At 45.0% G+C, this 236657-nt stretch overlaps 5 protein-coding genes, 2 long non-coding RNA genes and 1 other non-coding gene across 24 annotated transcripts; 2 read left to right on the top strand and 6 right to left on the bottom strand.

The window, feature by feature from the left end:
• Positions 1-2100: 2100 nt before the first annotated feature.
• On the bottom strand, positions 2101-4609 carry LOC148683413 (uncharacterized). 3 transcript variants are annotated; one of them, XR_015947250.1, is made up of 3 exons: positions 4476-4609; positions 3558-3644; positions 2101-2220 (listed from the first exon to the last, which is right to left on the bottom strand). It is a non-coding gene; the product is annotated as an uncharacterized LOC148683413 (long non-coding RNA). The 3 variants fall into 3 exon arrangements; XR_015947252.1 differs by lacking the exon at positions 4476-4609 and adding an exon at positions 4362-4468; XR_015947251.1 differs by lacking the exon at positions 4476-4609 and adding an exon at positions 4113-4248.
• Positions 3780-35339, top strand: ZYX (zyxin). 11 transcript variants are annotated; one of them, XM_035097047.3, is made up of 11 exons: positions 3780-3973; positions 13551-13835; positions 25473-25660; positions 28425-28523; positions 29147-29224; positions 29625-30128; positions 31543-31693; positions 31991-32160; positions 33675-33853; positions 33995-34115; positions 34214-35339. In XM_035097047.3, exons 2-11 carry the CDS (start codon positions 13574-13576, stop codon positions 34322-34324), a joined length of 1863 nt encoding a protein of 620 aa, XP_034952938.3. In that variant the 5' UTR covers positions 3780-3973; positions 13551-13573; the 3' UTR covers positions 34325-35339. The 11 variants fall into 11 exon arrangements, with proteins under 11 accessions (XP_034952938.3, XP_088514701.1, XP_034952939.3 ...); XM_035097052.3 differs by lacking the exon at positions 3780-3973 and adding an exon at positions 4506-4649; XM_060268843.2 differs by lacking the exon at positions 3780-3973 and adding an exon at positions 8681-8794.
• On the bottom strand, positions 30825-30898 carry TRNAE-CUC (transfer RNA glutamic acid (anticodon CUC)). The gene has a single exon. It is a non-coding gene; the product is annotated as a tRNA-Glu (tRNA).
• Positions 35340-38360: 3021 nt separating the features above from the next.
• Positions 38361-118235, bottom strand: EPHA1 (EPH receptor A1). Its single transcript, XM_035097046.3, has 18 exons — positions 117890-118235; positions 104323-104390; positions 76879-77157; positions 70895-71285; positions 60647-60802; positions 59321-59656; positions 56013-56137; positions 55387-55546; positions 53093-53186; positions 52922-52977; positions 50448-50570; positions 50165-50350; positions 49063-49124; positions 47410-47619; positions 45544-45693; positions 44243-44436; positions 43158-43313; positions 38361-39300 (listed from the first exon to the last, which is right to left on the bottom strand). The coding sequence occupies exons 1-18, from the start codon at positions 117984-117986 to the stop codon at positions 39222-39224; spliced, it is 2922 nt and encodes a 973-aa protein (XP_034952937.3). The 5' UTR covers positions 117987-118235; the 3' UTR covers positions 38361-39221.
• A 1761-nt stretch (positions 118236-119996) lies between these two features.
• LOC118075328 (uncharacterized) lies at positions 119997-126653 on the bottom strand. Its single transcript, XR_004691370.3, has 4 exons — positions 126515-126653; positions 123638-123690; positions 121249-121644; positions 119997-121146 (listed from the first exon to the last, which is right to left on the bottom strand). It is a non-coding gene; the product is annotated as an uncharacterized LOC118075328 (long non-coding RNA).
• Positions 126654-136669: 10016 nt separating this feature from the next.
• LOC118075263 (olfactory receptor 10AC1-like) lies at positions 136670-137647 on the bottom strand. The gene has a single exon (XM_035097166.2). It carries the CDS (start codon positions 137645-137647, stop codon positions 136670-136672), a length of 978 nt encoding a protein of 325 aa, XP_034953057.1.
• An 11112-nt stretch (positions 137648-148759) lies between these two features.
• LOC118075264 (olfactory receptor 6V1-like) lies at positions 148760-149704 on the bottom strand. Its single transcript, XM_035097167.1, has one exon. The coding sequence runs from the start codon at positions 149702-149704 to the stop codon at positions 148760-148762; it is 945 nt and encodes a 314-aa protein (XP_034953058.1).
• Positions 149705-192881: 43177 nt separating this feature from the next.
• KEL (Kell metallo-endopeptidase (Kell blood group)) lies at positions 192882-220703 on the top strand. 5 transcript variants are annotated; one of them, XM_088658890.1, is made up of 20 exons: positions 192882-192983; positions 193287-193440; positions 195018-195052; positions 195643-195775; positions 196903-197106; positions 198357-198481; positions 199457-199603; positions 201330-201395; positions 203316-203504; positions 205602-205747; positions 206911-207040; positions 207768-207878; positions 210341-210439; positions 211484-211561; positions 213131-213234; positions 214549-214659; positions 214901-214968; positions 216872-217038; positions 217847-217942; positions 219103-220703. In XM_088658890.1, exons 4-20 carry the CDS (start codon positions 195694-195696, stop codon positions 219277-219279), a joined length of 2100 nt encoding a protein of 699 aa, XP_088515016.1. In that variant the 5' UTR covers positions 192882-192983; positions 193287-193440; positions 195018-195052; positions 195643-195693; the 3' UTR covers positions 219280-220703. The 5 variants fall into 5 exon arrangements, with proteins under 5 accessions (XP_088515016.1, XP_034952999.2, XP_034953000.2 ...); XM_035097108.3 differs by lacking the exon at positions 195018-195052; XM_035097109.3 differs by lacking the exons at positions 192882-192983; positions 195018-195052 and adding an exon at positions 193004-193159.
• Positions 220704-236657: the final 15954 nt, after the last annotated feature.

The raw sequence follows: 236657 nt of genomic DNA, 5'->3' as shown, positions 1-236657 counted from the left end.
TTCCTTCCTTCTTCTTCTTCTTCCCAGCAACTATTGCTCAAGACTCTCTTTTCCTGTCACCTCACACTCAGTTACCCTGGCAAACTTCCAACCCCCCCCAGTCTTGTTCACATTTCAACACATGGTGGGGGGGGGAGGACAATTCTCTTGCACTGCCAATGGCCCTCAATGGCCCTGTATTGTTTCTTAATGGCCCGAGCTTGGCTAGGTCCTTTTACATAGGCTAGCCCAGGAATTCCTCTGCAGCTTGTATCTCTCCCTTCACATAATCAAGATCCTACCATTTATTAATTTTTAGGTTTTTGGGGGATCAGTCCAGGGTCCTTTTTCTCTCTGGCCACTCAGGTTTTCTAGACTGCGATGGGATAGGCCTCTGGGGGTAATGCTGCTCCCAGATGTCATGTGGGGAGGAGACGGACAATGAGGGAAGGATACCATAGGGGAATTGTATTTTGTGGGATCATGCTGCCTAGCAGGGCTCGCCTATCAAACCACAGAGCAGGGAAGGTGGACTGGTCACATGATCTATCATGGGGGGGGGGCAGCAGGGCTAGTTATTGGCTTATGCAGCAGTTTTGCTGACTGCATCAGGTGTCCCCGATTGCCGGGGGTGGGGCAGTGCAGGACGTTTCCCTGCGCAGGGCCCCGAGCCAAGAGGGCACAAAATAATAACAACAAAACAACAAGAAGCCTATATTTATAAAGGTACCTACTGAGAAGATCAATAAAAAGCAGCTGTATCTATGGGAATTATTGTGAAAATAAGAAATTTTTTTTGGGGGGGTGCATGCCTTGCTCAGTGCGTCATATTACCAAACGGCCACACCTCTTTCCTGTTGTAGATTTGAAATAGTAACATGGCGGCATCGTCCAGATGTTGTTGGATGCCAATTCCCATCAGCCCCAGTCAGTATGGCCAGTGGTCAGAGATTATGAGAGTTGCAGCCCACAACATCTAGAAGGGGCCACATTGGCTATGGCTGCTGTGAAACGCAAGCTGTTCCAGCCACCTAGAGATTCTTTTGCAACCCGTGCGGAAGATCCTCAGGGTGTGTTTTGATCTCTGTGTGCTGCTGTGGCCGAGTGGGTCTTGCAGTGCCTATTCAAATCCCAGGAGACCACCTTCTTTTGCCCTTGACGGGACTGTTCTTTGTAAGGCACTTAATAGGGGGCATTTCTCCCCTTTCCCCGGTGGAGGCTTCTAACTCCTGCTACCCAGCCCCAGGCAGTAGGCCACTGGAAGTCCATGTGGTCCATGTGTGTCGGTAGGCTGCTCTCCTTGCCTCTCTTGCCCCCCACTTCCTTAGGCAGCTTGCCAGAATAGTCTTCCCTACTCCAAGTGGCTTTTGAACCCTTGTCCCAGGAGGACTGGCTTCCTCTTGCCCTCGAAGCCATGTGGGTGCCATGTTGTGCAGGCTCTGCTTCTACCGTTCAGATGTTGCGCACAAAAATGGCAGGGATTGGCATCAAGGGTAAAAGGTAAAGGGACCCCTGACCATTAGGTCCAGTTGTGACCGACTCTGGGGTTGCAGCGCTCATCTCGCTTTATTGGCCGAGGGAGCCGGCGTACAGCTTCCAGGTCATGTGGCCAGCATGACTAAGCCGCATCTGGCGAACCAGAGCAGTGCACGGAAACGCCGTTTACCTTCCCTCCAGAGCGGTACCTATTTATCTGCTTGCACTTTGACGTGCTTTCGAACTGTTAGGTTGGCAGGAGCTGGGACCAAGCAACGGGAACTCACCCCGTCGCGGGGATTCAAACTGCTGACCTTCTGATCGGCAAGTCCTAGCCTCTGTGGTTTAACCCACAGCGCCACCCGTGCCCCTAAAGGATTCAAGCCAAATCACTTACTAGCGGTGCTGGTGGGAGCATGAGGGATGTCTGCATGTTGTGTGGCAATTCTGAGGATGCATCCCTATTACTCAGCTCACTGGCTGCCACTGTGTCCACATGACATGTCGACACAGATGCAGTCTGGGCTGGGTGTGTTGGTTATTTCCCCATTTCTGTATATTTTCTTGGTGTTCTATTTCCCCTCCCTCACTGAGCAGGCATTGGGAGTCTTTTGCCTTTTGTAAATCACATAGAAGTCTTTAGTTTGTGTAGGCACTGTAACTTTATTTTTTTTTTTTAAGGATTCAGTATCTATTTTCGCTTGCATGTGTGTAGCAGTGGTGTATCTCCAACACAAGCTAGGAACAGGATTTCTCGGTCTTTACCTGAATCGTGCAAGACAGACAAGGTTATATGGAAATGCAGACCTTACAGACTCCACCAGCTAAAATTAAAGAGACAGCAGGGCATAGGTGAATTCTTTGTAGGGGAAAAAATGAATCTATACCTAAGTGGGTCCCAGAAGCAAACCACAAATCAGGATTTGGAAAGAGAGAGACGTCTTGTGGGCTGCAGTTCAGGATGGAGACACCCCACAGATATATTCAGAGAACTGTATCCCTCCCTCCCGCCCCCTTTGTGGCCCTCATGTCAGGAAACCTCCATCATTCCTGATGCTTTTGAATGGGGCCATTCAAGTTAGGAAGGGAGTTCCTATTGTACCCTGAACTCGCACTCCAGGCTAGAGGAGACAAGAAGAACACACACACAAACAAACAAAACCCCCATGTTGGGTCATGATAACACTGGGTTTTTTGTATGTGGAAAGAACAAACTTCCTCTCAGTTTTCTAAGAGGAAATTCTGAGTCAGATGCTAGCCTTGCAGCTGGTTCGGGCAGGGAGGGGAGGGGAGGGAGTGGGTGGGTGGCTGGTTGGAGGAGAAGTCAAGGCAGACCCTGACTCATCAAGAACAGCTTTTGGGAGGGGGGCGAGCGCCTCCAAAGGAAATGAAGTCATTCCTAGAGGGAGAAAGAGAGGAGGCGAACTCAAGATGTGCATTAAGGGGGGGGGGACACCCAGAGTCAAGGTGGTTTTGGAGAAAGGAGAAGGGGTGAGGGGAAGAGAGCAGCAAAAGTATGAAGGAAACCATAAACCTCACCAGGGCCTTGAGCTGAGGGCCGTGGGGGGCGACGGGGACGGGACAGGGGCCACGTAAAGGGCTGGGGGAGGAATGAAACACCTAAGGCTGGCCAGAGAAACGGAGATGCATTAACCTGTGTGCTTTCCCATTCCTTCCGGACTGCAATCTTAACGCATCCTTACGCACCGCGAATAAACTACTGAACTGTTGTCTCGAGGCTTCCTTCTCAGCAGTTCTTTTAGGCTTGGGGCGCTAACGTGGCGAAGTTCCACCTACACTACTGGGAAAAACACTCGACAGATCCTCATTGGGGGATCGAGTAGAACACCAGGCCTATGGCCACTTTACTGGGGGCTAGTGAACTCGGGGAGGCGGGCGCCGTTGACTTCCGAGGAAGCCCAAGGAAGAGGGCGTTGCGCACGCGGTTAGTCTTAGGAGGCAGCCCCGCACCGCATCGGGCCGGGCCCCACAGAGCAAAAACATGCCCAGGTTCGGACTCATCGAGGGGCTGCAACCTTTTGGGAGGAGAGGAAGCCCCCTCCTCCTTTTCTCCGTGGTCGCCGGTAGCCTCCCCTCCTTACCACATTCCCCGATGAGTGAGCTCAGCTGTTCGCTCCGAGCAGGCTCTCTCCTTTTATGGTCAAACAGCTTGGGCAGAGCGAGGCTCCCTTAAAAAAAAAGAAAAGAAAAAGTTGCGATCAGCTAGGAAGTGTCGGGGCTACAACAGCTCCTTTTTCCTCCGCCCCCTCCGAGCTTCTTCAACACCCCTTCTTGGCAAAGGCAGCTTCAGAAAGTTGCGCGCGGGCCAGGCGAGCACAACCCTCCTGGCCGCGGGGAGGAGTCGCGGGAGGCTGCGATCCTCAGCAGCAGCAGCGCGCACAGTCCTCGTTCAGGTCCCCCGGGAATCCGAGAGCGGCTCTCTTTCTCTGCGCCCTAAAGCTGCGCCACCCGCCGCCGCCGCCGCTGCTCCTGCTAGGACCAGACCATCGCTCTCTAGGTAAGGCTGCCTTCTCTTTGGAGAAACCTGCCGGGCTTCCTGCCACCTCCCCCCCCCCCAACCCCGGAAACTCTACCGTGGTTTTAAGAGCTCTTAAAACGTGTGCCTTGTATTCGAAGGGAGAGTTAGGTGCCCCTACCTCCTCGGGGGCACCGGCGGGCCGGATGGATTCTCGTCCGGGCCACTTTTGCTCACATCCCCGTTGCAACGCGGGGCTTGGCTGAGTGCGCGTAAAAGTTTACGCGCGCGTAAAGTTGCAGCGCCAGAGGCATTTGGGAAAAGAGCGAGAAACTACGGGCACGTTTCCTCGGGGGTTTACTCTCGAGGAAGTCTAGGATCGAGTTAGGGTGGTGGTGGGGAAAAACGCTCCCGTGGGCGAGAGATTTACATGATTGCCGAGCGCCCCTCCTCCTCCTCCTCGGGGGAAACCGTGACGAGGCGCGGCGCGCCGTTGTAGTCCGGTCTCTCTGGCGAGCCCCCCTCCCCTCCTGAAGGGAAATACCTCCGGCAGTCTCCTCCTTTCTCTTGTTAAAGGGTTGGCAGCGGCTGAAAGCGGAGAAGCGGCCTGGGAGTTGCTCCCTGCCTGCTTTGGGACTGCAAGAAGGGGTGTGCGCCCGCCTCGGCCCGGAGCATTTTTCCAGATGTTTGAGTCGAAGTAGCGGGAAGAATACGCAAGGTTCGGCAGCGGGGAGGTGGCGACGCAACTGTTGCGTTATGTCGGTGCCCTTTACAGGGGGTCTGGCTTGCTGGATCAAGACTTCTAGTCCACTTTTTTCCGGCCAGACTTTCCCCCTACTTTCAGCAAAGAAAAGGGGTGTGGACGTGTCAGCCGCTTGTATTATTAGACTGAGTATAGGCCGCCGCACTGCTACCGTGTTTCCCCCTTTTTAAGGCGTAGTCATAAAATAAGCCATAGCAGCATTTCTAAGCATTTGAGAAATATAAACCGTACCCCGAAAATAAGCCATAGTGATAGGCGCTGTGCGGAAGAGATCACTGAGCTCCCCGAGTCAGCAGCAGCAACGCCGGCCGCAGCAGTGTTTGCTGAGTCCTTTCTTGCTTTTGGGACTTGGTTACTGTGCTGGCTTGGGATGGTGTGTGTGCAATTGCTGTTGCTGCTTCGTGTTTTTCAGCTGGATTCTCTGGGTTCTAAGCACTTTCCCCCGTTTGTTTGTGAAGCAGCACTCGGCTGCAGCCCCTGCCTCTCCCGACGGCTGCATGAATGCGAGGCTGGATTTGATCGCTATCTCCTTTTCCATTTCTTTTGTCTTTGAGCACCCGGCCCCGCCCCCTCTCCCCTTCGTGGAATGAAGAACGGAGTTTTAGCAGCATTTCCTCATTATAAAAAAAAGGTCAGGAACTTTTACTTTAACCTCAAAAATGGGATATTTCCTCTCTCTAAAAACAACTCTGACCTGAACACCAATATAACGGGGGTAGATCACCTCCAGTTTATAAATCCGCAAGTAGATCGCAGTCTCCTAGAAGTTGGGCTCTATACTTTGGCTGATTGCAAGCCTTTGCATCTTTAAAAAACAAAAACCATGCGCTTCTCAGTCTTAATTTTCCTTTAATTCATCCCCCTATACCCTCCTCCAACCATTGCCTCCTTCCATTCCTTACCCCCCTCCCTCTCTCCCCACTTCCCTCACTCCTGTGCGATCTCATTTAGTCATATACTTGCTTTTTCTGTTGTGTTGTCTATTTTATATTTAATATTATTACCCTTTATGATGTTATTTTTCCCCTTGCGATAATTATTTATTTTTTATCTTTAACTAACTTTCCTTTCCATATTTTTCCATATATAACTCAACACTTTCCCATTCCTTCTTAACTCTTTGGATAGAGTGCCCCCCCATTATTGTTGTTAATTTTACAATTCCTGGATTTTTTATGGAACCGAACAGCTCGGGTGCTTCAGAATGTGCCTTCTGTTGCTACAGGGCTATGGGGCTTCACTATTTGACCCCCCCCCAGGTTGGGATTTTTAAAGTAGTTCTGTGGGTCCCAGGGCACAGAATCACCCCCGATCCTTTCCTTTGTCTAAACAGACCTATTCCCCCCTGACTTTGGAAGGCTGTGCTTCAAGGGTGATACCAGGGGTTTTTTAAGACCTGCGCCTCTTAAGGATTGTTACAGTCCATAACTTCCATTGCTTTCTACAGGGTTGGGGGTTTAAAGCACTGCCACCCCCACCCCACCCTGCAGGCGCTCGGAACTGGCAGCGCCAACAACGCGCCCAGCAATGTGCAGAAGAGAGCACCGAGCATCCTGAGCCAGTGGGTCCCAGTTGTACCAGCACTTTTTTTTAAAAAAAAAAGACACCCCCTGAAAATAAGCCACTGTGTGTTTTTTTGAGGGAAAAAAGTTATAAGACGGTGTCTTAAAAAAGGGGAAACACGGTATTTCTGCACACGCGCGTTCGCCAGCTTATTACGGTATACACAGGAAAGTACCTTTTACTGCTTTTTGATAACAAAGCAAAAAAGAAGAATCTCTGAGATCCGTAGAAACAGTGTCTCCCTGCAAGGGGGGGGGAGGGAGGGAAATAATGGTATAGCAGGAATCTTGCATCCTGTTCCTGAGCTGGTTGGGTGTTTGTCAAGCTAGCACTGGAGAACCCCTCTGTTCAGAAGCAGTCTACCTTTAAATGCCAAATGCTGCGCACAGCCCGCAGGAGAAAGCTGGTGCATTTATTCACGCCCTAAAGAACTTAATTCAGCGACCCCTGCTTCAGATAAGAACGCTGGAGGAAACTTGGTTTGATCCAGCAAAAGGGACTCTTGCTTTGGGGTGATCCTGGATAACCTTACCGATTTAAAAGCTCAGCCAGTGAGTTTGCACATTATGGGAGAAGGGAACTGGAGTTATTTTGAGCAGCCACCATAGTCTTTGGAAAACAGCTACTTTAGCATCTGTATGGAACAGAGAGTTTGCTGCGTTAATTTCTCAAAGTTCTGGTATGACTCTCCATATATATGTGTGTGTGTGTGTGCATATTTTCTACATCAGTGGAAGATCATGTCAACCTTTTCATTGGACAGGTAGGCAGCCGTGTTGGTCTGGTGTAGTCGAAACAACAACAAAAAAATTATTTCTTCCAGTAGCACCTTAGAGACCAACTAAGTTTGTCATTGGTATGAGTCAATGTACCTGAAGAAGTGTGCATGCACACGAAAGCTCATACCAATGACAAACTTAGTTGGTCTCTAAGGTGCTACTGGAAGAAATAATTTTTTTGTTGTTTTCATTGGACAGACACAGAAATGTTCCTTCAGAACAACCAGTATGCAATAACAGAAAAGAGGTGTGGTCAGGGTTGGGAGAGATGTTGCTGCCTGACTTTTAACGGTGTTCCAACTACATAGCTAGTTTCACTTCCCTGCTGGCCATAGCTCATGAGCTGCCTTTATGCCTCAAATGCTAAAATGTTGGGCCTTGTTAAACAGACCTGCTAAATTCAGGACGTGTGTGTGTGAGCTGCGTCTCTTTAGGGTTAGAGGAATGCATAAACCTGCTCAGTTCATCATCTGATTCTAGGGTAGGCCTGCTATCATTTAAGACACATCAGCCACAAGCTGCTAGACCACAACGTTAACGATGTCTTAAAATAAGGGCAGAACAGGAAACTCCGATGGTAACTCCACCCAGATGCTTAAATTAAGCCCAGTGCCACCTAGTGACTAAACTATATGATGGCACATACACACACATACCTGCCTAACCTGTGACCCACCAATCGTAGCGCAACACGTCAGCCATTATTTGTGGCTTGTGGGCTTATAGAAATTAGAAGGGAACCTGGTGGTCATCTAGTCCAACCCTGCTCAAGGCAGGATCTGAGATCTTACGATGAAGGGCAAGGCAGACATTTCTTGTGTACTTCTGGAACCTGACTGGGAATGGCAGAAGCCAAAATATCTATATGGCCATTATATACAGTCAGCAGAACCAAGCGATAAAGCTTTTTGCGTGACTGTGAAACTTAATGCATTGCAGGTAGTAGGATGGCATTTCTGAATTCCTCCTGAGAAAACCCCCTGCACTTAGACAAGTAGCACAGAAGGGAAGGCTAGGCTGAACACAGCTGTTTTTCTAGGCATAGAGCGCTGCCATCAAAAAGCATTCATTCTTTACCCACTGCTTGAAATGGTGCCGCCCATGAAAAGCTTCACCATTTGTTCTGCTTAGTGTATAAACTGGCTCCTGGTCAACGTTCCTCCCCTCTGTCAGAAATCACTCTGCACCAGCTCAACACCAGCCTGGTGTTAATCCCTTTATTGAGTGGCCTACAATAGCCAGATTATATCATAATTTGTATTTAACAGGGCTCGTCCATCATGCCACTGATTGCATATTCCCAAAAAAAGTTTCTGCAGGAAATCTCGCACTTAATAGGCAACAGCTTATTTGCTAAAACGCTCCTTATCCTACAGGGATGCAGCCCAACAGTTCCTAACTGTTGTTTTCCCGTTGGCTATTTAATTGCAAAAGGTTCAGTGGGTGGGTGCCAGTTGATTTGACTGGGTGCCTAAATCGTCAGGAGATGCACTGTAATACTACATGCAACACTAATGTCTTGCAACAAATGAAACTGATCTGTAGAAAACACAACTTGAAAAAAGAGACAGTGCACGTATTTTTGTAAACTAATAAATCTTTAATAATAATAAAAAAGAGATGCACTGTGTGATTATAGTTGACTGGCAGAAACTGTGGTGGGCGATATTGTCAGACTTCCAGTCCTGCAACACCCCAGGCAGAAATACTTGGATTGTGAACATACCATGAGTGTTTTAACCTTTCCAGCAGCTCCTAGTGAGTACCACCGACAATAAACAACATATATGCTTTCCTTTCAGAGGCTCTCAAGGTGACTTACACATAAGAGCTATAAAAGCAATATGACATTTCACGCTAAATACTACACGTACACCTACAAACAGGTATTCCCTTTACAATGTTCCAACTAGAGGAACACCTGTTTTAACTGGTCTTCAAATCCTTGCAATAGAAATGGTCTGGTGTGGTTCCCTGTGAATAGAATTCTCTAAGGAAGGTGCCACCACGAAGAAAGCCCTGCTCTTTGAAGCTGCCATCGGCCTGCAATGCAGAAATCTAGAGGGTTTCATTTGCATCTTTTTTTGGGGGGGGGGGGGAGAACATGGCCATAGGAACAAATGTTTCTGGAGCATAGGCTGCTTAAAAATTATTCTCTCCCTAAAGCAGCCTTCCCCAATCTGGTGCCCTCCAGATCCTGTTAGACTACATTTCCCATCATCCCTGATCACTGGCTGTGCCTACTGGGGCTGATGGGAGTTGGAGTCCAACCAGCATCTAGAAGGCCCTAAGCCAGGCATCCCCAAACTCATAGAATCATAGAGTTGGAAGAGACCACAAGGGCCATCCAATCCAACCCCCTGCCAAGCAGGAAACGCCATCAAAGCATTCTTGACATATGCCTGTCAAGCCTCTGCTTAAAGACCTCCAAAGAAGGAGACTCCACCACACTCCTTGGTAGCAAATTCCACTTCGGCCCTCCAGATGTTTTGGACTACAATTCCCATCTTCCCCGACCACTGGTCCTGTTAGCTAGGGATCATGGGAGTTGTAGGCCAAAACATCTGGAGGGCCGCAGTTTGGGGATGCCTGCGCTAAGCTGTAGTCCCAAGAACGTTGTCAGGGCCATCTCTGCTTATTGGCAACAGTTTGGCTGCTTTACACCCCAATCCTTCTGAAATAACTGCAAGATGAGGTAGTGCCGGAGCTGTCCCGGAGTCCAGGAACGTCTTCTTCCCTCTGGGCAAACTTGAAAACTCGCTGGGGCATGCCCCAGTCTTTCCTGTCCATGTGAACAGTGGGTGTGTTGACTGCATCTCATAGCTCTCCCTTTTGGTTTCTGATATGTCATACACATGTCTTGAGTTGTGTCCAAGTGTTTCTCAATGGCTCCCATATCTGGATTCTTTGAAACCCTGTTCGGCTCCCTTTTCATCTGCGGACACTTCATTTCAAGTGTCACTTAAGGAACTGGCTGCACATCGTAAGAAGGAGTGTTGACTTCTCTTGGGTTGGAGCTGGGGATGAGGTCACTAGCAAGGGAGAGGAGGAGTAAGATGAGCAGCGCAGCTGCTGAGAGCAAGTGGGGAAACAGGGGTTGTCCTGAGGTTGAGGAGATGGGAACAGCTGCCCGGTCTATGCAATTCAGCATCTCCATGGGGCAGCTGACTCCCTAGCCTTCGTAACCATGTTGTGATCTTCCATTCTCCCCCCCTCCTTTTGGTTAATGCACCAAGTGTAATTAACCAAAACCTTTTGCCTTTAAACCAGCAAAGGGATTTTTTTTTAAAAAAATCACTTGAGATTGAGGTGGACTGGCCTTAACTCTCGCCAAGGGCAGAATGTAGCAGGAAGCTGCTGAATGCTGGGAAAGTCAGAAGGCCTAATGGGAAAGTCCTGTGTGGGAAACAAGGTATCGTGGTGTAGTTCTTTGTACAGTATTGGAATTTTGTGCTGGAGAGATTTGGCAGGCTCCAGAGTAGGCTGGATCCAGTCTTGCTACATGTAGAAGATGCCCATGGACTCATCAGTAAATTCTGCCTTCACATGTGTCCAAGCGGAAGCTTTCAGTGATGTCGTTCGAGGCCTTGGAGCTACCTTCCTACAACTTGGTGCCCTGCAGATTTCGTTGGACTACAAATCCCATCATCCCTGAGCATTGGCCGCCTTGACTGGGGATGATGGGAGTTGAGCACCAAGTGTGTTTGTTTGTTTATAAAATTATTGACACACCCATATCATAAAATATTTTTGGGAGGGTATTAAAGGGGGGGGAAGAGAGAGATTAAAGCACAATTAGAAGCAATAGAGACCATCATTAAAGTGACCAGCAAATTAAACAGCTGCAGAGAGACTCCTGGAAATCTGAAAGGAGGGTGCCCGCTGTCTCTCTGCTGGAAGTGTGTTCCACAGCTTGGGCCTGGCGACACGAAATACTTACAGAACTCGCTCTCATAGAATCACGGAGTTGGAAGGAATCCCAAGGATCATCTAGTCCAACCCCCTGCAATGCAGGAATCTGCAGCTGTCCCATAGAGGGATTGGACCTTGGTATTATCAGCACCATGCTGAGCTATGTCTTGTAGTGGAGGCCAGTTGGGTCTTGGGACAGCTCAGTCGGTAGAGCACGAGGGTCTTAATTTCAGGGTTGTGGGTTTGAGCCCCACTTTGGGCAAAAGAGCCCTGCATTGCAGGGGGTTGGACCACCAGATGAAGCTTGTGTCCCCTTCCAACTTTGCAATTCTGGTAATCACGATTCTGTGAATCTCAGTGATTCAACTGGGAGGTTATAGGGAAGGACTGCATTGGAGGAGGTCAGGAAGGGTCTTATTTGAAGTTGGGACACCCCCAGCAGGCGACTATAGGCTTCCTGTTGCATTTTGTCTGGTGGTCAGCTTTGAAGCCCATTGGAAGTTGATGGGTGTGGTTGGCAAACTTGGATTGCTCAGTCAGCAAGAACCTCGGAAATTATCTTCAAGGTTGGGGTGGGCTGTGTTGACCCTCCCAATACCTCTGTTTACTTTGAGGGGACGCCCTTTTCGAGAGAGAGAGAGAGAGAGAGCTCTCCCGACTCGTTTTGCTGGACTGCTCTCTCAACCTTTGTAGAGCCCAGCGTGTTATGGAAGTACCAGTAGAACAAGATATTTGCAATCCTTGGTGGGTAAAGTTCTCTCTCTCTGTGTGGGTGGGTGGTGGCAAGGTGGGAACGGATGCGAGTCCTCTTGAACTATGCTATTGAAAGTAAAATCATAACATGCAACAACAAAAAATGCATACCATTTATTGTTGACCATGCGCATATGCTGACGTTCAAGCCTTTAAAGAAACATATATTTGGCACATGCCTTCAGTGTTTTGAGATATTGGGGCAAAGTACCCTATCTAGGATTTTGCATTTTGTTTCTATACAGTGGTACCTCGGTTTACGAACTTAATCCGTTCTGGAAGTCTGTTCTTTGAGGCCCGCTTTCCCTCATGAGGCCTCCCGTCGCTGGTGTCCTTACACTGTTCGAATTCCGTTCTTAGACCGAGGTAAAGTTTGCAAACTGGGACACTACTTCGTAAACCAAAGTAGGGAGTTCTTAAACCAAATCGTTTTAAGATTTTAAGATTACGTATTTCGTAAACCAAATCGTTCGTAAACAGGACTGTTCTTAAACCGAGGTACCACTGTATTATTGTATTGCTAGGACTCCTTCTTCTTCTTCTTCTTCTTCTTCTTCTTCTTCTTCTTCTTCTTCTTCTTCTTCTTCTTCTTCTTCTTCTTCTTCTTCTTCTCCTCCTCCTCCTCCTCCTCCTCCTCCTCCTCCTCCTCCTCCTCCTCCTCCTCCTCCTCCTCTTCCTCCTCCTCCTCCTCCTCCTCCTTTTGCCTCTTTCTACAATTCTGGGAATTCTGGGCTGACCTTTCCCAAGTCAGCTTCTCCTTTAATAAAGCACCACTATCAGGATTGTGGCTAGAAGAGGTCGTTTATTTTTTGCTCCCCTCTCCTCTCCTGTGCTGTGCCTCTGCTTGCCCCTGCGAAAAATGGGCGGTCTCTCTCGCCTGTGTGTGTGTAGCTGGAGCTCGGGAATGGACGTGTGGCTGGGTCCTGGAGTTGCTTCCTGTGCAGAGGGGGAGGGAGGGAGGCGGGCGGCACAGCAGAGCAGGCGGAGATGCTGAACGGGGATGCTTGTCTCTGGCCACAGTGACAGAAGAAAAGAGGACGAACCTCCAGCAGGAGGAGAGAGTGTGTTTGTTGGTGTGTGTTTGTGCCTGCGTGTGCGCACACCAAGGGGCTCCCTTGCTGATGACACCGCCATGGCATGGGTTCCATCGCCAGCTTTCCTTTTGTTCTGCTCCAGCTGCAAACGGTCCGTGTTGACCAGCCGGGACCAGGGGCCGTGAGGTAACACAAAAGCTGAGGTGAGGGGGTTAGATGGAGATGTTTTAAGGAGCGGTGTGTGCGTGTGTGCTAGCCTGTGAGCGAACCGTAGCCATGCTGAAAGCGCTGTGTAGCAGACCACCCCCTCCCCAATTGCTTTGCAAAGTCGAAAAGGAATGCTCCGGAGTTGCTCTTATTTTTATTTTTGAAACGCAGCCTTGGAACAGCTATTTTGGCTACTGCGAATTCTATCCCCTTTCCGTCTGCTGCGCTGTGGGTTTCTTTTCTCCTGTAATGTGTCCCCCCCCAAAAAAAATCCTCTTCTCTCTTTCTCCTCCGCCGCTCCCAAAATAGAGCTTGCATGGCTCCAAAGTGTACACACACAGGGAAGAAGTTGGGGCCTGGCCTCTATTTTGCCATCGCTTGCCCCAGAGGGAGGCGGAGATTTTACAGGTTTTGAATCCAGGTTTTTATTATATGCTCCACGCTTGCTTGCTTGCTTGCTTGCAAGCATGCATGCATGCACAACCCCCCTCTTTTACACACACACACACACACATGCCCCTTTGCCACAACCTTTACATGCTCTCTGCAAAAGAGCCTGCCCTGTTTCCACCTCTCCCAATTGCCTGCTCTTGTCTTCCTTTCCATAGGTCCTGATCTACGCCACGGCAGGATGGCCTCGTCGGGGGCCCCGGGGACCCGCATGACATCCACAGTCAGCATCAACATCTCCACCCCGAGCTTCTACAGCCCTCAGAAGAAATTTGCACCCGTTGTTGCCCCTAAGCCCAAAGTGAACCCCTTCAAGGCTGGCGGAGCGGCTCCGGAAAATGCTTCTGAGCAGACATTTCCTCCCCCTCCGCTGCCGGGGGCTTGTGCCCAGATAGGGAAAGTGGGGGAGATCCCGGCAGCTGTCACTCTTTCCCCCTCTGAAGGTAAGTGCTCCTTCAGTTCCACTTGGGACTGGGAAAAAAACATACCTGTGCCTGCCGGACCAGCTCAGTCCTGCATGACGCCCTTAATCTTAGGGTTGTGGGTTTGAGCCCCACGATGGGCAAAATATTTCTGCATTGCAGGGGGTTGGACTGGATGACCCTCAGGGTCCCTTCCAACTCCCATGATTCTGTGAAAGGGGCGTTTGTGTAGAATTCTGGTCCTGATCAGTATAAACGAATGCAATGATCTCTGTGTCTTGTGTGGCTGTCAAAAATGCTTTCACCACCTGGGAGGGATTAAAAAGCACTTGCAGTGAAGGGGTTCATCTTCCTCGCCCTGGTGCAGTGGTACCTCGGGTTAAGAACTTAATTCGTTCTGGAGGTCCTGAAACTGTTCTTGACCTCTGGTACCACTTTAGCTAATGGGGCCTCCTGCTGCCGCCGTGCGATTTCTGTTCTCATCCTGAAGCAAAGTTCTTAACCCGAGGTACTATTTCTGGGTTAGCGGAGTCTGTAACCTGAAGCGTCTGTAACCTGAAGCGTCTGTAACCCGAGGTACCACTGTAATTGAATTTGATTCAGTTGTAATTGGACCTTCTAGAATGCCACCTGGCTCAGTGGAGCCGCTTGCGATTTGTGTGGGGAGTTCTTCGGCTGCATAAAAGTTCCTTGTTAGCAATAAGGACTAGCGTTTTGGCCTGGAACTCAAATAAGTACCCTTAAGCAAGCAAGCCAAACTGTTTTTAGCCTGGGTGTGGCCTCCTCTTCTCTTGCAGCGATGGAAGTGTGCAGGTACAGGCAGGAACTGGGCAGTGATGTAGAATTTAGTGGTGGCCTGGAGTTCCAGCATAAATTAGAAGCTTTACCAATCTGCATGTGTATTTATTTTTGGCACTCTGTGTTAGATTGCTATCAAGGGACATAGAGACAAAGCTTAATTTTTAACGTGCGTCGGTGCAGAGAGGCCTGTATGTGGGATCCTTGAAGGAAGCCTGTTACTTAATTTTAAAGGTGCGGGTAGATTGCAGTGGCTCACCATGAGGTGGAAGGCTCTCTGTACATGTTCAGAGGTACTACTTGTGTTAGAATTTATATTTGAAAACAGTGGAGGGACTAAGTCCTGTGGGATATTTTCCCACTTAACTCTGCTCCTTTTAAATGTGTAATGCCACATCTGCATTACACATTTAAAGCAAACTGTTTTATCCCTTTAAACAGTTGTGGTTTCTCCCAAAGAATCCTGGGAACTGTAGTTAACTCTTAAGGGTGCTGAGAGTTTTCAGGAGACTCCATATTCCCCTCATAATTCCAGAGTGGTTTAAAAATGGATTCCTCCTCCCAGGGAACTCTGGGAATTGTAGGTCTGTGGCAGTTATCAAATGACAATTCCCAGGATCCTTTGGGAGGAAGCAATGACTGTTTAAAGTAGCAGGATACTGCTTTATATGTATGGTGTAGATGTGATCTTAGTTTTGGACAAAGTGCTTAGTTGGTCTGTCTTTTTGTCTGCATGTTTTTAAAAATTGCATTTAACCAGAGAGAGTGAGAGAGAGTTTTCTTTGTTCCTTCTCTCCCAGAGCTCCCAAAGACATAGCTTTTAATATCTTCACCCTGTTACAGCTGGCCGCTATTCAAGGACTCCACGGTGTCCTTGACTTCACAGCAGAGCTGTCAGAATGTTACAGCACTTCCCTCTCAAGATATAAAGAGGAAGCGTGCATACATTAAAAAAAAAATCTCCTTTGAGGTAAACCCAAGAAAATGTGTCTCGGATAAAAAGCCCTGTATCTCCGTCTGCCCAGCTATGAGGAAATTATTTTGAGGTCCTGGAGCCACTTTCAAGGCCGGATCCCAACTTTGCATTACACTGACATCACACTGGAGCCAATTTTATTGTTGATTTTACAATGGAGATGGATCAATTAGAGCAGCGTTCTCCAACCTGATTGCTCTTGCGATGTTGTGGTCCATTTGGAGCTATAGTCCAGAACATCTCAAGGGCACCAGGCTGTGGAAGACTGCTATCAGAGAATAATCGTGTTGCTTGCGGCTGCGTAAGTCCGTGTTTACGGAAGTTCACCTAGACCCTTAACTGAATTTTAGCAGCCTGATCATTAAACTTCAGCTAGCATTGAGACTGACTTCTCCACCACAGAAAGTGAACTTCCCTCTTTCTAGCCCAGGAGTTCCGCAACTTTCCCCGCCCCATGGCAGTTTTTCTTCCTGCTGTAATTGCAACGTGCCATGCTAGATGCTGTGCGATTTTAAAATGGTATTTTGTAATCACTTCTTTCATTTCATATTTATCTGTTGTGTTACGACTTGCATTCCGTGGAATTCAGATCATAATGCAATAATAAAATACAGTGCAAGTAATAAGAGAAGCGAAAACAATACAATCGAAATCGTTAAGAATGTTTAATGCAATGGAGCCTCATTTTCAACTACGCCGTCCAAAGACACCCAGGCAGCGCCTGAATGAAGCTTGCGAACCACTGGTGGCCTGCAGACCACAGTTAGGGAAGCCCTCCTCTTTCGTGCTGTATCAATTTTCCAGCAACCGCTGTTACTTCAGAGTAGGCCGCTCCTGGCTTTTTAAAAAATCATAATCCAGACACTTCTTCGAGTGCCGTTCTGCAGGGCTCAGAGTAGCTCTGAGCTTTCCAGCCTTGGGGACCCCAGATGTTCTTGAACGCCCATCATCCCTGACCATTGGCTAAACTGGCTAGGGATTATGGGAGTTTTATTCCCAACAGCCCCTGGGGAGCCACAGTTGACATACATTGGGTTAGGGTGTAGCAGTGCCATCCTGGGAATTCAGATAAGTCTTCTCCCCACCCTTGCCAGCTTGCTGCCATCTTCACGGGTTCGCAGTCTCCCAGCCAAGCTGCCCAGGCTTGTTCTTCCCAGGCCTCTTCCCATAGGCTTGTTCTTCACAGGCCTCTGCGTGTGCTTCTGGCTCTCTCTTTTCTGGTAACCACCGAAATAGAGGAGGAAGGAGTTTTTGGAATGACTTGCCTGACCGCACTATCACCCCACTGGGTCCTTGGGTTTTGCTGGATCTCCTGTCCTCTTGCAAAACTGTGATGCACTTTTCAGTTTTCTGCACTGCATGTTACTTTCTCTTGACACCACTGTTTATAATTCTTTCCCTCTGTGCACATAATACCCAGTTGGTATCCTCCTCCTGCTGCGAAGGATTATTTTACATGCGTCTAAGCTCTGATGTAATTGTTACAGGCCGTGCTTTTGCCAGGGATTATTTTACATATATTTAAGCTCTGATGTCATTGCTGCGGACTTGTGTGTTTGTTTGTTTTTGCATCCCATTGGCCTCTAACTCCACATTATACATTCCCACCCGTCTCCTTTATACACGGGGTGGGATGGGCTTTTTCATCCTGAGGGCCGCGTTCCATCCCATGCATTCTTTTGGGGGCCGCTTGCCAGGGGTGTGGGGAGGTGGAGGCAAAAGTGAATAATGGAGCCACGGGTGGGACTCCTTCCTTTAGTAATTCAAGCCACTCCAAAGTCAGAGCTTTTTAGGTAACCCCCAACTTTTCCAGTTAAAATATAGAGTTTGGGATATACTCGCCGTATGAGAAATACGACCCGGCGTATAAGACGACCCCCGACTTTGGAGAAGATTTTCCTGGGTTAAAAAGTAGTCTTATACGCAGGAATATACAGTATGTACATCCTCATTGTCTCCATCCTCCATCCAGGCAGTGCCTTAAATGCACATGCTTGCTAGGCAAATGCGGCTGAGGTGGGCATAGAGCAGGGATGGGGAGAGAGGTGTGGGGGCCTGTGGAGGCTCAGAGGGGCCTGGAGGGGCACATTTGCCCTTCCCCCCAGGCCTGAGGATCCCGACCCCTGCTTAGCTCCCATGGGCATATGGATATTTGGCAACTGCAGATCACACTCTGTGCATCTAATTCAGTGGGCTCTAATCCATGAGAATTTACGCCAACAACATAATATAATTTGTTGGTCTTTAAGAGGACTCTTGGTTGGTTTTGGTTCAACAGCCTAGCACAGGCATCCCCAAACTGCGGCCCTCCAGATGTTTTGGCCTACAACTCCCATGATCCCTAGCTAACAGGACCAGTGGTCAGGGGTGATGGGAATTGTAGTCCAAAACATCTGGAGGGCCGAAGTTTGGGGATGCCTGGCCTAGCACAACTTCTCCAAAAATTGGTATTTTTTTGGGGGGGGGGCGCGTTCTCATCCTTGGGAGCGTTATACTGCCTTAGGACTTTTTAGTCATTTAGGGACCACAGAATTTTGATTTTGTTACAGCCACCCTTTTGGCGCTCTGTTCATTCAACCCAGGCATCCCCAAACTCGGCCCTCCAGATGTTTTGGGACTACAACTCCCATCATCCCTAGCTAACAGGACAGTGGTCAGGGATGATGGGAGTTGTAGTCCCAAAACATCTGGAGGGCCGAGTTGGGGGATGCCTTATTCAACCCCTACCTTTCCTATGAATAGGAAGAGTTTTTAAAAGATGGGGAGGAGGGAAGCATTCAAACATGATTTTACCCCACCTGCATTAAGTGGCACAGTCCATAAAGGCTGGATCACATGGTACTTCTTAATGTGTAATTTTGGCTCACGATGGAGGGACTTGGTAAGCCTTCTTCTGCATCATTTTCTAATAAATCTTTTAAATGACCTGAAACATCAAACTTTGAAGTATCAAAAGTCGCGATGTTGCTCATTGAAACTGATGAACGGAGGGGAAAAAATAAAATGGTAGTATAATCCTATGAATGTCCTAAGATTAGCAATAGGGGACGGAATGCCTCCTCACCCTGTAATGAATACAGGACCTTTTTGAGTCATATCTCAGGGCTAAACTGCACACACGACAGATCATGTGGGGAAACTGTTCCTGGGCTGCATCACTTGAGGCGGCAAGGTGACTTCGCTGGTGATGACTACAAAAGGGTTTAGTCTAGCCTACTTCCTGACTTGCAAGGTTTCTAAGAGCAGATTCCCCCCCCCCGCCTGTGTGGGAGCCATTCAAGATTTCTGTCCCCTGCTCCAGAGTGGTACATTCCAAGATCAGTTGTACCATGTGCTCTGTTCTCTACTTTGACCATACAGGAGACTGAAAGGGTCCGACATCTCTTGTTCCATCAGGATGCATGAGAAAAATTGAATTGCAAATAAATTGCATTGCCTCCAGATGCGCAGGGCTCCTCTTGAGACAGGGTTCCTGGTCAATAAATATAGAACTGTACTATTTAAATATTGTTGTTGTTTAGTCGTTTAGTCGTGTCCGACTCTTCGTGACCCCATGGACCATAGCACGCCAGGCACTCCTGTCTTGCACTGCCTCCCGTAGTTTGGTCAAACTCATGTTCGTAGCTTAGAGAACACTGTCCAACCATCTTGTCCTCTGTCGTTCCCTTCTCCTAGTGCCCTCAATCTTTCCCAACATCAGGGTCTTTTCCAAGGATTCTTCTCTTCTCATGAGGTGGCCAAAGTATTGGAGCCTCAGCTTCACGTCCGATCTGTCCTTCCAGTGAGCACTCAGGGCTGATTTCCTTAAGAATGGATAGGTTTGATCTTCTTGCAGTCCATGGGACTCTCAAGAGTCTCCTCCAGCACCATAATTCAAATGCATCAATTCTTCGGCAATCAGCCTTCTTTATGGTCCATTTAAATATTTAAATATAGATAGATACTTGCATTGTGTTGGAACTTTTTCCCCCCAAACCCCTTTGCTTGGAACAGTTTTAGTGCCGCAACCTGCAAAGTATCTGCCTCAATGTTGTACTTCCATCACTCAGCACCCACGTTAGACAAAAAAAAGAAGGGGAAAAAAATCTGTTCCTGTTCCTCTGTTCCTCCCTGCCACCTGCCACCCCCGAGGGAGCAATGCTGGTATAAAATCCAACTAATTCAGCAAAATGCTTCCAGCACTGTTGCTGCTTCCTGTATCAATGCACGTTGCTTGTACGTTCAAGGACTTGCTCGGGCGCAGAATATAACTTGATTCTTGGCCAGCTGTTCACTTGGACAGTGGTGTTGTCCCCAGCATTTTGGTGTTTTGTGAGAATTTATAGCGGGGGTGGCCGACTCCCAAGAGACTGCGATCTACTCACAGAGTTAAAAACTGGCAGTGATCTACCCCCCTTTTTTGGGTTCAGGTCAAAGTTTTGTCAGGGAGGAGGTAAAATGTTGAGCTTTTTTTAGGGGAGCCACAGTTGTTCAGCTTCTTTTGGGGGGGGGAGAGCCAATGATCTACCAGTGATCTACCGCAGACATCCAGTGATCTACCCGTAGATCACGATCTACCTGTTGGACATGCCTGATTTATAGGATTACCTGGGAACTACTAGACAGTAAACAGGAAGCATCACTTAACTCTTGGATTTCCTGTTGGTTCTCCAAGTGGGACCGCATTGCAGTGGATTCCCCTGTGTGTTCTCCAATCATGTTGCAGCTCTCTCTGTGTGTCTCCTTGTTGATGCTTCTACCCCTCTTCCCCTTTGTACCTGTGGATTCTGCAACTGCCTTTTCCCTCTGCCACGCATCCCAATTCTGTTGGCGTGCATGTGCTCCTTGGTTGTTGTTTAGAATTCATGTATATTCCAGCTGCCCCATTTTCTTCTTCTCATTTCCCCCCCATCACCCACTCTCAAGGCTGTGGCTTGGCTGGGAGACAAAACCTCGCTGGGCTCCATGCATGTTTACACTCTCTCCCTTCTCTCAGTCTGTGTTTTATGCTTGTGGAGTCCTCACAATTATGCGTGCGTGGTAACTTTGCTTTTTAAAAAATGCATATTTTTACGTTCCTCAGAGTGGCCTGGTTGGGCTCTGAATGGCCAAATGAACCTTGCCTCGCGTCACTCGCCTGCGAGGTGAAAATTAGGTCTGTGTCACATTTGTGAAACCTAAAGCTTTGCGACTCATTCTGAGAACTTTGGAAGGCAGTGGGTGAAACATAAATCTCTCTTTTTTCCAAAAAAAAGAAAAGAAAAAAAGAGTGGGGACTGGTAAACCCAAGGATTGGGTTTTGTTTTCTTTCTTTTTTTTGCATTTTTGGAACCTAGCCCCTTGTCCAGGAGAGGACAGCCAGCCCTGTGTGTTTTGATCTGATCAGTTTGCAGGGATGATAAAAGCTGTCACTAGTATGGTTGCACCCACCCACCACTCACAAACATGTGTCTTTCACACCTTGATCAAACAAAGCTGGGAAACTTTTGTTTTGGTGTGTGAACAGACGGAGCCCTCCAGCAATATCGAGAAGCATTGCATTCGTCCCTCCCCCCCCAAAAAAAGAAGAAGAAGAGGGCTGCTCTCATTTCTGGCAGACATAGTCCTCTGCCTGCTCACTTCCTCTGTCCTCATTCCCTGACTCCAATGGAGGGATATAGCCTGAGGGTTGAGTTAGCAGCCATCACAATCTCCAGTCCAAGGACTCCTCCTCCTGGCTCTGCTTTTCCTCCTGAGAGTTGATGCACAGACAAAGGCATTTTTAACACCCCACCCGCTTGGACCTTGGCTCACACAGTTTTAATGGCTGTATTGTTTAGTAATGCTTTTCAGGGGGGAGGAGGAGGGGTTTAAAAGAGCCCTCTGCTTGCCTGAGAGGATGTGAATGCATCAAGTTGATATTGCTGGCTTATCTGCCCCCATTCAAATTAGAATGCTTATTTTTAAGCCGACATGCAAAAATCTAGTCACCAGGAGGGGCTTTAATGGTTCTTGTAGAAAAGATTAGGGACGCCTTCATACCGTACATTTAAAGCCATGGCGCTTCCCCCAAGGAATTATGGGTAGTGCGATTTGCTAAGGGTGTTGTTAGGAAACTCCTCTTCCCCTCAGTAGAGCTACATTTCCCAGAGTGGGTTGACAGTCAACATCTGCACAGGGAACTCCGGGAATCGTAGCTCTGTCAGGAGAAAGGGGGGCACCTAACAACACTTGACACCCCCAACAAACCATGCTAGGTAGGATTGTGGCGGCAGGGACGGAGAGAAAAGCCGACGGGAGCATGTCCATGCCTACTTCCCCTCTCCCCTGTGTATGTGGAAACCTTTTACTGGTTTATTTTATGGATCCTGCTGTCTTCCCACCTCTCCTACCCTCAAGGCTCTTCCTTGGATCTGGAGATGATGTTGCAGATTTGATGGCTGGCAGTAGTGGGCATTGGTTGCTGGTGTCTGCTGAGGGCTTATCAGTACTCCTGGCTAGGGCTAGGCAATATATCAATATATCTTCCAAAACAGGTTTGAAGTCCATATCGCAATATCGGTTTCATAGTTTTTGACCTGGCAATATATCGCGAATCATGATGCGTGCTAAGCAACAACCACAATGCGGGGAACCATGAAGCCAGCCAACGCTCCTCTTAATTCCTGCAGCCCTGGCTCAGCCAGCCAATGCCTCTACAGTGGTACCTCTACTTAAGAATTTAATGCGTTCCGAACGCACATTCGTAAGTCGAAAAAAATTGCAAGTCGAATCCCATAGGAATGCATTGGGAGAAAAAAATTCGTAAGTCGAAGCAACCCTATCTAAAAATTCGTAAGTAGAAAAAAAATCCTATCTAAACCGCATCCAAGATGGCGGACGGAGCTCCATTCGTAAGTGGAAACATTCGTAAGTAGAGTTATTCATAAGTAGAGGTACCACTGTATGTAGCTCCATCCTTATTTCAGACATCCTGATAGATCGGCATATCAGGATGTTAAGCTGGTGATATGTTGCAGTGTTGAAATCCAGATATTGCCCAGCGCTACTCCTGGCAATTAATTTTTTGGGGTTTCCGGTTGGTTGTTTCTGTCACCCTGAAACTCTGTTCTGCAACTTTGCACCGATCTTGCATGGGATAACTCCTTCACGGCTCATTCCATGCAAGGGCTCCAGAACACAGCAAGCAACCAGTAGCTGTGCCACAGATGATGCCAATCAGGTTAATAGTGCCAGGTGCAAAACGATCTAAGCCACATGGCTACGACACAGAAGCAAAAGGTAGCTTAAGTATATTTCAACTAGATGAAGAGAGCTCTGTTTTTTCCTCCTTAATTTCTTGCCTCCAATAACAAAATTGTTCCGCGAGATGAAAGCAAGTATTTTTTAAAAGATACGATGGAACGGCAGAAATGTCGCTGCGCTGTATTCCAGTGTGCTGTAGAATAAGGCTTGAAATTACATCAGCTGCTAATCAGCTTTTTCTAACAGTAGGAATTTCAACACCCCGTCTGGGAGCCGGGCCTTGGCAGAGGCTGTAAAATGCCTTTTAAAAAAACATCCCTTCTCAACATGCCACCTGCAACTGCTGTAGTACATCCAAGTGTATGCATTCATACATACCCCCGTATTTCTCCTAAAATAAGACACCGTCTTATATTTATTTCACTCAAGAAAATAAGCCTATGGCTTATTTCCGGGGATGTCTTATTATTATTTTTATTACCAGTAAGTACCGTATGGTTCTGGGCACCTGCTTCCTCCTGCCGCGGCTGGCGTTGCTGCTGCTGGGTCCCGCTGGCTCGGGGCGCGTGGTGCTGCTGGGCGCCGACCCGGCAGGCCTCCTCCTCTTCCTGCCGGCTCCCAGAGGCTCAGGGCGCCCCAGAACTGGCTGCTGCTGCTGCTGCTGTGCCATCAAAGCGTCCAGCAGCGCGCGCCGCGTGGAGCCCCGAGCCAGCGGGACCCAGCTGAAGCGCCGTCAAAGCGCCCAGCAGCGCTGCGCAGAGCACCCTGAGCCGCAGCAGGAGGAGGAGGAGGATTCAAAGTGCTACAGAGCACTGCTGGGTCCCGCTGGCTTGGGGCACTCCCCATGGTGCTGCTGGGCGATTTGTTAGCGCTTCCGCGGGGTGTGCTGCTGGGTCCCGCTGGCTCGGGCTCTTGCCGGGTCGGGGCTACACGTGGCGCACGCTGCTGGGCGTTTTGGAGGGGCAGCAGCAGCCGGTTCCGGCCGCTGACAGGCACCTTCCTCTTCCATGGCGCCATCCAGACCTGCTACCACCACTACGGCTTATTTTGGGGGTATGTCTTATATTTTGTCAATGCATGAAAATCCTGCCATGGCTTATTTTATAGGTACGTCTTATTTTATGAGAAACACGGTACATACATACCGGTACATACTGTGTCTCACACTTCTTTGCCCAAGGATGATCTCATAGGTGCTGCTTGGTCAACCTGAGGTTAATTCTTGGCATGTCCTTTTCTCCCCAGCAAAAATACAGGTCAGGGAAACATGAGAGTTGGTGTAGTTCAGGCATCCCCAAACTGCGGCCCTCCAGATGTTTTGGACTACAATTCCCATAATCCTTGACCACTGGTCCTCTTAGCTAAGGATCATGGGAGTTGTAGGCCAAAACATCTGGATGGCCGCAGATTGGGGGTGCCTGGTGTAGTTTAGTGGCCTAGAGGTGTGAGCCAGGAAGCTCTGGGGTTAAACTTGGCCCCAGTCACAAACTCGATAGGTAGCCTATAGGCAAACCAATGTTTTCTTTGCATTTCACCCGCAATATAGGAATCAATGCTTTACAGAGTTGCTGAAACACATTGCTGAAACAATGTGTATGAACACTCTGAATACGCTATGGTAATGTTGTTGTTTTTGGCTTTGCATGATGAGGGAGAGTGGGAGAGGGCAGGGGGATCTGTTGTTGCCACCACCCAGATTCTTACAAGGATAGAGTGCTTCCCCTCTAGCTGCCCTGGCTGTAATCTGGCTGTAATCCTTTGAGAGTAGGCAGGGTCAGTATTTGTCCCCAAAGGCCAAATGCTGAAATTCCCCCCCTCCTCTTCCTCCCAGGATGACACAGGAATGCAGCAGGTCTTGTTTTGTGCTGCTGGCACAGCCAGCAAGATGTTGCATTTGCAAGGATGTGCAGCTGGCTTCTTGCTCTTGAGTGTGTGACTTGGTTTCCTCTTTCAGATTTCAGGCTAGGTATGCCTAGTTACCATTTTGGGGCCAGACGGCTCGAAAGTCGTATTTTTCCAATACTGTATGGCTTTTGGGTTCCTTGAAATTCATCCTAATTGCATAGCTGTCAACTTTCGGATTTGACAATAAGGGATCAGCAGCAGGCTCACCTGTCCCGGGGACAGTCTATGGTATATTTAACAATCCAGGATAGCAGCGGGAAACAGCGCTGGAATAAGGGAATTTCCAGCAAAAAAAAGGGGGGGGAGTTGACAGCTGTGGCTTGGAATAAGGGAGTTTCCCGCAAAAAAAAAGGGAGAGTTGGCAGCTATGTAATTGTGCAGATAAAATATAACATAGGCATCCCCAAACTCGGCCCTCCAGCTGTTTTGGGACTACTGTTTCCACCATCCCTGTCCATTGGTCCAGTCCTGTTAGGGATGATGGGAGTTGTAGTCCAAAAACAGCTGGAGGGCCGAGTTTGGGGATGCGTGATATAACAGATAAAATTCTACAGGATGTGTTGCTTCTAAGTGAAAACAGTCCAGATCCAAGGATTCCCTAGGCATCAGATACCTGGGCATCTTCACTTGGTCACAAGTGGCCAATAGCCAGGTGCAAATGGCGCCTAGCAAATTTCGAATGCTGGTTTTAATAGGGTGTGTTCAAGGGGCACTGTGACAGTAGTAGTAATAATAATAATTAATAATAAGACGTTCCCATTTGTTGTTCTCTGCAGAGCTTCCACCCCCTCCGCCTCCCCCTCCTGGGGAAGAGATGGTTGTCTCCTTAAACAGCGCATTCCCTCCCCCGCCTCCCCCATTCGAGGAGCCGTTTCCCCCAGCGCCAGAAGACGTCTTCCCTTCGCCTCCTCCGCCAATGCTGGAGGAGGAACCGGTGGCTTTGAGTGTGCTACCTGCCCCCCAGGTGAGTATTCATATAGGTTAATGCAGTCAAGGTGGGCAGATGGCGGTGGTTGTGGGGAGGGGAAGGTTTATTGGGAAATAACTGTTTTGCCATAGTTCTCCTGCATGGGCGTAGCTGGGGGGGACAACAGCTGTGCCCGCCCCCCCCCCCCCCACGATCAAGTAAAACAATAGAAATACAGTCGTACCTTGGATCCTGAATGCCTTGTGAGTCAAACGTTTTGGCTCCCGAATGCCGCAAACCCAAAAGTGAGTGTTTCGGTTTGCGAACCTTCTTTGGAACCTGAACGTCTTCCACGGCTTCCGATTGGCTGCAGGAGCTTCCTGTAGCCAATCGGAAGCTGCGCCTTGGTTTCCAAACGTTTTGGAAGTCAAATGGACGTCTGGAACGGATTCCGTTCAACTTCCGAGGTACCACTGTACTTAACTAATTGACCAATCACATTGGTTCTGCCCCCCCCCAAAGCCAGCCCCCTCAACAAAGTCCTGTCCCCTTCCCCCTCCCCCAACAAAAATCTTGCCTATGCCCATGTTCTCCTGTTCCCATGATGTTTGGATGTGTGGCCTATAGCGGTGCTGAGTTGTGGTATAGACTGCACAAGAAGCAAGCCATCAGGTGGTCCCAAGAATGGGATGGTGATGAGAAAACTGCCGCTCCCCTCTGGCCTTCCCCAGGAATGCAGGCGCCCTGCACATTCTTCATGTGATTAAAATTCCACACCAAGAGATGGGGAAATACAGTGGTACCTTGGCTCTCGAACAGCTTAGTTGCCGAACAAATTGGCTCCTGTATGCCGTAAACCTGGAAGTAAGTGTTTGCGAACATTTTTTGGAAGCCGAACGTCTAACTGGGGCTTCCGTGGCTTCCGATTGAGTGCAGGAAGCTCCTGCAGCCAATCGGAAGCTGCACCTTGGTTTCCAGTAGTCGAATGGACTCCCGGAACAGATTAAGTTCGAGAACCAAGGTACCACTGTAAGTAAGCCATACAAATGAAATGATGTTGCACACCAATCCAGAAAAATGGCTATATGGTTGAAGAGGGTTAAGGGATATTTTTTTTAAAAAAATGTTTTGTAAGTTGTTTGTCCTTGTTTCTCAATTGGATCCTTTTACATGGTTTTGCATGTTTTGTGGTATTTTATGCATTGTGACTTGCCGTTATTTTTATTGATTATAGTTTTGTTATTCTTTATTGTAATTGGTAAGTGTAATTTGCCTAATTCTTAGCTGCTGATATTTAATTTTACTGTTTACTATTATATTCCAGTGGATTGTTGAATGTTGCTTTATTTAAGTTGTTTATTTTGAAGTTATTGTGACTTCTTTGTATTGTATTGGATCAGGTGTGTGTGTGTGTGTGTGTGTGTGTGTGTGTGTGCCTATTTTAGTTGATTCTTCAGCTTGTAAACCGCCTTGTGTATAGTACGGTAATATAGAAAGGCACTGTACAAATTAAAAGTGAAACGAAGTGGAATGGGAACATAGGGCAGCGTTTCTCAACCACTGTTCCGTGGCACACTAGTGTGCCGCGAGACGCTGGCTGGTGTGCCGCGACGTGCCACGCCGTGAAGGGCGATTTGCATTGTCACGTGCCTGGCGGCCGCCAATAAACTGCACTAACCCGCCGGAAAGCAATATTTGGCAAGTGTTTCTTACAGTCATAATTATAATATAGGGCGGCACAGAGTTAAATTTTTTAACCTTTTTAATGGTGGTGTGCCTCGTGATTTTTTTCACGGAACAAGTGTGCCGTGGCCCAAAAAAGGTTGAGAAACACTGACATATAGGGAGCTGCCTTATACAGAACCAGTCTAGTACAAATCAGAGGTTGGATGGCCATAAGTCATGGGTGTTTTAGTTGAGATTCCTGCATTGCAGGGGGTTAGACTGGATGACCCTTGTGGGTCCCAGTTCCACAATTCTGTGATTCTATGACTCAGCATTGTTGGCAGCGTCTCCCAGGGCTTTAGACAGGGATGATCTCCCTGGAACTTCCTGGAGACGCTAGGGATTGAACCTGGGACTCTTTGCCTCCCAAGCACACTGAGCTATGGCTCTTCCTTGGAACGTAATTGTGCAATATATGCTGCACTATATATGATATATTTTATACTTAGCTGTGTTGCACATTTCTGATTCAGTGGCTCGGGGAGGAGCAAAGGTTTATGTTTTGCATGCACTGAGCAGTGGCAATACATCTTAAGCCATCCCCCTGGCTTCTGAGATTTCACCAGGCGTTGCTCATACACTTCTGAGCAGTGTTCGAAATTAGCCAGGCGCCAGGCGCCAGCCGCATTTTGCACCTGACTATCGACCACTTGCGACCAAGTGAAGATGCCTGGGTGCCAGGATAAGCACCCGACATCTCCACCATCTGGTTGGCTAGTGCACAGCAACGGGGTTTTTTTTTTGCTGCTATGCTATGGCATGAGTCAATTTTAGCTGCAGCTGACAATAAACACAATTCGTTTTCAGCCTTGTAATCTTGCAATAATAAGGGGGGGGGGAAAGGTGAATAGCTTTTCTATCTCAATGTTCATCCTGGCGGCTAGAAGCTCCCTTTTTGAAAACGCAAACCACAGCAGCTGAGATTCTCCCACAATTCAAAGTACCAGCCCTTTGCTCTCCTCCCTTCCGACATGTTGCTGTCCTGCTAAGTGGACTAACAAACGGATGTGAAAGGCTGTTGTTGACTGACAGCCTTCAGGACGGGCTTAGTAACCCTCTCTAACATGTAACTTCCTTTCTTCTCCGTGGCGGAAAGGGGCAGGCCCGTGGAAAGATGAGCAGCATTGATTTGGAGATTGATACTCTGTCCTCAATGCTGGATGACATGGAGAAGAATGATCCCTTCAAACCGCGGGTGAGCTGCAAGAACAGGGTAGCCTGTCCAAGGCCTTGTTCTCACTGAGGGGGCCAGCCAGGGCCTGGTCACTTCAGGCTACAGCTGACCGCTCCGAGGACTGAAGAGCCCCTTCCCCATGCAAAACGTTCTTGAAGGCATATCCAGAGCTAATTTTCTAGAAAAAGAGGTGCCGGAACTCACCATGAACACTTCCCTTGTTCTCTTAGAACAGGCATCCCCAAACTGCGGCCCTCCAGATGTTTTGGCCTACAACTCCCATGATCCCTAGCTAACAGGGCCAGTGGTCGGGGAAGATGGGAAATGTAGTCCAAAACATCTGGAGGGCAAAAGTTTAGGGATGCCTGTCTTAGAACAAGAACAGAGTTCTGGTGAATTCTGGCTGGGAAAAAAGCCCTGGGTATATCCATATTTTAAAATATTAGCATATTAAGAAGACTTGAGTGATATTCAGCGAAGTTTCACTCGGAGGAATAGACCCATTGAAATTAACAGACCTAACTTTGTTCATTCACTTCAGTGGGTCATCTTTGAGTAAAACTTAGCTTAATGCTACTGTAGGACCCTTTTGCCTGACGTGCTAGCTTTCTGCATGAAGAGAACTTCATTATCTTTTCTTCTAGAAAACAGAGCACTCGGTCAGGCGAGCCCCCACTTCCAGCCAACAAGTGGTGCAGCCCAGTGATAGGTTGACGTCCTCAGTGAGTACTGGTTTCTCTATGGTTTCTCCAGGAGAGACAGAGGATGGAGCCAGGCTCACTCTGCTTGGATTTGCGATCCAAAGGCTGCTCTTGTTAAGGACAAAGCTAGTCTCTGGGCAAGTTACTCTCCGGTGAGCTTTCTCACCCTGGAGTAGCCAAGACTCTGTAATCTGCTTGCAACGGGATAAGGAGGATTTCCCCACGCTATGGGGTACAGGCGTGTGGACAAAGGTCTGGCTCCAACAACCCCCTCTTTCCTGTACTCCCCCCCCAAATCTCCTCTCTGTTCCTCTTCTCCACACTGAGAGCAGATTGGACCAAGATGGGTCTGGTTTGGATGGCCATGGCTGCTATGATGTTGGCCTCTTCTCCCCTTTGATAAACATATTTATTTCTGCAGGTCTCTCCAGGTTCCATGGCTCACGTAGGCATTGCTTCTGGACCTAAAGCTTCCCCAGAAACCATTGCTCCACCTAAGGATGTTTCAGCTCCTGTTTCCTTCCCTTCCAACGCTGCCTCCGGCCTCAGCGGAGGCTACGTGCCCAAAGCGCAGAAAGAAACGGCTTCTGTTCCTCCGCCGTGGGTGAAGCAGAGTAGAGACTCGCCATCGACACAGCTTCCAGGACCGCAGGCCCCTCCTCCAGCTCCGTCAGCCCCCAAATACACTCCACCCCCCGTTGCCGTGGCCCCCAGATTTGTACCCAAAGCAGCTGCTGGGACCCCTTCCGGCTTCCCGCGCCAGGCGGCCGCTGCCCCTCCGCAGCCTCGCTTCCCACCCGCTTCTGGCACAGGGCCAGCCCCGAGGCCACAGCCGCCTGCTTTCACCTATGCACAACATCGAGAAAAGCCCCAGGTTCAGGAGAAGCCCCGTCCTGTTGGACAACCGCCTGCCCCGCAAGACGTGGTGAGTGGGGAATAAATCTCAACTTGGGGTGGAGAAACAAGGGAAGTGTGCAAAGCAGGATTCTCTTTTCATTCGGGGTTTATATATAGGCAGATAAATTAGAAGAGAAGAGAAGAGAAGAGAACAGAACAGAATTATAGAGTTGGAAGGGACCATGAGAGTCATCTATATCAGGCACCCCTCCAGGTGTTTTGGCCTACAACTCCCATGATCCCTAGCTAACAGGACCAGTGGTCGTCGGGGAAGATGGGGATTGTAGTCCAAAACATCTGGAGGGCTGAAGTTTGGGGGTGCCTGATCTAGATCAAAGGTCAGCAAACTTTTTCACTGTCCCTCAGACCTTGTGGGGGGCTGGACTATATTTTGAAAGAAAAAAAAGAACGAATTCCTATGCACCACAAATAACCCAGAGATGCATTTTAAATAGAAGGACACATTCTACTCATGTAAAAACACGCTGATTCCCGGACCGTCCACGGGCTGGATTTAGAAGGCGATTGGGCTAGATCCGGCCCCTGGGCCTTAGTTTGCCTACCCATGATCTAGATCAGCCATCCCCAAACTGCGGCTCTCCAGATGTTTCGGCCTACAACTCCCATCATCCCTGGCTAACAGGACCAGTGGTTGGGGAAGATGGGAATTGTAGTCCACAACATCTGGAGGGCCGAAGTTTGGGGATGCCTGATCTAGATCTTTTGCCCAATGTGGGGCTCGAACCCACGACCCTGAGATTGAGAGTCTCATGTTCTACCGACTGAGCTATACCAGTCAGCAATAAATCAAATCGGGCTGGATGCCACATCTGTTGCTGTAGTTCCCAGCGGCCATTTTAAAAGAGAGGCCTCGGAAAGATTTGTGGGTCTGTGGGCTCCCAGAAGGATGAAGCTACATTCTTCCTCTTCCTCTGTGCTTGTATTAGTAAGAGAGATTTCCCCTCTGCCAGCTTAACAACAAAGCCCATGCTATTGAGGGCAGTTGCAAAAGAGCACCCGGCACATGTGCTTTTTTTCTCTCACTGGTTTTTATAGAAGAAGGATTTTTTAAAAACAAACAAACCCAGAGGTAAAACTCTGTCTGATCAATCCTTCCATCCAGCAAAACCATTGCAAAGCAAATGGAGGAGAGAAGTTCCTTAAAAGGAAGTTTCTTCATCAATACAGTTATTACAGGAAAAGGAAACTTTCCAAAATCTGGTCGTCTCAGCGGGGAGAAGGAAGGGTACAGGCTAGATAATGAGGGGGTGAAAGCCTGTGTGGACAGGCAGGGGAATTTCTGCATTGCAGAACAATGTTAAAGGGTGGCTTGGCCATACTAAGTGATCTTGAGCGTATATCTGTTTCCTAGAATATGTGGCTCCCGGGAGACTAGCAGGAAGGACATTCCAGTCTCAGTGACTCTTGATTTCTTTGTCCAGCGCAACCCGGCGCCCTTTGTGAACACTGGATCAGACCCTCCCAGGGGCAACTCTGTCCTAACCATGAAAGAGGTTGAGGAGCTGGAGATGTTGACCCAGAAGCTCATGAAGGACATGGACCAACCTCCACACGCAGAGGCCTCCAATTCTGGTGTGCTTGCACATTTTAGAAATATTTTGCATGTGCCGGTGATGGGGAGGGAATGGGATTTTGGTCTACTGCTGCCACCACCACCCCCTCTGCTACAGTGCCTTCATCAGCAACCAGACACACAGGGGTCTGGTTCTCCCTGCCGCTGAATGCTACCATCTTCTTCTTATGGAGATGGTAGCTGCGTCCCCTTTCCTGCCTGGAGGCGTTGATACGTATGGCATGGAGAAATGACCTGCCAGCAGCCTCTCACGCTCCTCTTTTCTCTCCCCCTTCTTCTCCCTGCCGCTGCTGCAGAGTTGTGTGGCCTGTGCCACAAAGCCCTGTCGCGGACGCAGCCGGCTGTCCGCGCCCTAGACAAGCTCTTCCACGTGGAGTGTTTCACCTGCTTCAAGTGTGAGAAGCAGCTGCAGGGCCAGCAGTTCTACAACGTGGACGAAAAGCCCTTCTGTGAGGAGTGCTATGCGGTGAGTGAAAGGGGCGCCTTCTTGAATAAAATAGGGGGGGGCACAGGTAATCTCTGCCTCACCTAATCAATCACAAGTCATGGTGCACACACACCATTTCAATGGTACGGCCCATCAATGTTTGTGGGGTGGGGGAGCAATACTTTGTTGTGGGGGGTCCCTCAGCCCCTAGGAGTTGGCTCCTATGCAGGGTGGCCAATCACAGTCATCAGAGAGTTTTGGAAGGAGCCATGCTTTGGCATTACCTCAACAACAGAGGGCTTGTTTTCCCCAAGCGAATTTTGGAACGTCTTAAAATGGCCACCACGTCTTGCTTCGGCAACGAGCTAGAGTTCTTCTTTCCTCCCCTTTTAATTAATCTGGTCAGAATTTCTTATTATTTGGGTTAGTTTCCCGAACGAAAAAGTTGCCCCCATTTCCTATGTTGACATTGTTCAAAGCAAACCATTCAGAAGTTCATTATGAAAGGAAGCAACTTTTGTTAAAAACCAGCTGTTCTTCACATGTTCAAGGACCTCATATATTAGTCCATTTGGTTGGGTTGGGTGGTCAAGGTGGGGTCAATTCATCTAGAGATGCCGGCATTTTGGAACACCGCAACCCCGTAACTCCAGTCTCCTAGTGCGGGAATAAATCATTATTACTTGTTCACTTCATATACCACACTTTATCCAAAGATCCCAGGGCGGTGAAGTTGCCAAGCTCACGGCGGAGTCTCTGTCCGCATTACCAGGTCAGTGTGGACCTGTGCCACACAGCAGTGGCTCCGTGCCACAAAAGTGACACCTGAACTGGCTTCAACAGTCTCTTTCGGTGGCGTTTCAAACATACCATCATGTGCTTGTACACTGTGGGTGTGGCCAGGCATTTGCGTGAACATGCAGAAGCTCGAAAGTGTGGATGGGGGCATATTGTCATGCTCTTTGCCTCAGGAAGCAGCTTCTGAAGACACCCAGTTCATGGCTGGTGTGAGATTTGATTAAGGCTGCCTTCCTCACAGCTTTCTTGTTTGCTAAGCTGCCCAACCTTGTTAAAGGCCAATTGATGGATGTCGCGAGATATCTTGAGTATGCGATCCTGGGGAGGCATTATGCTCTGTATTGTTTTGGGAGGTGGGGTGGTTGAAGGAGAATTGCTTAAATTTGCCTGTTTTCTCCCATTTACATCCTTAAGATATCAATGACTTCCATTCTTCTCCTTCCATGGTTAACTATGCCAATCAGTATTCCATTATTGCATCCATCGAAACTTACTTACACTGTTGAATTTATCTTAACGCTGGCAGCGCTTTCAGCTGTACACAATCATTTCCCGTATATTCAGTAAATGTTTTCCAAACCTCTTTAAACCTATGTTCTTCTTGTTCTCTTATTCTGTATGTTAAATCTGCAAGTTGTGCATATTCTCAGGGATTGAGTGCACCCTATAATCTCTTCCTCTGACATGTCTCCACAAATGGTTCCGTTTCTGGAGGGCAGGCCTTCTTCATTTCCGATCCTGTTTTTGTTCTTCAGGGCACCCTGGAGAAGTGTTGTGTGTGCAAGCAAACAATCACAGACAGGATGCTGCGCGCCACGGGCAATTCCTACCACCCTCAGTGCTTCACCTGTGTGGTGTGCCACAAAGCCCTCGAGGGAGCCTCCTTCATTGTGGACAAAGGCAACCAGCCGCATTGCGTGGACGACTATCACAGGTGAGTGACCTCCTTATTCATTTCCTGCGTCGTCTTCCTCCCGCTTCACCTGGGACCTTCGTGACTTGACCGAGGCAAGTCCGGCTTAGAAGGTTGAAACCGAAAGTTTGAGTCCTCATACCGCCTCTTACGTGCTTGCAGAAAATATGCCCCGCGCTGCTCGGTGTGTGCTGAGCCCATCATGCCAGAGCCTGGGAAGGACGAGACCGTCCGTGTGGTAGCCCTGGAGAAGAACTTCCACATGAAATGTTACCGCTGTGAGGTGAGCCAATTCCCTTCTCCCCTTTCCCCGCCAGTCCCTTGTTGACATTTCTGCTGCCTCAGTGTCATTGATTCTCTTCTTCTTCCTCCCCTTTTCAGGATTGTGGGAAACCCCTTTCCATTGAAGCAGATGACAATGGCTGTTTTCCCCTGGACGGGCATGTGCTGTGTAGAAAATGTCACACCACACGCGCCAAAGCTGCGGTCTAAGGACCTTGGATCAGAATACGCCCTTGATGTGCTTCCCACCCATCCCTGCCCAGCCCAGTCAGTGGGCCTGATTTTCCTCTCTTCTGTTTCTGGTCCCCCCCCCTCAAAACCCACAATGCATTTCTACTTAGAAAGAATCTGTCTGGCAATATCTCTTTCCACCCAAGGGCTCTCCCTACTTCCCAGCTGTGTTTCCTTTTTTAAAAAAACCTGCCCTTCCTAAGACTGGGTGTTCCTTAACTCCTCACCTAGTCTGGCCACAGTATATTACTCTAGACACTGCAGAAAGTGACGTGGAATTGCTATAAGCCCTGCAGTCCTTTTACTTACTAAATAATAAAGTAATCTTAGAGGAAATGTCTGGATCCTTCCAACCTGCTATGACCCCTGACCCTGCAAAATGATGTCCTCTGTTCAGGTATGGAACACGACCCAACTCACGGGACTATTTTTTTAATCCCTTACTTTGGCGATGGACAGAGTCTTTCCTCTACAGGATGGTGATATAAACGAATCTCCTCCTTCTGTACTGGACTTGTGTGCCTGAATGGTTCTCCTTGCCAGCAAGGAGTTTATGGACCAGTCCCACCCCCACCAGTCCCCAGAGTTATGGTGGCCCCAGTTTTTTTAACCTCTGTGGTGCTTTGGCCTAGCAACTTCTGCATAGCAAACTATCCAAAGGACTACTTCTCTGTTTACAACATGCTTTGTCGAACTGGGAGTGTGGTGTGACCGGGAATGGTCCCGAATTGATGCTGGGAAAGGCACCCTCATCGGAGTTTGTTCGTTTGCAGCCTACATGTGATGGGTGCCTTCTAAGTCCCTGCCAGGACCACACTCCCACCCTTCTCTGTGGGGGTTGCTCTAAGTGACTTTCCTGGTGTGTGTTTTTGGCACAGTCAATGGAGCAGAGCCTTAATTCCTAGGCTGGACTGAACAAGCATCTTCAATATTGTCTGTCCCAGCCACTGTTTGCATTAATAAAATTTGTGTTGGGTTCCACCCCACCCCCCAATTATAACGTCAACCTCTCTGTGGTGTGTGTGGCTGGGGTGGGTCAGAGAGAGATCATTGCTAAACTACCCAGCAGTGAATCCATTCTCCCTCCATCTCGTTGCAGGGGGTTGGGCTAGATGACCCTCAGGGTCCCTTCCAATTCTACGGTTCTCTGGTTTTCTTTCCTAATGATTCCTGGGTTGACATCTTCATCAAACTGTCTACCATGACCCAAGAACTTATTCCTGGTCTTGTCACTTCCAGTTCAACTCAATAGTATATGTGAAGTAAATATTTTTTTGCCCCAACATGCACCACTTTACCTTTGTTTACAGTGACTTCAATTTGCCATTTTACTCTCCATTCATTCTGTTTGGAGAGGTCCTCCTGGAGCTCTGCAATCCTTTTTCTTTTGCCTCGGTATCCAATTAGATGCATCATTTGGCAGAGAGAAAATTGCTGCCTCTTGCTAAGCTTTTCTCCTGCTGCTCCTCCTCAGATGGTTGGCAGTGTTCTCAATGGTGTTTCTTGTCTATACATTCTTTTCTCTTTTTCTTTTTTGCTCTGACCCACTTGCACTTTCCCCCTTCGTCTTCAAAAGAAGACGTCATATTGTGGCTCTCAGCTGCATCTCATCCCCTACTCTCATTGAGTAATAAAACTCTTCCCCCACCCCCACTCCCAACTTGTTGGAAGCTTGAATGGGTTTGGAATTTGGAGTCCGGCTCACTCTTGCTTCATCGTTGCTTGCTACTAACGTTTGCCACCTATCAGGATCTTCAGCCGCTGTGATTGATGTCCATGTCCAGCCCTCTGAAGCTTTGCTGGGCTAGAAAAGCAGGTTAGCTTTTGAATGAATGAATGAATGAATGAATGAATGAATACAGACTGAAAAGTCATGGGCTTAAATATAAGGAAGGCGGGAAATGTCATTACCTTTTCAAAAAACAATGCCTTGGGGGTGATAACTAAATCCCAGGATAGCTCAGTTGGTAGAGCTCGAGACTCCTGGTTTTGGGTCATGGATTTGAGCTCCACGCTGGGCAAGATTCCTGCATTGCAGGGGGATTGAACTAGATGGACTTTCATCAGTAGAAATGCGAATTATGCCAATTTTTGTAGATCTACCCGGAATACGACTCGTGAGTTGATACTTTAAAATCAATGGACTTGAGTGACTGAGTATGCTATAGTTTGATATCGCCCATTCACATATTCTTTAAAAATTGGGGGAGTTAAGTATCCTTGTTTTGATGAGGGCTATAACATGTATGACCCTACAAAGCAGAACTCCAGCAGTGCAGAGCAGCTCACCAGCGGCTCTTGTTTTTGTTTTTAAAAAAAGCCTGTTTCTGCTGCTGACCCAGGACTACATTTGCTTGCCTTCTCCATAGAGGATTTAAGAATCCTGTAATCGTATATGTTGTTAAACTGTGGACTCTAGTATAGCACTGATTTTAGTCAGGGCAATGCTTATTCCCCACCCCACCCCACCCAGAATTTTTTTTGCCACATGTGCAGAAAACACACCGCTTGCAGAATTTGGCTTTCTGTGAGGATTTGATTTTAAAAGAAAAGCAGGTTTCTAAATCTCCCGACGTTGATGCCAGATTAATGTGCAGGTTCAGAAACTCAAAAAAAACCAAACTCTGCACTCTGTAGGCATATTTTGCATGTTTGCAGGCATCTATTGAATTCAAGATATACATCCAAGCGCACACAGCCCTCCTTGTAAGGCGATTTATTCTGTCTTTGGTACTGGATCTGGGTACGAGAAGTTTAAGAGTTAAAAGACTGTGCTCTAGCCCAAAGCCACGCCACCACCTTCTGCATGTACTTGACATCTAACACAAATAGCAAAAGTCCAAAGTGGAGGAGTCTGGCAAATGTTTGCACAGTGTTTAGCTTGTTTGTTCAGGTGAAGTTCAGTTTCGTTCAGCCAGCCCCTTGATCTCTTTGTTTCGTTGCTGCCTGCATCTTGGGAGCTGGAGAGACCCTTGAGCTAACTTGACTTTAATGCACTGAGCCTGTGTCCCGACTGAAGGCTGCTGTGGGAGATTAACTCTCCCTACCCTCCCCCCCCCAGCTCTTTAAGGCTCCTTGGCTGATACCACCAGGCTCTTCCAACTTTGCTTTGAGATGGAGGTTTCTTCTGTGATCCTCCCATTCTTTGGGCAGCTTATTATACCTCTGCTTAACCTGGAGTCCTTCAGCATAGATAACTCTGAAGGTTACAAGAAACTATACAGCCAATAAAAAATAGAAAATGGTAGCTTGGAGCAAATGAACAGGTTTCGTGTTTTGGAGGTTGGGAAGGAAATTGGTAGCAGAAGCCATCTGCTGAGTGGGAGGTCTAATGCTGCTAACACTTAACCAGCTGAACTTTGCTCTCTGACACAATCTTTTCAGCAGGCTTTCCTGGAAAGATCTCTCATACTTCTGCTTGGGGTCCTGTTAGATGTAATTTTGGAAGAGTTATGCAGATGGTAAACATGCATGACAATAGTTTTTGTTGGAGGGCACTTGTTTCAAGTTGATCCCATTAGTCCAGCAGAAGCTTTTGATAGAGTCCCTGAGCTGTAAGTGGTGGTGGGTAGACACACACACAGTTTCAATAAGACCTTTCTAGTTCAACTGCCCTGGGTATGTTAAATTGGGCCAATCTGGTTTCTGCAGTATTTTTAAACTGACATCAACATATCAAACAAAAATGTCCCAAACTTGCCTGGCATGACAAACAATGCTGTTAATTTTTCCTCTTCAACACACCCACTAAAAGGCAAAGGACCCCTGCACTCTTTTTCATCTCCAAGTTACTCAGATGCTTTTCGGTAACCTTGAATATTTCTTCAAAAAGGAGCAAAGGTAGCTATAATTTTGTTTCGTTTTTTAAAAAGCTGTAATCATATAAGGGTAACTTTATGTTAGAGGTAATTCTCCCTCCTTTGAGAAGGCAGAAAGCCGTGCTTTTAAGTTTTGTGGAATGCAATAGACAGTTGACTTAATAAGGGGCTGATCCGTATATAATAAAAGTCATGGCACAGATTGGATACTTTTATTTACAAAACCATATATACAACACACAACCCCAGGTCCGGGTTTTCTTTCTCACCTCCCCATCCTGCTATTTTAAATATATATAGGCAACATCCTCAACTTGAGGAAGCAAAGCTCTCTGGAGCATATGGTGCCTAACTGTAAACAAGCCATTTTTGTTCTTAGGACTGGGCTCCAGGAGAGAAAATAAGACACATAAGCAACAAGGGGAGCAGTGTAAATTTGATCTAATGCTGTGTGATAAAGGCAAGTCCAGGCCACTGAGCTAAGGTACAAGGTAGGCAGTCTTGGCTCCATCAACTGTGCAAACAATGGCAAGTCCCGTCCCCCCCCCAAATCCCTGAGTCTTCAAGCACAACTTTTGCATTTGAAGGGGCCCCTTATTGCTAGATATGGCTTTGCCGGCAGAATGGTTTCAGCTCTACTTATAATTTTAAGTACACCTTGCTTCCTTAGTCACTATGAAATGCGACGGGCAGAGTGGCTGCTGCTGCTGGAGTAGAAGCACAAGAATGAAACAAGAGGTGGCGAGACAGAAAATGAGAGAGAAGCGTGGAGTTTGCATTTTAAGCGTTGGCCACTTTTCTGGCGTGGTATCTGCAGGGAGCCTCGTGGAGTGTTGCTTTCTGCGTTGGGAAGCTCAAGTCCCAACCTGTGCACTATGGGGCACAAGGAATGTTTGTGCTGCACATGCTGCAGACTCTGCCATCAACTCTCAGAGCCCCAGGCCGATGCTTGCAGCACCACTGCAAGATCGGCTCAGCCCGTTCCCCTTCTCTTCTCCTTGTTCTGCTGGGCTCTGTGGCGTTGGGTCCAGTGACAGCTTGGTGATGCAAGACCCCCATCATTCTTTGAAGCCTTGGATGCTGCACAGAATACGCTTCTGGTGGCCAGGAAGAGTCACACCCATTTGCTTCAAGTCCCTTGGGAAAAAACAGGAGGGGAGGAAGATTAGCTGCCTTGTTTAGCAGGTGAAGAGAGATTGAGACTGGGTTTCATAAAGCTGTAGCACCCTAAGAAACCTCTTTCCCCACCACTTATTGCCTGCCCTACCAAAGTCCATTCCTAGAAATTCAGCTGAGCTCAAGGCATGGACCCAGCTCAGAAATATCACCATTTCCAGTTGTTGTCTCACAAGGTGGATCTGGCAAAACTCTTTGCAAGTTGGGAGTCAGACAACATATTTTAGAGTGCTTGGAGGTGTTATGACAGATCCCCAAAAAGGCATGTTAATTCACTGGGAAGGTGATAAAAGAGCAGAGCTTCAAGGAAGCTGAATTTGTAAGACTGCAAGCGCAACGCAAAACTATTGGCAGAACCTGCAAAAGTGTCAGTCTGCTAAAGCATAGTATATCATCCGTAAAACTAAATATACTAAGATGCACAAATACAATCTTACACAAAGCAACAATTCCTTAGCAGTGTGATGGATGCCAACAGTTATCTTAACTCTCATGTGAATTTTGGTATGCTGATGCAAATTCCTTGGGTCCATATGATTATTTTCATATGTGTCCAGTATTTTGGTATGCGTTAGTGATTTTATCTTATGCTCTTAATAGCAGGCGATGCTTATTACTTATGCAAATATTTCTTACATATCCAATGTCCCCAATGAATCCTATGCCTGCTCACTAGGGAGGAGGTCCCATTGAAATCCGTTCTTGGGTAAACCTTTGCTAGGATTTTTTTTATCTTGCTGTCTTCTCTGGCCACCTTTTGCAGATTTTTGAAGCCTTACAGAAACCTATAAAACCTGTTTCACCAGAGTCAACTGTGAGGCAGGAGGGAATAAATGAATAGGTAAATTGCCCTATTCAAACCACCTTCAGTTCTGAAGTGGGGGGGACACCCCCTGCTTGCTTTCAGCCTCACTATCAGCCCACATACAGGTACTGTGTATCTGAAGAAGTGTGCATGCACACGAAAGCTCATACCAAAATAAAAAACTTAGTTGGTCTTTAAGGTGCTGCTAGAAGGAATTTTTTTCTTTTGTTTGAGCCCACATACAAAATGAGATAGTGATGGAGATGGCTCTAGCTCAGGGCTGGGGGACCTTTGCCGCCCCCCCCCCAATGTTGTTGGACTCTCAACTCCCATTATCCATCACCCTTGTCGATGCTATCTGGGGCTGACAGCAGCTGGGAGTCTGACAACATCTGGAAGGCCAAAGGTTAACCAGGCCTGCTCTTAACTCACATATTCTCTGCTCTCCAACAAAGCATCACTGTGACTCTTTCTGATTATGCTCTGACTTAAGCTGTTGGCTCTCTGCCTGCTTTTCAACCACAGCAACAGACTCCATTGGGCAATCATGAGCTAGATACAAGGATCGATCTCACTCTTGTCTTTACAAGCAGAAGGAGAGTGTCTCTCTCTCTCTCTCTCTCTCCCCGTCTTCTGGCCAGGATTTTGGCCTTTTATTGGCCCTCCTCTCGTCCTTGAATTATAGCTTAACACAGAGAAAGTTAGCACATGAAACCTTTTCCTGGTCGCTTGGCCTCTGTACCAGGAAAAACTGCGGTATCTGCTCAATGTCTGCAGGGAACCCAGATAAAAGAGAGCAGGGTGAGAAAAGCTGGCAACCCTAAGAACAGCTTTAATGAGAAGTGCTTGTAGAGAGGTGCAAATGTGGTAGTTAAGGCATTGGCAGGCAGGCAGAGAGAGGAAGTTGTTAGAATTCTTTTGCTGATCCTGTGCATATGAATTTCTTTGTAAAGGTAAAAGGACCCCTGGATGCTTAAGTCCAGTCAAAGGCAACTATGGGGTTGTGGTGCTCATCTCGCTTTCCAGGTGAGGGAGATGGCGTTTGTCCACAGACAGCTTTCTGGGTCATGTGGCCAGCATGACTAAACTGCTTCTGGCACAAAGCAACACCGTGATGGAAGCCAGAGTGCACGGAAACGCCATTTACTTCCCTGCCACACCAGTACCTATTTATCTACTTGCACTGGTGTGCTTTTGAACTGCTAGGTTGGGAGTTTGGAAAACTCAGCAGTGGCCAGAGGATTGGAGAAGATCAGTCTACATCCCAATCCCAAAGAAGGGCAGTCCCAAAGAATCTCAAAGAGGGGCAGTGCCAAAGAAAGCTCCAACTACCACACAATTGCGCTAATTTCACACGCTAGCAAGGTTATGCTTAAAATTCTACAAGGCAGGCATAAGCAGTATGTGGACCGAGAACTCCCAGAAGTGCAAGCTGGAAGGGGCAGAGGAACCAAAGACCAAATTGCAAACATGCGCTGGATTATGGAGAAAGCTAGAGAGTTCCAGAAAAAAATCTGCTTCATTGACTATGCAAAAGCATTTGACTGTGTTGACCATAGCAAACTATGGCAAGTTCTTAAAGAAATGGGAGTGCCTAATCACCTCATCTGTCTCCTGAGAAATCTATGTGGGACAAGAAGCTACAGTTAGAACTGGATATGGAACAACTGATTGATTCAAAATTGGGAAAGGAGTATAACAAGGCTGCATATTGTCTCCCTGCTTATTTAACTTCTATGCAGAATTCATCATGCGAAAGGCAGGGCTGGATAAATCCCAAGCCAGAATTAAGATTGCCGGAAGAAATATCAACAACCTCAGATATGCAGATGACACAACTTTGATGGCAGAAAGTGAGGAGGAATTAAAGAACCTTTTAATGAGGGTGAAAGAGGAGAGCGTAAAATATGGTCTGAAGCTCAACATCAAAAGAACTAAGATCATGGCCACTGGTCCCATCACCTCCTGGCAAATAGAAGGGGAAGAAACGGAGGCAGTGAGAGATTTTACTTTCTTGGGCTCCTTGGTCACTGCAGGTGGTGACAGCAGTCATGAAATAAAAAGACGCCTGCTTCTTGGGAGAAAAGCAATGACAAACCTAGACAGCATCTTAAAAAGCAGAGACATCACCTTGCCAACAAAGGTCTGTATAGTTAAAGCTATGGTTTTCCCAGTAGTGATGTATGGAAGAGAGAGCTGGACCATAAAGAAGGCTGATCACCGAAGAATTGATGCTTTTGAATTATGGTGCTGGAGGAGACTCTTGAGAGTCCCATGGACTGCGTATGAGGTTTACAGAACCCTAAGAGAATGGGTTTTAAGTTACCCAGTGGCGCTTCTGGCCCTAACTATTCCCTTACAAAATATATAAAACTGATAGCCGAAGAATTGATGTTTTTAAATTATGGTGCTGGAGGAGACTCTTGAGAGTCCCATGGACTGCAAGAAGATCAAACCTATCCATTCTGAAGGAAATCAGCCCTGAGTGCTCACTGGAAGGACAGATCGTGAAGCTGAGGCTCCAATACTTTGGCCACCTCATGAGAATAGAAGTCTCCCTGGAAAAGACCCTGATGTTGGGAAAGATTGAGGGCACTAGGAGAAGGGGACGACAGAGGACGAGATGGTTGGTCAGTGTTCTCGAAGCTACGAACATGAGTTTGACCAAACTGCGGGAGGCAGTGGAATACGGGAGTGCCTGGCGTGCTATGGTCCATGGGGTCACGAAGAGTCGGACATGAGTAAACGACTAAACAACAACAGGTTGGCAGGAGCTGGGATAGTGCAACGGGAGCTCAGCCCATTGCAAGGATTTGAACTACCGACCTTCTGATAAGCAAGCCCAAAGAGGCTCAGTGGTTTAGACCACAGCACCGCCCATGTTCCTGAATGTCTTTGTATGCTGTGGGGAGGTGCAATAGACACGGTGGCACCAACTGCATGTCCTCCCTTCCCTCTCCTCTCTTCTGCCATGGAAGAGCAGAATCCACAATTCAGGGTGCCCAGTGCTTACTCGGCAGAAAGCTCCAGGATGGATTCCATAGTGTTCAGGCCGGCAGTGCGGAAGTTGATGATGTAGCGCTTCATGCGGATGGATTCCAACCACTCTGGGATAGACCGATAAGGAATCCCATCGGAGCCACTGCAGCTGGGGAGGCGGAGCGTCACCCTAGGGATTGATAGGCATTTTCAGACTTGATGCGACACTTAAAATGAATGCGGTTCATAAAAAGACAAGCTCATTTATGGAGCTGGAGAGAAATGTCTACCCTTTACCCAGGGGGCGTTTATGGCGTCCCATGCCCACTGCTAAACGCCTAGGCTAGCATGGCACTTGCTGCAACACAGGCTGGCACTGATGCCACGCACACATTTAAGGGCAGGGTACAATTCTGCAGAAGTGCTCCAAAAGCACAGAATGTGATGGTGTGTACAGAATTCAGCATGCAGGGAATAAGCCAGGCCAAAACAAAAGAGATTATCCAGCTATGCATAATTTGGCCTGGCAACATATTTATCCAGTTTTAGGTGCCAGGCAAATCCTTTTCTCCAGAGCTTTGGGCCTTGAATTTGAAGGGTGGCATTGCGTCTTTTAGTGGGCTGGGACCTCTGGTCCTGCCTTTGTGTTTTTAGGTTTTTAATGTTGGTTTTTAATTTGTTTTAATGAAAGCCACTTTGGATTACTTGGTAAGAAAAGCGACTAACAAATAATATATATAAATACAGTGGTACCTTGGTTCTCGAACTTCATCTGTTCCAAAACTGTTCAAAAACCAAAGCGCAGCTTCCGATTGGCTGCAGGAGCTTCCTGCACTCAAGCGGAAGGAAGCCGCATCGGACGTTCGGCTTCCGAAAAACCTTTGCAAACTGGAATGTTTACTTCCGGGTTTGCAGCGTTTGGGAGCCAATTTGTTCCACAACTAAACCATTCAAAAACCAAGGTAACACTGTAAGACAGCATGTAGAATTCAGGGGTGTTTTTTTTAGTCTTCCCCTATCTGTATGTGTGTGTGTGTGTGTGTGCGCCCGCCCACCCGTGTGCATGCGCACAAATTTACACAGCTCTGTCCCTTAAGTATCTCCCTGCATATCACTTACCTGGGGTCAAAGTCGGCCACAGTTCGAAGCAAATGTGGACTGGAGATGAAGTGCTCTAGCTGAGCGAAGATCTCCCGGAAGCGGGGCCTCCTGGTCCGGTCATATGACCAACACACCTTCATGATCTCGTAAAGGACGGATGGGCAGTCCACAGGTGGGGGGAGCCGATACCCATCCTCTATGCTCTTCATCACCTGTTCCAGGTAAAACACAAGATCACTGTGAACAGGGCAAACATTCCTTAGAACACAGCTACCAAAGAAACGAGTCGAGGGCCACTTTCTCAGGAGCGCAAAGTCTAAATATTGGGAAATCCTTTGGAATTAGAACTGCCACATTTAGCCCATTTGATTAATTCATTAAAAACATAAGCTAAGAAGCTGTCCCCGATTCATCAATCACCACATTCTTTTGTTAAAAGTAATTCCGATACAGGTTGAACTGTAAAAGTTATGGATGGCAAGTGGCATCTTAGAAAATGCATCCCTTTCTGCATGTTTGAGAAGGAGAAATACTTCTTAAAGGAGAGATGCTTCTACTGTGATAGATGCACATCATTTGAAAGCAGTGTGTGAGGTTCCCTTCTAAACTGCTGGGCCGTATCCAAAACTTGAGCTTTACTGGTAGCAACAGTTTCCTCTTCCTCTCAGGGCTTCACACTTAACTTTTCCTCTGCTCTTTCCAAGGACTATGTCCGAGTACCCAATTTTCCTCTGGAGCTCTTTAAAGCTCAGTCAGAGCAAACAGCAATCCACAGAAAGCCCGAATTGATGTTTGCTCCAATTGAGCACTAAAGAGCAGGTTTTTGTGGGGGAAACTTGGGGCAAAACAAAACCACGCTCAGACACTGAGCTTTTAAGCATGGACCTGTCTCTGGAAAGAGCAGACGGAAAGTGTAGATAAGCCCTCTGTCCTCTCCAACCTCTGCATGCCCCCAAAATCAGCTTCAGGGGGTTGGGAGATCTTCCAAAGTGGATTTGGGAGAGTGTGGAGAAGAGAAAATGAAGCCTTGCTGCACCCACAGATTAATGCTGGCAGAGCATTGGACGCAACCCATTGTTTTTTCTCCTATGCAGATTTAATCAAATTGGTTAATGTGGTACAGAAACTCATGACTAATGGATCTCAGTTGGGCTGCCCAACTATGGCTGCTCCCTTCAGGAAAGTAGGAAACAGAATTTTGAGCCATGGTGAAATCTGGAAAAGTGTTCTTTATTATGATCCATTCTAATTCAGCTCCAGCTCTGCTAATCGAGGCAGTGGTTTCCTTGCTCAATAAGCATTTCCCTTGACCCTCTTACCTCCTGATTGGTCATATCTCCATATGGCTTGTCGCCATAGGACAGCACCTCCCACATGACAATGCCAAAACTCCAGATATCACTGGCTGAGGTGAAGATTCGATGGGCAATAGCTTCAGGGGCTGTCCATCGGATAGGGATCTTGCCACCCTGTTGAAAAAGAGGTTGCAACTGTGAAATGGAAACTACGGTTTGGCTATTCAACTGCAATCTAGGAGCCTACAAAGCCGCTCCCTGCCTCCTTCCCTGGGGTAGAAAAAATATGTGAAACACGCACACGTAAGTAAGTAAGCAAAACGTGGCGTTGTTGCCAGGAGCTCAAGCTTGTGTTCCTTGGAACCTTGAATCACACAGTTTCCATTTTGTTTGACTGCAGCGGGAAGTAATTTATCAAGATGCAGAGGGCAAAAATCCAGGTTTCTTGACAAAATTCTCTATTGACATAGAGAAGGGAGTAGCCCCCAACCCAACTAGACTTGGACCTCCTGAGAAGGCAAATGCCCAACTTCCCTTGAGGTCCAATATTATCAATTGCCAACTTAATGTAAAGAGTAGGATGTTAGCAGTACTGGAAAACATTAAACCTATTTTAATTCACACCTGGAAATCACTCTTCCAACATCATCCTTTCATCTCCATCAAGCCCCTCCCTTCTCAAGTCTATAATGGTCCTGGCCCTATTTGTGTCTCCACATCCCAGTTCTTAAAGTATGTTAGATTTCAGGCAGACCTTCCACCCAGGGTCCTGTTGGATGTTCATCTTCATATCCTTGGACCCTGGTGCCCATTCTCTGACAAAACTGAAAAGGATTGGTTAAGTTCTCCTCTCTCTGGCTACTTTTCAGACTTCAACCGTCTTTTTCCTTCTGCCTCCTTTGAAGCCAAAGTCATGTTGTACAGACCCTCCTTCCTCTTTCCCTCTCAGTTCCTGGAAAGTTTTCCACTGTTCAATTGCCATTTTTTTGTACTTTTTAAAAATAAAACTTTATTTCTGAGAATGCTCTGACTTGGTCTGTGTTACTCCCTTGAGTACTTTATGCAGGCATTTCACTATACAGTGGTACCTCTACTTACGAATTTAATGCGTTCCGAACACACATTTGTAAGTCGAAAAAAAATGTAAGTCAAATTCCATAGGAATGCATTGGGAGAAAAAATTCGTAAGTAGAAGCAACCCTATCTAAAAATTCGTAAGTAGAAAAAATCCTATCTAAACCATATCCAAGATGGCGGACGGAGCTCCATTTGTAAGTAGAAACATTCGTAAGTAGAGTTATTCGTAGGTAGAGGTACCACTGCACCCAGTCTAAACAATCGGAAAGTTACCTGCCATTTGGCTCTGGAGTTCTAAGTGTACTAGCTTTGGCCCAGCTCTATGAGACGAACAGCAGCATGTCTTCCGCTGGCACAGAGCAAAGGTCACACTGGGGGAAAAGTTGCCTTCACACAACAGCTGAGCTAAATGCCCCAGTTATTTGTGTTCTGGAAAGGACTTCTCCCCTAAACAGTGAAGGGGAACCTGCTTGCATGCTTAGAGAAGTAAGGAGAATCGCCTAGCAGCTTCCTACTAGGGCTGGGCAATATCTGGTTTTCAATGCCTTGATATATCACCAGCTAAACATCGCAGATATGGATATATCACAATGTCTGAAATAAGGATGGAGCTACGTAGAGAGGCATTGGCTGACCTCACGGTTTTTCCCATATTGTGACTTTTGCATAGCACACCCACACACCAGTATATTGCCAGGTCAAAAACTATGAAGCCAATATTTCGATATGGACTTCAAACTAGTTTTGGATAATATATTGATACATTACCTGGCCCTACTCCCCACTTCATTTATCTTGTTTTCATAATTTTACCTTTGTTTCGTAAGTTCCCTCCACGTCGTTTTCTAATATCCGAGAAAGACCAAAATCTGAAACCTTGCACTGAAGGTTATGAGACACCAGAATGTTGCGGGCCGCCAGGTCCCGGTGCACGTAGTTGCGGTCTGACAGGTAGGTCATGCCCGAGGCAATGCCCTGCAGCATCGTCACAAGCTGCACCGAACTGAACTTGTCCATGTTCTCCTGAAACACAAACAAACTGCTTAGCCGCTTGTTTCACAGCTAAGAATGCAGTTTCGGAATCACCATGGCACTGAAATGTTATAGCCGCAACTTGTGTCCCACCAAAACAAACAACAGTCATGGATTGCGACCTGCCAGCCCTTTGCACTTTAGTCCCCAGGCAGACCACAAAACCTGGGGGCTTATGGAGTTCATGATGGGCTGGTGGACATGGCTGATGACATTCAGCCCAGTGGGTCACAACTTGTGCAGGCATGACTCAAGAGACTCGGTTCCCAAGAATATCCAGCCGTTTGACGCAAGACATTCCGAGGTGGCTAATATAAATTAAAACATCAAATTACTCTACAGTAAAAAAAAAAACACCCAATAAAGCTAAAAGAAAACTGCAGAAAAAGTAGCAAGAAGAATATAGAGAATATAAACATAGAAATGAAAACTGTATTAAAAGGCTGGGAGAATAGTATTACAGTGGTGCCTTGCTTAACGAATGCCCTGCTTAACGAAATTTCCGCTTAACGAAAGGATTTTTCGAGTGGAGGTTGCCTCGCTAGACGAATTCGTTTTATGAAAAATTTGTCTAGCGAATCGCGGTTTCCCATAGGAATGCATTGAAATTCAATTAATGCGTTCCTATGGGCAAAAAAAAAATCAATGCATTCCTATGGGATTCGCTAGACGAATTTTTCGTTATAAGAAAAGACCCGTGGAACGAATTAAATTCGTCTAGCAAGGCACCACTGTATTTTTATCTGATGCCTGAAACGTAACAAAGTGAGCACCAGTGGTGTACCTCTGGGGAGACTTTGCTCATTCCCTGCTTGAGGGCTTCTCCCTGGCATCCGATTGGCCACTGAGAACAGGATGCTGGGCTACAGATGAACCCTTGGTCTGATCCAGCAGGACTCCTCTTATGTTCTTACATAGGGTGCATCACAACCAGGGTCCCGCTATAGAAAAGGTCCTACATGCCTAACTTCAGAAGGCAAGGGCACCCGGAGAAGAGGCCTCTGAGGAAGACCACGTAGTTTCCCATGGGATAAAGCAGTCCTTCAGATACCCTGGTCCCAGGCATTAAAGGGGCCCCTGGATCAAAGCCAGAAACCATGAGCACTGCCAGACAAAAGAGAAAAGTTTCCTCTTCTGGGCCTAGTTATCATTCAGGTGGTAAAGCTCCGGTCAGGCTCCATCACTTCGTAGTTGCATTGGGGAATGATATGGCTAAATACTCCTCCATGCAAAAATTTAAAAAGTGTGCATATAGAAAACGATTTGGCAGGGGGGGGGCGGGTTCTAGCTGAGCCTTCTCTCTCCCCAACGTGCTCATTTTCTTAGGTTGAATTTCCTTCTGCATGGAGTCTGCACCTGCACTCTGAATCAATACAGCTCTGATACAGCTTTACCAACCGACGATGCCTAAGTGGCTGACGAAAAAGGACTCACCCGTAAGAATGTGTCCAGAGCCCCATTTTCCATGTATTCCGTGATAATCATCATTGGGTGTCCTGGGAAGAAGAAAGAAAATAAAATTACTAGTTCTGCCCTCGCCTTACTTCCCATCTGGTTGGCAGAGGCTCTCTGGGCTCCCCCCCCCCAAATCCAAATAGAAAAGTCATTTTAAACTTTTGAACACATTTTAACCTTTTGAAGCTTCTGGTCCCTCTTGCCTAGTTATTGTCTGATATGTAGCCCTCCAAGCTCACAGGGCAGGGATGATTTCCATTATTATTATTATTATTGAATATAACCTTTAGAAAACATCTGAAGGCAGCCCTGTGTAGGAAAGCTTTTTAAGGAAGTGTTGATCCAATTTTACAGAAGCATCACTGAAACTGTTCTCTGTAATTCCCTTACTGCTTGGTATGGTACAGCCTCCAAGACAGACAAGAAAAGGCTCCAATGAGCTGTAAGAATTGCAGAAAGGGTAATTGGTGCTAGCTTGCCTACAATAGAGACAATCTATGCTACCAGATTTAAGAAGATTGCAGAGAGAATTGCAGCAGATCCTTTACATCCCGGTCATCATCTGCTAGATTTACTCCCATCTGGACGTCGCTACAGGTCTTCATATGCAAAATCGGCCAGGCACAGGAACAGTTTTCCCCCTTTGTGCCATTAAATTGTTAAATTTGTAGATGTGCAGCTGAAGGGGAGGTCAATTCTGGGTGGGTTTCTTTGCTTATTTGTATTGTGAGTGGAACAGTGTGTGTATGTTTACATTGCAACGTAGCCGAAACAAATTCCAAGTATGTTGGAAAATGTTCTTGGCCAATAATAAATTATTCTTCTTCTTAATGTTTGATGTTTTTATGCATGTTGGAAACCACTCATAGTGGCTGGGTCAACCCAGTCAGACGGGCAGGGTACAAAAAATTATTATGATTATGATTATTCTCATTGGTGATGCCAAGGACTGAATCTGGTAGCTCCCACATGCTGCTCCAGCACCTTCACAGAAGCCTCACACTTGTTGGTAATTGCACGTAGCGGAAACCGTCCCATTCCACCACCAGGCGCTACTGCCCCATCATGGCTGAGCCCTTACGTTTTGTAACGACTCCTTCCAAGCGGACAATGTTGGGGTGATTGAACTGGCCCATGATCGTCGCCTCGCGCAGGAAGTTCCACCATGTTGAGTCTGAGTAAGTTGACTTCAAGGTCTTGATGGCCACCACAACACGTTCCTTCCCTGGGAAATGCAGATTCCCACAGTAGACCTCCCCAAACTCGCCTGTGGAGCATTCAGAGGAAAGAAAAAGCAGTATTGGGGATATAGAAAAATGGGATCTCCTGACCACAAGAAAGAGCAGGAACCTCATGATACGCACCTTCACCAATAACAGTCTCCATGGTGACAACGGATGGGTCTAGCTCTTTTGTGAATTCTAGGGCTCCCCTGCTGGGATCGTCATAGGGCTGGAGGTCTACGTATGGCTTCAACCAAATCTCATCTGTAATAAAGAGCCATCGCTGTAAATGATTTCTGCACAAAGGTTTTGCGGCTCTTTCGGTACAGTAAGACGCAAGAACTCCCCCAGCCCACATCACAGTCCTAAATGTATTGGCTTGGGAAAGTAAATCTCACTGTGTAAGGTTGCATCCTAAAGCTACTACTGTAGAGCAAACGTACTGAAGCTGAAGGAGAACAGGAAAAGTTGCCAAGTTTTAAAAGCACTGAATTTTGCCTGCAAAGGAAGAAACAAAAGGACACTTGTGAGTGTGCTCCTAATTCTTCCTTTGAAGCACCTGCGCCTTGAATTTTCCCATGCCCAATGCCACATGCGACATCAGGTGCTGGAAAGATGAGCCTGGATCATCCAATCTCCTGAGATCCGAGGCCCTAACTAGGCCTGAGTGCAGTGGTTTCCCTATGACCATGCTAGGAAAAATATACAGTGGTACCTCTACTTACGAATAACTCTACTTACGAATGTTTCTACTTACGAATAGAGCTCCATCCGCCATCTTGGGTGCGGTTTAGATAGGATTTTTTCTACTTACGAATTTTTAGATAGGGTTGCTTCGACTTACGATTTTTTTCTCCCAATGCATTCCTATGGGATTCGACTTGCAATTTTTTTTGACTTACGAATGTGCATTCGGAACGCATTAAATTCGTAAGTAGAGGTACCACTGTAGATGGGTGATTGTGGGGGAAACAGCCATGGATGAAAAGTAAGGTGGAAATTCATTCAAGGTTATAGACACAGGGAAAAATGGGCTGTGGTGGTGGTGGTGGTGGTGGTGAATGAGCTTCTTGCCTGGATATTCAGCTTTTATTTTATAAAATAAAATTGCTGCAGAGATGACTATGGGGTGTGTGTGTGTCAAGTGCCTAGTGCCTGAACTGCATGCCCTGATCAAGCACCCGGTTTGAAAGTTACCTGTTCAAATGACATGTTATATAGCTGCAGCTCAAAACCTGCATTAGAATAGTAAATGTCACAGTGAACTTTCCCCCCAGTGCCCATTTCTACACACCAAATCACCCCCCCGACTTCTGCCAAGTGTGAGCAGAGGCACCAGGTTCCCTCCAAGATGGAGGTGGCCTGTCGCACAGCTGCAAGGATGCTGCTTGCCCAGAAATGGAAAGAGGATAAGATGCCTGATGGAGCTTGAAAGAGCACTTGAGCCTGCTGTTGAGTTTGGTAGAAGAGCTGAAATGAATGTGACTAAGCTAACATGACAGAACTATGGCCCTGGAACTTTTGGTAGGATGGGAGACTTGACCATTATTGGAAAAATCAGTTGCTAACCCCTAGGGGCTTCAGACTCTACAAGTAAAACAAAAACTAAAAAAAACCTGACTTGTATTTATTCATTGGCTGTGAATGAATGTATGCAGCTGATAGTCTCTGCAAGCTGAATCTTTAACCTGGCTATGAAATATGATTGGAATAAATTGTTGCACTCGGAGGATAAGATGCCGACCAAGGTGGACTGGCAGGTGAAACTACTTGACTATGCAGAGATGGCGAGACTGACTGGGAAAACCAGAAATCAGGAAGACCAAAACTTCAGTAGAGAATGGGGCCAAATAAAGACTGTATTTAAAAGAACACTGTAATCACTTGAGCTCCTTGGCAGGCTTTCAATAACTCTTGCAATGTTACAAAGACTTTGGATATATTGGAGGATTATAATTTGGATGAACTATAATATGCAGTTGATTAAGATATACTGTATAAAGGACCCACGGAGGGGAGGGGGGAAGTCCTAAAATTCGGAAGAATCTTGTTTGATTATAAAATTTAATTGTGTTAATTGGGAGATTTATTTTGCAAAACCAATAAAAATATTTTAAAAGGGGGGGCGTCACGTGTGTGTGATGTCACAGTGTGATGTCATGCTGCCTGGAGGAGGCCGAGCACTCTGAAGGAGCCACCTGTTGAAGCTGCGACGCACAATGTGTGTGATGGCGCACACCAGGCCCCCTCAACACTGAGGGGCCCCGGTCCCTTTCCAATAAATATTGAAGAGGCTGAAGACAAGGCAGCCCCTTAGAGTTGGTGGGCCTGAGTGTGAGCTTGTGCTTGGCAATATGTATCTGGACTTCAGATTGAGGGACGTAGCATGGAGGAGGGGAGGAATTTGGAGCAGAAGTACACCTGCTGAGGAAAAGTTAATCACCACTCTCCCTGCACACACACACACACGTCCGTCCGTCCGTCCCCCCAATCCTGTGCTACTGACCATCCCCATCAAAGTGGCTTTTGATATTCTCTAATCCTCGTCTGGCTGGTCTGCATGTTACATGTAGTTTGGGGCTCTGAACTCCTTTCCCCCGACTCCAGGTGCTCACCTCGATCGTAGCCAGATTGCTTGTGGCATCGCCGGGCTCCGCGTCGGTAAGAGTGCCTAAAACAGACAAGGATAAACATCAGAACAGAGATGGTATAGCCATCCAGAGCACAGAACAAACCAAATAACAATGCCCAGGATTCCCTCCACCCTCGAGAACCGCCATCTCTACCTTCGGCAAACAAGGAGACCGACAACCAGACCGATAAACAGCAGAACTCCAAAGATTATGCTGACAATCACTCCTCCAGAGGGCATCCCAGTGTCTGCAAGAGCAAAATGCAAGTTATAGACACCGTTCCAGCGCCAGGCCGCCCTAGCCAGGGCTCACTACTCCAGAAATATAACTGGATTTCCATAGAGATTCAGAGTAACTGTATGCATAGGTATGTGAAAGCATGGGATTTGTTTCAACCAGATGTAAGGAAAAGTAATGAAGAAGTGGCATTTACGCTTAGAGCCCAATGTCCAATAATGTACCACCTTTGCCTCCAATTTTGCAGAGTACAGACTATTAATTATTTGGTCTATTTTGTGCATATAAATGCTACTTACATGTTTCCTACAATGTATATAAGTGACATAACCCCATTCCCCAGGCAGGCACGTCAGCCCCAGGCAAACACAATCCTGATACTTTTTGTGCTTTAATATACACAGAAAGTGATCGAGTATTAAACCCCAACGCTAACAGTGAGCGCCCTGGGTGTTCTTTGCTGTCCTATTTATCAAAACTCTTTATCTATAAATACCTGATCTAAGAGGTCAGTGGAAGGACTTGAGGAGCTGAACTGTTATGAAGTGTATGCTTATGATGTCACTGCCAAATTTATCCCAAATGCTTTCTTCAGTATTTACGTTGGGTATGGAACCACTAGTAAGTGAGTGGCTTGGCCAGATCCCAATTACACTTTCAATACTGAGTGCTGTGTGGATAATTTTTTAAAGTGCATTTTGGTCTTTCTTTCTTTCTTTCTTTTTTGAAAACAATGGTTGGCATTATCCTTAGTTCTGGTTTCCTAAAATGCCTTTGCTGACCTTAATTATCTTATCCTAGGGCCACACTGGGGAGTGGATGGGTTTCAGAGAAGTTTCATACAAGCCAGTGTTCTTAGCAGATTGTTGCACATGCTTATGCCACAGCAAATGCATAAGGTGTGCCAACAGACCCTCTCAGGTGTTAGGAACCTCTTGGTAGTTCTACTTCCCTCAGAAGTTTGGGGGATGTAGTGGCCGAGGAGAGAGAGCATTCTCTGTGACAGCCTCTACGTTGTGGAATTCTCTCCCGACAAGAGGTGCGTCTGGCTTCTTTACAACTTTTGGTGGATGCTGTCAATGCACCTCTTTATCCTGGCCTCTGATATCTTATCAGCACCCAACCTATTCTTGTGACTCGCCTTAACTGTTTTTTCTCTCATGAATTTTAAGTTGCTGTAACATGCTCTGGGCATAGCTGCCAAGTTATCCCTTTTTTACAGGGATTTTCCCTTATGCTGAATAGGCTTCCTCGCGAGAAAAGGGAAAACTTGGCAGCTATGGCTCTGGGACCTGTGGGTGAAGAGAAAGTAATAAATTTAGCAACAAGAGGCACTAGAAAGCCACACAGTCAACAGGGTTTACAGGTTCCTGTCTCCAGGAGTTTAGGCACATAGATTTGCCCCACACACTTTATGCATTAATTGCAGGAAGCTGGTGTAACAAAGAGGGCAGCTTCAGGCAGCAAATATGACTGCTGCATGAAACAGCTCTCAGTCTCCAAAGGGAAGTCGTTTGCATTTAGTTTTAGTTTTGCAATGCAGATCTGAAAGCCTTTCTAATTACCATGCAGAAAAACCAAACAGTATATTAGTAAAACAATTTAAAAAGGAAGCTGTGACAGTATCTGGATGACCTCAAGGGTTTTAGAGCCCATTGAGTAAAAAAGATTGTACAGGAATACCCAGGGCCGTCTTAAGCACCTCTGGCGCCGTGGTGCGACGGATCCCTCCGGCGCCCCGTTTTCCAGCGCGACGGGTGGCTGGGCTCAGCGCGCAGTGCGGCTGCCGAGGGCGCTGCTGCGCGGCGGGCAGGAGGGCTTAGCACGCAGCGCTGCTACCGAGGCCGCTGCTGCACGGCCGGCGCCCCCCCTGGCGGGCCGGCCCTGGGAATACCACCATATAATGCCTGGAAAAGTTGCAAGGGTGTGTGTGTGTGTGTGTGTGTGTGTGTGTGTGTAAGTTTGTTCCATTTTCCTTATCTTCCTTATGAAAATCCACACACACCAGTGGTGTAATGGCAGGTAATGTCACAAACGGCAACTTCAGGGATGGGGTGATTTCCTTTAGAAAAACAACTTGGAGTGGGTGGGAAATTAGCTTCATACACTTGCAACACAATCCCAGTCTGAATTGTTCCTTGCATCTAGTTTAGTCCCAAATCCATTAGCAAGAATCCCTCCTTTACAAACGAAGTGAGACATCAAGGCACCTTGTGGAAGAGTGCGGAATTCCTGTTCCTGGGAATACGGCCCAGCTACAGAGTCTGTGATGGAGCGCACGCGCATCAGGTAAGCTGTGTCAGGCTGCAGATTTGCCAGAGTAACTTGGGGTTCCTGGAGGTGCTGGACAGTATAGTGTTTCTCTTCTCCCTGCAAAAGAATTAGGCTGTGCTATAGTAAGGGTTGGGAACCTTTCTGGCCCAGCAGGCAAGATCTTTATCACCCACCTGTCCATCACCTGAATTCATAATAATGGCATCAGGTGACTGACAGGTAGGGTATCCCACCCACCTGCCAAAGTTGGCCCATGGGGGTGCGGGGAGAGATCACAGCCAAGCAGGACTGAACTCCCCGTGCTTCAGCTGATGTGCGGGGAAGGGAGTTCAATGAGGCTTTCTGAAGGGACCAGCTGATCCAACCACATCTCTACCTGCCCCACACCTAACATCACATATGATATCAGGTGTGGTTTGGGGGAAACAGCCTGGCAGGCAAAACTGAATCCATGGGCCAGAGGTTCCAAACCCATATGCTATAGGACTTGAACAACTTGTGAAATGGAACGAGGACATTTATGAAGTTTGCAGGTGTTGAGCAAAGGAAGAGCATATCTCACCTTCTCAAAGTACATAACCTCATAGTTCACGGAGCTACGGCTGCGGTGTCGTGTCGGTGACCAAGTCACAGAGAGGCTGCTGTCATTTCGCCTTGCCAGGATGAGATCAGTCACCTTGCCAGGGACTGCACATAAAGAAAGGAGAGATAGTCAAAGTGTAACCTGTTCTCTGCAGCAGGCTAGCAATTCATCCCACACCCCCATTCCCTTAGTGAAAGCTCTGGATCTCATTGCTTTTCCTGACTCTGCCCAGTTAGCAGCAGATTGGCTAAACCTAACAAATTCTGAAATATCAACAACCTCAGATATGCAGATGACACAACCTTGATGGCAGAAAGTGAGGAGGAATTAAAGAACCTTTTAATGAAGGAGAAAGAGGAGAGTGCAAAATATGGTCTGAAGCTCAACATCAAAAAAAACTAAGATCATGGCCACTGGTCCCATCACCTCCTGGCAAATAGAAGGGGAAGAAATGGAGGCAGTGAGAGATTTCACTTTCTTGGGTTCCATGATCACTGCAGATGGTGACAGCAGTCACGAAATTAAAAGACGCCTGCTTCTTGGGAGAAAAGCAATGACAAACCTAGACAGCATCTTAAAAAGCAGAGACATCACCTTGCCGACAAATGTCCCTATAGTTAAAGCTATGGTTTTCCCAGAAGTGATGTATGGAAGTGAGAGCTGGACCATAAAGAAGGCTGATCACCAAAGAATTGATGCGTTTGAATTATGGTGCTGGAGGAGACTCTTGAGAGTCCCATGGACTGCAAGAAGATCAAACCTATCCATTCTGAAGGAAATCAGCCCTGAGTGCTCACTGGAAGGACAGATTGTGAAGCTGAGGCTCCAATACTTTGGCCACCTCATGAGAAGACTCCCTGGAAAAGATCCTGATGCTGGGAAAGATTGAGGGCACTAGGAGAAGGGAATGACAGAGGACGAGATGGTTGGACAGTGTTCTCAAAGCTACCAACATGAGTTTGACCAAACTGCGGGAGGCAGTGGAAGACAGGAGTGTCTGGCGTGCTCTGGTCCATGGGGTCACGAAGAGTTGGACACGACTAAACAACAAATTCTGCACTGAGCTTGCCCTTCTCTGAGCCAAAGTAAGGTGGCCACATTTGGGCTGTCATTAGAGCAGCAGACCAGGAGATAGGTAGATATCACTCATGGGGCAGAACTTGCTAGCATCCTTCACACATACTTTCGCTCCCATTTGATTTAACTTCCTTCCGCTTTTTTGATACTGTTGCTTGTACACAGAAATGCATTTCTAAGAATGACACAACTATTAAAGGCGTCTTGAGACACAAGGATGTGGATTTCCAACGCCACTTTTGTTTCTGGGAATCCCACAGACTTCAGAGAAGAAACCACAAAGCTGTCTGTGCCACAGCCTGCCTTAGATATGTCTTGGGATTAACTCTGCATTCAAAAAGACCACTTCTCTTTATAAGCTGCTTTCTGCAGCATAAAAATTAGACTCTCTTTAAAAAAAAAAACACACACACACACAGACGAGGTAGAAGGAGCAGTTCCTGTGTTTATGATCATGGCACCAGGGAACTCAAAACAAATTTTGCCCATTTGCCTGGCAACTCTTAGACTGAAGAATCAACTTTCCTATTCCACTGATGCATCCACAACAAAGGTTTTGCAGATTAAATACACGGTTTGTGATAGTGGCCCCTACTGGGGATGGAAAGGCCTGACAGGGATATGGGAAATGATTTTGTTAGCTTGGGTGAACACAAATAGGCTTCTAATTCTGTTGCCTTCATAAAGCAAACAGAATGATAAGAGTTCTGCCAAGAGTGACTAGATGCACAAGAGGCTGAAGAGCATCTGCATTACAATAATCGGTTTATTGAACTAGTTTTCAGACCAGCACAACAGGCTTGCTACATCTGCCAAATTTCTCTAGAGAACAGCATTCCCCACCCCACCCCTGCCCTAGACAATAAACCGCTGAGCTTTAAATACTGGACAAATGTCATAGCCGGTACAATGGAGAAATTGTGTTGACCAAATACAGCACCTTGCTCAGCAATTACGTATCTCTCTCTTGAGGGCTGCAAATGCTTTACAGTCATTACCTCAACATTCCTTTCACCGGAGGCGGGGAGCCTGTGATAAGATGTTGATGGACTACAACTCCCATCATTCCTGGCTGTTGGCTACGCTTCCTGGGACTGACTGGAGCTGGAGACCAGCAGCAATTGGAGCCAGCCCCCATTCTGCCATACACCAGCCCTATGATCCCCATATTGTTGTGTGGGTAGGGAGCTGAGGCTGATAAGAGAGCGGACAGTCTTAATGCTGCCTAATGCAGACCCTCCAGCATTTCTCTGATGAAAATAAGGATGTCCTGTTCCATAATAATAACAACAATAATAACAACCCATCTGACTGGGTTGACCCAGGCACTCTGGGCGGCTTCCAACATATATAAAAACATAATAAAACATTAAACATTTAAAAACCTCCCTATACAAGACTGCCTTCAGGTGTCTTCTAAAGGTTGTATACCGTAGTTACTTATTTCCTTAGCTCAGGGGTCCCATACCCTCCAACATTTCTCTGAAAATAGAGGTGTCCTGAGGAAAAGCGGGACATTCTGGGATCAAATCAGAAACCAGGACGGCTTCTGCAAATCTGGGACCGTCCCTGGAAAATAAAGACACTTGGAGGGTCTGCTAATGAGTTCATGGCTGGAACATGAAGAGAGTCAAGGATTCCCTTCCTCACAGCTCATACTTTTAGCCCCTACAGTACCTCAGATTTTGTCAGGATCCAAGCATTGAAGACAGTGATGGCCAAACTTGGCCCTCCAGCTGTTTTGGGACTTCAATTCCTGATCATTGGTCTTGTTAGCTAGGGATGAAGGGAGTTGTAGGTCAACAACATCTGGAGGGCCAAGTTTGGCCATGCCTTACCTAAGAATTGTGAATTTGCCCCCTGCACACACTCATTTGCAATTAACTAATCCACTGCAGCATAAGGGGGAAATGCAGCTCAGCTAGGGTTGCCAGACTCAATAGAGGACAGGACTTCTGTGCCTTTAATTGCCCTGCTCTCTTTTGAGTCTGGAAACCTTAAAGAGAAACCAGCAGGCCCTTTGGTTAATTTCCAAGCAAAGGGTCTGCTGGTTTCAAGGTTTCCAGACTCAAAAGAGAGCAGGGCAATTAAAGGCACAGAAGTCCTGTCCTCTATTGAGTCTGGCAACCCTAAGCTCAGCTGCTGCTAGAACTTTAATTTGCTTTTGTTGTGCTCACTTCCTCTTCCCCATATACGTCGCAGCGACTCACCTGCGTGGCCCACCAAAACCCGGACAGGAGAGCTGGTGCTGCTGTGCAAGGCAGGGGTGAGCTCTGACACACCATTATGAGCCCGTACAACGAAGCTGTAATTGGTGAAGGCCTCCAGGCCGCTCACAACCACATTCTGCTGGGTGAGGTCTATGGCGCCAGGAGAAAAAGCCACGCTGCTCTCGCAAGGTCTGCACTTTGGGGAACTGCAACGCTGGCAGGAGACGCTGTAGGAGAGGTCTTTGCGCCCACCCTGATCCGTGGGTGCCTGCCACGAAAGGGTGACCTCAGTCCCCTCAATAAGTACGGTGACATTGTGGGGAGCCGAAGGAGGGCCTGGAAAGGCAAAAGTGAGGCAGCGAGTTAAAAGTATGATCCTGCAAAGAGATTCTAAGCATATCTGTGCCTACCTTAAAGGTTATAAATGCAGTGTGCTGTAGGGTTTTATCTAGATTACTTTTTATTTCCCTGCACCTGGAGGGAAATCCACCTACAGTGGATATAAATATCTCCATTCCAACATATTATTATTATTATTATTATTATTATTATTATTCATTTCTATACTGCTTTATGTTTTAAATTTTAAAAATCTCAAAGTGGTTTTTACAGCACATTAAAACATCAAAGGAAACAATCCAGAATAAAACCATTTCAAACTTCAAGGAAAATGTTTCAGATCCTTCTCTTAAGTGACATTTTGCTTCCTCCATCTTTATTTACTTACTTAATGTTTACGGCTGTCCCATGGCAGAAGTACTCTAGGAAGACAGTGTGGGGTAGTGGTTAGTGTGTCGGACTAGGACCTGGGAGATCAGGGTTCAAAACCCTGCTCAGTCATGAAGCTCACTGGGTGACTTTGGGCCAGTCACAGCCTCTTAACCTACCTCACAGGGTTGTTTGTAGGGATTAAGAGAGGGAACCATGTACTCTGTGGCCAGAGTTTAGACATCTGGAAGACATATAAAGGAGCAGCAATTCGGAACCTCCAGATCAGTTTGGTCCACAAGGCCGTTTTGGGCAGGCTGCATCTACCCTGTCATTTGCATGACATCATGAGACATCAGGTGCAGGACAGGTAAAGCCACAGCTGCAAAAGAACAACCAGGAGCCTTTGCATGCGCTCTTCATTGTTCCCTTACAGCTGCAGCTTGCATTCAGCGCCACTTAAATTTAGAACCGAATGCCACTTGCTCTCCTTTTGGCACGAATCAGAGCCACTCAGGAACTTTCCTATTTGTTGAGTAAGTGCATTTTTTCAGGTAGGTGCAAACGGGGTTTCACCTGCTCATCTGGGGGACCACAGTACCCCCACCCAGGACTTACGAGTACAAGCAGCAGTTTCGTCCTCAGTGGGAGTCCGAAAGAAGTTTTCGTGGCAGGGGCAGCTTGTGGCAGCAGGAGAATTGGAGAAGCTGTTTGGAGGGCATTTGAGGCACTGGTCAGTCTTCAGTGAGTGACGATAGAACCCTGGCTGACAGGCTGTGGAAAGAAGAAGCAGATTAAGTCCCAAGTAGCTAACTGAAGTGGATGCAAATAACCATACATTTTGGCTACACCTATTTCTTTTAAAATCCAGTTTAGGAATGCAATTATTTAGGAATACAACCACCCAGCAAGAGGTGCAGAACCTTATCCCTCAAGATGTCTCCATACATGGAACATATCTTGTTTCAAACTTCACAGAGGAGTTGGAGATCTTCACCCCTGATCAAGGAGCAACATCATCTCAGACTTAAGTCCCCTTTGGGTAATTTTCAATGTCTATTCACCGCCATTTCTCTGCTCTCCTCATACTCTCTTCTTCATGCCTATATTCTCACCAATACCACCCAAAATGCAGGGATTGTTTCTTGCTACACTTTTACCCACCCAGTTCTGGCTTGGTTTACACTCGACTTGGCTTTGTGCATTGAGGTGGCAGTGGGCTGTTGCACCCATAACCTAGGTTTAAGGTGCCATTTAGCTCCTAGCTTTCATATCTCAGTTTCTAACACTGGCTAGAAATGTAATGAAATAAATAAATATAATAATGCTGTATTGGTGCAAGGTACTTTTAAGTATAATGTAGGGCAGCAGTAGCCAAGATGGCACCCTCCACACGTTTTTGGACTACAACTCCCATCATTTCTTGACTATTGATCATGGTGGCTGGGGCTGATGGGGGCTGGAGTCTAGCAACATCTGGAAGACATCACATTGGCTATCACTGCTGTAAGGATCCCTTCGGAGTATAAAAAACATTCAGCGGAATTCTGAAAAGCAGCTATTCACTTATACAGAAAAGAGGTTCCCCTTGGGGGGCACCTCTGAGATTTGAGGTTAAAGTTGCTCTTTTCCCTGGTGACTACAGTCCCTGCATCTCAAACCTGCTCCTCCATCTTCACAGTGCCATCCGGCTCTTGGTCACACTAAAGCAGGCATCCCCAAACTACGGCCCTCCAGATGTTTTGGCCTACAACTCCCATGATCCCTAGCTAACAGGACCAGTGGTCAGGGATGATGGGAATTGTAGTCCAAAACATCTGGAGGGCCGAAGTTTGGGGATGCCTGCACTAAAGTGTGATAGAACACTCAGAACTGAATTTCATATATCAACACTGATTTCCCCAAAAAAGCAGCTCTGTGACGAAGAATCAGGTTCCCAGTCTCTTTAAAGCAATTAAAAGCAGCATGTGTGCTCGCATGAACATGGATGCAAGTTCCAGTGGAACAGACCCCCCCCCCCCCGGAGGTGGTGGACTCTCGTTCCTTGGAGGTTTTTTAAAGCAGAGGTTGGAGGTCCATCTGTCAAGTATGATCTAGCTGAGATTCCTGCATTGCAGGGGGTTTGACTAGATGACCCGGGGGGGTCCCTTCCGACTCCAAGAATCATACTTTTGTCTCCACCTCGCTTTCCCCAGTGCTTCGCCCAGCCTGTGCCCATATCAGGAGGTCACCTCTCTGCAGTCTCAATTTTCCGGGGCACGTCTCCTTACCCTAAATGCCCCAGTTGTGTTTTTCTCACGTATTAACCGAGAGCAGCCGCTATGCATGGCAGAGAGAGAACTGATTCTTACTTCCGCAGACATGAAAACAGGGCGGGAAATTGTGTGGGTGTCACAAAGGGAGTGCTGCCGACCTGAGGAAGGAGCAAAGGTGAACTAGGAATGCAGGCAACAGGCGTCAACAGGATTATGTCACCACAGGGAGGGAATGGAATAGAAATCAGGCAAGAATTGGGTTGTGTTTTTTTTTAACTACAAGGGAAACAGAAGGTGGCAGCACCCACTGTCCTATGAAGGCAGATGCTCCTTTCTGAGCCCTTTGTATAAATATACCTATTATAAATATACCTATTTCCCCTCCATTCTGCACTCACGAATTTGCCCAGATATTCTGATGTTGGGTTAATTATTCCCCACCCTAATGGCATCCAGATTCACCACACGGTGGCAACCAAGTGAAACTAGATCGTCTGGGGCCAAGTGTAAACCTGTCTCGGGAGGACTATACCACTTCGGAATGCAGTTGGGAGATTCCACAGGGTTGAATGCTCCCTCACAAGAAAAGAAGGATTCCTGCACGTTTAAAAACAAACGAACATTGCCAGCAAACTCCAACTTCTCCATATTTTTCCTTTACACCCATATATACCTCAGATGAAAGTGGACTACAGTCCACAAAACCTTATGCCATAATCTTTAAAGTGCCACAGTGCCTTTTGTCATTTTTGCTGCAACAGACTAACGTGGTTAGCCCCTCTGGAAATCTTATCCTCCTCCCTAAACCTGCTAGCTTTCCACACAGAATTTTATTTTCTCCTGGACTGCCAAGCATCTGGCTGTGTAAGCCCTCGTTTTACTGTCTGGAGCGGTATAGTTCAGACAAAGGTTTATCGCCTCAGCGAAAACAAGATCTGAGGGATTCCTTTCTCATATGCAATGAATGCAGATCACTATACACTTTGAACCTACAGGGAAAGCGGAAACATGCTATGTGCTAGAGGCCATCTGTAGTTCAACTCCTCCTCCAATGCCACCCATTTGCCTGCCCCCCCCCCCCCCCGTTTCTGGGATTGCTCTACCTTGGAATACAGGAGATAATTACTTCTGATTAAACTGGGATGGATTAATTCAGAGCAGACAGGTTCATTTCCTCGGAGGAACACATAAATTGCTGGGTGTTGTGCCTATGCTCAGTCAGTTTGCCCTGAGGTGAGCATTGCTTCTTACAAATAAGGCGCTTGGGTCTGTTTTGCGCATTATGGAGTGGCCAACTCAGGTTTCCCACAGAATGTACACCTGACAACAACAGTGTCACCTGGGGCTTGTTGGCAGGTGGGAAACCTGAGTTGGCCACTCCATAATGCGCAAAACAGACCCGAGTGCCTTATTTTATTTATATATTTATATTAATTTTTTTTTTTGTAAGCATAGGTTTGTCACATTCACATTGTAGCATTTAGGGGTGTGACAAATAAAACCAAATTCCCCACCACATGGCAAGAGTCCGTCAGAGGAACCCCTTCACAGGGTGTCACAGGGAGCCCTATCAAAATTTAAGAAGTTTTTCACCAGGGCTCCTCCCCCCCCCCCCAGCCATAACTCATGGGACCTCAGTTCCAGAACCTCTCAGGTGGGCGCTGTTGCCATTACAGACCCTCCACGTGTCCCTATTTCCCAGGGACAGTCCCAGATTTGCAGAAGCCGTCCTGGTTTCTGATTTGATCCTGGAATGTCCCGCTTTTCCTTAAAGGTAAAGTGATGGTGTTTCCTGCTTGGCAGGGGGTTGGACTGGATGGCCCTTGTGGTCTCTTCCAACTCTATGATTCTATGATTCTATGACCCCTGACCATTAGGTCCAGTCGTGACTGACTCTGGGGTTGTGGTGCTCATCTCGCATTATTGGCCGAGGGAGCCGGCATACAGCTTCCAGGTCATGTGGCCAGCATGACAAAGCCACGTCTGGTGAACCAGAGCAGCACACGGAAACACTGTTTACCTTCCCGCTGTAGACCTATTGATCTACTTGCACTTTGACGTGCTTTCGAACTGCTAGGTTGGCAGGAGCTGGGACCGAGCAATGGGAGCTCACCCCGTCGCGGGGATTCGAACCACCGACCTTCTGATCGGCAAGCCCTAGGCTCTGTGGTTTAACCCACAGTGCCACCCGCATCTCTACTTTCATCAGAGGCTATGGAATTATCCAACCCCTGAGCCATCTGAAGGCAGCCCTGTATAGGGAAGCTTTTTAACATTTAATGTTTTATTATGCTTTTATATATGTTGGAAGCCACCCACAGTGGCTGGGGCAACCCAGTCAGATGGGCAGGGTAATAATAATTATAATAATAAGGAATAGCATGTTCCTATTTTTATCGGATAAATGTTGGAGGGTATGTCATTACTAGAGGACAAGGGAGGCCTTCATGGTGAGTTCTGGCACCTCTTTTTCAAGAAAATAGCACTGCAAAAACCTATACCGAATAGGGAGGGTCACAGGTTCTTTTTGTTCTGCAGTAGCTGCAGGGACAACTGGGCCTGATCCTGCGGGTTGCCAAGGGACTAAGCTCCTTAGACAGACAGACAGGCAGACAGGAAATCGGGTGCAACCTGGGAAAGCTAAACATCAGGCAGAGACACCCCTCCCCAGTGTGGGGGTGGCAGACAGTGGCACCAGCTCAACCACCACCACCCAGCAATTATCTTTAACGAGGCCTGTATGGGCTCATTAAATCGAAGGAAGAGAAGGGAGCTTCCCACCTTAGCTCACTTAGAGCAGCAGAGCTAAGGTTCCCCGTTAGGGAAGGGAAGTGCTTTTTCTGCCTAACCCCCATGCTGCCTCTGTGCCCCCACAAGCCAGCAGTTCCCACCTCCACTCAGACATGGCATGTTATGGCTCAATTGGTTAGAGCATGGTGCTGATAATGCCAGGGTTGCAAGTTTGATCCCCGTAGGAGACACTACATATTCCCGCATTTCAGGGGGGTTGGACTAGATGATCCTCAGAGTCACTTCCGACTCTACCATTCTATGATTCTATATGCAGGGTGGGAAGAATGGACCCCTCCCCTAGGTAGGGGGTCTGTTATCAAAGCTAAGCAGGTCTCGGACTTGTCGATGCACTGAATTGTGGGACTCCCCATCACAAGCTGCTCTAACCTTCCCTACAGATTTATAAATAAAGACGAAAATGTAATTAAACGCTGCATATAAATTCACTTCTTGCCTCACAGTACCATATACCGTATATTCCGGCATAGAAGACGACTGGGCATATAAGACGGCCCCCAACTTTTCCAGTTAAAATATAGAGTTTGGGATATACCCGCCGTATAAGAAATACGACCCGGCGTATAAGACGACCCCCGACTTTTGAGAAGATTTTCCTGGGTTAAAAAGTAGTCTTATACGCAGGAATATACATCTTCAAGGTCAGCACACAATCTGCCATTTGGAAAAAGAAAGAAAGAAGAAATTTACCTCTGCAACCGAGACCGAAAGGCACTCACTCCAAGGAAGGAGTCAACATTCTCTTTTCAAGAGCAACACCACAGAGGCATTGACTTAATACCTTGCTCTCCTCCCCTGTTCTTTTCTGTACCCACAGAAAAGGCCATGGCTGTGGTTGCATCTATTCTGTATCAAGTATGAAAATGCCACACAATGCGCCAGTGGGCTCCAAATTCAGCTCCCCGAGAACCCCAGCTTTCATTTTAAACGGACAAAGGGCACATTTCTAGCGTTTGCGCTTGCAAAGACAAACTTGAAAGCAGTGCCTAGTGAAACCTCCAGAGTCTAAGGAAGCTTCAATAGAACGCCCATCACTGTAACTTTGAGGGAGTCCAATGTGAAACAGCAATAAACCTTAAACAGCAGTAATCTGCAGATATCGTTTTAATAAACTGCTAACCACAATTTCGCCAAGGGTTTGTCAGTTATCCCAGTGCATTAATTGACCAGAGCACCAGAAATCAGGGGCAGATTTATTACTTCACAGAAATACTGCTTATATATATATTTTTACCCTGAAAGTAAAAAAAGGGTACAGATTTATTTTTAGATTTTTAAATCAAAGCTAAAAATTCAGAGAAGAGGCTCAGAATATCTCTGAGATGATTAAGCATAGACCTGTAGGTCAAGCCTATGATGAAAGCCTGGCTCAGTATGGCTTTCTGCGTTCAAAAGCAGGAGAGTTCCAGAGTTGTTGTTGTTTTAATTTATATACCACCCTATATCTAGAGGTCTCAAGGCGGTTCATAGAACAAAATCCAAATATAAAACCACAAAATATATAATCAAAAATCAAAACAACAACCCGATAACAACACACACACACACCCAAAAAAACCCCACATTTCAAAAGGGCATAGGATGTCAATCAAATCAACCAAAGGCCTGGTTAAAAAGGTATTCTAGCTTTGAAAAGCTCAATATCTGCCTCTTCCCAATGGTCAAGCTGATGCAAAACAAACTATGCAAATTAAGTTAGCATATATATTGCATAATTTGTACAGGTAACACAGAACCCTGTGTCCAAATTTTTATTTATTTATTTAACAAAATGCACATCCTGCCTGGAGGTAATAAAACCTCTAGGCAGTTTACAAAAAAATAAAAACAGTTCAAAACATTTTAAAATAATAATTTAACGTGTGTGTGTGTGTGTACACACCCTGCAACTATTATGTGTCTGGAATCTCAAGACAGGCTCACCTAAACAAAAATGTTTTAAGTAGGCACTGATAAGAGTACAGTACAGCGAAGGCACCTGCCTAATGTCAATAGGCTTGGAGTTCCAAAGTGTAGGTGGCGCCACGCTAAAAGACCCATTTCATACAACTATGGAACGAGTATTATGTGGCACCAGTAGCAATGCCAGTTCTGCAGATCGAGGCGGACAAGTGGACACATACGGCATAAGGCGGGCGTGGCCAAACTTGGCCTTTCAGCTGTTTTAGGACTACAATTCCCATCATCCCTGACCACTGGTCCTGTTAGCTAGGGATGATGGGAGTTGTAGTCCCAAAACAGCTGGAGGGCCAAGTCTGGCATAAGGCAATCCTGCAGGTACACTGTTGTCAAGCTCTTAAGGGCTTTAAATACCAATAGGTACACACCGGACTTGTCACAAACTGCGGTTTCTGGGTCAAGCACAAGGAAAGGCGCAAATAAGAGTACAGTGGTGCCTCACAAGACGAATTTAATTCGTTCCGCGAGTCAATTCATTTTGCGAAAAATTCGTCTTGCGAATCGCGGTTTCCCATAGGAACGCATTGAAATTTCTTTTTTTTTTGCCCACAGGAACGCATTAATTAAATTTCAGTGCATTCCTATGGGAAGCCGCGATTCGCAAGACGAGTTTTTCGCAAAACGAATCCGTCTTGCGAGACACCATCAGATCGCAAGACGCATTCACCTTGCGAAAAATTCGTCTTGTAGGGCATTCGTCTTGCGAGGTACCACTGTACATTTATGGAAACGTTTTTAAATTTTACTTCTTTAAAGTTTAAGCACAGAACAGACAGCAGCTATGATCACAGCTAGCTGGCCTTATTAGCTAGATCGGCCACTTCCATTTATAAGGAGGTAAGCCGTGGACTCACCTTCCATGGCAACCCAAATTAAAGTCCAAGAATACTTCCCTCAGTCTTTCCATCTTCTCCGCCCACCCCAAGGCAGAGCAAAGGTCAGAGCTGTACAACCCCCTCGCATCCCACCCCACACTTCAGCTCTTTGTGTGCTTCTGTTTGGAAGTGACGTCACCCTGATCCTGGAAGAAAGGCCAAAAGGAGTACCTCTGGCACTCTGCCAGCACTGGGTGGGTCCAGCGGAAGGTTTGGAACCAGACCTGATCTTGGAAGTGAACATTCAGGTCGGTTGCCAGCCTGAGACACCTGGGACACACAGAGAGATACCAAATCTGCATGCCTTTTATTGTGAGACCTTGGGAACTGGCAAGATCCCTATTTCTGAACAAAAGAAAGCCGTTTCACATCACAGCCTGGCGGATGGTTTGAAAAGGTGAATGTGGGACAGCATCATGAAAGCACCACCTTAAAAACTGTGCACGACTGCCCACACACATGTGATACAAATGTCCACAAGTGTGGGGAAACCCCCTCTTTAAAAAGATGCTAGCTAAATGTCAACCATTGTGATTGACAGCCCACCTGTACAACACACAGATCCTATGTTGGATTGCCCTGTGCTCCCCACTATTGGTGGGAGATAAACCACCCACCATTTTGCAATTTTCAGGAGCAAATAAATATGCAATAGATCTAGATGAGGGAGTCCCCAAACTTACCTGGCTTTGGGCCTGTTCCTCCGCCGCCAATCGCGCAGCAGGCCGGAGGGCGGGGGAACGCGCTCCCATACACACGCGCACTTGCTTTTTCTGGTGCTGGAAATGGCTTCTGCGCATGCGCAGTCATTTCCGGTGCAGTTCCGGGTTGGCGCGGCACTAGAAATAGCTTGTGCGCATGCGTCTGGGAGTGTGTTCCCCCGCCCTCCGGCCCGTGCGTGTGCACAAGCTATTTCTGGTGCCGTACCCACCCGGAGATGGGCAACCGCACTGCGGCATGCCAGTAAGAGCGGGTGGTGGGGTCTGCACAATTGGCTCGCGCGGGCCGCATCCGGTTCCCGGGCCGTAGTTTGGGAACCCCTGGTCTAGACTGTGTGTGGATTAGATAGGGGGGGAAACAAGAACTCCATCTCCATTGATTCTAGAATAAAACACTTTGTGCAGACAGCCTAAAACAGGCAATTCTCATGTGTCAATTGCCATTGTTCCATGTGCCTTTTCTCTTCAGGAAGGCCTCCATTTTTATTTTGCCCTCAGAGTCCACTAACTCATCCCCACAGGTTTGAGAAACAGGGATAATTCCTTGAACTCGCTGTCTGAAGCCACCTCTGCCTTTGTCTGTGCCTGAACCAGGTAAGGGAGTAGCTTGTGTGTCAGCTACTACCTGGGCGGGTGCAGTGAGGACGTGCCTGGGCAAGATGGGTTCCCCGTCCCATTCCAAGGGACGGCTCCCAACCCAGGAGGGTGGAATGAAAGCAGTAATGCTAGCAGCTAAGTGGAAAAACTGGCTGAGCTGTGGAAGCAGAGGGGCAGGGAAGGGTGGATGTCTGGAAATTTTTCTCAGTTCTTCAGCTACCAAGACAAGGCAGAGAAGTGCAAGGACTACCAGGCCTCAAGCAGTTGCCCTGGAACTTCCAAGTGGTGCAAATTTCTTTTACAGGACAGAGCAGCCTAATGAGAAATCCAAAGATGGACATCCTGAGGAAATTTTGTCAATATATTACCTTCCCTACACTTCATCACAGTGAATACTAGCTCTTAGCTGAAATGTTGGGAGAAAGCCGACTTCAGACTAAAGAATTAGGTTTAGGTGGAAGTCTTTTTCCATCATAAGAGAGGAAGCTGCCTTATGCCAGGTTGGGCTTTTCATCTGCTTGGCCCAGTAAAGGTAAAGGGACCCCTGGACCATTAGGTCCAGTCGTGACTGACTCTGGGGTTGCGGCGCTCATCTCGAGTTACTGGCTGAGGGAGCTGGCGTACAGCTTCCAGGTCATGTGGCCAGCATGACAAAGCTGCTTCTGACGAACCAGAGCAGCACACAGAAATGCCGTTTACCTTCCCGCCGGAGTGGTACCTATTTATCTACTTGCACTATGACATGCTTTCGAACTGCTAGGTTGGCCCAATATTGTCTACCAATTGTACTGACTCTCTCTCCACAGCCCCCAGGTCTTGCAAGATGCCTGATCCCCTTTTTTAAGTGAAGATGCCAGGGTTTGAACGAGGAATCCTATGTACTGTATATACTCATCTTCTGAGACATATCTCCTTGACGTAGATTCACTAGTTGGTACTTCATAAGCAATTTGGGGATGGAGTGTATGGAGTGTACGGCCAGCTACATTTTTTATAGCATGCTTGTCTATTTTATGTAGTTATTTATTTGTGTGTTTCTCTCTCTCTGTGTGTGTGTGTTTACAGCAGACTGTTTTGGGCAAACAAGTATATCCTTGGCTGCCTTTAAAGGTTTGTGACTGTGTTCACCTTTGCTGTTTTTCTCATGGCCTATGGTTGAAAAAAGTAGAACACAAGATAAATATATCCTACTAGTTCTGGGAAGGAGAGTTGGGATTTCCTGCCTGAGGTTCCAAAATGCTTCAGGATGGCCCTGCCTATACAGCGATACCATGCTGACCCAACTCCTATGCCCCAGAGCTGCCCAGTTTAAAGAACTGGAAGACACTCATCGAGTGAATCAGTCTCAGTCACGCACTTCTACGTCCCAGAAACTGGCTCCAAAACTTAGAAGGAAATAAAAAGCAGGTGGAAGGACAGGTATGTCAAACTAGTCTACTTTATAGTCAGAGGGAGAGTGAAACAGAAAGACAACCTGGGAGTTGCACTTGACGTATAAACAGCAATTGGAGTCAGATAAGCTGATGCGCCCCAGTGAGTTGCGTGCAATGAGTAAACTTTCCACACCTTCCACCCTGCGAACTCTGGCGTGTTCCTATCCCGAGATCTCCTCAGGTACCCGCCCCCTAGCTTGCGCCATTATGTACTTACCAACACACCTTCCTCCATCCTCCTCAAAGCCAGCGATGCATACGCAGCGGCCCACCAAGACCAGCCACTCCCCATCGGGACTGCAGTGCATCTTCGGCGGAAGCCCTCCGTCCTCGACTGTATTCTTTAAGCAGACACCAGACACTTCTTCCAGTCCCCCAGAAGCAGCTAGCTTCTCTGGGAAGTGGGCCAGTCCGCGCACAATGTCCGAGCAGGTCTTGTAGTAAACTCTCACGGAAACCAAGGCAACGCAAGCCCCCGAGTTCTGAAAGGCCAGGTAGAAGCCGCGTTGCTGCAGCCTCTCTATGTGGCACACTTCCATGTTCAGCTGCATGTCACGCGTCATGATGTCCTGCGCTGTGAAACTCCGGTCTCCTGCCACGGTGTTGATCTGCAGGAGGAGAAAAATCAGCATGAAGTTTGTATATATTCGGCGGAATCAATTTTAAGCGCTAATCTCCCCCTGTAATATATGACCTGAGGCTGCAAGTGAAGGTTTCACATGTCTCAATGTTCGCCTATATGCAAAACTCCCACTATTTGTTTATTATTTATTAAATTAATGTACTGCCCTTCATCCGAGGATCACAGGGCAGGTTATAGTATGAAAAGACAAAAATGCATAATATGGTAGCAAACTAAAAACAATCCTCTCTCCAGTTTTAAAGACCCAGGGTTTCCCAGTTTCCCAGCTGTTGTTGGACTACAATTCCCATCATCCCTGCCCACTGGTCCTGCTAGCTAGGGATGATGGGAGTTGTAGTCCCAAAACAGCGGGAGACCCAAGTTCAGGAAACCCCAAATTAGCCGAAAGACTGGGAGAAGGGGAATTTTTTTTTGCCAAATTGTATTAAATTTAAGTAATTTGGACAGATTTGTAATAATTTGGAAAACTATAATTAAGAATAATACAAGCACATCCAGGTTTATCCTAGCCTTCTAGGATAATGTGTAGGGAGATTTCTTTTTTTATGGGGAAGATCATTCAAATACGCAACAACACCACCTGCAGCTGAAAATGATACACCCCAAATTTACCTAATTATTCAGAAATCAAACTACAGTGGTACCTCTACTTACAAACTTAATGCGTTCCGAACGCACATTTGTAAATAGAAAAAAATTGTAAGTCGAATCCCATAGGAATGCATTGGGAGAAAAAATTCGTAAGTCCGAAGCAACCCTATCTGAAAATTCGTAAGTAGAAAAAATCCTATCTAAACCGCATCCAAGATGGCGGACGGAGCTCCATTCGTAAGTAGAAACATTCGTAAGTAGAGGTACCACTGTATATAAAATGGCTCCTGAGCCCTCCAAAGACAGCTGTATCACCCATACACCTTCCCATTCATAACCATCAGAGTGAGGAATTGGGCTTAACCAGTATTTCCATCTTTCTAAGGTTTAGCCTGGTTTTTGTGCTAAGCCAGATAGGAGGAATTCGTGGTCCTCCAGGTACACTTGGGCTACAATTCCCATGAGCGTCTCGTGGAATGGTGAGTGGTCAGGGATGATGTGAGTTGTAGTCCAACAACATCAGATGAGCCACAGGTTCCTCATTCCCTGCCATGCAGTATGGTTCATAATGGGACTAATAGAAGATTTTTAAAAACTACTTGCTAAATGACTAGAGTATATTAGAGTTGCAGAATAACATTGAATCAAATGCACATATTTGACACAGAAATGAAAGATGGCTAGAGAATGCTAAAAAAAACCCTGATGCCGCATCTAACTCTGAATTAACTGAAGCGTGATTGACTACTTTCCTACAGCAAGACTACGTAGCGAAACCTGCTGGGAATAAAGAACAATTCATTCAACTGCTATCTTTCTGGTTTGGATGTACTGTGTTATATTTACATAATGATCATAAACATTTCAGAGTATGAGTCAAAGAAAAAACTGGTTCGAAAACTATATCGCAGGTCAAAATGGAATGCAAATAATAATTCATAACATTATCAGCAAGTAGATAATAAGCACACATAGGATATCTGAGCCTATATCATCCTTAAAACAATCAAGAAAGAAGATCTGAAGTTTAAATAATTGGTTTGTCAGACCTGTGTCCGGCAGGTTCTGACAGGTACTTTTAATTATATAATGGAAATATTTAGAAGAAAGACACCAGCAGGATCACTCCAGATGAGTGAGACTTGCCCATACTTGTTGCACACTAGAATTTATTGGCTAAAATCCAGAGTCCATCAAGTCCAGCGTCCTGTGGTCAGCCAGATGCCTCCAGGAAATCCACATGTAGGGCAAGAAGGCAACGTCCCTGGAGTTTGTCCTCCAGCAACTAATATACAAAGATACACTGCCTCTGAACATTGAGGTTCCATTTAGCTATCATGTCTAATGGTGTGTTCAAGTCTGCACAATCTTCTAGAATAGGCTGATAAAGAGCTAAAGCTACAATCCTATATGAGTAACTAGCTGGCCCTGCCACACGTTGCTGTGGCTAATCCCTGTGACTGCCCCCACCCTGTGCCGATCCATGATGTATCCTGCCCTCTCCTCCCCCTACCCCCGGCTCATCCCTGTGACTGGTCCCACCGTGTCCTCGACCTATCCCGTCCCCTGCCCCCCAACCCCCACCCAGGCGAGTCAGTACCTCCATTTGGCCTACTCTGTAAAGGCTTTGGCCTCCATTCGGCCTAGTCTGTAAAGGCTTTAGCCTAGTATGTAAACGGCAGCCGAGGTGCTGTTTAGAGGGAAGGTTCTATAGGTGTAGTACCAGTGTGGCCGCTACTAGAGGGCGATGTTTTGCAACCTGGTTCTTTTCCCAGCATGCACTTTTGGCTGAGTGGTGCGTTCTGGAACACGGGGTTTTGGGGGTTTTACCTGGCGTAGGTTTGACATCTATCTATGCAAACTTTATAAGATTACTCTCACATTCGCATGCGGCGTTGTGTCCAAATTTGAATGCAATCGGTCAAGCAGTTTTGGAGAAAAGTGGAAACACACACACATGTCCTTTTTACATTTATATATATATATATAGATCTCTTCTAAAAACAAAGAGGCTTCCTTCTGAGCAGACATGCATAGGATTGCACTATGAGGCTGTTCTGACAGTTTTCTTTTCTGAGGGGGAGGAGAGAGGAGGGGGTTGAGCCACCCTGACAATACACCCAATACTCACAAGCCATACAGAGCCCACTGTGCAGCTGTGTGGAATATGGCCCTTGCACAGGTACCACAACCCAAATACAGGAAAGTGTAATGCTGCAATGAGAGAGGCCCAATGCCTAGATCAGTGCCTCCCAAACTTGGATCGCCAGCTGTTTTTGGACTACAACTCCCATCATCCCTAGCTAGAATGGTCAGTGGTCAGGGATGATGGGAATTGTAGTCCAACAACAGCTGGAGACCTGGGAAGCCCTGGGTCTTTAAAACTGGAGAAGTTTGGGAAACACTGGCCTAGCTCCATCTCCTTAGCTGTGGGAAAACAACCCCAAAATGCTAAAACATTGTACGGGAAATTAAAATCTGGAAGAAGAAATATAATGTATGTAAAAAGCCCGAACTTAAATGAAACTTCAACAACAACAAAAAGCAAGGGTGCCTAACTTCTGGCCCTCCAGATGTTGTTGGACTACAACTCCCACAATCCCTGGCCATTGACCATGTGATGGCCATTGACCATGTCTTATGCCCTTTTAAAAATGTGGCTCTTTTTTGCGGGGGGGGGGGGGTGTTATTGGGTTGTTGTTTTTATTTTGATTATATAGTGGTTTTTATTTTGATATTTTCTGTGAACCGCCCCGAGACCTCCAGGTATAGGGCAGTATATAAATAAAATAATGATAATAATAATAATCAGGTAGGGCTTTTTCACACAACTGCAGAGTTGGAAGGGACCACAAGGCTCATCTAGTCCAACCCCCTGCAATGCAGGAATCTTTTTGCCCAAGGTGGGGCTCAAACCCACAACCCTGAGGCTAAGAGTCTCACACTCTACCGACTGAGCTGATGGTAACTGGGAGTCTAAAGAAATCTGGAAGGCCACCTCCATTTTAAAGCATTGCCTGAGCCCCCAGCATAATTTATCTCTTCTCCTTGTTTGGCTTCTGCAGGGTAAGTCTTGCATCTTTCCCACCTTTGCTCTTCAAATCAAATGAAACACTTATTTGCTTCACATTCCAGTTGTTCTTTCTTTGATTGTCTGTAATGTTAGATAAGTGCTATTTGCTCATTTAACCCATCCACAGGGACAGGTTTGTTTGTTGTCTTGCTTAAAAAAACAAAACACAAAACTAATGATTACGTTTAATCTGAAAAATGCTCCAGGCAGGGAAGGAAAGAACTTTCTCGTGGTGTCTCGAGAATCCAGCAAATCAGCACTCAGCCAGAGGGGGAGCTAGCTGCTCTGGTGCGCTGGCAGCGGGGAGCATCCGGAGGGGATGCACCGCTGCCGCTGAGTGTCCTGGGGGGGTGCAGCGGCGAGCATCTCGGGGGGGGGGGCATGTCACCTCCCTCAAGGATGACATCCGGGGCACACCGCCCCCACCTTTCTGCGCCTCTGCACTCAGCACAGCCTCTTCTGCTTCAAATTGGCAGGACTCTTTCCTTCCAGACTTGATCCTCAGTCAAGAGAATAGGATCTCTTGACTGAGGAGAAGATTTTACATTTGCAACAGTTGACAACAGCGGCTCCTGTTTGCAGGAGTCTCTTTTGAAGTGCAAGAGTGGCCTCTTTTCAAGAGAGGTATTCCATGATGCCGTCTATAAAAGGCATCCCTGTCTTTGTGGAATACCTGACAATCTTTAATTGTGGTCAAATAATATGCAGTCAGAACCAGCCAAATGAATAACAACTGGTATATTTTGCATTTTTTCTCTGTCTGAAAACTGTCTGCCTCCAAATGCATTTTTTTCTTAATCTGACTGAAGAGTTCATTGGTGCAAATAGCTCCCCACTTGTCCATCTGTTTGCAAGCAAGCTGTTATGAGCATCTGATCACTGCGGTATTTGCACTTTTGGATGCTCTGATTCCCAAGCATTTGGCTTTGCTCCAAGCCTTACTACGTAGAATTCAGGGGTTTCCCACTGATAACGCTCCTGAAAACCTTGGCTAAAGGCCCCTTCACATGGCGTATTTTAAAATGCAAATCTAAGATCTTTTAAACATACACATAGAATGTGACTGTGACCAATGAAAGCATACAGAAACAGATTATCAACAAAACGGTGACTGGCCATAGCTCGTTGTTGTCAAACAAAGGTCGACTCATGTGTAATGTGTAAAAAGATCCTCAGGGTTTGTCCTTACTTCTGCTTGTCCCATGCCTATAAAGGATGGGTCCGAGTGGTTTTCTGCTTAATCCACACTTTCTAGGCATGGGTCCAAGAGGTTTCCCCCTTTCCCTGCTCCTTTCTGAATGAAAATTCGCTCTTTAGTGCTAAATTGGAGCAATCATCAATCTGGATAAAACCTGAATTGCTGATTGCTCCGATTGAGTGCCTAAGAGTGGTCCCCCCCCCAAGGGAAAGCAACAGAACAAGAGGAAATGTGGATAATGTTGTACCAAGTGTACACACCCAGCATTTCCCACCCCTTTCATTGTAAGTTTGCATCACAGCTGAAAACTGGAGCTTTGGGGAACAGAAATCCAAGGGTCACTGCTACAAGGACAGTGGGCTCAGTACTGACTCCAAAGAGTGCTCTCTCCTGAGAAATTTTTTCTGGGTGGGCCCATATAGTAATGTCAACTTCCACACCCTGTACAAGCTTCATGGCCTTGCTCCACCCTGGGGTTTTTGGAGTTTTTTGTTTGCTTCCTGCCACATCCCTACCCACAGCCTTTACTCTTGCAACTCAGCCACCCAAAGGACTCCTGTTCTCTCAAACAATTCTGCTCATTCTCATCTCTCCTTCCCCTCTGCTGTTGTTTAGACTGGACGTTCCTTTTGCTCTTGAGCAAGCCAAGTTTTTAAAAACCCTTTCTTCAGCTGTAGCTCTGCAACCCCTGCTGACCTTGATGAAGAGAGGGCGACGGAACTGGATGCCAACATCTTGCTCTGACTCCATGTAGTAGAGGTTGAACGTCTCCTTGCAATTGTTGATCGCCTCTCCTTTGAAGCTCTTGCAGTCCCGGATGGTGAATTTCAGCTCCACGTAGATGCGGGAAGAGGCTTCGGCTCGGAATATCCAGTTGGTCCGGAGCCAATGGTCAGTATCGCCTTCCGAGTGGACGTTGCAATCTTGATACATGTACGTCGGGGTACCATTTATGATCTGCTGCACCTCACTCCACTACGGGGGTAGAGAAAAAGGGAAGAGTCATGTTAGCCGAGAGTTTTATCAGGTTGTCAAAGAAGTCATGCTTTTTTGTTAGTCCTATGATGTACCAATGGAGTAATGTAAAGACGTATAAAGAATGAATTAAAAATATAAGGCAAATAATCTTACAATACTATGCAAGAACCAGTCCCCCCCCCCCGCTTTGTTTAGCCTATAAACTATATATGTAAATCAGCAGCAGCCAGATACCAACAGTACTAAAATACAGGTGAAACTTGAAAAATTAGAATATCGTCGAAAAGTTCATTTATTTCAGTAATGCAACTTAAAAGGTGAAACCAATATAGGAGATACAGTGGAACCTCGGTTTATGAACACCTCGGTTTACGAATTTTTGGTTTACGAACGCCGCGGACCCATCTGGAACGGATTAATTCACTTTCCATTACTTCCAATGGGAAAGTTCGCTTCAGTTTATGAACAGACTTCCGGAACCAATTACACCCATGCTTCAGGTTAAGTACGCTTCAGGTTGAGTACTCCGCGGACCCGTCTGGAACGGATTAATCCACTTTCCATTACTTTCAATGGGAAAGTTCGCTTCAGTTTATGAACGCTTCAGTTTAAGTACTCCGCGAACCGTCTGGAACAGATTAAGCCACTTTCCATTACTTTCAATGGGAAAGTTCGCTTCAGTTTATGAACAGACTTCTGGAACCAATTGTGTTCATAAACCGAGGTACCACTGTAGACTCATGACATGCAAAGCGAGATATGTCAAGCCTTTATTTGTTGTAATTGTGATGATTATGGCATACAGCTGAAGAAAACCCCAAATTCACAATCTCAGAAAATTAGAATAGTGTTTAGCTACTCAATCCATAATACCTGCAAAGGGTTCCTGAGCCTTTAAATAAGGCATCCCCAAACTGCGGCCTCCAGATGTTTTGGCCTACAACTCCCATGATCCTTAGCTAACAGGACCAGTGGTCAGGGATGATGGGAATTGTAGTCCTAAAACATCTGGAGGGCCGAAGTTTGGGGATGCCTGCTTTAAATGGTCTCTCAGTCTGCTTCAGTAGGAATCACAATCATGGGAAAGGCTGCTGACCTGACAGTTGTGCAGAAAGCCATCACTGAGACCCTCCATAAGGAGGGAAAGCCTCAAAAGGTAATTGCAAAAGAAGTTGGATGTTCCCAAAGTGCTGCATCAAAGCAAATTAATGGAAAGGTATGTGGAGGGGAAAAGACGAGCTTCATGGGGATGCTGACTTCATTTTCCAGCAGGACTTGGCACCTGCCCACACTGCCAAAAGTACCAAAACCTGGTTCAATGCCCATGGGATTACTGTGCTAGATTGGCCAGCAAACTCGCCTGACTTGAACCCCATAGAGAATCTACGGGGCATTGCCAAGAGAAAGCTGAGAGACATGAGACCGAGCAATGCTGAAGAGCAGAAGGCTGCTATTGAAGCATCCTGTTCTTCCATAACACCTCAGCAGTGCCACAGGCTGATAGCATCCATTCCACGCAGCATTGAGACAGTAATTGCTGCAAAAGGGGCCCAAACCAAGTACTGAGTACATATGCATGCTTCTGCTTTTCAGAGGTCCAATATTGTTCCATTTGGCAGTCTTTTGTTTTATTGATTTCATTTAATATTCCAATTTTCTGAGATTGTGAATTCGGGGTTTTCTTCAGCTGTACGCCATAATCATCACAATTACAACAAATAAAGGCTTGACATATCTCGCTTTGCTTGTCACGAGTCTATCTCCTATATTGGTTTCACCTTTTAAGTTGCATTACTGAAATAAATGAACTTTTTGACAATATTCTAATTTTTTGAGTTTCGCCTGTAAGCACCATGCCCATATATAGCAGCAGGAGACAGTCATCAGATCTCTTGGAGTTGTTACTTGAACATAGCCGGGTGAGGTGGGGCAGGGGGGGGGGCTAACAATTTGAGGAGAGCAGCAGCTGCTGAGCAGACCTAGTGCAAGGAGGACAAATGGCGGGTAGTTTAATTCTTTAATGACAAAGCACACACAGTGCACAGAACATGTACACACACACTTCTGACAACTAAGGAGTTGGCATCCCCTCCCTTGGCTTGTGCTATGAACTGGACGGTTAGAGCAACAGTGTAACCATAGCTCTATGCATGGGAATAGCCAGGATTTTTTTTGCCAGGTGGGGGGGCAGAACCGACATGATTGGTCAATTAGTTTAGTATTTTTATTGTTTTACTTGATCTGCCCCCCCCGGCTACGCCCATGCCTCCACCCAAACAAGAAGGTTCGTCTGATGGGGCGCGTGCAAGCAAGCTTCTCCTACACAGAAGTTGCCACTGTGCTTGTCTCTTCAGTGAAAAGGTAAAGGACCCCTGGTTGTTTAAGTCCAGTCAAAGGCGACTATGCGGTTGTGGTGCTCATCTCGCTTTCAGGCCGAGGGAGATGGCGTTTGTCCACAAACAGCTTTCCGGGTCATGTGGCCAGCATGGGCTATACCACTTCTGGTGCAATGGGACACCGTGACGGAAACCAGACTGCATGGAAACGCTGTTTACCTTCCCGCCACCTATTTATCTACTTGCACTGGCGTGCTTTCAAACTGCTAGGTTGTCAGGAGCTGGGATAGAGCAACGGGAGGTCACCCTGTTGCGGGGATTCGAACTGCCAACCTTCTGATCGGCAAGGTAGACCACAGCGCCACCCGCATCCTCGATCTCTTCAAGCCCCTCCTGGTCCTTTTTACATTTCCAGGCAGGCCATGGCTGCCTCAAGCCACTTCTTACAACCCCTTTTGGAGGGGCAGGATCCTTTCCCCCCCACAGGCTACGAGCCTATGGCGCACAGCACCTACAACTGGCTCCCTGCCAACAGAAGGGTGTGCATCTAAGGCAACTCTCCAAGCCTTCCAGTTCTGAGGTGCTGGATTGCTAGTCACCCAGCCTGCCCTGCAGGAATCGACAAGGTCTCTTATCTATGAATCACCAGTGCTTTCCTGAATTAAGAAGTTCAGAAAGAGGAAGTTATTCGCAGGGTGTGGGAAAGAGCATAAGTTTTATATACATGCATGTGGGTGGGTAAGTGTATCCTCTTTGTGAATTACTGCATTAAACTAAGCACAGAAAGCAAATTTCATTGAAGCCTTTGTCTATAGAATCTAAAGCTAAAGGATGAAAGGAAACCCAGCGAAGAAATGGGACACCCTGAAAGGAAAGTTAATGTGCGAGTGTTTGTGTATGTGTGTCATGTATTTGTGTCACAAGTTGAGATACACAGGTTTTCAACCATCTGTATACCAAAGGCACATACTATGTAGCATTGCTGTTCTTAATTAGAGCTCTACACCATCAATCCTCCTTCTTCTGGGAGAAAATTTTAGACTATTATGTTTGAAGCGGGCATCCATATTTGGGGGGGGGATCCATTTAAAATGCAACTGCAGGCAGAAAAAGATACCGCAACAACAGCACAACAGATTTATTTCTTGTGTGCCTTCTTCATATTGGCTTCCACTGGAGACAAACAAGTTTATTACGAATGCTAGCATTGCCAAGCCACAGTTGTTGTCCTTGCCAGAAGGAGAAAGTTCAATTCCAGGACTTATTGCCACGACAGACTTGTATTTGTTGGTTATGGCAACCCTAAAAAAATCTGGGTGTGTGTGTGTTGTAATTTGGGGATTATAAGACTTCTTTATTAGATCTCACTAGCCCCTCTCACGCAAATGAAAGGAATGACTATTTAAATAGTCTGAAGATTGTAAGGTAAATGTGGCTGTCTGCGTATTACTTTGCCACAGTGATAGGAGCTGATTCAATATAAGACAAGGGGCCAAGTTACAACTTTGTATTCTTCCGAGACCTTTGAGAGAACCCTACTTCAGATTTAAGTAATCAAGCAAAGGCACTCCCTTGAAAATTACTTCTCTGGTTCTATTTCAAAAGAGCTTGTGATTTAAGACCACCACACACTATCAGGAATTTTGTAATTTTGGCACAGCCCCTAAAGGGTTCTTTTAAAAGGAAGCATTAGGCAAATGAACTCTAAATTGTGCAATTGCTGTCTTTTGATGAACTTCTCCCTGCATGCAGAGACAACATCTGTGGTGTTTGGGGGGCCTGCTGACAGACGGATGGGCCATGGTGACTCAGTTTTGGAGATTACACCCCACTTGTCTTTCTTCCTCAACCCCAGTCTAGAGTGAGAGCACGCTGCTTCTCTAAGGTAACACAAAAGCAAGGCAAATGATACACGGTATGACTGATAAAGTTATGGATGACATGTCAAGGGAAGCTGGAGAGGAATTTGTTGGCAGGATAAGAAACAGATTACGGTAACCAGGTTTGTTATCCCACACAAGTCACTTAATCTGAGCTCATTTGCTTAGCTGCTTCCTGTAGAAAGAATCACCTGCCCTTAATGGCTAAGGCTGAAGCATCAGATTGATTCATATCAGGATGCCCAACAAGGCAGGGCTCATAATCTGACAGCAGAGCACATCCTGTACATATAGATGGCGCCAGGTGAAATCACAGGTAATTCTAAGTATAGCATTTCAGGTAGGAAGGCTGGGAAAGAAATTTGTAGCACACCTTGGATTTACAAAGTGCCCTTTTCCAGGAATTGGTTTTAACAATATTTTCCAGGAAAAGGACTTAATATGTTTATTGTTTATTTTTATTTAAAGTATTTTTAATAGCAACCTCCAATAAAATTCCCAGGACAGTTTACAAGAAAGAATGAAAGAATTGAACTGTAGACACAAAAGAATATACAGTAGTAGGCTTCAGGGGTTGGGCTAGATGACAGTACAATTCTATGATTCTATGATTCTAAGGCCACAAACGTATAAAAGCAGAACAAAACAATACTCAATATTAATATCTGATGGAAACATCTTGGTAAAATAAAAAGGCATTTGCTAGACACCAAAGAGACAATAAGGAAGATGCCAAGCAAGCCTTTCTGGGCATATCTTTCCATAACTGGGCCACCAAAACTCAGTAGCCCATCCAAGAGCCATCCATCTCAACTCAGATGGCAGGGGAACCCATATGAGAAGCTAGATTGAAGACCTTAGTGTATGACAGTGGTTCTCAAACTTTTTATCTGGGCCACACTTTCAGAGTAAAAATGCAGCGCTTGACTTATAACATAGAACACACCAGGCCTCAACAATTCACCCAACAGCTCAGGACCAGACAGAGTTATGGACATTTCCAAAGACGGATCTATTTAAATTGTTGCATACCCACTCATAGTGGGTATGAGTGATTTTTTTTTCTTCAAAGTGTTTTGCAAACATGTCATATCACAGAGCCTCTGAGGGTTCCTTAACATCAACAGATGGACCAGATTCCAAAAGAGTTTGGAAAAGCTCAGCTGGGGCATCTGCAATGCAGTAGGATCAGAGTGTGGTTAAGGCTCAGGAATTTCCCTAGTAGAAATCTCACCCCGGTCATTCTCTTGGGTCCTACTTTGAGGCTTCCCACATGCATCTGGTTGGTCGAATGTGAGAACAGCATGCCCAACCAGATAGACTACTTGGTCTTATGTTCTAAATCTTAAAAAAACTGAGTGGCCTTAGACAGCCACTCATCTACAGTAATGCGAGTACCGAACTGCCCACCTTACTGTGCTAAGAATTTCTCAGGTGATGTTTTTGAATTTAAATACTCTCTCTGCATAAGCATAATGATGCTTTCTTGTAAGTGATAGTTACCCTTTCAAGTGCAGTCATAACTAGGGCTGCAAGCCGCAATCCATTTAATCAAGAGATTAATCAACCAAAGGTTTAGCTGCTTGATCAGTGGGAGCCAATTTTAATTGATGAGGGAAATTTTAATAGATGGATCTGCAAGTTTTAGGCCCATATCTCTTGTCACGTCACGCCCCCCCCACTCCTTTTGAGGCCCCTTTTTGACTCTGTTGTGTTACTGTAAAAGGGAATGAGAATCAAAAATGTAAAGATGACCTTCCCTCTAACAGTGAGATTTTATTCATTAAATTGCTAATTATTTTACATTTCGTTCGATATCTCAAAAGGCTCCTACACTGAAATAGTGGCAATATGCATGCTTTTTTTTAAGTAACTGATGAATCGTTTATTAATTTTAAATCAACTAAATAATATTTAATTGGTTGGCAACATTAGTAATAACTGCCAAGGTGCACAAAAGAGTTAATATGTGCCTTATGGATCATGCATATGAAGACCACATCCTGTCACTATTTATTTATGTACTGTATCTAGAATTCCAACAACTAAAAACAATTACTGCACCAATTACTGGGTGTTAATGTAAACACTGCTTATGCTCTGTCACTGTCTCCAACAGTGGCCTAGCAGACGCCCTTGGAAAGCACAAAAGCAGAGCATGAAAAGGAAAAAGGAAAGCTATCTTAGGTCTCTCGTCACTGTTAACTGGTATTCCAAAGTAGAATGCTTCTGAACACAGAACAAATGAGTCACATTTAGCTGACACATGAGGTAAGACACTAGCAGAATCCACAACCTATGTGGAAGCCAATGATGTGGAATGAAACCACACTAGAGGAGGAATGTAGAACAAGCCCCCTCATCCCCCCCCCAATTTTAATTAGGAATCTGAGATTGCTAAGCAATCATCTCAGGTCCTTAGAGCCTGCCAAATTGCATTGCACTCCTTGTTGCTTTGGTGACCTGCCCAGAATACAATGGGTGAGGCTTGGCTTGCTTACTTTGAACTTCCAGCCTTTCCTGCTTCTCAAGTGTACAGCAGAACAACTATGCAAGCTAAACCTGCTGAGCTATTAGTCCGGAGTATCTAAATTGAATAATGCATGGCCCGAAAACATACAGGGCCATTAAACTGGTAAGTTACAGTGATGACAAGGTAATAACCCCGACTAGTCAATCTCTTGACTTATCTACATAGCTGTTATCCTGTCCCTAAAACACCATCATCTGGCACACACCACACTGTCTGCAAATGCTGACATAGTTACTCCTGACTTGGTGAAGACACGTTTTCTGCTTCTGAAGATTTTGGTTCAAGCCCCCGGGTGGGATCCTCCGCCAGAAGGAAATAAGCGGCATGGGCAGTCCACAGCTGTGTGCCGGAGAGCACACCTTGTACACATAAGAACTGGTGTGGTGAAGCGATTACAGATTCAAATCCAGTTTCAAAACCACACTCAGCTAGGAAGCTTTGGCCAGCCACTGTCTCTTGTCTTAATCTATTTCACAGGATTGTCGAGGAAATAAAACGGGGCTGGAGGAGAACAATGAAAGTCACTCTGTTCTCCTTGGAGGACAGGACGGGATTAAAATGTACAAAGATCCCATGTTCAAACCTTGGCAATTCCAGTCAAGAAGGATCTCGACTAGCGGTCCAGAGAATGAGCTCTTGTCCTGAAGACTTAAGAGAGATGCAACTAAAGGCTGCATTTATCATTGGCCTACACTCTGGGGACTGCCTACCAGAAATGGATGTAGCCAGGGCTTTTTTTTCAGCTAGAATTCGCCAGAACTCAGTTCCAGCACCTCTCAGGTGGGCACCATTGCCATTGTAAGAGAATAAGGCATGACGAGTCGTAGCACCTCTTTTTCTAGAAAAACAGCAATGAGTGTGGCAAAAAGTGTGTGTGAACACCCCACATTCTTGCACACAAGCACGTTCAGGTACACGCCTCCTCCTCAGGTGATCTGTGTTATCATCCCCTTTCCCACTCATCAAAGGATATATGAATAGGGAGTGGGCGATTTGCATCTCTATCAGGATGCTGGGTTACACATCTCTGCCCACTCCTGAGTTGTGCTTCTTTAATTTTTTTGTTGTTTGCGTGTGTAGACCTTTTAACACCCCCCCCCCCAATACTCAAATTTTTGGTTTGGTTTTTGGCAGAATTTAGGCTACAACTTTATTGATTACAATCAAGTGAGTGGTTGCATAGGCTCTGGCTCAACTAACTCCCTGCACCCTTGCAGGTAGCGCTGACCCTGGACACCAACCATAGGTCAGCCTCGAGTGAACACCTGAGACAGTGGAAAGCAGGAGCCCTGCTAGTTAGTCCTCCACCCAGATGTCCCCTGAACTCAGGCTAGGGCACAACCCCTCACAGGGGTGACCAACCAATGAGTCCGTAGATTTCTTTAGCAGAATACCCATCGCATAGGGATGGCTAGAGCGTTCTCCCACCCCTATCACCTGAACCAGAGCCTATCTACAACTTTACAAGTTGTGACGATTTGCTACGTGGCAGGCAAAACCCAAATGGCACCAGCCAATCAGCCAAGTGGGGAAAATTCCTGCTGTGCCCCTGTCCCAATGACAGACGACACATGACAGCATAGCAAGGTCAAGCGCAAGCCCTAAATATAGGGAGAGGTGGGCGGGTGTTCCGATGCACTGAGCCACCCAAAAGAGGAAGCTCAGGGACACGTGCATGGGGTTAAACAGAGGTCCCTCGATCGATTTAGCTGGCATCCCATTGGTCAGACTGCACCCAGGATCAAGGGACCTCCAAAAGGGCGTTGTGGCCATCTAAACGTTCCCACTCAAAACACAGGGTCTGGTTGCCAGGTCGCACCGCAACACGTATCCTCTTGTTCGGGAGGACCCGATTTCTCTTAGCATAGGGTAAATTGGTAAGATGGGGTGGAGGGCAGAAAAATTGCTTTGGGGGGGCTGAATCAGGCCCCCAGACTGGGGGTTAGCCACCCCTGCAGTAGGAGCAGGATTCTGATCACTGGGGCTGGTGGGGCAGAGGGCAAGGCAGCCAACTGCAGGTAGTGGTAGATGGAAGGCACAATAGGCAGAGCAATTACACAGACACAGAGATGGAGAGGTGGGGGAAACAGAGGTTATGGAGAAAAAGACTAATGGGTCTGGGGGAGTGCTGTGCTGCAATAAAGGAAGCCCTTTTTACCAGCACAGAAACCAAAGCATCTCGTCCTTCTCCTTCTTTAAACTAAAGCAACACAACCTGATTGCTCCTTCTGTTGCTTCCCTCTGTCTCTCTCCCAACAGAACAGCAATGTGGTTAGTACAGAGCATCCTGAATACATTCTGATTTGGCCTTTGGCCACCAACAAGAGTAAAATGAGGGAGGATATCCTAAATACTTGCCGTGGATTGGTCTTCTTGGGTGTTGACCGAGAACTAACCACTTGCTGGAACTTCAACAAGTAACTATGTGCTGCTGATTGGCTAGGTGTTTGGAAACTCAATAAAAGAAGGTTATCTGAAGGACCAGTAAGTCTTGTCATCCAACTTCAACCACCCCTTTTTATAGAGGAAATTGCTTCCAAAAAAATAGGGATTTTCTTACATTCAAAGTATCTGGACGGGACAGCCACAACTGTACATTATGGGCAGGCATCTAAGGGTGTTGGGAGTTTAGACTCCACACACATACATAAATCAAACACTCAAATTATTAATACAGTATCTGTACAGCACAATCACTGTGCATGATGCTCTACTACAGAATAATACAGCAAACAAACATGAAGAAATACTGAAGCATGCCTACAATTTCAAAGGATGAGTGACAGTATTAAAACAAACAAACAAACAAATGGAACAATGCCTTTAGAAATTCCACAGAAATTTCCTGTAGGAGCAAACTATTTAAGTCAATTACCAATTGCTAAATATAAAATTTGCAAAGGAGGTGATGATTGTGTTATGTTTGGCAGAAGCTAGATTGAGAAAATGCATTTCTTCTACTGTAGGTGAATCATCTTCAGATGAGGCTAAATTAAACATTGTCGTGTTCTAGCCCAAACCTGTTTACCTGTTTTGGCAGCTGTGAATTTCCCCCATGTCAATCTTGGGCCTCTGCAAAGCACCCTAAATGCACCCTTACAGGCATACCCTCTGCATAGCTGCCAAGTTTTCCCTTTTCTCACGAGGAAGCCTATTCAGCATAAGGGAAAATCCCTGTAAAAAAGGGATAACTTGGCAGCTATGACCCTCTGCCTGGAGTCAGAGATCTCCCAAACCAAAGCACTCATCCACTTGATGATAAACAGATGTTACTTTAATAGTGTGATTAGTAACCATGCCTGTTGTTTTTTTAAAATTAAAAATTAGGTATTTGCAGGAGTGAGTGGTTTATGGTGACTGCAGCACATGAGGAGAGGCAGTTTAAACTAAAAAAAAATGTCCCATCCCTATGCACCAATTAGACCCTGGGGGGGGAGCGATTCCCATTGGTATCAATGGGATTTCTATGTGTGTGTGCATGTGCGTGTGTATGTATTTGGAAATACTGGTAAGTGTTTCCTGAGGTCATATGTAGATCTCAATGAACTTTGAATAATTGGCAAGAATTTGACTATTTGTGCAGAAAGCTTTATCTGCGGCCAGGAAGGTAGAGGGAGGAATGTAATGAAAAATAGGTGTGTGCCTTTTTGTGAAGAGGAGTTGGAACAGAGTTGTGGAGCGAGAGAAGATTAGGAATATTCTCCCCCACTTTAGGGGAGGGTGACAGAGCACATTTTGGTTGCACAGCATAGTGGCAAAGAAGTTCTAATCTAGGCAATTCAGGCAGAGAATGTGGCTCTGGAATCTACCGGTATTCTCCCTAACTTGAAGGGTACAGGATGCAGTTTCAGTGATGAGGTAAATGGCACTTTGCATATCCTCAAAGACAAATTTTAAGTCCCGCTGATTTCAGTAGGTCTAAGCATGGCTAAATTATGACTAAGCACAACTAAATTGAACTCAGCAGCCAAGGTTGGGATTCCTACATGGTCACTTTGCTTTTGCAAAGTAATTCCTAAAAATAAATAAATAAAATTATCCAGTTATGTCCTACCTAGTGCATCACAGGACCAAAATAACTTCTGTAGAATTCTACACCAGTCCCTTTCTCCCAGGCAGCTGCACAAAGCTGTGCCTTCCTCAAGGACGCCTCCTGGAGCTACTAAGGCCCACTGTTCTTTGCAAAAATGAAGCAAGGGGGCAAACAAACCCGCTTAGAGCACTTCCCCCCGTCCCATGTGCATGCCCATGTGCACAGGCAACCATTCTAGTCTGCTTGCTCTTTTTGCAGGCAGATTCCTAAGGAATTATCCAAAGCTTGCCAAAATGACTTGGTGGCACCCACATTGCAGTTGCTCTTGTTGCTCTCCAAAGTAAAGAGGTGAGTAAGGTGAATGAGACAAAAGGCTCTAATGACTGCCCTTACATGCAAAGCCAGCAAAGTTAGTTGAAGCTGTAATTGCGTGAGTCACAGGCCGCATTTGTGTTTGGGGATCACATGTTCCTTTCTGTACAAAGGTAGCTGCGATGGATCACCTGAAACAAAGCCTCTGTGGGATTGCCCTCATGACGGTACATGTCGCCCAGATGCAGGTATTCTTGCCCAGCCTGTCACCTATAAACCTCTTTTGTATAGAGCCAAGCCACATGCAATCTGCAGCTTGACATGACAAATCCTTTGCTGTTGACTGTACTTCAGATTGCAAGTGAGAGATTGACTATTTGAGCGCTCCCACACGGTAAAAAAAACAAACAAACAACTCTCCAGACATATAAAGCTAGTGTGTCAGAGAGAGCATTCTCGCCCACCTTTTTGCGTGAACAATAGCTTTTGCTATGAGGGATTAAAAATAAAATAAAACAAAATGGGGAACTTTTAAAACATTCAGTTCCTCACCTGCAGTCTGAAATGTGGCAGCCTGGAAAATGATGCACCATGGGAGGCAGCCAGGGCCGCCTTAAGCCCATCCAGCGCCCTGGCGCTAGGTCCCTCCAGCACCCCCCTCCAGAGCCTCTCCAAGGGCCCAGGAGTGCCAAGCGGACCGCGGCAGCAGCGGGAGGCCATCTCCGAGGACTCCGCGCTGCGCCTCCTTCTCATTTCCCCAGCGCTGGGTTCCGCTCAGTCAAGCTTCAGCACCAGCGCGCGCACCGCGGGACCAGCAAGAGCTGCTTGGGCGCTGTGTGCGCGCTGGTGGCGAAGCTCGACTGAGCGGAACCCAGCGCTGGGGAAACGAGAAGGAGGCGCAGCGCGGAGTCCTCGGAGAAGGAGCGCAGTCCTGGCCAGATCGCTGGAACCCTGCGCTCACTTGGCGCCCTTCCAGCGCCCGGCGCCGTGGTTCTCCGTGCCACTAGCCTCTATGGCTAGGATGGGCCTGGAGGCAGTTGCACATGTGTCTCTTAGTGTGGTGGCCTCTGTTCACATTACGATTCCTTCGTATGTCCTGGGATAAGCTTACCACTATCTTAGATGCCATTGGTGAACATGTGGAGTTAGGATTTTTTGCCCCAACATGCATCATTATACATTTCTTTACACTGAACCACAGCTGCAATTTTAATGCCCACTCATCCACAAAAAAGTTATTTTGAGCTATTCTTTTTTTCGTTTTTACCACCCTGAATAATTTGGTGCCATCAGTAAAGTTAGGCACTTCACTGCACATTATTAAATCCAGATAATTTATGTGCAAATTAGAAAACACAGGTCCCCTGGGGCCTCACTTTTTATATCCCTTCATTGTGAGAATAGGCATTTATTCCCACTTTCTGCTTCTTGTTCTCGCATCTGTTACTGATCCACAAGAGGACCTGTCCTCTTATCCCCTGGCTGCTAAGTTTACTCAGGAATCTTTGCTGAGGAATTTTAGCCGAAGCTTTTTGAAAGTCCAAGTAGACAATTTCTACAGGATTACTGTGTCCATGTGGTTAATGGACCACTTTCAGAGAATTGTAAAAGGTTAGTCAGGCTTTCCAGAAGCTTTGTTGATTTTTCTATTGCAATATTTGTTCTTGATGTTGTTGTTTAGTCGTTTAGTCGTGTCCGACTCTTCGTGACCCCATGGACCAGAGCACGCCAGACACTCCTGTCTTCCACTGCCTCCCGCAGTTTGGTCAAACTCATGTTTGTAGCTTCGAGGACACTGTCCAACCATCTCGTCCTCTGTCGTCCCCTTCTCCTAGTGCCCTCCATCTTTCCCAACATCAAGGTCTTTTCCAAGGATTCTTCTCTTCTCATGAGGTGGCCAAAGTATTGGAGCCTCAGCTTCAGGACCTGTCCTTCCAGTGAGCACTCAGGGCTGATTTCCTTAAGAATGGATAGGTTTGATCTTCTTGCAGTCCATGGGACTCTCAAGAGTCTCCTCCAGCACCATAATTCAAAAGCATTCGTTCTTGATAATTTACCTTTAATCATGCTTTCCACCAGTTTACGCAGAACAACTTGTAAACCAAAGAAAAAAATTCCTTCAGTAGCACCTTAAAGAACAACTAAGTTTTTATTTTGGTATGAGCTTTCGTGTGCATGCACACTTCGTCAGATACGATATTCGTGCATGCACACGAAAGCTCATACCAAAATAAAAACTTAGTTGGTCTTTAAGGTGCTACTGAAGGATTTTTTTTATTTTGTTTCGACTCAGACCAACACGGCTACCTACCTGTAACTTGTAAACCAGATGAACATTTATTAAGAAACAACATTAGTGATAACTGCTAAGAACTACTGTTGGTAGGAGAGAAGCCAAATCTGTCTCTGTGGATTGTTGACTTCAGGGAAAACAATGATATATTAAAGTGCAACCCTGCTAAAGTACCAGGTGTCCCCATACTTGGTTACATTGGCAAGAGCTGCATCTCAGTTGTATGTTCTTTGCCTATATATGGTCCTGGTACAACTTCTGACATCCCCCAGTTAAACCAGTAGGGATTACTATTATTTATGAGATTTCCTACCCACCCTCCCCCTTAAGATTCCAGGGTGGGTTACATCAATGTAAACACTAAAATAGCTAAAACAATATACAGTCGAAAGAACAGGGTGCGTCCTAAAACCATATATATCAAGTATCAAGAGTCAGGGTAGAGGTGTGTCATCAACATATGACTAAACCTACACAATGAACGTACCTGATTTTTCCTCTGTGGGGAGGGATTTCCACAGCTTAGTGGCTGCCACCCCTCCAAGCCAACTTCTGAAGGTGGTGAAAGTACCAGGAGGGCCTCCTCCTCTGCCAATACAAGGCTGGGTAATACCACTCTCCCTGGCAGGGTTGACAGCCTGGGATACAGAGATCCTGTCTGATTGTCCAAAGCAGTGAAAGAGAATTCATTCACTGAGTCTCCAGTCCCATTCCTCTGACAGTTTCTTCACCCTCTTTCACCTTCCCTAATGTAGCAGTCAGGATTCCTGCTTCCCCAAAAGCAGCAGATCGAGAAGAAGTGACTAGTGGAAGATCAGTCAGGTACAACTGCTGAATCCTGTTCCCCATGAATTATTAAAGGAATGGGCACTATCTCTAGGTTGGAATCTGGCAACCCTTGTGTCCAAGCATCCTGTCTTCATGTCCCAGGTACCAGTGGAAGTTTATGCGGGTCCAGTTGAGATAGAGCAGTTGGGTGACTGCAGGAGCCGGGGCCCAGGGACACAAATCCAGCTGGCAGGTAACCAGTAAACCCTGGCAGAAGCTGAGAAGGCAGGAACAAGAACCTTCTGCTCTCAGAGGAAGTATGCTTCTGAATACCAGTTGCTGGAAACTGCAGGAGCAGAGTGTTGTCTGCTTCTGGACTTCCCATCTAGTTGGCCACTGTGGGAACACAGGATGCTGGACTCAACTGGCCAGAGCCATCAGGCTCTGATTGTTGTCATTTAGTCGTTTAGTCGTGTCCAACTCTTCGTGATCCCATGGACCATAGCACGCCAGGCACTCCTGTCTTCCACTGCCTCCCGCAGTTTGGTCAAACTCATGTTCGTGCTCTTATTACATTCAGGCTCTTATTACATTCTTATTGCATTCTCTTATTACATTATTCAGGCTCTTATTACATTCTCCCAAAAGGTTCTACCTGAAATTCGGAAGGAGGACCAGAAGTTTCTGAGGAAGCAAAGGCTTCAGGCAGCCAGGCTAACAAGGACTGAACATGTGGAACCACCGTCCCAACACCCATGTCACTCTGACTTATCTGGACCTAGCTGGGGCAGGGTGGCAGCAACGTTGAGGCTGAGCAGTTGCACTGATATCTGCGCCCCTGCTAATCTGGCACTTCCATCGGTACAGCCATGCAACCCTAACCTCACTACTGCTTCGCTTCACCCCTGGCAGGCAGGCAGCTTCACAGTTTCACCCCCACCCCCACCCACGTGCTGCAAATCAAAACAGGGCCAGTACCAAAGGTGGTGGCCCATTTACAAGTCCCCTCCAGGACCCATTCCTCCCCTTCGTCACTGCAGCCTACTTGTTCACGCACCTCTTTGCTCAGGGTCAGGCAATGTAGGTGGTAAAAAGTCCTGGAACTTATGCACAGCTTAACATGTAAGCTTGGAATCTGAATTGCGGTGAGATTGTTATGTGCACAAAGATGGAAAGATACAGCCCTACTACGTACTATGGAGGAATGGCTGATAAAATTATTAGACTTAGCAGAGATGGTAAAGTTAATGTGTTTAATTAGAGAAAAATAATTATTGTCATTTTTTTTAAAGGATTAGAATCTTCTTATGGACTTTTTGCATGAAAGGGATTTGAAGACTGAAAAAATATTGGCTTATAGAAAATGGAATGGTTGGATGTTAATGAATGGTACTATATTTAGCTGACAGACAGAGAACTGGAAGTGTTTTTATCTTTTCCCATTTTTTTCTTTCTCTTTTTTCTTTTCTTTTTCCCTTCTCTTTGCTTTTGTTCTTTTTTTAGATTAGATTTTTAAAGTGTAGTATAAAAAATACTCTGTATTGGGTATAAACCCTTGTATATATTTTGATAAGTATCAATAAAAATAGACCTAAAAATGGGATCTGAACTGAGTACTGAATGGTTGCTGGGTAAGCACACCTAGCCCTTGGCCATAACTGAGACTCTGCGTTCAGGAAAATAAAAAAGCTAACTTTATTAAAGGAAAGACATATTTGATAGGAAAGCTCCTAGTTCTAACAAGGAGCCATACCTGGCCTTTGTTATCAGCAGGAGGCCCACACAGAGATGTGTGCTCTCCTAAGGCTAGGAGGAAGAAGGAAATATGGAACTCTGAAAGTATCAGCCTAGCACCTGAAGCAAGGTCAGCATAGGTTGAAGGACATTCTAGAGAAATTCCTCTCTCATGCTACTTTATCCAGTGCAGACCCACAGGTCTTCAGTACAAGTTGAGTTGCATCCCAACACCTTCAACAATAAGAAGAAGCAGTAGATGCCATTGCCAAGGCCAGTTTGCTCACTGGCAAGCAAGTGGGTAGTAGCAATCATGAGGAAAAGGAGCTGCAGAAATTGGTGGCAATGGTGGTGAAGAAGTAGACTCACTGAGGGAGGACTAACTAAAGGAGGGGTGCTTATGAAAGGTGTATTATTACCGGTACTGCCCAAGGGTCTTCCATACCTGGAGCCTGCACCAAACAGGAATAAAACCTGCATTGTACAAAATAGACATTTGCGATACAGATGCCTCGGTTCCACCGCCTGTTCCACACCAGCCATGAGCAGAGGCACAGAGGAGCTTTAAGCCTTGTGTACAAAACACTTTTAGATAAGCAATCCAAGGCTGACACTTAAGACTACGTATCTGATAATGAGGGCAGGAGATGTACCCTGTGTCCACAAAAAACATAAACTCCTTGCTAAAATCCTTATACCATAATGTGCTGCTTTGGGCGAGCCCTGCTCTTGAGCAATGATTGTGAAAACGGTGTTCAAAGGGTCACAGAGTTCATTGCTACCCAAGGGAAACATTTGCATTAAATTCCTTTCCGCAGCATAAGGTGGCCAGTCTGACTACTTATCAGGAACACCACCAGTCTCAAATCTCAGTGGGACGTGAAACTTGATTCTGTTTGAGGGTCATCTAGTACAATCCCCTGCAATGCATACCAGAAGGAGCCTTGGGCTTGCCAGTCGGAAGGTCGGCAGTTCGAATCCCCACAATGGGGTGAGTTCCCGTTATTCGGTCCCAGCTCCTTCCCACCTAGCAGTTCGAAAGCACGTCAAAGTGCAAGTAGATAAATAGGTACCGCTCCGGCGGGAAGGTAAACGGCGTTTCCATGTGCTGCTCTGGTTTCACCAGAAGCAGCTTTGTCATGCTGGCCACATGACCTGGAAGCTGTATGCCGGCTCCCTCAGCCAATAATGCGAGATGAGCGCCGCAAACCCAGAGTCGTTTGCAACTGGACTTAACTGTCAGGGGTCCTTTACCTTTACGCCTCTGGAGGGGCTGCAACTCCTGCTACACAATTTCACAGAAGGGAACATGGGCATAGCCGGGGGGGGGGGCACAGCTGCCTCCCTTAATCAAGTAAATAAATAAAAATACTTAACTAACCAATCACATTGCAGATAGCTCGGTTCTGCGCCCCCCCCCCCCAATTCCTGGCTACGCTCATGTAAGGGAGAACTGTATTATGGCCTTAGTGTCATCAGATCTTGTCTTTTTTAATCACATAAAGATGGAACTATTTCCTTGGTTAGTGCAGTACACTCAGTGCTGGTTTAATACTGGAAAACTGAAAGCACATTGGAAAACTTTGATCTCGTGAACCATCCCGAGATCTTCGGATGAAGGCAGTACAGCCGTGCTTTGGTATTCAAGCAGCTTAGTTTTCAATCGTTTTCGTTCCCAAACGCCGCAAACCCAGAAGTGACTGTTCCGGTTTGCAAACTATTTTTAGAAACCGAACGTCCGATGGGGCTTCCGCAGCTTTCGATTGGCTGCAGGAGCTTCCTGCAGCCAATCAGAATCCGCACATTTGTTTCCGAACGTTTTGGAAGTCAAACGGACTTCCGGAACAGATTCTGTTCGACTTCCAAGGTATGACTGTATATAAATTAAATTAGTTAGCAGCAGCAGCAGTAACAACAACAACAACAACACAACAGAAAGCTATGCAGCAATAGCCGCTTGTTACTTGAGGCTGTGGCTTGGACAGCAGTGAAGAAAAACTCATCCATAAAATCCTGCTCTCTTCTAGGAGGATTGCCATACCTGATAAATCTAACTATGTGATATCCATTTGTCTCTCATATTGAAAATACATCTTATTCAACCTGCTGTAAAAGATAAGAACATAAGAAGAGCTTGCTGGATCAGGCCAATGGTTTATAGTCCACCATCCTGTTCTAACAGTGGCCAACGAGATTCCTGTGGGAAACCCACAGTCAGGACCCCAAAAACAAGGGTATTCCCCTGCTAGTGGTTTCTTATTGGTCTACCTGACTGTTTTTTGTGATACTTAACATAACAATTATTTCTATGCCTACTTCTCCACTTGTATTCTTCAACATATAATTAGTTTGTTTTTCAGAGGTAAGCATTTCTGTTTCGGGAGCATTTTAATTTTGAAACAGTAAACATGTAAATCTTCGGAAGGAGTATAACGCAGATTTTCTGAGCTTGAATTTGGCACCGAACACAACACGAAATGCTGGAAACACGTTGCAGATTTAACATTTCGGATGAATTTAAGCCATATTCCAAACTACATTTGAGAAATGGTTGGTGACTGAACATGAGAATTATAGGACTGGTGGACAGATGTAATTAAATCCATCCCATCAAGTAAGGCGGGGCAGAAATTTCCCAGAACATTTTCTGCTGCTATATGTTTCCACCGAAAATGTCCTTTTAAAATATGTGTTGCTGCATAAAATGAATTAGCAACATAATTAATGGATACGGTTATCAGTTAAATGGAGTGGTTCTAAAGTTGTAATTAACTTTTTCAGGTGACTGACCCTAAGAAACATGTAAATATAAATGCATAGTTCTTTAGGTGCGTCAGTAGCATCTGAACACATTTCTTTCTCCTTCTTTTACACAATTTTTGTTATTAAACATTACAAACCACAAAAAAACACAAAAAAATTATTTCAGTTACAAGTCTGTACATAGCCAAGCATAGTAGAAAAGCAAGGGAAGTCTTCACCAATGTAATATTATGAGAACTCTGCTCTCATGAATTTAGAGATTTGTTTTGTTGGAAGGATCCTGTGCCTTATGCCTCAGTGGGGGATATAGAGTACACTGTCCCTTATTTATGAAAGACAGCAGAATCCAAACCTACTTAAAACTGTTCCATTTTTTTACAACCCTGATGGCCCTCCAATGTAAAGTGACCCAAGAACACATTTCAAAATGCATTCGTTTTTTCTCAAAATTTAAAAAATGTAAAGAAGTGTACACAGGTTGAGTTGTCATATTTTAACATATATTTACAAGCATTCCAGTTTTTGAAAATCAAGAAATGTTTTGAATTTGTTTTAATATAACATTTACACCACCTTAAGTGTCCTTCATTGACTTGTTTTCCTAATCAAGTATTTATGCTCAAATACTTTTGACAACTGCACATGACATATGAAATATTTACAGTACGTATATGGCATGTGAAAAAACACGGCATGCTTTATATACAGTGCATTTCTACACATGATTACTCAGAAGCAGTGCTTTTCCCCCCTAACAAAATGTTTAGGGGTACTCTCATTTTGACTCAAGAAAATCACCATTTTCTAGTTCAAATTGGGGAAAATAAATACTGTACAGTGGAAGGAAGCTGAGTGCCCTAGGCTTTTTGAAATATTTTACCTAATTGAACCAGAAGAAGGAACGAAAGACTTGCTGCACACTCTGTAAAGGTAAAGGGACCCCTGACCATTAGGTCCAGTCGTGACCGACTCTGGGGTTGCGCGCTCATCTCGCGTTATTGGTACAGCTTCCAGGTCATGTGGCCAGCATGACAAAGCCGCTTCTGGCAAACCAGAGCAGCACATGGAAACGCCGTTTACCTTCCCGCTATAGCGGTTCCCATTTATCTACTTGCATTTTGATGTGCTTTCGAACTGCTAAGTTGGCAGGAGCTGGGACCAAGCAACGGGAGCTCATCCCGTCACAGGGATTCGAACCGCCGACCTTCTGATCAGCAAGCCCTAGGCTCAGTGGTTTAGCCCACAGCGCCACCTGGGTCCCTGCAGACTCTGAGGTCTACACAATTCAGTTAAACCAGACAAGCCCCACTCTGCAGGAGAAGGCTGGGAAAACTTCAACAAAAGCACACACACACCATAACAAAGCAAAGATCTTGCCTTAAATGAATGTTTTCTTTCATTTCAGAAAAAACCCAAACACAATCTGCACTACTATTCTGCCTGCCTCCATGCAACAGGGTTGGTGGAGCCTGGAGGCACTTTGTGATTTTTAAATATACTGTATATATACAGATTTCAAGCATCTTCGGTCTTATCTCCAGTGCAGATCCATTACCTCTCTATTCCTCATGTGTGCCCAGATACATTGCCTATGCCAGTCTTAGTAGGGTTCTCCTCGCTGTTGCTCTCTTCCACAGAAAGAGCAAAAAAATAATAGCAACACCAAAAAATGAAAATAAAACCTGTTGTAAAAAAGGAAGTGGTTCATTTTTTTAAGCATTGGAAGAGAAGCCCGAGAGGAAGTCGTGCAGAAAACAATTTGCCTTTTTTGCACCCACCTTCTTACCCTGAGATTTAGCTACTTTTCCTGGAAAATCCAGTATCTATTACTGTTTCTGAGAAATAGCTAGCTAACAAGAAATATGTATGTAAAAGGGCGGGCACTTCCCACTTCCCTGATCTCTTTCCCAACCGCTAAATTACGAGAGAGGTGCCAAGAGGTTTGCCATCTCAGTGAGAATTGATTACATTAAGATTTTTCTGGCAACATTTCACTGCATGTTCATTTTCATGTTTTAACCGCAAGCATCCTTGAGTCATTTAAAAAACCTCTTATTTTCCTCGATATATTTATACTCGCATCCTAAGACAGGGGTCAGCAAATTTTTTCAGCACGGGGCCGGTCCACTGTCCCTCAGTCCTTGTTGGGGGCCGGACTATATTTTTTCGGGGGGAAATGAACGAATTCCTATGCTCCACAAATAGCCCAGAGATGCATTTTAAATAAAAGCACACGGTCTTGAAAGATCTACATTGGCTCCCAGTACGTTTCTGAGCACAATTCAAAGTGTTGGTGCTGACCTTTAAAGCCCTAAATGGCCTCGGTCCAGTATACCTGAAGGAGCGTCTCCACCCCCATCGTTTAGCCCGGACACTGAGGTCCAGCACCGAGGGCCTTCTGGCGGTTCCCTCACTGCGAGAAGCAAAGCTACAGGGAACCAGGCAGAGGGCCTTTTCGGTAGTGGCGCCCGCCCTGTGGAACGCCCTCCCATCAGATGTCAAAGAGAAAAACAGCTACCAGGTTTTTAGAAGACATCTGAAGGCAGCCCTGTTTAGAGAGGCTTTTAATCTTTAATCGATTATTTTATTCTTCTGTTGGAAGCCACCCAGAGTGGCTGGGGAAACCCAGCCAGATGGGCGGGGTATAAATAATAATAATTTATTATTATTATTATTATTATTATTATTATTATTATTATTATTCTACTCATGTAAAAACACACTGATTCCTGGACCATCCGTGGGCCGGATTTAGAAGGCGACTGGGCCAGATCCGGCCCCCGGGCCTTAGTTTGCCTACCCATGTCCTAGGAAGCCTAACTATACACAGGTGAGAGCCCACAGCTCAGAAGAATATCGCTGCCCAGTCCAATGGTCAGTTCCTCCCAGTTGCCCTTCCTCTTTCTTTCCTGAAAGGGTAGCTCCAGGTTACAAGAGCCATAGCCTTTACCCTTTACTCATGCCAAGGCCAGTCGACGACGTGTAAACAGGCACACAAATATCAAAGGCTAATGTCAGGCCATGGACTCTTTCCTCTTTGTCTGCAAGGAAATAATTGACAAAATTTGCGATTGGAGCATGCCTGAGGCTTCAGAGCCAGCTAGAGTAACGGGGCAAAGAAGCATATTGCGCAATGTTTGTTGAGATGGTTGCCTGGCTACATTAGCCAGTAAATACAAGAATGGCTAGATACCGGTAGTGACCCTAATGCACCAGGAACCACATTGGCTGTCAGTCGCACCCTATTGCAAAATAATGCTTAATGTTGATTCATCATAGCTCTATGAAGCATGCTCATGCATTTACATGAGAAAGCCTTGCCACTGTCAAGATTGGGCCAGCTGAGAGAACTGCTTCATTTCCTGCCCTTTGCTCTGAGGGCTAAATTCAAGATGTTGCTTGTGTTAAAAAATTCTTACATAATTTGGGGACTAGGACACCTTAGGGGAATACTTCCCTAACTTAAGGTAAAGGTAGGTAAATAGGTAAAGGTAAAGGGACCCCTGACCATTAGGTCCAGTCGTGACCGACTCTGGGGTTGCGTGCTCGTCTCACATTATTGGCCGAGGGAGCCGGCGTACAGCTTGCAGGTCATGTGGCCAGCATGACTAAGCCGCTTCTGGCGAACCAGAGCAGCACACGGAAACGCCGTTTACCTTCCTGCTGTAGCGGTACCTATTTATCTACTTGCACTTTGACGTGCTTTTGAACTGCTAGGGTGGCAGGAGCTGGGACCGAGCAACGGGAGCCCACCCTGTCGCAGGGATTCAAACCGCAGACCTTCTGATCGGCAAGCCCTAGGCTCCGTGGTTTAACCCACAGCGCCACCTGCGCCCCCTTCCTAAACTTAGGTCATCTAATAAAGCTCTGTACCAAGTGTGGCTTGTGACTAAAGCAAAACTGACACCTATAAGGAGCAGGGCTTTCACTGTGGTGGCACCACAGGTAGAAAGCTTGCTCTGTTGAAACATGCCTTGCTAGAACCCTTTTGGGCTTCAGAAACCTAATGAAACTTTGTACATTTCACCAGGCCTTTGGGGATTACAACCACCCCATTTTCTGTTCTGTAATCATCTTGATGTACAAAATATTATTTTGATGTATAGAATATTGTAGTGATTAGACACATTGAAGACCCAAACTTGATTATAACATGGTAGAGTTCTTCCAGCCCTAAACTGTTGCCTGCTCCCTAACTCAATAAACTAGAGTACTCTCCAAGTGTCCCTATTTTCCAGGGACAGTCTTGGAATTACAAAAGCCACTCTGACTTCTTATCTGATCCCAGAATGCCCCTTCTCCATCAGCACCACTGCCGTAGAGCTTGGGGATGAGCATGAGCCAGTGCTTGCCCTGAGTGGCAGCAGTGGCGGCATGGCTGCTGCCGCCGACTTCTTTCCTTGGGCAACTCGTCGTGGCTGCTGGACAGCAAGTGAGGAGCAGCAGAGCCTGTTATCAATGCCAAGGCCCACCCTCGTGTGAAGCACCAGCTCTGAAGTAGAGGCAGGGAGCCGGGTGGTAGAAATGCACTGAGCGTGGGCAGCGGCTGGGGGAGTGAGAAATGTCCCTATTTTCACCTGAGGAATGTTGGAGCGTATGAACTGGACCAGGGCTTTTTTCCAGCCAGAACTCACTGGAACTTGTTCCGGCATCTCTCGGGTGGGCGCCATTGTCATTATAACAGAACAAGGGAGGAGTTCATGGCAAGTTCCAGCATAGGGTTGCCATATTTCAAACAGTCAAAATCCGGACAGAAAAGTTGTTGAGCTTTTTTGGGCAAAGTTGTCGGGCAAAGCTCAACAAATGAAGTATTCCGGACATATAACAGCCCTATTCCAGCACCCCTTTTTCTAGAAAAACAGCACTGAAATAGACCCACCTAAAGTATCCCCTCCCAATTGCACTGAATGGTAATGTGCAATAATGTAATACTGTCTCTGTTACGTACGGTACTAAGCTTGGATCCTAGAACAATAGGCAGGTAGGATCCTAGAATGCAACAACTGCTTGGTTTGCAGGAAAAGAAGACCAATCAGGCTCCAGGAGGAAGCTAATCAGACTATTAGGCTTGTAGGATCCTAGAATGCAACAACTGATTGGCCTGCAGGAGAAGACCAATCAGGCTGCAGGAGGAAAGCAGAATCAGCCAATCAGATGGGACTCATTGTGTAAATAATGTATATAAAAGCCTAAGGGTTTTTTTGGGGGGGGGGAATTCAATCACTGTTTTACAAGCTGCAATAAAGAGCATGAAATCACTGCGGGACTCGGAGTATATTTCAGTCTCATATTATAGACTTAATTTGTAGCACACTTGATAAAAATGTGGGCCACCACCGTGTTTCTACTACTCTACAAAGCGAAAAAGGATCACCTGCTTAAGATTTTGTTTAGAGGAAGTTACTTAATAAATGGGCCTTAATGGTCAACTGGCGCTTCTTGAGGCTGGAATAGAAGGCACACCAGACCTGCTAGGATGGGGCTGAGGGTCAGACTAGATGTGATGGCATTATCCCTTGTGGGATTGGTTTACATAGAACACCTGGGTCAAAGGGTCAAGGCTCCCCTACCTCTCGCACCCAGATCCCAATTCAGTTTGTCTTTGCCCCCATAACAAGTGCAAATTCTGAAAACAAGCAAACGTGCAAGGGCTAATGACATTGTTTTCGTTTTATTTAGTTTGGCCCTGGAAAACCAAAAAAGGGGGTTCTGCCTCTGTGTGTGTGTATGTCAAGAGAGTTAAAAAGAAAGACATTGTGAATCAGGCTAGGAAGAGGAAAACAGACCAGCTGCTATTACTTTGGTGTTATGGAGACAAGATTAGGCTAGCACTGCCCATCAGTGTGCCTGCAATGCATGTACCCATGCTGCTCAACTTCTCAGTTATACCGTACAGTAGTTGTTAATAAAAAGGAATACAAAATCACCGTAAGTCTCCAGGATGCTCTTGAAACTAACTCCATAAAGAACAGTCATGTAAAAAGAAAGACTGGAATTATTGCTCAAGGATACTGTATGGATGGACCCCTTCCTCGTCCTTTTCCGTAGGTTGGGGGCAGGACGGATTTAGCTTTGGTGAGGCCCTAAGCTACTGAAGGTAATGAGGCCCTTTATATGTTCAGCTGTCCTTTGTCAACAACAAATTGTCGCAGTTTTTTGTGTTGTATACCATATGCTATATGGTAATTTATGGATCTAATAGGTATCTAAAGCCATTTGCACATAACAAAATATGTACGGCATTTTAACAAAATAATTGTTGAACTGAAATACAATTAAGAAGAAGTATATTAATAGTGAAACATTCTTGCTGTATGTAGGTTTTATTTTACAGTAATTGTTTTTTATCTTATATTTTGGAAATGTACATCCAGTTTTTTTTCCTTTAATTTTTTTTGGGGGGGCCCAAGCGGGTAGCGCTGTGGGTTAAACTACAGAGCCTAGGGCTTGCCGATCAGAAGGTCGGCGGTTCGAATCCCCACGACGGGGTGAGCTCCCGTTGCTTGGTCCCAGCTCCTGCCAACCTACGGTAGCAGTTCGAAAGCACATCAAAGTGCAAGTAGATAAATAGGTACCGCTACAGCAGGAAGGTAAACGGCGTTTCCGTGTGCTGCTCTGGTTCACCAGAAGCGGCTTTGTCATGCTGGCCACATGACCTGGAAGCTCCCTTGGCCAATAACGCGAGATGAGCGCACAACCCCAGAGTCGGTCACGACTGGACCTAATGGTCAGGGGTTCCTTTACCCTTACCTTTAAGAGAGTGGGGCCCTAAGCTATAGCTTGTTTAACTTATATAAATCCGACACACACACACACACCTCCACACTAAACTGGGAGCAAGTGGTAGCAATTTGGAATGCTCAAGGTTAGCATGCTGCATTGCAGGAACATCAAAAGGGAAGCTGAAATATATGTGACAATCCCTGGGGGCAATGGAGATTTACAGTGCATTCCAAAGAATGTTCAAGGTATAACCAGGTAGTCTTCCACAAAGTTTAAAAAAGAAAAGAAAAAAGGCAGTGATCTGCTAAAAAAATTCATTTGGGTAAATCTCTTTAACAGAAGCTGTGTAACATCTCCAGGGTGTTATATTATAGGTTTCAACACTGAAAAGATAAAAACTCAACGCTTTTGACAATTAACATGTTGCTCATAAAATGGGTTGTGTGCTTCCCCCCCCACACACAAACCGAATCCAAAAAGGATTTGATTAATATACCCAAGCAGACAATGATCTGGGTTAGAAATGGCCACAACTTTATTGATTAGAGATGCAGGTGGATTTTTGGCTTGGGCATTGGGTATAAATTTGTTTGAGCCCCCCCCCCCCAATATTAATTTTAAAAAGGTAAGAGTTCCTGCTAAAAACAACAACAACCCTGCTTCCTAGTAAACATGGCTAGGCTTGCACTGTGACTTCCGATTCCTAATACACACCCTCCACTAGGTCTCTGGTCCCCTGCTTCTTCCACCTTTCCTCAAGGTGGAAATTTCACTTGTGAATCCACAAGAGCCAACACACACACACACACACCCTGGGAGATGATCAGGGACTGTGACAGATGAGCTATAAAAGCCAAGTAAGAAGCAATGTGTAGAAAACTCAGGCCTGGAATATAAACCTGGGCTGATGTCTGGTTACAAAGTGAAGCTACCATAGAGATTAATTCTGCATCAAAAGCCTGCAGCCCTAGATTTGACGGGTTATTTCAGGTTCAAATGTCACCTTCAGCTTTCCTCACATCTGTAGCTCTTGTTCATTTACTCCCAGCTTTCCTTTCTTTGTCAAACCCCCCCATTTTTCTCTTCATCACCTCCCCCCCCCTAGACCTTCAAATCCTCCTGTCCCAGCCACAAATCATTGCTTCCTTTTACTTGTTTTCTCAACCCACCCCTACTTAGGGTGGCCACACAACCTATTTTACAGAGGACAATCCTTGATCCCAAATGGCTGTCAGTAGTCAGTCCTATATTTGAAGGTGCCCTCTGTTTGAGGGCTGGCTGTCCATTCCAGTCTAAGTCTGGTTTAAAGCTCAGGAAAGGGGGAAAATGAGAAGTTGCCCATCAATAGTCAGCAGACTGAACAGCCATCCAAGTCACCTGGCATCTCCCCCACTATTGTGAGATGTTTTGCATTTCTATTTAAATTCCAGTTATTTCTACATTTGTCCATAGGAATACATATACACATAAATTATCATGCACAGAGTTTATGCAAATTTATGTCTTTTTGGGGAGGGGGGGGTCTGCCAATTATTATTATTATTATTGCAAGGCATAACTGGCCATCTTACCTCATCTGATATTTTCCAAGGCCTCTGTCTCTTCTGCCTCTCGTTCTCTATAGACCTTTACCTGCATTGCCCCTCTCTGACATCAGAGAACCTCAACCAATGGCAACCTATCACCACCAGAGGTGTCACTACCACGGCCACAAAACCCCTCCATGCATTTCAATATACAGGTAGATTGCTCCCAGTTCTATTTCTGAACATGTACTCGCTACTCACCCCGTTTTCTTGAGGATGTGGCAACCAACCCAGCTCATTCTGAGCAATGCTTGTGTCAAGAAGGTTCACTGAAAATCAGAAAACAAACAAAAATTAGAAGGACGGGCAGCAAAATATTGGATTTCTAAAATGATTTAGAAATTGCTAAAAATATTAGATTGTTAAAGAACCGCAGTGGGGGTCCTCACATATAATGTGAAGGAAAAAGGAATAAGAAATTTGATTTTGTGTGTTTATTTTCTTTCTAGTGTAGTTACTGTATTGTTATTGTTATTTTTTTCCTGTGTTATTTTTCTTTGTATTCTTTGTACTCTTTATATATTATTTTGTATCTGAAAAAATTCTAATAAAAATTATTTGAAAAATAATAATATTGGATTTCAAGTCCAGATGATCCCCATGGTCCTTTCCAACTCTACGGTTCTGTGATTCTGTGACCTTGAGAGTCGTACGATCCCAGAGAGCCAATCCTGTGCTGCTACTTGCTATATTGCACCAAGATCACCTGTTGTTCCTGTACTTGTCACAGGTATAGGATGCTCATGTGTCATACTTTACCGAATCATAGAATTGTGAGTTGGGAGGGACCCCAAGGTTCATCTAGTCCAACCCCCTGCAATGTAGGAATCTCAACTAAAGCATCCATGACAGATGGCCATCCAATGTCTGCTTGGAAACCTCTAAGGAAGGCAGCGTCCTCTATTTGAGCTGTGCAGATCAAGAAAGGTCTGAAGATTCCCCATCAACACATAGCAACACCTGCACGGCAGACTGGGCAGACACACGTCACCTGGTGTTTTACTCACTGTGGAGAGACGTATTGCACATCTGTTTAAATTCTGCCAATTACTCCTACATTTGCACCTATGCTACACTTTAAAATTCTCATATTCAAACGGATGTCTTCTTTTTTGGTTGATGCAAATTATCACCTTTGGGGATCCATAATTGCCACCCTACGTAGGGACTGGACCTTGCCAGCCTTTGGGACACCTGGGCACCTACCTGGAAGCAGTACTACAAAATAAAACACATCCATTTTAAAGAGAGACTGGTAGTGAGATGTGGACAATGTAAAAAAGGAATGGGGAATTTCAGGCCATGGGCCAAATGTGGTACCCCAGGCCTCTCTGGCTCACGACAGGACTCATCCCTACACTTCACACTGTCCTCTGGTTCCTTTACATGGCTGAAAGGTCTCCCTTCCTCTTTTCACACAATTTCATTTAAAAAAAGGGGGGAGCACAGAAGAGGAGTTCTTGCCCTTTCTGTATTCCATCCATTTTGCAAGCAATACAATGTCTGAGCTAGCAGTTAATGGATCTCGGCCACACCAACCTGATTTCTGAAACGTACATCTTAAATCATAGAACTTGTAGCAGCTGAGCTGAGAGAGTTACTGACTCATACTTCAAGTTCCTCTCATGAACAAATGACTCCCAGAAGAAGTCACCATGATTTGTCTACTGCTGTGGCAAGTAAAGTGGGGGAAACAGCCCTAACATTATCTGGGGTTTATTAGGATGGAAAAGGGATGCCTTGACACTAGCCGTCATCTCTTCAGCACAGAGGAGCCTGACCTAACAAAAGGTTGAAAAGTGACAGGGACAAATTACCAGAACAAAAGATCAATTAGTGTTGCCTCAGGGAACTAACCAGAGACAGGAATGACAGTGTTATGTATTAGTGTAGGCATCCCCAAACTGCGGCCCTCCAGATGTTTTGGCCTACAACTCCCATGATCCCTAGCTAACAGGACCAGTGGTCGGTTGGGGAAGATGGGAATTGTAGTCCAAAACATCTGGAGGGCCGAAGTTTGGGGATGCCTGTATTAGTGTATATAGTTTTCCCTCAGGTCCTCGGGTCCTTGACAGTTGTTTTAGGAGGGAACTTTAGGAGGGAACTTTGAATTATGTTTGATACATTCTTTGAGGCAGCCTCTATAAAAGCAGGCCAGCTCGGCAATGCAGTTCAGTTCTGTTCCAGCTTCCAAATAAAGAGCTGCTTTTGAAGAATCGCTGTGTCGTCTACCCACTATTTTACACTGGCGATGAGGATGGGATTGAAGGACAGCAGAGCACAGCCAGAATCGGACATGCAATGAGCGAAATCACTGAGCCAATTCAGAGCTGACCGTTCCGGCTAGAGCACTGTGTTCCATCCATCACCCTCCACGTCGGCATCGGAATCATGGCTTCATTCGTGCCTCTACCGCTGTTCGCACCAGCCTCTGAATCATGGGACACACTCCAAGAGAAGCTCCGTACCCACTACGTGCCCAAGCCATCTAAAATTGCTGCCCGCCACGCCTTTTACCACAGGAACCAGGCTGAGGGGGAGTCCATCAGAAATTACATCGCTGCTCTCAGGAAGGCCGCCCTATGTTGTGAGTTCCGGGACCTTGACGGCGCCCTGATGGATCAAGTTGTCTGCGGAATCCGGAACATCCGTCTGCAGCAGCGCCTCCTCGCCAAGCCAGACCTCACGCTACAGAAGGTCATGGAGGAGACTGCAGCCGCAGAAGCTGATGAACTCTCCGCCCAGGAGATCCACAAGGCCAGCAGCCCACACTCCACTAAGAAGCCATCTCTAACAGAAGGCGAGGTTCAATCTATAATTCCCTCACAAGCGGCAGACGTGGATCCTAGCCAAGCCACGTCAGAGGTTCAGCATGGCCCCCCAGAGTCTAGAGCCACTGCTGTGCCTGACCACCCGCCGAGTCCGCACATGGCGGTTCCTTCGGCAGTCACGGAGACAGGAAATTGGACTCACCACCAACATCTTGGCAGGGATTGGCCAACCCCCTGGACACTGGTACTGGCCCTCGGCGTTCCACCAGGGTCACCAAGCGGCCATCCTACTTACGGGACTATGTCAGTAACAGCACTTGAAACGTTGCATTGTAAATAGAAGCTATGTACCTTGAAACTGTTATGCTCTTGTACCTAATTGAAACCATTACGAATGTAACTAATGCCTTTTCTCGGTGGGGAGGGGTGTTATGTATTAGTGTATATAGTTTTTCCTCAGGTCCTTGACAGTTGTTTTAGGAGGGAACTTTGAATTATGTTTGATACATTGTTTGAGCCAGCCTCTATAAAAGCAGGCCGGCTCGGCAATGAGTTCAGTTCTGTTCCAGCTTCCAAATAAAGAGCTGCTTTTGAAGAATCGCTGTGTCGTCTACCCACTATTTTACAGACAGGCCAGGGGATCATGGGAGAGAAAGATGCACATGCATTCACTTTTTTGAATAAAACTATTCAACAGTTATGGGATCCCCACTTTGGGCTACTGTATGTACTGATATGACACAAAAGAAAGACTAAAAGTATGTTAAACAAAAATCCTAACCTCCAGTTGGCAAGCTTATTTTTTGCCTGATGCAAATGTGAGACTGGTTAGGGGATTATAGCACCATGTGGGCCTCACACTCTCCTTCCACACCCACCTCGCCTCTCGTATGGGCATGCTTTCCGTTTCGGGGCTATAATTAGAGTCAAGGGCTGCACCTGTGCTTGCCCTAATCTTAGCCAGCATCAGACCACAGTTTGGAACCATGATTAGAAGTGGATTTGCAAGCTGTGGTTTGGGCTGACTATGGCACACGTTAGACATTACAGCCTCCCGGTGGAAGCTGCTTTCCCACAGGTTCATGCCAACACCACGGCTGCAGCTTCTAAAGCCCCACAATTATGTGGGTGAGGCCAATTGCGCAGGTCTTTCCTATTCTGTAAACCTCATCCCTCGTTCCCTACAGCTCTCCTCTCTCCCTGCCCTGGTTGTGAGAGGTTTCTTTTGTCACTTCCTAGTCTTTGCTTCTCTTTTCCATCTCCTCCAAATTTCATTCTGTTGATCATTTAACTCCTTTTAAGCCCTTCTATGTGCATCAGTCCATTATTTACTCCTGATCTTTTAATAACTTAAATTGTGCTTTCATTCCTCTTTCCTTCTCCTTTAATCTCTCTCCTTTTCCCTGTGTGTATCTACCAATTAGTAACATTTTGTGAATCTGATGACATCTACTCTAGTGACTAGTCCATGAAAGCTTATCCCATAATAAATTTATTTGTCTTTAAGGGGCTACAATACTTTTGTTATTGATGCCACAATCACATTCACTTTTTTTTAATCACACACTTTTCTAGGAAGTACTTTTTGGTAAAGCAGATCACTTCTGTTCAGGCTTCTACTTCCTTCCTCCTTCGCCAAGTTAGTGGAGGTAAGTGACAGAATGAGTTAGCATGTGGTTGTAATGCTAACGTATTGGCTCCATCTTGGCCACGTGCAAAACAGGTGCTTAGCATGGCCTTGTTTGCTGTGAGTAATAAACCTTAAGTCTTCTTTATCCTTTCAACTTGAACTCTTAGCAGACTGTTTCTCTGTGCAAACCACTGCAAAATATTTACCAGACTCCCAACAACATCGGATTAGAACTACCACCGACTTCAGCAAGCTAGCCAGCCAGCCAGCCAAGAGGTGGTGCCCAAAACCAGAAGATAGGGGAAAGGAGCAACTCACAATTCCGTTTTAAAGCTGCGCTTCCGAAGGCCAACACAAGTGTTTTACTATGGCCAGGAACAAAAAGTAAAGGAAAGTAGGGACAGCGGGAATAGATTTTTGCTCGTTTAAAACATTTAGACTCCGCTTCTTAACTGCAGGAAGTCTTCTTAACAACTTTTACTGAGGGTGGTTCTCCATGTTTGCAGACTACAAGATAATAGCACCATAGTGATCCAGTCTAACCCCCCTATAATGCAGGAATATTTTGCTCAACATGGGGCTCAAACCCACACTCCTGAGATGAAGAGGCTCAGGCTCTACCAAATGAGCTGCCTCAGGCCCAGCCCTGCTGCTGGAGATCCTTTTAACTGGAGATACCAGGACCTGAAAATCGAACCTTCCAATTCTGCCTGATATTGCCTATTGCCCTGACACTGATGCTCAGGGGGGCTTACAGGCCTCTGAGTAGGCTATGACTAGGGTGAGTGGATCTGAGTAGGCTATGACTAGGGTGAATGTTGGTGCTGACCTTTAAAGCCCTAAACGGCCTCAGTCCAGTATACCTGAAGGAGCGTCTCCACCCCCATTGTTCTGCCCAGACACTGAGGTCCAGTGCCGAGGGCCTTCTGGTGGTTGCCTCACTGCGAGAAGCAAAGCTACAGGGAACCAGACAGAGGGCCTTTGCGGTAGTGGTGCCCGCCCTGTGGAACGCCCTCCCATCGGAGGTCAAGGAGATAAACAACTACCTGACATTTAGAAAACACCTAAATGTGGGACAAGAAGCTACAGTTAGAACTGGATATGGAACAACTGATTGGTTCAAAATTGGGAAAGGAGTATGACAAGGTTGTATATTGTCTCCCTGCTTATTTAACTTATATGCAGAATTCATCATGTGAAAGGCTGGACTAGATGAATCCCAAGCCGGAATTAAGATTGCCGGAAGAAATATCAACAACCTCAGGTATGCAGATGACACAACCTTGATGGCAGAAAGTGAGGAGGAATTTAAGAACCTTTTAACGAGGGTGAAAGAGGAGAGCGCAAAATATGGTCTGAAGCTCAACATCAAAAAAACCCAAGATCATGGCCACTGGTCCCATCACCTCCTGGCAAATAGAAGGGGAAGAAATGGAGGCAGTGAGAGATTTTACTTTCTTGGGCTCCTTGATCACTGCAGATGGTGACAGCAGTCACGAAATTAAAAGACGCCTGCTTCTTGGGAGAAAAGCAATGACAAACCTAGACAACATCTTAAAATGCAGAGGCATCACCTTGCCTACAAAGGTCCGTATAGTTAAAGCTATGGTTTTCCCAGTAGTGATGTATGGAAGTGAGAGCTGGACCATAAAGAAGGCTGATCGCCGAAGAATTGATGCTTTTGAATTATGGTGCTGGAGGAGACTCTTGAGAGTCCCATGGACTGCAAGAAGATAAAACCTATCCATTCTGAAGGAAATCAGCCCTGAGTGCTCACTGGAAGGACAGATCCTGAAGCTGAGGCTCCAATACTTTGGCCACCTCATGAGAAGACTCTCTGGAAAAGACCCTGATTGTTGGGAAAGATTGAGGGCACAAGGAGAAGGGGACGACAGAGGACGAGATGGTTGGACAGTGTTATCGAAGCTATGAACATGAGTTTGACCAAACTGCAGGAGGCAGTGCAAGACAGGAGTGCCTGGCGTGCTCTGGTCCATGGGGTCACAAAGAGTCGGACACGACTAAAAGGCTAAACAACAACAACAACAACAACAAAAGGCAGCCCTGTTTAGGGAAGTTTTTAATCTGTGATATTGTAATGTATTTTAATGTGTGTTTTTAGCTGCCCAGAGTGGCGGGGGTGGGGGAACCGGCCAGATGGGTGGGGTATAAATAATAATAATAATAATAATAATAATAATAATAATAATATGTTGTTGTTGTTGTTGTTGTTGTTGTTGTTGTTGTTATCTGAGTCGACCTTTCCTTGCTACTCTTCTCCCTGGATAACTGCATGTGCTGAGGATCTGATCTGTAGGCTACTGCCCATACAGTACTGTTAATTCATCAATGTTGAGTAGAGGGGAGGTCTATGTCTGTCTGAAGGATCCTTGTATTTTGTTTTATAAGTTTGCAACCGGGCCGGGGGGGGGGGGGAATGCTTCTGCAGGTACGGAAGAAGAACGCACAAGAAACCCACTTTGAAATTTCTAAGAAGAGCAAGTTGTTTTTCTTGCTACATTACCCCCAGTTTGTTCCACTTTCTTCATTCTGACACATCTGAAGTGGATTTCTGTATTGTGCTTGCAGACTAATAAGGGGCTAGTATGACCATTAAGGCCTCAGTGACTCATTTTTCAACTCGGTGCTTAATCGTTTAAGCTTCCGTGCTGAAGATTTCTCTTCTGCGGGTTAAAACAAAGAAACATTCTCCATCAATTAATGAGATGGAAAAGGCATCAGAAACTTTTCAAAGGGGAGAGAAAAATTTGAAGGGGTGAAACTCTCATGGTAGGGGTTTTGTTGCGCTTATCTTACTTTTGAGGTGGCCAAGAGTGTGTTTTGGTTCCTCAGTGTCCTTTCTTTCATTCTATAAATCCTCTCAGCCTTCCTAGGTGCCCATGTGTCAGTTAAAGCCCAGGGGAAGACATCGTGAGGTAACTTCTTCCATGGGTCTTTAAAATATGTTGGTCAGCTGGGGGGGGGGGTGCAGATTCCTGGGTAGATGTTTACAGGAACGGGAAGCACATAGAATCATAGAGTTGGAAGAGACCACAAGGGCCATCCAGTCCAACCCCCTGCCAAGCAGGAAACACCATCAAAGCATTCTTGACATATGCCTGTCAAGCCTCTGCTTAAAGACCTCCAAAGAAGGAGACTCCACCACACTCCTTGGTAGCAAATTCCACTGCCGAACAGCTCTTACTGTCAGGAAGTTCTTCCTAATGTTTAGGTGGAACTTTCTTGAAGTTTGAATCCATTGCTCCGTGTCCGCTTCTCTGGAGCAGCAGAAAACAATCTTTCTCACTCCTCCATACGACATCCTTTCATATATTTGAACATGGCTCTCATATCACCCCTTAACCTTCTCTTCTCCAGGCTAAACATACCCAGCTCCCTAAGCCGTTCCTCATAAGGCATCGTTTCCAGGCCTTTGACCATTTTGGTTGCCCTCCTCTGGACACGTTCCAGCTTGTCAGTATCCTTCTTGAACTGTGGTGCCCAGAACTGGACACAGTACTCCAGATGAGGTCTGACCAGAGCAGAATACAGTGGTACTATTACTTCCCTTGATCTAGATGCTATACTCCTATTGATGCAGCCCAGAATTGCATTGGCTTTTTTAGCTGCTGCATCACACTGCTGACTCATGTCAAGTCTGTGGTCTACCAAGACTCCTAGATCTGCTCTTATGTGAAAAGGATCTAGGAGTCTTGGTAGACCACAGACTTGACATGAGTCAGCAGTGTGATGCAGCAGCTAAAAAAGCCAATGTACCACCCTTGGCCATCTCATGATGATAAAATAAACTCAAAACCCCACAACCACTCATATTTTAAAGAAATTCTAAAACACCCTGAGAATGTGAGAGAAAAATGGGAGACCCTTTTGCTGAGGAGGAAAAGGTTTGAGAAACTGGGGGGAGAGGTATCAGTACTAATTAAAACAGTGGGACTTGATAGCTTCCCCAGCAATCTCCTATGACGTCCACTAATACAACGAAAATACGGATTGTCCATGGCTGGTCTGAAACGTTGTCCTGCTGGCTCAGGTTTCACTTTAGACTACTTTAAGATGGCTGTTGTTTTTTATTTATTGATTGAAATGCGTTATTGGAATTTGTGGTTGTTTTAGGTAAGCTGCCCTGTGAAAGCTCTGCTCCAAAATGTGGCCTAGAAATATTTCCAAGAAGAAATTAAATAAAACCTTGCCACACTAAGAGGCGCTACCGTACTGATGCTGCAGACTGTGCACAGCTCACAAGAGGGGTTCATAATATAGTTGAAACTCGGAAAATTAGAATATCGTCGAAAAGTGCATTTATTTCAGTAATGCAGCTTATTATTTTTCTTCAATTTTTACAAATGCTTTCTTTTGGAAATTCCACAGTAATAAAACAAATAGTTACAATAATACAAAAATAAGCATCGCTATTACATTTCATTAATTACGTTCCATATATAATTGGCCCGCCTAACAACAAATAATTACAACAAATAAAGGCTTGACATATCTTGCTTTGCATGTCATGCATCTATCTCATATATTGGTTTCACCTTTTAAGTTGCGTTACTGAAATAAATGTACTTTTCGACGATATTCTAATTTCCCGAGTTTCACCTGTATATTTGCTTGAATTGAGAGGGTAGGAAATGCCCCCCCTGCACTATGCATTCAAAGCAGTATCACACCATTTTAAACAGTGATGGCTTCCTGACAAGAATTATGGGAAATGCAATTTTTTAAGGGTGCTGAGAGTTCTTAGGAGACACCCCCCCAATTCCCCACACAGAGCTGCAATTCATATATTGATTTAACTGTCACTCCCTCTTCCCAAGGAACTCTGGAAATTGTTTCTCTGTGAAGGGAATAAGGGTCTCGGCACTCTTAACAAATTACGGTTCCTGGTATTTTTGGGGGAGAAAACTGTGATTGTTTAAAATGGCACGGCCCTGCTTTGAATGTACGTATGGTGCTTTGCCAGAAGTGGGCAGAATGCAACTCAATAAATCACCCACTCAAAAAAATGCTTCAGGGAGTCTGACTCAAGCAAACCCCCATGTCTGACATAGAGTTCCTTTTCTGGGTGCTATTCAATGGTACCCTCAATCTAAATCAATCCAGAGGGGTGGGCATTGGGGAGGGAGAGAGAGAGAGAGAGAGAGAGAAGGAAAATGTATTTGGCATAAAGTTACACGGAAATGAAGGGTTACAAAGCATAGCAACGCTTGTCATCTGCAGCCAGCAGCGTAACAATAAGATATGTAGTGAAGGGAGGTCCTTCTTGCCAGACCTGCAAGCTATTCACTAATTAGACGTATCATTTCATTCCCACAGGAGATTAAATTCAATTTAAAAGACTTCTTTCACACTTCTTCTCCAAGAAAATTCTGGGCAGCATCTTCAGAGTAAGTTTTCTCGAAGAAGAGAGAACCAGAGGCATAGGGTGATGTAATAATGTGCTCATTTATGGCCGTTCAGTTGTGCCCCCCCCCTCTTTTCTCCCTTCATGTGTGTAACATGTAAAGTGGGATCGAATAAGGGGGTTAAAGTAATCAGGGTCTGGACAACTACGAACCTTGACAGCTTGGTTTGATGCAGGCCAACCTGCCCATGAAAATGCAGAACATCGGCTCCAAATGCATTTTGATACTAATTTAAAACAACTACTATGAGCAATTCATACTAGGAGCCCATTATTCGAAAACTTCATCTGTATCACTGCATTAGTATAAGGAGAAGGTGCCAGCCCAACAGAGCTAGAGGCCAAAGAGGAAGGGCACAAAGGCCGTCAGGGTTTTAGTGAGATGTTGAAATACTGAAATCAATATTTGAAGAACACTTGAAATATACGTTCAGCTTCGAAGTTCTCGTGAGTTTTGTGAACTCTGCACCTGCAGTGTGCAGAGTAAATATATTTATCACTTTATAAATTCCCCATTTGCTAATGTCGTTCTTATCCAGTATTTCACCCATTGGTTATGCCATATTTCTATAATTCAGGTTTAGAGATCTTTCTGATATAGTTTGTTGCCAGCCACAGACAGGATGATGTAAACTTGCTTGGTCTGCTGACAAACTGGTGAAACTAAAGTATTCTGATTGAGTGATTTTAATCGCAGTCATTTTGACTAACGATGTCAATTATTACCAAGACTTCCCTTCCATTCACATTAATCACCGGTGAAGTCTCTGGACCATATCTACATAAGTTGGTTTAAATGTCCTGGCAACTATAGCAGAGCTGCCAAGTTTTCCCCTTTCTCACGAGGAACCTATTCAGCATAAGGGAATTTCCCTTAAAAAAGGGAGAACTTGGCAGCTATGAACTATAGATGTGACAAGTGAAGTAAAGAGAAGATTGGCAGGGATGGATCCCTAGCAAAGAATTCACAGTACAGTACCATCATCAAACCTGCTACGGACTCAGTCTGGATAGGTGCATAGCAAACATCAAAGCATTGATGCTGCAAAATGCTTTTCTTCTGGTATCATCTCCTCCTGTCTTTCTCATTTTCCGTATGCCAAAGTTTCCTTTTCTTACAACTTCAAAACTTTAATAGAAACTACAGTATATGGGGTGAAAAGCTTCAGTCAAAGGTCATGTGATTTTTGTACGCTGAAAGGAAACTATATGAAAATGATGTACCGGTGGTATTTGACACCCTACTAAATTATCTAAAATGTACAAGACAAGTTCAAATATCTGCTGGAAGTGTAAAGAAAAAGAGGGTACCTTTTATCACATGTGGTGGACATGTAAGATAACAAAATCATTCTGGCAACTGGTATATAATGAACTTTTTAAAATGTTTAAAATAACTTTTGTCAAAAAACCAGAAGCGTTTTTACTAGGAATTGTTGGTACCGAGATTCCAAAAGATCAGAAAATACTTTTTATGTATACGACAACAGCTGCACGGGTGTTATTAGCCCAAAGATGGAAAGAAGTGACAATCCCAACAAGGGAAGAATGGCAAGCCAAGATGCTAGACTATGCCGAAATGGCAAAACTAACGGGGAGACTCAGGAATCAAGACGACAAGGACTTTAAAAAAGAATGGGGAAAATTTTTATAACTTACCTAGGAGACCACTGTAAGCAAATTAAAACCCTAGCTGGACTCTAAGAAACACTTGTAAAGTAACAAAGATTATGGATAATTTGGAAAAATGAAAATTATGGACAATGTACTGATATGTAGTTTTAAACTCTGTTTTAAGGACCCATGTAGGGGATGGGGGGAAATCACGAGATTCAGAGAATCTCACAAAATGATTACACAAACTGTTTGAATGTATAGTTCTGGTTACAGGTAGGTAGCCGTGTTGGTCTGGGTCGAAGTAAAATAAAAAAATTCCTTCAGTAGCACCTTAAAGACCAACTAAGTTTTTATTTTGGTATGAGCTTTCGTGTGCATGCACACGAAAGCTCATTTTATTTTGTTTGAATGTAAATTTTTAATGATAAAAATAAATAAAAATATATTTCAAGAAAGGTCATGTGATTTATATAGTGACAGTTATTAAAACATTATTATGTATTTTCCCCCTTTTCATGTTCGAATAATCAGGGTGCTTGGTGGAAAGCCAGATGGCAGCTTGCTAGGAGGCTTAGCAAGGGCAGCTGGTTAGACAGGAAGGGGGAAATCATTAAAGCTTCTCAGTGACTCCATGCCACAGAAGCTCATTCAACTGGCTGAGGGCTGGGGTTGGGAATCAATAGATATATACCCTTTGGACAGCAATAGGCAGCAATTTTTATTTATTTTTAAAGGTCTATTTCATTAAGCATTCTGTCTTGTTTAATGAGAACTTTGATTTCAGCAGTGTTATCCTTAAAGGTACTCTCATGAGGTACTTTGGCCACCTCATGAGAAGAGAAGAATCCTTGGAAAAGACCCTGATGTTGGGAAAGATGGAGGGCACTAGGAGAAGGGGACGTCAGAGGACAAGATGGTTGGACAGTGTTCTCGAAGCTACCAACATGAGTTTGACCAAACTGCGGGAGGCAGTGGAAGACAGGAGTGCCTGGCGTGCTCTGGTCCATGGGGTCACGAAGGGTCGGACACGACTAAACGACAACAACAACAACAATCCTTAAAGGCCCATAAACATTCTCGACCCTCCTCATTGTTTATTATTTACTCCGTACAGGGATGAGTTCAGAGGAAACTACTGCTTTGTTTGCTTTTTACGTCTTGCATGTAATCTGTCTGATTATAATTTTTATTTTTTTGTGGTACTGTGTCGGGTAGGGGGTGGGAGAGGCATAATACCGAGAACCATCTCCAGGCACAGAAATTACAAGCTACAGAGTGTCTGCTCCGTGTAAGCGGAATATACAGTATGTGATTCAGGTTAGCACTAAGGTTCTAAAGCAGGGGGTCAGCAAACTTTTTCAGCAGGGGGCCACTCCACTGTCCCTGAGACCTTGTGGGGGGCCGGGCTATATTTTGAAAAAATATATGAACGAATTCCTATGCCCCACAAATAACCCAGAGATGCATTTTAAATAAAAGGGCACATTCTACTCATGTAAAAACATGCTGATTCCCGAACTGTCCGCGGGCCGGATTTAGAAGGCGATTGGGCCGCATCCGGCCCCCGGGCCTTATTTTGGGGATCCCTGTTCTAAAGTAATGGTCTCTATAAAGTCCTTGGAGTCATATCATTTGCCCACTGCTCGCTTATCAGGGCATTTCACTGTTCCTCATATACTTTTATTTTTCAAAAAAGAATGTTGTTTTTTTAAAACAAAACAAAACAAAACACCAAGACCTGGAAAGCTAAGTAAAAACAAAGACCCTCTTTTTCAAGCAAAAAAACCCCCAGAGATTAAGACTAACCATGTGTTATTTTAAGAGATTTTTTCATGTATTGGGGGTGCCACTCTTCACTTCAACACTACTTTCCAGCCTCATGACGGGCAGAGATGGTTAAGTGAGCTTGCCAATTCAAGGCCTTTTTAAGCATCTCTTTACCACCAAGGGCTCTTTCACACACAACACAGCAGTAATTCCAAGATTGCCACTAAGCACACCTGTACTGACAGAACACAGGTCCACCACACTCATACTTTACATTCTTAGGTGCACACTTAAAAATCATGAATGCGTTAGGAGGCTCTTTCCTAATTTCTCATCTGTCCTCTTCTGCCAGAACCTGACACACATTGCAAGTTTTTGTTTTTTGTTTTAAATAAACTGTTCCTAACACAAGACTCCCTATAAAATGCTCCAGCAGTTTCCTTTTTGCAGTTTTTGTCTGGAAAACAAAGCTTTCCCTCCTTGGTACCTTCCCAAGGAGTTTGTCCAGTTTAACCGAAAACTCCACGCCCATCTTTCGCTATGGCAAAGCGCCCTTACCTTCTTTACTGGGTACCTCACGAGGAAGAGAAGCCCAGAGCAGGAAAAGGAGCTCAAAGGAGAGAAGTGCCTTCCTCCCAGGAAATCTCAGCTCCATATTCCCCGTGGAGGCACTTCTGCTCCCAGACCCTTTGCAGCACTCCTCCTCAGCTCTGCCAGCCTGCAGCTCTCTCAGTTCCTTCTCCAGAGGCCTTAGACATCTGGGCAACAGTGTGGTGCCCTTTGCATGAGGCTCTCTCTAGAGCCAGTTGACGGACTGGGGCTCGTGCATTGCAAAATCTGCCTGGCTGGCCCTGAGTTATGATGAAAGACTAAGGCAGAGGAGTGGTGAAACTAGTTCTCTCCCAATCAACTCCCTTCCTTTACTAGCTTTAAAGGGGCTGTCCCAGGACTTCCCATCTGGCAGACAAATAAACTCACCTTAAAGGTAGCTACCTTTTCCTGGGATCCTCCCTCTGTCTTTTCTCCAGTTACACCCTGTGTAATAGCTTCAGGGTGCCACCTGGTGGGTTGGTGCTGACAGTGACTTCCACAGAAGTTAAGACTTCGTGTGTTTGTGGACTTCATAGCTGAAAGAAGCCACTTGGTTTTGTTCTTTTGCAAGATTCCTCCTGCTCTGGAGGGTAGAACGCAAACCAATGGCTTCAAGTTACATGAAAGGAGATTCCAAATAAACATCAGGAACGACTTTCTGACAGTAAGAGCTGTTTGACCGTGGAACGATCTTCCTTGGGAGGTTGTAGACCCGACTCTCATTCCTTGGAAGTTTTAAAGCAGAGATTGGAGGGCCATCTGTCATGGAAGCTTTAGCTGAGATTGAAGGGGGTTGGATTAGATGACCCTTGGGGATCCAACTCTATGATTCTAAGGGTTATTCAAAAGATGTGCCACCTGTACTGTTTGCACACTAGGGTGATGACTTTTTCATTTTTTTTCTCAAAAATTATTTCCTGTAGCACAAATGGATGAACCTTTGCCTATTAATGACTAAAATGAGGTATATTCCACTGAAATATTTAAAAAGGTTAAGCACAAACCGTTTTTAATTTTTTTGTATGCTGTTTTACCATTTCATAAAATTGTATTAACAATTCTATATATATTTCGTATCAAATTTGGACACAACACCACATTCCACAATGGGGAGTGTTCTTAGCAACATAGGGTATACAAATGTCACACCTGCGCAAGGTAAAAGCCCCTTTTTGGGACCTCAAAACTCAGCCAGCAGACCCTGACGGGAATGCTGGGAAAAGAACCTACAGGAGAGGTAGCAAAACATCGTCCTCTAGTGGCGTCTAGACTGTTACTGCAGCTAAAAAAAGCTTCCTTGTGTGTTTGATGACCCTATATAATGTTGTATATATGTGACTCTAAAGCTTGGGTTCAATTTTATATCTGCTTATAGTGACTTCAAAAATGGTCAAAAAAACTGATAAATAAAATTTTTAAAATCATATTTTGTGTGTGAGGTTTTTTTAAAAATCAAATCTCTTTGAAAGTAAGATTTTATCTAATCTTTAATGAAAGCTCATCAAATTATGATACAGGGAAATGAGGTTGTAAAAAAGTCATCACCCTATTGCACACATTTTCAGGACAGGGCCACCTGAAGGCTGTTCCCCCCTACCCTCTGCACTCTGATAATGTCTCTTGCTTGCCTAGATGAAGGATAGAGCGTGTGTCGTTGTGTACAGAAATTAGCTTTCTGTGCAAAGGTAAAATTCACATTCATTATTTCACCAGGTTTTCATCCGGTAGGATGTGGCTCCCAGGCCATTTCCTTGAAGGGAATGAGGCCTCAGGTAGTAGGCTGCTGCAGTAGGGAGTCCAGCGAAACACAGTCCATCGTATCAAAAATGAGAGCAAGGTTGTATGAAACTGATCTTTAGAAAATGTAACTTGAAAAAAGAGACATTGCACATACTTTAGTAAACCAAGAAATAGTTAATAAAAATAGTTTTTTTAAAAAAAAAATGAGAGCAAAGCGACATAGTTGAATGCAGACTATCTCATAGACAGAGAAGGGAATGCATACTAAGGTTATCTGAACAACACAATGGGGTAAATTCAGCTGCGGGCATCTAACTTGCTCAGCGTCTCCCTATGATATGATTATTAATTTGTTTATTGCCTTCTGCAAATACATCTCTAGGCAAGCACAAAATGCAATAAAACAGCTAAAGATCAGTTTAAAAACAGTACAGAAAATAACAGCAGGTCAGTTTTAAAAGAATGCTATGTAGACATCCATGGAAGAGACCTATTAATCCAGCTGGGACAGTTTGCTGGAACCAAAATGTCTTCAATTATTTCCAGAAAGTGCAGATAGTGGGTGTCTGTCATATCTTGGCAGGAATGCTGTTCCACAGAGCAGAGACAACCTTACTAAAAGTCCTACCCCGAGCTATCTTCATTGCTGAGCTGAGATTCAAATTCACCTCTATCTCTTTCCGATCCAATACAGTACTCTAGCACAGCACATGGGCTCCTTTACATGCTTCTACGGTTAACAGCACAGTGTGTTCACCCAGGGCAGAACTATGAGAGGGGGGATCTTATTGACAAAGTCAGGAATTAATGCAGGATTTGTAAACATTTTTTCCTCCATGGCTGGGCTGGCTGGGGATGATTAAAATTGTAGTCCAAAACATCTGGATGTGCCCTTTTCCAGAGCCATAAATAAATGCAATAAGATGGCTTCAAGATTAGTGTATTGGGTAATAAAGCTGGGGGACCCAAAGAGCAGAGAGAAGAGGAAAAAAAAGTTGATGGCAGCTGTCAATATGATGAAGAGGTTATGGTTAAATAATTTGGTACAATTATTGCTATACTCCAAGATTTAAAAAAAACAAAACAAAACGCAAAGCAAGCAAGACAATCAGTTTCGTTTGACCAATTTGTGTTGATGTTTAGTATTTAAGTTTCCTTCGTACACATGGTATGCAAGAGTCTGGTCAATTGCATTAGCAGAAAAATCGACTCCTCAAGTTAGAGCTGCTAAAGGCAAGCCAAATCCCTTTCCTTTTACAACACCTGGCTGGCCAACCGTTTCTTAATTACGTGAAAATAGAAGACAGCGAAAGAACACCACCACACTCTCATCTGAATTTATGGAATGATTTAGTGAACTGAGCCAATACAGATGTTGGTAACTTTTATTCTTGTAGAAGGTTGTGATGCCCAATATGTTGTGATGGTCTTTGTTGGTTATACTATACTGATCTGTATAGTATCTGATTGGCTGATCTGTTGACCTAAATGTGAATAAAAACATTTTGTTAAAGCCTTGGCTAAGCTTCCATGTATTACACAGAAGAATTCATCTAGCAGAATGGGGCAAAATAGCTAATCCTCACTGTTGGCAGGTGGTTCAAATTTGCAGTAGTAGTTTTCAGCAGCATCTTTTTGGTGTATTCCCCTTTCTTCAACTATCCAAGTGCAATGCAGTGGAGTTGTACATGTAGCAACGTATCCATCCGCCTTCCTTCGCACAGTTATGTTATAAAGTCTCCACCCCCAGCTTCCCAACTGGTGAGTGATCATATTCCAGCTGGTCACTGTATTTACTTTCTTTGTAGCTTTTGGGCCAACGTCTGTGGTGGCAATGCTGGACCAAAGCCATTGCAACCAGAAGAACACCACGTTGCCATCCAGCAGTTTGTATATTGGCCTGGCACTGACTGCAACCGTGACATCATCATAACTCTGGTTGTGGACCAGGATAGTCAAGTCATTAGTGTTTTCCTCCAGGTCTGAAAAAACAGGTAAATACAGATGATACTACAGTAATCATTTCCCTTACATTTCCAGAGCACAGTAACGGAGGCAAAGGGCAATGCTAAGCTGAGGATTTGGTGGTTATTAGCCCGACTTTTCCCTGTGCCTACTGCTACTACATTGGCTTCCTATCTTTATCTTTAGGGCTGGATTTTTTGTTTTGTTTCACAGCCAGCCTATTGTACAGTATAATAATAAGAAATCAATGTACGCTATAAAACGCAGAGGGAAAGGCCTTTTCTCTTAATGCCGTCTTCACCCATTTCCTGACCAACAGTAATTTCTCATCATGACCTGATGTACAATGGCCTCCTCTCTCTCGTGATCCTGTACAACGCAAAACACCTTCAGGATGAAACATAAGTAATTACCCCTTAGTGCATGCATCAAGTTTTACTCTATAGTTTTTATCATTTGTAAATGTGTTAAAATGTTTCCCCAACAATAAACTTTTTAAGCCATTGCGTAACATGTCCCCCCCACCCCACCTCACCCTAGAACTATGTCCCAGTTATACTGGACAGGCACATCCGACTCCCAAGAGACTGCGATCTAATCCCAGTATTGAAAAACTTCCTTTGGGGAGGTAGGCCAGAGATATTGAGCTTTTTTTTTAGGGGGCAGGCCAAAGTTGTTTGTTGAGCTTGTTTTTAAGGGGGACAGACCATAAATCACTTGCCATAGACAGAAGCAGGCAGCGATTACTCCAAATTTCATTTTCCCAATCGTCCGCAGAAGACAGCAAAAGAACAACCATTTTGCACGACAGAAAAACACAGTGAGGGGCCCGGGGTTGGATACATTCATTCAACAGCTTCCCCCCACCCATGATCGCAAATGAGCCCAATATCAACCACGATCGACCTCTATCACCAGAAGATCTACCTGTCGATCACGGTTGACTGGTTGGACATCCCTGATATAGGCTGTTTAAAATCCTATATATATTTGCTCATGATTAAGTGCATAGAATCAGAATCAGATCTCCAATGTGATTTGTGCTGAATGCTAAAATTTTGATTTCCCATACCAACTATTCTGATAAATGTGTTCCTAATATACAACTTCTAGGCAGAATGGAACTTTTCTCTGAAGAGGAATTTGTGATAGTGCAGGGAAAATATGCTTAACTCTTTTGAGGACCTCACTTCCTCCTGTTTAATAGCCAACCATTTCCATTTCGGTGGTCATGCGCACATTCCTTCATTTCGCAACAGCTGGGCTGAGGAATTTAGTACTGAGGTTAACTAGTATTTGAGTGGGCAGACTGACAATCTGAAACACAGGTTCATTCATTTGAAATATTTATACGTTTGAAATATCAAATGTGAACTTAGCTGGAAGAAGCCCCAGCATGTTCCCACATGTTCATCACAGTTTGTGGTAACTGTCTTGCAGGGCTTTTCCTTGAAAAGCATTGTAGAAGAGTTTGTGGCTTCACAACATCCCTGATACTTCCAACTCTACAAATTCTATGATTCTATGATACAGTGGTAGCTAATCTGTGGGCTTCCACATGTTTTTGGACTACAACTCCCATCTTCCCATGCTCTTGGCCACACTGTTTGGATCTGACAGGAGTCAGTATAGTTCAACAGTATCTGAAAGGCATCAGGTTACTCACCCCTTGTTTTTACAGATAGTACGTTTCTAATTCTTAGCAAGTTAGAACAGCCCGTTTTTTTTTTAAATGCCAGAACAGAATGACTGGTGTTTGGGGAATAAAAATATGTAAATATATGTAACCTGCATCCCTTCAACTGTTGCTTGGCTACAACTTTCACCATCCCTGACCATTAGCCATGCTGTCTGAGGCTGATGAGAGTCTAGCAACATCATAGAGGACCACAAAGTTTCCCAAATCTTGTTTTAGAACATACTCCAAAGTCCTCTGCAGCACCCATGAGTTCCCCGGAGGCAGAATGTTTTAAAATCAAGGCGTTTAGAAAGTGCAATATGAGATCATACCCATTTTCTGCGGGATGTTTCTTCTCAAACACCGGCAAGTCACTGGCAAAGATCTGCAAAAGAAGGAAACATATCTTTTCCCGAACATAAAGGATCTTTCCACTGCACCACATCTCAGTGTCCAAATAATGCTCCAAAGAGTTGTACATTGACAATGGCCTCTCCGGGTATTCCTCCTCTCTAAAGAATATGCCTCCTTTGTGCTTTTAACAGGGATGCAATCTAGGTCCCATCTGCACAATAACTTTAAAGCAGTATCACACAACTTTAAGCAGCAATGACTTCTCTCAAAGAATCATCAGAGCTGCAATTTGTTAAGGCCGCTGAGAGTTGTTAGGAGACTCCCTGTTCCCAGAGTGGTTTAACAATCAATCCCTCTTCCCAGGGAGCTCTGTGAAGAGAACAGTAGTCTCCTAACAACCCTCAGCATCCTTAAACTATGGTTCCTGAGATTCCTTGGGGAAAGCCGTAACTGTTTGAAGTGGTGCGATACTGCTTCAAATGTATAGTGCAGATGGGACCTAAGCCGATGGGCACATTTTCTTCAACGTGGTATGATTACCATTTATCAGCATGCGTTGGCACTGTTCTCTCTCTGTGTCCTATCGTGTTGAGTACCACCAGCCACAATGAAAGGATTCCAAAGGCGTACAAAGTATTTGTGTACTTTGTTTCCCTCCAGTTTTTGGTCTCAACAAAAGTCACGGAGAGCAATTTATTAGTGAAAAAATACCATGATAAAAATGGTTCAAGATGGTGAAGTATGGGGAGATGCGGTAGCGGGGAGAAGGGGAAAGTTCAGCTCTCTTCATCTGTGCACCTTTTTCAAGTAAATATTATTCCCCACATGTTCCCATGCCGCTTTATGTGTGGATGCAGCAAACACCTGAACAAAGATGGCTGCCACCATCATGATTCGTTCTGTCCAGAGGTGGGTCTTCCCCACATATTTTCTCTTGCTAAAACTAGTCTCCAGCCTTGCTGGAGAAACCGCGTTTCTCTTTTATTCTGTGGGATTCGTGTGTTCCTGTTAATGCTGGCTACAGATTCAAGTTCCTAGAATCTGTTTATACTTTCCATTACTGTTTCTTTGTTTCGGCAGCACTCGACACAACAAGAAATCTGTTTTGCACCTAGTAGAGTCTAATTTAATTAAGTCTGCCTAATGCCTCCAGCATTCGCTGTTCAGGGCCAAATTAAACGTGTCACCACCATTCATGCAACCAACAATTATTATTGACTAAACAACATGTGTGGGGCCCCCAATCCGGATCAAGACCCTGGGGGAAGGCTAAGCAGATGTTAGCCTTTGTTTCTCCACTCTGGTTCCCATCTGGATTGACAGGAGAACTTCCATTGCCACCAATCTGGTGGAATGCAATGAGTGTGTGTGGTGGGGTTTTTTGGGGGGGGAGGGGGAGATGCGCTAAAGCACCTCCAATCCTCCTGCCAGGGTTCTGATCCATAATGCACTCCATGCCTGATATTCTCTGTAAAAATAATTCATGGAGTTGCCGATTGTGTGAATGGCATTACACCTAGTTTTGCCCTAATATGTTTACAAACCACAGACTTTTGGGGCTTTTCAAGTTTTCCACCACCACCACCCTCTTCCGCTTTCTCTGCCTTCACTCTTCATGTTTGCGCAGATCAAGTCGGAACGAGTTTAAACTTGTGAGGAGCTACAAAAGGATTCCAACAAACGGAGCGAATGTGTGGCAAAACAGCAACAGCAACTATCATTACTATTGCTATTACTACAGTATTAAGTTTCTTACCCTCCCTTCACCAGCAGGTCCCAGGGCAGGTAATTGGCAATTACTCAGGGCGGGTAGAATAGTATAACTTATCTCTACAGAAATGCAGAAATACCAGCACAGTAATGGCATCAGACACAAAACCCATTTCCTTATACCATCCCAGAGCTAATGGCGTAGCTGGGAGAATAAAGAGATGCTTGAAAGGAAGCCCCCAGAGCTTGCAAATAAGCAAAGGGCATTGTGGGAATAAAACTTATTACAAGAGGTACCCTCTGCTTACCCTCTTCGTGAGGAATATCAGTTTTGGGAAGAGGACACAACGCCACAGACTGTGAACAGTCCATCCCTTTAAAGCACATTCAGGGCACTTTTTCCTCCTCAAAGAATTATGGGCACTGTAGTTTATCCCTCATGGAGTGACAATTCCCAGCAACCCATAACAAACTACAGTGCCCAGATGTCTTTGAGGGGAATTATGTGCTTCAAATGTGCTTTAAAGGTAGTGTACACTGCCAGAGATTGTGGTCCCCCATCAACCAACCACTTTTTTCTCTTCCCCACTGCTGTTGCCACCTCCATTTCTCTCCCTCTCTCTCCCACACTCCCCCTTTCTTTTGCCTCTCCACTAGCAGCGATGGCACTGATAGTTTGTTCCCCTCCCCTAAGGAAGTGTCAAAAAGGTTCTGTAAACCAAAATAAGACTAATCACCTGTCCAGCACTCTATGATTGAGACAAGAGGCATCTTAGGTCTGTTTCTTTCTGGTTTCTGCCTGCCAAATTTTTGCATGTCGTGTTTCCATTATGATTTTCTGTATTGTGTGATTTAATAAGCTATGAGCTAGTTTCATTTTAATTAAGGGCAGTTCCACTGATGCAGTTTTAAAAACATTTTTAATTTACATATTTGCCCATTTAGCATCACATAATTATCCCTTCCTTGAAGTTTTCTGCAGTTCCTAGGGTGTGCGCCTTTTGTAATTAAATAGTGATAATTTTAGGCAGTTATCTAGAGAAGTTAAGACAGCACATTTGATTGTTTCAGTGTTATTTTAAATATCGTACAGTACTCCATCTGTTACCATGGCAGCTGCACCCCATAAAAACAATGTCACTTACCAATCTTATTCAGTTCTCCTTCTTACAGCAAAACGAAGTTGAATGAAACTAAAGCTGAAGGAGAGCAGGTCAGATAAAGGGAGGAAATCTCAAAGAAATGAATCTGGAGAAATGAAACTGAAACTGTTGCCCTTTTTTGTAAATGAAATCCGGTCCTCCCTAAACAGAGGGCACGTGTCAGGCCTTGTGTTGTGGGTTGGGAACATCGGAGCAGCCACAACACCCTATTGGTGGTCCCTCGAGCTTGGGAGCAATTGGGCTAGTGGGATGCCAATCAAAGCAGTTCGAGGAACTGCTATGTACTTAAGCTGATGGATGTGCCCTGAGCTTCTTCTTTTGGGCTCAGTGCATTGGAACACTTGCCCACCTCTCCCTATATTTAGGGCTTGCGCTTGACCTTGCTATGCCGTCATGTGTCGCCTGTCATTGGGACAGGGGCACAGCAGGAATTTCCCCCACTTGGCTGATTGGCTAGTGCCACTTGGGTTTCGCCTGCCGTGTAGCACATCGGCACAACTTGTAAGGTTGCGGATAGGCTCTGGTTCAGGTGATAGGGGTGGCAGGATGCCTAGCCATCCCTAAGTATTAGATATTCCTTTCAGAAGGAATCCACGGACTCATGGTTGGTCTTCCCCATGCGGGGTTGTGCCCTGAGCCTGAGTCCAGGGCTCATCTGGGTGGAGGTGTGGCAGACACCCCTGCCTGCTTCTGTCCCAGGTGTTCACCCAAGGCTGACTTATGGTTGGTGCCGAGTCAACGCTGCCTGCAGGGCTCAGAGCCGTCCTTCCTATTGGGGCTACTGGTGCGTTGCGCCATGGCACCAGCCTCTCAGGGGCACCTCAGGGGTGCCCTAGCGAGTGGGGGAGCTGTGTGCGAGGGCTGCCAGGAGGCGGCCGGCCGCCGAGGGCGAGACCCCTCTGCCCTCAGCACTGCATCCGAGTCCTCCGAGCACACTGAGGGCGCAGCAGGGCAACGTCCTCTGCCTTCCCTACTCAACCCAAGGAGGCAGCTGCTGCCTCTCGCCTTCCCCGGCTCCCCCTTGGTGAACAGGGCCCTCAGGGCACGGTGGCGGGAGCTGCTGAAGTGCCAAGGCGCACCGTGACACGCGCTTTGCCAGACCCTTGCAATGTGTGGCGCGGGCTCGTCCTGGGCACCGCCTGTGGCCGCTCCTCTTTGCGCTGCTCCTCCATGCACTGCCGGGGTTGCTGTGGGGCCACCCGGAGCCTCTGTTCTGCCGAGCAGCCGTCTGCTGCCCGCCCAGAGGAAAACATAGGGGGTGGGAGCACAGCAGGGGTCCTTGCGCCAAGGTGCTAGATAAGCTTAAGACGCCCCTGGCAGGCCTGCAGGTAGCTAGTTGAACCAGAGCCTATGCAACCACTCACTTGATTTGTAATCAATAAAGTTGTGGCCTAAATTCTGCCAAAAACCAAACCAAAATTTGAGTCCTATCTGAATTTATTTCTAGGCCTGGTTAAAAGGTATCCACATGCAAATGCAAATAACAGAATTTGTATTCAGAAAAGTGGATTTTGTGTGCCTCCTGGTGGACTTCTACTGACATTTCCTGTTTTCAATGGATTCCTGCAGATTCTATAGCTTCCACATCTGCATGGACAGAATAGGTTGGACTTCATGCATGAAAATAGGCAGCTGCATTGCAATTTCTGGGAGGGTTATTCAAACTCTGTACCATCTGCCTGCATTTTCACATGCAGAACAAGCCAATACTCCTTTTTCTGTATTATATGTGTGAAATTATGATATTTGAAGGTCATATGATAATTACCATAGGGATTTATTTCTGAAGATGTTTTCTTTCTGTTTCTGTATGTCAATGCTGGGGTCTACAGTACTGGGTTAATAAGCCCAGATAATATACATTTTCTTTTTTTACTTTTTCTAGGCGAGTAGCTGCATCATACTTTGAGAGGTCTGTCAACAACTAAATTATCAGTTACAGGTAGGTAGCCGTGTTGGTCTGAGTCGAAGCAAAATAAAAAAATTCCTTCAGTAGCACCTTAAAGACCAACTAATTTTATATTTTGGTATGAGCTTTCGTGTGCATGCACACTTCTTCAGATACACTAGAAACAGAAGTGTCAGACCCTATATATATATACAGAGGGTGGTGGGGGTGGGTGGGAATGGGTGATGGGCTGATGGGAGTGGTAAACCTGTAGATGGCTGTTAATGGCTGCTGATGGCTGCAATTAGTCCTGGGCTGAGGTGCTAAAGAAAGCTTGATCATGCATAATGAGATAAGAATCCGATGTCTCTATTCATCCCAGGTGCTTCCTGTGAGCATTTTCACCCCTCCCATTCTGAAAATCTGGTGATATCTGCTGTTGGGAGGGAACAGTTAGGAATTGTTACTTTGTTGTTTTTCAGTCCTGACTCTGCTCTCTGCCGTGTGCTGTGTGCAGTTTAATATCTTCTGTAGACAAGATGGCTAAGTGAGAGGCTGTAACACTCACAAAGCCAGATCTGTAAATATGCAGTAGTTAATAGAAATAAATGAGGAATGTTTTGAAACCTCTACAAATGCTTCTGCTGTTTACTGCTGATTTGGTGCTCATAAAGCCCAGTTATGAGTCCATGATTCCCGGGTGTATGCTGAAGGTGTTCCAGACGTCCTGCCCAGGCATAGGGGCCTAAGAAGACCTGGACAGATCCTGGCATTTACCCACATATGGTAGCAGGCGGATGGTTGCTGGTAGCAGACTGATGGTTGCAGATGGCTATTGATGGTTGGATAATTGGATGTTTCTGATCCATTTCCATCTGATGCTGCACATCAGAGTTGAGCTGTGAGCTGAAGCTGTTTTTCAAGCTGCTGTTTGATTTACAGAAAGGTATGTTGCTGGCTGCCAAGAAGACAGCAGAGACGCTTTTCCAGTTTGCCTGTTAATTGTGCTGAGTGGGGAGAGAAGTTGCTGAAAGAGTCAAGAGTATTTGGGGTGCATGAAGGGAAGTGTCTTGCTGTTAACTAAACACAGGCATGGCTTCTGCACATTCTGGCCAGATGTCTCTATCTTTTCCTCTCCTTACACCAGAGACCTATCCTACGTGGCAGGTCAAAATGAAAGCACTTTTACAAAGGGAAAAGCTTTACCATACTATAGAAGATGACCCCCCCAATGAGGATGATGATGGATGGCCAGCGTGGCATGAGGCAGACATGAGAGCCAGGGGGACAATTATTCTGAGTGTCCAGGACCAGTTGTTGGTCAATTTGGAGAACCAGCAGACTGCACGGGCTGTTTGGAATAAACTTCGAGATATGCATCTAAGACAAAATGCAGGATCCAGTGTGCTTTTCTTTAAAAAGCTGTGTAGGCTGGAATTACAGAAAGATGGTGATTTGCCCAGCCATCTAGCCCAGTTAAAACGTCTCAGACAGGATCTTGTCCAGCGAGACTTAAATATTTCAGAAGCTGTTTTTGCAATGCTTATCATAAACAGTTTGGATGAATCTTATGATGCTGTAGCTGCTCAATTGTCGTCTTTGCCCAATGACCGTCTAACAGAAGATTATGTGTCTAGCGTGCTCTTGAATGAGTGGGATCGCAGACAGACTGCTAGAGAAAGCAGGGACAAGGCTGTTGGAAATGCTTACAAGCCTTCAACAGGGGAAAGTGAAAGTGTTGCAAAAGCTCTTAAAATGCGCCGCTGTTTTTCTTGCGGAGAGGTCGGCCATTTTAAAAATCAGTGTAAAAACTCTTCAAAAAAGAAGGGCAACTTCAAAGGCAAAGGGGGAGGAGGCCGAAAACCCCAAGGGCCAGCTGCATCAAAGGCTTTGATCTCACGCAGTTCTAATCAACTCACACGTTCTGTTTTTGTTGTCGACTCAGGAGCCACAAGGCACGTGGCCAATGATAAAAATCTCTTTCTTCATCTTGAGAAACAGGGAGGAGCAATTCATCAAGCGGATGGAACGACTATTAAAAGTTTGGCTCAGGGAACGGTTTCTTTGCAGAGCCTTAATGCAACAGTTAAAAATGTTATGTATGCTCCTCATTTGCAGGATAATCTCTTGAGTGTTTCTCAGCTAGACGCTCAAGGATTTAAAGTGGTGTTTGCAAACTCTCGGTGTGAAATTCTTCGAGATAACAAACTCATTCTTTATGCTAAGTGTGTTGATGGTTTATATGTATTGCCTTTTGTTACAGGTACAGCTGCTGGAGCAACTAAAGAAACTGAAAAGGCATGCTGTAATATATCAGTAGATAAGAATGAGAAATTGCATAACCATTGTATTCATGATTATCATCGTTTGTTTGGTCATTTGCATTTCCAGGCAGTAGGTAAAATGCAAAATATGGTTGAGGGCATGAAAGTTCAAAAGTGTCCTTATCATATGAAATGTGTCTCATGTGCAGAGAACAAAATTAAGCAAGCTCCCAAAGGTACAAAATCTGGGAGGGAGGTTAAGAAACCTTATGAGATTGTGCATGCAGACTTGGTTGGACCTCTAGCGCTCTCTAGAGGAAACTCATGTTATTTTTTGGTTCTGATAGATGCCTATTCTAGATATGTTTGGGTCTATATGTTACAAAAGAAGTCTGAAGCCTTCTCTAAGTTTCAAAAATTTTGTGCATGGCTCAGGAATGTTCACGATGAGCATGTACGTTGTCTTTTTACTGACAGGGGTGGAGAATTTTGTTCAGAACAGTTTGAAAACTTTACTGCTGAACAGGGCATAGAGCACATGACTGCCACGCCCAGATCTCCATGGCAGAATGGTTTATGTGAAAGAGTAAACCAGACCTTGCAACAAGGAATTAAAACTCTGTTGCATGATTCAGGCCTACCCAACCCCTTCTGGGCTGAAGCTCTATCGTGTTTCACCTATATTTACAACCGCAGATATCAATCAGCCATTGATTGCACCCCATACGAAATGCTGTTCAAAAGGAAACCGTTTGTAAAACATTTAAAAATTTTCGGTTCTGAAGTTTGGGTGCACACTCTGCAAGGTGACAAACTGAGCAAATCTGGTCAACATGGCATTTTTCTAGGTTATGAAAAAGGTTCCTATCGTGTGCTGATGACAGACACAAACACAATTAGGCTGACCAGAAGCATGGATTGTAATCCAAAATGGGACAAAGTTGGCATTTTTCAATGTCATCCCATTTCAGATGATGAGGTGGTGAAACCAATTAACAAAGAGGCAAACCCTGTAACTGATGCTGATGGTAGCACAGATTCTGACACTGATACAGATGATCAGAATGAAAAGACCTCTCTTAAGATATCAGATGGGTCTGACACTGATCTAGAGGTAGAATCTTTGCCAGATACAGGTCACCATTCTCCCAAGGAGGAGGAACCAGACCCAGAGGATCCCAGAGTATTGCGTAGATCTGAGAGAACTACCAAGGGACAAGCACCTAAACGATTTTCTAAAGAATTTGCTAAAGCTGCTATTTCAGATATGGCTACCACTAGGAACCCAAACTCAGTTTTTGAACCAACTAACTACAAAGAGGTTCAAAATTTACCTGAAAAAGATGCTGAACCTTGGCTTAACGCCATGAAAGCTGAATTGAATTCCCTAAAGCAAAATGACACGTGGGAATTGGTTCCAGCAGAACCAGGCATGAAACTTGTAGACAGCAGGTGGATTTACAAAACCAAGACTGATCAGACTGGTAAAGTGGTCAGATATAAAGCCAGATTAGTTGCACGTGGTTTTTCTCAAGTTCCTGATCAGGACTATCATGAGACATATTCACCGACAGTCAAATTTGAGACAGTTAGGCTGTTGATGAAAATTGCTGCAGAAGAGGGCATGACCATATCTCATCATGACGTAAATACTGCGTTTTTGTACGGAATTCTCAACGAGAGTATTTACATGTCACCGCCAGATGGAGTGCAGATAAAAAAGGGAATGGTGTGTAAATTAAAAAAATCCCTGTATGGTCTAAAACAAAGCGCTCGATGCTGGCACACTAAGCTGACAGAAGTGCTGTTTTCCTTAGGTTTCAAGCAAGGAAAGGCTGATTCTTGTGTTTTTGTTAAAGAATCTAACCAGCACAAATTGTACTGCATTTGTTTTGTGGATGATATTTTGTTTTTCTGGAAGGATGCAAATATTTACAAAACCACTCTTGCAAAACTGCAAAAGCATTTTGATATGAAAGACCTAGGGGAAGTCAGCAATTATCTCTCACTGGAAGTAGAGAGAAATAAGCAAGGTGATGTTTTGCTGCATCAATCACGTAAGATAAATGATGTGATTGAAAAATTAAATCTGACAGATGCCAATTCTGTAGACACCCCCATGGTCACAGGGTACCAACATGATACTAATGCTAATGTTTTTCCTGACACTACATTGTTCAGAAGTGTGTTGGGTAAACTTAGTTTTATAGCAAGGTGCACAAGACCAGACATTGCTGTTAGCGTAAATTTGCTCAGCAGATATGTAAATCAACCTACAGTGCAAGACTGGAAGGCACTGAAACGCATAGTTAGGTATTTAAAAGGCACTATGCATTACAGGTTGAAGCTTACTAGCCAAAAATCTGGAGGTCTTGAGATCTATGCCGATGCCAGTTTTGGTAGTGATACAACTGATGGCAAGAGCACCTCAGGTGTGTGTTATTTGTACAATCAGTGCCTATTTGATTGGTCTTGTAAGAAACAGGCAACAATAAGCATGAGTTCATGTGAAGCAGAACTCAACGCTTTAAATTTTTCCCTCATGAATGTAGAGTGGTTATTGCAACTATGTGAGGATATGAGAGTTAAAATTTGTTGTCCAATTCAAGTTTATCAGGACAACAAAGCCTGCATAGAACTAATCCATTCAGAAGGGTGCAAGCAAAGAACAAAACATTTGCTAATCAAATTGCACCGTGCCAGAGAATGCATTCAGAAGGGAGTTGTAAAAGTCTCATATATGCCAGGGAAAGAAATACCTGCTGATGCTTTGACTAAAGCTGTTAATAAGGAACAACTTGGTATATATGTAAAGAAATTGCTTTTGTGCTAGATTTTCATAATGGTCAGAATGAAAAGGGGGAGGTTGTGAGCATTTTCACCCCTCCCATTCTGAAAATCTGGTGATATCTGCTGTTGGGAGGGAACAGTTAGGAATTGTTACTTTGTTGTTTTTCAGTCCTGACTCTGCTCTCTGCCGTGTGCTGTGTGCAGTTTAATATCTTCTGTAGACAAGATGGCTAAGTGAGAGGCTGTAACACTCACAAAGCCAGATCTGTAAATATGCAGTAGTTAATAGAAATAAATGAGGAATGTTTTGAAACCTCTACAAATGCTTCTGCTGTTTACTGCTGATTTGGTGCTCATAAAGCCCAGTTATGAGTCCATGATTCCCGGGTGTATGCTGAAGGTGTTCCAGACGTCCTGCCCAGGCATAGGGGCCTAAGAAGACCTGGACAGATCCTGGCATTTACCCACACTTCCATGGTTTTAAGCTTGGTAATGATTTCCAATTCAGCAACTTCTCTTTCCAGTCTGTTCCTGAAATTTCTCTGTAATAAAACAGCTGCTTTGAGATCTTGTATAGAATGTCCTGGGAGATTGAAGTGTTCTCCTACTGGTTTTTCAGTCTTATGGTTCCTGATGTCAGATTTATGTCCATTTATCCTTTGGCGTAGGGTTTGGCCTGTTTGTCCAATATAGAGAGCTGAATACAGCTGCCATGGGCTCCTTTGGGAGGGTAAGTGAAAAATAAATTTATTTTTCAATAATAATCATCAGTGCTTTTTTCTGGGGGGACACAGGGGTACACATACCCATAAGCATTTTGTGAATCTAACTTTGGCCTCATTGAGGGGCAGTACCTATCTCAATATGAGTAGGAAAATGAGAGTACCCCTAAACATATTTTTAGGGGGAAAAGCACTGATAAGAATAATAAGAATAACAACAACAACAACAATAATAAAACAGCTGAAGAGAGACAACCGTTTTACCAGAGAGCTGAAGGCTCCTAGTAGCAACAGTTACCCATGCTGTGATAATGTTTAGAATTGACCGCTGTAATGTGTTATGTGTAGGGCTGTATTTTGGAAAGTTTAATTCATTCAGAATGCAGCTACCAGGTGGTGACCGGTCAGTGGGAACCTGCCTTGCCAGTACTTGAAAGATCTTCACTGGTCTCCAGTTCATTTCCAGGCACAATTCAAAGTGCTTGTGTTTACCTTTAAAGCCCTATATGGCTTGGGGCCCAGGTACCTGAATGAATACCTGTTTCCATATTAATCTATGTATGAGGTCATCTTTGGATGCTCTTCTCCAAGTAACCCCATCAGTTGAGATAAGGAGAATGGTGACCTGGGAAGGTACTTTCTCAGTGGTGGTGCCCAACTTGTGGAATTCCCTCCCCAGAGAGGCCCGCCTGGCACCAACATTGTTATATTTTTGGCACCAGGGGAATGCATCCCCTTCCCCCTCCCCGGCTTTTTCATGTATTTTTCTTTATTTCCCAACATACTACGTATGTTTTATTTGTGTAGTTTCTCTTATTTTTGTTAACCATCCTGGGAGCTCCACTGATGGGTAGTACCGTATATAAATTAATGGATGAATGAATGAACAAACATCCGTGTGTTCTATCACCCAACTTTTTCCTCTGGTGAACAGTTCTTGCAGGTTTTTTTTTCCTTTCCCAAATCTGTCAAACCTATTTGGCACAATGGGACAGAATAATAATAATAATAATAATAATAATAATAATAATAATAATAATAATTTATTATTTATACCCTACCCATCTGGCTGGGCTTCCCCTGCCACTCTGGGCAGCTTCCAACAAACATTAAAATACATCAAATATCACAGATTTAAAACTTCCCTAAACAGGGCTGCCTTTAGGTATTTTTTTAATGTCAGGTAGTTGTTTATCTCTCTGACCTCTGATGGGAGGGTGTTCCACAGGGCGGGTGCCACAACCGAGAAGGCCCTATGCCTGGTTCCCTGTAGCTTTGCTTCTCGCAGTGAGGGAACCACCAGAAGGCCCTCGGCGCTGGACCTCAGTGTCTGGGCAGAACAATGGGGGTGGAGATGCTCCTTCAGGTATACTGGACCGAGGCAGACGAAATAAACATGTAGACTGTGAGAAGTGGTGCCCATCTCAAGCCACTTCCAACTTTCTTAAAAAAAAACTATCTTCTGTCTCCAACCACTTAAGCTGCAATCCTTTAACCACAAATTGGGGAGTCACTTCCACTGAACCTAATGGGGCTTACTTCCAAGTACGCATGTGTAGGATTCCAGTTATTCCAATAGGAAACATTTGTTGCAGACAAATACTGCGCTCTTGAGGGGCCCTGCACATATTGTGACCTACCAAGTTGAATTGAATCCACCAGTCTTGTATTGTCTGACCAAATATTTGATGCCGCCCTTGTTTTTGCAGTCCCAGGCAGGCAGCAAAGACAGGAGGCTCATCAAGTATTGGCAGGAAGGACAGTGGCACCATTTATGTCTACTTTCCTTCCTTCCTTACAATTTATACCACATAGCAAGCATCACTGTTAATGGCTTCTGAGCTGCATATATGTCCTGGACTCGCTGGACGCAGAGTAACGGGAGGCACCTGCCGGGGAACCCCCAAGGGAGCCCCCAGGGGATTGGTGGTGAGATGACAATGAGTCATCAGAGGAAGAAGAGGGAGCAGACTGGGAGGAGGAGGTGTCGGAAGCTGAAGATGGAACAGGGTTTAGTGAGCAGGAAGAGTCTGTGGCAGAGAGCAGTCCAGAATGAGAGGCAGAAGCAAAGACTGGTGAGGAGGGGGACCAAGGGGCAGAGATGAGGCAGGCTGCTGAAGAAGCCAGGGAGTCCCCCCTCCCTCCTGCTGTGACCAGCTGCCCTTCCCTCTGGTGTCCCAGAACCTGAAGAGGAATGAAAAGAGTGGAGCAAAGAGAGACAAGACAAAGGAACCTCATGTTGCTGGGAAAGGAACCAGGGGTGGAGTTGTAGAAGCGGTGGGAAGGCGAGGACCTTCTGTCCTTGCAACTGCCTCATCTGAGCAAGACCTACTGGGAAGAGTTGCAGTGATCACTAGGCCTGAGCTGTTTTGGTTTCCTCGAATAAAGAGTTAACTTCACTGACGCCAGCTGCTTCATTGCTGACCTGCGCCTGACTCCAGCTCCTGACAATACAGCTGCATGGGTTCACAAATTACTTGAGCCTGCCCTTGAAGGTGTTGCAGTTTGGCTGAGCCAGCGTTTTCTGCAGCAGCTTCCTCACAGCTCCTTTGATTTCTTTGTTCCTGAGACTGTAAATCAGCGGGTAAAGCAAGGGAGTGATGTTGGTGTAGACAAGAGACACCATCTTGTCCCGGCCTGGAGTGTAGCTGGACTTGGGCCGGACATACATGAAGGTGGCGCAGCCATAGTGTAAGACTGTGACAGCCAGGTGTGAGGCGCAAGTGGAGAAGGCTTTGCCCCGGCCAGCCGAGTCCCGGATGCGCATCACAGCCACTGAGATGCAGGTGTAGGATGCGAAGATAAGCAGGAAGGGGAACAGGAGGAGGATCACGCAGGCTGCAAGGAGGGGTAGCTCACTGACGTAGCTCTTTGTGCAGGCCAGGTGGAGCATAGCAGGGACATCGCAAAAGAAATGGTCAATGCGGCGGGAGCTGCAGAAAGGCAGGCGGAAGACAGCCACGGTGAGGCCCAGTGAGACCACAAAGCCCCCGAGGCAGCAGATGATAGCAAGCTGAAGGCAGATGCCCTGGCTCATCACTGTCACGTAGTGCAGGGGCCGGCAGATGGCCACGTAGCGATCGTACGACATAGCTGCAAGGAGGAAGCATTCAGCGCCGCCCAGGGCTACAAAGAAATGCATTTGGGTCGCACACCCCACAAAGGAAATGGTGCTCGGCACTGGGCTGGGCAGGTCAGCCAACGTCTTGGGAACAATGACCAGGGTGTAACAGAGCTCGATGGCAGAGAGCTGGCAAAGGAAAAACAGCATGGGAGGACGGGAGGGCTCGGCAGCCACTGCCAGGAGGATGAGAAGATTTCCTGCAAGGGTGACCAAATGCACCATGAGGAAGAGGTAAAAGAGGAAGGTCCGCAGCGGGAGCAAGTCAGAGAATCCGAGGAGCAGGAATTCCATAGTTCCACCAGATGAAGTATGGTTACCCCTCTCCATGCAGTTTCCACATTATACCTGCAGCAAAAAGAATGGGAAGCCAGAGCACAAAATGTAAGACGAGAGAAGCCAACAGCTGCTGTGTGCGCAGTCTTGTGTGCAGCCAATGGACCTTTCCTGTTGCCAACACTCTCGTAGGAAGCAGCCCCCCTGCCCATGAAACCCCCTTTTGCGTCAGCTCGGTTGTGTCCTCAGTGAGAGCAGCTGCCATGATTCCCAGGTAAATGTCACATGACATGCAAGGACAGTCCAAATTTCTTTAAACTGGGAAACACTTTTGACTCTAGAGAAGAGTTGGTCATTGAAATTCTACTCAGTATTGATCCAAAGTAGATTCCAACGTATAGTTAGCAGAGTAAAAACTTAAAACATGTTGCAGGATTCCCGAGAGAGAGAGAAAGAGAGAGAGAGAGAGAGAGAGAGAGGGAAATCTAGGCTCCGTCTGGCCTCACTGTTATAGTCAGTATGACCTTGACAGAAAGAGATAACAGAACCAGTTTAAACCAGCTGTACTCAGCTTCTCTGAAGGAATAACCCAAACATCATGTAACCTTCTTTCACACAGAGAAGCTTCCAGAACCCTCTTGAATTAAGTAGATTAGGAAAGATCTCTACACATCGGATCAATACTTTCTGTACTGTACTAAGAAATGCAAACTGACACTATTGGCAACCAATGGCAGAATCTAGCCCCTGAAACAACTTAACATGTTCCTACCATCTGTTAATTATCATACAGTGGTACCTCGACTTACGAAGATGATCCATTCTGGGGCGCTCTTCGGTTGTCGAAGCGCTCATTCTGCGCATGTGCGCAGCGAAAAAACTTCCGGGTTTGTCGACTTCGGAAGTCGAAACCTTTGGAAGTCGAGTCAGTTGGATGTCGAGGTACCACTGTATAGGAAAAGATTTTGCTCACTTCCCTTTGTAAGGAAAGGTAGTACAGTAATGAGAACCCATGCTATTTTGAAGAATTGTTTTGTTGTTATTACCTCACCGGTATTAAAGAAAGGCAACAGGCCACGACCATGGGGCCTCTTCAGAACATTCAGGAAGACCAGGACTGTCTCAAATTGGAAAATGGAAAAATTGGAAAATATTGGCTGTTTTGCTTTCATTATATTTGGGGTGAGGCTAAATTATTTTGCAGGAGGAGAATCTGAATGGCTGCCATTGTGTTCTTCCAAGAAAGTCCTGTTCTGAGGTGCTTTTTGAGCATCGGGGAAATAAAAAATGTCTGCCTCCTTTGTCACTCATCTACACTTGTCTCCTGCCTAGAAATCATGGGTCTGAGAGGCGTTCTGCTAATCCCATGCTTTCTAGGCACAGGTCTGAGTGATTTTCTGTTTCTCCCATCACTCTCTCCCCAAGAAAACCTGCTCTTTACTGCTGAATTGGAGCAAATGTCAGTCCATGAGAAACCCAAAGGACATTTGCTTCGACTGAGTGGTGAACAGCAGGTTTTTCCAGGAGAAAGTGGCAGGGTGAGTGGAAGCATGGACAAGCCCTATTATTGAGGTACACTATTATATTGGGGCAGCAGTTCAATCTACACAGAAAATAGTGTAAAACTCCCCAAAACTGCAGTCTTCATGCCTATCTACTCATAAGCCTTTGAGTTCAGTTGTGAGAGTTAACTCCCAATTAAACATGCTCATGAATCAGTGCAATTATTCAGCAAAACAACACTGGGGACAATGTGGGAGGAGATAATTGCATGAAAACATTTCCCCATTAATTTCTGGGTAGATTTCAAGAAATGTTGGCTGAATCATTGTTTTCCAGCATTTCTAGAAGCACATTTGTTCCTCAGCCTCCTGTCAATTGATGAAATCATACCATCAAAGCACATATGCTTTGATCTTATTTCTAGCCTCAGGATTAATGATAGGGGGAATATAGTGGCTTCCAAATTTAAAATCCCTGGTCTAGAGGTCACACGTAACATATTAAACTTACCTGTGAACTGAAGAAGAAGAAGAAGAAGAAGAAGAAGAAGAAGAAGAAGAAGAAGAAGAAGAAGAAGAAGAAGAAGAAGAAGAAGAAGAAGAAGAAGAGATTACAGCAACAATTACAACAACAACAACAACAACAACAACAAACAACAATACAAGGACAGTGAATGGGAACATTCTCAAAAATATTGCACAGTGAAACCATAACAATAACACAGGTGTTACTGTATTCACAGAACCCAAAATTTAAAAGGATTAAAAACAGCAGTTTCACTTCCTAAAAAGAAAGCAGAACTAAACAAAAAAATGCCCCCTCCCCATGTAGAGATGGATGAATCTGCCAATTTTGATTCCCCTTAGGTTCTAATTTTTTAATCTTAAATTTGGTTTGTCTCTTATCCACATCAAGCTGCCATTAAAAAACAACTTTTTAGTGTGCATTTATCATAATATAAACATATTAAAGTTTTGGTATGTGCCTATTTTTGTACTGACATGTTCTTGTATGTTATTTTCACTAACCTCCCTCAATATTTGGATTTCTGTACACATTTTTGGGTTGGGGGATTCCACCACAAAATTCGGAGAAGTGTGAATTTAAAAGGATCTCTGTGATTTGGTGTGTGTGTGTGTGTGTGTGTGTGTGTGTGTGTGTGTGTGTAGGGGATGTATGAATGAGAAAGGTTTGCATTAAATTGTTAACCGAACCAAATTACTTCCCCAACCCTATGTCACAACCTCCCTCTTATTCCCTGACATATAAACTTTTTCCCCTTCATGGATCAATGCTTTGTCGTGGCAAAGGGGCTTGAATAACTCAGAGAAGCTATGAGCTATGCCATGCAGGGCCACCCAAGATGGACAGGTCATAGTGGAGAGTTTTGACTAAACGTGATCCATCTGGGGAAGGAACTGGCAAGCCACTCCAGTATCCATGCCAAGAAAACTCCATGGACAAACATGAGTTTGACCAAACTGCGGGAGGCAGTGCAAGACAGGAGTGCCTGGCATGCTATGGTCCATGGGGTCACGAAGAGTCGGACACGACTATATGACTAAACAACAACATAAACTTTTTAGACATAGTCAAATGTTCATAGAAACAACTTCCATGTTGGGATTCTCAGGGTGCACGATGTGACTGTCCAACATCACATTGCCTGTCAAACACTGACAGATATTTAAACAAAAGATATCTGTATCTAATAAAGCTAGTAATTATACACATGTTCAAACACTCTTCATTGTCTCAGTGTCAGTTTCTGTTCCCATGGGGGAGGCATGGCTTAATTACTAGTCTCCTTTTAAAAATTATTCTTATACAGTAATGATATAAGGCAGATGGGAAAGATACAAGGATACCACAGTAATTACAGCTCTCCCCACTTCTTAGGAATTGACATAAGGGCAATGATATTGATATAACACTAAAGTGCTGTTTGAAATCTTTGGTTTGATTCCATTTCAGCTAGTTGAAGAAAAGCCACACCTTAGCAGAGTTAAAGGGGTTTAATGTGGCAGCAACCTAAACTGGTCCTGGTGAAGAGATTAATATGGCTCTACATGCATTGGGTTTTCTGTAATAAGCTTTATTTCCTATCTGTCACCCACTTCTGTTTTGAGTCCCATTCTGCTACATTTGGTAAACTGTGGGGTAAGAAACAAACTAAACCCCTGTGTAGGAAACACTGAAGTGAAACCAAAAACTGGGCAACACATGAACCAAAATTCAAACGAACAGAATGTATTTACAACATATGTAATATCAAAAACAAGACTAGAACCCGAACATATCTAATACAATCCACATGAAAACAAATCCTATAGGTCTCTGAAAGTCCCTGTTGATATGAATGGAACCAAATGGCAGAAAGTCATTCAATAAGAAACAAGCTGAAAAGCTTTGTATTGCAAAGTTCCAAAATACCGGTAGCTAAAGTAGTCAGCGAACTTGTCGTATTCCAAAGTTCCAAAGTAGCTGAATTAGTCAACAAACTTGTCGGACAGTGTTTCCGGAATGTCACACTGTTTCGTGAGAACTACTTCAGCGCAGAAACAGAAAATTGACAGTGTCTGTCACTGTGGGGTAACAGATTTTTAGGAAGGGATAGCAGCATGCTATCCTAAACTGGTCCTGATGAAAAACGTACTTTCGCTCTGCATGCATTATTGGGTTTTCTATAGAATTGTAGAGTTGGAAGGGACCACGAGGGTTATCTAGTCCAACCCCCTGCAAGGCAGGAATCTTTTTGCCCAACATGGGGCTCAAACCTACAACCCTGAGATTAAAAGACTCATATTCTACTGACCGAGCAATAGGCTCTGTCTTAATAGGCTGTAATAAGCTTCGTTTTCTATCTGCCACCCAGATATATCTTGGGCTAATAAACAGAAACCAACCAATTCCTAACTTGCGGGTGTCAGATTTTTAGAGAGGCTTAGTAGCACACCATTTAAAGGAGAATGGTGGCAGACCAAATATGGTGGAGCAACCATGTTCATAGGACATGACACACTCTCTTTGGTGCCATGGAGCCACACTCCTGACACAAGTTTTGATGATGCCTAGATGGGGCTAGAGCAGGTTTGGGGCAACCTCATAGCCAGTTTGACTGCACCATTGCCAAACCCTTGCTCCAGGGGGTCAGCAAACTTTTTCAGCAGGGGGCCGGTCCATTGTCCCTCAGACCTTGTGGGGGGCCGGACTATATTTTGTGGGGGGGGGGGGAATGAACAAATTCCTATGCCCCACAAATAACCCAGAGATGCATTTTAAATAAAAGGACACATTCTACTCATGTAAAAACACGCTGATTCCCAGACCGTCCGCGGGCCGGATTTAGAAGGCGATTGGGCTGGATCCGGCCCCCAGGCCTTAGTTTGCCTACCCATGCCTTGCTTCTACTGGTGCACCATGTGACCCTGACATTGCTGTTACCCCATCCAGGTGAACAGCAGCAAAGGGCAGCTCTGCGGCTCTTTCCCTTCATGGATGCCAGTACTGCTCACATCATCTCTGACCATCGACCATGCTGGAGGGAATGGTTGGGAGGGCCACAGGTGTTCTTAATTTTGATGGCAAGGATCTGAATTCCTTGTCTGCGTAACTAATTCTTCAGATAAGAAAAACAGTGCAGGCAAGACGCTCAATGGGAAAACAAGAAAGCTAAGGGGAAACTTCTGCCCGGTTCGAAAATTACGTGTAACACAGGAAATCTTGTTATAAAATCTCAGCTTCTGTTTTGCCTATGAAAAGCAGCTGCAGAGAGGGGCAGTGATTTGCAGTAGAGAAGCAGTGACTGTGATTTGTGGAGGGCTGTCTTAATCTATCCCCACCTTACTGCCTTTTTCGCTGAAACTCCCGCTATCCAGATCCCAGATGTAAAACTTTTTGGCCTTACCTTCATCATATCTCATATGCTTTTCAATCAGTTGTGCTGAGAGGGTTTGGGACCACAACCTGGACCCCTTTCTCTTCCTGTAGTTTCATCAGCAGAAATATTCTTCTTTCCACAGCAGCAGCCACACATTTCTTATTACTCTTACTTTCGCCTTATATCCAGTGTGCAAAAGAGGAGCTTCCTTCCTCGTTCCCCAGCTTTTCCTGCCCTCCCTTGAGAACCCCCAGAAGAACTGCTAAGCTACTTCAAAGTTCCTTGTAATAAGCAACGAAGCCAAAAAGTTATTGAGAGACCCAGTTTTTCAGCCAGTGGGGATTGTGCTCTACCTTCATTCAAAAAATAAGTAAATCTGAGCTTGGGTTGGCCTCCTGACTCCTGCTAATTTGGATAAAAATGCCTATTTTTGTGTACCTTGGTTGTTGTTTTTAAGCTTGAAATGAATGAACAGCCTCCTCAAGTGAAAAACTGTTTTTATTAAACATTCACTCTTTTAAAAATTATTTTTAAAAAAATCTTTATTAGAAACTGATAATCAGTTTACATAAAACATGAAATGCACACCAAGATTTTCAATAAAAAAATCAGGAGTTAAAAACAAGTTGACCCCAAAAAATAACTCAAGTATACATAAAATCAGCAGTTCAAAATATACATTATTTTAAAAAGAGAAATTGCCTTATTTGTTTACGGGCATTCCTGATTTACTGGCAGGGTGTTTACACATCTTCCTGTTAGTCATTAATTTGTGCCACACTTTTCAATCTTCCATTTTTAACAAGTAGATTTGTTTTGATTCATTCATTTTTAAATTGAGGTGTGCCCAACGATGTCATGGGAAGAATCAATCTTGGTTTCTGTCTATTACAGTAGCTTCTGAGGAAATAGCAAAACAAAACAAAAATATTCCAGAGTTTTCATCAATATTGACCAATTTCTACTGATATATAGTGTCCATTTAATCCTTGGGACACATGAAATGTATTTACATTGTTTATTACTTATGTCACTTATTGTTTAGTGCCTCTGTTATGTATAGCTTTCATATTGGTTATTGGGCACTTAGTCCTGTACTGTTTTGTAATTTCATTGATGCATTGGTTGTTACACATATTTGCATTACACTATAACACATTGTCTTGGGGGTTTTAGTCATCCATTTTGTAAGTATCACATTATTAATTTTGTATTATAATCTTTAAATTTATTGGTCTGTGATAACAACAACAACAACAACAACAACAACAATTTATTTCTTCCCCAGCCACTCTGGGCGGCTTTCAACAGAACATTAAAAACACAATAAAACTTCAAACATTAAAAACTTCCCTAATCAGGGCTGCCTTTGGATAGTTGTTTATTTCCTTGACATCTGATGGGAGGGCATTCCACAGGGTGGGCGCCACCACCGAGAAGGCCATCTGCCTGGTTTGATTACTTTGCTTGTGTTACTGAGGGATCTGTCACTCTGATTTTGCTATAATTATTTCAAGTCACATACAGTAAATTACAAATGCATTCAGAATTTAAAATTGTCTTCCTAGTCCTATCCAGGCAGTCTAAAGAACATGTGAGGGCATGTTGATCCCCTCATTTTTTCTTCCCCCTGCCTGCAGAGCATTTCCTATCAGAAGAAGGGGGAGTGCTGCCACCTGTACACCAACGGGACAAAGCACAAACCCTCCACCGTCCTGAGAAAAACCCTGGATCTCGACCTCAATCTTATTTTATTTTATTCTTTGGTAGATTTACCAAAGTCTTTGGTAGATTTATCAAAGTAAAGAAAAACACACGCCAATAAACAAATTTTTAGAAAGGGGCAAGATTAGACGTGGACCCACAAAGTATTAGTATTAGTATTAATAATAATAATAACAAATTTTTATTTGTGTGTATATGTATATGTGTGTGTGTGTGTGTGTGTGCATACACACACACACACACACACACACATATATATATATGCACATACATATATACACATACACACATATTATTTTGCATATATTTCCAAACATCTTATTGCATTCATTCATTCATATCTTATACAATTTTTTTAGACTTCCCTCTGCCACGCCTGATGATTTCCCCTCTTCGTCACTTAATCTTATATTTCATTATCTTCACTATTACTTATAATAGTCCATAATTAAATGTCCTTCTTAAGTTTTCCCTGCAATATTTCATATAGTCCTCCTTACAGAACTTCTTGTAGTCCTACTAGTGTAATCTGTTGTTCACAGCTGTCTTTCAAATAGTTCCCAAATTTACTCCAATCCTCTAAGAACCTCTGGTCCCGTCGGTTTCGAATTCTTCCTGTCATCTTCTCCAATTCTGCATAGTCCATTAGTTTATTCTGCCACTCCTCTTTTGTTGGAAATTTTTCTTGCTTCCATTTCTATGCCATTAATACACTTGCTGCTGTCGTTGTATTAATAAACAATGTATTATCCTGTCTATTAATGTCTTCACCTACAATGCCCAATAAAAATGCTTCGGTTTTTTGTTTGTTTTTTACAAATGTATATTTCAACATTTTTTTCATTTCATTGTATATCATTTCCCAAAAGCCTTTCACTCTCTTACATTCCCACCACATATGATAAAATGATCCTTCTTTTTCCTTACATTTCCAACATTTATTACTTATTTTATACATTTTAGCTAATTTCAGTGGTGTAATGTACCATCTATACATCATTTCCATCATATTTTCTTTCAGAGCATTACAAGCTGTAAATTTTTTCTCTTCTTTACACAATTTTTCCCAACCTTTTAACTGTATATTATACCCCAAATCCTTGGCCCAATGTATCATAACCGACTTTACCTCTTCATCTTTCAAATGCCATTCCAACAGCAATTTAGACATTTTCAAAGGTATTTTACAATGATTGTTTAATATTTCACTTTCATATTTTGATTTGTTATAATCAAATTCCTTTTCTTTCAAATTTTATTTACTATACATTTTATTGATCTGGCGATAGTGCAACCAATCATTTACATATTCTTTAACCTCCTCATAAGGTTTTATTTTCCACTTATTTCCTTTCTTTCTCACTAATTTTTCATATGTAACCCAGTTTTCACTCATATTTTTTCCCCACACTCATAACTTCCAAATGTGATTCATGGGCGTAGCCAAGATTGGGGGCGGGCGCAGAACCGAGCCATCTACAATGTGATTGGTCAGTTAGTTAAGTATTATTTTTTATTTACTTGATTAAGGGAGGCAGCTGTGCCCCCCCCCCCCCGGCTATGCCCATGTTCCCTTATGTGAAATGATGTACCAGGAATTGCAGCCCCTCCAAAGGTAAAGGACCCCTGACAGTTAAGTCCAGTCGCAAACGACTCTAGGATTGCGGCGCTCATCTTGCTTTACTGATCGAGGGAGCCGACGTTTGTCCACAGACAGTTTTTCCAGGTCATGTGCCCAGCATGACTAAGCCGCTTCTGGCAAAACCAGAGCAGCACACAGAAATGCTGTTTACATTCCCACCGGAGTGGTACCTATTTATCTACTTGCACTTTGATGTGCTTTCGAACTGCTACGGTAGGTTGGCATGAGCAGAGACTGAGCAATGGGAGCTCACCCCGTCGCAGGGATTCGAACTGCCAACTTTCTGATTGGCAAGCCCTAGGCTCTGTGGTTTAGACCACATGTCCCGATGATGGAATAGGATGCCCCTTTTTTCATTGGAGAAATGTTGGGAAGGTATGCGTGCAACACTGGGAAGCCAGGTCAGGAATACAGCCCTGCCTGCACCATCTGGTACTGCTATACATTATATATTTTAATCATCTGATTCATTTTGCTTGCCAGAATGTGCTTTTTACAGGACAGACCAGTGAATTACTGTCTGATTGGCAGCCATAGCGCCACATGTCCATATTTCAGCCTAAAAATGGCTTGCTTGCTGTCCCCACCTCCCCAAGCTAGGCTAGTGTAGTTTATCATTTAGTTTGTTATTAATCTGCTCAATAGTGACTACCTTGGGCCTGGATGCTGTGCTGGAATGACGACAACAAGCCCAGAATTCTCCAGCGGGTGTCACCAGTATTTCAAAAGGTTGCCATTAGCTCAGATGTGCCTGGTGAAATTATTTTTAAAAGGGACCAACCGAGATCAATTAAGAAAATGTCATAATCTGGGTCTCATTAAAAAGTTTGTCTATTAAAACAAAATGGTAATTGCAAATTAAGGGCTCGATTTGGATAAGTACCAAGTCTCTGTAGTCCTCACTGAATTGGCAACTGCTAAGCTGCTCCACTTCCAGGATGAAGTATGGAAGGCTCCAGGGTCTTGTTTAGAGCAATTGAAGTTGAAGTCTACAAATGGTACATTAAACCACTAGCTCTTCCTCTTCTCCCAGTATGGCTGTTGTCGGGGGAGCCTCAATCTCAACCAAAAAACTTCTACATCAAATATGTCAAATAAATCAAATGAATCAAATAAATCGATTAAATCCAATATGTACATCCTTCTTCTGTAAACCGACTTCCACTTGTCTTCCTCCCAGGCGAATACACTCATACCTTTTTACACTGCTTCACTTAATTTCCAAATTTTGATCTATATGGAATATTAAAAGTAAATCCAAGTTTTTATCATAGGGCACTGCCATTAAATTTTTCCCAATTTTGAATAATTTTTTTTATTACTGCTCCCTCTAATGGCATTTGTTAATTTAGCTAATTCCACATAACTTAATAATTTTTCTTGCCATTCTCCAATTTTGGGGGTTTCCTATTTTTTCCAATATTTAGCAAGTAGAATTCTTGCTGCTGCTACTGCGTATAAAAAGATTTTTTCATCCTGTTTATTTATATCTTCCCTCACCATCCCTAATAGAAAAGACTCTGAGCTCTTTTTTATATTATACTTACATTTTTTTTAATTCTTCCAATAAGTCATTCCAAAATATTTTTACTTTGTCGCAGTGCCACCATATATGTATAAATGTCCCCACTTCTTTTTTACATCTCCAGCAGAGTTTGCCTTTTGTCTTGTACATTTTGTGGATTTTCACTGGCGTCAGATACCACTTATAAAACATATTTATCATATTCTCCCTGATTCCCTCAACACAACATGGTCTAACCTTCCTGCAAGCAAACAGAAATCCCAACCAGTTGTTTCCCAGTGTGCTTCAATTTTTTTAAAAATCATTCTGACTGGCAAGAGTGGCTGGGGAAACCCAGCCAGATGGGTGGGGTATAAATATTAAAATTATTATTATTATAAGACCAGAAACCCCCAAGGTGTGCATTTTTAGCAAGGGGCTCTCTATTGGAAGCCCAGAAAAGACTACAAAGTCTAGACTCATCCAGCCTTTATTGACAAAATTTAGATAATAAAAATAATAAAAGATTTTAAAAAGTCTATATAAAAGACAAAACAGGATTTTTATGTGATGAAGTTGGTCTGTGTGCCAAAGATGGCATTCGGTACAACAGGCTAAAAATCTTAAAAGAATCAAATATCCATAGGCCAGTTGACTATCCCCAGAGGTGTAGAGAGATTCTGAAAGCTGTCACCATCTCTGCTAACTGCTATAAGCCCTGATAGCTACAATGAATTTCCATATACATCTGAACATCAGTTGCTGAGGAGGACAATCAATAATGGTCAGCAGTTTCATGCTCTCTTTTTGTGTGTCCAGAGAATCCTTACTGGATGCTGTTAAATACTTTGCTAGACCAGATGGACCTTAGTCTGAATCAGAAATGCAGTCCTTTTTAATGATTCCCACCAATCACAGTTTTGTTCTCTGTAAACCTCTTAAATTCCCCAACCAGTCACTGAAGACCTCCTTGACTTTCTGATTCCTCAAAGTGAAGATGAAGGGACTTAGGAATGGGGTCACTACAGACGTCAAGAGGGCTACCATTTTGTTCATATCTGTGGAGTAGCTCTTGCCAGGCCTCACGTAGATGAAGATAGCAGTGCCATAGCCGATGCCCACCACAACAAGATGTGAGGTGCAGGTGGAGAAGGTCTTCTGCCGACCAGTGTCAGAGGGGATCCTCAGGACGGTGGAGATGATTGCAACGTAGGAGGCTATTATCACAACAAAAGAGCTTAAGACAAACAGAATCGCAAGGAGGAAGTCTCCAAGCTCAATGAGGCGGGTGTCTGAGCAGGAGAGTTTGAGCAAGGGTGCGTTGTCACAGAAGAAGTGGTCGATCTGATTAGAGCTGCAAAAGGATAGCAGGGACCTGAATATGGTTGGGGGAATCATGAAAAGAAAGGGAATCGCCCAGGATCCAAGGGCAAGCTGGATGCAAACTCTGCTGCTCAGGATGACAGAGTAATGCAGAGGGTGGCAAATGGCCACGTAGCGGTCAATTGACATTACAGCCAGCAGAAGGAAGGTTGTGGATCCCAGCGAAAAATAGAAGTAAAATTGAGCCAGGCACCCTCCAAAGGATATAGCGCTTCTTTCCACCATTAGGCCTGCCAACATTCTGGGGACCACAGTGGATGTGACCAGAGTCTCTGCCACAGAGAAATTACACAGGAAGAAATACATAGGTGTGTGAAGACGAGGATCCAGACAGGCCATTGTAACAATAGCAGTATTTCCACCTATCAAAACCAGGTAGAACGCCAGGCATGGTGCAAACAGAACATTCTGCAACCCCCTTGTGGTTGAGAAGCCTATCAGGATGAATTCTGCAGAGTGTGTTTGGTTTCTCATCACCCTGTTTCTTCAACTCTTCTCTCTGAAGGACAAGCAAAATATTCAGATTAGTCTTTGCTGGATAAAGGGAGGGGGGATGGTGGCATCTCTCCTCCCCCCCCCCCCCGCTTTCTCCTGGTGTGGGCCATTGTCACTTTGTCTCTGCATAATCATGCAGAACATATTGAGAGAACGAAAAGGGCAGTGGGGAGAACAAGCACATTATTAACCCCCAAAATAAGGGTAATCTGAAGATAAAACACTTGCGCAGACAGAGAACCAGAAACGTTAACATCATTCATAGGTAAGAAGACAATAACAAAGCTTTAGAGCAGGGGGTCATCATATGTTGCTGCACTATAATTCCTATAATCCCTGACTATTTGCCATGATGGTCGGGGCAACATGGGCTACTCTCTGTCCTAGTACTACTGAAGGAACAAAGAACCTCACTGCGATCAAGACAAAGTTGAAGATTTTCACGATGTCTATCATTTTTAGTTTTGATGCCCAGTTGTATCCCAAAGGGGTCAGAAAAAGGCTACCCTGTTAAGTTATATTGTTTAATTTACTGAAATGGGAATGGCTCTAACTACCGCACAATTGCGCTCATTTCACACGCTAGCAAGGTTATGCTTAAAATTCTACAAGGCAGGCTTAGGCAGTATGTGGACCGAGAACTCCCACCGGAATTAAGATTGCCGGAAGAAATATCAACAACCTCAGATATGCAGATGACACAACCTTGATGGCAGAAAGCGAGGAGGAATTAAAGAACCTTTTAATGAGGGTGAAAGAGGAGAGCGCAAAATATGGTCTGAAGCTCAACATCAAAAAAACCAAGATCATGGCCACTGGTCCCATCACCTCCTGGCAAATAGAAGGGGAAGAAATGGAGGCAGTGAGAGATTTTACTTTCTTGGGCTCCTTGATCACTGCAGATGGTGACAGCAGTCACGAAATTAAAAGACGCCTGCTTCTTGGGAGAAAAGCAATGACAAACCTAGACAGCATCTTAAAAAGCAGAGACATCACTTTGCCGACAAAGGTCCGTATAGTTAAAGCTATGGTTTTCCCAGTAGTGATGTATGGAAGTGAGAGCTGGACCATAAAGAAGGCTGATCGTCGAAGAATTGATGCTTTTGAATTATGGTGCTGGAGGAGACTCTTGAGAGTCCCATGGACTGCTAGAAGATCAAACCTATCCATTCTTAAGGAAATCAGCCCTGAGTGCTCCCTGGAAGGACAGATCGTGAAGCTGAGGCTCCAATACTTTGGCCACCTCATGAGAAGAGAAGAATCCTTGGAAAAGACGCTGATGTTGGGAAAGATTGAGGGCACTAGGAGAAGGGGACGTCAGAGGACAAGGTGGTTGGACAGTGTTCTCGAAGCTACGAACATGAGTTTGACCAAACTGCGGGAGGCAGTGCAAGACAGGAGTGCCTGGCGTGCTATGGTCCATGGGGTCACGAAGAGTCGGACATGACTAAACGACTAAACAACAACAACAACAACAACATTGATGATTGTTGCTAACATGGGGATTTTCCATGAGGCTGAAAGCCGGGGCAAGCACTTTTGAGTTCTTGCTAAATCAATGATTAACTGCTCGTTGTTTCTCTGGTAGCTAACATGTGAGTGGTGTAACCTTAGATCATGTGATAAAGGTATTGAGTTGCTTCTGAGTCATTTTAAACTCAGCGAAGATGTAAAATAAGCTCCCCGGAAGGGAGAGCAAACCACCTGGGGGCTGGAATGTAGGCTGTGAAGAAGGAGACCTTTGCTTATAGGTCAGTTTGGATGATTTCATATTTTGTAAGATGATGAGCCTGGCTAGACAGTGTGCCTGGGTTCACACTTGCCTGGCAGGCTTCTATCCCAACTTCCCTTTTAGAATCAAGAACCACCAAACTAGAAGGGAGCCACCCGCTCCCCACCAAAAGCACACTGTGATTTATTTGCCGGCACATTTGAACCCTGCCAAAGAGGCTCTCAACGCAGCTTAGAAAAATCAGTTTTTCAGTGGTCCCTCTCCTCAGGCTCACAATCTAAAAAGGCACGACACACAAGGAAAGAATGAATGGGAGGGAGGAGGGAAAAGCAAGCTCAGGCACAAGCCTTTGAGTTACGGTTCTGAAAGGTATAGCCAGTGTCAGTGGTGGTTCTGGCTTTCTTGTCCTTGATAAAGAACAGTCCCTCTGTCTGCTGACTAACCATAACCATATTTTAAATAGCTCAGGAGGGCTACACTCATTCGTTACCCAACACTTTCTTTTTAACCAATTATCTTTTAAATGCCTCCCCCCTGAGCACTCCATAGCAGGTCCCCTCTTAGTTCTTTCTGCTCCATCCCTCTTATCATCTTCCCTCACCCCATAGTACTTTCTCCTTTCTTCCCTCTCTGCATCCCATATCACATTTTTGTTCCCAAATTCACAAGTCTTTCTCTACCTTCTCTTTCCACATTCCACAGTTCTCTTTGCTCTCCATTTGAATGTAAGTGTTGTAAAATTTAAGCTGGTTCCTATGAACCCAGAGAAATGGATCTTGACCCAGGGAGAGCTCAAGGATCCAGGCAAGCAGACGAATTTAAGCGTCTCCTGCCCACCAAATAACAGAGACCAAACCAGGACTTACGAAGCAAGGCACTTTTATTTTTGCTGTTGCAACAGGGTCCTTCCTCTCACACAGGAGAACAAGGAAGGAACCCCAAACAAAGATGTCTTGCCCTTAAAAAGAAATTTGAAATTGGTTTCAGCCCACCCCCCAGAAGCATCATCCATATGTCACAGAAGGGGTGTAGCCCAAGACCCCCCTCCCTAGATTCATCATAGGTACATCATGAAAGGGGAGGTCTGGTGGCAGTAATCTGAGCAGTCTGGACCCTGCCCCCTGCCCCCCAAAACCTAATCAACAAAATTGAGAGATATTTACATTTCCCTGTTTCCCAGCCAAGTTAATCACACCCTTTTGTCTGGCAGTCAGGTATCAGGATGCCAGGGATTATCACTTTAATTCCTGAGACAATGAGAAGGTTCCCCCCACCCCACTTCTTCCTTGCAGAGGAACACCTGGTCAGAGAGAGAGTCAAAATGGTGTCAGAAAGGCCTGTCTTCCTGTGCTGCTTCAGACATGTGCCTGTACATTCATGTACATGTTTTATGAACAATTATTATATATATATAGATATGACCTCAAAATTCTTATAACAATTCCCCATTTGGGGCTATAATTTTTCTTAAAAATTGTTGCCCCACAAAAGAATAACCAGATGTGTTGTTTTAGTACTTTGGGAGAAGCATTTCTCAAAAATGGTCTATGTATTACACTTAACAGGATGGTCCACCAATATTGACTGGAAAGTGCAGTTTGCTTGTTTACCCTTTTGTGTGTTCTCAGGTGTCAAAAGCTAGCTCTCCTCTGGTTGCACACCTCCAACGTGGCACAACAGCAACAATCCCTGGTGAATCCCCTTAGGGCTTTCATATTGACCATGTCGCCTGGCACTCACCATAGCTGCCACAGGTTTGGACATGTCATGAGAGAGATGCCTTTGCCTTGGGCTTTCTATGGGCCTTTATTATAGGCTCTGGCCTTGCACTGTAGGGAGTTGCCCAGTTGCTCTTAAAGGAAGAAAGCTACTTGCACCTTGGATACACTTGCCCAATTAGAACTGAAGCCAAATTAAAATTTATACAGCCCCATAAAACATGTCCAAATTAGTCAAATTTAACTCTAAAAGGGATCATTCCTGTTAAATCAAGACATAAATACCTTCATTTATCTGGTGTTTCATGGATCTTGGAGCTTATTCTTGGTAAAATGAGTAAAAACAAATTTAAAAAATGTGTAGAGAAGGTTGGCACACTGCAGAGTGCCAGGTGGGACAAGAAAATGTGGTCATAAGTTGATCTAATCTAAATACTGAACTATGCAATATCCTGATCCTTTAAAAGGCATACAATGCATGGCAATAATACAAAAAAAAAAAAACATTGGGACACTATACATTTTTTTTTTTAAAAAAAAACCCAACAATTAAACACAAAATTGGTTCACCTCCCCCTCCTTGTGGAAATAACATACTGTCAGACATAGTTCAATGTTTCTGTCGAATATCACGCAACATAAGACCTAATAATTATATATCAGTTGTATGTCTTGAGGCCATCATGATCTTGAGACAATTCCGGCTGCTTTTAAATCCTAGGGCACAGAGTCTTGAGGTCAAGGAGAGAGAATGTCCTTGCAATTCACTTTCCCCCTTTGTCCCAAAGTCATTTGACACATTTCAGTATTCCTATATAACACATAATGCACAAAACCTTCAAATTATTAATTATACGCCATTTGTATATCTTGAGGCAATCAGGTGAACTTGAGATAATTCTTGCTGCTTTTGCATGTATCTCCAACAAGGGGGTTTTCTTGTCTGCCTTCGAGTCACTGGGAGGAAGTTAACAGTACTTCTATAACAGCACTTCTAAACCTTGCTGAAACGTTATAGCTTTCTAGGTCCTCCTTCTTAGGTTGTGATCAAAGAGATAAAATGTCAATTTGGTTTCCTGTAAAACATCCTTTTGAAAATAGGCCTGCAGGGGGTTGGGGCCTGAAAATATAATTAGTTAAAAAATAATAGTGATAAATAGTCAAGAAAGGGGAGAATATTCTAGAAATTTCTTCTTGGGGAGCTGCAAATAATATAAGATCATAGTTATTTAATTACTGCTGTTATTGTCTACTCAGTCAGTTTAATTTACTTCACCTAGTTTGGCTGTGGAGGAAACAAAGGACAAAAATTTTGTTAATTAGGACACAATCGATAAGTTATTAACATTTTCCTTATGTGGTTCTGAATTCTCTTTGAGGTTCATGTATCTTGTTTGAAAGGGATTATTATTATTATTATTTACAGGAAAGAATGACTTAGATGCTACATTTGTATGTACAGAAAGAAAAAGTAGAAATACAAAAAAAAAAAAGATACAAAAATAAAACAAAATAAAATTTAGATTACCACTCACACAACAATTTTTACCTGGTTATTGTTAGAATAATTTCATAGACATAATGGAAAAACTGATATAATAAATGGAAGCAGATTATTTATAAGCTAAAGAGAAGCGCCAAAGAGAAATGAAATTACTGTTTGTATCTCCTCACTCCTCACTTTTTTTTTTTTTTTTTTGCTGTGGAAGAAAAGAATTGGCAAAACACTCAATCATTGCTACATTAGAAAAGGGAGGGTTATATTAACATAGGGTAATGCTTCGGGGTGAAATGCAAATGGGAGATAAGTATCCATCCTGAGTACCTGCTAGGAAAGAAATGGAGCCTTTTGTTTGCATAGTCTGTCAACTGGTAGACAGCAATTTTCTATGAATTTCCAAGTGTGGAGGGGCTTGTTTAGGTGGCGTCCCCCCCCCCATTGGGAGATAATTTTGCATTAAGGTTCTGAAAGAATTTCTCCACACCCTGAATCTCAGTATTCTGCTGGAAAGGGAAAATTATTTCATGTGAAAATCAGTCAGGAAATGTTCCTAAAATGTACAGAGTTTTGCATGTTGAACTGGAATTGGCAGCTTCTAAACAGTTGATGGTTCTCAATGGTTCTTTATCTATTTATTTTTACATAAGGAAATTTAAATTTAAGTTTCATGTGCAAAGCATAACCTTGAACCTCTTAATTAATTTATAAACTACTCAAGAGACAGACTTATAGTAGTACTCTGCTATTTATACCTGTGGAAAGAATCTGGCATGTTAAGATTTTTGGAACTTGGCAACCACTTAACCTTGATGGACCAGTAACACACATGAGGTTGTTTTCCCTCAGTGGTTCAAAGCTTTACATTAAGAAATTTGAATAATATTTCATGAGCAGATTATAACCTTTTCGCCCCTTAGTTAAAACCTCATTTTTCTCCTCTATTTTCCTCTTCAAGCTGACATAGCCTCTGTGCATGTACAGAGTTCATGATTCGGCAGTCTATTGTACCATTTTTTAAAGTGCTGCACCTCTTGACAAAATTACCATCTGAATAAAGGAAGGGAAGGGGAAAGAGTAGATTTTAAAATAGGGTTAGATTTTACACAGAAACTCACTTTTCAGTGCTTACAAACACATTTTCTCTCCCTCCTTTTTGCAAGTTTGGAAAGGGTTGGAAGGGATCTTGAGTAATCTAGTCCACCCCTTCTGAAATATGGGGATCTCAACACTATCACTGCCCTTAGGATACACATACATTTGAGTACAGACGCCTGACTGGGAAGGAAACACAGGCTATGCCCTATCACGGAAGCACATGTGTGTACTAAGGGAAAAATAAGGAAGGGGAAGATTAAAAGTACCAACGTTATATAGAAGCCTTTAGCAAACCTTAAGATTGGATAAACAGTTTAAGAGGGAATTTACTTCCTTACTAAAACCATTCTGTCCATTTGAATCAAGGTTAAAGTGACTCAGATAGACATTTGCTGGCTATGGATCCTCTACTTTTAATAACATTTCCCTAGAAGGAACACCATATTCCATAGTCACATGGTGAAACATTACATACAGAGCACATGGCTCCCTTGTGACACAGACCTTAAATATTATGAGTTCACAAACAAACATTTTCAAGGTTACAATCTCCCTTTTCCCTTCCCGCTCCCCCTTTCTGTACAGAAAGGGGTAGGTATGCACATACACCCCACTTTTACTCTCTAGAGAAAGATTGGGAAATGTTCAAGACTTTCATATGTGCTTAAACTTTACCCCCTTAATAGAGAAAGTGATAAAAACTTATATAATCACTCCACAAAAACAACAATTACACTCTTGTTCCAACTCTGAAAACCAATAATCTTTCCTTGCCAGAAAGCAGAGCTGGGCTGAATTTCAACCCATCACCACATCAGACACATTGCCTTTCACATAGCTCTAAAATGGGGGTTAGAAGGGACCCTGAGGTCATTTAGTCTAACCCTCTAAGATACAGGATTCACAAGATTTGAATGAAAATACCAACTTTATACAGAACCCTTGAGCAGATGAGTTGTTTTTTTCTTAAGAGACTGATATTAGGAGCCCAACAATAACCCTTCTGTCCAACACAATTGAAGTTAAAACTAGACTCAGATAGACAATTCCTGGCTATGGAAGCTCTACCTTTGACAAACAAATCACCTTTATTGGAATAGCTGTTCAATTTTCCTTTAGTCAATATTCATCTAGTCACTTGGAGAAAGACTCCCTTTTAGAGCCTCTCTCAATAACAAACATTTGCACACCTCATGAAGTGAACATTTTCAAGTTTCAAAATATTTTCAAAGCATTGAGCAAGCATTTTCAAACTTACTACTCTTATTTTCCTTCATCCTGCCCCCTCTTTTTACTTTTGGAGAGGAAAAAATGGCCTTCTACAGCCTCTTTAAAACAAACCTTTACACACTACCTCCACTCTTTTAAATATTTGCCATTGTTTTTGGGTTGATCAAGCCCTTACATAAGATTATTTAAGCAAGCTTGCCTTATTATTATATTATTTTAAACTATGCATGCTTTAAAAAAGGCAGTCTGTGGGTGTCATGGCCAAATTTTACACAAACCCCTAATTTCCTAAACCTGGATTATATCTCTCATTTACTTTAAGGGGAACAATGAACTATAGCAGACACAAGGATCAGACGCACATACACTTCACAGACAACACAGACAACATGTAACATGCAAACATATATAATTTTATACCATAACATACTTTGTAGGATTCCTCACAAAACTTTTCCCATTCAGAGTTCACCAGGGTTAATTTTAAAGCGGAGATTCACTGTATGTTAAAGGAACCTCCTGGTAGCCATTTCCCCTCATCTGGGTGGTCCATAGTAAAGCGGACCCAGTGTTTTTTTCTTACAAAGTTTTTGCAATTGGTTCCCTTCAAGCTTGTCCGCCCCGGGGATTTCGTGCCAATTTAAGAGAACGAATTGGAGTGGACTTTCATCCTCAAAGTCCTTACCGGAGCCAAGCCTCAGTTGTGCTTTGCCTCGGTTGGGAGTCTGGGAAAGGAATTCCTTAGAGTGGGTTGCACCCATTTTACTTAAGCCTTTTTATACTGCAGTTCGGGTCCCCGACCCTGTTCCTGGACACTCTTAACTTCCCGAGTCTATGACTCACCCCCACGTCCTAGTGGTGTTCCTGCCTGCCGTTCGCGTGCACTAACTACTAGGCGGCCTGGTGCAGCTAAAACCCTATTGGAACCCTCCCACTGGTCATCAATTGCCTGAGGGTTCCACAGCAACTTCCCTGCCTCTTACACACTAGACTCATATCCTACTGAACGCTTGCCTACGCAATGTCAGGTCGGAACTGAGGAATACAGAGATACAGAGTAGTAGGAAAGGAACGGGCGCACTTGCAATCTCTGGTCATGGGTCATACCTAACAAAGGTCGCCATGGCAGGGGGGCGTCTTCACCCGAAGATTAAGAGCAGAGGAATAGGAAACAGAGCTGGGATAGCCAGATTCCCAGATTGGTAGAAAAGCGACAGTTTGCTCAGACTTCTGCTCAGTTTGGCAGAAGGGAGCTGGGACAGTCTTTCTGAGCTCTGCGTTTAACGTAAAGACTGTTGCCCTGGACCTCAGTTCTACCTTGTAACTGTGCCTGGCAGCCTTGCTGCAACTAAGGTCCAAAGAGGAGAGTAGAAAAGGATAGTCCAAGTGGAGAAATAGATTTTTAGTTGCTGTGGTTCTTAGCTCACCCAAGGTGTCCCCTTTTAATACTCACGACCGATCCTTTCAGTCGAATCCCGTTGTCTCCAGCTTCCAACTGGTTCCTGAAAAAAAAACAGCCTTGTCCCTTTAAACGTTGCTTCGTCCTGGGGGTCCCGCTTGGACTCTCAATTACTACCAAGTGCCTCGGGTCCTGAGGTTGGTTTACCCCCCTGCAAAAGAGGCAAGGGCGCGCTGGGCTCCCCTTCCTCAGTGAACCCGGAGCTCAAGGCAAAACTGGGTCCCCGAAGTGGTCGCCAAATTTTTGTAAAATTTAAGCTGGTTCCTATGAACCCAGAGAAATGGATCTTGACCCAGGGAGAGCTCAAGGATCCAGGCAAGCAGACGAATTTAAGCGTCTCCTGCCCACCAAATAACAGAGACCAAACCAGGACTTACGAAGCAAGGCACTTTTATTTTTGCTGTTGCAACAGGGTCCTTCCTCTCACACAGGAGAACAAGGAAGGAACCCCAAACAAAGATGTCTTGCCCTTAAAAAGAAATTTGAAATTGGTTTCAGCCCACCCCCCAGAAGCATCATCCATATGTCACAGAAGGGGTGTAGCCCAAGACCCCCCTCCCTAGATTCATCATAGGTACATCATGAAAGGGGAGGTCTGGTGGCAGTAATCTGAGCAGTCTGGACCCTGCCCCCTGCCCCCCAAAACCTAATCAACAAAATTGAGAGATATTTACATTTCCCTGTTTCCCAGCCAAGTTAATCACACCCTTTTGTCTGGCAGTCAGGTATCAGGATGCCAGGGATTATCACTTTAATTCCTGAGACAATGAGAAGGTTCCCCCCACCCCACTTCTTCCTTGCAGAGGAACACCTGGTCAGAGAGAGAGTCAAAATGGTGTCAGAAAGGCCTGTCTTCCTGTGCTGCTTCAGACATGTGCCTGTACATTCATGTACATGTTTTATGAACAATTATTATATATATATAGATATGACCTCAAAATTCTTATAACATAAGAAAGGACTTTTTTTAATCAGATGTTTCATCTAGACCAGCCTGCTGTTTCCAACACTGGCCAGTCAAATGTCTCGGAATAAGGAAGATCACAAGCTAGGGATAGACAAATCACCCAATTTCCACTTCATGACATTTTAGAATGTGCTCAACCATAGGTCTGTCCCATCCACTTTTTGCAGATAAAAAAGTAAAAAACAAACTTATAAATTGTATTCATTTTATACACATTTTCCATGCATTCTTCTCCTTAAAGGCACCTTTGTGTAAGCTTTTCAATTCATTTTCCCTTAAATTATGTGCTTTGTGCACACTGTACAAAATATGCATATTTGGGTTGCATTTTTTGAACTGAAATCACATTGTGGTGTCATGTTGTTTTGAAAAACACAATCAGATGTCCAGGATTTCAGAATGATGCTAATAAGGTACCACTGGAGAAATATCACAGAACAACAACAGCAGCAGCAGCAGCAGCAGCAGAATGATGTCCAGTATAAATCTGCCACTAACACACCATTGTTGTGTCAATGATATGTTGCAAAATACAGAAACAAAAAACAATTGTCTGGAGAGACCCTCTGAAACTTGAGTAGGATTTTTGTAAACATCCTCATTCAATCCAATAAGCATATATGGTACTTATTTATTGGGAGGATGGGCTTTTTTTGGCCTGCAGAACATCCATTCCCCACCCCCCACCAACCCATCCCAACCTCCCTTTTTTAAGTGAGCCCATTTGCTTGAAAAATGTAAGATGATTTTGCGCAAACTCCCCCACCCAGAAGCTAACAATGGCCATTACTATCTCCTGTGGGAGTGAGTTCCATAGTATTAATAGGAATTTGTTCAGTGGGGCCTCTATGGGTGTCTGGTTGCTTTAAAAATCCTGCCCTGAGTGCACCTTCGCTGCTTTGTATTTTTATGTTGCTCTTATTTACTATGCATGTTCTTTACAATGCATATTCTTTTTTTATTGCCTGAGTAACACACGGGTGGCACTGTGGTGTAAATCACAGAGCCTAGGGCTTGCTGATCAGAAGGTCGGCGGTTGGAATCCCTGCAACCTAGCAGTTCGAAAACACATCAAAGTGCAAGTAGATAAATAGGTACTGCTACAGCGGGAAGGTAAATGGCATTTCCGTGTGCTGCTCTGGTTCGCCAGAAGCGGCTTAGTCATGCTGGCCACATGACCTGGAAGCTGGCCAGTAAAGTGAGATGAGCACCGCAACCCCAGAGTCATCTGCAACTGGACTTAACGGTCAGGGGTCCCTTTACCTTTAGCTTGCATTAAATTGAAAACTTTCAACAAATGTATAGAATTTTAAAGGTTTGGGCTTCCTAGTTTTGCACAAGCTTGGTTCTTTTTTAATCTCATCTTTTAATTGGTTCTTTTTTAACCTCATCTTTTAATTTAATTTTTAACCCAATTTAGCAAAACAGCTCAAGGAACTCACAGAAGTTTTAAGGGTGGGGAAAGGGTGGGGACCAGTTGGAGAGGCTTCATATCCCCCCCCAAGGTCATTTTATTATCCAGATGTGGTCCAGGGGCTTCTCTACATATTGTGAGTTGCCTAGGGATGCCATATTTCAAAAAGTAAAATTCCTGACACCCGCAACACAACACGTCAGGAGTTTTCCTAATGTATGGCAAGCCTAGAGTTGCCTGACCTTATAATAAAAGTCTTGAAGTATTGTATGCAGGACCCAAATAGAATCTCACTTGCAATGTGGGTTGAATCTCACATGCGATGTTTGAAAGCAATTTTCTTTTTTCTTTTGCCTTACAAATGAAACTATGAGAAATGCATTTTAAACACGCCTTAATTAAAGTTCGATTGGGACAGTGCGAGCCAAGCAAAATTGTTCAGGAGCTGGATCCAACCCACAAACTTCCTTTTGGTGTGGTACCTCTTGTTTCAGGGCAGGTAGTAAGACTGGAGGGCCCCAAAGCATCCAGTGCAATAAATCGATGGGAGAATAATCTTAGGAAATTACTTACAGTGCTGTGAGTCTTCAGAAACCAGGCTAGATATGAAAGTGAAATATTCTTCCATGAGTAGAGAAGTGAGCTTAGGGGGTGGATCCACACAGAGAAAGCAATTTAAATGTCTGCTTGTTTTGATCTCAACATCTATTTCTCTCTAGGATCTTTTTTTCTGTTTTCAATGAGCACAGACATACCTTCTATTCTCTGGTACAAGATCCAAAAAAACCAGGAATGTGTATTGATCTAGAAATTGATCTTAGTATTTTCCAGACAACTGCGTTTGGAAGAGATTATCTGTTCCTGATATCTTCCACATTCAGAGTGCTGTATGTGGGCAAGTACTTTTATAATAAAAGTTTTATTTGCAGCCTGTCTTATGTTCCCAGGAGACTGAAAGAGCTTCAAGGTGGGTGGGGTGGGGTGGGGTGGGGTGCGGGAGGGAGGGAGCTGTGATCCACAGGGGTGCTGAGAGTAACAGAGAGTAACAGAGAGTAACCTTGCTCTGTGCAGTCTCTTTTTGAGAAGGCGTTCTGAAAATCCACCTCCGGGGAGGAAAGACATCTCTCTCCAAGGCCTGTTCCCACCTTCACTTCTTAGCCACATAGTCTCCTTCCACCTGCTGCAGAAAGAATAAATCATCTATGTTTATTGCAGAACGTGGAAGGAGCAAGGCAAGCCATTTGACAGTGTCTTAATTGCTCTGCATAGTCCATGGGACCAATGTGAGGAAAATGAGCACCTTATTCCTGGCCGACATGTGGTAATATGTGCCTTAAGTCTGAAACTGTGTACACATTAGTTTGCGGCTTGAAACACCGGGAGATGGTTTCTCTCTGCTTTTTATTCTTGCCATTCACACCAGAAAGAGAGTGGGGATGTTCCTCACCTGGTGCCCATTTCGTGATTTGTTTCCCTGCACTGAACTTAATGAATTCAATGAATTCAATGAAGCTGTTATCTGCACATGCACAACAGCTGAATGTACACACACCGTCTGCTTTCTAACTGGAGGGAAGCTGGTTGGAGGGAAAGTGCTTCAAGAAGGAGTATTTCTCAAGAAACTACAGGATACCTATGGATCGGGGCTAATGTCATGTGTATTCAGCTACAAACACCACCAATGGGGGAGCACTGGAGCCAGAGTAAGCAGTAATGTCCACACATTATGTGTGTCCCCAGATCAGAAATTGCAGGCCCAGACATTGTGCTCCTCAATCCCCATAGAATTAAAAGACTCCTGAGACTGGTTTGCATCGAAACAGGCCACAACTTTATTGAATACAGTTGAAGAAGATTTGGCTTGGGCATGGGGCAATCAAAGAATACTTCCGGTCCGCCTGCTGGAAGTGATGCACAGGTCAATCCGGGCAGGGGCTCCTAGGGCTTACAGTGGTACCTCTGGTTAAGAACCTAATCCGTTCTGGAGGTCCGTTCTTAACCTGAAACTGTTCTTAACCTGAAGCACCACTTTAGCTAATAGGGCCTCCTCTGCTGCTGCGCCACCGGAGCACAACTTCTGTTCTCATCCTGAAGCAAAGTTCTTAACCTGAGATACTATTTCTGGGTTAGCGGAGTTTGTAACCTGAAGCGTTTGCAACCCGAGGTACCACTGTACATCGAATAGGGTGACCCCCGCAGGGACCGCCGCCTGGAGGGAGTGTCATTGGCCCTGGTCCCTGGTTGGGTATGAGGACAGGACAACTCCCCCTGGATCCCTTTAACGGGATACCCCAGCGTTTGGAAGGGCACGTGGAGACTACAGCCTCCCCTCCATCCAAGACAAGGATTGCCCCAAAGCCCAACCCAGTTATGACTATTGCTATGAGGTAGCCAAACCACCAGGCTGGAGCCAATTTGCCTGGTGGACAAATTCCTACCCGGCCCCAGAATACAGCAACCACCGTAGTCACAGCAAGGTCACTGACCATCAGCTTGAACCAAGGGTTGGTGGGTGGGGAACCCGACGAAGGAAAAGCAGATAGGGCCCCAGGTGTGGGCTGCTTAAAAAGCCAGGGTGCGGACCCGAGGGAAACCTTCCTGCTCCCTTGGCTCCATCACCCGGCCCAGCCCGTGACCAAACCTGCACCCGCATTTACCAATCCAGGGTGCAGGGTGCTCCTGATAGGCAGTACGGGCTTATGCCCATGCCACCTATCCAGACAGGTCACTGGTGCTGCAATTCCCTCGTCAGGGCCTTAGGGGAACCGCTGCTGTCCCGCAACGCTGCCACACCAAGAGGGTGAGGGTGAGCGGACTTAGAGAAAGGAAAATTTCAATCAAAGAATAGTATTTCTATACTGCCTTTAGTGCTGGTATCTCTCCCCTTCCCTCCAAATTAAGTGCTAATGTTCCACTCTCCAACATACCTGCTAAAAGAAAAGTTTCTGGGAGGTCCACCCAACTTCCCTTTTGAAACAAGATATCATGGGGCTGAAATCTTACAGCATTTTTTGCATTAAGGTCTGAATTATTCCATCAAACCCATGATTAGCAAGATATTAATATGCAAACTCAAACTGACAATTGGACAGATACGTGGAAGGCAGTTACAGTACTTTGACAGGTAAATGTCAGTCATATGATTTGTGCACACAAAAACAGAAGGCTGTGTTGACAGATTGTGACCAAGTACTCTCATTCGGAAAGCTTGAACCTTTTTTGAGGAGAGAATGTGGACTTAGATTTTAAACCCCTAATAAGTTTTCTACTTGAAGCAGCCAGCCTAATAATAGCTAGATTTCGGAAGAACCTTCAGGGAGCATCTCCAACAAATTGGTACAATAAAGTCTGGCAGAATGCGCTTATTGAACAGTTGACCAATAATTTGAAGTTGGCATGTTGGGAAGGAACATAGGGACTCATTTCCCATCTGCCTTCGAGATCTTTTGGTTTGGCTGAACATGGAATTTTTCTTTATTTATGAGCCATCTGGAATGAGAACAAGCAGCGGTTATTGACTTGAATTTTTATGGCATGCTGCATCTCGAGAGGAGTTGTCCAGGTGGCTGAGGGAACTTCCTTTGTAAATATCAATCAATCAATCAATCAATCATCAATGCTATTTTAAAATTCCACTATCACATGAGAAAACAGACAAAGCTGATGCCTGGAGCTCTAAGATCAATTTGCACACACACATTTTTTGCAAAGTGTGTGTGTGGGTGGAGCACTCACTGGGAGGAATTCAACATTGGGCTAAGTCCCCCCCCCCCCCAATCATTGGGCTAAGTTGAACATTCTGTTAGAGCCAGAATGAACACACATACCCGGCTCCTCCTTGCATGCTTCTAGTTCTTCCATGCCCAAGTCAATTGCAGGATAGGGCATGAGGGCACACAGTGGGGAGGGGTGGGGGGGAAGCCCTGTTGCAGAAGCAGGCGACCTTGTGCAGGGCTTCCACTGACAGGACTATGTGAATCCTACCCTCACCTTTCCATGCTCATAATTATATGGATGATCAGCAGTGAGGGTAAGAAGACAGTCACCTCAGAAGACACAACTTCAATCCTCTTTAAGCAACCTATGAAATTTTATGGCAGTGGCAATAAAATTGCAAAATAGGAATATCTATACCTCCCTCACTCTGGTGGCTATAACAAACATGATTATTCAGCCAACAATGTTTTCCAGTGTCAATATAGCCATTGAGAAGTCGTTGCCACTGGCATTGTTCTTTGAGCTCAAGCCACACAGGAAGAGATTGAATAGGTGCAATACATTCATTTTACAGGGACCTAACCATGTGAAATGAATGCCTTTCCACCATTTCTGAAGCCAGCCATCCCTGGGGCTTTCAGTCTTTTCAGGTTTTTTTAAATAACCTCCTGCATTTGCTCTTTATCTACCTGGACCATTAAGAAACATCATGTGTTCATGAGTCTTACCAGTGCTGCATAAACCATAATGGTCCTGACTCCCACTGGATGATGAAGAATTCAGATTCAGAGTACAGTTTCTGCCCAAACCCTTTAATGCTCAGATCAGTATGGTTCATAGACAAAACAGGGTTCAAACGCACAACAGGGGCTGTGCATGGCTAACTAAGCTGAGATTTTGATCCAACAAGTAACACATTTCCTTACGTCCCATTATATGGGAATGGGGCAAGCAAGTTGACAATCACCATCTCTGGTGTGCGGTTAAAATGTTACCGCACTCCAAGGAAACACGATTACAGTTTATACTTGAGAGTTGCATGCATAAGATTATAGATAATTTTTTATTAATGTGGAGTCTTGGTATAGATAATAATAATAATAATAATAATAATAATAATAATAATAATTAATACATGGGTCTATATTATTATTCAATTGGCAATGTTACAGGGATTATTTTGTGGCATCTTTGTGACATTTGCTTTATTTACAAATATGCAAGCAGAGCGTAATGAATAGATTATTTGTGTATGGGTGGACACATCGTGGGTATCAAGAAAATACTCTCCCCCACCCCCACAGAATCCTGAAACATATATCAGGAAATTGAACAAGATTAATCTGAGCGTAAAAAAAAAATGCGATCAACACTCTAGTTCATCACAACAAGCTGAATAATCTCCGAGATGTTGCAGCTATTTCTGAAGCCAGTTGTTGGCTCACAAATACATATGAGGAGTTATTAGAAATTGGACAAGCTGACAGTAATTAGGGAATGCTCTCTTGAAGCCTCTGTGGAGCTAATTAAAAAGTTTTGTGTTTGGAAAACGTAACTTGTAGACATGAGCCTGATTTAGATGGATGCCGAGTTTCTCTAGCTTGTACTAAATTTGAAGGGCACCAGCTCATTTCTTCCACTTCCAGGATGAAACCCTGAAGACTCCAGGGCCTTGTTTATAGCTATTGATGTTGAAAGCCTTGATGTGATGTATTTCACCATTAGCTTCTTAAGCAGCTCCCAATGCAGGGCTTGCCAAGGGAGCCTCTGACCTCTGAGAAAACACTGCCTTTTGCACCCTGAAGGCATCACCTCGACGCAAAGCAGCATTCAGCAAGGGGTGCAGAAGGTATAAGATTCCTCAGAAAGTGAGAGAAGATGGGAGGGACACATCATCCACTCCCCACCCCGCAAAGAGAGGATTGGTATATTGAAATCTGTGTGTTTTCTTACGTCCCATCTTGACAGAGTATAGAAGAAATGAAAAAAAAGCAAATCAGGGCAGATTGTAGGGACACATGCGGGTTGCTTAAGAGGTTGATGCAAAGGGTAGTGAAATCAGCAAAGAGGCTGTGAAGATGACTTACTAGTGATGGGTTGTTGTTGTTGTTGTTTAGTCATTTAGTCATGTCCGACTCTTCATGACCCCATGGACCAGAGCACGCCAGGCACTCCTGTCTTCCACTGCCTCCCGCAGTTTGGTCAGACTCATGTTGGTGACTTTGAAAACACTGCCCAACCATCTCGTCCTCTGTCGTCCCCTTCTCCTAGTGCCCTCAATCTTTCCCAACATCAGGGTCTTTTCCAGGGAGTCTTCTCTTCTCATGAGGTGGAGTATTGGAGCCTCAGGATACAGACCATGTCATTCATGTACTAGAAACATTATAGATTGCTTTTCATCATGAGGTTACCCAATGTGCTGAATCCTACTTCAGTGCTAGGAATCGGGCACTGCCCTGACCCTGAAGGAGATCAGCAGGATAATTATAAAGGTGGAGAGCAAAGGACATGACACAAAGCTCTCTTCTACAACAGAAGGGTTAGGGTCAGGGAGCTTGGGAGGAAGAGCTGAGCAGCACAACTGCCTCCTAGCATATGCTGCCTGAGGCAGTCAGCTCACCCTGCCTAATGGTAGGACCAGCCCTGGGTAAACTACAATACCCAGAGTTCTTTGAGAGAAAGAACCTGCCTTAAAGGTTTAGCGTATTCTGGGTGACACCCAGGTGGTTGTGTCTTCACAAGCAAAACTAGCCCTATCTTTTTGGCAGCCCTGACTACGTTTGTAGATACAGCTCTTGAAGGGAAAGGCAGGGAAGATTTCTGTTTGAATCCAAGGTTGCAGCTGTGGGAGAAACAGGATCCTCTGGGTGTGTTAACGCTGTGAACTCCTTCATCATATGCTCAGGTTGTGTATATATATGGGTAAATAAACCATATATCATAAAGGCACTACAGTCTCTGCAGTGCCTCATTTCTGAAAGGAAACATGAATCCTGGGTGAATGCCTGGAACCTCTGGAATCTCGCACCACTCAAAGATTGGAGTGGAGTGCAACAATATTCTAGACTCAGGGTTATTGTGGTTCAAGTGTATCTACAATTTTGAATGAATTTTTTGAATGAATCTTTATTTGATTAAACCACTGAGCCTAGGGCTTGCTGATCAGAAGGTCGGCGGTTCGAATCCCTGTGACAGGGTGAGCTCCTGTTGCTTGGTCCCAGCTCCTGCCAACCTAGCAGTTCGAAAGCACGTCAAAATGCAAGTAGATAAATAGGAACCGCTACAGCGGGAAGGTAAACGGCATTTCCATGTGCTGCTCTGGTTTGCCAGAAGCGGCTTTGTCATGCTGGCCACATGACCTGGAAGCTACACGCCGGCTCCTGCGGCCAATAATGAGAGATGAGCGCCGCAACCCCAGAGTCGTTCACGACTGGACCTAATGGTCAGGGGTCCCTTTACCTTTACCTTATTTGCATCAGACATCGGCCATAGCAACAAAACAACAATGCAATATACAAAGAACAGAAATAAAAGTCGATTATATAAAACACACTTTAGGGTTCTGAGTCAACAGTCAAATAGTGGACCTTATTCTGATAGCCCCAGCTAAAAACCTTGCAACCTTTGCTGTATCTACTATTTATTTATACACAAGCTAGGAATGATGGGTTATTTTTTCCTATATGCTGGGAGAAAGTCTTGGAAAAGCTCACATGCTTGCTTGTCCCCCAATCTAGCAAGCCCAGTATGTGGAACTAGGCTCTGACGTATGCATCCCTGTCTCGAGCCAGTTCCCCCATGCAGAAAAAGCTGCTCTGTGCAGGGAATGATAACTAGCAGCCAAGAGTGCACAGAAATGGCTCCTTATCAAGTTGGGGCTGCAAGTGCACCCAAGTGAAATAGATAGCTGTAGCTGTTAGTGCCAATCCCTTATCTGGGGACTCCAGTTCCATTTGCCATTTCCAGTTTCCTTTCCAATGAGTGGCAGTGGTGGCCTTCTGTTCAGCGGAGAGATCCCTGCACACAGTATGGGTCGGTGCTGCATATCTGAAACCAGCTGCTTTTTTGGCCCCTCCCATTCCATTCACGCTGGTCATTGTAAGTTCAAGTATCTGATTAAGAACTGGTGTCTAATCTGCTTGTTTTTCCTCTATTCTTTCCATTCCATTTTCCTTTTGTGTCATGTCACTTAGATTCTAAGTGTACTTCTTTTTTTAAAAATTCACAATCCCTTATCATAACTCTGATACAGAGATAGTTTATGTTTAGCCTGGAAAAGAGGAGACAGGGAAGAGATAGGGTAGCCACATTCAAATATCTGAAGGGCTGTCATATGGAATATGGAGCAAGCTTGTTTTCTTATGCTCTGGAGGGTAGGACACGAACCAATGGCTTCAAGCTACAAGACAGGAGATTCCAACTAAACATCAGGAAGAATTTTCTGACAGTAAGAGCTGTTTGACAGCAGAACAGACTCCCATGAGAGGTGGAGGCCTCTCCTTTCTTGGAGGTTTTAAAGCAAAGGTTGGATGGCTATCTGTCATGTATGATTTATCTGAAATTCCTAGATGACCCTTGGGAGTCCTTCTATTATTCTTTTTCTTTCTGCTGCAACCCACTTTTTTTAAAAAAATAATAATTCAATGTTAAAAAAAGAGAGAGAGTGGTGGTCAGGTCAGACGGATGCCAACAAACAGAGTGTTTGTTGTGGGGGAGGAAGGGAAAGGAGAATGTTAGCCGCTTTGAGACTCCTTAGGGTAGTGATAAAGCGGGAGATCAAATCCAAACTCTTATTCTTCTTCATCAACAATAACAATAACAGAGATTACAGGTAGGTAGCCGTGTTGGTCTGAGTCGAAGCAAAATAAAAAAATTCCTTCAGTAGCACCTTAAAGACCAACTAAGTTTTTATTTTGGTATGAGCTTTCGTGTGCATGCACACTTCTTCAGATACACTTGAAACAGAAGTGTCAGACCCTTATATATATACAGAGGGTGGTGGGGGTGGGTGATAGGCTGATGGGAGTGGTAAACCTGTAGATGGCTGTTAACGATTGCTGATGACTGCAATTAGTCCTGGGGGGGGGGAAGCAAGGGCTGAGGCGCTAAAGAAAGCTTGATCATGCATAATGAGATAAGAATCCGATGTCTTTATTCATCCCAGGTGGCTCCATGGTTTTAAGCTTGGTAATGAGTTCCAATTCAGCAACTTCTCTTTCCAGTCTGTTCCTGAAATTTCTCTGTAATAAAACAGCTGCTTTGAGATCTTGTATAGAATGTCCTGGGAGATTGAAGTGTTCTCCTACTGGTTTCTCTGTTACAGGTAGGTAGCCGTGTTGGTCTGAGTCGAAGCAAAATAAAAAATTCCTTCAGTAGCATCTTAAAGACCAACTAAGTTTATATTTTGGTATGAGCTTTCGTGTGCATGCACACTTCTTCAGATACCTGGTTTCTCTGTCTTATGGTTCCTGATGTCAGATTTATGTCCATTTATCCTTTGGCGTAGGGTTTGGCCTGTTTGTCCAATATAGAGAGCCGAAGGGCACTGTTGGCATTTGATGGCATACACAATGTTAGAAGATGAGCAATTAAATAGTCCTGAGATGGTATGTTGGATGTTGTTGGGGCCAGTAATGATGTTGTCCGGGTGTATGTGGCAGCAAAGTTGGCATCTGGGTTTATTGCAGGCTCTGGTACCAGTGTCCATGTTAAGTCTGGTGGTTGTATTATTGTGGGTGAGGAGTTGTTTAAGATTGGGTGGCTGTCTGTAGGCAATGAAAGGTCGTCCTCCCAGAGCTTGAGAAAGGGAGCTGTCATTGTCCAGGAGAGGCTGTAGATCTCTGATGATGCGTTGTACTGTTTTAACTTGGGGGCTGTATGTGATGACTAGTGGTGTTCTGTTATTTTCTTTTTTGGGTCTGTCTTGCAGCAGGTTCTCTCTAGGTATCAGTCTGGCTCTGTTGATCTGTTGTTTAACTTCATCAGGTGGATATTTTAGTTCTAAAAAGGTTTGCTGTAGATCTCTTAGGTGAGATTCTCTGTCTGTAGAGTTGGAACAGATGTGGTTGTAACGTAGGGCCTGGCTGTATACAATGGATTGTTTGGTATGTTTGGGATGGTAGCTAGAAGCATGTAGATATGTTTGTCGGTCAGTTGGTTTTCTGTATAAGGTGGTGTCTATACGTCCATCCTGTATTTTTATAGTAGCGTCCAAAAAATTTATTTCTTGCATAGATTGGTTCATTGTTAGGTTGATGGTGGGGTGAAAGTCATTGAATGTCTGGTGGAAGGTTTCCAGGGTCTGTTGTCCATGTGTCCAGATAATAAAAATATTGTCAATGTATCGTAGGTACAAGAGAGGTTTGAGTGGGTAGGAGTCTAGGAAACATTGTTCTAAATCTGCCATGAAGATGTTGGCATACTGTGGGGCCATGCGGGTGCCCGTGGCTGTGCCGCTGATCTGGAGGAACAGGTCATCACCAAATTGGAAGTGGTTGTGGGTAAGGACAGAGATTGGTGGTTTTCCCAGCAGGGGTGAGTGTTTGAAAGCTGCGAGGAAGAAAGGGAATAAGTTTGTGTGTATGTGAATGAGTATGCATGCCCAGGTCACAACCACTGCTAGCAAATACCTCACCTGGCTCAGTATAGCCAACACTGCATGTGACCCTCATGGGCAAAATGGTTGCCCATCTCCTGTTAGGGGAGACTAGCCTGACAACTCCTCCTCACAGCACTCAGACTGACCAACTACAAAATGAGCATTTTGTTCTGGTGACTTGTGCTAGAGCCATAGCTGCCAAGTTTTCCCTTTTCTCACGAGGAAGCCTATTCAGCATAAGGGAATTTCCCTTTAAAAAAAGGGATAACTTGGCAGCTATGGCTAGAGCAGGGGTCAGCAAACGCTTTCAGCAGGGGGCTGGTCCACTGTCCCTCAGACCTTGTGGGGGGCCGGACTAGATTTTTTTTGGGGGGGGGGGGAATGAATGAATTCCTCTGCCCCACAAATAACCCAGAGATGCATTTTAAATTTCTACTCATGTAAAAACACTCTGATTCCCTGACTGTCTGTGGGCCAGATTTAGAAGGTGATTGGGCCGGATCCGCCCCCTGGGCCTAAGTTTGCCTACCCATGTGCTATAGCTACTGCAACTCCAGCCTCCTTGGTGGCTCTTCATGCCATGAAATTCTACTCAATATTGACCCAGAGCAGATTCCAACGTACAGGTAGCAGAATAAAAACTTTAACACGTTGTGGGATTCCCAAAAAATAGACCAGAGGCAATTAATATTTCATCCAGCAGAGCTTTACTGCTACTGAAGGCAAATGAGCATAATGGTCACAAATCCAATACATTCAGGATTGGCAATGTCCATAAGAAATCCAGTTTCAGCAGACTTAACTTAAACTTACAAAAACTTATAATATGTCTAAACCTTAACACTAAGCATGCTATGTGCAGAACACAACAGCAGAAAGAAAAGAAAGAGAAAGTGAAACCCAGGCTCCTTCTGGTCTTACTTTTATAGTCAGCATGACCTTGACAGAAGAGATAAGAGAACCAATTTAAGCCAGCTGTGCTCAGCTTCTCTGAAGGAATAACCCAAACACCATGGACCTTCTGCTTGCTTATTTCACACAGAGAAGCTTCCAGAACCCTCTTGAATTAATTAGAATAGGAAACATCAGATCAATACTTTCTGCACTAAGAAATGCAAACTGACACTTCAGCTCCGTGAAATCTACTGTGATTATGAATGTATCTCCAGTTCCTTACACTGCGCAAGGCAAACACTTGTGCTCTTGACCTAATTCCTGGAGCCAAGATGCCAACATATAGCAAACACATATACACCCTTCTCTGAAGCTGAGCCCCTTCAAAGAATATATTTGGAAAGAAGCTGGTTGATTTATCTGTCTATCCGCCTTCCTGGCAGGAGCCCCAGTACTCTGTCAAAAAGAAATCCGGAGAGCAATTACCTGTAACCCTGAATGAAATCACTATTTGGAATCGCTGCTTCTTCTCGGTGATGCCATAACTCTTTAATTACCTGCAGATGGCCCCATCTGGGCATCAATTTGGATTTGAAGGAAGCGTACAACTTGGTGCACATTTGGAAAAAAAAGGAGGCAGGGCTGGCAAATAGAAAAGTCATTAAAACATGATGCAGCCTTGCCCTTCGTTCTCTGCAATGCTCTGGTAGTCTTTCAGTACTTTACGAACGGCATGTTTCAAGACATGCTAGATCAGTTCATAATCATCTACTGTACTGGGATAGCATCCTGATCTACCCTGAGATATTCCAGCAACATATAGCAGCCGTCCATTGGGTCTCACAGTGGCCCCATGAACACCATCTATATGCCAAACTGAAGAAATGCACATTTGATTTTGTCACAATCGAATGCCTTGGCCAGAATCCAGATGAACATCTCCCATGCATGAACCTTGTTGGACTGGCAGATACCATAGATACAGAAAGATCTGCAGTGGTTTCTAAGTTCGACCAGTTATTACCATTACTTTCTTTAAAACTTTCTCCACTGTTGCACCACTTTTGAGAGCTCTCCTGAAAACCAGCCAGCCAATCCCATGGAGCCTTATTACTGCATTAAGGATTAGCAGAGCAGAACAACAAGGTACTTGCTCTGGAGAACTCAATGTTCATTTAAAATACTCTTTATCTCTTGGGTTTTTCTTCTTCTTCTTCCTTAAATAATTAATGGAAAGAAAAATTAGTAAATAAGAACCACACACAGCAACTCAACTCCTAAACCAAAGTTAATTGCAAGGCACTGTTAGTTACTATTATGAGACTAGTATGAGTTGCTTTCACAGTTACCGGTACTTCGGTCTTTGGCTGCTGGGCTCACTGAGGGGTTTCACTCTTCCTTACTGCAGACCCTCCAAGTGTCTCTATTTTCCAGGGTCTGTTCTGGATTTACAGAAGCTGTCTCGGTTTCTGATTTGATCCCGGAATGTCCAGCTTTTCTTTAAGATGTTCCTATTTTCATTGGAGGAATGTTGGAGGGTATGGAGTTATGTAACCCCTGAGCCAAGGAGGTAAGTAACTACAGTCATACCTTGGAAGCCGAACGCCTTACGAGTTGAACGTTTTGGCTCCTGAACGCCACAAACCTGGAAGTGAATGTTCTAGTTTGTGAACGTTCTTTGGAAGCCGAACGTCCGACGTGACTTCCACAACTTCTGATTGTGTGCAGGAGCTTCCTGCAGCCAATAGGGAGCCATGCCTTAGTTGTCGAATGTTTTCAGACGTTGAATGGACTTCCAGAACAGATTCTGTTCAACAACCAAGGTATGGCTATATACAACTTTCAGAAGGTGTTTTTTTTTCATGCTTCATGTTTTGTTTTATTTTTTATACATGTTGGAAGTCATCTAGAGTGGCTGGGGCAACCCAGTCAGATGGGCAGGGAAGTAATAGCAACAACAACAACAACAACAACAACAACGATGGAGGAGGAGGAATAGGACGTCCCTACTTTCATCAGATAAATGTTGAAGAGTATGTCACTGGAATATGTATCCATTCCACTGCTTTCCTTTATCTTCTGAGATGCTTTCCTTCACATTTTCTGCTTCTCTCTCTCCTCCCTTCCTTTATACATTCCATGTGCCTCCCTCTGCCAATAAATTGCCTTTTCAGGGGTGGTCACTTATAGGTCTTGGATGTAGTAGGCCTTGGATCAGCTGAGCCAGAGCTCCACTGTGGCACCATGCCCTGGGTACCATAGCTCAGGATGGGGCGTCACTCAGAAGAACAGCCCCTGCTTTGCATACAAAAGGTTCCAGGTTCAGTTCCTAACATCTCCAGATTAAAAAGAATCAGGAAAGACGTGAGGGTGGGGGGGTGGGGGACCCCACTTGAAACCCTGGAGAGCTGCTGCCAATCAAAGTAGACAACATGGAGCCAAGTGAACAAACAGCGTGACCTCCTAGTATAAAGCAGCTTCTGATGTACCTTGTCAGTGGGTGGCCCTGTTTCAACTACATGGTAATACCAGCTTTGCAAGCAGGAGGTTGGAGGCCTGAGAGAAAATGCAGGGGGATAAAGAACTGGTTAATTTCCACTACCCACAGTGCAAAAACCTAAGGCTGCTGAACTTGGGGGCTAAATGAGTAACTTCCTGTTCACCTATTCCCCCAACTCAGCAATTTCCTGCTGTTTAGCACAATAGCCCTATAAAGCTGGTGGCTGAGCTTTGGGGCTGGGTTAGCAGAGATCCAACTCTGATTGTCTGTTTCTGGTGCGGGAGGATATTTACTTCCTTCTCCTCCATCCTATAGGGGACGCGGATAGCACTAGGGGACGCGGGTGGTGCCGTGCTCTAAACCTCAGAGCTTAGGGCTTGCCGATCAGAAGGTTGGCGGTTCGAATCCCGGCGACGGGGTGAGCTCCTGTTGCTCGGTCCCTGCTCCTGTCAACCTAGCAGTTCGAAAGCACGTCAAAGTGCAAGTAGATAAATAGGTACTGCTCCTCTGGGAAGGTAAATGGTGTTTCTGTGCACTGCTCTGGTTTGCCAGAAGCGGCTTAGTCATGCTGGCCACATGACCTGAAAGCTGTCTGCAGACAAACGTCAGCTCCCTTGGCCAGTAAAGCGAGATGAGTGTTGCAAGCCCAGAGTTGTCCGCAACTGGACTTAACTATCAGGGGGCCTTTACCTTTACCTTCATCCTATGCTGCAGTAAAATCTGGGAGGATGGTTAAGGTCTGACACATCTCAGGTGTATCTTCTGACTCTATTTTCACCTCTCTCATTCCAAAATACTTCTAGCTAGCTGGGGCTTGTTGAGGCAACTTCTCTCCTCCTATTCCTTTTTCTTTATTTACCTGTATACCAGTGTGGTGTAGTGGTTAAGAGCGGTAGACTCGTAATCCGGGGAACCGGGTTCGCGTCTCCGCTCCTCCACATGCAGCTGCTGGGTGACCTTGGGCTAGTCACACTTCTCTGAAGTCTCTCAGCCCCACCCAACTCACAGGGTGTCTGTTGTGGGGGAGGAAGGGAAAGGAGAATGTTAGCTGCTTTGAGACTACTTCGGGTAGTGATAAAGCGGGATATCAAATCCAAACAACTCTTCTTCTTCTTCTTCTTCTTCTTCTTCTTCTTCTTCTTCTTCTTCTTCTTCTTCTTCTTCTTCTTCTTCTTCTTCTTCTTCTTCTTCTTCTATACACACCATACATTTAATGCATCTGCCAATAATCCTGGGAGCTATAGCTCACCCTTCACAAAGCTACAATTCCCAGCACTCTGAACAAACTTCAGTTTCCAGGATTATTTGGGGTGTGTCATGCACTTTAAAGGACTTCAAATATATGGTATGTGTACATAGCCAAAGTTTTTCCGTTGATGTTTAGCTGTTCTCAGCATTGCATGAAGCTAATGTACATGCTCAGTCCTCCGCAAGGTGTTTAGGTCCACTGCTCCACTATTATTATTTTACATTTACAAGCTAATATTTTTCTACATACCTGGGTGTCTCTTAAATATATGCAACCTTTCTTGATTGTAAGGTCGCCCCATTTGACTGCATTTGATAGGCATAGGACTATCAAGATTAGTACGGTATTAGGTAAATGATGATGAGGATGTCATAGGAAACATCCACTGGGTGGCAGCACAGCTTTGTAATATCAGAAACAGAAAAATGGCAAAACAAAATAATTCCCACCCCCTTCCAGCAGCACCTTAGAGACCAACTAAGTTTGTCATTGGTGTGAGCTTTCGTGTGCATGCACACTTCTTCAGATACACTGAAACAGAAGTCTCCAGACCCTTATATATAGTGAGAGAGTGGGGAGCATACCAATGACAAACTCAGTTGGTCTCTAAGGTGCTACTGGAAAGAAAAAAAATATATTTTGTTTCGACTACACCTGACCAACACCTGTAACTAGAAAAATGGCAAGACAGCCTTCGCTACAGGTCAATAACTAAGAAAGCATGCTTGTCCTGTTTCAGAAGTGAACAGGGCCAAATAAAGGCACAGGTGCGTGTTATCAACAGTTCAACATGGAACTTCACCGAGAAAGAAAAGTGGGAGGCATCTACAGGAACTGGTGTGGCTGCATAAGGAGCTTACAGATGAGCTGAGATTTAAGATGGGCATGTACTACTATATAAGAAATTGAAGAAAGGGGAAATCCCGAAGGAAGAGTATACAAAAGTAGCCAACAGTTGCAGGTTGGGCCAAAGCTCAGAATGAGCTCAGGCTTGCAAGAAAGGTCGAACATAAAAAAAAGGTTTCTTCAGCTATGTTCAAAGCAAGAGGAAGAACAAGCAAGTAGTAGGTCCCTGGAATCTTGCACTGTTCAGAAACAGGGGGGTAACGTGCAACAATATTGTTTTGAACAGTTCTGATTTTTAAAAAATGATTAGCATTACATAAACATTTTAGCAGTATTTAAATAAAATAAATTATGGATACACTTATAAAAGCTAAAGTCAGTATCTTATATTCTGAAGCCCTTGGGAGCTTTTAGGGCCAAACTGCATGTGATGTCAATACAGTTTTTGAAAAAGAACAACTGGTTGCTTTTCTTTTGGAGTGGGGAAAGAACTGGAGAACCTTTAAATCTGGAATGTGCTCCTGATCTAAGTAGACCCTGCACTGGTTTTATGTTAAAAATCACCTCCTACCTGACTGCTATTTGCCCATAAATGTGTTGTTATTTTCATAAGAAGGTTATATAGAGAGAGTTGAACTGTTTCCAAAATCAAAACAAAATTTAGGGAATGATTAGATAAGCTTTCTTGGGGGTGGGGAACCGTTGCCTAAAGACAAACACATTTCATCTATGTCATAAATTGCCCCTGGAAAACCAATCTCTCTCACCACTGTGCTAGCACGCAAGCATTCAACAGGATGGCACATGATTAAATTAGGATTGATTGGCAAGAATTTGAAACTGTTGCCTGCAGCATAACAGCTCACTTGACTTTCATTTTTGTAGAGAGTGAGCAGCTGCATGAGAAATACAAGATGTGCTTTGAAATCAGCTGTAGATGTTGTTCTCCTTTTGAGCGTAATTTATCAGGAAGTTTTCTCCGGGTAAACCCTGTTCGTGGATTGTATTTGCATTGTTTAGAAAAACACATACAGTGTGGTCATGTTGTTGTTGTTGTTGTTTAGTCGTTTAGTCGTGTCCGACTCTTTGTGACCCCATGGACCAGAGCACGCCAGGCACTCCTGTCTTCCACTGCCTCCCGCAGTTTGGTCAGACTCATGTCCGTAGCTTCGAGAACACTGTCCAACCATCTCATCCTCTGTCGTCCCCTTCTCCTTGTGCCCTCAATCTTTCCCAACATCAGGGTCTTTTCCAGGGAGTCTTCTAACCAGAGGTACCACTGTACTAATAGTGAATCTCCCCAGGCCCTCACTGAAAAAAGGAGTTCCGGACTTCAGCAACACTTGTTGATTGACTAGGATTAAAGACTGGTACACACTTAAGACATTTACCTAGCTTAAGTAACTCTTCCCATGCTAATTGCTGATCCTCAGAAGTAGGTCCAGGCATTCCAATACACATGGATCTTGTTAACATTCTCAAGGTCTGACACACAGTCTTCACACATCAACACAAATTAAACAGCTCAAACCCCTTGTATAACTCCCTTTCCAATACACATAGAGACTGTCTTATAACATATACAAGTTCTAATTGAATCCTAATGTTTACTAAACCTAAACATTTAGCACCATCTATCTATATATTAGCAGGGACGTGGGTGGCGCTGTGGTCTAAACCACAAAGCCTAGGGCTTGCTGATCAGAAGGCTGGCGGTTCAAATCCCCGTGACGGGGTGAGCTCCCATTGCTTGGTCCCAGCTCCTGCCAACCTAGCTGTTCAATAACATGTCAAAGTGCAAGTAGAGAAATAGGTACCGCTCCGGCGGAAAGGTGTTTCCGTGCACTGCTCTGGTTTCGCCAGAAGCGGCTTAGTCATGCTGGCCACATGACCCGGAAGCTGTCTGCGGACAAACGCCGGCTCCCTTGGACTGAAAGTGAGATGAGTGTGCAACCCCAGAGTCCGCGACTGGACCAAACAGTCAGGGGTATGTTTACCTTTTATCTACTATATTATTGTTCCATTTTTAAATGTTGTAACTGCCCCCCCAGGGGGACCTTAGCGTGAAAAGTGGGTAGTGAATAATAGCAACAATAAGAATAATTCTAGAATCAAAACCTTTTGAGGACTGAGTTTTCTTGCAATATTTGCTCAAAGGGTATAAGTTGTCTAAGAGCATTTGCCTTCCCACTTGTCGTTTATAGCAGAGGAGTCAGGATTGGGTAACTGTAGGAGCTGCTTGCCAGGAAGCACCCCATCTCTCCTCAGTGCCATCCCAGGACATATTGCTGTCTAGAATGGAGCCCAAAGGGCACCCCCCATTTCCTGGCAAGAGGCAGTGCTGTCAAAAGTCTCTTTGCACCTTTCAGATTTCAGCACCTGCCTTCATGTATCTCCCCCCACCCCCAATGATTCTGCCTGAAGCGGGTTACTTGCTTCACATTCTGCTGCATAGCAGTGCTGACCATGCCTGTTCTTGCGAGCTTGAAAAGGCTCTAAGCCACCACGCAAAAGACCTGCCATCTGCAGTTTACTGATAAATAATAAGCCAGCCGATAACAGTTTTTGTGACGTCTCTTTCGCTGCTATACCTCAGTGGCTTATAAAAATTCCCAGGGGAAAATAAGCTTCTAATTTGGATACGCAAGCATTGCATATTCTGTTACCCATTATTATCAACTGCAGACCCATGGAAAGAAGATTTGCAACTGGAGACCATATAATGTTTTAAGGCACGCAGCGGCTATCCATTCTACATCCTGTTTTAGTTAAGGCAACAATAAGGAAATGTTTCAACTCCTTTCCTGTTTAAAACTTACAGAAGAACAAGTAGCTGTTAAGTACATTTGGGGGGAACCAAAATGCACATTTGGGCAATACAGTACTTTTATCAGGGTTAACTGAACCGCCACAAAATAGTGAGCAAGTTTTCAAGTTCTCCAGAGCCCTTCATCAGGTTGAATGTTAAAAAACAAGAAGCTAGGAGTGGTGCAGTTGCTCTGAAGCCTGAAGTTTATAAGCATATTGAACTGGAATACAGATGTTTTGCAGTCATAATTGGATTAGCCTCTCAAGGTGCATTGTAGAGCGTAAGGAGTTCCGGGACTACTGGGACAAAAAATAAAATAAAATTGATCCTCTGTTTTTTAGAGTATAAAAGATAGTAGCTATTTGGTTCTGGAAGTGCAGAATCATATTACAGTAGTAAGTTGTATGAATGGATCACATGGGTGAATCATTCTTTGAGACATTATACGGGCACATCACTGCACTAGTTGATCACAAGATATACTGCACTAGTTGACTGCACTAGTTGATCTAAACTGCACTAGTTGATCACAAGATATAGCTTGGGAAACAAGCTGGTGTGATTGCACAGTCAGTGACTGTTCCCGCCATTAGCTCCTGTTTCTGTTCATTGCCTTAGTCTGAACCACTTCATATTTGGTAAAATATGCACCGGCCCCAGGTGCAAGAGCTGCTTCCTCTGCCACTGCCTCTACTTGCTATTTTTCACTGCTATTTCTTCAACATTCTACAGAACCAGATCCAGATTTGCCACGTAATATCGGGTTTGGGTCTAAGCCCTCATAAGGCTTCATCCAGAAGACATCAGATGTACATACCCTTTAACCTGGCCTAGAAATAAATTCAAACAGGACTCAAATTTTGGTTTGGTTTTTGGCAGAATTTAGGCCACAGCTTTATTGATTACAAATCAAGTGAGTGGTTGCATAGGCTCTGGTTCGGCTAGCTTCCTGCAGCATTGGCAGGCAGAGCTGACTCTGGGCAGCACCCATAAGTCAGCCCTAGGTAAACACCTGGGACAGAAGCAGGCAGGGGTGTCTGCCACGCCTCCCCCAGATGAGCCCTGAACTCAGGCTCAGGGCACAACCCCACTCGGGGAAGACCAACCATGAGTCCGTTGATTCCTTCTTAAAGGAATACCCAACGCTTAAGGATGGCTAGGCATCCTGCCACCCCTATCAACAAGAACCAGAGCCTATCCACCAACTTTACAAGTTGTGACGATTTGCTACGCGGCAGGCGAAACCCAAATGGTACCAGCCAATCAGCCAAGGGGGGGGGGGAGACAGGCGACACATGACAGCATAGCAAGGTCAAGCACAAGCCCTAAAATTGGGGAGAGGTGGGTGGGTGTTCCGGTGCACTGAGACCAGAAAGAGAATCTCAGGGTCATGTGCAGCAGTTAAATACTGGTCCCTATAACTACTTGACTGGCGTGCCCATAGCCCAATTGCTGCCCTGTTAGAGGAACCATCAATAGGGTGTTGTGGCTGCTCCAATGGTCCTGCCCCAACACCTAGCCCTGATTGCTGGGTCCCACCGCAGCACGTGCCCTCTTGTTAGGGAGGACCCGATTTTTCCGATGATTGCCTTCAGATGGCTCGGAGGTAGGATAACTCCATACTCTCCAACATTTCTCCAATGAAAGTAGGGGCATCCTAAGTTAAAGTGGGACATTCTGGGATCAAATCAGAAACTGGGACAGCTTCTCTAAATCAGGGACGTCCCTGGAAAATAGGGACACATCTCTCTTACCTTAGCTGCTCACCTCTTCTGAATTGGTTGCCAGCTGTACTGACTTTGAGACAAATTCAATATCGCATTTGCCATCACTAACAAGGGGGAAGGAGCCATAGCTCAGTGGTAGACCATGCGCCTTGCATGCAAAAGTCCCCAGGTTCAATCCCTGACATCACCAGGGAGAGAATCCTGTCTGAAACCCTGGAGAGCTGATGTTAGTCAGTATCATCGACATTGAGTTATTCGGACCAATGGTCTGACTCAATATAAGGCACTTCCTATGTTCCTAATACCACAATGGTTGTTAACCTTTAAAAAACAACAATCAGGAAAAGTATTCTGGCCTGCATACTGCTTTCACTTGCAGTTTTCTCAGTAAGTTATATGATCCATGCTCATCTCTATTTTTAGCTGTCTATGCTAGGGGTGTGTACTGGCTGCAAGATTCAACTTGTTGTTTCTTAGCTGCTGTGTCTTTCCAATTCAGTTTCCAGTTCAGTTTCTCAGGCTTCACAATAGGGACTAACTGCATTAGAGCCGTTGTTCCCTCCCCATTCATTATAACGGGGAGCCTAAAAACAGTTATATATATATTTCCTTTCCAGAGAAATTTTTGATATTTGAGGGGATAGCAGCACCTCCGGAGTGGCTTCCAAGTTTGATTGGGGGAGGGGGGGCAGAACCAGAGGAAAAGTCTGTATTTCATTCTCTACCAGAATTTGATGCAATTTGCAGTCATTGTCACCCTTTCTGGGGGAATGATCATGCATATCAAATTTCAGAATGATGGATTCGGTGGTTCTTCCCCAAGGGAAGACTTTATCATTTGGGGGTGAGGAAATGTCACCCCACCAGCAAGAACTCTGCCACCCCCAAATCATTGGTGAGAGTGTGCTTCTCTCACCCCCCCAAAATATATTTTTGGGGTATACCGCCTGGGAGAGAGAACTCTCTCTTTTGATTTGCATAGCAGGAGAAAGTGGTAGAAAAAATGCACAAATCCTCAGGAAAGAAAGAAAGAAAGAAAGAAAGAAAGAAAGAAAGAAAGAAAGAAAGAAGAAGAAGAAGAAGAAGAAGAAGAAGAAGAAGAAGAAGAAGAAGAAGAAGAAGAAGAAGAAGTGTAGTAGTTTGGATTTGATATCCCGCTTTATCACTACCTGAAGGAGTCTCAAAGCGGCTAACATTCTCCATTCCCTTCCTCCCCCACAACAAACACTCTGTGAGATGAGTGAGGCTGAGAGACTTCAAAGAAGCGTGACTAGCCCAAGGTCACCCAGCAGCTGCATGTGGAGGAGCAGAGACACGAACCCGGTTTCCCAGATTACAAGTCTACCGCTCTTAACCACTATACCACGCTGGCGGAAAAAATATAATTCCACTGACTTGTAGAGGCACAGATCCACAGAAAAACATAGTTCTTACTCCCTAGACCTGTCATGTTTTTAGGCTAGACCTTTTCATTGAAATGAAAGATCCCCACTGTCTTGCGATTCCCTTCCTCTTGAGCAGGCATCCCCAAACTGTGGCCCTCCAGATGTTTTGGACTACAATTCCCATCATCCCTGGCCACTGGTCCTGTTAGCTAGGGATCATGGGAGTTGTAGGCCAAAACATCTGGAGGGCCGCAGTTTGGGGATGCCTGCTCTTGAGCTCTGGGCATTTACCTAGTCAGCTTGGTCTTGTTTCTCAGGGTTCACAAGAATATTTGCATATTGGAAATCTTGAAAAACCTATCCTGCACATAGAAAAGCAGCCCATCAAGGAGAAGAGTCCAGTCTGACCTCCCTCAGTGTGTTATTCTTCTTTATTCAGGGAGTATTTTCCCCTCCACCAAGAGGCATTCAAATAGACTGCTTCCCCAGAGATGCTGTTTTTGGTGAACTGGCCTGTATTTTAGGGACTCAGAGGGAAAACACAAGGATTTAATGAGGCAAAAACATCTGAGTTTCAGCCTATCTGCCTGAAAAGAATAATGTTGTAGGAAGAGTGCTAAATATAAATCTGAGGCCTAGTTTCACTGAGGTGGTGAATTTCCACCCAGGTTGTACAATTCCATGGTGCAGGGTGAGGGTTTGCATAACTGAATAGCCCTCCATTAAAAAAATAAAATAAATCCAAAAACAAACTCCTTTCTCTGTCAGAAGATCAGATTCTATCTAGCATCTAGATCAAGGGAAGTAATAGTACCACTGTATTCTGCTCTGGTCAGACGTCACCTGGAATTCTGTGTCCAGTTCTGGGCACCGCAGTTCAAGAAGGATACTGACAAGCTAGAACGTGTCCAGAGGAGGGCAACCAAAATGGACAAAGGCCTGGAAACGATGCCTTATGAGAAACGGCTTAGGGAGCTGGGTATGTTTAGCCTGGAGAAGAGAAGGTTAAGGGGTGATATGATAGCCATGTTCAAATACTGTATATAAAAGGATGTCATAGAGGAGGGAGAAAGGTTGTTTTCTGCTGCTCCAGAGAAGTGGACACGGAGCAATGGATTCAAACTACAAGAAAGAAGATTTCACCTAAACATTAGGAAGAACTTCCTGACAGTAAGAGCTGTTCGGCAGTGGAATTTGCTACCAAGGAGTGTGGTGGAGTCTCCTTCTTTGGAGGTCTTTAAGCAGAGGCTTGACAGGCATATGTCAAGAATGCTTTGATGGTGTTTCCTGCTCGGCAGGGGGTTGGACTGGATGGCCCTTGTGGTCTCTTCCAACTCTATGATTCTATGATTCTATGTACAGTAGTGTGATTTTTGTGTGTGGAAAAGCATTCAACCCCAAGAGTTTCCAGCTGCCCTCTGAAGTGGTACTGCCAAGACAGTTTTGCTGCTTCAGTGACAGCTACAAATGCCTGACTTGACCAACATCCCCTGTGCTGTCCTGCAAAAGTGCCTTGAGCTGCCACAGCTAAAACAAATAACAACAGCAGCCTTTCTGAAGGTTATGCTCAGCATAGCAGACAACTGCCTGTATTTAATAGTAATCCTTATCTCGTGACCATAAAAGCACAAGTTTCCATGTGCACTTCGAGGATAAGCACATACTGAGAGGTTTGGAGGTGTGCCTTACAACTTCTGCGGAAAACAGTTAAATATAATGTTGTGCTTATTTGCTTCCATGGAAGCGGTTGCTGTAAGAGATGCTGGATTTGCCAGGGGAAAGAGTATACAACTCGAAGCCTTCCTCAGTTTCAGCACTCCCAGAAGCCTTCAGTGTACTTACTGGCTCCAGCAACAGGCCTTACGAGCCTCTTTCCATTGCAAATAAGTGATTCACCCCCGCCAGAAAAGCAAAACCTGCTCATAATGCTTTCAAAATGATCTTCAGAGAAGGGAAAGTACAGAGAGAGGCAAACGCTGGATTTAATACAGTTTTTTGTTTTTGTTTTATTTATTTTTTAAAAAAGAACTTTATTGGTTTACCAAAGATTTACAGAAATAATAATAATAATAATAATAATAATAATAATAATAATAATAATAATAATTTATTTATTTATTTATACCCCGCCCTTCCCAGTCAGGGCTCAGGGCGGCTAACAACAAGAATATCAAAGCAAGCATGAAAGAAACAATTCAATTAAAATGCAGATTAAATACAATGTTAAAATTCAATTTTAAAATTAGGAATCTACAAGTGCAACCTCATTTAAATATCTGTAGGATAAAGCCTTAGGGGAGGGTAACACCGGGGTCAGACTGAGTCAGTCCAAAGGCCAAGCCGAACAGCTCCGTCTTGCAAGCCCTACTATAGGGTGGCAATGACCAGGGCCAGAATAATCCTGGTCAGGCCACACAGGCCCTAAAGTAGCCAGAGGAACTCCATTTTCAATATCTCTCTGTCTCTGATAAGTAAACCAGACAGCACTTTGCACACAGGCACAGCATGTTTGCACATCTAATGCAAAGATCTAACCACACACAGCACTTCTGAGAAATTCTAGCAAACTAGACAGGGCCTGTTTCAACCCACTGTCAGAGGATGTAGCCCTGCCACAAAACCGCAGTTACACGTGTATGAAAGTACCAGGTACATAACGCCACTTAGTGGAGTTAGGTAAATGACTTTGCATCTTGGGGTGCTCTCTCTTGATTGGTTGATGAAGTACTGCAGAAAGGCTGGCCTTCACTCTGTCAAAAAGGTATAAAAGCACTCTGTGTATGCCCATGGGTCGGGCAGAATGAGAAACTCATTCTCACTGCCACCATTTATTGCAATAAATGTTTTAATAAATCTGTTTTATAATATGTACAACTGCCTGAGATTTCGTCTGGTCAATTTGGGAAGCCAATCATCCATATTACATTTCTGGTGTCCTTACATTTCTGGTGCCGTGACTCGGATGAGGGCATTTCCCTGAACCAGAGGCAGTCCCCTTTTGCCCCACTGGACAGGGCGCAGATTCCTAACGGCGCCTCTGGTCTGGTGCACACCGGCAGACTTTTTCCGGAGGATCAGAGGTGGCCCTTGAGTTTCCGTGCCCTGGACGAAGAGGCAAAAGGACCGAGGTTGGAAGGGAAGAACAGGAAAAGCCGGCTGGGGTAAGTAGAAAGGGAAAAGGTACCTTGAAGGGAATTGGCCCCCTTTAATGAGGGGAAGGGAGATCCTGATCACATCTCCAGCGTGTTGGTAGTACTCAGTTAATCAGAGGTCAACTGGGAAAACCAGGCGCTTTGGGTAAGAGGCAAAGGGAGGAGGAAAATGTGTATGTTAGTAGTCAGTAGGGAGGAGGTCCCCTGACAAATAGATACTTAGGAAACAAGGAAAAACTGGGAGGTAGAGTGTGGTAAAGTGTCCAATGCATGGTATGTGTGGCAAAGTTTGCAGTGTGTGCTGTGAATGAGGGGATACTTTACAGGGCCATAAATGGGAGGAGTATGGTCAAGAGGAGGGAAAAATGTGATTTCCCTAGAATTCATGATAGATAAATTCAGAATGTCATAAAAGACATTTAATTTACAAGTCCTGCCAACAACAAGTTCAGAGAAAAAGGGTGGCGCAAACCAGTATTCCCCCCCCCAGAGAGAAGAAAGGCATTTTGAGAAAGAAGATGAAGAGAAAGGCAGTGGTTAAACAGCAACAACTAATGGCTCAAGGACCAGTGAGGAACCAGAAGGGGTTCAAAGGTCACTGGTGAAGGTCAGTTGCTAGGGAAAGGAACCACTGGACCTTAAAGGACGGAGATGTCTCGGTCAATGTAAAAGAGGAAGGAAGAGTGTTCAGAGAAAGATGGGACAAGGGGGTCCCAGCAGAAGAGAGTTCATCGGTTTGGCAGGCATGGCAAGGAGCCATGGTCAAGGTGACTTAAGAGTTACCTGCATCTGGACTTTGTTATAAACATAGGCACCCAGTACTCTGTTTTTAAATATCCTTGAAACAGCACCAAAAAGCCAAAAGAAGCATCAGACTGATTTTATGCCTAAGAGGGCTGTACAAACAGACAGCGGATTGGTTCAGAAAAATCATCTCTGCAACCTTTAAAATGCTATTCACCACACTAGAAATGAAGCTACCGCCGCACAGGATACTGTCAAAATGCCAGTAACGGTGCTCAGAAAATGTTTTCATATGCTTCAGCTGGCTTCAAAAGAAAAGAAAAGAAAAAAAATCATGTACTTAAGTAGTTCACAACGCAAGAGACAATAGATTTTATTTGAACAATTAACATCTTTTCCCAAGTCCTGTTGGAGCTGTGCAGATTTTAATTTTGGGGAAACTTACAAGAATGGGGGAAAAGAGACACTTGAGTCCTTCTAAAAGCAAACTATGTTTAAAGGGTTTTACCCTCCTACCTGCAACCCCATTTCATATGTTTTTGTGACAGCAACGTTGGAAAATTTGTAGAACTGCATATTTTAATGAAATGAATGTTTATCAACTAAAGAATTCAGGATAAGGTAGAAGGAAGTTATACTGAATGGAGATTTGTGTGTAAAGACATTGTCTGTTTGAATCTAACACTACCATTGGAAGACAGGCTGCGAAAAATCTCAAGCAGTCTCTCAAACCTCCGGCAGAGATGTGTGGCGTAACCCCCCTTATTTGGTTACACAAGCGATTCTGCATGATTTGTATTTGCACAACTTGCTTTCTCCTGCAACCTGCACTTAGAGACTGTGGCTGTGCCTGGCTGGTGTTGCCATTTCGGACATTCTATTGTGTGACATTGTGTGACCAAGACCGTTGCTGTGAAAGTAGGGAGAAAAAGATGTTATGCTTTGGAGGTCCACGTTTCAGCTTACAAAAACACTACTGCTCTAAATGCTTTGACTTTAAAAAAATTTTATGTCTCACGGAAACAGCCCATTGCTACAAAGCAGCTGTAAGTTTTTTCTTCTTCTAGAAACCACAAGACTTTGCATAATTTGAAAAACAGGCTTCAGTATCCTAGCAGAACTCAGCCGTCGGCAGCTGGATGGGAGGCAAATACGGATTTAAAGGACCCCTCCTTAACCCTGCACATGCATGAAGTTCTGTGGAAGGAAAGAGAAACCACGAGGAGATCCTGAAAGATGGACCAGACGTGGAATCCTGTTGCAAGCCTTGTGAAATTCGGCAAAGACTGCTGTAAGGCACTGCTGCTATATCCCAGAGATGACTTCTCAACTAACTGCTGCTACATCCCAGAGATGACTTCTGTGTGCCAGACACACCTCAATGTCCAATACGTGGGACGCACTACCTCGGAGAGTTTGGTGGTGGACTTACCAGCAAGAAGTTCTAAAACAGCAGCGGCAGCTACAAGGACAATCTCTCCCCCCCCCTCCTTTGTTTTTTATCTACAGGAAATCACTCGAGCGAACAGCGTGTAGCCTTGCGGAGCCTGACACGATGGTTCCAGCCTGACGCTAGCGAGTCCCTGAGTGAATCCTTGAAGGAAGGGAGACGAGACCCTCTTCATTCCTAGGTGGTGAGGTATCCATTCCATCCGGTGAAAGTGCCTGAGATGACCCCCTGGATCCACACCCTGCTGTACCTAATCAGAAGTGGGTACCCAGCGCACGGTGCACCAGTTTCCCCTTGCAGCGTCTGACCGGCAAAAGACGCCCAGCGCATGGGAAACCGAAGTAGCCCCTGCTGTGACACTCCGGACGCTGTCACTCGACGCACGGGTTGAGGAACGTCCATCTTATGCAACACCCAACCATCAAGGAGGCACAGTAAATCTTAGACCCTTATATATGTATGTATGAATGTATATTTGTATGGGAGGCATCAATTGAGTGGGACCCACAGTAGAAGTCTACCTGCCCCCAAAGCAGTATCCTTAATTTGGAAGGAAGGGCAGTGTACCTGCCTCACTTGAGCGAACAGACCCAAAACAGTTTCAGAAATTGAACCATGGGGTGGGTTCCAGCAACTCCCTAGGTCATACAGATATGGGGAGGGTTCCAGCAACTCCCTAGGTGATACAGGGCTATAGCTGGGTTGGGGATGTAACTGGAAGAGCTGGCCAGGTGCACCCCTCAGTTCTGGCTTTGGAAATGATGGGAGAAGCTTCTGGTAGCCCACTGATATCTAATGCAAGCCTCTCCTGATTCTGGCAAACTGGAACAATAGCCATTCTTTCTGTAGCCAAATGCTCAGCTAGGACAAACCTCCAATTGTTATATATATATTCCTGGTCTTTAGAACTGTGTAGGAACTCTTGAAACCCAGATTTGCATTGAAGCCCAGTACTGAGCTGAGAGAGAACTGTGTATTTTCCTGCTGACATAAAGTTTTGGAAACAGTGGCTAAAGCCCCTTGGCTTTTAGATTTCTAGCAACTATAGTATCCTAGTATCTCTGAAGACTAGTGTGGCCATTATAGATTCATGGCCCACCTGAGAGAAAGAACCCTTTGTTGCCAAAAGTCTGTATTGCGATTTTTTTGTTGTGCCTCAAATGGAAATGCAATGTAGTAGAAAGTGGCACTTGTGCTTCGACAAAAATGATGTTTGTATAATGCAAATATGTGTTTCCAGTTAGGTCTAACACGAAGGCTAAAAACTTCAACAGAAAATGCTTAGGAGTTATGGAAATAGATTAATCAAAAGCTGAACCAGGCTTAAATTCAGCAAGCATTTTTACTCTGGTTTATAGCATCAAGCTGAAGCAGGAAAAGAAAAAGAAAAAACTTTCATGGTTATTTTACACTGACAGTTCTGCAGACTGAATGCCTTAATCTACAGGCTCTCAGAGTTTGTGTATAGTCCTATGAATTAGCTGATGGTGTCTGTCCTAACAGTGAATTATTATTCCCCCCTTAGGAAAGATTTCCAACCCCATGTGTATGTGTGGTAGCACTCTTAAGAAACTGTTTTGTGATGCACGTTATTCACTTGGATAGCATAATTCACAAGTTTTAGAAACACTAGCTTGTATACCTTAAGTTAAGAAGTTTCAAAATGAAGGTCTGAATGTGCCAGGTAACAAAATTTAGGTCTGTTTGTAAAATATTTTGCTATTTGATTTAAGAAAAGCAATGTACTATGTCTTTAATGACTGCTAGTTCCTGATCACAGCCGGAGGTTCCTGGAACCTTTTTAGTTCTGGTGACACTAAGAAACATTTAACAGCCTTGGTCAGGTATTTTAACTGTTCAGTAGAAAAGGCAGCCCCCACCCCGAAGTTCTCTATCTGCCTTGCACTATTTCCCTGGAAGTCAAAAACCTAACATTTGAGCAAGCTTCCAGTTAGCCTTCTTCTGCCCTACATACCTCTTTGCAGCCCAGCAATCTTCTGAGGGCTCTGAACTAGCATCTGTATACAACCAGAGTAAACGTGTTGAGAGTGATTTTAAAAACATTAAGAAGCAGGCTGATTTGTACCACAAGGTTAGCCTAGACGGTGCAGGTCTGCCCAGTGTATGGAGTTAGATTAGTTCTTGGCTCCCAGGTTGGTCATAGTTAAAAGAGATTCTGCTTGTAATATTAATTTTCTTTCTTATTGTCTTAGCCCTATGCAGAACCTTGGTCTGTATAAAGCTTCTGGTAGCCCTTCTGAGACAAGCTGAATAACAAGCCTGGGAAAAGTCAGCAGAAGCTTCCTCACTTACTTTGCTCTCTGTTGCCCATCCTTTGGCCTAACATTGGAGCATGGGAAGCTGCTGGCTCCTCTGTAGAATCATAGAGTTGGAAGAGACCACAAGGGCCATCCAGTTCAACCCCCTACCAAGCAGGAAACACCAGGAAACACTGTAGTGCAATGGGTCAATCAAATGGAGATGCAGAAGCAGACCTGTTCTTCATCTCCATATTGAAGAGGAGGGAATATAGGGTGGCAATGACCAGGGCCAGAATAATCCTGGTCAGGCCACACAGGCCCTAAAGTAGCCAGAGGAACTCCATTTTCAATATCTCTCTGTCTCTGATAAGTAAACCAGACAGCACTTTGCACACAGGCACAGCATGTTTGCACATCTAATGCAAAGATCTAACCACACACAGCACTTCTGAGAAATTCTAGCAAACTAGACAGGGCCTGTTTCAACCCACTGTCAGAGGATGTAGCCCTGCCACAAAACCGCAGTTACACGTGTATGAAAGTACCAGGTACATAACGCCACTTAGTGGAGTTAGGTAAATGACTTTGCATCTTGGGGTGCTCTCTCTTGATTGGTTGATGAAGTACTGCAGAAAGGCTGGCCTTCACTCTGTCAAAAAGGTATAAAAGCACTCTGTGTATGCCCATGGGTCGGGCAGAATGAGAAACTCATTCTCACTGCCACCATTTATTGCAATAAATGTTTTAATAAATCTGTTTTATAATATGTACAACTGCCTGAGATTTCGTCTGGTCAATTTGGGAAGCCAATCATCCATATTACATTTCTGGTGTCCTTACACTACGAAAAGATGACAGCTCCCGCTAGGCCCTAGTCTCCTGAGAGAGAGCGTTCCACCAGGTCGGGGCTAGTACTGAGAAGGCCCTGGTCCTGGTCAAGGCCAGTCTAACCACCTTGTGACTCTGGATCTCCAGTATGTTATTATTTGTGGACCTTAATGTCCTCTGCGGGGCATACCGGGAGAGGCGGTCCCGTAGGTACGAGGGTCCTAAGCAGCATAAGGCTTTAAAGATCAAAACCAGCACCTTCAACCTGACCCTGTACTCCACCAGGAGCCAGTGCAGCTGGTAAAGCACTGGATGAATGTGAAATAATAACATATAAACCCGCCCCACATGATTAAACAATGAAATCTTTAATGCATATATTTAACGCCCTCCCACCCCTCCCGCCCATCCCCCCTATCCCTCTACTTCTCAGCCTTCACTATGCTACGCTATATTTTCCTTTGTTTATCGGCAAACCACTATTTTTGATTTTTCTTTCTTTGTATCTCATTTATTTGAGCCTTTAAAAAGCTGGAAAGAGATCAGTTTTCTCTACCTGGCATTTACTATAGTCTATAAACAGTTTCCAATTTATTCCTTTTCCATTTTCCTTTATTCCTTTAACTTCGTCATATTTTGTTGCCATATTATAATACATTAACAGTTTGAGTTTCTTATTCTTTAAAAAAAATATCCGGATTTTTTTATTTTTTTACTAGGAATGATGGGAGATGATATTCAAGCCAAAGACAGGTGCATAAGAAGTTACGCAACATCAACAGCCAGACTTCTCATTGCAAAAGATTGGAAGCCCCAAAGAATACCAAATAAAGAAGATTGGCAACTCAAACAAGCTGTGGATTTAATATTGTTTTTGCACATTATGCATACCCTTGAACATTTCTCCGATGGAAATTCAATCATCACTATCATCTTTCTACCCCACCCATCTGACTGGGTTGCCCCAGCCACTCTGGGCGTCTTCCAACATATATAAAAACATAATAAAACATTAAACGTTAAAAACAAACTTCCCTACACAGGTCTGCCTTCAGATGTCTTCTAGAGGTTGAATAGCTACTTATCTACTTGGCTCCGGGATTGCATAACTCCATACATGAGCCAGGATTTTTGTTGTAGGGGGGCCGGCCTTTTGTTGTGGAGGGGGGCAGAACCTCAGTTTGCTATGTACAGTCATACCTTGGTTTAAGTATGCTTCGGTTTGAATACTTTCAGTTTAAGTACTCTGCGGACCCGACTGGAACGGATTAATCCACTTTCTATTACTTTCAATGGGAAAGTTCGCTTCAGGTTAAGTACGCTTCAGGTTAAGTACGGACTTCCGTAACCAATTACACTCATACCTCGGGTTAAGTACGCTTCAGGTTGAGTACTCCGCGAACCCGTCTGGAATGGATTAATCCACTTTCCATTACTTTCAATGGGAAAGTTCGCTTCAGGTTAAGTACACTTTCAGTTTAAGTACAGACTTCCGGAACCAATTGTGTACTTAAACCGAGGTACCACTGTATTTTTATTGATTTATATAGATTTAGCTGCCCCTCCCTGCCCCCCCCCCGGTTATGCCCATGACTCCATACCCTCCGACATTTCTTTGATGAAAATAGGGACATCCTAAGGAAAAGTGGGACATTCTGGGATCAAATCAGAAACCAGGGCAGCTTCTGTAAATCCGGAACTGTCCCTGGAAAATAGGGACACTTGGAAGGTCTGGTGATTGCATTTCGCTTACCACTGTTTCTAGGGGGACTGGAGGAGAAAAAGAAGGATCAATGGAATCCACACCTCCCATTAGTCCTACTTTGATTATTAACACAGGCCTGAGGGCCCCATTGTAGCAGGCTGAAACAAGCAGCATGCAGCAGCCCGTATATCAGACCGAAGCAGGCGCCTGAAGTTGCTGCAAGATGGGCAGGACTCAAGAGGCAGCAGAAGGATAGTGTGAGCCACGGGCTGCCAAGGTAGGAACGTCAAATGTTTGTGACCCACAAGATAATTGTGCACGGGAAGGAGAGAGGCAGGCAAAGGCTGCATGCGGTACTGAATCCATCCTCAGACAATGGAGTTATACTGCAGGAAGAGGAAGGAAACGGTGGGCAGTTCCATTACTGGGAAAAGAAAGTTGCTATGACCTACCGTATGTTCCAGGAGGAAAGGGTGTCATAAGGGGAGGGTTGGCAGAGAAGCTTCCAAGTTGTGCTTTCTTGAAGGATGTTATTTTGACCAACCCTCTCTCTGCTTCTCCTCCTCCTTTGTGCCTCCAGCTAGGGAAGGAAAGGAAGGCTTTGTCTCTGATCTGGAATGATATTCTTTGCAAGCCCTTGAGGGGAAGGTGGAAGGAAGGAAGAGATCTTCAGGAGCTAAAGCTTCATTTCGCTAAAGACTCGTAACAGTGAAATCATGAGGACTCCACAGCAGGTAGTACAAACGCCAGCTTTTCGCTCTGTGCTTTTTATTATTTTACCCAATTGCATTTCCTCTTCTGTTTGTGTATCTTCCCACCTGGTACATGTCTGTGTGCTGCAAAATAACTTGGGCCAGGGTCAGGCCTTTCCTAGACTTCTGGCATTGAGATTTTCCGTTGCGAGTTTTGGAATGCAGAATTTGAAAGTATTTGTTTTCCGGATCCTGATCCACAGGTCAAGAATGAATTTTGTGTGTTTTCAATGCCAGGCCCAGCTTTTTAGGACAGATTAATTAAAGATTAAGATGGTAGTGCATTTGAGCATGTACAGAATGCCATTCCACCCCCCCTGGATCATCTACAGCCATACTAGGCCAGAGGCTGTCGTTTTATGGCAACACCTCTCTTTTTAGAAATTAAGCAATGGGTATTCTTAGAATAGTTTTGCTCCAAGAGATATATGAATGCAATGTTTTCTTTACTTTTTAAAAAAATTGCCACTTTTTGTTGATGCACCTGTGCAGTCATTATAGAGTAGTCTATCAAATTTCCTTATGTCCTAGTTTTCCAAAGATTTGATTTATGTCAAACATACACTCCAACTGTCCCTGTTTATCTTGTTTTCTGGTACCAGTCTCTTGTAGAACGCTATAACTCTTTTTCCGTTTGGGGAGATGCCAGAAATTCCTTTTAACAATTTTGTTAGCAGGCACACACATGCACTAGAGTTTTTCAGGTTGAGCCTGCTTTCCTAGGTTCCTTGATGTTGGATATTTGAGTGGTGGGATAGATGCATCTCGACTCTGTACATGTTCTCACACTTACATGGTTACAAAATTCCAGTGTCCTGCCCCACACCCAGCGACCCTCCCACCCCACAAAGTAGAGGCTTATTTGGACAGTAAATATTGTTGCTTTTTACAGTGGTACCTCGGGTTGAGTACACAATCCATTACGGGGTACCATTCACACCCCAAAAAGTACTCAACCCAAGTGGTGCTTTAGCGCATGTGCAAAACGCAGATAGAGAGCTTCTGCGGATGCGCGCAAAACGCTTCTGCTTAACTTGAAAATACGCAACCCGCAGCGAACACAATCCAAGGTATGACTGTACAGTGGTACCTCTACTTACGAATAACTCTACTTACGAATATTTCTACTTATGAATGGAGCTCCGTCCGCCATCTTGGATGCAGTTTAGATAGGAATTTTTCTACTTACGAATTTTTAGATAGGGTTGCTTCTACTTACAATTTTTTTCTCCCAATGCATTCCTATGGGATTCGACTTACAATTTTTTTCGACTTACAAATGTGCGTTCGGAACGCATTAAATTCGTAAGTAGAGGTACCACTGTATATGGTATTGCCAGATGATCCGTGGTGGATTGTATTGGATATTAAATATTGCATTAAACGTCTTTGCATTTTAAAATGCAACTTTCAGGATACAGGTTGGAAATTCCAAAATGTGCAATTGTGGGTGCAAGAGAGAGAGAGAGAGAGCGCTCAGGCAGCGATCCTTGGTTATGAGAATGGGGTTTTAGAGATTCATAAGGGTATCCATATTTTCTTCTTTGGAAATGTTGCAGGGCGAGTATGAAAAAACTGCAAGTTGCAACCCAAGGTAAGTTCTGGAAGTCTTGAAATCATTCAGATCTCTGTTGGGGCTGCCTGCAGTGCACTTGGGCATTGCGGATATTCTGGAGCTATTTATTTCTCCAAACGAGTGAAGGTACAGAATGGGTCGCATACGGGCAACATAATTTTTACGTGAATTTGGACTTTTCTCCCTTAAATAATAAAAATGTAAGGATGTCATTGTGCATCCCCACCCGCACCTCCACAGGGTTTGTAGTGCCTAAACCCGATTCTGGATTTGCATGAAGTCAAGGAGGGGTTGGGGGAGGAAAAATCAATGCAGTTTGCACAACAGCAAACTATTGCATGGGAATGAGAAGGAAATACCTTAAGAGGGGGAAAGTGATTGTTTAAAACAACGGCAGAAGTTTGAATGAAGCAGAAGTGATGATGATGATGATGATGATGATGATATATTGTTCTACAAAGTGATGTTCCAAACACTGTAAGCATTTCATGTAAGCATTTTCATGAATATATTCTATGTGATGTGAAGAGAAGAGCACAACCACATCCCCTAAGTGAGAAGAAGTGATGGCTCTGTTTTCACATACTTTTTCCCCCTTCTAATTTCAGGCAAATGAGGACTCAGGAGAGGTTGTGAAAAGACATCAAAAAGCCAAAATCATGTTCCTTTGTGCTCTGCTGTTCATCACTTTCCTTGGCCTCCTGCTAGTCATTATCTTCACTGCTGTTACACGTAACCTAGGTACTAGAATACCCCTTCCCTCTGACTTACTCTTTTCTTGTATATACAGTGGTACCTCGGTTTAAGTACACAATTGGTTCCGGAAGTCTGTACTTAACCTGAAGCGTACTTAACCTGAAGCGAACTTTCCCATTGGAAGTAATGGAAAGTGGATTAATCCGTTCCAGACGGTCTGCGGAGTACTTAAACTAAAGCGTACTTAACCTGAAGCTAACTTTCCCACTGAAAGTAATGGAAAGTGGATTAATCCGTTCCAGACGGTCTGCGGAGTACTTAACCTGAAGCGTACTTAACCCGAAGCGAACTTTCCCACTGAAAGTAATGGAAAGTGGATTAATCCGTTCCAGACGGTCTGCGGAGTACTTAACCTGAAGCGTACTTAACCTGAAGCGAACTTTCCCATTGGAAGTAATGGAAAGTGGATTAATCCGTTCCAGACGGTCTGCGGAGTACTTAACCTGAAGCGTACTTAACCTGAAGCGAACTTTCCCATTGGAAGTAATGGAAAGTGGATTAATCCGTTCCAGACGGTCTGCGGAGTACTTAAACTAAAGCGTACTTAACCTGAAGCTAACTTTCCCATTGAAAGTAATGGAAAGTGGATTAATCCATTCCAGACGGTCTGCGGAGTACTTAAACTAAAGCGTACTTAACCTGAAGCGAACTTTTCCATTGAAAGTAATGGAAAGTGGATTAATCTGTTCCAGACAGGTCCACGGAGTACTTAAACTGAAAGTACTCAAACCGAAGCGTACTTTTCCGAGGTATGACTGTATGAGGGATTTCCTCTTATCACTTGTTCTCTCCCTTTGAAATGTAGGCAGCCAGTGGCTGGGACCAGTGGCTGTGTCCACACGTAATGCTAAACCATGGTTTTAGCACAGCGTTGGGGAATATGGGGCCATCCAGAAGTCGCTGGACTACAACACCCATCACACCTGACCATTGGCCATGCTGGCTGGGTCTGATGGAAATTGGAGTGTAACTGCATAGTTCCTCAACCCTGATTTAGTGCTAGGTCGACAAGTCAGCACAAGCCTGAGCAAAACATCGGTTTTGCACACTCCCCTGTCCTCCCTACAGCCGTTGCCTATTCTCTGCTAAACGTTGCCTCTACATTTCTCCAGAAACATGCAACACTACAACATGCCTTGCATTCCTGCTGAGGTTGCTGAATTCCCACAACAACACCATTGATCCCTGTGACGATTTCTACAGCTACACTTGTGGCAACTGGGAAGCTAACCAAACGCGGGGGCTAAACATGCCGTTGGTGAATGTCTTTGATGTGCTCTTGGAAGAAAACCAGCTGATCATGAGGCGGCTCTTAGGTAAGGAGAAGAGACAGGTGGTGGCTGCTGTGTTCGGAATCCTTTACTGACATCTATTGTGGCGGAGGGACGGGGACCCATTCCAATAAGACTATAATTGTACGTGTCAAGCCATCATCCATCACAAGAACACATAGGCACCACTAGCACTAATAATATTCACCCTATGCCATCATAAGACGGTTCACCCAACTGCTGCATCCAACCATCATTAAAAGAACCATACCTTGTGCAGAACCATTTCAGATGTTAACTTTTGATGTGGTAATGCCACCACTAGGTAATATTTTCCTGCTGTTTTGATGTGGTGAACCAAAATGTACAGTGGTACCTCGACTTACGAGTGCCTCGACTTCCGAAGGTTTCGACTTCTGAAGTCCGCTAACCCGGAAGTATTTTCACCCGGCACACGCGGTCTGCGCATGCGCAAAGCACAAAATTGCGCTTTGCGCATGCGCAAAATGGACGCTTCGACTTACGAAGTTTTAGACTTCCGAAGAGCACCGCGGAATGGATCGCCTTCGTAAGTCGAGTTACCACCGTACTTTAAGGGGAAGGGAGAGGGGTCGTTTTGAATATATACTGAGCCTAAGCACATGTGACTGTACATGCCCATATACCCATTCCTTTTTATTCCTGCTTATATTTATTCCTCCTGCCCCCTTCCTTCCCTCTGATGTCTTCCTCACTGTCAAAAGTTAGATCACATGTTTTGCAAGTTTAGGGACTTGTCCTTTTCTTTATCATGGAACTGTTGGCCACGTTGATTGCACTATTCTAAGTGAACGGCTAGAATTCTTATAGCTAATAAGAAATAGCTAATTTGTTCTACGCTACATTTGAAATTCGGCCCCATCATTACCACCCATTGCATTCTGGTCCTCGTTGCCCTTTTAGCACTGTCAGGTCACAATTCTACAGTGACAGTAGAAGCCACAACTGGCAAAATTCCCCATCAGGGTCTAGACTTCAGAACTAGCAATGACATGTCCCCTACTGCCTTCTTGCCAATGTAGAATGCAGCCCATCTTGGCTATGTATACAGTATGGACAGAGGCAGAAGAGAGACTGGTCAAGAGGCAGGACGACTAAAAGCGGCATTGGTTCTGTCTCTTGATCAGACTGCCAGCATTGCTGTTCCACTCTGCATTCTATCTTCTGCCTTCTCCAGGTTAATTTGCTCAGCCTGATGCAGGCAGCTTGTTAACTTCCAACTGTTTTTTGTATGTTACCTGCCTTCTCTTCCTCAGAAGAGCTACACCTGGGGTTTAACAGCTCAGCAAAGGAGAAGGCCGTACAGTTTTACACCTCTTGCATGAATACAGAACAGATTGAAGCTCTAGGTGCTCAGCCTTTGGAGGAGCTCATAGATAAGGTGATGACTGCACACAGAAGTGAACATATGCCCCCCCCCCCACAATTGCACAGATATGCCCTTGAATATATCTAGGCCCACCCTCTTCCTATCAGCAGTAGAATAAAACAACAAGTAAGATGGATAGTTCAACTCATAAACAATCTTGGTCCAGTATACCTGAAGGAGCGTCTCCACCCCCATCGTTCTGCCCGGACACTGAGGTCCAGTACCGAGGGCCTTCTGGCGGTTCCCTCATTGCGAGAAGCCAAGTTGCAGGGAACCAGGCAGAGGGCCTTCTCAGTGGTGGCGCCCGCCCTGTGGAACGCCCTCCCATCAGATGTCAAAGAAGAAAACAGCTACCAGGTTTTTAGAAGACATCTGAAGGCAGCCCTGTTTAGGGAGGCTTTTAATGTTTAATAGATTATTTTATTTCATTTTTCTGTTGGAAGCCGCCCAGAGTGGCTGGGGAAACCCAGACAGATGGGCAGGGTATAAATAATAAATTATTAATATTATTATTATTATTCTGTATCTCACGTCACTAATGAGCTGGTGATTGTTTGGTAGGTTGTATCAATATTCATTTTTGGCATGTATCCACAAGACACCAGCATTCCTTACAATGTGCCCTATCCTATCTTTCTACCCTTATTTTCTGTTATATCTCAAGTTGAGGCTAATACACCTTTTGGCATTTGCTCTCATTTGTCCTTGTTACCTTTATTTCTTCCCCTCCTTCAGTGCCTCCCACTATTGAAATTTAGATTGCAAGACCTTTGGGAAAAAGGACTTCTCAGTTTGGGTTTTTGCTAATCTGCAAAGTGCCATGCATATTGATGGTGCTATAGCAATCACAAATCTTACTCTCCTTTTCTGTAACTGATACGGTGATCATAACGTTCACATCAGCCAAGCATTGATTCCTCATGCATCACTCAGGTGGGATTTATTTGAAATTTTGGAAAACCCAACTCAATTTTTGTCTTTGCTCAGATTGGTGGCTGGAATATCACAGGAACCTGGAAGGAGACAGATTTTAACCAGACTCTTCAGATACTCATGGGGAAATACAATACGTTCCCTTTCTTCAAAGCCTTCGTGGGACCCAATGCCTCTGATCCCAGCACCAATATTATCCAGGTAGGGAACGCCAGGAGGCAAAAGTTAGATGTCAGAGTTGGATCCTGAGAAATTCAGCCATATAGGGGAACATTTTAAAAAAGTCTTCTGCCTGAAGTCCTGCACAGCTGCTGCCAGTCAGTGCATGCTGTGGGTGGGCAGAGTTCTGGATCTGTTTTGTGTTTTAGAGAATCCACAAATCTACCAAACTGAGCCAAGTGCAAAAGAAACAGGGCTAGAATTAAAGAACAAGGCACCACTGACTGGTCATATTCAGAGTCTAGCTCATGGGTAGGCAACTTAAGGCCCGGGGGCCGGATCCGGTCCAATAGCCTTCTGGATCCGGCCCACGGACGGTCCAGGAATCGCCGCGTGGATCGGCATGGGGATTCTGATCATTAGGGCTGTGCCATTTCCCCCCCCCCTCTCCCTCACACACACCGCGGTGGCGCCTCCTCCCTCCCTCCTCCTGGCTTCTCCCCGCCCTGCCTAGAGGAGGAAGGGGGCTGGGCTTTGTTGAGCCACAGTTGGCTAAGCACCATTTTAAGCAACCCCTCTCTGGAGCCAGCCCTTTCGCACCGCTCATCGCCCCCTGCTGCCACCGTCAGCCTCTGCCACTCACAAGGTAAGCAGCCACCGGGGCTCATCCGGTGCTGTGGAGAAGGGAGGGGAGAGTCGGGTTCCCCCCCCCCAAAAAAATATAGTCCGGCTCCCCACAAAGTCTGAGGGACAGTGGACCAGCCCCCTGCAGAAAATGTTTGCTGATCCTTGGCTAGCTCTTTGTTTTTAGTACTCGAGTTGAACTGAGCCCACAAGCCTTTCATCCAACACTTTATGCCTGGTTAGCTGCCTTCATTTCAGCAGCCTTGTTTAGCATTTAAACAACTGCGAATCAGAAACCAATGACCAGGTCCAGAGCTGTCTACCTTTCAGTGCTGTCCAATACACAACCAAGCATACAGAGAGCTGAGAAAGAACAAGTTGTGGTACAATTTGGACTTGAGTTGATAAGGGAGCACTGGGGCCAGCGGCATAGGAAGCCGCTCGGACACCCGGAGTGGCAACCTGCTCTGTAGCGCGCATGTGCAGTGTCGCCCCATAGCGTGCATGCGCAGCATTGCTACGGAGCGACGCATGCACGTTACGGAGCGACGCTGCACATGCGTGCTACGGCCACAGCATGCTTTGCTTTTTCCTGCTGGGGCGGAGATGAGGGGTGGGCCAGGGAGGGGCGTCAGCGGCCCTCTGGCCCGCCCCTCGCCTCCACCCCAGCAGGAAAAAGCAAAGCACGCACTGAGCAACTGAGCGAGCAGGCAGCCGCCGAGCGAGGGTTTTTACTGGGTAGCGGGGCTCGGCTTGGGAGTCGTGGGGGCGGGCACCGAGTGTCACCCCCCTCCAGGGAGGTGGCACCTGGGGCGGACCGCACCCTGTGCACCCCCTTGCTACACCCCTGACTGGGGCAGACCCCACTGTATACGTGTGTGCAATGTGCATACATGTCAAATGACCCTCTGTGCAAATGCAATTGAAAACAGCATGCGCTGACATGGTAGGCTTTTGCTACGGGCCCTGCTGTTTCTATTGGAGGGATTTCCATAGAGTTCACTATTCACCGTATTCCCCTCCCCTTATGAGTTGCAACTTTGACATCATTAAACCCCCCCACAATCTTCTGGCGATTGATTTCTTTTGTTATCCCATCTATAAAGACACTCACATTTATTCCGTCTATGTCTTCCTCTCTCAGATTGACCATCCAGAGTTTGAGCTGCCTCCAGAAACACAGTTCAAGAAAACAGGAACATATTCCAAGGTAAAATGTCAAGTCCTACATGTAATTGAAAGTTGGTTCACGGGTGGACCATTTCCACAGCCAGCCTGCCTGAGAAACCACCAGGGCTGTCTTAAGCGCCCCTGGTGCCGTGGTGCGATGGATCCCTCCGGCGCCCCCCCCATCCCGTTTCCCAGTGCGGTGGGTGGGCGCAGCGCGGCTGCCACAGGCGCTGCTGCGCGGCCGGCGAGCAGGCACAGCACGGTTGCCGTGGGCGCAGCTGCGTGGCGGGCCGGCTGGCCAGCGGGCCAGCACCGTGGTGCCCTGCGCCACCCAGCCTGCACGTAGGGCCGGCCCTGGAAACCATTGTTTGGAAAAGTTATGGAACTGCTGAGAATTGAGGAAGTGTATTTGCATGTGCAAACATTTCCTGTGGACATGGATGTAGCCAGGATTTTTTTTGGGGGGGGGGCAGGCCTTTTGTTATGGGAGGCAGCAGAACCTCAGGAGGAGCGGCTCCACCCCCATTGTTCAGCCCGGACACTGAGATCCAGCTCCGAGGGCCTTCTGGCGGTTCCCTTACTGTGAGAAGTGAGGTTACAGGGAACCAGGCAGAGGGCCTTCTCGGTAGTGGCGCCTGCCCGGTGGAACGCCCTCCCATCAAGGAAATAAACAGCTATCTGACTTTTAGAAGACATCTAAAGGCAGGCCTGTTTAAGGAAGTTTTTAATGTTTGGTGTTTTATTGTGTTTTTAATATTCTGTTGGGAGCTGCCCAATATTATTATTATTATTATTATTATTATTATTATTATTATTATTATTATTGATTTAAAGGGGCAGCTGCCCCTCCCTGCCCCCCTTGGCTATGCCCATGCCTGTGTGCCAGGGCTGCTAGTCTGGAGGTAAATAGAAATTCCAAAAGCAACACATATGGGGAAATCAGGCCAGAGTCAGTTTGGCCTTTACAGGGCCAAATAGAACTGGATTGGCTGGGGAGTGTCACCTGATCCTGGTGGAACTTGTATCTTCAGCGCCATCTTCTGGCCACCAGCTGCGGCCGTGCTTGAAGAGCAGGAGGTGGCAGGCTAGCTGCTCATCATTTAACAGGTTGACCTTGTGGGACAGAATATAAGATGCTGGGGTCCTACTGCCAGGAACTTGATTTTAGACCCCAGGCGACATATGCTATATTATTATCTATTTATTTTTACCCTGACAGGACTCGAGGCAACTTACAGATATAAACAGGATAGAAAAACCCATCGTTGAAATGCAATTAAACACTGATAGAATTAAAACATATATAAAATCTGTTTAAAACATACCAATAATGACAATTAAAAACAGCACAGAACTCGCCCTGGATTTAAAAGCAGTCGGTTCCCAAAAGTCTGGTGGAACAAGGAAGTTTCTTCACCTGCAAATAGGGAGCCTGTCTAGCTTCTCTAGGGAGGGAGTTCCAAATTCTGGGAGCAACTCTCTCGTGACCCCCACCAAACATGCCTGTAAGGGTTGCGGGACCAAGAGAGGGGCCTCCCCTTAAGATCTCAAAACCTGGGTACTTCGTATGAAGGAATACGGTCTTTCAGATAGCTTGGAACTAAGTTGTTTAGGACTTTATAGGCCACAACCTCCCCTTTGAATTTTGCCCAGAAACAGACCGGTAGCCAGTGAAGCTGTTCTCGCAAGAGTGCCGTATGCTCCCTATAACCAGCCCTGGCCAACAATCCAACTGCAGCTCTTTGAGCCGGTTGAAGTTTCCGAGCACTTTCCAAGGGCAGCCCCAGTTATATGTAAGAGTGCTTAACCTTAAGTACGGGTTGAGTTCAAGGACAGGTGGATAGTAAAGGGACCTAGGGAGGGGTAGGGGGTGTCTAAAGAGTTTTATACTTTGGTCTAATGGATCATCAAATGCCTCAAGAGATGGAGATTCTTTTTGACAGCAAGGTTTCATTTACAGGTCCTGCGTCTGTACTTCCAGTACCTCACAAAGCTAGGACACCTGATGGGAGGGCGCACAGATGTTACCACCACTTACATTGCCTTGGCGTTCTCCTTTATCTCCAACCTCCAGAAGGCAGTTACGCCCTTGAAGATGCGAAAGGAAAAACGGATGCTATTTTACTCCACTACCATCAAGGAGCTGCAGGTATATATACATCCTGCAGCCATACATGGCGCTGTGGTCTAAACCACTGAGCCTCTTGGGCTTGCCGATCAGAAGGTCGGCGCTTCGAATCCCCGTGATGGAGTGAGCTCCTGTTGTTCTGTCCCAGCCCCTGCCAACCTAGCGGTTCGAAAGCACGCCAGTGCAAGTAGACAAATAGGTACCACTGCGACGGGAAGGTAAACCATTTCCGTACACTCTGGCTTCCACCACGGTGTTCCATTGAGCCAGAAGCGGCTTAATCATGCTGGCCACATGACCCACAAAGCTGTCTGTGGACAAACGCTGGCTCCCTTGGCATGAAAGCGAGATGAGCACCTCACCCCGTAGTCTCCTTTGACTGGACTTAACCGCCCAGGGGTCCTTTGCCTTTTACTTTTTAGTGGAGAATAACAAATATGTCAGGTGGTATTCACCCAACAAGTCCCGTCAACAGATATCCTGCACAAGAATGTCTGGTTGCGGCATTCTTTCCATGTATCCCAGTGCCCCCAAAATTGGCTTGCTGTGTGTGTGTCCGGAGAACTCCAGAACAGTACGTGGGGGGAGAGGGCATCATTCAATCTGGCAAGTTGAATTTCTGGTGCTGATGGCACATTCAGCACATTGTGTTGTTGAATCCAATCCAACCAGTTAATCATGGAGATCTGATGAAGGCTGGCTGCCCTTACAGGACATACTGGTCTTTTTCCCCCTGAAATGGTTCCATTTTTTGTTGTTCATGAGTAATCTATATTATAATGCACTAGGAGGTTTGTGAAATGACTGACAGTGATCAATTGAGTCTTCTTTACATCATAGAGAGGCAGGCTAAGTAGAAGAAGCATGGGTCTGGGAAAAGGAGGAATCAGAGGTAGCCTTCATTCAAAAAACTGGAGAAGAGGCATACAGTCAGTGGAGGAGTACTTCTGCCTTCATGCCTCGCTTAAAGCCCTAAACGGCCTCGGTCCTATATACCTGAAGGAGCGTCTCCACCCCCCATTGTTCAGCCCGGACACTGAGATCCAGCGCCGAGGGCCTCTGGCGGTTCCCTCGCTACGAGAAGCCAAGTTACAGGGAACCAGGCAGAGGGCCTTCTCGGTAGTGGCGCCCGCCCTGTGGAATGCCCTTCCATCGGAGGTCAGGGAGATGAACAACTACCTGACATTTAGAAAACACCTAAAGGCAGCACTGTTTAGGGAAGTTAATCTGTGATATTTTAATGTATTTTTGTATTTGTTGGAAGCCGCCCAGAGTGGCGGGGGAAACCCAGCCAGATGGGCGGGGTATAAATAATAAATAAAATAATAATAATAATTGTGGGATTCCCAGAGGCATCTAGCTGGCCACTTCCAGATTAGAAGGATCTTAGGTCTGCTCCAGCAAGTTTCTTTTGGTTTTGCACTCATTATACAGTAAGCCTGCGACTTTCGTGCATTTAACTTGTGCGCATTCAGCTTTATGCATATAGCATAACAACAACAACAACAATAACAATAACAGCAGCAGCAACAACAATAATAAAAAATTAAAATAAAAAAGGGGGTGGGAAGTGGGCAGGGTTCTGGAAAAAAATGACTTTGGCAATCCTGCCTGCCATTGAACCCAGTGGGTTTTGACTATATGCGATTTTGGCTTTAGGCACAATCCTTGGAGCATAACCCTCGCATAAGTTATAGACCTACTGCATCTTACTGAGACAATTCCCAATAAGATTTTAGTTCTAGTTGCGAGGGTTGGGTGGGTGCTTTTTGTTTTATGGGCTTCATCCAACTAAATTCTGCTTCCAGTAGAGTAGACCCATTAATGGGCCTAAGTTCATCATGTCCATGCACTTCATGGGTCAACTCTGAGAAGATTTCCGTTTACCTCTCCCATTTGCCCCTACAAGGAAGTATGCACTATTGAACTTTCACACATGAACATAGGCATAGGATCTGATTGCCCATTCCTGCACATGGTGTGTTCTTCATTCATTCATCCATCCACCCACGGTATGAGCCTTTCACTTCAACAACCATTACTAAGCAATGCCAACTGGGCATTTTGTAATTCTTTTCCCCTGTAAAATCATTTAATTCTGTTTGAAACTCTTTTAAGGAAAAGGCTCCTGCCATTGATTGGCTGTTGTGCCTCCAGGCTGCTTTCTACCCGGTGCAGCTGAACATCTCTCAACCAGTTGCTGTGCATGACATGGAATATTTGAAAGGGATGTCGCAACTAATTGGAGAATGGCAGCACAAAAGGTGAGGAGTTGGTGTGTGGTACTACAAAGTGGTGTGCGGTGATTTTGTTGTTTAGTCGTTTAGTCGTGTCTGACTCTTCGTGACCCATGGACCAGAGCACACCAGAGGCACTCCTGTCTTCCACTGCCTCCCGCAGTTTGGTCAAACTCATGTTCGTAGCTTCGAGAACACTGTCCAACCATCTCGTCCTCTGTCGTCCCCTTCTCCTAGTGCCCTCCATCTTTCCCAACATCAGGGTCTTTTCCAGGGAGTCTTCTCTTCTCATGAGGTGGCCAAAGTATTGGAGCCTCAGCTTCAGGATCTGTCCTTCCAGTGAGCACTTGGGGCTGATTTCCTAATGGTCAAAGGCCTAGAAACGATGCCTTATGAGGAACGGCTTAGGGAACTGGGTATGTTTAGCCTGGAGAAGAGAAGGTTAAGGGGTATATGATAGCCATGTTCAAATATATAAAAGGATGTCATACAGAGGAGGGAGAAAGGTTGTTTTCTGCTGCTCCAGAGAAGCGGACACAGAGCAATGGATTCAAACTACAAGAAAGAAGATTCCACCTAAACGTTAGGAAGAACTTCCTGACAGTAGGGGCTGTTTGGCAGTGGAATTTGCTACCAAGGAGTGTGATGGAGTCTCCTCCTTTGGAGGTCTTTAAGCAGAGGCTTGACAGCCATCTGTCAGGAATGCTTTGATGGTGTTTCCTGCTTGGCAGGGGGATGGACTGGATGGCCCTTGTGGTCTCTTCCAACTCTATGATTCTATGATTCCTTCAGAACGGATAGGTTTGATCTTCTTGCAGTCCATGGGACTCTCAAGAGTCTCCTCCAGCACCATAATTCAAAAGCATCAATTCTTAGGCGATCAGTTTCATATATTTTGTAAGGGAATAGGGCCAGAAGTGCCACTGGGTAACTTAAAACCCATTCTCTTAGGGTTCTGTAAACCTCATACCCAGTGCTATTTTTCTGGAAAAAGAGGCGCTGGAGCTCAGCATGAACTTCTCCCTTGTTCTCTTAGAATGGCAATGGCACCCATCTGAGAGGTGCTGGAGCTGGGCTCCAGTGAGCTCTGGCTGAAAAAACCTCTGTTCATACCTGTGTTCCTGCACATTTGAAAGACACCTGTGATGAAGAGAATCGCACACGTCCTATTTTATTTTATGTTTTTGCAGGGATGTACTACAGATCTACATGATACTCTACCTGGTTAGGAATCTGTCCCCAGCTCTTGACAGACAATTTGAGGAAGCTCATCAGGAACTGACAGACAAGTTGAATAGTAGGGCAACAAACTCAGAAATGGTGAGCTTAGTTCCTTTATCTCCCATATTCTAACAGTGAGCTGGAAGTTCCGCTTAGAAACTTCCACTTGGGCATTAGGGGCAATGGCACTCAAGGAAGGGATGAAAGGCTCAGCCACACTTCCTGTTGTCCCACTGCTTTCCCCCATGGAAAACTGCTCTTTAGTGCTCAGTTGGAGCAAACAGCAATTTGGGTTTTCGCAGATGGATGTTTGCTCCAATTAACGCCAAGGAGCGGGTTTTTGCTCAGAAAGGAGCAGGGCAAGGGGAAAACTGCTTGGACTCGTGTCTAAAAAGTGTGCATCAAGCAGAAAACCACCTGGACCCATGCTTTCTAGGGACAACAAAAGCGGATGTGTGGACAAGCCCCAAATGTAGAACTTTTCAAGGAACCGAGGATCATGGGTTGAATGGGGCCACAGAAGTGTGTGTGTGCATGCATACGGGGGGGGGGCATTTTTGGTTCAGCATTTACTCTCGTTTTCCCAAACTAGATATTTTAATGTCATCACTGTAGGGGCATGGGCAGCTGCAGCAGACCCTTGCGTAGCTCTTATTCATCTTTGGACTCATTCAGGAGACCTTCCCAGTGGATTGTGCCATGTGTCATCTTTCTTTTCTTTTCTTTTCTCTTTCTTTCTTTCTTTCTTTCTTTCTTTCTTTCTTTCTTTCTTTCTTTCTTTCTTTCTTTCTTTCTTTCTTTCTTTCTTTCTTTCTTTCCATTTTAGGTAAGAGCTGAGCGTTGGAGAAAATGCCTGCATGAGACCAGCATGTTCTTTGGCCCTATACTTGGGAAGATGGTTGTGCAGGAGATTTTCCCCCAGAAGGCCAAGGATCTCGTAGGTATTCAACAATGCCAGACATAGATTCGCTTTCCTTTACCCTGCTGTCCTTCTCGCCTAATATCCTACCTAAGTGCAATGGCTGCTCTTGACTGGTCTGGGGAGAACACATCCTGGCAGGGGGAATACCGCTGGAGAGTAAGGAATTCACATCCACTACTCTATGCTGGACCATAAAGAAGGCTGATCGCCGAGGAATTGATGCTTTTGAATTATGGTGCTGGAGAATTATGGTGCTTTTGAATTATGGTGCTGGAGGAGACACTTGAGAGTACATGGACTGCAAGAAGATCAAACCTATCCATTCTGAAGGAAATCAGCCCTGAGGGACAGATCGTGAAGCTGAGGCTCCAATACTTTGGCCACCTCATGAGAAGAGAAGACTCCCTGGAAAAGACCCTGATGTTGGGAAAGATGGAGGGCACTAGAAGAAGGGGACGACAGAGGATGAGATGGTTGGACAGTGTTCTCGAAGCTACGGACATGAGTTTGACCAAACTGCAGGAGGCAGTGGAAGACAGGAGTGCCTCTGGTGTGCTCTGGTCCATGGGGTCACGAAGAGTTGGACATGACTAAATGACTAAACAACACACTATGCCAAGCATGGCTTAGGGTCACCTTGATTACTCTGCTCCTAGGCATCTACATTTCCCAGACCTGTTTTTTTACAGCATTTGCTTCTCCTTTCCCACCTGCTTCGTATCTGTTCTGTATTTCTAGCTGAGCTTCTACAATCTCTCCATCTCCTGGCTGTTTCACCTAGGGTTTGAAAACCTGCCTGGTTTTCTCTGCCCACTCGCAAAGCCCTCTGCGCATCGCTTATTGCTTGTTCTGGTGGTTCCTGTATAACTGATGCAGGAAATCTATGTCTAGATAAAATGCAGTATCTGTCCACAGCAATGTTATCCTGATGTGAGCCGGCTGTGCTACCTTTATGAGGACGAAGTGAAGTGCACAGTGGATTCTGGCCTTGTTTGTGGCTCTGGAAGATTTTAACATTGTATGGCATGCCAGGCTATGTGGGCTGATATAGTACAGTATGAGGTTGAATGGTATTGAATTGATGAGGCAGGTTAACGAGCTCAGTAAAACAGGGGGCATTCCCCTACAGCAGGAGATAGGTTCTACGCTTATGAGAATATTTTATTCTTTTGCTAGTTCTGCTGTTTCAAATGTTCCTTTTATATTTGACTTCACTCAGTAATGCTTTCTTTCGAAATGTTTAAGATAATTTTTTTGTTAACTTGGCTCTGCTAAATGTGCATTCTACAATTTACCTCCTCTGTAGTGGTTTTTTTTAAACAAATGTGTAGGATATTTTAGTTTCCTGTTAATTATGTTTGAATGGATGTTAATTGTCCTTAAATGTATACTTTATATTTGACTTGCTTCAGTAATGCTTTGTTCTGGATTGTTTTATTTTGATGTTTTAATGTGGGTTGTAAAATGCTTTGAGATTGTCCCCCCTTTAAAAATATAAAGCAGCATAGAAATGAAATGAATAATAATAATGCCAGTGACACAACATTTCTATGGCAATGACTTTGGCTGAACCATAGTTCAGGGTCATGTGCAAAAGCCTCAGAATTATGGCTCCCCATTTCCCCTTCCTGTACAGGATGAAGCTTTTGCTTCCATTTTGACTAAACACCATTTTTTTTTGTTATGTATGGGTGGCGCTGTGGGTTAAACCACAGAACCTAGGGCTTGCCGATCAGAAGGTTGGCGGTTCGAATCCCCGCAACGGGGTGAGCTCCCGTTGCTCGGTCCCAGCTCCTGCCAACCTAGCAGTTCGAAAGCACACCAAAGTGCAAGTAGATAAAGTAGATAAAGCTGTACGAAGGCTCCCTCGGCCAATAATGCGAGATGAGCGCCACAACCCCAGAGTTGGTCACAACTGGACCTAATGGTCAGGGGTCCCTTTACCTTTACCTACAAACCCTGAACTCATGTTAATGTTAACTATGGCTTAGGGAAACAAGACAGGATCAGAAATGTTTGGCACTAGTCAACTTAGTTTTCCTTAAAGCAGACCTTTTGGAATTAAGAGCCCTAAATTAGTCATGTTTGTTTATTTCCCTGGGTCTGCTCTGAATAAAACTTAATTGAATATGATTTAAAGTTAGCTTTCCCCCCCCCCCAGAAGATTAACCACAATTTGTCCAGGTTCTGTAAATAATTACAGTTATAATTATAATATTTTTTATTATTTATACCCCGCCCATTTGGCTGGCTTTCCCCAGCCACTCTGGGCAGCTTACAGAATATATAAAACATAATGACAAACAGCAGTTACATGAAAACCGAAGCAAAACCTTCCAGTCCTTTCCTTGCAGCTGCATGGGAGGCTCGTCAACCTGATGTTTGTTCCTGTAACACTAAACTATGGTGTAGCAATATGTCTAAATGCAACTGATATGTTTCTGTAATTGTGCAATTTCCCTGCTTTCTCTGGCCAGGCTGAGCAGATGTTCTTTGAGATCCGAGATGCCATCCACAGCCATCTGGATCAAGTGGAGTGGATGGGAAGTCAGTCCCGTCAAGAGGCCAAAGAGAAAGTATGTATGTGTGCCTGGATGGCTATCAGGACTATGGTGTGGGTATGAGAATCCAAATCTGGAGAACAGCTTTGTTCCCCGGCTCAAAGTTCTTGCGATCAGTGGTTAGGACCACAAATGGAGCCATGAATGTAACAGGCAGAAGTGTTACCGTAATTTACTGACAAGAGCTGATCATGCCCCTAGTATTTATACTAGTCCTCACTAGATGTCTACTAGTCACAGAGACTGATGTTACATACTTCCTTTCCTTCAGTATCTGAGCTTGAAGCTACAGAGCCCTAGATTGCTCACCAGCCTAAGTCCCAGCAACGGACTCTTAAGGTTTTTGATTCAAGCCCCACAGTCCTTGACCGAGGTCTGCGTACTGCTGAGCTTGCATTATCCACCTTAGTGAAGGGATATGGGAGGTGTATTCTGGAGCAGACCTTGAGTAACAGTCACGTATATAAATCTTAGGAGGAAGAATGTGCTTACATTCCACATTCATTGTCAGGGACTGGACTGAAGAGGAGGAGGAATGGTGGAGATCGCTCCCCCTTTCTCTTTCCAGAGAAGGGGAAAGCAGTATCAAATTCCAGCAGGGCTCTGAGGAAGATCACAGGTCAGACACAGGCGAACAACAGAGTTATGAGGTGTTAGGAGAAGGGGGAGGCAGAGTAGACAGCTGACACATCACTGGAAAGCATAGCTGACCCCCCTTCTCCCAGAATGCGGCATTCGTTAAGAAAGGGTGCAGAGACAGTTGACCACTGGTAGACACCGTATTGGAAAATGCTGTTGTTAGGGAAGGAGAGGGAAGGAGCTCAGTGTGAGCAACTCCATTAATGGGGAATGACTGGATTTCTTGGTGTCTCTTACCGTGATGACTGAATAAACTCATTAGGAAGGACTATCTTTGTTTCCTCCCTGCTTCTTGCTGCCACCGGGAGAGAGAGAGAGAATTCCCCAAGCCTGACATTCATGTATACAATTTAAAAGGTGCCATTGGATGTTGAAAGCGAAACAACACCAGTCCTCTTGATCGTTTTCTTGTATTTTTAGATTTATCGCCTCCAGGTGGAGATTGGCTATCCAGAGAGCATCCTCCAAACAGATGAAGTTGACAATGAGTTTCAAGAGGTGGGTTGATCAAACATTGCTTGCAATTCCATGGTATTGCCTCCTGAAAGATGGTTCCCGTGGTACAGGAAGGTTTCAGTTTCACTGCCCTGGAACTCTTGTTTCATGCTTCTCCAGTGACATTTGAACCCAGCCTGTGGCTACTATCTCATTGGCTCCTCCCCAAGAGAGTTGAGTTTCCGAAGACATTTTCCTCAAATATTCCTCAACCGTTTTTTACGGCGTCTGCCGAACCTTCCCACCCACACGCGCACAGTAGGGTGCTAGCTCTGGGGCACTGTGGGGGAGGGATGCAAAATGGTGGCCAGGCTGCCAACACAGTTAGGGGTAAAGAAAGAAGCCATGCGGCCACCATTGGTAATGGCGAGAGATCCTCTCGTTAAAGTTTCAAAGCATCCAGCGCAAGAAAAACAGGAAGTAGGCATATTTTGTTCATGTGGGTCTGGATACTCCAGGAATTTACAGTGGAGTTTTGGAAGCTTCAACCAGACCATTTTTTTTGCTTAGATCCTACCGTAACAGTCTGGTGATTGGAGGATTTTTTCACAGCATTTTCTTAAATCAGATGAACATGAAACCATATTCAGACAAGCCTGCCTGATACACTGCGTACTCAGGTTCCACCATAGCTGCCAAGTCTCCCGCTGAAAAATGCGGGATCAGCAGTTGCGCGGCACCGGAAGTCGCTTCTACGCATGTCCGGACATGCGTAGAAGCAACTTCCGGTGCCGCGCTACCCATGTCTGGGCACCGGAAATCGGGCGGCGCCAGGACCCAAAATGGAGCCTGCCTGTCAGGTAGGAAATCCGGGGGATTTACGGGATTTTTTCCAATCCGGGCTGCCAGCGGGAAACGATTTAAAATACGGAGGTTTCCCGCGAAAAACGGGAGACTTGGCAGCTATGGGTTCCACACTGGAGCAGCTAATCTGTTTATTAATAGTTGCCTTATGAGTGAAATATGTTTGTCAGTTTACAAAGCAATCCAAACCTGCAGTTTGCTGTGCAGGGTGGGAGTTGGACAAGGCAGTGGGGTCCTTCTGCCAGTAGGTTGTGTGTGTGTATGTCTCTGACTGTGCCCATCTAAACTATTTGATCGAACCTATTGCAGGTGATATTCCCACTAGCATATACGTACTCTGAAAATGGAGTGTTGAGGGGGACGGGGGTAGGCTAGTCAAGGATCTGTTCAATCCAAAGTCAACCCAGCTGCCTGCAAGTTATGGAAATGGGCCCAGTCCAGGCCTCTTCATTGCAGTGCAAACCAGAGTTTTTATCCACTATGCAAGCTGCGTGCCAGAGTTTTGGATTGTGTCCTCAGGGTGCTATTAATCCACATCAGGTTGTTTCGTCTTACTTCCGCTTGTCTTTCAGTCACTATTATATTTTATTATTGCGTTCCATAGTTTTATATTTTGTTGTATTTTAAAATGACTCGCCTACAATATATTCAATGAACTTTTAGTGCTTTTTTACGCACCTGACTTTTACATTTTGTCTGTATATTAAGAGTGGCAATAAATTTTGTTCCGTCTCCCCTTCTAATCCTATGGCATGGTTTTTCCTTCAGCTGGAGATTTACGAAGATCACTTTTTCCGGAATGTAGTTGCCTGCCTGAAGTCTCTGAGGAAGAGATTCTCCCTGAGACTCGTCAATCCCCATCTACAGGATGAGTATGTTCTTCTTGTACGATGAAGGAGAGATTATGTGAATGCAAGGCAGACAGCGAATCATAACAAGGAGAAGCCCCTTCACTGTTTTGTGGATTCACTCCCATTCTACGTTTCTTGTTTTAATATGGAGAGTTTCAAAAATTAATTCCAGGACTGGCACATTACAATTTGCTACAGCATTAATTATCCATCTTTCTACTAATTCACTAGCACATATATGTGGTAGCATCCAGATCTTTTTTTACACTGTAATTGAACCTATGTACATATGTGATTTAGCTGGCAAATGCTCTGTGGTGTGAAGAAAGTCCAGCAGATTGCTAACTCAGTAGTGCCACTGCTGAAACAAGATCAAATAATTTGGAACTGCCAAAAGCAGCGAAGTCGTTCAGATAGGGCTCATTTTAGAAACATCCCTGAATCGGATATACTTAATGACTTAACACTTGGTGTCAGGAAGGGGAATATGAGAGAGGACTTCAATGAAAAGTAGTCACATATGAGATAACTTCCAGTGATGTGAAAGCTCCCATGCTAGCTCATTCACAATTGCAACTCATCCCTTGGTGTTTTGGCTATAATGTAATGAGTGCATCTCTTTTTGAACCTGTACTTTAGTGTTACTACAAGGGTGAGACCAGTTGAGTAGGTGAGGAGGAACGAGATAGGGAATAAAAATCGTGGCCCAAGTCATTCCTGCCTTCAACATCATCTTTTCTTTTCTTTTTTTCAAATAATTTTATTCAATTTTCCAATTAACAACAAAACAAAACAAAAAAGAACAAATCTTTTATACAATACATCTTAAATTCCCCTCTTTCGCCTTGCTCTGTCGAGCTGTGACTTCCCTCCCTCCCTTCATACGGTTTTCTTGTTACCTCCTTTTTTGCAGTTCCTTATTATCTTTTTTTCAGTCAGTTCGTAGGATTTATTTCAATCCTGCAAGTGTTTTTAAACTTCTACAGTTTTTCTCCATGTAATCCACATATTTACTCCAGTCTTTTTGGAACCTTGTCTCTCCTTGGTCTCGGATCTTGCAAAGTCAGTCTAGCTAAATCTGCATAGTCTATAATTTTCATCTGCCACTCTTCAATTGTTGGTAGTTCCTGAAGTTTCCATTTTTGGGCTAACAATGTCCTAGCCACGGTTGTCGTGTACATAAACAATACTTGGTGGTCTTTCATAATCTCTCCTCCCATAATCCCTAACAAAAATGCCTCCGGTTTTTTGGGAAAGGTATATTTAAAGATCTTTTTCAATTCGTTATATATCATCTCCCAAAATCTTTTAACTTTTCTTAATGTTCTATTCCAGTTGGGAAATTCCCCTGTGGTCCGTCCATTCATACTATTCACTGAGACGTCACGCTGTCGTTTTCCCTGCTGGAATGTTCCGCAACCCTTTCTTCCACACCGAGTTTCCCAGGTAAGGAAAGTGGTGCAGAATTGATCGCAGAACTGCTGCCCTTCCATTGCACTATGCTGCAAATAGCGGTTAAAAAACACACCTGCCAAAGCAGTTTGATCAGAAAGTCTAGTGAGATAGAAATGTGGGCACAAATAATCTCTCCCATGCGTATCTTCAACATTCTGAAAAACACTGTAACCTTACTTAGAATATGGAGTCATGGAGGTTTCGCTAAGCCCTTGTCTTGTGTGTTTTTCAGTGCTGTGAACTTTGGAGCCATGGGGTTTTTCATGGCGCACGAACTGCTCCACTCCTTCTACGATTATGGTATGTAGTGAGAAGGCATTGTGGATAATCTGCTGCACCTTCCATTCTTTGAACTTGTGGTGTCTTACTTCCCTAAGTGCCAGAACAACTCATTATTACCCAGCTGTTCTGTGCGCTGAAACCCAAGGCACCAATTTCTCAACTGCAAAGTGGCTTTGGAAGGAGGCAATTTTCATTGGAGAAGTAACAAGTAGGGGGGAGGTGCTTAACCCTTCTCCCAGCAACACACCCTCAGGTTTTGTCTGCCCCTTCCACCCACCCAAAGCCTCCTTAGCTCCAGCCAGAGTTCCAAACCCATGTTTATTTCTTCACCAATGTGGATCTGGAGCCCTAGCAGTGGGGAACATGGCTAGGAGAGGGAAGGGGAGAAAGCAGCTTTCTCCTGGCCACCGCACGTTGCCCCTTCCCAGTGCTGCTTTGCAGAGGTGAAGCAGTAGCCAAGGCTTAAGTACATCGGGTACCTCTCCAGTTAGCAATTCTGAACCAAAAGTGTAAAATGCAAACTGACAAGCTTACAGATTCTGAAGTTAAGACAAAATTGAAATCTACTGAAAAACCCAGCAAGTTAGAAGGAGACGGCTTCACCCCGGTATGGCTCCCCTTTATCACATACACAGCCCAACAAGACAATGACAAAAATCCACCAACAGCATACAAATCAATATGGCTAACCTGACCCAAAACACCCACCCACCCCACTCACACACGAAACAAAGACCACCACAGCCAACCACAAATGAACAACCGAATCCTAGGCCAACCCCAACATCTCTCACCACTAAAGGAACACAAGCGAACAGCAGAAAACCTACACAAGCGACGCTGACAAAAAACCCCACATATATTAAGCAAAATAGAAACATCGTCACCCCACCCCCATGCCACCCCCACCCACCCTTCCCTCATCTACCTCTTTCCCCCTTTTCTGCCCAATGTCTCAACAAACGAAACTGATCTGCAAAAATGTTACGAGAGACATTGCGCATATTTCTGTAAATCAGGAAAAACTTTAATAAAAAAACCAAAACAAAACAAAACCCAGCAAGTTCTGTATTGACCCCTTTGCTTCCCTTTTAGTTGAAACCCCTCCTATCTTGGCACTCACAACCACCTCAATTAAATGGAGGAACAAAAATAGGATGAATGAGATCTACACACACACACACACCCCGGGCATTTTCCATTTTTGATGATGTCATAACAACTGAGCTCTGAATGGTAAATGGTTTGTGTAGACTCTGTATTTGCATAGACCCAAGGAGAAGCGAAGTCCAGCCTTGACTTGTTTGTAACCACATAGATCAAGCATCCCCAAACTTCGGCCCTCCAGATGTTTTGGACTACAATTCCCATCATCCCTGACCACTGGTCATGTTAGCTAGGGATCATGGGAGTTGTAGGCCAAAACATCTGGAGGGCCGCAGTTTGGGGATGCCTGACATAGATGATACAGTCCCCCCACTTTTTTCCCTGGACTGTAGAGTACAGAGCTTATACTGTACATGTGGGTCTTGCTTCACCAACATTCACTATGAAAAAATTCACTTAATCCAAACATGAGCAATTAGTACCCAAAGTTCGCTACACACACTCCACATTCAGATAACCAAGCAGGGAGCATTTTTTCCTTGTTTGCCTTTTGCTGGTTGACTGAGGAACGGGGGGGGGGGGGGAGCGATCAAACAAACCAGAGAGCATTTTTTTCTGGGCTTCTCTGGTTTATTTTGTCTTCTGGAGGGCAAAATTTAATGGTCAGGAACGCATTGATAATTTCCCCATAGGAATTAATGGAAATCATGGACGCATTATGTGAACTCTAGCCTAGTGAACAATTTCCAGGGAACACATTGCTGGTGACCACCCCTTGGGACTTAACCATCCTGGATTTCCTTTTGGTTCGCAGTGTTACCCGAGAACTGTCTTGCCTGTGATATGAAAACACTGGCACAACGTATAGACTGTCTTGTGAAACAGTACGAGAGCTACTCCCTGAAGGGCCACAGCATCAATGGCTCTTTCACCCTCCTGGAGAATGCAGCTGATACTGGGGGACTTGCCATGGCTTACCAGGTACCAAAATCTGATAACCATCAGAACTTGCAGGTACTCCGCAGTCCTCACTTGCAGACCCCTCCTCTTCCACGCTGTTTTCTCTCTCCACGTACCTTTGTTGCCACTGTCTCTTAGGTGGTCTTTTTCACATCACCCCACTATGGTCCGCCTCATTTCTCATTTCTCATTTCTTCTTTTATATCTTCTTGCTAAATCCATTTGAACTACCTTTCTTAATTGTTTACATACCCTACAGTGAGTAGGTATTTTTGTTCCCACGCTTTCATGGATCATAATTTATCATAATTTATCATCTTAAGAGTGTTAGTGCCTGCTCTCAATGATGTTGTCCATTAGCATTGCTGCTAGATGTTTCACCTTCAGCTTAAGAAAAACTGGGTGGGGAGATTTTCATTCGGAGACACAATTTAACCCAAGTACAGTACAAGTGGTTTGGGTACAGTGCTCTTTTGGAGTGAAAACTCCATGTAAAATGCCAACTTCTTTGTGATTTTGAATTTATGTATGATAATAATAATAATAATAATAATAATAATAATAATAATAATAATAATAATTGATTTATTTATACCCTGCCCATCTGGCCGGGTCTCCCCCCCCCCCTGCCACTCTGGGCGGCTTCCAACACACATTAAAATACATTAAAATATCACAGATTAAAAACTTCCCTAAACCACTGAAGTTCTCTGGGTGCCCTAGTGCAAAGGAGGCTTCTCATTCAGAGGATGCTGTTGGAAAGTCATGCATAGGGAAATGTATTTTGAGATTTGTAACTGAGATTTCTTTTCTCCCCTTTGGCCCACAGGCATATAAGAACTGGTTGGAAAAACACAGAGAGGTGAAGAAGTTACCTTGGCCTGAGGTCTCACACCACCAGCTCTTCTTCATGAGCTTTGCCCATGTAATGTAACCTTTTGTACCTTTTCTTGCTTCTTCTGTTTTGCCCTGGCTGGATTTTAGCTACATCAATCCCATCTCAGTTCTCACATCTTTACACATTGCCTTCATGCTTTTTGGAAACTAATTTTTGGTAGGGCAACAGCAGTCGCTCTTCATTTCTCCTGGGCTTTTAAAACTGTTTTTGCTTCCGATGTAGTTTGAGAACAATTAGAAGATGCAGCATTTTATATGATAAAAATAATTTTGAAAAAATAGTACAGCACACTGAAGTCAGAAAGGAATTAATTTCACTTGTTTTTCATCTCTTATTTGAGAGTAACTGCATCAAATGTAGTGGGGTTTACTGAGTAGATCTGCATGGGAATTCTAATCTGGGGTAGTCATTGTGAAAACTGAAGCAGGATAATCTTTATTCCGGATTAGTTAATGCATAAAACCTTTTGTCTGTCCATTGTCAACTCTCGCTCTTCCCACCACCTGCATGAAGCTCCCCACAGATTACCCTTTAAGAAATATGGCTGACAGAAAAAAAATTGTCTACTTTGGACCCATACAAGCCACTGGACTTAACAACATTTATACATGGGTGTTTTCCACCAGTGTAGGTTTTGCTGCTCAGAGCTGGCTTAACATCTTTTCGAGTAATGTTTGAAGCCTGACGAAAACCTCCAAGACTTGTTTCTTTGATGAGAGACCATGGTGGAGACAGATAACTAAAACGAACATGGGTAATTGCCCCTGTATAATACCACCCCAAAGAGTTGACAGTTATTTGGGTGCTTCTCTCAAGGCTAGACTTTCCATATAATGTAAAAGAAGACCTTAACTGATCCAGCTATCAGGGATTAAAGGTCCTATTTTACGTTACATGAAAGTCAATTTGCTCTAGAACAGTGTTTCCCAACCTTGTGCCTCCAGCTGTTTTTGGACTACAACTCCCATCATCCCTAGTTAGCAAGACCAGTGGTCAGGAATGATGGGAATTGTAGTCCAAAAACAGCTGGAGGCACAAGGTTGGGAAACACTGCTCTAGAATATGTGTGGTTCCTCTGCCCCCAAACTTTCTACCCCACAATGAAAGCTGAGCAGAAACGTGGCATGGAGGAATGTGAAGGAGGAGAAATGGCTCACTTGTTAACCACACACCTATCTTCTCTGCAGGCAATGTGTGGCCACCAGAGCCCCGAAGGACTGCAAACCTTCTTGCACAGAGATCCACATAGCCCCCCGCCACTCCGTGTCCTTGGGTCCCTAAGCAACAGCGAGGATTTCTCCAGGCACTTCCACTGTCCAAGTAAATCACCAGCAAATCCAGCTGTGAGGTGCCACATCTGGTAAAAAAAAGGATGCTGAAGAGCATGTGGGACTGTTGGTGCAAAAAGATGGGAGACAGGCACTGAGGGCTCATGTGGATTCAGTGGTGTCAGAGATGTGCGCAGCAGCCACTTACCCCATTCCTTCCATGTGAAATGCCCCTTCTTCTGCCGCCACGTCCATCCAAGTGGTCAAGGTGGAAGAAGATGCCATCCTTCCATCAAGAAGGAAGAGAATACGAAGAAGATACTGTGTTGCAGAAATTTGCTACTTCTTAAAAACAACAACCCCTAAATGGCCTTAGGGACGACTTGGAACTGAAGATCAGTTGGCAAGTCTCTGGTGACTGTGTTTAGTGGCTCTTTTCTAATCAAAGATGAAAATAACAGTGAGAGACTTTCTGAATAGCATAACCCGGGCTATTTTTCTAGAAAAAGAAGTGCCGGAACCGTGGACACCTCCTTTGTTCTCTTATAATGGCTATGGCGCCCACCTGAGAGGGCGCCCACCTGGAACTGAGTTCTGCCAAGTTCTGGCTAAAAAAAAGAGTCATGACTATAACCACATGGAACAATGAGACACTAAGATTAAATTCATGTCAAACATAGGGTGTGCTAACTGTAGTTTAGAATCCAAACCATGACCTAGTTATTGGTGCCACAGGACTTCTTGTTCTTTTTGCTGTGATAGTCTGTCTACCTTTCATTAGGGTGGTAAATCTGTGCCTGTACTACTTCAGAATGCAAGTAAGGGTTCATGTGACTGCTTATTCTCCATACAAAAAATCCATATAGAAAACTAGAACAGAGTTCCATCTTGTCTTCTCCTTTACACACTACAGTGGTACCTCGGTTTAAGTACACAATTGGTTCCGGAAGTCTGTACTTAACCTGAAGCAAACTTTCCCATTGAAAGTAATGGAAAGTAGATTAATCCGTTCCAGACAGGTCCGCGGTAGTACTTAAACTGAAAGTACTCAAACCGAAGCGTACTTAAACCGAGGTATGACTGTAGTTTCATAAATTCAGGGATTATTTTATATGAAGGAGTATTCCATCATAGAAGTTTGAAGTTGTACCTCACCCACAAGTTGACTGCTTCATTGAGAACTAGGGCTGCCATGGTTTGATCTTCTAAATCCTCAAGGGCAAGCCATAGTTTAATAGTTTATTTCTTTATTTGCTTTTGTGTCCCCTCAGCTTCATAAGTCTGCCTTCACGTCTGTGGTGTACTGACAAAAAAAATAGTGCTAGCTATGGTTTTGTGAATTTAAACCGTGCTAAACTATAGTGAGGAAACACCATAATTTCAAAACCCACTTCAAATCATGGTTTCGAACTCTGATTTCCTGACTGTTAATAAACCATGGCCTGTCAATTTAGACATCGTACCAAGCCATGAAAAGTTAAGGTTTGGTGTGATGTTTGACTTGAACCTAGATGAATGTACACGGTTTCCGAAACGTGTTTTTATTTTACACTTTATATATGAGATACGGCCTTGGGATGTTGTATGTGTCAAAGAGAGTGAAATTGTGTTCTCTTTATTCCAACAAGGCCTAATCAACAAGTTGTCACTTGGCTTGTGGGTTCAACCCCCGAAGCAAATTTCTGGTCCATTGAAGATCTAGCAAATTTTAATCAAGGTGTAGTTCAAACAACCAAAAGGCTCAGTTTCACTTAAAAGGAAAAATAATCTTCATGTATATTTCACCTGCGATGGGGTGAGCTCCCATTGCTTGGTCCCAGCTCCTGCCAACCTAGCAGTTCAAAAGCACGTCAAAATGCAAGTAGATCCAAGCGGGAAGGTAAAAGCGGGAAGGTAAACGCCGTTTCCGTGTGCTGCTCTGGTTTGCCAGAAACGGCTTTGTCATGCTGGCCACATGACCTGGAAGCTGTACGCCGGCTCCCTCGGCCAATAATGCGAGATGAACGCCACAACCCCAGTCGGTCCCGCCTGGACCTAATGGTCAGGGGTCCCTTTACCTTTATATTTCATATGGATGCTATTGCCTTGCCAACTCATGTTCATTCTGGCAAAAGGGATGAAATCGTTGCTAATTTGCCTCTCAAGGCATTCTTTTAGGGAGCAAATTATTTCACAGCCAAAGAACGTCTGCTTTCCAAACACCTGTGTTCAATACTGAGATGGCTCCAACTGTATTGTGGAACTTGCTTATGAGGGTTGCTGGGCATGGAGCCTGAAACTCATGGGATGCAATCACAGTAATGCCTGGTAATTCAGGTGGAGTCAAGGTGGAACAACAGAACCTAGTGGTGCAGGCAGAGGATGGCTCCAGGCAGTTCAAGAGAAGAGCCTATTTGTGTCCAGTGCCTGATCAACACAGGAATGGAGCAGATGACAAAAAGCTATCTCAGAATAGCCTGCCCATGTGTTTTGGCTTTTCACACTGGCCTGGATAGGGACTGTGAGACAGGAGGAGGCAGTTCAGCTCTTCCCTAAAAGAGTCATGATGCCAACAAAAAACCACCTCTCTGAACCTGTTATTTCTTCCCATCTTGTTTGGCCCTGACCTGAATTCTGAGAATTGTCTCCTGAGGACTGAAGAAAGATGGAGGAGCTGGCCTCTGAACTAATAATGAGAGCAAAGGAGATGTGACAGGCTGGTAGCAGGCCTCTCCCTTTTGTTTTCTACTGAATTCTCACTTAGCTCTAAGAACCTCTGGAGATGGCGTAGTAGCTGAGATTAGACATCTCCCGCCTCCTCAGTATAACTTCAAGGCAAGCTCCTCCAGGCAACTTCCCTCAGCAGTCAGGAGGGAGCCTTCTGAATTCTTAAAAGACTGAGCAAAGCCGGTTTTCAAACGGTGAGGCTAACATGGAGCCAGACTCTCTTCTCTTCAGAACTTAACTCATAGTGGTGAAACTACAGTACTGGAAGTGTCCAGATTATACAGGTGGGCGATTGCATGACCGAAAACTCCCTCTCCAAAAATAAACATCAAACCCTTCTGCGCATAGAAAACTAGGATATCTGTGAGAAGACTATGCTGGAATTCTTCTCTTGGACATTTAGTATTCTATGTGCAGGGGGAAGATTTAAAAAACAAATCTGAGGTATTTTCCATCATGCAATATCTTGCCCGTAATCGAGGAGCAGCTTTACCTCATGATTATTTGATAGATCTTTCTAGAAAGCTTTCAAAGCCCAAGAGCAGAGCCTGTGTGACAAGGTGTCACCAGGGGAGGATCAAAAGGCACACTTCTGGCTTAGAACAAACTCTACAAGCTTTGGTCAGAGGTTTTATTGTTCTCCTTGGGGGGCCATGAATGTGGAGGTGTGTGTAGCTGGTACAAAAGCCCCTGTTCTCCGGTGGAGCCCCAAAAGTCCCTGGACACGAGCGATTTAGCCGCAGCTGCTTCTCAGAAGGCAATCATGAAGCACAAGTAGATGTTCATGTTGTCTTCATCCATTATCATTGCTAAGACTTCGGGCTCTATGTCACGCATAAAAAAAACAGCATGACACTGGCTGTGTTCAGAGAGACGGCTAAGTCCAGCAACATGTCCTTCACGGCCGCATTTCCCAGCAGTTGCTCGCTGTCAGCCATGTCGATCACCTCCATGCCTTCCCCTGTTGATGAAGCCACAAATGTTTCTTCCATCTTCCCCCCGCCTTAAACATAAAGGGGGAATCAAAAATCTCTTTTCTATTATTCTCACTCTTTCATTCACTCTGTCTGTTCTGCCCCTGAATTGTGTTTACATTTCCTTCTTAGGCTAAATCTAGACATATATTTTCAAAAGGGTGTGAAAATGCTTTTCAAAGAAACGTTCTAAAATATATATTGAATTTCCCAATAGCTCATCATCGCCAACTAGTGTCACATTTGTATCATGCACTTAAAACACCCTTAAAACATATTTGAGTCCCTTAGTTTATCCTGACACTACCTCTAGCAAATTTGCACTGAGTTTTCATGAGAACCAGGTTTTCCTGAGAAAGTGGTTGTTTCAAGAGGAATGGAAATGCTTTGCGACACACACACACATGCATGCTACTTTTGGTGCATTTGAGATATCTGTTTGCAGACGTGTCTCTCAGACTGTTGCTGCTTCACCGCTGGAGGCTGATGCGGAGGAAATAATTCTCCCTGCTGTGCCACATTGTACTGGCAGTTTCATTGCTCTCCTGCACTGCACAGAAAGCCTTTTGTCCAATCTAGCTGCAGTCAATGCACATGTATGCATGCCTATCTGAAAGCAATGCAGTGTGTGCTGATGTCACCCAGGGTTCGATGCACGAGGTGAATGTGCTCTCTCTTCCCCACCACATTGACACCTCTCCAAACAATATTGTGCCCCCTTGCAAACAGCTGTGAACAAATTTATTTTGTGGAGACAAAAGTGCATCCCACCCCAGATGCGTAGCAAGCCCAGGTGGTACCCGGTGCAGAATTTCTTTTGTCACCCCCCCCCCATGCGGCTCTGGCTCTGGCAAAAAGTGAAAAAACATGAATTGCAAAAAAAACCTAGAGCTTACAGAACAAAACCGACTTCAGATATGAAATCAGCATTGAAAGAACATATAAAAACAGTTGAAAAATCTCATGCAACAGAAAATAAAACAAAATGTTCCCCAGTGGAGGGGCGCCGAATGTCACCCCCCTCCAGGGTGGCACCTGGGGTGACCCACCCCCATCACCCCCTTGCTACGCCACTGCCCCACCCCACTTATGTTGAGCATGCCCATTTAGTTTTCTATGCATTCTAGCAATTGCCAGCGACTGAGGTACCACTGAATGCATCTCACGAAATCCTGGTTCACAAGAGAATTTCTGGGGCACAGAGTTCATACTTCACCATGGCTGTCCATTTCTAGGTAATGGGTGAGCAATCTGTCTTTAACAAAAGCATGCCTGCCACAATCTCCTTGAGGATTTCCAGATAAACCTGGGGTTCTCGTAGATAGATCCTGGCTTTTGAAACCCACTGCCCAATAAACGAGCCTGCACAACTTGTGACTCACATACCCTCCAACTTTCCTTAGATGAAAATAGGGACATTTCTCACTCCCCTGCAACTGACCCTCCTTGACCCCCCATTTTTGGCCGTCCCCCCACAGAGCATTTCCTATCAGAAGGAGGGTGATGACACAACACACCCACCCTCCAACACCCTGAGAAATTCCCTTCATCCCGATTTTATTCCCAGGGCAGAGTTCCCTGGGAGGAGTGATTGTGAATCGAACAGGGGTCTCCTAGCAACTCTCAGCACACTTAACAAACTGGGGTTCCAGGATTCTTTGGGGGAATCCACAACTGTTTAAAGGGATATGACCCTTCTTTAACGGTACGGGGCCAACGGGGCCACTTGCCTATCCAAATCTATCCAAATGTTGCTCAATATTTTGGAACCGCAGTAGCTGTTCTATAAATGCCACACCACCCACTGTGAGATGAAACTTTCTATTAAATGTTTCAAATGATTTTTTAATAGGGAGCTCTTTATGTCCATTTACCAGCACCACGTTCAGCACAGGGCAAACTATTGCAGATGGCGGGTAGTGCTGTGGTCTAAACCACTGAGCCTCTTGGGCTTGCTGATCAGAAGGTCGGCAGTTCGAATCCCCGTGACAGGGCGAGCTCCCGTTGCTCTGTCCCAGCTCCTGACAACCTAGCAGTTCGAAAGCACGCCAGTGCAAGTAGATAAATAGGTACCGCTGTGGCGGGAAGGTAAACAGCGTTTCTCTGCGCTCTGGCTTCTGTCACAGTGTCCCATTGCACCAGAAGCAGTTTAGTCATGCTGGCCACATGACCCGGAAAGCTATTTGTGGGCAAGCGCCAGCTCCCTCAGCCTGAAAGCGCGAGATGAGCGCCGCAACCCCCCAGTCACCTTTGACTGGACTTAACCGTCCAGGGGTCCTTTACCTATATGAAGACAGCTGATGGGGGGGCATTACAGAATCGAGGTGTGGGGGTTTTAGGCACAGGTTTTCACCCCCACTGTTGCCATTAGGGTTGCCAGACTCAATAGAGGACAGGACTTCTGTGCCTTTAATTGCCCTGCTTTCTTTTGAGTCTGGAAACCTTAAAGAGAAAGCAGACCCTTTGTTTAATTTCCAAGCAAAGGGTCTGCTGGTTTCTCTTTAAGGTTTCCAGACTCAAAAGAGAGCAGGGCAATTAAAGGCACAGAATTCCTGTCCTCTGTTGAGTCTGGCAACCCTAGTTGCCATCTTCCTAGTGCTATGTTGCCACCTTCTGTCTGTTTTGCCTCCGTTCCTGACCCCACTTATTTTCTCAGGTTGGTAGGCCCTGTGGCTCTATCCTATTACTTACCTCCTCCCTGTCTTTTGTCCATGGTTGCTTGGAGGACAGCTTGGCTGATGAAGCCATCAGAGTAAACAAGGAAGTGGGTTGTGAATAGCACAGCCAACAGGCCGATGGTACCCTCCAGGGACACCATTGGGACCAGATCACCTGTTCTCCACCTCTACCATTTGAAAGGACAGGAGACACACCTCCTCATGGACCCCCTTGAGTTAATGAAGCACTGTGTCAGGTTTCTCACTCCTGAACAGGGCTCATGACATCACCAGACCTTTGTGACATAATACGAGCTCACACACTTCTTCTGCATGGCTCCAGTGAGCAGGATCACAAAGGGAAGGGGGACAACAAAGAAAGAAAATGCAGTTGTCTTTGAACAGAGGAAATCTCAGAACAAAGAATGGGGCTGAGGTTTGGGCCAGGAAGACAACTGGCTGGTGTTTATTATATGTAGATACCAAGCCAACAGGAAGCAATCCAACATCTCTCCGATGAAAATAGGGACATCCTAATCAATTGATATTATTATTATTATTATTAACAGCCTGTCCATTTGACTGGGTTGCCCCAGCCACTCTGGGCGGCTTCCAACAGATATAAAAAACATAATAAAACATTAAACATAAAAAAAAAACATCCCTATACAGGGCTGCCTTCAGATGTCTAAAGGTTGTATACTTATCTCCTTGTTACAGGTAGGTAGCCGTGTTGGTCTGGATCGAAGTAAAATAAAAAAATTCCTTCAGTAGCACCTTAAAGACCAACTAAGTTTTTATTTTGGTATGAGCTTTCGTGTGCATGCACACTTCTTCAGATACAGTGAAATGGAAGTTTCCAGGCACTTATGTAGAGAAGGGGTGGGGAGGGGTGGGGATGGGGAGGGGGGATCACTCAGAAGGGTGGTGGAAATGGGTGATTGACTGACTGATAGCTGTTGATGACCGCAAACGACTGCAAATGGTTTTGCATGAAAAAGCAAGGGTTGAGATGGCTGAAGATCGCTTATCATGTATAATGAGATAAGAACCCGATATCTCTGTTCAAACCAGGTCCCTCCATGGTTTTGAGCTTGGTGATAAGTTGCAATTCAGCAACTTCTCTTTCCAGTCTATTTCTGAAATTCTTTTGTAGTAAGACAGCTACTTTGAGATCTTGTATAGAGTGTCCTGGGAGATTGAAGTGTTCTCCTACTGGTTTTTCTGTCTTCTGGTTCCTGATGTCAGATTTATGTCCATTTATCTCCTTGGTTTGGGGGTCGCATAACTCCACACCCTCCAACATTTCTCTGATGAAAATAGAGATGTCCTGAGGAAAAGTGGGGCATTCCTAGATCAAATCAGGAACCAGGATGGCTTCTGTAAATCCGGGGCTGTCCCTGGAAAATAGGGACACTTGGAGGGTCTGCGTTCTTATTAAATTTTCGGAAATGTGGAACTAGAGCTGAACAACGGCACACATCCTGTTGATGCAGCTCTTGAAATCTCATAGGAAACTTCATGTAGTCATTCTGCTTCTCATGCCAGGAAGGTCATCCCTCTACTAAATATCCCCACAACTAGGAGGAAGGGTTGCCCCCTGTAAGTATTGCCACCTCTCAAAATAAAAGAATCTGGGGAGGTGGCGGCGGCAGCTGTTCGTTTCCATGGGACTTGTAGAGGAAAGCATCTACAGTAGTTTGATTGTACCCATCGGGACTTTGAAAGACAAACACTTATTCACTAAGATAGCCTCCAGATGGTGCTCTAACATAGTAGATATGTTAGTCCTGAAAAAGGAGACTACAGTATCAGCAGGTGAATCAATACAGAGCTGCTTTTCATTTACATCTGACAGGCACCTCCTCTGCGATGCCTTGTTGCAGAGCATCATCATTTTTTCGTGTCATCCCAGACTGAAAAAGATCATGCACGATCTAGTCTAGGTCCTCTACTAAGCCTGTAGCCTAGGAAGGGCCATGGCTCAAAGGTAGAGCATCTGCTTTGCATGTAGAAGGCCCGGGTTCAAATCCCTCAGCAACCTCAGTTAGGGCTGGGAAAGTCCCCTGCCTAAAACAATGACCATCCACTGTGAACCAGTGTAGACTAGACAATACTGAGCGAGACAACCAATAGACAGGAGCCGCAAGGTACACTTTGACAAAATTAGTTGAAAAACCCTCAAGACCACAAACTGGGTGGGAAGCTTCTCCAAGTCAATACTTTCTTTTTTTGTAATATATATATATAATTTTTCTGTTTTACATTTTAGAATATTCATTTAAAAAACCTTAAAATATCAGTGACTTCTCTTTCCATGGTTCATTTTGCATATCATAAATCCCTGCATATTTTACATAAACTAGAGGGACCCAGGTGGCGCTGTGGGTTAAACCACAGAGTCTAGGGCTTGCTGATCAGAAGGTCGGCGGTTCGAATCCCTGCAACGGGGTGAGCTCCCGTTGCTCGGTCCCAGCTCCTGCCCACCTAGCAGTTCGAAAGCACATCAAAGTGCAAGTAGATAAATAGGGACCACTCTGGCGGGAAGGTAAACGGCGTTTCCATGCGCTGCTCTGGTTTGCCAGAAGCAGCTTTGTCATGCTGGCCACATGACCCGGAAGCTGTCTGCGGACAAACACCGGCTCCCTCGGCCTATAGAGCAAGATGAGCGCCGCAACCCCAGAGTCGGACACGACTGGACCTGATGGTCAGGGGCCCCTTTACCCATTACCTTAGACCATTCAGTATTCCATTATTACATCCGTCAAAACTTATTTACACTGTTGAATTTATCTTAACGCTGCCAACGTTTTCAAGTGTACACAACCCCCCCCATATATTCAATAAACATTTTCCAATCTTCTTTAAACGTATGTTCTCCTTGTTCTCTTATTCTGTATGTTAAGTCTGCAAGCTGCACATATTCCATCAGTTTAAGTTGCCATTCTTCTTTAGTTGGGACCTCACTCGTTTTCCATTTTTGGGGCTTACAAACCATGGGCCGCAGTAGTAGCATACATAAATAACCGTTTTCTCTTTTTTTGGACACCTGGGAATTCCCAAGAGCCAATACACTTATCCTCTTAAAAACGCAAGCCTTCTGCCTTCAGTTGTGGTAACATTAACCTTGCAGTTTCAAGCATATTAGCATTTTACTTTGTTGACATGACACCAGGTCTCTGGCTGACAGCTGCCGATCTTTGGAGACTTCTCATACAACTCCTGTAAACAGGAGCCACATTGGAAAGCGCGGGGTAATTCTGAGTATCCCTCCCACCACCTAATTCATGCCTTCCATTCCTGTAACATTCATGGTACAATATGGAGCAGGGGTGCCAATTTGAGTAAAATATTATTATTTTGGGGGGGGACAGGTAAACCGCACCCTGCAATATCGATCACAAGATGCAGTGCTCACACACTATTTGAATGGGAATGCCCATCAACTTTTGGGGAGGCAGTCCCCCTCAGATATTTTATTGGGGAGATGTCGAAGGCACCTCGGCCACTATGATATGGAGCCAGTTGGCACAAGTCCGTATTCCAAAAAACTCTAAACTTCCTTTCAATAGGGGGAAAAAATAATGCAATGAGGGTATCTTAAAATGGAGGACAAGCAAGGACCCCTTGACCAGCAAAGATTTGTGTGGTAGGTTGCTCAGTGCTCTAGGGGAGGGGGAAATGGCTAAAATATGGCTCAGTTAACAGGAATATTTTGTCTCCAGTTCCTAATTCAACCCCATATTTCTAAAAATCCACAGGGTTTTTGCAGTTTGGTTTTCTTGCTTCCCCAAAAGACGTCAGGCAGATTCAAACCTGGGTTGATTCAAGAGGACTCTGAGAGGCATAAATATCAGAAAGAGACTATTCGGCTGATCTGGAAATCCTGATCTGGCTATCCAGATATGAAGGGACACATACGCCAGGAGAGTATCCAAGATAGATGTTGCTGACTACAATTTCCATTATCCTAGACCTTTGGCCATGCTGGCTGGAGCTAACGGGACTTATGGTCCAAAGGATGGAGAGCACCACTATTGGCTATAGGCATATCAGCTGCAAAGGAAGACGGGACTCTTGTGCCTTTAATAGCAAAGGAGAGAAAAGGGGGAGGAATTTTAGCAAGGAAAGTTGGTCTCATCCCTCTAAAACAGGCATAGGCAAACTCCGGCCCTCCAGATGTTTGGGACTACAATTCCCACCATCCCTAGCTAACAGGACCAGTAGTCAGGGAAGATGGGAACTGTAGTCCCAAACATCTGGAGGGCCGGAGTTTGCCTAAGCCTGCTCCAAAACAAGCTGCACATGCTGCAGTTCCCTCTTCTGTTCAACTATAAAAGGCATAAAGGGTAAAGGGACCCCTGACCATTAAGTCCAGTCGTGACCGACTCTGGGGTTGCACGCTCATCTCGCATTATTGGCCGAGGGAGCCGGCGTATAGCTTCCAGGTCATGTGGCCAGCATGGCAAAGCCGCTTCCAGCAAACCAGAGCACATAGCTGCCAAGTATCCCGTATCCGCCGGGAAAACCCCTTTTTTCTTACCATTTCCCGGCGGTCTCCCGTTTGGCGGAAAATCCCGGTATTTTCCCTTAAATCGGGATACTTGGCAGCTATGACTGTGGAGGAGAATGTAATTGTTACCCGGCCATTTTTCTGGTGCCGCTTTGCCCTTCTATGGGCACCAGAAAATGGCGCCGGCGGCGCCGGAAGTCGCTTCCGCGCATGACCGGAAGTTGCGTGACGCGACTTCCAGTGGCGCTTTGCCCTTCTATGGGCATCAGAAAATGGCGGCGCCGGCGCCGGAAGTCGCTTTTACGTGTTTCCGTAAGTTGCGTCACGCAACTTCCGGTCATGTGCGCGCTGCCGATCCCGGATCTTTACGACCCGGACTTGGCAGCTATGCCAGAGCAGCACATGGAAATGCCGTTTACCTTCCCGCTGTAGCGGTTCCTATTTATCTACTTGCATTTTGATGTGCTTTCGAACTGCTAGGATGGCAGGAGCTGGGACCAAGCAACGGGAGCTCACCCCGTCACAGGGATTCGAACCGCCAACCTTCTGATCAGCAAGCCCTAGGCTCAGTGGTTTAACCCACAGCGCCACCTGGGTCCCTTATAAAAGGCATAGGAACCTAGTTTTCATTTGAAGGTGGCCACTTTGCAAGCAACCCTGCTTGGCTTCTAGAACTTATGCTCTAGATTTCAGGGCCAGCTTTTTCCCTCTTAATATCTGAAATGAGGTGTGTGCAGATGAGGCAGGTGGGTTAGTGCTCCCCCCCACCAGGGCAAACAAGCAGTCGCATGAGCCTGTCGCCTAACGCAGTTCTCCGGTCCAGCGGAGCGCAGAAAAGGTTATCGCCCTTCGCATCGAAACACTGTCCCCATCGAGCTCCTTGGCAGCAGCAGGAGGAGACAGGCGGGTGTAAGTTCATTCCCAAGAGTGGGCGTGAAGACCCCCAGGCAAGAAGGAGCCAGTGAAGGGAAGAAGCAAATTGGAATGAAAGATCCTAATCAGCCTGCTTGCTAATCGGTGCCCAAGACTTGGCTCCTCGCAAAGGAGGAGGGGAATAAGCCAAGGAAAGACCTTTTCCACTTGCAGGGCAGGACTTGGGCAGAGAAGGGCATGGAGGACAAAGGAAGGGCAGGCAGAGAATTGCAGAGTTGGAAGGGATCCGACAGGTCATCTATTCCAACCCCTTGCAACCCAGTGCTGGTACAAAAGTGATCATAGAAAAAGCTTACCTTCCCGCAGCAGCGGTACCTATTTATCTACTTGCACTGGTGTGCTTTTAGACTGCTAGGTTGGCAGGAGCTGGGACAGAGCAACGGGAGCTCATCCCGTCTCGGGGATTCAAACTGTAAGCCCAAGAGGCTCAGTGGTTTAGACCACAGCGCCACCCACATCTCTGTAAACTTCATCTGCAAATACAGGTTTACAGGACAGCCTCCTTAAATCCAGGAAAGGCATATTCTGATGAACAGGGCAAGCCAGAGGTAGCAGCAGATGGCTCCACCCCACAATGCAAGTATTATTTGATTCGAGTCCGCAGTGCAAATACCCAATGAGGTATTGTTTGCATGATCTTCCCGTTTTTTGAGTGGGAAGAATCACGCACAGCGGGCTTCCATGTGGCTTTCGTATCAACCCTCCACATCATTCTGTTGAAGTGTGCTGCGCAGCTGGATCTACAAACCCAGGCCCCAGCAAGGAACTGTTGTCAGTCAGAAAAAGCAAAAGTTGTGTATTGTCAGGATGGGTGGTAGTGCAGACATGCTTAGAATTCCCCCGGCGAAAGAAATTAGAATAGCCGAAGCAGAGGAACCTTTAGTGAGTTGCCCCGAGGCTGCGAAGTGAGCTGCCAAAACAGATACAATCTTTGTCAGTCTCTTTAACACACTCGAAAAATGTATTTGCTTTTAACCTTTATAAGTTGCCTTTTGACTGTATCCAAGGCAGTAGAGAACAGCAGCGTGAAAACAGCTTGATAGTTCAAAATGGCAGTATGTCAGAACGATTCGTTAAAATAAATATTGCAACTAAATGAAAATCTGCAAATGGAAAGGTTAGTTTTCACCAGATGCTTGGAAGTGCACAGGTGGGCCTTTTATTTTTATTTTAAAGGGGAGCCTGTTTGTGGAGATGGTTTCAGAGATGTCTACTTTCTACCCAAATGGATCAAGCGTGCAACCTTAGTGCCTTAAAGTAACGTGGCACTATCTCCCGGGTCAGTCATCGCAAGTCCTATGCTCTCTTTCAGTCATAGTACAACAATAAGAGAAAGAAGGTCTAGGTGGATTGAGCATAATATTTTGTTTTATTTGGTTGGTTGTGTGTGGTTTTTTTTAAGTACAGTAGTACCTCGGGTTACGAACATGATCTGTTCCGGATCGCAGTTCGTAACCCGAAAAGGTCGTAAACCGAAGCACCATTTTGCGCATGCGCGGAACGTACGTGCGCCGAAAAATACTTCCGGGTTTGCGGAGTTCGTAACCCGAATTGTTCGCAAACCGAGGTGGTCGTAACCCGAGGTACGACTGTATTTCACTCTTGGGAGCAACTAATGTATAAAGATGCTCACATGAGCCATTATGGAGAGAAGTAATTCACTTTCAGTTTAACAACTGTATGTGCACATTTTAAGAGCGTTCATGATAGAAAAAACAAGAACATTGCACACAACAGGCACACCAACTTCTAGGGGCTCAGAGAGTTCTGCTCCCCCCCAAAAAACATTTTTTAGGGGACTGAGCCCTACAGTTGTTCCTGAACAATAGTGTTCCAAGTCTTGATAGTGTTTAGGGAGTCATGTCTTCTGACTGTATGTCCTGCTGCTCCCTAATCTTTTATTTGGGTTTTTATTTTTATTTTTACTCCATTTATTGGGTCCTTTCTGCAGATCAGTTGTTATACAGTCATACCTCGGTTTAAGTACGCTTCGGTTTGAGTATTTTCAGTTTAAGTACTCCGCGGACCTGTCTGGAACGGATTAATCCACTTTCCATTACTTTCAATGGGAAAGTTCGCTTCAGGTTAAGTACGCTTCAGTTTAAGTACAGACTTCCGGAACCAATTGTGTTTGTAAACTGAGGTACCACTGTATTCAATGTGAGACTTTAATGTTGTGTACAGCATAAGGCCGGGGGGGGGGGGGAGAGGTGGGGAGAGACAGCAGGGGGTAGTAAACTTTCATTCTTTTACATAAGTGTAGGTGCGAGGTTTTTGTGTCAACCTCACCATAGCTGTCAAGTTTTCCCTTTTCTCACAAGGAAGCCTATTCAGCATAAGGGAATTTCCCTTAAAAAGGGAGAACTTGACAGATATGAACCTCACATGAGCAGGTTATCTTTTTTAATTCATATATTAGTTTTCATTGCTGTGGTTAACCAGCGATGAAGGAAAGTAAGGAAACTCTGTCCATCCAGCAAATGTCGTCCCACCACAACCCAGTTCCCGAAAATGTGTGCTACGGAGGTAGGAGTTCTTCACTGAAAAGGGCACTCTCTCATTCAGTTTGCATGACTCCATTCCTTCAAGGAACTCTGCTTGTGATTTCTGTCTGCCCTTCAGCTGTTTTATCCTAATACCCATCTTGCGATCTAGGTTTGGTTGAGACGTAGTGACTGGCCAAGGGTAACCCAGAGTGGTCCATGGATATGAGTGTGGGGGGATTTGATCCCAGGTATCCTCAGTCCTAATCAGTGTCAGGCTTCGGAGACTTGGCTTCCTCCCCTCCCCCCTTTGGCCGTAGATAAGCAGGACAAAGAGAAAAGAGACTCTTACTATTTAAAGAGTTTTTAATGACCACAGCAAAAGAACAAAGCATCCATTCTCAGAATGCAGGTGCTCCCAATTAAGGTTTCCACCCACTTCCGCCTTAGTCACTTCCGCGTTTTGCAACCTGATCTCGCAACCACTGTGCTTTTTGTGTAGCCACCTGATCTGCTCTACATGACCTTGGATTGATAGGCTGGACACTTTCCAGCAAGAGAGTCTGTTAGCTCTCTCTCTTCCAGTTCATCTTCACCTCACTGCCCCCCCCCCAGTTCTTCTCAACTGTTGTCTTCAGAACTATGCCTCTCTGCAAACCACTGTTCCAAATCTGTACTGCCCCACTGCTCCTGGGCAGTTTCAGGATCCTGGTCCTGAACAGGGGGAGGGGGAGGCTCCCACCATTCCTCATCAGTCTGGTCTCTGACAATCAGACGCGTTTAATTGCTGAGTGGCCGAAAGCAGGAGCAGACTCTCCAAGTGTCCCTATGTTCCAGGGACAGTCCTGGATTTACAGAAGCTGGCCTGGTTTTTGATTTGATCCTGGAATGCCCCACTTTCCCTTAGAACATCCCTATTCTCATCGGAGAAATGTTGGAGGGTATGGAGTTATGTGAGCCAAGGAGATAAGTAACTATATAATCTTTAGAAGACAACTGAAGGCAGCCCTTTAATGGGGAACTTTTTTATGTTTTACATTTTATTACATTTTGTATATGTTGGAAGCCTCCCCGAGTAGCTGGGGCAACCCAGTTATATGGGTGGGGTATAAATAAAATTATTATTATTATTATTATTATTGGATAGGACACCCCTCTTTTCATAGGAAAAATGTTGGTGTGTATGCAGGAGTGGCCTGGGTTAGGGAAGGGAACACAGACATGGGCTGCCGCTGAAAATGTAAAGATTTGGAGCGATTTGGCTGTTTTCTGCAATTGCCACCAAACTTACCACAACGCTCTGGAAAAAAATACAGCACAGATAACTGGGAGTGGTGACAGGTGCTGGCCCACAGCAGTGCGGCCGTTCTCATGTCACCGAGTGCACTGCGAGGTCTCTGCGGTCATTGTTCCTGAGGCAGGCAGTCCCTCACATTTCTGCGTCTTGCTTATTACTATTATCAATGTGTTAAACACACTGTGCTGCCAGAATCTATTTTTAATACCTGACCTGTGCATTCTATGCCTCGCCAAACAGGCTGACTATTCCTTGTCTTGAGCAGAGAGCTCCGCTCCCTCCAGGCCATTGCAACATTAATGCTCTTCTCGGAGGAGGTTGAGTCGCAGTTTGGTTGCCAAGTTTCCCTTATTTTATGCCAGAGATTGCCACCTTGTATGTCCTCAGGAAACACTCTAATCTACAAAAAAACGTGGGGGGGGCTAAGAGTTGTCGAGTTCTGCAAATTAGGTTGGAGTCTCTACTGGTACTAAGGGGTTCTCTAGCACACAAGTACATGCACAAAATCCAAACGAGAGGTTTAACACTGAAGCTTAGGCAATCTCTGTTTCGAATCTTCCCTATTAGGGAAATTGCAGGCCAATGCTTTACAACACATTGATTATAATTGACAGGACTTCCAAGAACCAGGTGAATTCACTTCGGGGCTGGATGTGGCCTGTAGGCAGTGCTATCCCCCCCCCCAAAGGTGCTGGAATTCCGCCCTTGTTCTCTTATAATAGCAATGGCACCCACCTGAGAGGTTCCTTAACTGAGTTCCGGCAAGTTCCAGCTGAAAAAAAAAAAACCCATAGGATGTCCCTTGCTTGTTCTGTGGGATTTCTGGAGTCATGCAACCCCCGAGCCAAGGAGATAAGTAACTATACAACCTTTAGAAAACATCTGAAGGCAGCCCTGTAGAGGGAAATTTTTAAATGTTTAATGTTTTAGTATGTTTTTATGTATGTTGGAAGCCGCCCAGAGTGGCTGGGGCAACCCAGTCAGATGAGTGGGCTAATAATAATAATAATAATAATAATAATAATAATAATAATAATAATAATGGACTTCCACATTTTCATTAGAAGCCCGATTCATTCTCTCTCTCTCTCTCTTTCACATACACACAGTATGTCAGTATGATGTGAAGATTGATTTGTTCTACTGTACCTTTTTTTTGTTTTGTTTTAGTCCAGGCCCTCACCCCCCCCCCTTTGTTGTTTCTACATCCAAATTGGCTTTTACTGCCAGCTGATTCAAATTTTATTATGCAGCTTGACCATCCATGCGGTCTTCAATTTCTTCCGGCCTCAGATTAACATTGAGATGGTTATAGTGGCCCTGAAGGAGAAGGTACTTGGCGATGCCTCCTCCTCTTCCAGTACACAAATGTATGAAATCAACAAGAAATCACATATGCGACGTCTCTCCTCGGCTGATGTGTGGCCATTAATATATATTGAACAGGCAAAAGTGTACAAAATTCGCTCCGTTTTTCAAACGTAATAGTTCTTCTAAATACCCTCTAGCCCGGGGGTCAGCAAACTTATTCAGCAGGGGGGCTGGTCCACTGTCCCTCACACCTTGTGGGGGGCTGGACTATATTTTGGGGAAAAAAATAATGAACGAATTCCTATGCACCACAAATAACCCAGAGATGCATTTTAAGTAAAAGCACACATTCTACTCATGTAAAAACACCAGGCAGGCCCCACAAATAACCCAGAGATGCGTTTTAAATAAAAGCACACATTCTACTCATGTAAAAACACGCTGATGATTCTCGGACCATCCGCAGACCGGATTTAGAAGGCGATTGGGCCTGACCCGGCCTCCGGGCCTTAGTTTGCCTACCCATGCCTAGCCTAAGAGTTACACTGCTGTACCACAAAGTGCAATAAATATGGATTCTATGCATTGCTAAGCCTATTG

The sequence above is a fragment of the Zootoca vivipara genome, chromosome 15, assembly GCF_965207765.1.
Source record: "Zootoca vivipara chromosome 15, rZooViv2.hap1.1, whole genome shotgun sequence".
Classification (NCBI taxonomy): domain Eukaryota; kingdom Metazoa; phylum Chordata; class Lepidosauria; order Squamata; family Lacertidae; genus Zootoca; species Zootoca vivipara.
Note: the sequence above shows the minus strand (reverse complement) of the source record. Positions and strands in the feature narration are given on the sequence as shown.

Bases quoted from the DNA above. Each gene is read 5' to 3' on its own strand.
- ZYX (XM_060268843.2), top strand. From the start codon at position 8,764: ATGAGTGTTTTAACCTTTCCAGCAGCTCCTA. The intron at 8,795-13,550 runs GTGAGTACCACC...TCCTTTCCATAG, and splicing joins AACCTTTCCAGCAGCTCCTA to GTCCTGATCTACGCCACGGC. The intron at 29,225-29,624 runs GTGAGTACTGGT...TTATTTCTGCAG, and splicing joins GTGATAGGTTGACGTCCTCA to GTCTCTCCAGGTTCCATGGC.
- EPHA1 (XM_035097046.3), bottom strand. From the start codon at position 117,986: ATGGAGCTGAGATTTCCTGGGAGGAAGGCACTTCTCTCCTTTGAGCTC. The intron at 55,547-56,012 runs GTGAGATATGCT...ATTCTTTTGCAG, and splicing joins AGGTTATGTACTTTGAGAAG to GGAGAAGAGAAACACTATAC. The intron at 43,314-44,242 runs GTAAGTGATATG...ATCAATCCCTAG, and splicing joins GTGGCCGACTTTGACCCCAG to GGTGACGCTCCGCCTCCCCA.
- LOC118075263 (XM_035097166.2), bottom strand. From the start codon at position 137,647: ATGGAGAGGGGTAACCATACTTCATCTGGTGGAACTATGGAATTCCTG.
- LOC118075264 (XM_035097167.1), bottom strand. From the start codon at position 149,704: ATGAGAAACCAAACACACTCTGCAGAATTCATCCTGATAGGCTTCTCA.
- KEL (XM_035097108.3), top strand. The intron at 198,482-199,456 runs GTGATGACTGCA...GTCTTTGCTCAG, and splicing joins TGGAGGAGCTCATAGATAAG to ATTGGTGGCTGGAATATCAC. The intron at 213,235-214,548 runs GTATGTTCTTCT...GTTCTATTCCAG, and splicing joins AATCCCCATCTACAGGATGA to TTGGGAAATTCCCCTGTGGT.